Source organism: Candoia aspera, chromosome 2 (assembly GCF_035149785.1).
Source record: "Candoia aspera isolate rCanAsp1 chromosome 2, rCanAsp1.hap2, whole genome shotgun sequence".
Classification (NCBI taxonomy): Eukaryota; Metazoa; Chordata; class Lepidosauria; order Squamata; family Boidae; genus Candoia; species Candoia aspera.
In genome coordinates, this window is record NC_086154.1 from 146,697,494 (window position 1) to 146,953,946 (window position 256,453).

A 256,453-nucleotide genomic window follows, 5' to 3' on the forward strand; every position below is an offset into this window, starting at 1 on the left:
TTCCCCTGATCTTACTGGTTAATGGTGCATCCCTACATTGGCTTGGCAGAAGCAAGGTTGCTCCCACTGCCGCCAAGAGGGTCCAGAGGTGGACCCAGTTAACTAGGTAGGGCTGGTTGCTGAGGATTGCAGAAGGCTCTAGGACTTGAGAGGAGCCCTGTCGGGCTGGCTTTTTCTCCTATAAATACCCCCACTCCCTCTCTCCAAAGCGCAGGGCCAGAAGGAATTCCTTTCCCCACAGAACCTCCCCGCAGGAGGCAAGCGCTCCTACTGAACAGAATCTGCCAGGAGGGGAGAAAAACAGGCGCTCTTAAGGAAGCTAGTTAGAGAGATCCCTTCTGCGAATTCCATCCCCTTCAGAGCGAATGGTCCTTCCTCTCCTTTGAAACAGATCCCTGGCAGGCGAGCGATCTTTTTTCCATTCCCAGAACAGGCTCCTCTCGGGAAATCAGTACTAGAAACTTCACCTCGGCGATAGAAGCTCCCCACCCCCAAAGATTCCTCCCCCCCGCCCCCAAGGCTGGCTGACTGGAACGCCTTTTCGGTGGCTTCTCTTTCTGGAGCAACTTGGCAAGCCTTTTCTCGAAGGGGGCTTCTGGGGGAGGTCGTTGGAATCCCCTCCAGTGATTTCCCCGAGGAAGAACCCCTCATCTTTCCCTCAGTGATACCCCAATATAGCGACCCCCATCTGTGGGACCCCCACAATCCTTGAGACCTCAACCCTCTCAAGATGAATTACCTGCGCAGGCGACTCTCTGACAGCAACTTCATGGCCAACCTGCCCAACGGCTACATGACGGACCTCCAGCGCCCTCAGCCGCCGCCGCCGCCGCCCAGCGCCACCTCTCCGTCGCCGGGCAGCATCTCCCCAGCTGAAAGGCCACCGGCTGCCCCCAGCCCTGGAGCAGGAGGCGGCAGCGGCGGCGGAGCCGGGGGTTTTTTCTCGTCGCTCTCCAACGCGGTGAAGCAAACGACGGCGGCGGCAGCAGCCACCTTCAGCGAGCAAGTCGGCGGGGTTGCCGGCTCTGCAACGTCCTCGGGACGCAGCAAAGTACTGCTGGTGATCGATGAGCCAGGGACAGACTGGTAAGGACCGGAGAAGGGGAGAAGGAAATCCATCGCCCATCCCTATGCTTAGCTCGCCTGTCTTCCTTCCTTCCTTCCTTCCTTCCTTCCTTCCTTCCTTCCTTCCTTCCTTCCTTCCTTCCTTCCTTCCTTCCTTCCTTCCTTCCTTCCTTCCTCAATACGTTGCACCAGATGTGTTTTTTTCCCTTCAGATTCGAATGAGCTGTGAGGTATAGATGGGGGAAGGGGCAGACTGGGGTTTCCAAACTATTTCATGTTGAACTTCTTCATATGAAGGAATGAGACTGGGGGGCTGGGGGGGTGAAATGGGGAAATAGCCTTCTTTGTTTCACCCCTGACTCAGTTACAGGATCTCTTAGGCTTTTTTGACATGGGCCTGTTTCCGTTTCCTCACTAGTGACTTGATTTGTCTCTAGGATCACCCAGCCATGTTGAAACCTGTCCCCATTACTGTTGTCTCAGCAAAAAGATGGCTCAGTGGTGCTGGAAGAGGCAATCAATCATTAGTGAGAAAGGCTGTGGAGGGTAAGACAGTACAGCCTCATATCCTAGCTCACAGTCCCTTGACATCCTTCAGTAGGGCACCATCCGTTGATGTTCATGCCTCCTTTTTTACTTCTCTATTAACCTATCTTTGTGGACTTCCTTTCAGTTCTTTATTTGCTACTTAATTTATATAGCTATCTGTAATTTCCTCCATAGAGGTATTCTTCTGCTAAAGCTATTTATTTGCTCCATTTATTTGCAGAACTGGATTTCTGATGTCTGAGCAAAGATTACGTATCTGTGACCTCTTGGCATGGTGAGAGAGGTATAAAGAACAGGATGAGAAGGTGTTAGCCCCCTTAATGAGGCTGAGATCTCCTGGGGATACACCTGGGGGCTCTACCAGGGTCTAGTCTATTCAAGGGCCCTTGTAGATGGGTTAGTCCGAACAAGGAAATGCACAGTGAAGAGATAAGGAGAGAGCATTTCCTGTGCAATATTTTGCAGTGCGGTATTGCAAGATGCGGAAAGGAAATGCTAATCCCAAGGATGTAAAATAGCAGCTTGGGAATTTGGAGGGCTTCCAAAAATACCAGCTTTTGTATCATAGATCAACCCAGTTTGGGGCTGAACTGTCAAAATATCAGCTAAGTTAGTAGTGCCAATTTGGCAGTTCTCCTATCCTGCACATTGGATTGTCTGGCCCTCTTTCCTTTCAGTTCAGCTTTAAGAGTTAGGGTAGCTTTAATAATTAATTAGAAGATTCAGGGATTTGATCTGGGTGATCTTCTCACCATCACTTCATGAAAGATTAAGGAATAGCATCTGACAATTTTCTGCAGCTTATTGGTGAAGCCACTTGACTTGGTTTTTTCAAAGGTGTGAGGAGGATGGTGGTTTCCCTAGCAAGGATCACATGATTGTTCAAAAGACTACACAGTGTAGTCTAATTTTAGTCCAAATATATTCAGAGATTCTCAGATCTCTTGAATAACAACACGCACATTCATCCCTGTCTGACATATATCTTACAGTCATCCTAGTCTCTCCCTCTTACCCTATCATGCCTTAAATTGATTTTCCATCATCAGGTTTCAAATCTCTTTGTGGTTCTTCCTGAGCCCACCTTTCCTTTTTCCTTCTCTTCCTTTTTTCAGCCTTCCAAGTTCTTTCGCTGTGGATCTTTCCCTCCCATATCTGTGGGCCCATTCTGGTTTGTACATTCACTGGTTCATGGATCTTCAATTCCCAGAAATCAGCACAGAGAATATCCATGTATTTGTGGCCTCCTAACAGTAGAATTATAGTCTACTGGTTAGGAAATACAGGCCTTGAAGTATCAGTCCCTTTATGTTTCAAGATCTCTCACAATGTGCACATCCAGTCTGAATATAATTTCAGAGTGGATGTGCTGTATGGTATGTAGCTTAATCAACTAGATAAATTAAATGTCTCCTTAGTGAGTCATTCCATGGAATCCTTCTTGAGTTTCCTATTCTCCTTCCTTGATTTCTGGTTTCTCTGCTATAGCAGTTTTGGTATAGTCTTCTTAGTACAAGAAATGGAGAAGCATGACTTCTCCAAAAGAATATCAATGTAAGACTGGATTGTTAATGTAAGGATTGACAATTAAATACAACAAAGGGTCTTGTAGCCCCTCAAAGAGTCACATTTATAAAGACAAAAATCAAGAGCTAATATAACATAGCAACATCAATTTATATAATCCTGTGGGCTTTTTTTTCATATTCTGAGAATCAATATGAATAGATTAAGTCCTAAATGATAATCCCCATCAGATAATTCCCAAGACCCAGCAGGACATCCAAATCTCATGGCTTCCTGATGAGGTATGGAAGCCAGTTCATTGTGACTTAATTATTAGTTAAATATGGATTGTGGGTGAATCAGCATTGAGGAGGAATGGGTCAACATCCTTTCCATTTCATCACTGCTAAATGATGCATTTCTATAGAATGGAAAGGCCAGGTAGGCACTGAAGAAGTGGATACAGAATTTGAGGATATTCATGATCCCAACTGGAAGACCAGCCAAGGTTTCCTTTAATGCCTTTGGATGTCATGAGACTTGATCCATGAGCAAGGAGAGTTTATTAGGGGGAAAAAAATTCCTGACCTCATGGGGTCACTCTGGTCTGCACCCTCTTGATTGCCCAGCCTTCCATTCTCATGGTAGTCTCCAAAGACAGCAGGTGCTCCATTGCTGTTGGTGGATTTGCTGCCTGTTCATAATATTTATGGATTGCTCATATTTCAAGAGCTCTGTAGTAAGCAATCTATTATGGATGCAACTGGTCCATATTTCATGTGTGTGGAGACTGACTAGGTTGCCAAGCAAACTTCAGCAATCCTTCTTTTCAAGTCCTTGAAGAAAAAGAGGACTGTTGCTGAAAGTAACAAAATGCATAGTCAGTTATGCTCTTGAAAGAAATGTTAAAAAGAGAGGCTGATTGGTAGGAATATTATGGGCAAATCTCAAAGAGAAATTGCTGTGGAGTATAATAAGAGGCTGGAATAAAAATTGGCCATTAGGAATCCATCATTTCCCTCTCTAGCCAGAAGATTTAGCTTATATAGTGTTTAGCATGATCGAGAAACAGAATCATGGACAGGCTTTCATGTATTTATAAGAGTTGGGTTATCAAGGATGGAGAGAGATTTGGGGCCCAAACAATGGTGTCCTTGCTTACTTGTGATTTTGCAAATGGAAGACAACCTTGAATTTAAGATGACCTTTTCAAAAGAAGCATATATTGGAAAAACCTGTCTGCCTCCATTACTATATTCTTAGCAAACCTAAGCTGACTGTAGTATTTTTAAGGTAAAATAATTGTCCCTCTACTTTAAAGATAAATTATTTTGGGGGAAAATCTAGACTTCCTTTCAGATAAATCTTGTACTTGCTAGCCACCTTATTGGGAAATAAAAGGCTAAATTTGAGGACAATATGACAGTCAAGGAAATTTTTGCCCAATATCTTTAACCTGGGCAAATGGCCCCCACAAACATAAAGGCTGTTTGGGTGGTGTTGGTAGGGAGCAATCCCCTTTCATTAGCCTCCAAATGCAGTCTTAGGGATCTCAAGGGAGGGACCCTCTTCCATGTTTGGTGAGCTTTCAGGAGAAGCTAGGCTGGCAAAGCCCCTCGACTTTCAAGAGGCAGAAATCCAGCCAGCTCCCTGACATAGAAATGCCCTCGTGTGGGGGAAGGGATCCTACCTCCCATGAAGGTTTCCAGAGTGAACTTGGTGCTGGAACCAGATTGTTTCCCAGATGGGATTTTGCATAGTCACTGCTGGATCCCAGTCTCTTAATAGCAAGAGGGCACTACTCTGTGGGTTATGGAAAAACAGAAAGACAGCTGTCTGTTGGCCAATCCATAAGCACCACACTGCTGGCTATTCCCATTTTTATTTTTTAGCCAATGGGATCTGCAGTAAAATGTTACAGTGTGTACTCTCCACCCCATCTGGAATGCTCCTATCCAAAGCTTCCACCTAGCTGCCATGCCACCAGCATCAGTTTTTATCATCTTACTATATTGCACCAAAAGCAATGAAGAATCTTGTGGCCCCTTAGTTAAAGAGGAATAGATATACTCCAGGAGGAGGGAGGGATCCTGTAAGCCTCCAGGTGTTGCAAATTACAACTCCTGGCTGGCTGGCTGGCTGGGGCATCTGGAAGCTGTAGTTCAGTTACATCCAAACATCCCTGCATTTCTATTATAGCATTGACTTTCAGAGACTTAAACGAGCTGTTGTGGTGTTGGACAGCAATTTATCTTCATTTTCTAGACTGTTAGCTCCTGAATGTCACTGAGCATGCTCAGTCCTCTATGGGCTGTTTGGGGGATTGTTTTCTTTTTATTTGTTAAATTCCTTTATTTACTACAGTCCTTCATCCAAGGAACTTGATATGACATTTTATCCTCCCGACCACCCTGCACGATCACCCACAGAGCTTTGTGGCTGAGGGCTGCTTGGAACCCAAGTCTCTATGATTCTGGTGTGGCTGGATGCAATATGGCTGCAGTGCACCCAGACTACTTTTGGTGCCTGCAGAAAGGGCATTGTGCCCCGAGCACACCACCAAGGCATTCACCATCTATATATCAAATGAGCTGTAGAGAAATAAGAACCTTCCCAGGAGACTGGGAACCCTAGAAGAAGTGATGTGGCTACAAGACAGACTGCATCACTTTTCTCAGTTCACATTTTCTTAAGCCAGTGTGTTCACTTATTTCAGCGTATCCCGTTTTTCCTCCTTGGAACTCAAGCTTCTCCCTCTGTCTGATCCTCACAATAACCCTGTGATGTAAATAAGCCTGAGAGAGTGACTGGCCACCAAGTAGACGTCATTGCTTAATTGGAATTTAAATCTACAGTGCCCCAGACCAGCACTAGGCAATGCTTCATATTGATTTCACTTGTCCTGTCTGAGTGTTGGGCTTATGTGCGTCTTCCTTTGCTGGTGTGATAGTCAGGAGACAAGGAAAGAAAAGAGCTCAGCTTTCCCTGAAGAAACAAATTGATCTTGAGCTTTACCACTGCAGAATACAGAGCTCTGACGTGACTGAACATTTCTGTGGTAACTATCAGAGAAGATAAACACAGCCTGGTCTTCTTCTAGGCATCCTACTTTTCTATGAGGAAGGATTTTTTTTTTAAGTGTTGCACATAAGGAACATTACGTGAGCTACCCACCCATTTCAGCAGTTTCTCACTCTTGAGAACAAGCTACCTCCATGAAACCTTTACCCACCTGTTTTTCAGTGGCTTTGACATAATACTGAGAAGTGAGATTTTTCTAGATTTCAGTTCTGAGGGCTCAGTCTTATGGTTAGTATATCTTTGCTAAGGCTAACAAATTGAAGCTGTAAAAGTCCAAATTCCCAATAGATAGCAGCAAGGAGGTACACAAACTCCAACTTTAGTACCATCTAGTGGTCATCTGAATTTTTTGCAGTCCAAATCCAGTAGCCCTAATGTTTGTTTCCTGAATTTTTTACCTGTATATGCAGCTCAAAGCAATATACTCATTTTACCACCTAATGGGTGGGTTCACACTTCACAAACAAGCTATAAAATATTGTATGAACAGATCATTGTGTGAGCCTGCATTATGTTTTGTAAATCTTGGTTTGTGGTGTAGCATGTTGTGCAATATATTCAGTTGTAGCCTATTCAGTAAACTATAGTTAAACAAACCTGGGCATAGTCCAGGGCTATCAGAGCTGGGGGTGCAAAAATGCAGACACCCACTAGATAACAGATACATAACAGTTAAAAAAAAAAAAGAGGGAGGGGAAAGAGTATGATGGTAACTACTCGATAGAAAAAAGGGCAGAAGTCATAATTCTACATTTTCTTTTCTTTCTTCTTTTTCTTATCTTTCCTTTGATTCTTTATCCTTTTATTGTATTTAAAAATTCTAATAAAAATAAATTTTAAGAAAATGTTGAAATGGCTGCTGGCATCTAGTGATCCTCCAGATTTTTGCAGTCCAGTTCTAGTAGCATTAATATTTGTTTTCTTCTTTAGTTTTTCCCAAATATTGTAGGCCCTGGTGGACTTTCCCCAGTCTGGTGCCTCCAGATGTGGTAGACTTCTATTACAATCATTCCCAACCAGAAAGATCTCATGGGCTGGGATTTAGAAGAATCGAAGTCCAGTACATTTGGGCTGTCCCAGGCTGGGCTCAAAAAGAATGCGCACAAATGTCTTAATCCTATATAAATAGAGTATACAGTCTGGCCAAAGTTGGGTAATAAAATCTTGGTTTTAACAGGAGCTGCACAAACCTCAATGTCTTTTTAACTACTTAAGTCTCTTAAATGTGGGATACCATTTCTGATCATAACAGATGGAGAGGACAATGGGGGAGGTTTAGCCAACTGCACTTAGCATTTGATTTTCTATCTAGATCTAACTATTCACAATAGTCCTTCCATGTTAATTCATATCCATCTGTGAAACTGCAATCAGTTTTATTCCAGTAATTGTGCTTTGAGATAAGTATGTATCTGAGGGGCAATGTATGCTGTTTTACATGGTTGTCCTCCCCTTTAATCTCACTATGATATAGACCCCCCTACTTCTTCTCTAGTTCCACCCCTGCACCTTCTGTTTCTTAGTTGGTCCAAGACCCAAAGCTTTGTCATCCAAGCACACCGTGTGCTTGGTATGCCAACTGCCATCCAGACAAACTCAGCAGAGAGTTGCCAGACCCAGGGTGACTGAAAGAAAGTTCTTGAGATAAGAGGGCCCTCCAGGCATCAGAGGAAACATCTTTGTATGAGGTCTGGGAGACTGGACATGGAAGAGCACAAACATGTATGCAGGGCAGTTGATCCTGTGAGTTATAAGATATGATTTCTCTAGCGTGTGTGTGTGTGTGTGAGAGAGAGAGAGTGAGAGAGAGAGAATCCAAGAAAGTGTTGCCATGGTTGAGATAGTCACAATAGGCTACTATTACGAATTCGTAAATAACTAGCAGGTCGCAACACCTAGCCAACTATGGCTGATCTACACAAAAGTTAAATGGTGTTGGACCTGGTTTGTACTTGAAAGGGAGACCCAGGTCTGTAAGCTAGGCTGGAAAGTAAAAAAAAAACCAAAAGCGTTGGAAAAAGCAGTGGTAAACCACTTCTGTACTATTCCCAAGAAAACTAAATGGACATGTCACATCGTCACTAGAAGCTCAGTTCAATTTTAGTGAGTTTTTCTCTTTTCTCTCCATAGCAACTCCAATGTTTTGATAGTTAACTGAATTTGTCATATTTCTTATGGCTCTGCAGTGCTTTGGAAATAATTTGGAAAAGGTTCTTTGGAGCCCTGCCATGCAATCTTGGGAAAAGACACAGCTGCTTTGAAGAGCTGCAGACAGGTGCTATGTTTGTGCCTCCACCTGCTTCAAAGCACCCTTCTGGCATCAAATGACACAGCCCTAATTTTTCTTAATCCACAGAATTCACAGTCTCAAAGATGGGAGAGTGAGGTTTAGCTTGGATGGATTTTCATAAGAGGATGAGACAACTCAAAGACAGTTATATCAATGGCAATGAGTCATAATAATGAAATGGAACCTCTGTGTCAGAACCTTTGAATGCTAGGTTGACAATGTATTTACAAAAAACAAAGGAGGTTTATCGCCTTCACATCCTGCTTTTGAGGCTCCCCAAGTCGTATTACTGGCTGCTGTTGGGAGAAAAAGATATTGGTCTAGATGGAGCTTTAGATTGATTAGACCTAATGTTCTAACGTTCTCAATCAATTCTATTAATATACCATATTAATTAAAAAACTGTATTAAATTGGAGGATGACTATGCAGATACTTTATTAAAAAGTCCTTGGTTAAGTAACAGAATTGCACTTTCTGGACGTGGCCTTTTCTTACATGAGGTTCTTAGATCTCTGAGGCTGGCACATGCCAGACTGATCCAGATGTTCCCAGGGACATTCCCAGGCTTCTAGCAAGTGGAAAGCATCACCAGCTTGCACTCAGCTCCTGGTTAGATTGCAGCTGACAGATTGGTGGTGATGGGGCCTCAGAAAGGAGACACAAAGAGATTCCCTTTCGAGGGGACATGATCTGCTTGAAGCAGAGGACAGTGGAGGTGAGAAAGGAGAACTGAACCAGTGCACAGTCAGGCCCTCCAAAGTTCACCCAATACCTTCACTTGATATGCTGCTCTCCCCCCACCTGAATGCTTGCTGGGAGGGGATGGCTCTTCAGCAAAGAAGCCGGTGCTTCAGGAGCCACAGGGAGCCAGAACTGCTGGCATTTCTCTCAGGATCCCTGCTGGGGATGATGTGTTCGGATGCAGAGGCTGTTGTTTCCCAGCAGGGTGAGATGGAGGGTGTCAGCGCATTGGAGGCCGCACAGCCCTAAGGAGGGGACGCTGTGGCCCTGTTCCCCTGCTGTCTCTCCTTAGTATGTGATCCTGCACTAAGGGATGATCAAAAGGCTGCCTTGTACGCCTTGCTATTTCCCACACCCTTCCCTGGCGCATTGTCTTGAGACACAGCTTCTAGGCTTTGCTTGAACCATCTGGTCCCACTTGCCCCCTCCTCCCATTCCTTTTTAAAAGGCAAGGTACAGATATTTGGGATAGCGCTTCTCATTATCCTTTACTGTTGGCTCTGCCGAAGGCTCCAAATCTCATTGCTTTGAATAACCAGATGGCCTTTGGCTTTTGGGCAGAGTTGCCGATTTGTTGGCATTTCCCTAGTCTGCCTTAAGGTTATTCTTTCAGCCCCTTGCTAGATAGGATTGTGCCCCCTTGGAAGCGTTGTTGCAGCTGTATTTGTGTGCACGGCAGGCTGCAAGTCCAGCGCGCAGACACAAGCATGCCAAGGTATCGGGGAAGTCCAGAGGATACTTTCTTGCTTTCTCTGCTTATTAAAGGTATTCCCTATTTTAGAGTGCCCAGCCTGGTTAAAATTCTCTCTCTTTCTCTGCTTTCTCACTTTGCTGGGAACATTTATAAGATTTGGCCATTCTGTAGCTCGGCACCACTGGATGTTTTGGACTCAAAGTCCCATAATGTAGACCATGGGCTATGTTGATGGGGTTCAAGCTGAAGGGGCTGCAGCCATAACTTCTGGAGTTGCTGAGGCTCAGGAAGGCTCTTTCATAGCATTTTGTTCCCTTTCCAAGGTGTCTCTTTCCTGACATTAACAAAGCCATCCTATGCCTATCTACTCAGCAGAAACTCCCCTTCAGTTTGGTAAGGCAGACTTCTGCATAAAGGATACAGATTAGGCCAAAAAACACTTACCTGAGAGTAAAACGCTCATGGAAAAGAGTGGAGCTGATTTAGGAGGATACATTCTGGAAATTTCCGCTGAAATGGGGTAAATGCCTTTTGTTTCTAGCACACCAGCATGCACATAGATAGTGCATGAAAAATGCAGGACGTTTTTCTCACAACACCTGCATTAAATCTATTTTGAACTGCTGATAACATATTGTGTAGGACTTTTGTGTTTTCCCCCTCCTGGACTGTACCCAACTCCACCCCCACCCCACTTGGCTTTTAAATCACTTCAAGAGAAGCTATTCCAGACAAAATGAATCCCGCAGGCGGAGTAGAGTCTGTGACAATACGCAACCACGTCAGAGGGCTGGTGGTGGGGCTGAGTGGCTGGAGAAAAGATACCTGCTTCTGCAAATGGGTTTAAAGAGCATGCTTCAATTTCCATTTGCATGTTGCCAGATATTTTGGCAACTTTTTGCAGAGTTCCTTCAGCATATATGCTGATACACAGTATGCTGGATCTCTCTCCACCAGATATGTGGCTGTTCTCCTGTTTTAGACTAGCTAGGCTGTTTTCAAAGGCGATCTTACATGTAAACTCATTATAATACTTCTTTATATTGACTCATTGTTCTTCCAAAGCAATATCTTAGAAATATTGAAGAAATCCTTTTGATCTGAGAAAATAATCAGAAAGCCCCAAGACACAAGGATGAAGACCTCTTTGTGGCTGATTTCCCCATCTCCTCCTTGCGAGTGCTTAATGGAGGGTTGGCTTTTTTATTTTTTTGTAGTCTAAAAGTCTATTCCCATTTTAGCTGCATGAAAGCTGTTTCCAAAGCCTATCTCTGTGAGATTCCAGATATGGCTGATCCAGAGGGAGTTTGTTGCAGCCTTTTGGTTGGTGCACACATTATTTCATGTCCAGCATTGCATCAGGAAGTGCTTTAGAAATGCTGCAATCCCACAGGTGAAGTGGATGGATTCATGATTGGTTTACATCAGGCAGGGAAGAATTAACCCTGCTTTTTGGGCAGGATCAATTTTGAGCTCACCAGGGTATTTTTGAGGGCAGGTAGCAGTGGCATAGCGAAGACAGGAAAGGTGTGGTGGGTGGAATAAATGATGGAGCTATCATTGGTTGTATTATGGTTTCAGAGGAGGGGGAAAATCTTCTAAAACAGCCTTCCTCAATTGCTGCCTCCAGATGTACTGAGACTACAACTCAGAATCCTGGGGATTGTAGTTCCAATGTTTTTAGAGGATGGATATGAAGTAGTTTTGGTCCCAAATCTATGATTAAGTCCCATCCAGGTAGGCAACCACATTTTTATTTAAAAATTCCTAATGCTTGTTTGGTTTCAGGAGGTGGAACTTGCAGGGGGGAGGGGCGTTATCTGCAGGAACAGAAGGAAGAATAAAATGTTGTTTGGCTGTGCTAGGCTCTGCCTCTGTTTGGATTTTATTGCAGAATGAAGGGGATGTGCAGAACAGTAGAAGAAAAAGTTACCAATGCTTGCAGAGTCATCCCACTGCTTTGCTATTAATCCAGCCTGCCTGAGTTTATAAAGTCTGTGGAGACAGGTTGCCAGATGCAGAGAACAGCTGCCTTTGTATGTGATGTAGGCTGATGTCTCTTGGCAGCTGTGCATCACATGGCACATTCAACAAAGTAGACTCTACCATAGAGAGATTAAAAGCAAGGGGAGGACCACCGTGTACCAAAGCATAAGCTACCCTCCTAATACACACACATCTCAAACCAGAATTACAATGTCAATCACAATTTCACAGATGGGTATGAATTAACAGGGAAGGCCTACTGTAAATGGGTTAGATCTAGACAGGAAATCAAATGTTAAACGCAGTTGGCTAAACCTCCCTCTACTGTCCTCTCCATCTGGTATGATCAGAAATGGTGTCCCATATTTAAGAGACTTACAAAGAGAAGGGGTTAAAAAGACATTAAGCTCCTGTTAAAACCAAGATTTTATAGTCTAACTTTGGCTATAATGTATACTCTATATAGAATTGAGACATTTGTGTGCATTCCTCTTGAGTTCAGCCTGGGACTGTCCAAATATATTGGACTTTGATTCTCCTAAATCACAGCCCATGAGACCTTTCTGGTTGGGAATGATTGCAATGGAAGTCTGGAGGCACCAGAATGGGGAACAATCCACGAGGGCCTATAATATTCGGGAAGAACCAAAGAGGGAAACAAATATTAATACTACTGGATCTGGACTGCGAAAATATGGAGGATCACTAGACGCCAGCAGCCATTTCAACTTTTATTTCTTTGCTGCTATCTAGTGGGCACCTACATTTTTGCACCCCCAGTTCTGATAGCACAATTCTATGCCCAGGTTTATTTAACTGTGGTTCATTCAATAAGATGTACCATAAAACTAAGAATGGTTTACAAAACCCAACGTGGGTTTACACAATGATTTGTTTCTACAGTACTTTATAGCTTGTTTGTGATGTGTTGACCCAACCATGAGTATACTGCTTTAAGCTGCTGATGGAGGTGGATTGCCATAGCTGAATGCAACCTCACATAAACAGCTATGTATTTCCAAATCAAACAAATGCTAGGGAAAAAGGTCTAGCCCAATTTGTACCCTGCTGACTTTATTTTCTACTTGCTGGCCATTGCTTATTTAAGGGAAATTTTAAGAACTATAATCCATCACCATCCATCTGTAACATTAAATGGTATGTTCCATTTTATGCTATCTTCAGAATTTTACTACCTCTGGATGTTACAGAGAAAGACTGTTTTTGCAAGCTGTGATTAGAACATGTACATGTATATCTGTGAGCCTTTTTGCATATTCTGAGTCTGAAAAAGGTTAAGACGGTTAGATTTGTGCTGATTTCTGAGACTTTCAGGAAGTATTGGGATCTCTGCTTTATGGAACAAGAATATTTTGAAATAAGATGGTTGTTTTTAGCAGTGTTCTCCTGAGTAGAGGAGAAGCAGGGGTCCCACCTGGAGCAACACATAAGAACAATATCAGGAAGGGAAACTTGACTTGTATAGCCAGACTTGCACTCCCATCTTGCTCCTTTTACAGGCGGGGCAGAAGAAATTCAACATATAATTGCTCCAGGGGAGATGCAGTTATCGTGGCAAAATATGTCACCAGTGCCATTGTTGCTGGTTCCATGGCTTCCAAGTCACCTTGAGCCTCTCCCTTGTATTTGGAGAGAGGCCAAAGAAGACTGTTGCACCACCACAGTGGGTTAATAGTGGAGTGTAATATCTGAAGAAGGCTCTAATGCTGGGAAAGGTAGAAGGAAAGAGAAGAAGAGGATGACCAGCAGCAAGGTGGATGGAGTTACAGTGGTGATGGGGTGCACCTTTGGAAGACCTGAAAGACCAGGGTGGGGACAGATCGTCATGGAGAAAATCTCTCCATGTGGTCGCAAGGAGTTGACAATGACTTGATGGCACATAATCAGTCAATCAATCTCTTGTGTACTTTGTAGGATTCAGGTTCTGAGTGATCTGGCATGTGATACTAAAGGGGTGCACTTTCTTTTTAGGCTCTTGGCTTTTGATTGGGGTGCCAGGAGCCCATCCCAAGAGGCGGCTCAGGCAAGGCAGTGGGTAAGATCAGGACAGAGCCTACTTGAGTGAATTACATCCACATTTAATGAAAAGTAAATTAACTAAACACAATTAACATGATCAATGATTACGCCCCAGAGTATTTAATGATTATACTGTATTAGTTATTACATCAAATATTTTCCTGGCAACGTTTGGATAGGCTGCGAAAATACCATACTCAAGCTTTGGGGCCAGGGCATATGCAGCCTGGAGACTGCAGGTTGTGTCCCAGTGAGCCAAACATTAGTTCTGCATTTCATTGGTACCAGGTGAGATACCGAGCCTTACAAGCACATCTTCTGAAGCCAGCCACATCTCCTGATTTGTAACATATTCCTTCCTTCCAGTTTCAGGTGTAGCATTTGGCTGTTGCTGCCAAGTGCAGAGGGTGATGCACTCTGCACATGCTCAGAGATGCTTTGGTCACGATTGAATTGGAACACTAAAAAAATATGCCAGGTTTGCACCTTGGATGAGATTCATTCCAGAGATGCAAGCCTGGGGTAGACTCCATGTGGGAATGCAGAGATGTGTTCGTGAGAAGTCCTTTTTTTTGGAGGTACAATGCAGAGAGGGTGCTGTGAGGGTGCATGATGCAGTGTAAGTAATCGAGGCAACATGTGGAAAGTCAGGTGTTGATTGCTATCTTCTCCTTGGAGATGAAGCATGGAGGTTTCACAGTGTGTCAGAAGTTTATAGAAATACTGCTGTGGATGCTCACACTGCCTTTCCTGGGGAGCATTTGGAAAGCAGATTTCTTGACAAAGGAGAGGGGGCACAATACCGGTTGCTAAAACTTTAGCCTGCACTTCTGTCTTAAAAAACACACACAAACACACACCACCTTGCAAAAATCCTCAGGTTGTTGCTTTGTAGCAGGGGAATAACTGCTATTGCCACTAATTGTTGCATTTCAAGCTGCCTTGAGAAATTTAGTGACAGTGGTGAGTAGAGCTAATGGGCAAACCTTCTTGAGAGAGCCTATTCATGTATATAAAAGGCCCTGACATATGTTTACCCCACTTCTATACTGCCAGACATGAAGTTTTCTCTGCAGGAAAGACGGGGGCAGTCTTGATGCACTGCAGAGGTCCGTTGCTTGCTTGTTGGGCAGACAAATAATGCAGAGCCTCCGAGTCCTTTTACAAAGCCTGCATGTTTGGTAGAACAGTAACGCTGCTTCTAGATGCTGCCCTTCTTGCTGTAAGAGGAGGCTCATACATTTGAATTCAGCCTGGACAGAAATAAAAGCAATCCTCTGCGTGTGGAAAGCCCCTGTCCCATCTCATGTTAAGCCATGATATCTGGGGCTTACTGACTAGAGTACAGTGGGCTGGGTTCACATATTACGTAACTCATAAGCCATAGTTTACAAAATAGAGTGGCTCAGGCTTGTGGGTCACATTAAACAATGATCAAGTCACTTGATGCCTTGGTGTGTTATGTGAATCCAGTATGTCAGGATCAACACTGAACATTTTTCTCAATTACGTTGGTTACATTTGCTATTTGCAGGAAAGTTCCTGAATAAGAGAACATTCAGGAATATGATTCATTGGCAACTTGGCTTTACACCAAATTCTGCAGTATGTACAACTGGTCCTTTAACAGCAGGGTGATGCTGCTTCTACTAGGCCAGGTTCATGTGTGGCCATGAAGGACATGTTGAGGGCCACGTTGTAAACCTGAATGGGACCCCTGATTTTTATAATTTTTACACTACTTTAAGCACGTACAGTATAAGTGGTTAAGACTAGGGCCGCACACGCTTTGAAAATGATCTGGAAGGGATGCCTTGGACCATGCAGGAGCAGGAATCTCTTTAAAGCAGCCATGTCTTTTGTTTCAGGCTTACAATTAGCCTGAAAAAAAATTGTTGCTGCTTTAATGTGACTCATGAAATAAGCCGTGTCTTTCTGAAGCTCACCCAAAAGCTTGAAACAGACATGGCTGCTTTAAGGAGGTGCTGATGTGCATTCCAAAGCACTTATTCCAAATCTTTTAGAAGAACGTGCAGCCCTAGTGAAGGTGCCCTTAACTTGTGGTGACAACATACAATTTTCTTAACAACACAGAAGTCGTTTCTGGTTAGAAAAAAAATTCAAAATATTGTTCATTCCACCCCATTCAAGTTTAGAAATCATTTTTAGAATAGGTTATTTCTTTACATACACATACGCAGACAACTCTGCAATTTAGAAAATCATTTTTAGAACAATTTCCACTCCTATTCAAGTTTTAAAGTAATTTAACATAATGATTACAAAGACCATTATTTATACTGTATAGTGTGATCCCTACTAACCGTGGCTTGCTCAACAGCTTCTGATTAAAATAACCCAAAGTCTTGAGTTAAGATGTTTGAGGTCAGCTCTGACTCTTAAAATCTCTCTCCTATTCAGGAATTATTTGTCTGCATTGTTTTCTGAATAAAAGAAAAGAAATCCTACACATTTGTTTAAATTAATTACAGAACAGCTAACATTCAAAAATGGTGAGCTGCCCTTTTGTCCCACCCAGTGTGGGGGACTCTGGGAACCATAAAAGGGACGCTGGAAGGCCACATGTAGCCCCCCCTGCTGTTTATCCCCCTCCCCAGCTTAGCACAACCTCTGTATGTGCATGCACTGCAGGGAGAACTTTCTGCTTAAAGTTGCTTGATCGTCTGCATCTTGAAGTGCTTCCTGGCTTTTGCCATCTCCCCCATCCCCATCTTATTTAAGGAATTTGGGTCCAAAGGAAAACATCAGGAACATTCTCTGGTTTGCTGTTGTTTCTCTTCTCATCACCAACTGACACACAAACACACACACGGAAAAGGAGAAATAGTTGCCCTGTCTTCTCACTGCTGAAAAGCCTTTACCTAGTGGAACCCCAAGAGGAAGACAGCAGTGGTGTTGGTAGGAGTTTCCCACTAGCACAGGTCCAGGGTTCTGCATTCTGGAGGGTCCCCAAATTTGTTGTGGCTGTTCTTCTTCTTTGGAGAAAGAGTTCTTTCCTGCCTTCCTTTGCAGGATGGTGAAAGAAGAGAGCACCCTGCAGGGCAAGAAAAAGATAGCTGGGAGGGGGGATTGCACAGAAAGGAATGGATGTGGCGGGAAATGATGGGCAACCAGGAATATGTATGTGTGTGAGTCTCAAAGAACTTCTCATCCAGGAGTCAGTCCACCCTGGCAGCACTGCTAAAGATGAGGTGCTGAAGCAGATCTCAGGGAGAAGCGTGGTTGTACTTACTGGAACCAGGCAAGCTGACAGCTGCCCCCTTAATTCAAGACTTTTCTCTTTCTGTTGGGATCTCTGGAAGGCTAGATCCCACAGTTCCAGGGCAAAACTTAAGGCAGGCAACTCTTAGCCTATGGTGGTGGTGGTGGTGGTGGAAGAGATTTCATTGCACCAGAGAAAGCTGGTTGAAGGGCTGCAAAAGTGAAAGAAGTGATGCTTCCCCGTCAAAGGACAGCTTCCCGCTACTAAGCTGAATGTTCAATTAGAGAGGATCATTACGGGAAGTGCTGATGCACATCCTCGTTCACTATGGGATGAATTACTGGCTGGGGTGTGGAATTAGCAGAGCACAGAAATGTACTCTTCTTTGTGTGGGTGGCAGACACAGTAAAGCACGTCTAAGCGATCGAAAACGCAGGTCTGTAGCAGTGCAGAAATAGTCCAGTCCACTGTTACAGTGGGTTTTACTTTGGTAGCACTAGACGACTGCAGAGATAGTGAGCTGCAATGCGGAAATCACTCGTTTTTACCTAGCTCAAGCCCTTTTTTTTTTTTTTTAGGAAAGCAACAGTGTCATGGAAGTTGAGGGATAATGCTATAAAACTGCATGTCACAGCTGAGGTTGTTGCTTTGCAGTCTCTCTCCCCAGGGTGGTTAGGAATTGTTTCCAATTTTGCTGCACAATTGCAGCAAGGAAGCAAACCTGTGAGGAGTATGTTTCACAGTAAAAAGCAATGCCTGTTAATGGACAAGGTGGTGCTCTGCAGCATAAATTAGGTCTCACCGACAGAGATTCCTGCCACTAATTTTTCTTGGCTCAGTTATAATTTCTTCCTTCTGGCCTGTTGCCAGAACATGACAATCTGTACTTATTTATTAAATTTACTTCTTGCCTTTCCTTCAAGAGCTCAAGGCAACATACATAGCACTCCCTCCTCCCATTTTCCCCTACAACCACCACCTTGTGAGGTAGGTAGAAGAAAAGTAAGGAAAGGATCCAGCGGATATTCTTCCTCTACTCTTTATTCTCCTTAAAAGATGCAAAACCGATTTTGGTCAGGCCACTACTTCACCCATGTTCCTGGGAATGGCTGTTCTCTCTTCAGCGGCATGGGGAAAGCAAGGGATCCTCCAGGCACTCAGCCTCAGAAGCCAGCATTTTTTAAAAGACTCAAGCTACACAGTAATACATTGCAAGGAGCTGAAGTGTAATCTGCCAGAACCACGAAAGCTGGCTCTCAGCTCTGAATGCCAGGATTGTTAAGGGTTAACCTTGCACTAGGACTGAACACTGCCAAGTAAACTACATGGCCCTGGATCCACATGAGACTTTCCCTTTCCGTGGAAAACACGATGGCCTGCTCAACAAAGCAGCAGCTCACAATAGCTCAGAACTGTGCGATATTTTGCAGAACACAGAAGCGCAGGCTGCAAAAAAGCGTTGCAGCAATCCTGCAGAAATGGGAAAGATTCCACTGTCTTGTGCCAAGGTTGCAAGTGAAGTACATGCTATATGCAGTAGACTGCAAATATAGCACAAGGACTCTTTGCAGGCTACAAACAGAAATGTAGCTGGTTTGCAGAAACACAAGGATGTTCCTGTAACGTGGTGCATGCTAAAGGATTATGCAGTTTTCTTGCGGAAAGAGAATGGGGACGCACACCTTGATTTAGCTATTCTTGGAGTTAAAAAAGAAAATGCAAATGGACAGCTCTGTTAGACAAACGGTGGTGGCTTTCTGGAGCAGTATTTTAGAGATAGGCTGTGAATTCTGGAAAGATGACTGTACAGTAGATTGTAAAGCTGGTGGCTGACGAGGACATTAACCAGGGAAAAACAAGAGAAGGGCCTCCCAAGCGCAGTTGCTGCTGCAGAGATAACCGCGAACAGGGGAATATCGATATATTTAGCCATGGCAGCTGCTCTGACTGCATTGGAGATAGCTTTCTCCAGCTTAGCGCCCTCCGGATGCTGGGGAATCTAATTCCCTTTGGCCCGTCTGACTGAAGATTATGGGAGTTGTGATCTAGCAAAGGTACATGCGGACCTTTACAATAAAGTGTCAGTGAAACAAAATAGGAACGGAGTTCTCCTGGGAAAGGCTGTGCTTTCTTGCGCGTGTGAACCAGACCTGAGCTTTGCAATGCAGCAGTCGGAAGCTGGACTCAGAGCAAAGGTGCAGAGCTTTGCGCCAAGCAGGACCTGCTGTTTTGTTACCACACCGGGACTCCGGGCACCGCAGAGGCGGAAGCAAGAGCGTTGGCTTGGGAATTCCTCCCCATCAGTTGCTCTTGGAGTTTAGCTTGGCAGATTTCAGGCTAGCTCGAGAGAGATGTGGTCTTGCCCTGCACGTGACCGCGCATGGGGAAGAGCCAACGGACAGGATTTTGCAGGATTCAGCAGCTCCCCTCCTCCAATTTTGTCGCATGGCTAAAGCAGTTATTTTCTCCTCACCCCCCCCCACCGCGTCGACTAATCCTAGTGAGTCAGAAAGCTGTGGGGGCGTCTCCGCGATGCTCCCAATCCGTTACGGAAATGGGGGGGGGGGAGAGGAGGAGTTGCGAAAGGGGAGAGGGGGTAGGTGCTCTATATTAGAGGGTGACACTCACAGCTCCGCAATGAGGGATTTGATGGTACTGTAATCCCTGCCCCAAATTGTAGAGACGGCCGTGATTACATTGCTGGAATTTCATTCTTTGCAAGGGGCGGAACGGGGGCGCAGCGTTTTTCGCTGTCTTTTCCGGAAGGCTACGTTTGGCATCGGGAAAAAAAAAAGCTTTAATCTTGATGGCGTGGCGTCAGGACGTCCAGCCACTGGCTGCCCGTGTCTGGGCTGCGAAGCTAAACGGGGTCAGGTTGTTAGGGGAGATCACCACGGCACCCCAGGTTTTAATCCGAGAGATTGAAAAACATCCCAGAAGCGCAAATGCGAACAGTTTGCCAAGAAAACATCAGGGGCTGGGCTCGATGGGAAGGGACACTCTTTTTAATCTGGAGTGACTCCATCCTTTGAAAACAAAGGTGGGGTTTCAAGCCTCCCTGGACGATCCCCAGTACATCCTCCCCGGTCCCTCAAGTTGAGCTTGGTGGACGCTGCGGAACTACAACTCCCAACATGCCTTAAAACTGCTTGTTGGCTAGGGCTGCTGGGAGTTGTAGTTGAGCAAGAGCAGCCCCTCCTTTTTTTGGTACAAGGAATTGGTGCAGATTCCTCTTGCGAGAACATGGCAGGCCAATTGCAGGCCCCGTTTCCTTTATTTCTGCTTGGTAAATTACAGGCCTCACTCCTGGCAGCGCGAATCGTCTCTTGTTTTGTCTACCAGAATAATGAGGTTAGAAGAACGCCCGACAGGCGAAGCAGGAGGTGATTTGTAATGAAGAATAGAGGGTTTGTCGAGTTTCCTCTTTCACCTGCACTTTTGGTTCCCCTCAGAGAACAAAAGGCTGGGTTGGTACAAATGCTCCAAGCCAAAACGCAGTTGGCTCATTTGTTCTGTGTACTCATTCTGTGTAGTTCATTTATATCAGGATGTAGCATGATTTTGGGCAATTGGGATCAATCAAACCATAGTTAAGTAAATTATAGGTAAATGTATAGTGTAAACACAGCCCACTGTGTGAAAACTACAACCAAAATGGCAGACAGGGTGTGTATTGTGCTTCAAGCTTCTCTCTACAACAGTGTTTCCCAACTGGGGCAACTTTAAGATGTGCTGGCTGGGGAATTCTGGGAGTTGAAGTCCACACATCTTAAAGTTGCTGAGGTTGAGAAACACTGCTTTACAGTGTGCTTGCCCTCTCCTGAGCCTGTTTTATCAAGAAACTGCAGTTATTCTAGGTCTTATTTATGTTCTGTGTAATTTTGGTCTATGGTAAAGACACATGGTTATAAGCAATTGCTTACAAGAATTTGAAAAGGCTGTTATGGACAGAGGCCCAGGCATCAGCAAGGCTGTGGGCTCAACAGATCCACATGGCTACAAAAGTCCCCTAAAATTCATGAGGCTCCCATTTTGCATGTTTTAGGTGTCTGGTGAAGACCTATCTCTTCCCCTGGGCCTTCACCACCATATTTTATTAATTGGTTCAAGATGCATTTCTGTAGGAAATGGTATAAGCATACTTTGTAATAATAGCAACAACAATGAAATGAGAATGTCAGAGAATCTGTTGCCATTTGGAGTAAGTAAATTAATTTGTAGGGAGATTCAGCTCTTATATTCCTATATTGTACAGTATTCTTAGAGCTGAGGCCAAAGTCAGTGGGAGAGGCTGTTTGGGAAGCAAGCAGGATTGTTGCGCTTCCTTTTACCAAACTGGAAAAGGACAGTTTAATTAGGTGAATTGAAGGTTAGGAAATCAAGACCTCAGGCTCCTGGGTTCCCCCCTTAACATGCCAGAAAGTAGAGAGACTACTGGATTGAAATGAGTAGAGAGTCTGGTCTGGAGATGAACCAGTAATTGTTGATATTATATATAACTCTGAAAGAAAGGTCCCCTGTGCAAGCACCGAGTCATGTCTGACCCTTTGGGGGAATGCTGCTTTCACGACATTTTCTTGGCAGACTATAGCGGGGTGGTTTGCCATTGCCTTCCCCAGTTGTCACCTTCCCCAGCAAGCTGGGTGCTCATTTTACCGACCTCAGAAGGATGGAAGGCTGAGTTGACCTGAGCCGGCTACCCAAGAATCCAGCTTCCTCTGGGATCGAACTCGGGTTGTGGGGAGAGTTTTGGTTGCAATACTGCCGCCTATAATATTGAAATATTCAAGGTATTTGTTGGGGAATGTTTAAGCACCATTTATATGGCAAAGTGGGCAATTCATGGCCCCTGGGCCATATGTAGTAGTCCTGACCCTCATTTTCAGCTACCTTAGAACCCTCTGACATGCTGGCGTAATTCTGCAGTTCCCCACTGAAAATCATCAGAGTCCTGTCATTTTTAGGTGGGAAACAGAATGAAGTACCCATTCGTGCCATGGATTGGGCTGAATGGACCTATTTTATATACTTGGAAAGAACCAGACATACTGTATCCCTCCTAGGGAAAATTTAGAAAATCCCAGGCTGTACTGTATGGTCTGAGCCTGTGAAATGCTGTTTGCCCTGGTCTAGGGCGTTTCTCACAGCTATCAGCCTTGTGTTCAGTGGTTTGGATCTTCAGCATACTCAGTCTCTTTCTCTCTGCTGCAGATTCTCCCTGTCCCTGTTGGCATTTGGTAATTGGAGGAAACAACTTGTGATGTTGAGCTACTGTGTCTAGACTTGATAGAGCAGGATGCAAAGTCCCAACCTGCCTGTTTGGCTTACTCTGCAGTAAGCCAGTGCCAGTTTGTGACACTAGAGGGCACCATCTTACAAAGACTGGCATAGTTGTTAGACTAGAGTCCCAGTTTTCAGTCATTTATATCTTGTATCTTTTAGGATTATTATAGAAGGAAAAAACCATTTTCCCCAAAAGGACATTTATATGTTTATAGGCACTTGCTATTAGATTTATCTTTTATGATAAATATAAGCTTTATAGCATGTTTCATGATGAGATCTCCCTGCAGTCCAGTGTTGGCATAGAAGACATAAAAGGAGATCCTGGGCGCCCCAGTCCTAAGTACTGCCTTAAGCAGCACAAGGGCTGCCCATGTGAGCCCTCCTTTCCATCAGCTGTGGTTGTGAAAGAGATACAGGTGCCCTTGGTGCTCACTGTCTGGGAAGAGAAGGGCACACTGTCAACATCAGAAGGGTGTCCGGACAAGGGCCTGCTTATTCTTGGCCAGGCTGCCAAGAGGTGAGAACTGGTTCATTATGTTGGCCTGGTGGCTGGGCAGGAACAAAGAATTGGGTCCAGGACAATTAAGAATACCATAGGAAGCAGCATGAAAAGTCACAGGTAGATGCCCACTAAGGCAGCTCTGGGAAAATGTGGTTTTTGAAATGGGCCACTCCCCACCGTTGTCTACCACAGTCAAGGCTTCCCATCTCTACTGCAGAGCAGCAGCTGTTCTTTGTGTGACTGGTTATGTTCAGTTGGCACATGTATCCCCTGGAGCTCAAAATGGATTTCTTTTCTGATTCTGTAATTATTTTTTCCTTTGCAGGAGGAACATCTTAAGAATCTCTTTTCCCCCTGCAGTATGAAATGCCCCCGATGGAAACTCTTACCCTTCATTCTGCTGCACTTGGCATGGTATGCCTGCATCTCAGCTAGGCTCCAGGGCATTGCTAGTGAGACATGCACCACTGATTGTAAAACACTGGATTAGAGGACATTGTGTGACAGAGATTAGAAGGAGCTTTTTTATAGTGGCACTGGGTCCCCCTGTTTGCCAGTTTGCAAAATGTAAGAGAAGAGGTCTTTGGGCTGCTGTAAACATGCTCAGGGGCTTTTTTTTAAGTTAAGAGAACCAGCCACTGACCTCCACTTCTTCTACCCTCTCTAAATTTCTTACGGAATTTGGTTACTCCTGAGATTGAAGCAGGAAAAAAAGCTTCTTTCACAGGGAGTAATGATTTTCATGAATGCTGGCACCCAGTTTGGCCTGGCATTGGGACAAACAGCAGGGAATGGAATGCCCCTTGCTGTTATGCCTTGCTTGTGAAACTTGCAGTGGCACTTTTCAATGTAGTTGGAAGCCAGAACACTTGATTAAATGGCAAGGCTGTCCTCAGGGAGGGGGAAGTTTTTCTCAAGTTTTAAGATTATTTTAATGCTATCCTAAGAAGGTGCAGTAATCAAGATGGAATCTAAACTTAAAACAATAATTAGGGTACAAATTTTGATTTTAATTAGAAAATCCCTTTATGAACAATAAAGCCAGATTTCTAGATGTAAAACAAATTTGCTTGGGAAAAGAGGAAAGCAGGAAAAATAAGGGAAGGCAACAGTACTGCCTCCCCATCCCCACCCCCACCCCAAATTCCAGATAAAGATGGTCTATCTAATAGTTACATATTACCTGCTTGAGTGGGACAAATTCTTAGTTTTTGGTTTGGCACAGCTGTGCCCCTAAAATAGCTGGTGAGTTGATCCCAAAGCAGATGCCTAAATAGGTGGAATTCTGTTTTTTCCCCACCCCATAACAAAAAAAGTTTTTTTTCCCTATATGATCCATTGTAGACAATGCCACAACTGGTGAAACTGAATTTGTGCCTTTTATCATTCCCCTACAGCAGTGTTTCTCAACCTCAACCACTTTAAGATGTGTGGACTTCGACTCCCAGAATTCCTCAGCCTGCAAGAGGCTGAGGTTTAGAAACACTGCCCTACAGGGTGATTAGGAAGGTAGGTTCAATTACTAGACAATTTCCAATTTGCTGTTTAGACCCAGGATAATAAGAATGGAACGTTATACTTGATTGGTTAAAGCACTAATCATTATCCTGAAAGAGACTGGCTTTAACTTACCTTCTCCATCCAGCTGAGGATGGTGCTCAGAAAATAGAAGAGAAAGGGAGGGGCTGCCTAGTAACATACAAGCAGGAGGCATCTCTCCCACTTTTCTCTGAAGACATACTGAACCTCAGAGTTGGAGAGGTGCTGTGCTTGTGTGTAGTCTGAGTTCCAAAAGAATTGAGGTGGGAGGATCACCATGTATGGCACCCATTCTTTGTAAAGGCTTCAAAAGACTACAGTTCCCAAGCATTTTATACCGCCTAATAAGACTTGTTCAGTCCATTAAAACTTGGCCAGTCCCATTTTGGTGTTTTTCTCATACCTCCTGGTACTTTTCCATATGGAAACTATTGGTTGATTTAGAAGCCATCTTTTGTTGTGAAAAACGTAAGTTTTGTTTTCTTCAAAGTCTTAATTCTGGTACATTTTCACATGCTGAATAAACTAAAATCTTTATCTGAGCCAACATTCTGCCTCCTTAGCTTGCTCTGAGTGGGTTTCATGTACTCCATCATTCCCTACATGTTTATTCACACAAGTCATGGCATAAAACTACATGTCATTATTTCATATCATTATATAATGATTGTCATTACAGCAGTGATAATAAAGTGGCATTAATACATGTCCCGTTAATTAATGTGGGGAGATAATGAAGCATTAAGAATTTTCCAGCTGGAAAGATTAGGGTATCTTAGGAGCTTCAGTCTGACTGATGGTGGTCTGTCCTAAATATCTTTTAGTGGGGAGCTGTTAGAAGAAGGGATTTGTTGGTGACTTATTAAATTAATACCCCTGCAGCTTGTGACAGTGAGTTTTAGAATTTAGTGAGATTTTTTTGTAGAGAGAATTATCTGAGAGAGGAAGAGCAGGTTGGCCTCCTGCTTAGATGTTAATTAGCTTTTTTCTTCCATCTGTTTTTCTCCTTTTTAGAGTGATAATACCACATTTATAGAAAATTGAGTTAAGTGAAAGCCAGCCACTTAGGGGATACTGTTAGTTTGCTCAATCAAGCAAAACGGTCAGTCTCTCAAATCACAAGTTTAGTTAGGAAATCAGATTATTATGTGGTGGCTAAACTTATCTTCTCAGTGATCCTACAGTTGAACCATAAAAGTACTGGTGTCCTGATTACCAGGAAACACACTGAGGCGAGGACTTGGTCTCTAATATTTATTAGTAGTACTTAACAAGAATCCTAACAAACTGAGAAAGCGTGGGAAAACCCAGCCATATAAACCCCAAAGGTTAAGGCGGTCCCGATCTGTGTCTCTTTGAATGGCTGAACAGTTCCTCAGTGCTATGCATGCGCTTGACAGTCTGGGTGAGAGCCCCCTGCTCGCCATCCTTACTCATGACACTGGTCAGTCTTTGCCAGTCCTAACAGCGTATGTTAGAAATATCTATTGGAAGAGTTTTGATGTATTTAGGCCTCTCAGCATGGGCCAACTTACCAGATGCAGGGGAGGGGGGAGAGCAGTTGTCGCAAGGAGAAGAAAGGTCCCTTGTGAACTTGTATTTTTCTCCTGGAATTGCTTTCTGGACTGGAGCACTGGGGTCTTAGTTGTCCAGTTTGGCTCTTGCAGTTAAACTGGATGTAATTTGGAGTGGAGGGGATGATAATGTTTATTACTGGTCACAACAAACACAGGCATAGCTGGGTGAGCTGTTCCATGAAAGTGAGGTACGTGCCTTTGGTAGCTGCATTAAGTACCATTAGGTTGGCCGTATGGTTGATAACTATCTGACTTCTAGAGCTCAACTCATTGCAACAATTGTCCTGTGGAGTTTCCATTGAGTAGCGGGCTCTTGTGAAGTCCAGTGAGGCATGTCTTGGGACAAACCCCCAGTTCAGTTGTTCAGCTGATATTAATGCAAGAGTTGGCAGCCTTGACATGGTTTCTAAAACTCAGAGTGTCTATTTCAGTCCTTGGCAAAAATGAACTCTCTTCCTTGGCAACTTGCTGGACAAGAAGGAAAGGATGGAAGAAGGAATGTTGTAAAAGGGGAGATAGAAGGGAGTGGTCTTTCTCCTTTGACTTTCCCACTGTGAGCAAGAGGTCTCTGACAGATTTCTGCCCTGATTTTTTTTTGAGGGGGGGATCCCCCAATCCTGTGTTAATGACTGGCATTTTTTTTCACAAACAAAATACTGAGATTTGACAACACATGGCTTTTCCCTCTCCAGATAGAAGTGCTATTTGGAGAAAAGATGGCTGGTCCCTTAGAAACAAATACGTTGTGATGGCACATTTACTACATCCAACCATCTTTATATTCTAAAAGATTTTCCATTTTAAAAGAAAGGATTGGAAAAACTCGAGGCCACATCACTTACGATTCCTTGGATGGGAACCAAATTGATGGATAGGTACACATTTTAAACATCAGCAGCAATATATAGAGCAGGGAGGTTTACTTGTATTTAGAAATGATGCTGGCTAATGGTGGAACATTCCTGAGCAAGAGATACTAGTTGAAAATCTAGTGAAGCATAGCTCAAATCTGCCCTGTTCTCAGGTGCTCTGGGTCCCTCCAGATTTACCAAGGAAATAGAAAATAGTGGTTTAAAAGAGGTAAAGGCGTGGCATGAGTTCAAACTGATACTTCTTGGCTTATCAGGCTGAACTTAGATTCATCCCCTTTGTATTATAGATACCACCTTCATGTGCTATTAAGAGTGAGTATGTACTGTATATTGACTCCATCTGAGACCATAACTTTAAAGAGCAATCTGATTCTGGGATAATTTAAACATTGCTATGTCTTTTCCTTTTTCCAGGGCAAAATATTTCAAGGGGAAGAAACTTCATGGGGAACTGGACATCAAGGTTGAACAGGTAAGTCTGGGAGCAAGTATTAGGGACTGACTTCTGGAGTCCTTATCAGAGTTTCAAACATACAGCTTTCCAGTTATTGTTGGGCTGCCATTTCCGTCTGTCTTCACAGTAGCTTTGTTGGTTAGGGCTAATGGTAATTAGAAATAAGGAGCATCAGTACCATCCTGCTCTAAGAAGGATATGCAGTAGTTGCTTGTTGTGCATTGACCCCTGTGATTAGCAGACAGTATTAGTAGGATGGGTAATTTAATTTGTCTAACCTGAGCCGCAGAAGTAGCTTAAAGCCAACCCACAGTTGTCCTCACATATATTGATCTTGAAACACCAATGGAAGATGCAAAGACTGCCATTCAGCGAGGGCCTATCTTTAGCCGTTGCTGATCTTGGAGGAACAAAAATCTTTTCACCCCCATTCTACACAAAAGGGGCAACAAATTTACTAGTGCCTGTGGTCCATATTCTTAGTTCACCTTACGTGCATCTATTTGGTAGTATGCAAACAAATTAGAACAATTGCTATGATGGGCTGCAAAGCCTCCAAGCCACCTTTCACCTTAAAAGACCAGTAAAATAATAGCATGCAAGTGAAACCCTAGAGCTGATAAGAGGGAGAAAATAGGAGTTCCTTTCAATAGGAAAAGAAACTCCCTCTCCCTGCAAGTATTTTACAAATACTAGCTTTACTCTGGCTTCAGGTATACTCAACAACACTGCTCACCAGCAGAGTTGATGTTATGGGACTGCATAGGAGCACAGTTCTGTTGTGAAAAAACTATGTGGAAGTGAACAGAAACTGATGCCTAATGTCATAGTGTCTTGTGAGGAATTTGGGGTGTGTTTTAGGTGCATACTTGGTTAAGGGTAAGTCCACATGCAATGTTTGGTTTGGTTTCAGTGTTACCTCATTAGAATTGCGGTTTATTGAAATTAAAATTTGGTCCACAGACCTTTCAGTTTGAATTGAGAATGCAGCATAAATACATAGTGTAGGGGAAGTGTAGAAATGATGGTCAGGATATATTTCAGGGAAGCTACCCCACCATTAGGTTATATTTTTCTGCTGAGAATCCATTGGATAAAGACCAGGGAGGAGAGATAGTATTAGGGAGAATCCAAATTCCACCAGCATGTAGTTCCTGTCTACATTTCTGCCCTTAAAATGAAGCTGAGAATGAATTCAAAGCAAAATAGCCTGATGAGAATCCCTTCCTGTTTTTGTATTCTAGGGCAGTTACAAAATTAGATTTTTCAAACCCTTAATGTCCTATCATACATGATTTAGGCGGGCTGCAAATGAGGTGGTGAATTAACTTCTGTCTACAGATTATTTTCAACATAGACTTTTAAATGGTCTTCATGTGATCATGACTCAAAACTGCATTGCAGTAGTTAAAATGTTGGATTAGGACCAAGGAGGCCTAGGTTCAGGTTCAGCTTCAACCATGGAAGCTGACTTTGGCCCAGTCACTGTCTCTCAGCCCAATCTATTTCTCAGGTTTATTGTCTGAGGAGAAACAAGAGGAAAGGGCTCAGTGTATACTAAGTTGAGCTCTTGGGATTAGAATGAAGTATAAATCTAACAAATAAACTAATCAGTTTAGTGTTAAATGTGTAGCCAGGCCATTTATGGCTTTTTTAAAAAAATCATAATTGAGGAAAACCATACAAATGGTTTAAGTGGTAATTAAAAGACATATTTTTTATCAGGAAGCACTTGGAAAATCTCTACATTTAGAAAAGATTTCTGGAAGTTGGCATGAGTTCATTTAGTTGAGGTCACTCTTGGGTTTTATGGCCACTCTAAGGGAGCTGAGAATGGGTATCGAGAAACATCTTAAAGTTCTTCACCTTCTGTAGATAGTTGAGGAAGTCCCTATCTATGATGAAACCAGTGGAAAATGGTAAACTTAAGATGTCGGATGCTGAATTATGAACTACCTTCTTGTAGATGTGATTCCAACTGTTAGCAGTCAGGTCACTGTCTTTGCCCTGCTTTCTTTTAAACTTAGAAAAAAAATAACTTTCAGTTGTAGTACTGGTTCCATCTTAATTTAATTACTTCACATGCTTTTTCTTTGTTGTTGTTTTCTTATTACTAATTTCATTCTTTTTTTATGCCATGTCATGTTGTTACAACCTGCAGTCATAATAACTTACTGAACTTTGAACTAGTCGAGGAAGTTGTTTGTTGGGATGGGCAAGTTTCCTTGAAAAGAAGCTTGTCTAGTCTTGCTGATTTTCTGATTGAAGTATATGAAGAACTACACTATTTCCTGGAATTCTGTGTGGTGCAGGACAGTGTATCTTCTGTTTGCATTTGTTGATGGAAAACTTGCTCTGTGGGCTGGAGCAATCATCGTGGGTATCCTCATGCCTCGAAATGTTGATGTGGTGACAGCTCTGAGAACGTATGAATGTGCTACCCATATGGTTTTGTCTTGTTTCTACTAGGCAGAATTCTGTGACCTGAACTTGGTGGCTCATGCTAATGGCAATTTTTCTGTTGACATGGAGGTTATGCGCAATGGGATCAAGGTAGTACGGTGAGTAGCAACGTGGCATTATCTGCAGTTTATTATGATTGTTCAGAGTTTTATGTATTAATGGCTCATTAGGTTTTAATATATTTCAGGAGAAATATTGAGTTTGATCTTGGCTACTGATCAAATAATCTTTCATCTGTGAGCTTAAGTATGGATGTAAAAAAAAGTTTGCACCAAGTTTATTTAAGCCCATTATGTGTCTAGAAGTTGGGACTTACATGAAATTGGCAAGTTACACACACTTTTGCTTTTTATGTGTAATCTGCCCTGATCGACCCAAGAGGAGAACATTGTTACTCTGCCCAACTCTTTTCTGGCTACTGAGATTGTGCAGTACAGTGCCATGTTAGTGTCCAGTATACAATGATCATCTCTAGAACTATAAAACAATACTATTCATTGCACTGCTACCATTGAAAAGTTATTGAAGAGTCCCACATTTCCCTGGGATTATTTGACTAAATAATAATCTTATATATCCTTGCAGCTGTTTAAGCAGCATCTGAAAAATCAATTCTTCCTCATGAATTTGTGTTCTCTTGTATTCTGCTTTTCCTGCCTCCCCTGAAGCTATCATATATATGATAGATGTATATCTCCAGATGTATTGGACTAAAAACCCCATTATGTCCAACACATTTGGAAATTACCAGATTGGCCAATGCTGGATAGTTCTTTAATAATAATTCTAACTTATGATGAAGGCTTGCTATGTTCTCAAATGGAAGTAGTTCCCATCACTAACTGCCCAAAGTCTTTTAAAAAAGAGATGTTAGAGATGCTGAACATGGGACCTTCTGTATATACAACATATGCTGTGCCATTTTGCTGTGACCCTCTGGTAGTTTTATGAGCTTTGTGTCTTAGTGAACAATTAGACAAGCTACTAAATGCAGGATAACTGAAGTTGCAGGATTGGTTTTGCAAAATAAACTGCAGATGTGGAGGCCCCAGTCTGATTCAGGGCCATGGGATGGGAGGTAGAGAGCTTTTAACTATTTCTCTCTCATCATATTCTTGATCTGAATTTCCTATCTGGCCTGCCACCCCCCTTCCATCCGTGTACACACCTGGTATTATTTGCATTGGGGACTAAGCAGGTTTTCTTTATAATGGCATGTTTTTTCTCCTAAGTAAACCACATGGATGTGTCTGTAAAGCCATAAGGAAGCAACTTCATAAAGGAGATTTTATTTAACTTTTAATCTGGAGCGAGATTATAGTGGGGATAAATCTTCCCATCTTGATTAAACACACTCAGTTTTTAATCCTGTGATTGAAATATCACAGAAGCTTCCGGCAAGATTTGTTTTCTTTAACACAACAGTTCACAATATACAAATGCACACATTCACACAATGCAGTATTTTTGCATCCCTTTTATCAGACTTTGGGATGATGGTGATGTCAGCAAATATGCCAAAGAAGAAATCAGTAGATAAATCCTTCGAACAGACAAAATACGCTTAATTAAATCAATTACTCTGTAAATCTGTTAAAATGTCTGGATGAATAAGATGTTTTTGGTTTCTAAATGTTGGTGCCAGTTCACCTTCTCTGAACTCCACTGGTGCAGCACATAGATACATCCATCTTTGTTACATCAATTCTGACATAGCCTTGAATGGGACATGGCCTGGGGCCTTCCAGCCTGCAACAGCCTGCAGTGAAAGTGTTGGAAGAAGCCTTAAGTGTACATGCCCTGATAATTGCTGGGAAATTTCTACTAGAGCTTGACCACCCATGAAGGTTGAATTGTGGTGGCAGAATAAACAGCGCACTGTCTGGAAATTAGTGTCGTCTGTGAACACATAGTTATTGTTTATCCCTGAGCTTGGGAATGTGGCAGCCTTGGGCTTTAATGAGTAATCTTTTCATTTTCCTCCAGTGACTGAGGAAATGAGACCAACTTGAATCAAGACTAATGGGCTGCTTACAACCAATTTTGCAAATTGCATGGATCCTTAAAAGCTGTGAATTCCCTTTATTTTGTATCTTAATATGTTATTTTATCTACCTCTATGGAGGATCTATAGCTTTCTCGCTGGCAGTGGAAGATCAAAGGAAGTGAACCTTTGGAGCAGGAGGATTTGATTTAGGCACCTGAAATGGCAACCGTAGATTAAGAAGCAGGTTTTGTGGACAGATGCATGAGATTTTTTTCCTGGCTCCCCTTCCTTTTCATAGCCACACCTTTCCTTCCAGGAGCCTGAAACCAGACTTTGTCCTGATCCGCCAGCATGCCTTCAGCATGGCTCGTGGTGGAGACCATCGTGGCATTGTTATTGGCTTGCAGTATGCAGGCGTGCCCAGCGTCAACACTTTGCATTCGGTGTACAACTTCTGTGACAAGCCTTGGGTGGTGAGTGGCAGAAGAAGATGATTGAGTGAAGAACCAGACCCATGGTACTGTAGATTCTGTATTAGAACTGACCATAGGAAATTCATTGTTGCAAATTGGGGAACATACAAGGTGGAGGATTTGGCCTGACACCCTTGTCCTGTGCACGAGAGGCATTCCGTTTGTATCCAGGAGGGCTTATTAGATTTGACTAACTTATCTTTAAGCTGCTTTGGATAATGTAAAATGTACAAGTACAATTATCATTCCTAGTTCAGTATGCAGTGTAAGAAACAGTTAAACAACACCTTTACAAGAAGAGAAGGTAGTGATTTGAAAAATGGCAAGTAATGACAACTAATTAAAACGTCTCAGTAAACAAAGGTGCTGAAATAATGGCAGTGTTGGTATTAGTTATACTTTCCACAGAGAAGCTCTTTCTCTTTGTTATCACATAATATATCCAAGATGCCAACTGTCTTACCTCATAGGCAAGCTAGCTTAGAAGAGGTGATCCAGGAATTAACTGTTTCCCAAACTCTTTGTGTATTTAAAGATAGGCATGAGCGGCACCTTAAATTGGACTTGGAAAGAAACGGGTAATATTGTTTCTTCTTGGTTGGGCGAATTATCACTCTGGATGCTGCCTTCTACGCTAGCAGGAACTTTTAGTTTGTCTTTGAGGACATTCCATGGACAGCATATTACAAAAATTGATTAAGTTATGCGTATCTAGGAAAAGCTGTGGCTAGCTGTGTGTTATGTCAGCACCTCCCTGTGATCTGGGAGTCACCTAAGTGTTACTGATTATGGTGGGCATTGGATGGGATTTCTGACATTAGCTGGGTTGCAACATGTTCTATTGATAGAAGCTTCCATCTTCAAGACCAACTACAGGGAATGAAGAGGGAAGGAGTTGCAAAGGGAGGGGTCAGTAGGAAAGTTAAAATAGGAGACTGTGGAAATAGATTTAGAAACACCTTCCTTACTTCTTCTCTTACTGTGCTGTCTCTCCAATAGTTTGCCCAGATGGTCCGCCTGCATCGCAAACTTGGTCCGGAAGAATTCCCCCTCATTGACCAGACGTACTATCCCAATCATAAAGAGATGGTAAGTTGGACTGGAGTGTGGAAGGCTGTGAATCTTTCTGATTGTATGCTGAAACTAGCACATTCTGAGTTCTCTGGCTCTTTAATGATTAAAAGGGCAAGTGGACGTTTCTGAGTTGGACCATTGACGGTAAACCCATTTATGTGTTAGTCCACATTTATGCATATGGCTAGCCTCATTAATGTGGTCTTCAGATGTAAAGTATGTCGTATTTCCTCCTTAGCCAGATTACTCTCATTTTCCTATTCAAGGCTGTTCACAAGGCTTGGCCTGTGAATGAAGTGGCCATACTTCAGTCTGTGCTTGGTTTGGGCTTTTAGTCATCTGTTCATGGTTAACATGACCAGGGAAAGAGACATAGGCTGCATCTGAGCTTCATGCTAGAGATAGTGCTGGAGTTGGTAGCCCCAATGGAAGAAGATACTATTTTTTATTATTATTATTAGATTTATATTACCACCCCTCTCCCCCAGTGGAGGACCCTTCTCTATCCAGGAAGACCATGAGATACTTAACACTTGTTTCCAAAATTCTCTTACCTGTTTTGTAGGACAGGATGTTTTCTTGGCCAACATTTACACTTACTGTAAACTAGCAAATGTTTTCTCATGCATCTTCTAATGAAGTTCTTGTGAAGACTTTGTCTGGGGGAGCAGCTTAAGGGTGAAATGTTCCTATGTTGCCAATAATGTTTGCAAGAAATCATTTTTCTCTTAAAGGTTATGAAATCAATTTTCTTTTAAAGGTGAAAACAGATCTGTTGATAATTACTTTAACTAAATGTAAGAGATAAAAGTTTAATTTAATGAATGTAACATAACTAATGTAAAGTAATATATATTGAGTAATATATATAATTCTGGGTATACAAAAGCTCAGATTGTTCAAGTTGTACTTATCTGGTAAAATGTTCCTAAATATGGACCCACTTAATTTGTTTCAGTATTTAATACTTACTCCACCATCACATTACTTGTTCATGTTTGCAAGTAGCACATCCCCTTTCTGCCTATAGAAAACTTGGGAAATGTATTACTCTCTTAATAATATTTGTATTCTCTCTTTCCATCTTAGCGTCTCCTGGAGGTTATTTTATTTTATTTTATTTTTATTTATTTATTAATTAAACAGATTTATAAGGCCACCCAACTCACACATGGTGGCTCAGGGAGGCTTACAGAATTACTAAGTTACCCTTGTGACCTAGCAGCCTCTGCTCACATCTTCATTCCTGCCCTCCAGTTCTTTCTATTGTGAGGTGTAGGCAGAGATTTTAAAATCAATATAATTCTAGTATAATTCTGAAGTACAGTGATGAAAGCCAAGCAGTAGAAAGTCATCTTACAATTTCAGGGACTGTCCTGCTACTTGAGATCCTGTAGATCAGCCTTGCCACCATGGCTTACCCCTGTCAGTGATCAAAGATGGAAGAGGGTTCAGCGCATACCTGTTGGATATCTGCATTGCCTACTCACTTTCAACTGCTAAGAAGCCACATATTACTACAGTTATATCTTAAACAGGTTTGGGAGGGAGACTGAGGTTCAAAATAAGCATCAGTGTTCTCAAAAGTATTCAGTATTACAATATCCAAACAAAGGTTATTTAAAGAGCACTCCTCATAGTTACTGTATTTTCAAAGTGTGGAATAATTTTGCGTGGTCTGAGATGCAAAGGATGATTTGGCCGAATGACACTTCCCTTTCTTATCCCTTTCCATTCTATAGATAGCACCCTTGGCAGGAACTCACGCGTTCCTTAAAATATGTGTTTTTCTGCTCTTTCTTCTAAATCCCGCATGTGTGTGTATTGCACTCCTGTGACATTGCAGTTACTCAGTGATGGCTTAAAGGTGCTTTTCCTGTGCTTAGAGATATGCTGCTGTTAATGACAGTTTCATACTCCCACATTGGATCTCTGGCTGAGCTGTGCAGCTTTGGAACGACAGTTTCTCTACTCCTAATCCAGAAAGTGAGTGATGGGATAATAGACCCAGGATGCACAGACAGGGAGAAGGACAGGGGGCCAGGGTTGCAGTGGGAAGACTTGGAGTCCTTTTGAACAGATAAGGCTGTTTTCCAGGCTACTGAAAGTTTCTTCTACTCCTTTTGTGAAAATTACCTACATGTATTCTAGTTTTCTTCCAGAAAAAACATCTAGAAGATTTCCCTTGGCTCAGATTTTCCAGATTTCTTAGAGGAACCACTGTGTCCTACAGTAGAGGGCATTGCTACTGTCTTGCCAGAACCCGTACAGAATTTGAGCAAATGAATTGTTTGGAATTGGCATTTATTTAAAAAGAGACAACTCAGATAGAAACAGAGGGATTAATCAGGGAGAGGAGCACCACTTCAGAGTCCATAAGATGTTACTGCCTCAGGAGGCGAGCCCTGCGAAGTGACCCAGGTCCTTGGGAATTCAGTGACTGCCAGGTACAGAAGTTAGGGCTCTCAGATCGAGACAGGCAAGCTAGGTGTTTGGCCTGGAGACCATCCCATATCCGGGACATGATCCCATCTGTCCACAGGCACTGGTTGTCAGAAGAGATGGAACATGGCATGGAAAGGCAGGGCATGACCTGTTGAAAGAATGGTAGAAGGGCATAAGGACAGTGTGAAGGAGATGTTCCTCTCGAGTATCATGTAATACTCCATTACTATGTCTCTTAATTTCTTAGTTCTACTTTGCCGTAATCTAGGATAAGCAATCAAATGTGATTGGGCCGATAACAAAGTTATTGCAAGTTGGAGATTTATATCTTATCAGAGGGTCCAGAGTTGGAGAATTGGTTCTAATTTTAATAGAATGTATGTTTTGAGCAAGAACTGAAGGACAGATGACATTGGCTGTGTAATTTGTACATTTCTTTACAATCAGCACTCAGGCAGAAGACACTTTAACCCCCTCTTCCCAAGTCACTTCAGCATTATCCATCCCATTATTTCCTGGAGTTGTTCATTCCCACTTACTGTGTGTCTTGGTGGATGCGTGGATGGATAATTGATTGTACATATGACTGGCTGCAACTTTGCACTCTTTTCCTCCCCACTTTTTCTGTTGCAAAGACACCCACTATTAGCCTGCTTTATTCTAGCTTTCCAGGAGACTAGAAGGTTTCGATTCCTTTTGGTTGTGGAGAAGGAAAAAATCCTTCTGTGGATCCAGAATGGAAATTCAGGGTATTGACCTTTTTGTGGGCTGGTTTTTAAAAAAAACCTTCTACCAAGATCTAGGTGAGAGTTATGGTGGGTCTCCTTCCTCTGGAGCAAGCATGGAAGACATGAGTTTTGGAGATCGGTGTCTTATCTTGCAGCCCAGTCATGTGCATAGAAATCTGTGGAATTCTGTACAATCATCTGCGTGGATTGCATCTGTGGACTGACTAGATGAATTATTAGATAAAGCCATAAATAAGGATAGCCTTCACCAGCCTTACGCCCTTCAGATATGTTTGACCTTAACTTGCATAATTTCCAGCTACCATAGCCAATGACCACTGTACCTGGAGGTTTTCAGAATTGTAATCTTACTCATATGGAGGGCATTAGGCAGAGGAAAGTTGGATAATGAGCTAAAATTTCAGCTCTTAGGACAAGAAAGAACACTGTGTGTGTGTGAATGAGTAATGTTTTTTGGCTAGCCTTGCTTCTGCAAATCTGCCTGCAATCATTTGCTCTTTTAACTGCTTCTGCTGTCAACTCCCTAAGACAGAATATCTCCTAGACCCAGACACTCACTGTGCAGTTGCAACCCTTGCTGTAGTCAAGACTTAAGCCTCGTTTCTGTGCAAGAGAAAGCTGAGACCATGGCTGGATGAAGGAGCAGGCTGTGATCATGACGCGATTGCCATCCATCATCCCTGTTGGAGAAGAAGGAGAAAGAGAGAGGAGCTAAAATAAGAATATAAGAATTCTGTCTGGTGCATTAGCCACAGATTTTGCTTTTATAATCAAGCTTGGCTTGCTGAGAATCTTGCAAATGTATCAGTATCGTACATCTTCACCACCATAAGCAGGGCAGTGTATTATTTTCCCCTGCATGGGTGATAATGAAATTATATGTTGCCTCTGTGTTAATGCAAATTCTTTGCCAAAAATGCTAAACTCTGTCTCCTGAATGAGTAACACATGTGGAGTTGTTGGGTTTGTTTGGTTTTTTTTTTGCTTGATTTGGGCTTCTTCCTTTGTTTGGTATTGCATATGACTTAGCTATATGGACAACTGTGTGAAATATTATCTCTCTCTCGCTCATTCCAGATATTATATTAAGGGCTTGTTCTTTGGTATGCCAGAAGCAAAACTGAAGCAAGCAGATTTTAGCTAAACATTGGGAAAAACTGCTTTAACAGTGTGGGCTGTTTGATAGTAGAATGGCTGCCTTGGGAGGGTGTGAACTCCAGTCACTGAAGTGGTTTAACCAAAGACTGGACAGCTACGTTTTAAAGATGCTGTAGCTCTAGTTTGTGTTGCGGATTCTTTGTTAAGCCAGGGAATAGATTAAATCAAGGTTTTTTCCAAGTCTGAGATGATATGACATCTTTTTTCAATTAAATGAAGTTCGATACATGCTGTGAAAGCAAATCCCATACTATTCATATGGGCATATGTGTTTCTGTGCATTTAGCATGGGGTTAAAGTATCTGTGCTGGTAATAATGTTTCATGCTCTGTAACTTAGGCAATTAATTCTGTACTTGAATTTCTCATTCCCAAAAAAACAAACGCCAGACTTCTTTCTTTTCTTTTTTTCCACTTAGAGCAGAAACATATTGTTTGAGTTGTTTGTTATAAGCAGCTTTGAGGCCAGTCTTGGCAGAGCCACTCACTATGGGGTAAAACTGTTCCTGGATTGTGTCATTTCAGACTGCAGGTGGGGGCTTAGTTTTGAATGCTTCGTTAAAAAAAATTCACTGCACACAAAAAGTAGATGTTGGAGAGAAAGCTCTGGCCTGACCTAGCTTTTTCCATGATGTGCTGGTTTTCTAAATGTAAGAGTTGGTTGGTTTTCTTTTGGGGATAACTCTCAAATATGTAGCTTCATAACCTATGCTTGCAGCCCAAATACATTTTCTTGAGGTGATTGCCTAGATTAGGGTGAGGTTATATGACCAAAGTTTTAAATAAACCGTATGAATAAAAACAGTCCATAATATAAATAAAGCTGGCAAGATCAGTACAATGGACAGGACTGAGAAAAGCGCTACAGTTTACTAGGAGCTGTGGAGTTGCTGTAATGTTCTCTGCCTTGGAGACATGCTCTGCGTCATCTTACCAGGTTAGTATTGTGTATGCCAACTGGTAGATTTTTAGACAAAAGCTTTTTCCAGTTCTCTATGGAATATTAAGACTTCGTTTTGCCACTGAACTACAGCCTTCAAAAGATTGGCAAATATTAGGTGCTACCAGAGATGAAACCAACTGGGAATGGCTGGTCCTTTCAGATAGTTTTAAAATGTTTGTGGGGAAAAACTCACAATTCCCTCCTTCCCCTCTTCCTTTTACGCTAGATATGACTGATTTCTTCCGTTTTTCCTCCCATAATTTATGTCCTTCATAAAATTTATAGCCTTGTTCTGAGAAGTTTCTCATCATGCTGAGATCTGTTTTTTATTAAGCATCCAAAACAGATCTCCAGATTTCAATCTCCTTAGCTATAGGATACCTTAGTGATTTTCAAACTATGATCCATGAAGGTGTGTATCACAGATAGTCCCTGGGACAAGTGTAAACACAAACCTGTTTTTTAAAAAACTGGCCCAAACCTTACAAGAGCACCAAATCTCACAGAAGTTTGGTGTTGTCACAATCTTGATAGATCCTTGGTGTTCTTACCTGAGATTTCATAAAAGCTGGAAATACCAAAATCTTATCAGATTTGGCAGTCTTAATGATATTTTACCTATTTCTATTATTAAAAAATTTTTTGGAGCCTAGCGGCTGTTACCAGTGGGATTCATGTGTGTTATGGTTCCTGCATATGCTAGGTTACTGACCTCTAGTTTATGTGTTGATCCTCAAAAATGTACGATGAAGATGTGGTGGTCCATACAAAGAAAAAAAACCTGGGAACTACTTAATTAGTTTTCAGTTGCTCTTGGCACCAGGGCTCACTCCATACCTGCAATGACATACTCTTCCCCTTTGAGCGGGCCCTTGTGTTCATAACCACAGAGGCTTTCCATAGCAGGAGTGTAGAGGAAGCGGACATCTTGCATCTCCTCAGGGCCCTTGTATACCTGCAGAGAGAGAGAAACAGGAAAGTGTGCAGGGATGGGGGAAAGAGGGAGGATTATTCACAGACCAGGAAGGGGCTACTATTAGGAAAGAAGGAAAGTCAAAGCTACTACTGTGATGTGAGGTTTTTGCAGCCCTAACAGAAGCCTCACATTGTATCTGCTGTTCCTAGGCTAGAGTTCAAATCTCAGTTTCAGCATAAGCTGGCTGAACAAATACTTATCAACCAGATTCTCCTTTTCTTAAGGTATGTGAAGACTAATAACATGCTTGATTAATTTAAATTGGATATCCCCCCCCCCATCTTTTTTTGAGACTTAAGGAATTGTGTAGGAATGAGCAATACAATAATCAGGATACATTAAATTAATAATGAAAGATGCAGAGTTTCGGCTAGGGATACCCAATGTATTTTGTTTCATACAACGTTACAGAAATATTTTCCATAGACTTGTGTTTTTCTTGCTGATGGACATGGAATGATAAAAAAGCATCTTCCGTTAATAGTTCCATTTATGGCAGCTTTAGGAGAAGCTATTAGTGGGTCTCTTGGTTTCTTTTAACCATGGAAACTCACTGGGTGATTTTGGGCCAGTCACATTCTCTCACTCAGATTAATTTACCTCACAGTCTTGTTGTGAGGAAAAACATAACAGGAATGTTTTTGAAGAAAAGCAAATACTTAAGAAATAACTAAGAGGAAGTGCTTACCTTGGTTGTTTTGATTTCATGGCGTATCCACCACACAGGTTCTCCCACAGAAATGTTCACATGCTGCTTGCTGACGCCCACAAACTTGCCTCTGATCACTACAAAAAAGAGGTGGCAGGTAACATCTTGCTTTCTTAGATTCCATCATTAAGTACTATTTATTTCTGTTGATTCAGCTGAAGGATTGTTAGTGATCCTTCAAATTCCTTGGACCTCAGATACAAATCCTGACTTGATTTAGTCAGTTTGAAAGCCTTAGAGTTCAGTTTCTGCCTGGTTTCACTGGATCCGACTATAAAATGATACACGGTGTCTGGGTAGGGTCAGTGGTTGTCCTTCAGCTTTTAATTTTGGGTGATTTTGAAATGGTTGGGATTGTGGAGAGCAGGGAAGGAACTCTTATTACGAAATCTCTGAATTCTTTTTTAGAATTTACAGACCGCCACTACACAGATCCTCATACAGTGGGTCTGGAGTTACATTACCACCCATCTTTTAACACCACTGAGAATTAGTCTCTGTGACCATATATTTTCTTCTCAGAAAAAGTGGGAAAAGTACTGTATCTCTGGTCTTCTTCCCCACTGCCTTTCCCAGAATAGACTTTGAATGTCCTATGCTTGTGTGGGGATGGTATAGGATGGTGAAGGGCTTGACTTCAAAGCCAATCTGAACTCTTCTCTGTACTCCACTCAGGGAGCTGGTGCACAAATGCCCTTTCAGTAATTGGTAACAAGAATAACATAGGACATAAAATGGATGAATACACATTTACGTGTACAGTATCTCAGATCTAACAACACGGGCAGGAACTTCTCTGCAACAGCACCTTTTAGCTAAGTTGGTTTGAGCTTTCAGTTACCTGTTGCTGGGTGTATAGTGACAAAGACATGGGCACACCTGCACCAGCCCAGAGAGAATTACAGGAGAGAAAAGATGTGGAGAAGTATTCCGTCTATCCCTCAACCCCACGCCTTTCCTGAAGTTCTTTTCTGTGAATTTTTCTAATTGGAGGAATGCGGAAGAGCAAAATTGTGTTTTTTTTCCCCTTCTCTCAGCTCCTCTAAACTGTGGGTCCCTATGTTTATGTATGCTGTGCAAACAGCACTGTGTTGTGAATTCACAACCAGAAAACCATTAGAGTGTCAGTGCTATATCGTTAAGTGATCTTTGGGAGGGGCCAAAGCTCAGTAGTAAAATACCTGCTTTGTATGCAGAAGATCCCAGGTTTACAACTTGGTTATCTCTAGCTAAAAGAATCAGGTGGCAGGTAATGGGACTAATTTGTGGCTGTGTTTGCACATCATGCTAACCTGTAGCAAATGGTTAGTATGATTACAATCTGAATGCGTTCATTCCCACATAGTGCTTTTTCCATCTCTACTACATGGCAACATATTCCACTCTTACTTATTTAGTTGTAAGGATGTCATAGGGCTGCTGCTTCGGGACACCTGTGAACCTGTGGTTTGTTTTCGATTAGCGTAATCCATATGAAATAGTGGTATGATACTTTCCCTGAAATGACTAGTTCTTAGCTGCAGTGGGACACTGCTTGGGGCATACAGATGATATTTTTAATGGCAAAACGTGCAAATGTAGCCAGAGCTGGACAGAATAGTATGGGGATTTAGTGTGAGCCTGATCTGTAGTAAAACTATAAATCCATGTTATAATTTAATATCAATCTGAACATCTGCAGAAGTTCACTGCGTGGCTCTGAATATCTGTCATCTCAGCCCACCCTCCCTGACAGGTTGTTGTCTGGAAAAATTGGAGGAAGGGAATACTATGTATGCTGCTCTGAGTTTATGTGGGGAAGGCAGGATATGAATCAAGAGACAGATATGTAAAGTGCCAGAGATCACCGGTCCCTGTGCTAAAGGCTTTAAAGAAGACTGAGTTGGTATTGCATTACACAGAGGGGAAATCTTTATGCTCGGAATCTGTCACAAACATTCTCCAGCTGTTTATCTTATTCTTGCCTGAATATTACCTAAAACTCAGCCATTCTTCAAGCAGTGAAAACAAAACCGAAAAATCTTAAAAGGTTTAAAAAAAATGGAGCCAGAAAAGTTGAATAGAAAACACAGTCGTATTTTGTGCATTAGAATCAAACACGCAGATTAAATTTGTCTTGTTTGTTTACTTTGTTTTAAATTGCAGGTGTTGAATTTTCTAGTAACAGATACTGAAAGTTGGTAAATAATGAAGTTCCAGACATGTTGGCTGAGTCCTATGAATAAAAGAATGGCAGCATAGATTGTATTTCAGAGCACTCTCTAGGAACAGTGCTAAACATCTGTGATTAGTATGTGAATAATATTGTAGTGCTTAATAAGATTGCTTAATAAGATTTCAGAGCACTTTAAGGAAGTAAATACATGTATTTAAATATTCCCACACACAGCCAAGAAGGATAAAACCTCAGCATTCTATGATATGTGAACAAGTTTCCATTTAGGCTGCCAACTTACTTAGCAAGGTTGGCAGCAGTCTCCTCTGCCTTTAAAAGCTGCCTGACCTGTACAACCTTGCAAAGGGCAATTTTCTGGTATACATTAAATTATGGGGGAAAATAGCATTTTCCCTATAACATAATTTCTATACTAGGCTGCTATGGAAAATTACAGAAATTCTGCCAGGAGGGGAAAAAAATAAAAATAAAATTAAAAATAAAATTTGGCAATTTTATTTCAGTTGCAGAGGGTTGAGGAGTTGATGGGTGGTACTCTTCTCAGCCTTTACTCTTTGGAAGTGCTCCAGAGTAATATATTCGTGATGGTTCTAAAAGCCCTTCAACCTCCCCCTCCTATAAACCTGAACATTATGGCTACAAATCATGATGGCTACATGTTATTTCCAGCACCAGCGATAGCTTGTTTTTCAGTGCCAGTTGCTGGGAAACAAGCATAAAGGTGCTTGTGGGCTTTTTGGAGGCATCTGCTTAAACACTATAAGGACCAAAATGCTGGCTTTGATCGGCATTGCTGGACGGGTAGTTTATCCAGCAGAGCTCCTTTTCTGTCCTTAGTTTGCTAGAAAACACAAGTGTTTTTAGTAGGAGGAGGAGATGAGATATCAGTTCTGCCAATTGCAATCCTGTCAAAATTTTGTAGTCATCTGTTTTTTGACCCTGTACTGTTTATGGCTTTCTTACAGCTTTATGCCCCCCAGGAACTGTGAGGCACGCCAAGTCCAGCCCCTTGCTGTGCAGAAAATAACTATTTCTCTGATAGGTGGTCATTCAGACAGCTGGAAAAAATTGAGAATGGAAGAGTTTGCTACTTTCCAAGGGAAACTGTTCCACTATCAAGCAGTTTGTGCCATCAGCTCCTTAGGAAGTTATTACTAATGTTTAGTTAGCATAACTTTTCTTGTAATGCGAAACCATGGATTTAATCTACAGGACCCTTCAGGGTGGCTGAAGATTAAAGAACCAAGTTTTTGAGAAAATATTTCTGTATTTGGAAACACAGAGTGATTGTTTACAAGCTTGTAAGTATACAGCAGATCACAGTTAATGAAAGTTAGGAGAGAGGAATATACAGATGGATGAGATACGGCAGAAATGGTATCTTGACAGAGTGAGATAAGAGCGGAGAGAAAGATTGAATTTTGATTATTGTGTGATCCAAAGACTCACCCATGTCAGCATTGCAGTAGGCAGATTGAGGATGTCTAGGGGCACAGGAACAGGCTGCTGTTGGATCTGCCGTCAGACTGAGGAGAAGAACGCTGACAAGGAATCTGCACACTTTAGAATCCATTCTTTTTGCAGAGAGGAGGCAAGGAGAGAAGTGATTCAGATGCAGCCTGCAGGACAGAGACAAAGTGTTACTTCAGGAGAAGAAATTGCAGGAAGTGAAGGGGTGGAAAAAAACATCAGCTATGGGTACCAGTAGAAATTCCTGGACTTGCGGAGCCCTTGGCTTCCCTCTTTACAGCATGGGACAAGATGGGGAATTCCTGGCTGAACAAAGCTCTTTGTGTTCTGATGCATGGGCTGGGCAGACAGGGCAGGATCTAAATTGAGGGTTAGATGACTAAAGAAATGAACCGAGCACGAGGTAAGATTATAGTTTCATTTTGCTCAATTCATTTACAGTGGCCTCTTCATACAGGAACACCCTCCTCCACCACCCCGCCTGGGATATTTACTTGAAAGAGGAAAGCCTTAGCAGAGCTGAGGATGACAGGCCAGGCTCCCCAACTTGGCTGAAGAAGACTTTCTAACTTCAGGGATTTCTGTGTGTCACAGAAAAGAAGGATGAAAGAGAGGGTGGCAGGGCTAAGAGAAGGGGAAGGTCTTCCTGGAAAGGCTCAGAGTTTTACAGGAGGAATTAGCTGAAATCTCAAAAGTGGAGAGGTTACAGAGGGTCCCCCCTGGAGTGGGAAAGAGAATCTGGGGAGGACCGCAAAAGAAGAATGGGAACAGCCTTTCCCCTCACCTTTCTCTCTGCGGCTCTCTAGGCGCCTCCTGCCACTTCAAGGCTGCAGCTCCCAGCCCATCGGATTGGTATTTAAAGCTCACCCCGCTTCCCCCATGACTCCCCCTGCCTTTCCTGTCTTGTCTGCCAAAGAGGCGTGACTGATCCAGCCTGTGGTCTAACGGAGAGCCAACCATGCCAGGGTGGGGTGATCTTTGCCTTTAGAGACAGGGAGGAAGGAGCAGCCTTAGCAATTTCAGAGGAAGAATTTGTCAGGAAGTTTTGGATTACTCAACTGAAGAAGAGTGACGGTGATGATTATTTGGAAGGCTGTCTCTGAAGGGGAGGCAGATGAAAATTCAAAGGGTGTCCATAGGGTGGCACTATAGAACTGGTTCCCTCTGCCAAATGCCTGCCTCGTTGAAGTAGATTGCATGATTCTGGCCTTCCAGCTTGTTACTTCACACTTGTTAGCTGACCACTCTTGCCCTGTTTCTTCCCATTATCTCTCTGTTGATAGCTATGTCCATGTGGTCAAACTGGACCTATTCAGTCAGTGAGAGTGAGTAAGCCAATCTGTGATCTGAGGAAAGGACAAGCTTTTCAGGTAGAATGAATATACTGAAGATACAGTATACTCTTGATGAATTAGAATAGGCTAATTATGCAGATTATGCAATCTTATGAGGGCTCCGAATTTTCCACTTGTTAAATCTTATAAAGCTTGCACCTTCTACCAATGGTGGATTGTTTTAATGAAGATGGCATCTCACCAGCAAAACCTTTTCCTTCATGACAAGTTGTTTCCTCCTCTGTATCATATACCTCTATGTTTATGAGCCTCAGGTTCCTCTCTTGGTGTCATTGTGGTTCGCTCCTGAATTGCAGTGACAAACCACTTGTGAACAGTTTTTCCAAAATGTTGAGTGCTTAAATTTGAAAGGGTTCTAGATTGGGAAAGAAAAAGAATTTGAAAAATGGACAACATGTAGGATGTTCTGTGTTTGCTTAGTTTATAAAAATTTTACTGCAGAGTTAATCTTCAGAAATACTTTGGATTTTATCTATTTTTTACTCTCTTTTTCTGTCTGTTTGAAGTATCTCTCCTGGTGATAAAATGGCATGTGCCCTGCTATCTTATATATGCCTAGTTTAACACTGTTAAAGAAAAAAATGAGCAATATTAGCAAAATTAATATAACGTTTTGGACATCTTAGAAGGTTTGGCTGGCTGCAGCGAGAAGTAGAATGTTATTTTATTTACTAATATATAAATATACACATTAATCTTACTGTCTATTAATCTATACTGTTCCCTCTGGCCATGTCCACTTCCCTTTTGTGGGGACCTGACCACCTGATTTCCTGGCCATTTCATTTTTTAAGTGCTTTCAACAGCACAGCACATACAACTGAATGGAGCTCTCATGAAAAAAAGATTGCCCATCCTGTCCTATTGTGACCTGCCAAGGAGCTTGATAAATCTGTTTTTACTGCTTGCCTGGTGGGCTTCTGGTTCAAATTGGTGGATTAGATGGCTAAGCAAGTTTCTTGAAACAAACATGGGAGGAAAAAATGTCTGAACAATTTTAGTTATTTGTAAACCCCCCTGGGAATCCTCTTGGCCCTCAGAATATGGCACAAGGGCATGCACCCTTGAAGCTATGTTGCTACTTCCTTTTTTAGTTGCTCCTGCGTAGAGTTTGTGGGGCATGCTGAGTGTCCTAAGTGTCAGAACATAACTATTACAATTGTATTCCACTGCATGACTCACAAAAAGAGATTCTAGATCCTTTCTTCGTAACTGGTCAGTAAAAGTCAGCACATGTCTTGCTGCAGAAGCAAAAATCCTGAATGTCATCCAGTCAGACTACTGTCAACACATGGCTACTTCTGCATAAGCAAAAATCCTGAATATCACTCAACCAGACCATAGTCAACATACAGCCAGTTCTGCAGAAGCAAAAATTGTAAACGTTGCTCTTTGTGTGCACGTGTGTGTGTGATAAGGATTACTCAAAATACTAATGCACTCCTTGTTCTTTTCCTTTTGTAAGTTGAGATAGCCAGACATAGCTCCAAATTGGAATTTGTAAAGGAATCATACTAAGGGCCAGGCATCTCACCCAGGATAAAATTGCCAAAAAGGAGAAATTATCTAAACAATGTATCTTGTGTTTATTTTATTTAAAACAATTGAAATGTGCTTTTGCAAAATAACCTGGTCTAAGTACAAGAGATAATGTAAGGCCAGGAGCCAAGCTGGGAGCTACAGTGTTTCAAGTGACAGAGTCAGGATTTTCTGGCGTTTTTTTGGGGGTGTGTGTGTATTTTCTTCATTTTTAAAAACTATGTAAAACCTATCTTAGGATTTATACTATATTTTTTATTGTTTCATACCTGAAAATGTCACCAGTTTTTAGCGACTATGATAAGAGGAGCTCTAAGGGTTATAAAAACATGCGTTGAGGGGACAAATATGGCCCTAGGGCTTAGGTTGTCCACCTCTGATATAAAAGGTAGTGTCACTTTTTCCTACCATTTCATAAATGGTCTCACTGTGCCCTTTCCCAACCTTATTCCAAATTCTGTATAGGTGGTTATATATGCAGTTGTGTATATGTAATACTAAGTTACACATAGTGCATATGGTTTATTTCATGTCATTGTTAATTACTGTGTCATATCCTTTGTTGGAGAGCCAGTTTGGTGTAGGCACCAGGCTAGAAACTGGGCGACCATGAGTTCTAGTCCCACGGTGGGCACAGAGCCAGCTGGGTGACCCTGGGCCAGTCCCTCCCTCTCAGCCCTGGGAAGGAAGCAAGGGCAAACCACTTCTGAAAAACCTTGCCAAGAAAACTGCAGGGACCTTTCCAGGCAGTCTCTGAGAATTGGACATAATTGAATGGGAAAAAACCCCTTGTTGCTGCATATACTCTCTTTTCTGGCACAGATACCATGTATATCTTCTGAACCATGGGGTGAGTATTTCTAATGCAGAATGGTAGCCGTGAGATTATTGACACAAAGTTCTTAGTCAGAAAAAGGCTTTTTTAAAATGAAGAAACCTTCTCAGGCTTCTTGATTCCTCTTGTGTTCTTCCCCCTGGCTCTCAATCTTCAGCAGAAAATTATACATAGATGTTTGGGGTTTTCTCACAAAATGATCTAGAAGCATTCCTTTAACAACAGCTCAGATTTCTGGACTCTGCAGAGGTATGGCTGTGCTCTGCTTGAGAGGCTTTTGTTGCTGAATCCTCAGAAACTGCATGAAATGTTTTCATGTGGAAGAGTAAATGAGAGGTTTAGAAGTGGTATTTATTGAAAAAGAAACACCCAGGGAGAAAAGTGGCTATTGTTGAATCCTTCGAAACTTCTCTGAGTTTTTAAATCACAAAATGAGTTGGAGCTGGGCTTATTTGTTTGGAGGAATGTAGTCCTGTCAGAATCCATGATGTCATTGTCTCGGGTCAAGAAAAATGAATTCTCTGATACTCGGTGATTGCTAGGCGCTGTAGTGTCCAGAAATGTGTAAGGAGGCCATGTGATTTTCCTTTATATCTTCACATGCTGGGACACTGTTCAATCCTTTCATGGGCATTTCTTGTCAGGGATGGCAAAAAAGGGGATCCAATACAGTGTGGCCTACTGAAGGAAGTCTGGGGGAAATGAGAGAGCAAGGAAACATGCCCTTCTGTGCCATGTCCACATGACCCCAAATCTCCGTTTGGCTTCATCATGCTTACCTGGGTTTAAATAGCCAGAATCTGGCCATTCAGGAGCTTCCTGAGTTCCACTCACAGCCATTTTCATGTATACGTTTTATATATATATATATATATATATATATATATATAGAGAGAGAGAGAGAGAGAGAGAGAGAGAGAGAGGGAGAGAGAGAAACAGAAACCTTCATACTATTCCTCCCACTGCAACATGAATATCAAAAAGGGTGTTGTCAGAATTTCGTCACTTAGTTACTAAGTTCTATGCATCAACCAAGACATGAGTATATGGGAGGGGGAAAGTTTCGGGGTACAAGGGTGTAGCAACCATACAAGAACTGATAATCACATACTCTTTGTCAGTCCTTGCATCTGCCAAATAGGAAAACGGGAATGAGCAGCTATGCTAGATTATAAGTGGAGGTGTATGCCAAAGCTTTCCTTTGTTGTAGAATTAAAGAGATGATAGGTTGAACAGTTTTTTACCCATATCTTGGGTTATGGTCAGTGCACAAAGGGCAAGGCCAACAGTTCTCAACCCTTTGTCCTTACTCAAGAAATTATGACTCTTAAAAATCAGGATCTTTGTAACAATGGCCCCTTTTATAAGACAGCTTTGAATAGTACTTTTGTTAACTCTACCATCATCACAGTGTTAGCACAGAATATGCAGCCATCAGTTTATAATGTCTAGCTATGTCTTTGCACTATTATGCATTTCCCCTCTTCTGTTTACTATAGGCTGTAATAATTGTTGCTTGATACATGTGCCCACAAAAGCAAGTGTTCTGCACATTTAAAACATTCTGTTGCTAAGAAGGCAGCGATTTGTGTTTCTGAACTGGCTGCGGAGAATGGAATTCCCTTCATCTACAGCTAGCATGGAAATAGAGGATATTAGCATTCATAAGGTGGTAAAAATGGTTTCCATTGTGAGGTCTTGGAAATAGGGTAGAGCCAAGAAACATGTTTCCCTTCCTTCTCAACCAGCTTAGAGATGAAGCCAAAGAATGGAAACAGGATGGAGAAATCTGTTCTTCATCCAGCTGCCTGCCCACTGACGCACACAAAGTTCTGTGCACTCACCTGTATGGAATTCTTGGGTTACCCACGTCAACTAAGCAATCTGCTGTGCAAGATTGATGGATAGGACAAAGAAATCCATAGGCAGCTATATTTTCTACTGAATCATTTTCCATTGTGTTACATGATAATCAGTTTTTAAGCTATACAGAATTCTTTTGTGGAAGATTAATATTCAGTATATTGTTTCTTTGCCAATCACTTGCCAGGTACGTGATTGTTGTTGCCCGATCCCTGTGACACAGCATCTCCTAGTGGCAAGATGCTTACTGTGCAACCACCTCTTGCTCAGACCTCTTTCTTGTATAGCAGTTACTTGAGCTCATGGTGGGATGAAATTGCACAGTGAGAGGGTGACATAATGGCCACACTGACTCCCTGTTGAAATGTGCCTTAGATCAAATGAAATATTTGGTCCTTCTACTTCAGCATAGAAGAGAGCGTTGAGCTCCAGGTAGATGGAGGCTCTTTTGGTTATGTGTTGTCTTTGGGCTGCTCACATTTTCTTTTTTGTCTTTTGTATTTCTTTTTTAACTTTTTAATTGAAAGCTTTCCAGAGTCACTTGGAGTCAGGCAATCTATGTATAAATAAATAAATAGTATAAATAAATGAGCAAGCAGGCAGTTCTCTAGATTCTCAGGCAGTGGCAATTCCCTCTCTGATGAGATGCAGATGAACCTTGGCATCTCCTGCACTCAAGGAACTAATCGTTCTGGAAGTGCTCCAGAACTGCACTTCCTTGCCTGAATACAAATGGTCTTTTCCTCGCTCCTGCGTATTTCAGGACTTCAAGTCTTAATGATGCATGTCACTTTTGTGCCAAAATTGTTTGACACCTGGTTATGAATGGAAGGTCCATTGTTCTTGAAGGCAGAAGAATGATACATGAATTTTAATTACCTGAACCTCCCTGGCAGCAAGTGGCACACGATACTTTCAGTGGCTTCCCCTTCTCCTTTATGGGGTCATTTGTGATCATAGGCAAAGAAACTTTCCAAGATATTTTTTGTTTTTTTTTTAAAATAAAATTTTATTAAAGCTTACGAATACAAAGATAAAAGACTTATAGAAACTAAGAAAAATTTGAAAAGTAAAAAAAGTAAAAAGTGCAGTCAAGAGAAAAAGAGAAAAAAAAAAAGAAAAAAAGAATAAGAAAAAAAGATATATAAAGAAATGACTCCCCCATCCTCCAGACAAGTATAAACAACTTCAGTAACTTAACACCTTCTCTAGTATTAAAAAAACAACAACCTCTTCTTCCTGTATGTAATCTCTTATCAATAAACAAATTGTAAAAACTCATCTTTCAGTCCATTAGGGCTACCAGAAAAAATAGCATACTGTATATATTTTAACCTTAATCAAATAAATCCATTTTGTATTCCAACTTACTACTTTCTCTAAGAGATAAATCAAAGGAAATCTCTCCTCATATCTTATCTATTATTTATGAACAAATCTTTAAAGCCTTGTCATACAGTCCTGGTTAAAAAAAAAAGTTCCATTAATAGCTACTGGAAACCACAATTTATATATTTTAACCATGGTCGAATAAATCCACTTTACTTTATATTCCTTCCATTTACTTTTAAAAAGCTTTGTCTTTAATCCCTTCAAGTAATGTCCCAGAAGTTGATTTCTTATCATTTTCTCTTTGTGTCTCCTCTCAGGAACTCCTTCACTAGTTTAACATGTCTTTTTTGTAAATGCAAAATGAGAAAGCTTTCCAAAGCTTCTGATTTATTAAAAAAAAGTGTAGAGAGAAAGTAAAAATTCCACAAGCATTATATTATCTCTCTCTCTCTCTCTCTCTCGTATTACGGACATTTGCTGTAATGGTATGTTGTGGACAATCGTATAAGAAGCCACACAGCATTACCTATCTCCGATTCTGGGACAGGATAATTCATATCTTAGTATTATGAATTATCATATAATTACTGAAGTTGACCAAGAGAATAAATCATAATCCAAATTATTATAATTAATATGAAGCATTAATAAAACATCACTATTTTGTTTTACTTCTTGAATCAACTTTGATGACGACATAGACACTTCCATGTAGTTTTCTTTGGCTGTAGTATGGAAGTGATTTGCCATTGCTGCTTCTAGGATGTTTTTTCAACTTCCCAATTTAGCCTACAGACCTAGGATTTTCTAGTAGCCTCCTATCCAAGTATTAATCAGATCCAACAGAGCTTAGTTTTCTCATACCGTAGAATCAGATAATTGTGGATTTGGAAGATACCACAAGGATAATTTAGTCTAACCCTCTGCAATGTGCAGGAAAACCAGTTAAGTCGTCATCCATATGAACTGGCTGTGCAGCATCTTCTTTAAAACCTCTAGAGATGGCAAACCCACAACCTCCTTAGATAGACAGTTTTTCCTTCTGTTTAAACAGAATCTTAGATCTGCAATATATACAGTAGGGAATGCGGTGGTGCTGCGGGTTAAACTGCTGAGCTTGCCGATTGGAAGGTCGGTGGTTCGAATCCGCGTGTCGGGGTGAGCTCCCGTTGCTAGTCCCAGCTCCTGCCAACCTAGCAGTTCGAAAGCATGTAAATGTGAGTAGATTAATAGGTACCGCTTCAGCGGGCAGGTAACGGCGTTCTGTTCCACATGACCACGGAAGTGTCTACGGACAACGCCGGCTCTTCGGCTTTGAAACAGAGATGAACACCGCCCCTTAGAGTCGGACACGACTGGACTTAATGTCAAGGGAAACCTTTACCTTTACATAATAAATATAGAAAAGATGATTGTTTGGATTGTACCATTGGGGAATGGAGACTGGGGATCACATAGATAGGACTCATTCTTCATTTGGAAATTCTGCGAGTCCTTCTCTAAAGTGTATATTTCCAGAAAGGGAAGTACCGCATTTTTGTTTCTGAATGTATTCCAGTGAATGAGAGAGGGGAAGATTTTGAAACTTCTTCTGGTCAATTAAACTGCAAATGCAAATTCCATTGTGAACTTCTTTCCCAATCCAGTTGGGTGATGGATTTATATATGCATTTCAAGAAGTGCTGCTGCAGCATCAGATAATAATAACTATGTTGTGAATTGGTAATTAAAATCTAACGATACAATTTCACAATTTCACCTTTAAGATAGCGCCTTTCACAAATTTATTTATTTATTTATTATTTTCTATCCTACCTTTATTGTTTTTATAAACAAGTCAAGGCGGGGAACATACCTATTACTCCTTCCTCCTCCTATTTTCCCCACAACAGCAACCCTGTGAGGTGAGTTGGGCTGAGAAAGAGTGACTGGCCCAAGGTCACCCAACCAGCTTTCATGCCTCAGGTGGGACTAGAACTCTCAGTCGCCTGGCTTCTAGCCCAGCACCTTAACCACTAGACCAAACTAGTTAACAATTCAGCTGCTGCCTCTGAGGGCACTTCCAAGTGCTACTGTTTCCACTCCCCAATATTTACAAATCATTTTGACATCAACTATGTGTTTTCATTACATGCTTCACACATGTGGCTGTTTTGGTGTTGGGGACAAGCTACTTGGCAATCAAGACATTCTTTCTCATATACATTCCAGGTGAAAGGTATGATGATTGTATAGTATCATGGTTTGCATCTAGATGCTTTTCCCAGCATTGGCCACCCTGTTGGTAGGTTGCTGTGCAGAGCTTTTTCTGCAAAATTCCTTCCCAGCTTGGGGGGTAAAAAACACACCAAAGGAAGACAGAAGTACTAAGAAGTGCCCTTTCTCTATTTTTCCCCTTTACTTCAGCTATATTTTAAATCATCAAGTTTGTGTCTATTGTGCTAACCCTGTGCCTTGAGCCCACAATGAAGGAGAACTTAATTATTAGCATTGTACTGATGATGTTCAATTTTGATGTGGCTATTTAACTAGGTAGCTCAGCATTAGATCACCTACTTTGTATGCAGAATATCCCTGTCCAATTCTTAACATTTCCAGCCAAAAAGGATTGGGTATCAAGTGATGGGAGGTCTCTTTCTCTCTGAGACATTGGAGAATCAGTGCCAATCCTGTCAGAATCCTGCAGTGGGTAATGTAAATAGTTGAACCTGATCTACGGCTCTTGCTGTGTGATTAGAGTCACTATCACTATCATTGCCATTTGATTTTCCATAATGAATGCCCTAAAGTCCTGTGGCCATTCTGCTAAAAACTAGACAAAATGTAAATGAAGATTCCACCACTTGCCTCTATGACAGCCTTTCTCAACCTTTTGACCCCGGAGGAACCCTTGAAATATTTTTCAGGCCTCGGGGAACCCCTGCACATTCAGGCTCAAATATAGGCCAGAAGTTACGAAGTTGTTATATTCGTTTCACGGGTAGGCCTGTGTATAGGCACTAACAGTGTTCTTAAACTAAAAATAAAGAATGAAACATACCTTTTTAATGTGAAGTTGCCAGAATTTGAAATAATTTTAAAATAAATTGTGATCTCCCAGGGAACCCCTAGTGACCTCTCGTGGAACCCTCGGGCTCCACGGAACCCTGGTAGGGAATCCCTGCTCTACAAAATTGTCTCCTCCTCCTCGCCACATTCTTTTTCTGTGACCTCCTGCTTCCGGCCTCACTATTTCACTCTTTCAGCCAATGAAAAAAGAATCAGATTATAAAAAATAAACATATTAAAGAATAAAGTTTGCAGAAAATGAAGGAAGGAAGGAAAGGAAGGAAGGGGAAATGGAGGCAATTTATTCAGATCAGAGTGAAGCCTAGTATTAAGTGTGCCTCTTTGCTTCAGTTATTTCAGTTACTAGCTTCTGAGCTTTCTAGTGGTGGTTTTCAGCCATTTTTAATTGTGCAATATTCAGTACATATCAAGCCTCGTTAATATAACACGGTGGACCCTAGTCCAAGAAATATATGCCATAATACATTTGTGAGTCTTCAGAGTGCTGCAAAGTGCATGAGAAGTGAGGTAAGCGATGAGAGAAACTTTCCATTCACAATTCACCAACATTAACGTTGTGGTATGTACACTCAGGGTGCCCCATGACATACATCCAAGTTGCTTTGTAAGATGAGGAGAAGAAAGCCAGGAAGCTGCAGAGTTTAACTGAGTTCATTGCTTTGCAGGGAAGACAAGGAATAGAATGGCTCAGTGGTGGCTTGGAGGGCAAAGAGAAAATGTTATTTCAGGGGAGGGAGCTGGACATAGGAGAGAGAGTACAATTTTCAGCAGGGATTCTGGGCCCATCAGGGAAAAGACGGCAGGATCGTACATAAGAATTGGATGACAGAAGCAAATGGTTAGAACTACTGGAGGACTAATTTGTTGGGCTTCTTCTGTCAGTTTCAGACTGAAGCTCCTATAGGTAGTCCTTGCTTAACATCCATTCATTTAGTGACAGTTCAGACTTACGACAGTGATGAAAAAACCAATTAATGACTTCTCCTCACAATTATGACCATTGCAGCATCCCAGTGGTTACATGATCACGATTTGGGCGCTTGGCAACCGGTTCACATTTATGACTGTTGCAGCATCCTGTGGTCATGTGATCGCCATTTTCTACCTCCTGGCTGGCTTCTGGCAAGCAAAATCAATGGGGAACTGATTTGCTTAACAACTACATGGTTTGCTTAACACCTGCAGTGATTTGCTTAACAACCGCTGCAAAAAAGGTTATAAAATCAGGTCGGATTTGCTTAGCAACCAAAATTCTGGTTCCAATTGTTGTTAAGTGAGGAGTACCTGTAGTTCACTTGGCTGGTTACATTATCCCTATTTCCCCTCACTTTTTTCTGCCTTGCCAAGGTGTAATAGACACACCTCTGGTTTTAGACTATCCACATTCAAATTATCAAGAAACCAACAGCCATGTTGTATGGATAATAGGTTCTGCACTCAGCTTGGTGGGTCACAAGCAGTTCTGGCTCCCATGAGCAAATTCAGACATTGTCAATTATAGCATTATTATTGAATATTTTAATTGTTTTTTATTTTTGGAACTGAATATTGTGATAAATCATTAAAAAGATGATGATTACATTGCCATCCCTGCCCTTTATCTGACCTCAGTGATGGTGCAAGGTCATGTATCACAGAAAAATATGCAGCTGCTATTGCTTGTCCAGTTTCTTCCTGGCACTGAGTTCATGGCTCATGTAAAGTGTTACATAGTAGCTTTTAAAATTGCACATTAGTATATGACTCAGAAAATTGGATTCTGGTCTTTTCTTCACAATTGGTCATGAAATATAGCTCAGCAAAGCTGAGGAACAACCTAGCACAAGCTGAAGCTATGATTTTGTGCAGGAGAAAATCTTGAAGGCTCTATCAGGATTGTGTCAAACCTTCCAGCCTCACCTTCTTTCTAAGGTTAGCCTGGAACATCCAGTTCAAAGACAAGTGCATAGTTAGGGCTGGGCAGATAGGCTTAACTGACGTGGGTCCTGAAAGAGTAGGTGTTGCAACTGTGAACACTAAGAAACAGGGCAAGACTATTTTCTAACTATGTTAAGGAATGTGGGGTCAACCTGATGGCTTGTATATGATTCCCTCTTTTTCATTTCATTTTCAGACCTCATAAAGTTAATGCTATGCCTACTTTGATGTTTTCTATAATCATAGTTAGCTCCAAATTATAATTCATAATTTTGCTAAGCGAAATACTTTAAGATAGCTTGGTTCTTGTACTGTAGTGCAGATACAGCAGTACAGGAAAAGTGAAATTCATATGCAAAGGGAAGGGAGAAAGAACATAATAATCTCTGTTGAATCTCCTAATTTTAGTTTAGGAGATTGGGTAGGATTACTTTTGTTCACAGATGATTCATTAGGTGGCTATCGGAGACAGCTACAGCAAAGTATGCTTCCTGGGTACACTGCTCTTTGCGCTGGGTGCACATTCTTTACACTGTTAAGACTCTGAAGCCTTCTCAGAATTATGTCCAGACAGGCCTATTTTCACATATTTTGTACTTGAATAATCTGCCGGTGATACCTGCTTATAGTGTAATGGTTATAGCTCACCAAGATTCGTCGGAGAAACTCTATTGTGGATATACTCCAAGACTCCTGCAGAAATGTAATGTCATGAGTAAGGATGGCGAGCAGGGGGCTCCTTTCCAGACTGTTAAGCGCATGCGTAGCACTGAGGAATTGGTGAGCCATTCCAAGAGGCACAGATTGGGACCGCCTTAACCTGCGGAGTTTATATGGCTGGGTTTTTCCCACGCTTGTTCAGTTTGTTAGGATTACTGTTATGTATTAGCAATAAAACATTAGAGAACAGTTCCCTGTCTCAGAGTGTTTCCTGGGAGTCAGGACATGTAATCTATTCTTACAAAGTAACCTTGGCTGCTTCCAAATGAAGCTTTTATTGCACAGTCTCCTGAACTCATTTATGAAATTTTACTGGGGGTTCAAACATCAGTATTTTACATTTACTGGGGGATCCTTCCATGATCTTCCATGACTTCTTAACTGAAAAAGTATGTTAAGGAGGGAAGGATTGCAACACTTTGAAATGCTCTTTAATTCGGTACCTGTCAGGGCAGCCTTGCTCCAAATAACACGCGGACTCACTTAAAGGGTTTAAGGATTTCCGGGTTTATTGAAACAGAATGCATGCGGAGAAAAAGACGGGAATGCGGGTGTGGTATCGGGGTTTCCCGTTTATACCCTGGTGGCAGACCTTGTTCTTCTCCACTCCCTATTGTCCCCCAAGCCAGGTCCGGATGGGTGATTAGCGGTGGTATGGGTCCGACGATGGGCGATTCGGGCGATCTCCGACATTCCCCTTTGTCTCCTTGTCTTCGTCCGGTGCGGGTGCGTCCCCCGGGGTAATGGGTGGGAGTTCTCCCAATCTGTTAATGGTTTCCAGATCCTGTCCTAGGTGCGGTTCATTTGTCCTGTTGATTTATTTATGGGTTTGGGTGCTTAAGGGATGATGTGTGTGTTTAAAGGATAATGGTTATCCCTTCCTCTTTCCTGATGTGCATGTTCCCCGTTGTGATGCACTTATGCCTTGCAACGGGGAACATGACAGTACCACTAGCAAACAGCTATCTATCTGGAAGCAAACTCTGATCACTATGAGGCATCAGAACAGAAGGCAGCTTAAACTATTTTAGTTCTTGCTAAAAACCCTCTCTGAGCTGCAGAGATTAGAAGCATTTCTGTTTGCAATCTCTCCCTTTCCCCATCACAGAATAAAAAAATATCAATTACTCTTTGACACAGACCCAGTACCTTGAAGAACCATGCTAAAAATCTGATTTTTATATGGATGCAGGACTTCATGTCCTTAAAACACCTACATACTAAGTCATAGAATTATAGGGTTGGAAAGGACCTTGGAGGTCTTTTAATCCAACCCCTTGCCCAAGGCAGGAATCCTCATACCAAATGGTTGTCCAATCTTTTCTTGAAAACCTCCAGTGATGGAGTGCCCACAACCGGGTGGCAAGTTGTTCCTCTGCTTAATAGTTCTCACTGTCAGGAAATTCCTCCTTATTTCCGGGTTGGATCTCCCTCTGATGAGCTTCCACCCATTGCTTCTTGTCCTATCCTTAGGTGCTATGGAGAATAAGTCAACACCCTTTCCCTGTGGCAGGCCTTCAAGTATTGGAAGACTGCTATCATGTCTCCCCTCAGTCTTCTTTTCATAAAGCTAAACATACCTATAGGATTTAGCCTTCAGACCCCTTATCATATTTGTTGCTCTTCTCTGCACTCTTTCTAGGGCCTCAGCATCTTTTTTGTATTGTGATGACCAGAACTGAACGCAGTATTCCTATTGTGGCCTCACCAGTGTGGCCTAGAGTGGTACTATCATTTCCCGTGATCTGGATACTATCCCTCTGTTGATGCAGCCCAGGACTGCATTGGCTTTTTAAATCATGCATAGGTTTAAAAAAGAACACTTACGTAGGTGATTTAATTTTGAAGAAAAAATAACTTTCAGAGCACCACTCAATCAGTACATGTTTGATTGGTCCACTATTTGTTTGCACTGAAAATCCTCGCCAGCTGATTCAAAGTCATAGTTATTACAAATCCTGGGAAACTATGAAAAGTTTCTGTGAGCATCCTAAACCAAGCCAAATCCAAAAACGCCAGAGAATTCCTGGAAGCCTGGCACTCAGACCAAGCAGCCATCAACAGACACATAGAGGTAAACAACATCTACATACCATTCAAAAGAGACAATAGAAAAACCAAAAGACCAAAACACCTCCTCGCCAGCAATCAACACTCAGATATGCAAAAATCAACACTAGGATTAACACCAGATTGACAACCAAATAGCACAATACACCCTAATCAAGGAACTATCAACTCAGTCAGTCAACCAAGCAGCAAACAACAGCCCAATCAAAGAACTCCCAAGGAGAGAACGACACCCCCACCAACACAAGCAGGGCAAGCCATGGTATATAAACAGAGAGCAAGGCCCTCTCCCTTTTCGCAGTGAAGATGTCGCCTAGTCTGGCAACGAAATATCTGCAAGAAAACAGCAAGGCTCAGAGAGCACCAAGGACTCCACAAACTATGAAAAGCTTTAATATATGGAGTTGGGATTGTACTTGCTATACTAAGTGGAATTTACACAAGGAGATTGCAATCTATTAGACATCTGAAGTCTCATGTCTACATTCCAACTGGGATTTGAGTAAACTCCCGGTAACAGAAGTTCTGTTCTAGAGGTTTGTCAGCCACATTACTCTGGCAGATAATTGGTGTGATGAACTGTATCCTTTTCTTGGCGACTGAATATCCCTTTCTCAGTTATTCATGATAACATGATACGCCTTTGTAATGACATATACTTCCTACTCCTTCCTTATCACTGACTATGTCCAAATCTCCTCTTTGGTATGAGTTGAGGAATCATTGCAGTATTCTTTTATTCAAGTGCTTGCTATTTATGGAATGGATTGGCCCAATTTCCATGAGGGAGGGAGGGAGGGAGAATGAATTTCAAAGCCTCTTAAAGGAGAATCCACAGCTCAAACTAGAAAGAATTAATTTACTTTCTTGATGTGCCAGTAGCCAGGGGAATGTGTGAACCTTTTCCCCTGTCTCACAAACAGACTCTTGTACTGTCTAGAAGATGAAAGGAACACATTCTTTGTGCTTTTGCAATTGTATGAAGTATTAACTTTATACAATTGAACTTTGATCTTTTTTGACTCAAGCAAACAGAATGCAATCAAGCTTCTGTGATGAAAAGGAAATCTGACTGGCTGAGATGCAAAGTGATGAGCCAATTCACTGATAGCCGATTCCTTGTCACAAATTATCCAGCAGTATGATGAACCAGCTGGGGTTAGGAAAGAGAACGCCTGTGGTTACTGGACCTGTGGCAGAGGAAAAACAGGCTGAGGAAATTGCTGGTGAAAAGGGAAAAATAGATTCTTCCATTCATCATTGGCAGGAAATTAGGCAGTGTTTTTATTTACTTTTATTCAGTGGTGCCCAAGATGAGTAAACTTGTTATGAAAATAATACAGAGGCCCCAGGAATGGAGAGCACTCAGCATCATGTGTTCCCTCATGTTTCTACCCCCCAAGATTTTTCTGGCCACAAGGGTCTGCCTGCAACTCTGTTTTGCAATTATCTTAAGATCAGGAAAAGGCAGGCAACAGTGCTGGCATTGGAACAGGAATCAAAAATGTAAGTCAGGGAAAAGTATATACATGATGAAAGGGCAAGAGGTGGGGAGACAGAGCTAAGTGCGTTTTCTCAGCTCAGTAAAATTGCATGTTTTAGCAATTTTCAGAGCTACCTTGTTTTTCTTTTGGCTGTTAAAAATGTCCTGATAATCCTTGACATAACTGGTCTTTGTAGACCATATTAAAATCCTGTGGGATGCATCAGCGTTGCAGTGAAGGCTGAGAGAAAAGTATATTACCTAAGATCAAGGTGAAATTTGAAATGGTGTATAGCTTATAGGCTTGAACACTAGCCTCACTGCAGAGTGAGTTGCTTTTGACACACGATGGAATTTGTAAAACAGATGATAACATGACATGTGGAGAGCTGATATAAATCTAGTGTCTCATTGAACATGCAGAAAGCTTTGCACAAAGTTGCTCTCTAGAGCATCAAAGGAAACTGCTAGATTCCTGTTTAATCCAAAGCCTGAACAAGGATAGACAGAAGATTCATCAGCTTAAATGTAATGTCTTTTTTTTCTTTTTAGTGACTCAGTGAACACAGTAGAAAATAGTGTTTATTTTGCTTTCAACCTGCCATTAAAGATTCAAGAACATCACTCATGAGGGATGGGAGAAGAAAGGAATAACCTTTTTACATTGTCTTTTACAGCATACCCTTTTTTATTTCAACTAAATAAATAGTATATCAACTTAAAAATACAGTAGAATTTGAGGGTCTGTTTATTAGATTTATATCCCGCCTTTCTTTCAGGAGCTCAACACAGCATACACAATGCTCCCTCCTCTTATTTTCCCCCACAATAACAACCCTGTGAAGTTGGATGGACTAAGAAAAAATGACTGTTACTCAGTGAACTTCCATGACTGGGTTAGAACATAGCAGCTTCATCACCAACATATTACACTTGTGCTGTGGGCCCTATGCTGGCTTCCTAGGTGCAATTCAAAGTGCTGGTTGTCACCTACAAATTCCTACATGGCTTGGCTCCAAGTTACTTGCCGGACTCCCTCCTCCAGCTAGATCTACCCTCCAACCCATGTGTCTCAGGAGAAACTTGACGATTCCCCATTTCCATGAGGTAGAATTCCATCCGAGGTTGATAAAATGAGTACCCAGCTTGCTGGGGAAGGTGACAACTGGGGAAGGCAATGGCAAACCACCCCGCTATAGTCTGCCAAGAAAACATCGTGAAAGCAGCATCCCAGTTTGGTCTAGTGGTTACGGTGCTGGGCTAGAAACCAGGAGTTTGTGAGTTCTAGTCCTACCTTAGGCATGAAAGGTGGCTGGGTGACCTTGGGCCAGTCACTCTCTCTCAGCCCAACTCACCTCACAGGGTTGCTGTTGTGGGGAAAACAGGAGGAGGAAGTACTAGGTATGTTCGCCGCCTTGAGTTATTTATAAAAATAATAAAGGTGAGATAATAAATAATTATATAAAATAAATCCCCCCAAAGGGTCAGACATGACTCGCACAGGGGACCTTTCACCTTCACAGGCTCATAGGCACGGCTTCTTAGTAGCAGTACCTGTCTTATGGAAGTTTCCCCTGAGAAATTAGGTTGTTTCCCATTGTTCTGGCCTTTTGGAACTCCTAAAAATTGAGTGGTTTCAAAGGGTGTATGATGAGTTATGGGATGCCAAGTTTGATTTTTTTTAATGTTTTGGGGTTTTATGATTTCAGAATGTTACATATTTTAGTTCCTACCCTGGAACTAAAATCTTGTAATTTAAATGCTTGTGTTGCTTAGAATTATTGTAAAATGCTAAGAATCTTGCTACTGTGGAGAGTATAAATATGATAACTAAAATACATAATTTTTTGAAAGTTAGACTATGCTTCAAATCCTGCAGTGAATCATGCCTATTCTTCTGTGCTGAAGTATGTTCCCCCAATATTTCCTGTGGTGAATGACATTTTACTTTGTTATCCCCATACTAGTATTCTTTCATGTTCCTCATTTTTAACGGTTTGGGGAACTAAAATCTGCTCTTTAATCTGTTGTCATTTTTAATAAAAGTCCCTAACAGACTTAAACTATAAAAAAGTAATTCAACTGCTTCTATCAAAATCTCCCGAACCTCGTAAAATTTGAATAGCTTAATTCTGTGGTATAGGAATTGATTGATACCACTTGAGACCTTTCTAAATGAACTTCCAGAATGCGTGAAGTTTTACTCATCAAATAGTGTAGCTGTAGTTAGATAGTATGTACTTAGTTACTGTTGCTAAAATCCAAAAGAGTATTTCCTAATCAATAAACTCTTGATGGCTTTTTTCTCTAACCAGTTTTCCCTAACTTCTAATCCTCCCAAATTCCACGTAAGCAGAACAGTTGTGGCACAGTGAGTTTTTCTCTGTCTTCAGTTGTTTCTTGGACAGTTGGCTTCTGAGGCAACTCATTTTCCAGGTCTCTTGTCTGATAACTCCTTTCAGCCAGACCTCTTCCTAAACATTTCAGGTACTTCTTGCCACTTCTACCACCAATTTTGGCCTCTCTTTTGTTTGCTAGCAGGGTTCCCTCAAACTGAAAGGTTATCTTATTCCCAGATCTGAACTCAGCCTAACAGTCTGTTATGGACTAACCTAACTCATTCTCCGACTATTAAACAGATCTTTTCAAACTTGGAATCCTGGCCAGAACTTCTGGAGCAGTCATCTGCTTCTGGTCTTCTAGTTATCAATCCAAATAAGTTGGTCTCCTTTCACTTTCAGTCAGCTTGAACTTTTGGTTCCATAGCAACCATCCATCGGTGTGATGCAGAAGAGCAAAGGTAGGCTTCTGACCTACTGAGTTACCTTAAAATCCCATTCAAAGGGCACTTAGAGGACACAAATATCACACTATATAAACAGATAGGAATAAAGTGATTTTGTACGCTTCCATATTACCATTTCCCCCCCTGTCATTAATGTACTCCACCTTTAAAAAAATATCTAGGTGTTGCTGCTGCCAAACAACTGTATTTCAGTGTAATCCACATATTTTTATGACTTAACGCCCTCATTTGTGGTTAATTTTTCTAATTCCTCAGCAGTGTAATAACCGCCTGCTTGGTGTGAAATGGCAAACTGATAGCACTTTGATATCAGGAAAGCAGTTCATAATTGCTTCCACTGGCAACCAGCTGGCATTATATTGTGTTTATTTATTATTATTATTAAATTTGTGCACTGCCCGACGACTCTGGGCAGCTCATAACTCAAGACACATGGTTTACCAACGTAATCCAATGGTACATTGCAAACTTATTGCCTTTCCTTGCCAGCCTTTCTTGATCCAGAGTAAAATGTCAAAGAAGTGTAAGTAGATAGCCTCATAACATTTCCCTTGTTCAAAAGGCCAAAAGTCCTTAGATCAGTATGATCAATGAAACAATACTACAAAACACACTGGAAGCCTGTGCAAGTCAAATGTTGACGAAAATGGATTTTTTCAAGTGTCCACTATCCATAATTTGAAAAAAAGAACACTGTTTTTACAGTGTTTTATCATTCACTTTTGTTTGGGTTGGAAAACTTGTTTGGCAGGAAGTAAATGTATGGAAGGGATGCAGTGGCGCTGCGGGTTAAACCGCTGAGCTGTCGATCGGAAGGTCGGTGGTTCGAAACCGCGCGGCGGGGTGAGCTCCCGTTGCTCATCCCAGCTCCTGCACACCAAGCAGTTCGAAAACATGCAAATGTGAGTAGATTAATTGGTACCGCTTCGGCGGGAAGGTAACGGCGTTCCGTGAGTCATGCTGGCCACATGACCCGGAAGTGTCCTATGGACAACGCCGGCTCCAAGGCTTTGAAACGGAGATGAGCACCGCCCCCTAGAGTCGGACACGACTGGACTTTACGTCAAGGGAAACCTTTACCTTTACCTAAATGTATGGAGGACCCTGCCTTAAAGATAGTGAATGGCCAGAATCTGTGGGAATTTAGGTTTCAGCCAAAAACATGCAGGGGCAGAAGATCAGGGCCATCTGAACCTCCTGTGTGGCCATGGAGAAATTATTTCAGCCTTAGTTTTTTATAACCGTGTCCATCGTATTATCTGAGAATCTAACTGAGCTATTATGAGGGCAGAGTAGGGCTTCACTGTGAGGACAGTACGGTGTAGTGAGGTGAGAACTGTGGGTGGGAATGCAGAAGTGGAGCGATCTGTTTTGAGCTAGGCATAGATCTAGCCTAAGAACAGTCCCTAAAACAGAAAGTAATCTTGCTTTGAATAGTAAGCAAGAACAATAGTAGCAACAGTAAAATAATAGCAATAGTAATAAGAGGAAAAGCAATACTATTATGTATGTGGATAAAATGTCAACGATAGCACATAGCACAGTGGTAAAACAGCAGCAGCAATAGTAACATAATAGAAGATGAAGGACACAATCAGCATTGCCAGTAATTTACCGTTTAATATTTTAGTATTCCTTGTGCTACTACTGCCATTATCACCCCTGAAGAATTGCCTTCTGCTAGGAAATGATCCATCAGTGTGGAACATTCTTATGGGTGTTCTGAGCTTCCTTCATGTTCTGTCTTGGGCAAGATATTGTCCCATAGCTATTTCCTTGTATTACTTTTCATGGAGCTCATAGGATTCTTTCATAGATCAGGAAGCTTTTTTTTTCCTTATATGAAGTCGGGTTCTTTCCCCAAAACGTGGGCAAAAAGAAAAGCAAAAGAAATCTTGCTCTTAAAAAAAAAAAAAGATTTTAACGATTTCTGTTGTAAACACACAACTCTCTAAGAAGTATTTATTTATTTATTTATTGTCATATTTCTCCCCACCCAACTCGTACTCATAAAATCCACATGTTTTATTCCAGTTGTAACAGTCATTCACAATTATGACCTTAGAGATACGCTGTTCTTACGAAAGACAAATATAGAATGATTGTCATCTTGCAGATGACAATGTCCATTTGCTTAAATGGAGACAGTTAGCTACATTACAGTTGACAAGATTTTGGGATTTTATTTTATTTTTTTGCTGTTTTCTTCTGGAAGGTTTGGAGCTGTACATCACTCCCCTGCTGTTTTAAATGAAATGCTGGCAGAGAGAACTATGTTAGGTATAAATAATAAGAGCCAAGCCTTATGCACGAACTTTGGCAACTTCTAAATGTATGGACTTCAGCTCCCAGAATTCTCCAGCTAGCTTAGCCGTTGGAAAACACTGTGCTGTAATGAAAGTTTTTGCAGTTGCTAACTTAATTTGGAAACACACAAGGCCAGCTGGTTTTTGATGAAGGTTACATATCTGAACACACCTCTTCCCTTCACCTTTTCTGCATGCAGAAAAATAACATGTTAGCAAAACAGCCTTGTTGATCCTTTCTCCTTGAGTTACTTGCATCCTTAGTGGGAAGCGTTTAAACTTGCTATTTTCTTCCCATCTTTAGCCTGAAGAGATCTAACCCTGGCAAAATCTTCCTAACTAATCATGCATTAACTACTGAGTGCACATTCCATATACTTCTCTTTGGTAATCTGAGCTAGAAATTTGAATTTCGAATGAATAAACCAATGAGATTTTCTGACTTGCAAATTGGTGAAAGAGAAATAGTTCTGGGTTGGAGGAGAGATAATGCCAAAGCATTAAAATCAAAATGCTAGCTTTTTTGACAGGCACTGGCTTGGGACTAAATTCAGTTAATCTTAGTATATTGAATAAATATGCTATAGTCTTGTGATGGGAGATCTATCAGTAAGTTACAGAAAACTACGTTTGAAGTTCTTTTCCAACTCCATTTGAAAAATGATGAGACAGGTCTTTCTCCTCAACTGTTATGTGAGGCCAAGTGGATTCAGTCAGAAATTTTTCATATACAAAGCACGTGTTCTAACTTTTAGCTCCAGGTGTAAATTTATTTTTTTGTTTATTTATTTATTGTTCACATCTATATGGCCACCCATCTCACACAAGATGACTCTGGGCAGTGTACAACAATAAGATAAAAACAGTGAATAAATAAAAACAATAATTATAAAAAGATAAAATGATTATTAAAAGAATATTATCACAATAATTTTAAAATACACCATCCCCACGGAGAGAGAGAATGTCAGTCATAGTGGAGCTATCTAACAATGTCTCCCGTTCCCAAAGACCCCCAGGCCTGACAACATAACCTGGTCTTGAGGGACATCCTAAACGATAGAGAAGGAGCTAGCTTAATTTCAGGAGGGAGAATATTCCACAAAGAGGGAGCCACGGCAGAGAAGGCCCGCCTCCTGGGACCCACTAAATGCAAGTCCCTGGCAGATGGAACCCGAAGCATGCCTTCCCTGCTTGATGTAATGGGACAGGCTGATGTAATCGGGGAGAAGCGGTCCCTCAGATATCCTGGCCCCATGCCATGAAAGGCTTTAAAAGTCAAAACCAGTAGCTTGAATTGGACCCGGAAGCAAACTGGCAGCCAGTGCAGCTCACAAAGTAGAGATGTAATATGTGCTCTTCTAGGGGCACAGATAATTGCCCGCACCGCTGCATTCTGTACCAGTTGCAGCTTCCGGATACTCTTCAGGGGCAGCCCCATGTAGAGCACGTTCCAGTAATCCAATCTGGGGGTGACTAAGGCATGAGTGACAGTGAGCAGAGCCTCCTGATCCAGGAATCGGTACAACTGGTGCACAATACAAAGCTGTGTAAAGGCCCTCCCAGCCACGACTGCTACCTGCTCTTCAAGCAGGAGTTGGGAGTCTAGGAAGACCCACAGATTGTGCGCCAGGTCTGGGGCAGTGCCACTCCATCCAGCGCCAAGGATGGCATAGTCTCAGAACCGGCAGGACCCAAAACCCAAAGCCACTCAGTCTTGCCAGGATTCAGCTGAAGCCCATTGTTCCCCATCCAGACCCTCACAGACTCCAGGCACCTAGAGCGCTGCTGGAGGAAGACAAAGACCGAATCTGACCGAACACAAGCTAGAGCCGCTATTAAGGCCTACCTTGTGGCGGTAAGAGCGGTGAAACGGCAGTATTTCTCCGCTCTTATTGCATCTGCAGATTGCCGTCCGACGGCCCTGTTTAAGATCACACGTACCCTTTTGGGGAGGGTGGGCCCAGTGACCCACCTACAGGGCCGTGCGGAAGAGTTTTCTGAGCATCTGCAGGATAAAATCACTCGGATCCGGTCTAAGTTGGACTCCATGCGTGAAGCAGGATCTGTGGAGATACCGAGGGAATGTTTTAACATTATCTGGGAGCAGTTTGATCCTGTTGGACCCGAGGAAGTGGACAGGATCCTCCAGATTGTGAATGCCACCACCTGTCACTTAGATCCATGCCCCTCCTGGCTGGTGAAGGCAGCTCGGGAGGTGATATGTGGTTGGGTCCAAGTGATGGTAAATACATCCTTGAGTGAGGGGGTGTTCCTGGTTGCCTTTAAAGAGGCACTGGTGCACCCCCTCCTCAAGAAGCCATTGCTGGACCCAACTGTGCTGGACAATTTTCGTCCAGTCTCCCATCTCCCCTTTTTAGGGAAGGTGGTTGAGAAGGTGGTGGCATTGCAACTCCAGAGGGTCCTGGATGAAACGGATTATCTGGACCCCTTTCAGTCAGGTTTCAGGCCTGGTTATGGGACAGAAACTGCTTTGGTCGCACTTATGGATGATCTCTGGTGGGAGCGGGATGGAGGCAGTGCATCCATTCTTGCTCTCCTTGACCTCTCAGCGGCTTTCGATACCATCGACCATGGTATCGTTTTGGGACGGCTCAGGGAGTTGGGGGTGGGCGGCGGCGTTCTGCGCTGGTTCACCTCCTTCCTCCAGGGCCGGTCCCAGTCGGTGGTGATAGGAGAGGAGAGATCCAACCCTCAACCCCTCCATTGTGGGGCGCCGCAGGGTTCGGTTCTCTCTCCTCTCTTATTTAACATCTACATGAAACCACTGGGTGAGATCATCTGTCACCACGGTTGAGGTATCATCAGTATGCTGATGATACCCAATTATACATCTCCATCCCGGGTAAGGTAAGTGATGCAGTGACTGCCCTTTCTCAGTGCCTGGGGGCTGTGGGGGTCTGGATGGGGAACAACAGGCTTCAACTGAACCCTGGTAAGACAGAGTGGCTGTGGATTGATGGTGCTTCATCTTCTGGGAAATTGTCATCCTTAGTTCTGGATGGGGTTGCACTGCCCCAGACAGACTCAGTGCGTAATCTGGGGGTTCTCCTGGACTCATGACTCCTGCTTGAAGAGCAGGTGGCAGTTGTGGCCAGGAGGGCCTTTGCGCAACTTCGGGTTGTGCGCCAGTTACGCCCGTTCCTGGAATGAGAAGCCCTCTGAACAGTCACTCACGCCCTGGTCATCTCCCATATAGACTACTGCAATGCACTCTACATGGGGCTACCTTTGAAGAGTATCTGGAAGCTTCAGCTGGTCCAGAATGCAGCCGCGCGGGCTATTTTTGGTGCTCCTAGGTTGGCACATGTAACACCATTGCTGCGTGAGCTGCACTGGGTGCCAGTTTGCTTCCGGGTCCAATTCAAGGTGTTGGTTATCACCTTTAAAGCCCTACGTGGCATGGGGCCAGGTTACCTGAGGGACCGTCTCATCCCCATTACATTGGCCCGCCCCACCCGATCACCCAGAGAGGGCATGTTGTGGACCTCATCCATAAGAGAATTTCATCTGGCGGGGTCCAGGAAACGGGCCTTCTCTGTAGTGGCCCCCGCCCTCTGGAACATCTTGCCCCTGGAGGTGAGGCAGGCGCCTTCACTCCTGACCTTCCGGAAGGCCCTGAAGACCTGGCTCTGCTGTCTCACCTGGGGCAGGAAAGTGAATAACCATTCTTGGGGGTGGCTCGCACCCTAGAGTCCCTCCCACCAGCCTGGATTTTATACCTTTCTTGGATTCTATATTTATTTACTGTATTTTATAATAACTGTTTTTATGAGATTTTAATGTTGATATTTTGAGTTTGATTTTACTGTAAACTGCCCAGAGTCCCTCTTTTGGGGGAGATGGATGGTGGGTAAATTTGATTAATAAATAAATAAATAAAGCATCCACAACATCACTTAATTCACCGGGGCAGAGATGTATAGTTGGGTATCATCAGTGTACTGATGATACTGCACCCCATGGCAACAGATGAGCTCACCCAGCAGCCTCATGTAGATGTTAAAAGGAGAGGAGAGAGCACCAAGCCCTGCAGGACCCCACATAGTAGGGGCGGAGGGCAGGACCTCTCCTCCCCAATCAACTCCGAATGAAATCGACCCTGGAGGAAGGACGGAAACCAGCACAATACTGTGCCGCCCACCCCCAGTCCCCTGAGCCTTTATTTCCTTAACAGCCTTTTGGGATAGAGCTTAAAAAGCAGGATGTTTTTTACATCAAATGATGTAAATTACATCAAATGAACAGTTGGTCACATAGCATGTAACCGAGAACCAAGACTTGAAAGTTCTATTCTTATTTTCTGTGTGGTTAGACCTGGTTGAGTTTGAAACCAGGAATAATAAATTCTAATCTAGGCCCTGAGTGGGCAGTGAGGTTAGTGAGAAGAAAGCAGATATGGCTATTTGGAGCATGGCTGCGTCTCAGACAAACCCATTGCACCATACTTGCTTCTAAGGATGAAATGTAACAGTTTGTGTATTTAGTTATGGGGGGGTTTCACTTTCCTTGAATGATCCATTGTTCCTGGAACTGGTGCTCGGAGTGTAGGAATGAACAGCCAGGGATTTGTCTGAAAAGGAAACTCAAGCCGGGCGGAGAGCCAGGCCCCAGTTGGAAACAGCTGCTCTCGCCCCTCTGAGTGAAAAGGGTGGGAAGCCTGACTGCACTGATGTGTGGGGGCAGAGTGCCGGTAGTAGTCAGAATGGGGATTGCAACAGAATGGACCAGAGTGAGGACACTGTGGGCAGGGATTTGGAGATGAGGAGATGCACCTTGTCAGGTTGTGAGTGGCAGGGCTGGGAGGTAACTGCTGACCTGGGAATAGTGGGGGGATGATCAGCAGAACTTCCCTTTCTATGTCTTCATGAGCTGTTCTCTGATTTGGCGCTCTGTCAGAGTCCTGGGCTGCTGCCATGACACAAAAGCTTTCTCATGCATATTTATCCCTCACTTTAGAATCCTGACTGCCCTGGCAGTGGACTTCCACCTGCTAGAAGACTGCCATCATTCTCCTTATTCTCTTCCTTGAAAAAAGGATGGAGTACTGTCTGAAGCAGAATGCCACCATCTTCAGCTGAGCACATGTGGCAGAAGTAGGACTAATGGACCCATGCAGGCTCTGGGTGGTGCTATGGATTCAGAGAAAAAGGGGTTTTGGAGTGTACAAGAACCCCAAATGGTGCCTTTGGTCTTTGCTTATTTTACACAATGCTCAACCTCAAAACTTTCAAGCTGTTGGACCCCTCAGCTGTGATTATTTTTCTGGCCAGCCTGCTTCATTCCATGAATAAATGTCACTTTGCTATTGACACAGACATAAATCTTGCAAGACTGCTGGAGTTTTGGGTGTGGGTGTGGCAGGGTTGCCCGGCCATTGCTTAAAACTCCAGTGATATTCAAGGCCTGAAAGGGGAATGGAGTATCAGGGGAGGAAGGCAAAATGTTGATGTGCAACACAACATAGCGAAGTGACATTTATTCATGGAATGAAGCAGGCTGGCCAGAAAAATAATCACAGTTGAGGGGTCCAACAGCTTGAAAGTTTTGCGGTTGAGCATTGTGAACTGGCACATCTTGCAAACTAAGCCTTGAGTTTATACATTTCAGCAGCATCTTTCTCTTTGACACACTGCATGCAATCATATCAATTGCATTTGTGCAGTGTGCTTAACTTGGTTGGTGTGGATTGTTTTTGTAAAATCAGAGGTGAGAAAACAATATCTCAGAAATCTAGAGGAGGCATCCTGGAGCCTGGGTAGGAATGCTGAATCCATAGCAACGTGGCAGGGGAGTGGCAAAAGAATTTAACGTCATGGTATTCCATAAAAATGAGTGGAGTAATCTTGAGGCGGGGGCTGTGATCGGAGAAGCCCACAGCCTTCTGCAAAGTGATGCTCTGACCCATGGGGATGTGTGGGGGCACCGCTGAGATCATGTCTTCTCTCATTTCTGTTCCCACAATGATTTCGGTGACTGGAACTGCTCCAGTAATTGCCACATCAAATAGTTACATGTAATAGGAGTACAGCATCATTTCATAGGCTTCCTGTCGGGACTGCATGTTTCGTGGGAACCAGAGTGGGAGTTTTAAGTACTCGGAGAATACAGATCTTGTGAAATGAAAGTCCAGACTATGCTTGACATTATGTGTCTTTATTGTTATTTTTTACTGTATTATTCAGTGGGGATGATGAGCAGGAATGGTTGATCCAGCTCCAAATTGATCAAAGGAAGAAGGATTTTAAACCCCTTTTTCTTCTGTGTGGACTTCCTAAGGATAATTCCTTCCCTCAAAAGTGGGAAGATAGCTAATAGTATCAGGAGAGATGGTGCTGTTGGTGGTTGTGGGCATTTTTGTCAACAGTACAGCATGGTTGAAAGGTTAAAAAACCTGCCTTTTCCCTGGTCTGTTCCATTTTCCCCTCAGGTACAGTGGGTGCTATTTAAAATAAGTTAAACATGCAAGATTGACTTAAATATTAACTACACAATACAATACAAGTTAAATTAAAAGTAAATCTCATTCAGTTTAAATGCCTGGGAAAGACCATCATTAAGAGTTACACTATATTGCATCCTTCTGTACGTCTGGTGATCACAATTAGAAATGCAACGCTGAACTAGGTAGTTTTTTGGTGTCCTTCAATACTACAGCTTTTAATTCTATAAATAAAGTTATCCTGCTATCTGTGGAATTAAAGGAACACACGTAGGAATTTCTCATTCAGGCCTGGACTTAATTAGTTTTAGCAACATGGGAGCCTTCATTCAGACCATGATAGCTTGTAGCTGGATGCACCCTTCTTACTTTCTAAATTTTCATTTCAAATCTGAAATTCCATGTTAGTTTGGGGATTAATTTCCTATGGTCAGCTCATGGCTAGATGACTAGGATAGTAACATTTTGAATGCCATCATACTAACTGTTATCATAGAATAACAGTGGCCATTCTTCCCTGCATGGTTGGAACAGATCTACGCTGTCAATTTAAAGTGGTTTGAAACTATTTTAATTGATATGGCTTCTCACCAAAAAACAAAACAAAACCCTGGACAATTTTAGAATTTCAGGCTTCCTGAACATTGTTGGGCTCCCATGCTGCCTGTATGTGATGGAAATTGCATTCATAGCTGGAAGGCACCATGTATGTGTTCCTTAGAGAACTACAGCGTCCCCTCCCAGTATTTTTTGTTTGGAAACCAAAACAATTTAAGCAGAACTTCAAATTTAAAGCAAGTGTAGATTTCCAGGAGATGAGGAGCCATCAGCATACCCTGACCTAAAAAAATAATGTAATAGTAATTTTTGGTGACCTCACTGCAGTAAACAAATAGTGTGGTGTAAAGTTGCATGTGGTTCCTTAAATTCATTTGTTTGTTTTCTTTTCTCTTGCAGATGGAACTGTAACTTAATTACCCCTTCTCAGACTATTTAAAGGAGATGTTGACATTTTCAAGGACCCAGGGTTCCTTTCCAGTGGACTCTAAAGCATTTTGTAGATCAGTGAAGGCCAGCTAAGTGCTGCCACCTGCTATGTTGTTAATCTGGCTACAGCTAGTTGTGTCTTATGCTAGATTATGTAAAATCTTTGCCCTTGCTGCTCAAAGTGTAAGCAGTTTGTCAAAGTTTTTGACAGATTTATTAAAGCCCTGCTACTGCTTGATACCTTGACAGGCCTTCTTGCTTCCTAGGACTGCTCACTAATATCTTGTCTTTTACCCTTCCTCAGTTTTCTGGATCCATTGATGACAGGGATTGAGTTTGCCTTGAATGTTAATATTATGTTAACATGTGGTTTCAAAATTGCAACCTTGGAAGTAATGTCTGGTCTTGATGAGAAATTCCTTGTTTTCCTGAGTAGCCTTGTTTCTCTGTGGCTTAATCCCTCTCCTTGCTAAGAAAGTGAGATCAGTTGGAATTTGTGTCCTGCTTTAACCCTGGAGATTGGATGTACTTCCTTCTCTTCTGCTAAAAAGAGTTAGCATAAGGAAAGACAGCTACTAAAAGGGGAAGTAAATATAATATTGCCTGTTACAGAAGTTACAAAACTATAGTTGATATTAATTATCTGGGTGATATGGGTGGTCCTTGCTTAATGACCAGTCATTCAGCAACCATTCGAACTTGCAATGGCACCAAACCAGTGGTACTTATGACCGGTCCTCAAAGTTCTGTCCATCACAGTGTCCCCATGGTCACGTGGTCACCATTTGCAACCTTCTTTGTCAGCTTCCTACAAGCAAAGTCAATGGGGAAAGTGGTAGGCGGTCACAAATGGTGACCACGTGAGGTCCTTGCTTAACGGTGTGGGATTTGCTTAACAGTGGCACCCAGGAAGTTCCAGAACTGCTGTCACTAAGTGACGCAGTCACGTCACATTGTGCTTTCTGACCTCATCACTTAGCGATGGAAATTCTGGTCCCAATTGCTGTTGTTAACCAAGGACTACCTGTATTTTATATTCAACACTAACATTTGGAGGACATCAACAATCAATTCATAACTCACAATGCTATGCAATAGTGTTCAGTGCTAATAGCTGATTTGCAGTCACTGTGAACAAATCCTATATGACTTCCATTATTTTGTCATTTTGCTAATCCTAGTTGAGATCTAAATAGGAAACATGCTCTTGAACTTGTAGGAAAGCTAAAAAAAATGAACATACATGTTTATGTCATTATAAACATTAAATTTTAGATCTCAGAATCAAAGTTTTGAATTTGCAAAATTTGAAAATCCAACCGGTATTTGCAAAATGTGTTTCAATAGTTTGAAGCTGTCTTTTCTGCTGAAGGCCACAGTCACTTGGCTTTCATGGTACTGATCCTTGCTAGATTATATGGGTGTAACATTGGAGGTGACTGATATTCTTGTTTGTTTGGAGGATATAAAGTTTTTTATCTTGCAGTTACCTCATTTCATTCACCAATTGTATGGACATTTCAGATATCATCATCTTAAACCTGCATCCCTCCTGTATTTTTCCATTACTTCTATATTTGTTTTCTTTCCCAAAAAATTAAGGAGGAATAGTTGCATAATGTCTTTGAATTGTGCTGCCAAAAGCCCTCTGTCTGCCAGCACCCAGAATGTTGCTCAATTAATTCGTAAGGGCTGAAATCCCCATTGCTTACTATCAATTCATTTCTTCCCCTTTTTTTCAACAAATTTAGTTGTCTGAGTAACGTTCAAACTGTTTATCCAGTGTTTCTGAAACATAATACCAGGACATGCGTACTGGTAGAAATCTGCTAGTGGAATAATTTTAATTCCATCAGTGTCTTCCTCCCAGGCAATTATTATTTTTCCTCTGTTAATGTTGGGTAAGAAAAAAAGAAATGGTAGGGAAGCACAGGAGTATTACAAGCAGAAGGCGTTGTCTAGACATCCTCCATACACTATAAAATTCTGTGAATGAGGCAGAGTGATGTTTAAAAAAAATGTCTAGAAGCTTTGCAAGTACCCATTGAAACTGGTGTTTGGCTTTCTCATAATGAGGCATTTTAGTTACACCACGTAGTACAACTGATAATAAAGCATTGAAAATGTATTTGGATGCATAGGTATCTCACCAGTAAACCAGTGAAGGATTTAGGAACACATTGAGACTTTTTACACATTATTCTGTAACTCCACGTATGTATTGAATGTACATTGGCAACATGTGTAACCTCTGAAGTTGGCTCTCTGAGGGCATGTGTATCCCGTATTTGCTTTCGGTGGTGTTTCATATATTACAAAATTCCTACATAGGAAGATGTACTTTAGATAGTCATATCTGATGACTGTACAATGATTGTGTAACAGGCAAAATTATTTGCACGGGGATTCCATGCTGACGATGATCTTTCAGTTGAGGCATTTTCTGATGAATCAAGCCTCCAGGGCTGCCTTCCTGAACCTGGTACCCTCCACATATGTTGGACTTCGACTTGCTTAGTTCCCAGCCAGTGTGACTTTAAACAAGCTCCCTTTAGTTCCCCTACCCCAAATCTGACCTTCTTTAAAAGGGTAAGAAAGTATATTCTTGAAAAAAAATGCAGGCAAAGTTGGGGTTCTTTTTCATCAAAATTGTAGCATGAAAGTGTGGGATAATCATCTTTCTAAGTTCCATAAAAATCTGTAGATGAGTGAAACTTTGACAATAAATCCCATTGAATATAAAAATGTAAGAGAGTCCTGCTGAATCAGGCCATAGGTGCTGCGTCACACAGTAGCCAACTGGAGGTATTTGGGAAACTTACAAACCTGGACTGGAGGGTAAAAGCCATCTTCCACTTCAGCTCCCAGCAATCAGGATATAAGGCATGCTATCTGTGATTCAGGAGGTAATAAACAGTCACAAGTATTAGTAGCCATTGATATTTTTATCCAGTCTCCCTTCCGTCGAGAGAGGGAAGAAAAATTATCTGTCTTCATGTTATCTAAGCTGTGCATTGTTTTATGTACCTCTATAATTTCTCCCCTTCTCATTCTAAGCTAAAGAGCACCAATTACTATAGTTACAGTCTTTGCTTGTAGAGAAACTGCTCTTCTCTCCCAACATTTTAGCTGCCTTTTTTGCACCTTTTCTAGCTCTGTAATAATCACTTTTAAGGTGCAGTGACTAGAAATATACACAGAACTCCAGGTATGGTCTCACTACAGATTTATGTAAGGGTATTATTATATTGGAGAGCTAGTTTGGTGTAGTGGTTAAGTCATCAGACTAGAAAGTGGGAGATGGTGAGTTCTAGCCCTGCCTTAGGCACAAAGCCAACTGGGTGACCCTTGGCCAGTCCCTCCCTCTCAGCCCTGGGAAGGAGGCAAGGGCACACCACTTCTGAAAACTTGCCAAGAAAACTGCAAGGACTTCTCCAGGCAGCCTTTGAGAATTGGACACAGTTGAATGGATATATAAATATAAATATAGGTAATTATTTTCAATTCCCTTCCTTTTCATTAGTTTTTCCCTACCTTTTAAAATTATTATTATTAATTTCTTAAGTAAGTTTACAGAAAGAAAAAAAGGGGGAAAATGCATGAAAGAAAAACTACAAAAACAAAACAAAAAAGCCAAAGAAGGGGGAAACTATTGATGTATGTCACATCTTAATCAAATATAAAGTAGATTTCTAAATCTACCTTAGGGAAAAAAATGTTGTCTAACATTACAAAATGTCATAAAATCTATTCCTCAGGAAATCTTACTGGGTCATTTTTGATTAATAGATAAAATTACCTTTTCAAAATGGATGTCACACATCCCTTGAATCCAGTCCTTAATATCAGGAATATTACTACTTTTCTAATTTCTCAAAATAATTATCTTAGTAACATCCCAGGCCTGAAACAACCATAACTCCTCAAAAATAGTCAAATTCCAGAGTTTCAGGACTTAATTTAACATACCACTAAAAAAAAATCCCCATAAATCTATTTATGTACCTTAAGATATTATTCCGAAAGGCTATCAGTGATTCACAGGATGAAATCATACGAATCAATGTGCCCTCAAATGTTTTGCATCACTAGTAGAGAAAGTCTGCCATCTATCCTTCCTTTTCATTCCAAGCATGGAATTTGTCTTTCATATAGCAGCTATTCTGCCTCTCCTTCCTCAATGTATTTTTTATGGTGATAAAAATGATGGATGAAGTGTTGGTAAGGCACAGATAGTTACAAACAGAAGACGACATCATCTGAACGGATTTCTTGCAGAAGTCCATGAATGAGGCAGGGCAATTGCACACTAAAAATCTTTTTAATTAGAGACCATGGTCCAAAGCCATGGGAAGGCAACATCGCAAGACTTCTGCTTTCTCACAAGTGCTTTCCCCACAATTTCAAATGAAGATGTTAAAATTGTTGGAGGTCCTGGCAAATCCAGCATGCCTCATTTGCATGTGCATTAGCATGTAAATTGAGTTTGTCCCATGATGCTTGCTAGCGGAAGCTGTTTGTTGCAACTCCCACTTCCTCTCTGTTTTTCTCCCACCGACTGAGCAGGCAGCATGGATGCTGCTCTCTTCATCAGGGCCATGTGCTTGGGCCTTGATGAAGAATTCTGCCCCTATCTTCCATGCAGCTCATGGGAGCTGTAGGGCTAAGGGTGAATCATGTTTACGAACAAAAGAAGAACAAAAATTTCATCTTTTCCACCGAACAATGATGTAACTGAACCAAGAATAAAGTTAGTAAGATATTCTTTTTACTTCTTAACCTACTCTGTCTAAGCACGTGATTCTTTATGCTTGGGAGGGCTGAATGTGTAAGATCAATAACCTGTGTTTCTCTGACATGCTCCTTGAAGCTATCTAAGATAATATTCTTTTTCTGTGCACAGCTTCCTCCACTGTGTTTAACTCTGCTCCATTACGTGGTTTTAGCAGGCCACTAAATGGCTTCAAAAATCTCATGTGAGATTTTGCACAAGATCTGAGCCGATCAAATGGCTGATTTGATTGTGTTTGAAGCTGCTTCCGCCGTGGAGGGAGGTTTGATGGGTTTTTGTATTGTGGATCTTAATTCTGTACACCACTTGGAGTCACTGAGTTGGGCAGCCATATAAATTCGTTAAATTTATTTATTTCTCACATTTCTGTACCACCCATCTCGCAAGTGACTCTTGTATGTATAATATATACATATGGTACATACTTGTCCTAAGCCAAATGAGGCTTTGTATAATACACATCTTCAGCTTAGTTCAGTAGTAAACTGGCAACCAGTACAGTTACTTCCAAATAGACACAATAAGATCCTGACAAACTTTCCCCTTTGGCAACCCAGCCATAATATTTTGCATTACCTGCACCTTCAAGTCCAAGCTTAAGGGCATTCTCTGGACAGTACATTACAATAAACCAGTTTTACAGATTCTTAGATCAATGTGGCTATTCCAATGGAGATCTTGTTTCGTTATATAGACCAACTATATAACAACTTCATGATTGTACCTTGTATTTCAGAGGAAGCAAAACCCTGTCCCAAACTTCCCTAATTTTTGGTGAAGGGAACTGTAACTCCAAAATCTTTTCCTTTCTCAGAAAGACAGTGACTAATTGGATCCAAGTAATCTGTTGTTGAGGAGACTGAGATTCAGTGCAGTGGCCCCCTCCAGTATGTTACATTCGCCATTGGCCTCTACCTGCATGGCTCCTAGTGTTTTGTTAATTATTGTCATGCGCTGCCTACCTCTGAATAACGTTCAGACACTGGGTTGCAAAGCAGGCTCTGGTTTATTTCAGGATAGGTACAACGTTGTTAGAAATAGCTGAGAGTGACAGGAGCGCGCCGGTGCGGGGTTTAAATACCCCGCGCCGGTCAGCGCCCCCTCGCTCTCGGTCACGTCACCCCCCTTTGTCCCATGCGTTGCCCTGCCATTGGTTGAGGGTTTCTAGGATCGCCCATCCTCAGGTTTTCATTCTTCTGCTGATTGCTTTCAGCTGGGCGATCCCCGTGGTATTGCTGCTGATGGCTTGGGTGGCTCCGTGATCCGTTTATCTATTGTTTGTTAGCCGTTAGTCGTTGTGGGTTGATGGCTACTTAACTTGTACCCCTTCACCTATTTCCTTGTCATTGTCATGAGTGCCATTGCGCTGATTACTTTAGCTCAACGGCACTCATGACATACTGCCCCCTTTCCGAATAGTGTTCTCCCCCGGGTTTCTGGGTTTCCCCCATGGAGCTGTCAAAACGCCATTTTTTTTTTTTTTTTTTTTTTTTTTTTTTTTCAAAGTTCCCGCCGGAGTAGTTGTCGCCCCTCCCTTTGCTCCTCCCTCTACCACGTGCCTTCCCAGGGTGTGTCCATGGTGCGCATGCTCGGGTTCTGACCTGGCGTGCGCATGCTCCAACCACACCCTGTTTGTTTGGCTCAGTTCGGCGAGGCGAGAGGCGTGGCTGGTCGGGTGCTGCTCAGCTCCAGGTAGGGCCCTTTTTTGCTTATTTGGAGTGCGTCGCCTTTGTTGTGTCTCCTGGGCGTTGCCCCCAGGTTGCCCTGTTGACTTGCTTGCCACTCCCCCGCGGCCAGGGGGCGGGGGGAGGGTGCTGGCGATCGTTTGTCACCACCCCGTGGGCCCGGGGCGGGGGGAGTGAGTCCCGGGGGGGGGAAGGTCCACCCAAGTCGCGGGCTTGGGGGGGGCCCCTTCCCTTGGGGCACGGGAGGCGGGGGGAGGCCTGCGGGGGGGGGGTTGGTTTTGCTGACCTTGATTGCGGTTTGTCGGGGTATGCCCGGTGGAATGCTCTGGTCAGGTCAGGCGCTTTAACGTTGTGCGCCGCCACCCATTCCGGGTGGGGGAAGTGTTTCCACCTGACCAGATAGTGTAGGGTTCCTCGTTGCTTGCGTGAGTCGAGGATGTCCCTTATCTCGAAGTGGTGTTGCCCGTCGATCATAAGCGGTGCGGGCTGAGGCGTGCTTGGGTGCCATCGGGAGGTGGTTGCCGGTTTTAGGAGGCTGGTGTGGAACACCGGGTGGAGCCTCCGGAGGTTGTGTGGCAGGTCCAGGCGTATTGCTACCGGGTTCACTATTTGCGTGACTCGGAACGGCCCGATGTACTTAGGCCCCAGTTTTTTCGAGGGTTGGGTTGACTTTAGGAACTTGGTGGAGAGATAGGCCATGTCCCCCGCCTGGAACGTCGGTTGTTGGCGCCGGTGCTTGTCGGCCTGCTCTTTGTAAGCAGCCTGTGCCTCCTTCAGCGCCGCCGTGATTACTGGCCATGCTTCCGCGATCTTCCGTCCCCAGTCGCTGGCGTCCACCTGGGGTTCCGGGGGTTGAGGTAGCTCCGGTATGGGGACGAAGTCGCGCCCCGAGACTACTTCGAACGGGGTTTTTCCCGTGCTCGTGTGGACGGCGTTGTTGTATGCGACTTCGGCGAACGGGAGCAGTTCAGCCCAGTCGTCCTGGTGGTAGTTCGTATAGGATCGTATAAATTGCTCTAAGGTGGCATTAAGAACCTCAGTGGCTCCGTCCGTCTGCGGATGCCAAGCCGTAGACAGGGCCTGTTGGGTCCCCGTCAGCTTCAAGAAGGCCCGCCAGAATTTGGAGGTGAACTGTGTGCCCCTGTCGGTCACCACACGTGCGGGACATCCGTGTAGCCTGTACACGTGGATGAGGAAGAGTTTGGCTAGTTGTTGTGAGGATGGGACTGACGTGCAGGGGATGAAGTGGGCCTGCTTTGAGAAGTAGTCCTTCACCACCCAAATGGCCGTTTTCTTCTGGCTGGGTGGGAGGTCCACTATAAAATCCATAGAGATTTCCTCCCATGGGCGGGAGGGTTCTGCCACCCGTTGCAATAGCCCCGCGGGTTTGCCTGGTGCCCGTTTGGCCCGAGCGCACGTTGGGCAGGACGCCACGTAGGTTTTTACGTCTCGCCTGAGCGCGGGCCACCAGAATTGCCGCCGTGTTAGGTGTAGGGTCTTGAGGAACCCAAAGTGTCCCGCTTGCTTGGCGTCGTGTGACCTATGCAAGATCGCCTGGCGTTGCGAGTCCGGGACGTAGATTCTGCCTTCCCCCCATGCTAGGTCTTGCGCCATCGTTACCTTGTCGGGGTTTGCCAGGAACCAGGGGTCGGTTTTGAGGGCGGCGGCGAGGTCCGTGCGCATTCCCCCTGGTAGTTGCGGTTGCCTTCTTTCCGTCGCCGGTTGTCCCGCCGTCGGCTGCGCCGTAGCGTCGAGCTGCCTCCGTGCGCCGCTTCGGGTGGTCACGGCCATCCCCAGTTGCGAGGCGGATAGGACCGTCCCAATGGTGTCTGGGGCGGGCTCTTCGTCTTGGGGCAGCCGGGAGAGGGCGTCGGCCAGGAAGTTCTTCTTGCCCGGCATGAACTTCAACTGGAAATCAAAGCGGCTGAAGAATTGTGCCCATCGGACCTGTTTTGGGCTAAGGCGTCTAGGCGTTCGTAGGGCCTCGAGGTTCCGGTGGTCCGTCCAGACCTCGAATGGTTGGGTGGCTCCCTCGAGTAGGTGACGCCATGTTTCTAGTGCCGATTTCACCGCAAAGGCTTCTTTCTCCCAGACGTGCCATCGCCTCTCTGTCTCGGAGAACTTCCTTGACAGGTAGGCGCATGGTTTCAGGAGCCCCGTGGAGTCTTTTTGTAGGAGGATGGCTCCCAGGGAGAAGTCTGAGGCGTCGGCTTGGACCACGAACGGCCGTTCTGGGTCCGGGTGCGCGAGGATTGGCTCCGTCGTGAACAGCGCTTTCAGCTTGTCGAATGCGGTCTGGCACGCGGGAGTCCAATTCAGCACTGTGCCTGGGTTCTTGGCGCGTCTGGTGTCCCCCACCCCTTTGGTTTTGAGGAGGTCCGTTAAGGGTAGGGCTATCTCAGCGAACCCCCGGGCGAAGGACCTGTAGAAATTCGCGAATCCCAGGAAGCTCTGTAGTTGCCGTCTGTTGCGGGGCCGCTCCCAGTTTAGTACCGCTTCGACTTTTGCGGGGTCCATCTCGATGCCGTCCCCGGAGATTCGATACCCCAAATAGTCTAGGCGGTCTTTGTGAAACTCGCACTTTGTGGGCTTTGCATAGAGCTGCGCCCTTCTGAGCTTGTCGAGGACTTGCCTGACTAAGGTTACGTGTTCCTCGTATGTTTTTGTGTAAATAAGGACGTCGTCGATGTAGACCAGGACCCCTTTAAACAGATGTTCATGCAGTACCTCATTGATGAGCTGCATGAACACCCCAGGGGCCCCCGCGAGTCCGAAGGGCAGTACCTTGTACTGGAAAGCGCCTAGGGGGCAGTTGAACGCCGTCTTCCATTCGTCCCCCTCCCTGATTCGGATGCGATAGTACGCCTCGCGCAGGTCCAATTTGGAAAAGACTTTGCCCGTGGACAGGTGGGCGAGCATGTCCTTCACCAGGGGTAAGGGGTATTTGTTGGACAGGGAAGCCGCGTTTAGGCCCCGGTAGTCGGTACAGAGCCGTAGGGTCCCGTCTTTCTTCTCCCGGAATAGGACGGGGGCTCCGACCGGTGAGCATGCTGGCTCTATAAATCCCCTGTCTAGGTTTTTATCGATGAACTCCCGGAGGGTTGCCATCTCCTTCGGGGTCATCGAATAGATCTTTGGTCTAGGTAGGGGGACGTCGGGCAGTAGGTCGATTCGGCAATCCGTCTTGCGGTGGGGGGGTAGTTGGTCTGCTTCTGCTTCTCCGAAGACCTCGGAGAAGTCGGCGTATTGTTCCGGTAGGTCTGCAGTGGTAGCGGCGTTGTCTTGTGTGGTCGCCTCCGCTCGTCCTACCGTGGGGTTGCTTTTGCCAGCTGGTACTGGTGCTCGATACTCGCCGTCGCCGAATGTGAAGGTGCGGGTCGCCCAGTTGATCCGCGGGTTGTTTTTCGCGAGCCATGGCATCCCCAGGACTGCAATGGGCCGTCCGATGGGCGTGACTACGAACGATGTGCGCTCGGTGTGAGTGCCCATTTGCAGGGTGACCGGCTCGGTTTGTAGCGTGGCTGGTTTCCCCCCCGCTGTGGAGCCGTCCAGCTGGTGGAATGCCAGCGGCGTGGGGAGGGGGAAGCAGCGGAGTTCGAGTTTGGCGACTAGGTCGGGGTGGATAAGGTTTTTTGAGCACCCCGAGTCCACTAGTGCCGCGGCCGTGGTGGCTCCGTTGCCGGCAGAGAGTTGAATTGCTGCCAATATTACGGAGCTTTTGTCGTTTCGTTGAGGTGGTTCGCGTTGCTGTCCCGCCGCCTGCCTCGCCACGCGTTTCAGGGCAAGCGGGGAGCATTTCCCGCCGGCTGGTCGGGGTCGGTATTGTCCTCTTCTCCCCAGTAAGCGTCCCAGCCCTCTTCCGGTGTCGCTGTGGCCACGGTCATTCGGCGGTGAGGGGGCGGCCCCGGGTTGGGTGGTTTGGGGCTAATTTTCGGGGCGGGCTTGGGCGCGCTGGTCGGCGGTCGGTTGGCGAAGCAGTCCGCCGTCTTGTGCCCTAATTTGCCACACCTCCCGCAGGGCTCCCGGTTGAACTTCTTTTTAGGGTATATGGGGCCGGCCATCCCCCCGTGTGGTGCGGGTACCTTTTTCCCGACGTAGTTTGTGTCTTCCGTGGTTGTCATAAGGAAGGTGCGGTGCGCGTGTTCGGCTTTCCCCGCGAGGTGGATCCACCCGTGTAACGTTTCTGGGTCGTCGCGGTAGAGGGCCCATTGGAGAACGTCGCGGTTGAGCCCCTTTTTGAAGATTTCCAGCAGGGTGGTCTCAGACCAGTCGCAGACCTTTCCCGCGAGGGCTTTGAACTCCAGGGCGTAGTCAGGGACCGTGCGTGCGCCCTGTTTAAGTCTCTGGAGTGCGCTTTTCGCCCGTACTTTGGCTAGGGGGTCTTCGAAATAGTTTTTCATCTCGTTGATGAAAGCAGGGAAGGTGGCGAGGGCGGGGGAGCTGGACTCGTACAGTTGGACGTACCAGTCCGCCGCCCTGTCTTGGAGTTTGATTGCCACGGCGCCGATCTTGTCGGCCTCGGAGTCATAGGAGTGTCCGTGCCTCCCCATGAACTCCCTAGCGTTGGTGACGAAAAACGAGAGTTTTGAGGGGGTCCCATCGAAGAAGATGGGAAAGTCCTTTGGGGCCCGGGCGTTTTGCGCGGCCCCGCCTCTCGCTTCCCGGGATGTGGTGTCGGCCGCCTGTGCCGTCTGCTGGCTTTCCGCTGGCTCGTGTGGGTTCGGTGCTTCGCTCGGGGTGTGGGCTTGTGCGGGGACGTCATTGGGTGGCGCGGGGGGCATAAGCGCCTGGAGCATGGTCCGGAGTTCCGTCAGCTGAGCCCGCATGGCCGCGAGTTCAGCTCGTGCCTCCTCGTCCACAGCTCGCACCGCCGCTGGGGCCGGTTCCGTTGGCGCGTCCTCGGGGGGGGGGGTTCATCGTCCCTCCGCCGCGGGTCCGCTTCCTCCTCCGTCTGATGGGTGTCTCCGTCGTCCTCCTCCGTGTCGAGCACCGTGGGGCTGTCGCTCCACGCCCGTTGCTGGGGTGCGATGTGGGGCGCGGGGTCCTCCGCTGGTTTCGGAAGTCGTGCTGCTCCCTCCCGCGGTCGGGTTGCCTCCGTCGCCATCTCCCCTTGGGGTTGGAGCTGAGGCTCGGGTCGGGTGGGGCGGGCGTCCATGGCTCCGGGAGTCCGCGGTGCCTCTGGCCTCGGTCGGTCCTCCTCTGTCTCTTGCCGCGCGGCTCGCCCTCCTTGCCCGCGCCGTTCCGGCCTCATCTTGCTGGTCTTCTCGCCGTCTACTCCTCCCGCGGCTCGTTGTCGTCCGGTGGGGCTCGGCGAGGCTGAGTTTATGACTCTCAGCTTTATGTCATGCGCTGCCTACCTCTGAATAACGTTCAGACACTGGGTTGCAAAGCAGGCTCTGGTTTATTTCAGGATAGGTACAACGTTGTTAGAAATAGCTGAGAGTGACAGGAGCGCGCCGGTGCGGGGTTTAAATACCCCGCGCCGGTCAGCGCCCCCTCGCTCTCGGTCACGTCACCCCCCTTTGTCCCATGCGTTGCCCTGCCATTGGTTGAGGGTTTCTAGGATCGCCCATCCTCAGGTTTTCATTCTTCTGCTGATTGCTTTCAGCTGGGCGATCCCCGTGGTATTGCTGCTGATGGCTTGGGTGGCTCCGTGATCCGTTTATCTATTGTTTGTTAGCCGTTAGTCGTTGTGGGTTGATGGCTACTTAACTTGTACCCCTTCACCTATTTCCTTGTCATTGTCATGAGTGCCATTGCGCTGATTACTTTAGCTCAACGGCACTCATGACAATTATTCACTGTAGTTAGTTCTTATTGGCTAGGGTTAGGGTTAAGTTAATCATTCACTCTAGGCCTGACTGGCAGTCTTTTCTTGATGAGATTAGGTGAAACTCATCATATCTGGTAGGTGTCATAACCTTGTGAGACCAGCATGACCTTGTGACACAGGCCATGACCTTATCTGGTTAAGGTCATGGCCTGGTGACATCTGCATCATGCGGGGCTTGTTTACTTTGATGGCATCACTTATTAAACAAACAGATAAGCCCCTGTTAAAATTAGCATACTGTTACTACTAAGGATGTCATTATTGCTTTGTACTCCTCATTTCCCAGAATAGCATATTTTGAGAGCAGCCTTGTCCAGGGCTTGATATACTGGCAGCACCTATCTAATCTTGCTGGGGTGCAGTTAAGCAGGGTCAGGTATGGATCATACTTTTATTTTTTTTAATTTATTTGTTTATTTGTTTATTCATCCGGATTTATTTATTTATTTATTTTAAAGATTCGTATGGATGCCCATTTTAAAACACAATTCTGGGTGGCTCGCGACAATAAAACCCCGAACTAATGAAAACATAAAACCATAGAATATAACCAAACTTGGTGCCACAGTCATCCCCTCGGGATGCCCCAACAACCAATCCCAAACACCCTCACTCTACCCCAGTGGCTGGGTAAAAAACCAGTCTTGATGGCCTCCCAGAAGGCTAAAGTGGGGGGGCTGCCAGATCACCAGGGGAGGGTGTTCCACAAGGCAGGGGCAGCCACGGAAAAGGCAGGCTTCTGAACTCCCACTAGATAGCAACATTTCAGGGAAGGGACCTGGAGCAGGCCTATCCTATCCAATCTGGTAGGCTGGGCAGATACTCTCAAGGAGAGGCTGTCCTGCAAATAACCTGGTCCTGTGCCATGTAGGGCTTTGAAGGTGGTAACCAGCACCTTGAGTTGCACATGGAAGGAAACTGGGAGCTGGCGCAGCTTGTGCAACAGAGGTGTAATGTGGGTGAAACTAGAAGCACCCAGTACTGTGCACACTGCTGTGTTCTGCACCAGTTGTAGCTTCCAGGCAGACTTCAGGGGCAACCCCTTGTAAAGTGCATTGCAGTAATCCAATTGGGAAGTGACAAAGACATGAGTTTCCTTGGGAAACCACCAAGGAATGGTTTAGACCGGCCTGGGAAGTTGAAGGAAGAAACCAAACCACCACCACGCCCCCCCCCCCCAGAAGAACCCAAACAGAAAACCCAGAAGGCGGCAGTGGCAAGCTGCTTCTGTACTTTGGCCAAGAAAGTTGCATGGCCCTATCCATTTGGTCACCAGGAATTGGACTCAGGATGCCCTCTTCTTTATTTACAAGAATGCAAGTTGCATGCATGTTTGAGTGGAGAGAAGCAAGCAGCCAACTAGGAAGACAACAGTAAAAAAAAAACCTGTAAAAAACCCCATAAAATTGTAACTTAGTAAGACAATCTGGTGTCCTCCAGAAGTTTGAGACATTCATTATTCAATGTATACCTTTCTTTTTTATTTATATAAACACTTAAGGTAGTGTGTAATGATGGAAGCAAATTACAAGATAGAATTATATAAACTACAAATTATAGAAGTACATCCAGTTGCAATCAAAATTAAAAGGAAAACCAGTATCATTTACATCATTTGATGTTGCTTCAATTTTCATCAGCTGCTGTGTCAATAATGTGCTTATAGGTCCCCCAAGGATACTTTCTAGTTGCATATTGTTATAGGCCAGGAGGGGGGATAATTTAAAACTTCACTGGGAGACCCTTTTCCCCAAATATTTCCCAGTAAAATGAATGTACTATAGGCTGCTTCCAGTCAAGCTGGATTTCATGACATAGCAGGATAGTCTGTCTACTGTAGCTGGGACGTTCCTGGCTCTTCTACCAAAGGCTTCTCCCTTCAACCCAGCTGAAGGAAAAAATAGGAAGATCAGTAGTAAAACTAGGCATGTGGCCATTCAGTTACATTAAAACCCTACTCAGAGGGTAGCAGGAAAACATTAACACAAAAATACAACAGCGTTTCTTCACCTTCCGATACTTCTGTCCAAAGAAATGGAATACTATTATTATTTACAACTTTCGTGCACTGTAGCAGTACCTTTGGCAAAATCTTGGCAAAATTCTGATGTTCTCTTTACTAGAAACGTATCACGCCTTGCAGAATCCATGATTCCTGTATATATATAGCCTGCAGCCAATTCTGTGCACAATTATCAGTAAGAATAGCATTTGCTGGTCACGTAGAGTAAGTTGCAATTGCCTGGAAAAGTAAAATGATGTTATTGATAAAATAAATACAGCACGTATATTCTTTTTGGGCAAACAATTGTCTAATCATTTATCTCTCATATATTTAGCCGGACTTCAAGCTGATTTATACAGATTTATTTATCTCTAGACAGCTGCTACATTTTAGATCAAATGTCACTGGTGGAGTTTTATACCATTCAGTGTATTCATGCATTCAACTTAACAAATCACCAAGTGTTAAGGAATCAAGTGTTAAACACTGGCTTGTAACAAACCAGCCAGCTTGTCTGCCTGCCTGCCTGCCTGTCCTCCTTCCATGGACTCTAACCTTACAAGTCCCCTGTTTCATATTAAGATTGAAAACAGTTCATACTTGTTCATTTATTTATTGAGGAAAATGATCCAAAGCTACATATTTGTGTGTGGCCATTTGGATCATTTTCCTCTGTAAATAAATGAACAAGTATAATATTTTTGACTCATTTTAATTGGGCTCTCTTTATCTAGTTTTAGGATTTGTGTGGAGAACAGCTCATGCTTTAGGTCATATTTATTCAGAAATATTGAAAATTCAAAAGGGTCCACGAACTTTTAAGCATCACTGTACGTGGTTCCTTGTTTTGCATAAACTTGTCATTTCTTTTAATGGCACTGAACAGTACTTGGCATTGCAGTGACCCTTGTGGCAGACCATGGTGGCTAATTGCAGTGATAGCCAACCTTTGGTGATTCTTCTTTCTTCTTCTTTTTCCAGCTGACAACGTCCAAATACCCAGTGGTGGTAAAGATGGGACATGCTCATTCCGGAATGGGAAAGGTGAGGGGTATAACAGTTCCCAAAAATTGAGCCTGAATACTCTCAAGAGACTGAGAATACACACACCACCATCCCTACCATAGAATTCACCCAGATATCCCTTCAAGATAAGCCGATGTATATATTATCCCTTTCTAAAGGTCTTTTCCCACTTGCACCAACCACAGCGTAAACATGCCTTGGCAACATCTTTTCTCTACCGTGTTTCATGATTTTTGCCTTCCTGTTGTCCCCAGCTTTCTGAAGCAGGCTTTCTCAGTCATTGTTAGCCATATTAGTGTCAGGCCCAGCCCAAGATTGATGAAGAATCAATCCAGCCAAACTTCAGTTCTTTATTTGCTCACACCATATAGACAGAATCTTGCCAGACTAAAGCTACTGTACCTAACCTAAGGGGGAATAACCTGGGAAAGCTCTAGGGTGGGGCTATTCTGAACTTCTTAGTCTTCCAACTTTCCAGCTCCAGACTGTGTTTCCTCTTACCTTGTCCTCCTCCTTGGAATGTGCTCCCTCCTTCCTGAGAACCAGCAGCATTATACCGAAATCTACCACAAGTAAGGTTAAAGTAGTGTTTTCCCTATTTTGACATCATCCAAGAGTAGCCCCAAAGTATTAAATTCTGTTAGGATCACCCATCACCCTGAATTAGGCTTACCAGATGTCTAACAAAAGGAGGACATGTCCTCCTTTTGCCCCCGTGTCCTCCATCTGGCAGGCATAGCCGTAAAATCAAAAATTGTCTGACTTTTTGAATATCTCTCCCTAAGTAGTTTTTCTCTGCAGCACAGCACTTCCTAATAAGTGCTAACCCCAAGTTAACAAGCTTCTGTGGCCTTAATTAGTACCCTCTGGGTAGGCAGCTACCTAAAATTGACAAGACCTTAATCAATTACATGTGGAAGGCTTTTGCCTCTTTAACTGGGGCTAGTACATTCCTCTCAATGTGTATTTCTCATTGTGTGCCTGTTTACTCATTTGTAATCCCTTCCTCTGCAATGAATATAAAGTCAAATACTAAACAGTGTGTCCTCCTTTCCCCCCATTTGTCCTCCTTTCCAATTGTCCATGTCCTCCTTTCCCTGTTCAGATATCTGGTAACCCTACCTTGCAGGGGAGTCACGGGATTGGCAGTGATCTGAAACTGAGGCATAGAGCCAGGGATAGGGACTCTCAGTGGGGTCAACCAGTTTCATGCTGTTATAATTTTTTGCTGACTCAAAGCAGTTCAACTCAGCAGTGGGGAGAAGCCCTGCAAGGCAACTCAAAGGTTTTTTTAAAAAAAAACAATCTAGATTAATTAGCTTGCCTTCGTCTTTGTTTATCTCAGTATCTCTTACATGCTGGTCACTTAGTTCCCTGCTCTGCCTGGAATGCAAAGTTTATTACCTAGACCACAGAGCTGCTAAGCTCCTGCTTTGTACGTCTTCCCAAATTACAAGTAACAATATGTCCTTTTTCTCCCTCCTAGGGTATTTTCATTGTTGAAGCAGAAACTCGTGAGATCTTAGTATATTCCCAACTTGGCTCTGTAGTCCCCATCTGCTTTCCCTTTCGGGGGTGATTGTGGGAAGAATAATCTCTCCTCCCAATCAGTTCCCAATAGCTCTTCAGTGTTTTAAAATATTTCCCAGCAGCTCTAGCTGCAATTTATAATGGATTCTACTTTTGTTTAGGAACATATTTAGAAACTGATTTTGTTTGTTTCTTTATTTAACTGTACTTATGACCTAGCCCAGTTCTGGAGGCGTTTGGGCAGCATACAACCACAAATACAAGCCAAAACAAAAAGAACCCACAGTATAATGAAAACAGCATCAGAAAGCAAAAGCAAATTCAAGATAGCTACCCACAACCATTCAAGTAGGACCAAAGACTTGTTGGAATTGAGTTTTTGAGCTGTTTCTAAAACATCTGCAAAGTGGAGGCTGTACAAAATTTTTGAGGGTGGGCATTTCCACCAAGAAGGCCTGCTGTCTTATCCATAACCCCTGAACCTCACAAAGTAGGGGGACTTTTGGCAGGTCCTCTCTGGATGACCAGACTGGATGAGTAGACTTGGCTCTGGTGAGCTATTGCCCAATGTTAGTGAAAACAACAGTAAGAAACAAAAATAAAAGAATAAAAGATGACTAGAACTGGACAAGAACGAAAGAGAAACAAACCCACACAATCCAGGAGGCTTCACTCATTGTCACCAAAGGCCTGGGGAAAGCCAGTTCTTCAAGGTCCTTCGAAACACCACCACCTGGGAGCCATCTGGGTCTCGGGGGGAACTTCATTCCAGAGGGCAAGTTCTACTACAGAGAAGGTGCTGTTCTGGGGTCCTGATAGATAGTATTGTTTAATCAAAGGATCTCAGAGTGCGCCAACCCTGCCAGATCAAATCAAACAAGTAGATACTATGGAAGATAGGTGGTCCCTCAGGTAACCAAGCTCTGTGTCATGTAGGGCTTTATAGGTAATGACCAGCAGCTTAAATCATGAAGCACAGATGCTGCATGGGCATACCGAGGCATGCCCATCACTGCCCACACTGCTGCATTCTGGACCAGTTGACAATTCCAAGTGGTCTTCAAGGGCAGCCTGTATAGAGTGTGCCACAGTAGTTAAGCCATGAGGTGACCAGGGCATGAGTGACTATCTGAAGAGCCTCCCAATCTAAGAAAGGACACAACTGGTGCACGAGATGAAGCTGTGCAAAGGTCTTCCTGGCCACAGCTACCACCTGCTCATCAAGTAGGAGCTGTGAGTCTAGGAAGACCACCAGATTGCACACCATGGAGAAGCGCAATCCCATCCAAGGTCAGAGGTGGAATATTCCCAGATCTGGTGGCCCAAACACCCACAGCCACTTGGTTTTGGTGGGGTTGAATCAGAGATGGTTTGTCCTAACAAGCAGGAACCACACTGAGACGAGGAATAGGTCTCTAGTGTTTTATTACTGCTACATTAGACAGAAAATCTTAACAAACTGAAGAAGCATGAGAAAACCCATACAGATAAACCCCCAAAAGTCAAGGCAGGTCTGTTCTGTGACTCTTTGAATGACAGCTCAAATTCTCGCTACTATGCATGCTTTCCCCCCCCTGGATAGGGGCCCCCTCCTGCTCACCATCAGTGCTCATGACATGGTTTCTCCCCATCCAGATCTCCAGGAACTGGGACAGAACCTCAACAGCCTAACTTGGCCAGCCCAGAGTCAAAAGATACAATTGGTTATTTTCAGTGTACTGATGATACCAAAGCCCAAACCTGCAGATGACCTCACCCAGTGGTTTCATGCAGATGTTGAAAAGGAGGGGGGGAGTGTAGAATCATGTGATGCCCCACAACAGAAGGGCCAAGGGAGTGATCTCTCCCCCAACAACCAGTACCAACAGGAATCAGCTCAGAGAAGGGAAGAGAACCCCTGTATACGTGTGTCCCCAGCCTAGAGAGCTGGCTCAGAAGGATACTGTGGTTGACAGCATCAATAGCCACTAAGAAATCAAGGAGCACAAAGGATGGATGCACCACCTCCATCCTGGCTCCCCTATAGGCCATCTACATGCATAACCAAAGGTGTTTCAGTACTAAATCCTGGCCTGAAACCTGGCTGAAATTGATCTGGATAATCCATTTCCTCCAGGTTTTCCTCAACTGCAGACTGACCACCTTGCCAACAATTTTCCCCAGAAAGGAAAGGTTGGAGACTGGACGATAGTTGTTGAAAACCATTGGGTCCAAGGATGGCTGGCACCATTGGCTTTTTCAAGGCAAGAGTATCATCCCCTCTGTCAAAGAGGCTGACACCACCAAATGGACCCAACCCTGGATCACTTCTTTGGCCACTTTCACAACCCAGGAGGGGCCCAGAACCAATGAACATGTGGCCGAGCTAAAAGCACAGAGGACCATGACCACTTCCTCAGGAACCACCAGCTCAAACTCATTGCAGAACATACCATCAGACCATGCCCCACGCATTTCAGCCTGTCCTGCCCAGTCAGAGTCTGAGTCAGAGAGGATCTGAGCAACTACCAGATAGCCTGAATAATCCTCACAGTGGCCCAGCAGATGTTTCAAGGGGCCCTCCCCACCCAATATGGACCAGGTCACCCTAAAAAGTCTTGCTGGATGGCTATCAGCTACACAATCAAGATAGAGAAATACTAACATTTTGCTGCCCTTATTGCCATGAGGTAATCCCTACTATGGACTCTTACCTGTGTCTGGTCACATTTGTTTTGAGACTTCCTCCAGTAGTGTTCCAGGCATCTCTTCTGGTATTACCAAGTTGCTCACGGAGCTCCATGGTAAATGAAGGCACACCCTGGGATCTGCCCACAAGGAGAGGCTGTGTAGGGGCGATATGGTCCAAAGCCCCAGCCACTTGCCCATTCCAGACAGAGACTGGAGCCTTGGTTGAACTGACCACCAGATCCTCAGGGGAAATCCTAACCTCTCTCTGGAACCCCATTGGGTCCATCAATCGTCTGGGGAGGGCCAATTGAAAAGGCACTGTTTCCCTGCAGGGAGGGGTGACATCAGTGAATTGAAAGGCAATCAGAGAGTGATCTGTCCATGGCATCAGACTGATGTTAATACTCTTCACTGCCAGATCACATCTCAACCACCCCAACACAAAACCCAGATCCAGTGTGCAAGTACTGGTATGTGTTGGGCTATCAACATCTTGGGTCAAGTATATGGTTGCCATGGGGCTACAAACTCCTGTGCTGCCCTTTAACATCACTGGGTGGCAAATCGAATTCCCCAGCACCGACAGCCTTACGGACTCTGTTGCCAAGCTGACAACGGAATCCAGCAGCTCAGGCAGGGAGGTCAGCCATCCTTTAAAAGTCCAACTTCAACCAGAGTGCCTTACATCTGGCAATCTGTGAAGTGGAGCTTCTGAAAGCCTGTAGTGATTTGTGGACAGCAACAGCCATCCCTCCCCACCCTCTGGGCTGGTGCAGAACCCAGGTAGGCATATTTCTAAGAGTGGATCCCCGCCCCCCAGGCCCAACCAGGTTTCAGTAAGATATGCCAGGTCAGCACCCTCATCCAAGGTAAGATCATACAGCTTTGTTGCACAGCAACCTGACATTCAAAAGCAACAGCAGCAGGGCCACTGAGGATCTGGTTGCCAGGCACTGAGGGTGGAAGCCAAGGGTGGAACACAGGACTACTTTCAAACAGCAGGCGTGGTGTCCCCGGATGCGGCCCACTGTCGGGTTCTTGCCATATCTCCCTCTGCCTGTCACCTTTGGGATGGTCCTGCCTGCTCCCTCATCCCCCATCCCATCCCTACCCTCTGTGTTTCTCTCCCAGGCCCAGGTATGCATATGCCAGTTGGTGGGTGGGGAATTCTGGGAGTTGAAGTCCACACAGCTTAAAGTTGCCAAGGTTGAGAAACAGTGCTCTATGATTACAAGAAAAAAACACCTATCTTTTTTCTAATCATCCAAACCATTTTTTTCTGTTTCACACAAAATGTCTATAAGGGTTTTCCAGTCAGTAATGAATGTAGATACTGTCTTTTCTCAAATTAAGGAAGTTAATTTGGCCATCTCTGCAAGTTCATCATCTTCACCAACCATTCCTCCATTGTGGGTAATGCCGAGTCTTTCCAGCTTTGTGCATACCATAATCTTGCTTCAGTTATCATATACAAAAACAATGTTCTATTGCTTTTTTCCAGTTGTTGGTCTATCAGTCCCAAAAGAAAAACCACCGGTTTCAATTGTATATTAATCTTTAAGATCCTCTGAATTAGTGTATTTGTATCCAAAACTTTCTAGCTTTTTTACACATCCGCCAAGCGTGATAAAATGTCCCTTCATGGTGTTTGCATTTCCAACATAGATTTGAAGTACCTTTATACATTCTAGACAATTTCTCTGGTGAAATATACCAATGATACATCATTTTATAAAAATTCTTTTTAAGGTTATAATGTAGATTTCAGTCCTTTCAGCCACATATTTTCCCATTGTTCCATTTGTATATTGTAACCAAAAAGTTCAGCCCATTTTATCATACATTTTTTCACTTGTTGTTCTGTTTCAAATTTCAGTAGTTTATACATTTTGGCAATTACATGTTCATCATTTGTACACAATTCTGTTTCAAATTCAGTCTTTCAGTGTTCAAAGCCATACATTCTTTTGTCTACTTTAAACCTTTCTAATAATTCTAATAATTGTACATAAGAAAACCATTGACAAGTACGCTACCAAATCTCTTGATTTTATTTTACGTTCCCCTTGACAAAATTCTAGTATTGCACAATAAGTTAGCCATTTGTGTTTGTTTATTATTTCTCATCTATAAAATGCTGCTTGTGCTGAGAGCCACAAAGGTGTTTTCGGGCACAACCTGGGGTTGTATCTATTCTATATTCTCAGTATGGCACATCTGACATAATGATTTTTAAAATCTACATTAACCTTAGCTTTGTCATACCAAAAATATCCATGCCACTCAAATCTCAGATCATGTCCTTCTAACTCCAAAAGCCTTCTATTTCTCAGCAACACCCACTCTTTCATCCAAACTAAACAACAATCTGTGAAATATAATTTCAAATCAGGTAAACCCAATCTTTCTCTTTCCTCTGCATTTTGAACACCTTATATTTAACTCTTGTTTTTTTCCCCTGTCATACAAATTTAGATACATTCTTCTGCCATTGTTTAAATAGTGTATCAGTTGTCAAAACACATATTATCGGAAACAAAAATAACATTCTAGGCAAAACATTCATCTTAATTACAGAAATTCTCCCCAACAATGACAATTGTATTTTCTCTTACCTTAGCATATCTTTTTTAACTTCATTCCATGTCTTGGAATTGTATATTACTTTGAAATAACAAACAATTCATTTGTCATAGTGTTACCCAAGTATTTTACCTTTTTCTCAATCTTAAAATCTGTTTCATCCATCAATTCTGTTTGATCTTCTATTTTCACACTTTTGTTAACATCTTAGTCTGCTGTTTATTAATCTTAAAACTTACTAAAGCACCAAATTCTTTTAATTTACTCATTAATGTTTCAATTCCCCTTAAAGGATCTTCCAGAATCAGCACCAAATCATTTGCAAACGCTCTTAATTTATAAGTCTCTATTTTAATCTTTACTCCCACAATCCTTTCATCTTGTCTTAGGTCTCTGTTTAGTATTTCAAGGACCAAAATAGGAGAGGAGAAAATGGGCAGCCTTGTCTTGTTCCTTTTTGTATCTCACATGATTTTGTTAGGTCTCCATTAACATAATGAAAAACAAGCTGCACTGATTTTTTTTTAGATGCAGAGAAGCCTTTTGACAATTTGAACTGGATTTTCCTGTTTAAAGTTCTGGAAGATACGAATTTTGGAGAGAATTTTATAGAATGGGTAAAATCGATTTATACTTCACAGGATTCTTGCTTGTTCTTGATAGCAGGCTGAATCCTTGAGAAAATGATGTTAGTAGGTGTTTCCAGATAGAGACCTTCTAGCACTGCGTGTTTAAACTATTGTACATTTATTTTCCTGCTTAACTTTTTGGGGAAAATAAATAGAAGAAATAATGGGCTACAAGTAGAAGGCACTACTGTATTGTCTGAATCCTGTATGAAATGTGATCAAATGTGGAAGCACAATAAACCTCATCTGGAAAAACATAAAACATGCAATTTGGGAGGATAAATCAGATTTTAAAGGGATCAAAGTTCAGTTGCTGAAATGTGAGTGATGTAGGTTTATTTGCTTATATTTGATGTGGTAATTGCAAAGGCTCCTGTTTGTTGGTTGCAGGTCAAGGTGGAGAACCAATATGATTTCCAGGACATTGCCAGTGTGGTAGCTCTCACCAAGACCTATGCCACCTCAGAGCCTTTTATCGATGCCAAATATGATATCCGTATCCAGAAGATTGGCAATAACTACAAAGCCTACATGTGAGTGTGGAGAAATTCCTCCTGTTAAACTCCTTACTCGTAGCGAGTGATGCAGCTTCCCTATAGAAGCTTCTTGACCTGCTCTTGATCCCACCATTACTTAAATCAACTTCCTTTCTACTTTGCCTCCTCCCATTAGCAGAACGACATCTTCCATGAAGCTTTATTGACCTTGGTCAGCATTTTCAAATCACTTTCTAGAAACAATCCTGGAAAAAGGTGACCATATGCAAAAGTTTGGGCTCTTGCATCTTTAATAAGTGATCTACATGGGAATTTTGGCAAACACACATTAACACATAAGATTGAAAAAATCTACACTTGCTGAAATTCTCATTTTTATGGGAAACTATGGGAGATACAGAGCCTTTTTTTTTTTGGACTATCTGTGCTATCTCTGAGTGAAGGTTTGGATTGTACTTCGAGGATTCAGTTTCTTATGACATTTTACTTAATATATCCTTTCTGACAAGCTCCATCTGTATTAATTCCCCCTTCTCAATCTCTCTCAAACTCTTTCTTGGATGTTCTTGAGCTCCCTTTTCAAGGACAAATTTGCTATCTGGTTTCTCCCTCAAACCTTTAATACTCATAATGCCCTCTTTCCCCTGGCAGGAGGACCTCTGTTTCAGGCAACTGGAAAACCAATACTGGCTCTGCCATGTTGGAGCAAATAGCCATGTCAGATAGGTGAGTGGCATGGGTAGGTAAATATGATTGGGTAGATAGACGGGATTATAAATAAATAGCTGACAGTGGGAGTAATCCTCCTCTCTATGGCTTCTCAAGCTCTTCTGCTGGTTAAAAATACCTGAATGAAAGTGATAAAATTAGGAGGGCTCTGTGCTCATGCTATGTCTATAATTTTGACTCTATTCTTGATCTTTTCCCTTCTCTGTCAGGTACAAATTATGGGTGGACACCTGTTCAGAAATCTTTGGTGGTTTGGACATCTGTGCAGTAGAAGCTCTACATGGGAAGGATGGACGTGACCACATCATTGAGGTGAGGTGCTGGGAATACTTGTATTTTGACTAAAATACCAGGGAACACAAACCTTTAAAAATCTGTCAACAGAAGGGAAGATCAGAATATAATAGGTGAAGAGCCAGCTTAAAAGTTTCTTGTTAGGACTATGAATTAATTGAAGATTTTTATGCACATCAGCTCTTTTTAACCAGTTTGTTGATCAATTCTGGAAATAATGAAACCTCAACACAGATGTGTTTTTAGGGTACCAGGATAGTATTGTACTCTCTCAGGCCAAATAGATTTGACCTGAAATCCATTTTCAAATGTGATGCTCACTAGATGGCATTAGGCCAATCACTTTCTCTCTCCCCTTTTACTCAAAAAATTTCAGCACTAATTTAGTTTGCCAGGGAGCCACTGTTGCTGCTATTGTTAGGCAGAAAACCTTATGGATATTTACCGGACAGTCTGAGATTTGGAGGCTGGTTTGGAAAAACCTTGGCAGATATTAAAAATGCAGTTCAGTGTGTCTTGGAAAGCTCAACCTGGATAAAACAACTGATGGTTAAGGTTAGGGTTGATGGATCCTCCTTTGGGAGATAAATGTACATACCACTCTGATTCTACTGCATTTTCCTATATTTTTAATGAACATATATTTGTGTCCATTGATGATGATATGTAAGCTGGTTTTCCGTGTTACAGGTAATGAGACAAACTGGCTTAGTTCCAGCTACTTCCTGGCTACATGGATCAGACTGTATTCTTTGAGTCACCACCCACTGCACCATGTGGTTTTGTTAACCCTATTGCTTAGTGTTTACACACACAGCACACGTAATCCTTTCAACAAATATCCTGTGATGGTGATCATCTGTTATTATCTCCGTTCTGAAGATTATTATCTTCTGCAGGGGAGAGGGGGTGTCAGAGGAAAGATATTTTCTGGTTCATAGGCCACAGGAAATACATTTTCTGGATGTCATCCATTAATCCTTATTATCTATTTGTTTTCATCCCAAGTAGAAACTTCTGCTATTAACTTGCTGGTGCTATTAATTTTTAAAATAGGCATTTAAAAAAAAATCATTTCTCGCAGAAGGCCATAGAGCAGTGTTTCTCAACCCTGGCAACTTTAAGGTGTGTGGACTTCATCTGGCTGAGGAATTCTGGGAGTTGAAGTCCACACATCTTAAAGTGGCCAAGGCTGAGAAACACTGCCTTAGAATAATTCACACGTGTTCTGCTTAAGAGAAACAGCGCACTTCCTGTTCTTCCTTGTTCTTCCCTCAGGTAGTGGGATCATCCATGCCTCTGATTGGAGACCATCAGGATGAGGATAAGCAGCTGATTGTGGAGCTGGTACTGACCCGCATGGCCCAGGTCATTCCTCGCACACCAGTGCCCTCCCCTGTGCGTTCCGCCTCAGGACAGCATGCCCAGGTATTGCCACTTTGTTTTTCATCATACACACAACAGTGGTCATCCCACAATTTGTTTTTCCTTGCAGTTTATGATTAGTCACTGCTCACTAGAAACTGAAGGAGAAGAGTCGGAGTCAGAAGATGAAGGAAGATGAAAATGTGGGTTCAGAGCAGCAAACGGTCGTAATGATGTTCACAGTAGGGTTCGGATTACGGTGGCAGTAGTGTGGAACGAGGCACAGGTTGCCTGCATTAGGACCAGGGTTAGAATGTGAGGTTTCTAATTAAAGTTGGCGGGCCAAAAAGATGCAGAAGATTTCAGCCTGAGGGACTCTGTGAACACGTGTTAACAGAAGACTCATACTGCTGGATCAGATCAAGAGTCCCTTAGTCCAGTATTCTGCTTTTGACAGTGGACAGCTAGATGGCTTAGGAAAACCAGTACGATGAAGTCAGTCACATTCCTTTCTAACTGCATGGTCTCAGCACCTGGCGTTCCTGTATAATATTGTAAAGCAGTGTTTCTCAACCGTGGCAACTTCAAGATGTGTGGACTGGGGAATTCCGGAAGTTAAAGTTTACACATCTTAAAGTTGCCAAGGTTGAGAAATACTGCTGTAGAGATTCCATTTAACTACCATGGATGATAAACGTTGGCAGGTTTGTCCTCTCTGAATTTGTCTAATCTCACTTTCAAAATCTTAAGAGCAGCTCTCCTGGATGTAGCCCAGCATTCTGTTTCCCACAGTAGTTGCCAGCTAGGGGCCACTGTGAAGCTCACAAGTGCCACCAGGCCCTCCTATTCACAGTTCCCAGCAATAGGTATTCAGAGGCACACTCTGATCCTAGAAGTGTGGAGCCATCTTAAGTAAAATGGCTATTATCTGTTTAAGGTTCCCTAAAAGCCACTGAAGTTGGTGGCTGTCAAGCAGTTTGTGCTGTGAAGGAGAATGTTTATCTCATGCTTTAAAGCTTTTCCTTAGCTAAATTGCTATCATCACATCTGGTGCTAGCAAATTTCAGCCGTTTAGAAACACTTTCCTTTTTTGTCCCTGATGTATTGCCAAGCATCTGGGTAAAAGGAACGGCAAGGAAAACTCTGTTTGCCAACCCCATCCTCATTTTTTGCAACTGATTTACATGGTTCCCAGCACTGGATGGCTTCAATGGAGAAAGGTTCCTCCACATGTCATCTGTCCATTTATTTGGACTGAATGTCTGAATGGCACCTAGCCCTAGTAGGGAAAGGTTTAGAGATGTTCCTGCATTGCATATATGTTGCTACAAAGTAAATGGAATGCAGCAGAAATAGGAAAAGCATAGCCGGGCAGGGTGGGATAGAAGGAAATAAGGATAACTTTTGATGCACGCTCCTGCTTTTGTTTGTTTTTGTTCATAGACTCAGTCAGCTCAAGCTGGACAGAGACAGGGCCCTCCAGCCCAACAGAGACCTCCACCCCAAGGTGAGTTATGCTTTGGGAAAAATTGTGGCTCGGGAGGGAGGCATCAGAACTTTTTGTTGAAAGGGAATTCTAGCAGATTAGGTGGGTTAAAACTGTCTTCCCTCTTTCTTTCAGGAGGACCTCAGCAGCCACCTCCAGGCTCCCAGCGCCCTCCCTCTCAGCAGCGCCCCCCTCCCCAAGGCCAGCAACTCTCCGGCCTTACCCCACAGCCTGGTGGTCCCACAATGGGTCAGCGTCTGCCCAGCCCCACTACCCAGCAGCCCCCGCCACAGGCTCAGCAACGTCCTGCAGGGCAGCGCCAGTCTGGGCCTGGAGTCCAACAGTCTCGCCAGCAGGGGCCACCCTCCGCTCCGCAGTCCCCGCAGCCCCAGAGAGGGCCGAGCCCCAGTGGTGGCGGACAGCAGCAGTGGCAGCAGGGTTCCCCCCAGCAGCAGCGGCCCGCAGGGCCTCCCCTGCCCAAGACAGCGTCTGGGGGCCTCCCAGGTCAACAGCAGCAGCCCCAGCAGGCACAGCGCCCTCCAGCAGCTGGCGGTCAACCACGGCAGCATCCACGGCAGGGCAGTCAAGGGGGCCTGGCTCAGCAGCGCCCACCAGGAGCAGGAGCCCAGCAGCAGCGCCCAGCACCACCCACCACCCAGCAGCCGAGGCCCAGCACTCAAGGGCAGGGCCCTGGTGGCCCAGGGCAACAAGGGAACCGCCCTCCACCAAGCCAAGGAAAGCCACAAGTTGCTCAGAAACCCAGCCAGGATCTGCCTCCTCCACCCCAGCCCCAGCTGAAGTAAGCGTTGGACTCTTGGGTTCTCTGTGAAGGGAACAGGGTTTGGCAGGCTCCGGGACTTAACTTTTGCAATCTGGGGATTTTGTTCCTAGCTACGCAGGGGTGTGGTAGGTTGCCATGAGGATCTGGTACCCTCAGATACCTAAAGGCACAAACAACGCTACATGCACTCTCCCCTAATCCCAATTCAGGATACGTTTTGCAAATTCGGTGTGTTGTCCTTTTGTGTCCTTTTTGCTTTGGTCAAAGTTCAGTAAGGCGGTAGGGGAGGGTATTAAATAAGAGATGATTGGGTGCAGCAGGAGGACAAGGCGGGGCAAAGAGTGAAAGGTCACTTGCTTACAAGGAACTCTTTACCGACATCATCACAGCTGTCTTGCTTTCTTTATGTTTGCTTTTGTTTGCAATTGTGAGAACTAGACAATACTTTTTTATATAAAAAACAGCTCCTCCTCCTAAAGCAAAAACGAATGACTCAATTCTCCACGTATGCAAGGTCATCAGACCGAAAGGGGCACAAAGAAGTCTCATGTTTTAAGATGTCACATTCCAGAGCTGAAATTTGCAAATTTGAAATTTTTTAAAAGAATACTTTAAAAATCTAAATATATAAATCAAACCTTGTAGGTGAAATTTGAAGCTGAAGGGTTAGCATAACATTAGGAAAGATGCACTTCTGAATCATTTGTGCTGCCTGCGACAAGTGCTTCCCATTGGCAGTCTAGAAGGGGTGGCATGGAAACAGGGATGAAATTGTTTGACCATTCAAAGTGAGAGCAGAAAGTGTTACCCTGACATTCAGTTGGGCTTGTGAGTTATGCTGGTTATATGAGCTCAGTTTTGTTGGGATCAATAAGATGATTTTTTTCAAGTTATTTATCAGTACAGCAGCAGCACTTGGTGTTTCAGAGAAACATTTCTTGCTGAATAACTTCATTTTCAAATATTTGCTGCAGCTCTTGTTAGCACTAGCTTGCCAAATCACACAGTGAGTTTGTGCCCCTCCACTCTAAATTCAACAGGATCTATCCATAATTAGAAGAAATGGAATGGGTGGGGGGGGGAGAGTTTGAATTAGAAGAAAATGCCTGAGAATTTCCCTCTCCAATTTTTTTCAGCTTTTCAGTCACGTTTTCCTGCCGCAGGACCATTCCCTGGCCTTTCCCTGTTGGATGCACCCTCCTTTGCAGCACTAAATTAGGGCTGGGGGGGGGGGGGGGCAGAAGGCCTGCTTGGTCGCCTGGCCCCCTTTGTGGCTCTGTGCTTGCTTCTTACCATACCCTTGAGAAGGAGGGCAGTGCTTCCCAAATTCAACCTCCCCTTTCTCTCCCAGCGTTCCAGACAAAGCAAGTTCTGTTGCCTGACCTGATTTTAATCGTGTGTTTCTCATTTCTCCTCTCCGTCTCCCCCTCCCCTCTTTCCCGCCCCCCCCATTCCTCCCTCGCTGTTCCTTAGCAAATCCCAGTCTCTGACCAATACCTTCCCCCTTGCAGAGGTACCGGCGCCGCGGGGCAGCCTTAGTCAGGATGAAGTGCGTGCCGAGAGCATCCGCAGCCTCCGACAGAGCTTCGCCAGCCTCTTCTCCGACTGAGAGACTCCCCCCTCTGTCCTGCAACCCTTCACTTCCCTGGGCCTGGACCCCCTTCCTTGTCTTCTGAGACTCTGAGCCCTGTGCCCCTTAACTGCTTTGACCCACCCCCGTGGGAACGTTCTTCCAAAATGAATGACGAGTTTCTTCTCAACTCCCCTTTGTTAATGGCAATCCCATGGACAGGGGGAAACAGTAAGGATCCCTGGAGATCCCCAGGGAAAGGAATGGCACCTGCTGGGAATGGTCAGACCTAGAAAATGGGTCCAGGCTAAATCCTCAGCGATACCCAGGCTTTTGATGCTGGTCATTCTGAATGTAAAGTGGGTTGGTTGGTTTAAAGTTAGTTTATTTATTTATTAGATGTATTTATTTATTAGATTTATTTATTTATTAGATTTATATAGCCGCTCATCTCACATGTGACTCTGGGTGGCGTATAAGAAAAAAAAGTTATCTGTACAGGGCAATTACCTGAAGAGAGAGAGAGAGACACATATATACACACACGTTTGTGTGTACGCGCACACATACAACACAAAACCTTCTCTTCCCTAAATGCAACAAGAACTCCGCAGTCTGCTGGGCAGGAGGCTCCATTTATTTTCCCTTAAAATCCTAAAACTTCCCTCTGCCCACCATTATCTATTCTAATAACCTATTATTGCTCTGTTTTCTATAACCAGTTCTCCTTATGATTTTGTGCCCATTTCTGCAGAATATACTATCCCCATGCAAACTAACGCCTCCCTAAACCCGATTGTCAGAGAGCTTCCTTCCTTCCTTCCTTTCATGGGACCTCCCTTGTGAACCGGAGGCTGCAGATTTCTCAAGTCCACATCTCTTCTACATAAATATGCAAACTTTATGCCTGGTTCCCTTCTCCCATCCCTGATGCAGGGGGAGGGGGGGGGTCCCCAGGGTTGGGGAAAAGGGGGAAGGGGGGGGTCTCCAGGGATCTCTGTACATAGCATGAGGGAGGGGACCCCTCCTGGGGCCATGTTTGTGTTTGTGGCTGCAAAGATGTCTGTGTTGCTGTTTGTGAATAAGCAGTCAGTCAATTGCCACTTGCCCTCTGCACAGTCCTGTTTCCCACTCCTTAGCTGCCGGCTTCCAAGCTCCGTTGCCTTGGCTACAGGTTCCGCCTCCACCTCAGCAACGTGCAACTTCCTTCCCCTGCATTTTGGTAACAGTCTACTTGGCAAGCCTTAATCGAGACACACCTCCTTTCCATCCTACCTCACACCTTTTTTTCCCACCCTCCTAATAGCTCTGCAGAAATCTCCCAGTCTGTCACTCCACTGTAAGCTTTAGCATCTACTGATTGTCAGGAAGGTGCTGGGCAGGGCAGACAGGCTTCTTTATCCTTGAGCCAGATGCTAAGCTGGCTTTGAACCTAGGCCTTGTGGTGGAGAGACAGTTGGCCAACAATTGGCGTCTGTGGTGGAGAACGCAGTTGTTTTTGTCAAGTCCTTCCTCCCACTTGGCCAGCCAAATCTATCTGCTCTTCTCCCCAAACAGCCATAGTACTGCCACTGTAGCCAAGGGATGTTTTTGCTATTTTGATGGATGACTGAAGAAATAAAACACCACCACCAGTGGACACACGGGGGGTTCACACCCAAAACCAGAACTTGGTCCCCCTCCCTCTCCCCCCTGTATGTAACTCAAGAGAGAAACTTCCCACTCTATTTTTGTGATTCTCCTTTATCCCTAAAGCTGTGTCAATTACTCTTGTCCCCTTCTTTGAAAGATCATGGGGACAGGAGTAAAACGCCACTTAATGCGTGATGGTCTGATAGCTGCAAAGTCATGTGTTGTAGCTGTGTTGTGACATAACGCTTTGAGCTGTGTTTGCAACTTACTGTCAGGTTGGGGTGGGGGATGCAGCAGAGACTCGATCCCTGCGTATTACATCCCCTTTCCATTCTTCAGCCTCTTTTCCCCAGAGATCTATTCCTTTGCCACAAAGGGATCTGGGAAGGGCAATTTAAAGTGCTAACTTGGTATCTTTGTTATTTATTCTTGTCCGGAAAGTGCATCCCCCTCGCACACTATTTTTGTGGGAATAGAGGCCTTTCCTATTGCTGTGATTCTGTCTCTCTGTGGATCAAAGTTTCAATGGATCAGTGATGTAAAAGACATAAATAAATAAATAAATAAATAAATATTAAAAAACAACGCTTGCTGGAAAAATGCGTTATGTCACTGGAGTGAAATGAGTATACACATATAGAAATACTACATATTATAAAAACAAAGGGATAGAAAATAAAGAGAGAGATCATGGCATCAGAATGGAGAAGTGAACAGATGAAAGCACGTATGGGTGGTATGGAACAAAGGGGTATGGGTTTTCAGGGTGGCTCTTCTGTCTGTGTGGTCCCTAAGGGTCGACAACGACTTGATGGCATGTAATCCCTGCTTGTGAGCTTTCCAAATGCACACACTGGTCCTGTTGGGATACAAAACTCTGGGTTAGATGGGTAGTTATCTTGGTTTGGCAAGACTTTTACTATATTTTGTTAACTTTGGTGACGTAACCCTAACGATAAAAATAATCTTTTGCAATGCCCCACATGCTTAAGGAAAGACCTCCTTTCTTTACACTGAAACCTGTGAGGGAAAAATAAAAAAATAGAAAAAAAGTGAAAATAGCCATCATTCATGACCTTCAGTTCTAGTTCTGTGAGTCAACTGCATTGGAGAGAACTTTTGCTTACCCATAGCTTTGCTTTGCTTATTAGATCTTTTTTAAAAATCCAGAAAAAGAGTTTAAAACAAATTAGTTTTTTTAAATGTGTGCACCCACACATTTCAGATGAACTACAACTTGAATTAAAACCTTGCAATAATTTAAAATTGTACCATGAACACCTATCAGTGATTTAACTATTGTATCTAAAAAACACTACTTCTGGAGGTTTTAAAGAAGCAGTATACAATCAGCTTCATGGACTCTGGCTTGTCTTAATGAAACAGCATTTCCTGGATCCAGTCTTTGTATTTCTGATTTTCCAAAACTCCAGTATAAAGCATCACTTTTAAAAAGGCGTGTATTTTTGTATTACTTCTATTTTATAGACAAAATTCAGTGTAAAAAAAGTAAGGATGTATGAAAACACACTGTTCAAAGCAGTTGCTTGTTCATTATCTACTGTAATAAAATGTGGCTTGGCAGCCATTTTTGCAAAGGGCAGCACTCCCATTTGCTGCCATGGATCACGTGATCTACCTTATTTTGAAAAAAATGGCAGTCATTTAGAATGCAGTAGAGTTTATCCCTAGGCCGTATAGCGTTTGGAATAAAATAATTTCCATTAAGAGATTTAGATGCTGTTTTATAGTACAATATAAAGCTATAATGAGTATTAACCTTGTTGCAACATTGTGACAGATCCTAAAAATTAGACTGCAGGTGTGTTATTACACTTCACATTGTAGGTGTACTGGAGATGTGAACAGGGCAGGGAAGAAATGCAGAGCTGACTCAGGCAAGTGTATAAAAAAGTAAATATTACTATGTTTATATAATGGTGTAATTAAAAAGACTCCTGGAGTAGATTCTATCTTGCTCTGCTAGTTGGTCTGGACAAGGTGGGTTTCTTAGGAAAACAAGTACATGGAAAAAGAATGAGCTGTGTGGACTGTCAGTGCAGTTCAAACTCGTTAGAAATTATGAAAATCCTTAGGCTGAGAACTGTCTTAACTGAAATAAATGGTAGACAGAAGTAATCCCCTCAGTGATGCAAGGATACATTTGGGGTTCTCTTAGCAAAGAAAAGGCAAGTGATGGGGAGGGTCATGAGTAAGAGGTGTGTATCAAAAAATACATTTTCAGGGGAGAAAATGGACAGACATCAATTTTTATTGAAGAGTTTTTAAATACAGATGTTCCTCGTTTAGCAATCACAATTGGGACTGGCAACTGTCATAAAGCGAAGCGGTTGCTAAGTGAAACCGCAATTGTGCTTATGATCTTATTTCAGCTTTCCTTTGCTGAAATAAGGTCATAAATGTGAGGACTGGTTGTAAATTTACTTTTTCATCACCATTGTAACTGAAAATGGTCACTAAATGAGGTAGTTGCTAAACGAGGACTACCTGTATACAACTATCGCCACTGGCGTTAGCAGCAGTAGCCTTGTGCCTGCAGTGTAGAGTCTGATATGCAAAAAAATAACTCGTATATTATATCTATGAGTTATATATTATATCTATATCTATATCATATATATCATATATATATCATATCTATAATATATGAGTTAGTTTTTGCATACCAAACTCTACACTGAGGCTCCTTCCTGGGATCGAGGGAGAGCAGTTTAAGGGTCCTTTGTAGGATAAGGAATGCTGAAAGTCCGAAAGCAAGGTAAGTCTAGCCTCATACTGTGTGTAGGCTGTGGGACCGGGCCACTCCGCTTCCATCTGACGGCAGGTCTGATTGTGAGTCCTTGCTGGCAAGGTAGGGAGAAGAAGCTGTAAAATGGGTTTAGCCTCATCAGAATGCCAGTTGCTGAGAAATACAAATGGCAAAACTCCATGGCACATTCATTGATTAATCAAATTTGTGTACCACCCGACTCCCAATGACTCTTGTTTATTGTTACCTGCTTATACGGTTTCCAGTGATAGGTTTGGCCAATGTGAGAAACAGGATGGTGGACCAGCTGGACCTTTGACTTGATTCAGCATGCTTTCCTGCCAGCCTGGGCTCCTTTAGGAATGGCGTAAAGAATAGGACTCTTCCCCTAGCTCAGTGCCTGTGCCCCATCAGTTGCCATCACAGGGCTTCCTGCTATTTTCTCAGATGGTTTATCACGCTTAACACCTGCATCGCCGCCACCCTGGCCCCAACTGCTGCAAGTCTCACCACGTCGACTCTGTGTTTTCTTCTGCGGCTTCCCCTGCCCGCCCTCCCCAAATTCTTGACCTTCCACTGGTTTTTCTGCTGTTTTACCATCCCAATGCCACATTCCCCAAATCCTGCTGACTCTTCCCTCCATCTCTTCATTCTCCCTCCTATCTCAAAAGAAGAAAAGAAGTGCAGATGTTTCCTTTATCAGTAGAGGGTGCTACAACACCAGGACATTGTATCATTGTATCAGCTGATGAAAAAAGTGTGCAGTCTCCCCCTTCTCATCCGAAAAGGAGGCTATGAAATGGAGTCTGTGTTGTAGCACCTCCTGCTGGTGAAGGAAATAGCTACTTTGGTTAATTTTCCCCCACATGATAAAATGAAACAAAATGTAAAACTAAAAATAATGCATTTAAATAATGAATTCTTTTAAATTAAAGTTTAATGCAATTACTGTCAAATTCACAATTCAACTAAATATAAAATAAATACGAAAGTGGCTTTACCACCTTTTGGAGTATGGACCTTGACATGCTATTCAAAGCCTGGTGTGGCCCTCAAACCAAACTCCATCCTGTTTTTGTTTTAGACCAGTTATTGGTCAATCTATGGCTGGATTAGAGCCTTCTGGATGTTCAGTTGCTGATGCAGGAAAGGAAAACTGGAGCTGCAAAGGCAGAGGTACAGTAGGAACATGGAATGCAAGAAGCATAAACACACGAAAGTCCAACACAGTGAAAGATGAGATGAATTGACTATACATTGACATCTTGGGCGTTAGTGAATTGAATTGGACTGGAACTGGCCCTCTTCATTTAGAAGACCACAGTGTTTACTACTCAGGACATAAAAAAGAAAGGAACGGTGGTGCTTTTGTAGCCAGGAAGGCTATATAGCAAGGACAATTCTTGGACCCAGTGCAGTCGGTGCCTGAGTAACATCAATTAGATTTCGCAGGAAGCCCTTTAATAGGACAATTATTCAGGTTTATGTTCCAACTACCAATGGAGCAGAAGAGGAAGTTGATAAGCGCTATGGACAAGTTTAATCTGACAATGTCAGAAGATGCAAGCAGGTGCTGCAGCTTGTGTCTGGAGTATGGAATGCCAATGTTGGACACAGTAAAAAGGAAAGCAGAGCTGAACAATATGGCCTAAGAAACAGAAATGAAGCCAGAGAATGACTTGTCATAACGTAGCTGGTACTGTATATCCTGCTGACCAGTTACTAAGGGAAGGGGTCTTTCCATACATCTAAGCAACATCCTTGCAAAAGACTATGTGACCTCCACTCATCAAAAAGAGGGAAGGAAGTACTTTTTCCCCTCCATCCTTGTTGCTCTGGCAGAACCCTGTCAGATTAATTAGAAAACCTAGTTTTCAGGATCAGGAAGAGTTGGCATCAGCCTTTATAAATTCTGGGCTGGAGACAAGACAAGGTGACATCATAGGACTGAAGGGATCATAGGAGTTGTCAACTGCTCTGGTGCTGGTGTAGACTGCAACTGAAGAAAGAACTTTGACCAAAGAAGAGAAGTGTTTGTATTTTTTGAAAGCGAAATTTTCCCCTCCTGGAGAAAATCTATCCACAGTATTTGGTTGCTAGGAGTCGAAAGCGACTTGATGGCACATAATCAGTCCAATTTTCCTCACAATAACCCTGGTGTTTTAGCACGGATAAACAACTTCCAATATTATGCATGGACTGGGGAAACCAGCACCTGAGTGGTGAAAAAATAGAAACCCCAAGCTGAGAAACAGAGAGGAGGAGATACGGGCAGAGTCACAGAAAGCCATGGAGGTGGGAAGAGGACATGGAGGGCAAGTAATAGAGTGGGGCAGGGGGAGAAAGGCAGCGTTTGAGATGAGAAGATGATCGGAAAGTCAAGCTGACAGCAGTTAAAAGGGACCAAGGAAAATCTGATGGAACGGGTGGGAAATTCAGGAGTGGATGGGGGCAGAGGGCAAAAAAAAAGTCTGAGAATATCAGAGTGTTGAGCATAACTGAGAAGCGACCTGGCCCCTCACTTCTTTTTCAATACTGTATTCCCATTTTATTATTTATTCATTTATTTATTTTATTCAGCTCGGACACTGCCCAACTCCCACCGGCTCTGGGTGACACACAGCATAAAAACAAGCAACAAATATGCATATAACAATAGCAATAACCAGATGGCAGAACCGGTCAAGAAGACAAACATGTCCAATGCCCACAAGGGTCCCCAACCACTCCAGGTATTTAAGGCCCTCCGGAATGGCCTTTGAGGTCCCTATTGTACAGATGAGGCCTGCTGAAACCAAGACAGCATGTCTTGCTGGTGCTATCTTGTGGACCTTAAACCTGAGAAAGGGGATTCTGGATTGGAATGGTGAATGTGGATTGCGCTTTGGCTTCCCACATCCAACCTTAACATGTTAACACTCTGTTGCCTTACTAGTAGTGAGACAAGCTGGTCGAGTTTTCCTGGCCGTTGCAGAACCAATACAGCCGTTAATCCAAGTGTTGCATTCTTGTAGCTCATGCACAAATGCCTGATAGGTCTTGATGATGCAAGGCCAACAAACTGTCTCTAGACCAGCTCGACATGCCCCGCTTCCTTATGCAGTTACATCCATCCATCCATCCATCCATCCAAGAATATAGCAATATAAAAGGCATGCAGGCGTGTGGGAACAATTGCCCAGTTCCTGGATTAGCCAACCGGATCTTTCAGGAAGTCCAGCATGAGGCTGGGTGGGCACAGTCTTTTCAGTGATCCTGGAGATTCTGTAAAGCATCCATCGCTTGGTTAGTTGGATACCTTCCTTCACGTACAGTATTGTTTGTGTCCTCTTACAGCTGTTGCCATGTGGTCCAGCAATAAACTCTGTAAGTTAATTTTGTTGATATGAATGAGTACTTTTCTTTTATCTGTCCTGAATCTGCTGCTGATCAATTTCCCATGACGACCCCAAGATACCCCAAGACTGTTATGAGCAAGGGAGCACGCAGTATCTCTCCACATTTTACATCCTGATTATTTTAGCACTGTTATATCTACTTTAAGCTAATCGCTCCCAATCCTGTCTCCTTGGATGGTAATGGGCTGTTAAACCTGCATGTTTTGTGGACTTTAAACATGTTTGAATACCAGCTCCAGTCATCGTAGGCTGCTTTTGAGATGCTGGAATTTGCAGAATTAGGCCTGGAAGTGGGATGGTTTTCTCCTCTTTCAAGAGGGAATAGAAACGAAGGGTTTCAGTGAGCCTGTTGAAGGCCTTGCCTGGTGTTGCTCTCTGGAATCTCTCAGAGCCAGTGGGATTTGATTTAGGGCTTCAGCAAGGCTTGTCAGAAGCAATCTTCATTCTCAGTGTAAATATAGCATCTCCCTGCTTTTCTAGTTAGCAACTCATCACATCATATTGTAAGCCTCGATTCCATTTTTAAGGGTGCTATTAAAATAGATTCAGAAGCATCATTTAAGGAGAAGAAGGGAAGGAAAGGACAATGTTATTTACCAATAGAAGAGAATATATGTCGCTCAGGGTTGAACTGTGGAGTCCTTGGTGCTCTGTGAGCTTGGCTGTCTGCTTGCAGACATTTTGTTGCCCAACTGGGCAACCCTTTCAGTGCTAGAAGGGACTGGAGTTATTAACACAAGATGAACAATCAAGCAGTAAACAATAGCCCAATCAAGGAATTTCCAAGGAGAGAGCAACACCCCCATCAACACTGTCAGGGCAAGCTACTGTATGTAAGCAGAGAGCAAACCCCGCTCCCTTGTAGTATTGAAGATGTTGCCTAGTCGGGCAACAAAATGTCTGCAAGCAAACTACCAAGCTCAGAGAACACCAAGAACTCCACAATGTTATTTATTCTTTGTGGAGTCCTTCGTGCTCTCTGAGCCTTGCTGTTTTCTTGCAGATGTTTCATTGCCAGACTAGACAACATCTTCAGTGTGAGAAGGGAGTGGGGTTTGCTCTCTGTTTATATACAGTGGCTTGCCCTGCTTGTGTTGGTGGGGGTGTTGTTCTCTCCTTGGGAGTTCTGATGAACAATATGACGAACAATCAAATGGCACAATACACCCTAATCAAGGAACTATTAACTCAGTCAGTCAACCAAGCAACAAACAACAGCCCAATCAAAGGCCCTCTCCCTTCTCACACTGAAGATGTTGCCTAGTCTGGCAATGAAACGTCTGCAAGAAAACAACAAGGCTCAGAGAGCACCAAGGACTCCACAGTTCAACCCTGAGCTACAAATATTCTTATTTATTTATTCTTCAGGACGCTTAAAAAGTTACCTTAAGAGCAAATTTAAGGCAATCTTGTGTTGGCTGAAGCTCAGATTTGGGAAATGGCTTCATTTGATACCTTAGCTAATGTGTTGCACAAAGTGTAATATGCTGTGCAATGCTATCTCAAGGACGCAGATGGTTCACAAAGGGAATACAGCGATGGAGCATCCTGGGGCATGTTTTGCTGGTCTCAGATGCTCCATTCTGCACATTCACACTTGGAAGATATGCAGGTATAAACTGGAAAAGTTGAAAGCAACATTAATTTGCAATATTTTCTAAGATTCTCACTGATCACAGCCTTACATGTCAGTTAGGAGAAGAAACCCATGGCTGTCCATCCTTGCATTCTGTTCTCTCTCCTTAAAAGCCCAGACCCACAAGTTCTATATCTTCTTCACAAAGCAGCAGGCCGCCCATTATTATAGCTTATAGAAATAATGTTTATTTTGGTTTGAACTAGAGTCAGTCTGAGATTAATGTATTATGCATTTGTATTCGTATCTGTGCTGAAGAAGGTTGGAAGTCATTCTTTTTGGATTTCTGTTTATGTCTGTACTTTTTAGTTTGCCTTTTTTCTTTTAGACTTTTTTTCAATCTTTTCTATATTTTGGATTTTATCTGTACTTTGAAACTTTAATAAAGAATGACATATATATATATATATATACACACACACACACTCAAACATATACATACATACAGTATATATATACAGTATACTGTATATATGTATGTATGTATGTATACGTGCATGTGCACACACACACACACACACACACAGTCACATTTGCTTTCCTGTAATAAGCATTCAAGTTCATCTTGTTTATTTCCCATTTTCTAAGCATTTAATATATTGACAGTGAAGGCCATGAAGGTTATGGGAGTCAAGGCACAGGGCAACTGCAGGTCTCAGCACCGTTATTGTTCAGGATCTTTTTCTCTGCAGAAGTTAGTTGATCCCATGGTTTTGCAAAGCTGCAAAGTGAGATTCTGAGCCGATTGTCAGAAAATGACCCTTTTGAAATAGAAAAAGGACATAAAGATGGTGTCAAAATGTAACCGAAGACTGTAAGGATTTCTTCACAGCGACTTGTCCCAACCCCTTGAATTCAAGGCTCAGAGTGGCACATCAGTGCCAGACCTCCTTTTGATTATTTAGATTCATCTCAGTGAAATAATTGAAGATAATCACTAATCTGCTAACATCTTCACAGTTATAAGTTCGGTATGCCCTTTGTCCCGGGAACAGAACACCTGTGCTTCAGCAATGAAAATTGTGGCAAAAACATGGAATATTTTGACCTGAATAAATAATGCAAATGGAACCATTCTCCGTGATTTTGTTTTAAAAGTTTAAACAATTATTTTTTCTTAACTAATTGATTCTTGCAGGAAAAGGAATAAGACATGTATAAAACAATAAAAACTAGATGCTTATTATGAAGATTGCAGCTCTGGTTGGTATTAAAAGGGTTAATGGTTATGTAAGAATGGAGATTAGGTTGAAAGCAGGATACTATGTATACTTCAGTGTCAAGTATTTGAAGAAAGGGTTGTGTTGCAAGCCTTCTATTTCAGAAAAGTTGTGCATTCTATCCTAAATGTAGAATTCAAACTTGAACAAAAATGTAGTATTCCAGCTCAGTGGGAAGATGCTGCAGAAAATAAAGACAAACCATGGTGAGAAAGGCCAACCAACAGCTGGCATCAAAGCTACGCAAGTAATCTGCAAGTGCTTATTGGTGGAAAAATTGGGTCTAAGGACGCACCAGCAACTGTGGGAGTGTTATACTTCCAGAAGATTTGAGAAGAAAGAGGAAAAAACTCAAACCCAGCCTGAGAGAAAAGAGCCGATCATATTAGGAGACCAGTGGGAAGAAGTGAAGTTTGGAGAAAGGCAAAATTCCCCCTCAATGGCCTGAGTGAAACCACCGTATGAAGGAACAGTAGCTTCTGTATGCCACTCAACTGGTGTGGAAATTCACTCTCTGTTCCATACGCCTGTGTGAATTGTGTTTTGTGATTGTGGGAGAACAGGCTGAAAGTGATCCCTCATTTTGGGAAGAATTGGAAGTCAGTTTCCAGAAAAAAAGTTGCTGAGGGATATTTGCACCACCGTTTAAGTCAGGAATGGGGTCAGCTCCAAATAACCCGGCTTTCTCCTTTGCTCAACAAATCTATAGTCTTTTGACACAAGCATCGCATCTCTACGGCAACTGACAATGCCTGACTGACTTTGGCTTATCCTCCCAAAAGTGGGATGGAAGATGACCAAGAAGGGCTATAGGCTAGACTGGGAATCATGATAATAATGATAACAAAAACGCAACAACTACTACTGCTGTAATATATACATCCTGGGAGAAGACAATGGCAGACCGCTTATGTAAAGTGTCCATATAGTGATCGGGGATGAGGGGGACTTTACTGTTTATTTATAGTTACACATACATATTATTCAGGATCACAACTGAGAGCATCACACAGAACAACATGTTTTAGTAAATCATGCAAAACCAGGACAAAATGGATATCTTTAATGGTTCCAGACACATCTGTGGCTGAAATACCAAGGGAAAGCATAGATGTGTAGAAGGCTAAGCTGTAAAGAAACTCCACTGTAACATGGTACACCCTAAACATCATTAGATATCAATCTTAGCTATCCATTTTTTTTTAGGACTTGACATGAAATATACCCCTGCCTTGTACCAGTAAGATCCTGATTCACATAATCCTATGAGGTTACATTCCAGAATTTTTTTAAAAAAATCATTGCACATGGAATCCACTAGCTTTTCCCTGCAATAGAATTCCCTACGCAAACGTGGGGGTATTTATAATCATTCTAGCTTCTGAATCAAATTTAGCAGCCATTACATAATTTTGTTCAGAGTTTGCATCAGCTGTAAAAGGTCAGGAAAACTGTAAAATAGTTTACCCATCACTTCTTCAAAGTACAGTTTTTCAAAAACTGGAGTGACAAGTGTGAATGACTCATTCCCAGCACTTTTTAGCTTACTGTACCTATGGCATTTTCAATCTCCGATAGTCAAGACAGTGCATGCAGGCCTTGTGTCATGGGAGTAGAAAAGGAATCATCCATATGAACAGCAGAATGTTGAATCGGATACAGAAGTTGTTTTGCAATGTGCCATCCTCTTTAATTTATATGTATCAATCGTGCTGATAATAGATAATTGGCATTCTCTACCTGAAAATATGTATTCTTCTCCTTCGAGAGGGCCTCGGTGCTTGTATCCACAGTTCGTAGCTGCACAGTAAGTATAGAGAAACTGTTCATGTATGATTTCCTTTGGACCCTTGATTACCTTCAGAAAGAAAGAAAATTCAGCATAAGGACAGGAGTAGGTCAGGAATATTTGTCATGATAGGAACAATATCCCTGAACAAAAGACTGAATGCCTGCCGCCTTGCTCTTGCTGTCTGGCACCCATCACTGTCTCCTGACATGATTCAGGAGGAGGAGGAGGAGGAGGAGGAGGAGGAGGATCTTACCTTGGTGGGCTTAATCTCATAGAAATCTCTTGGTGCATATGATGGAGATTTGGGGTCCTTGCTGACGCTCGTAAATTTGGCCCTCATCACTGTAAAAAGAGAGAATTTAGTTCACAGTTTTGTTTAAAACTGTGATTGAGTCCACACTGTATGAGCATATAGCTAAGGGGAGACCTGTCTTCCTTTTTGTTCTCATATCCTCCATCCAGCAGGCATAGCCTTAAAATCGAATTTGCAGGTAGGACCCTGGATTCTTCCTTCTTTCCAGCATTCCTATATGTGGATGAGGGAAGGAGAGCATGAGAATGGGAGGCAGGTGAATGTGCATTGCGTGAATGTGCAGCACAGGTGAGTGCATAAGAATTTCCTTGTTAGGTGTCTGTTGCACCTTTCGTCTAACAACTCAAGGCAGCATATACAGCGTTCCAATGTTTGCCTCACAATTACCCTGGGAGGTAAATTGGACTGAGACCAGTGTCTGGCCCAGAGTCACCAGAGTCTTCTTGGCTGAGGGTTGAAACTGGATGTCTCTAGTCCTAGTCCAGCACCAGCACCATTACACTACACTGGATGGGTTGGATGGGAGCTGGGAAAGGTGGCAGGCAGGAGGGTCACCATCCTCTTTTGTGCAAATGTTTGTATTTATACAAATACTACGTTAGTATTATATGTTCTCAAAATCTCCAGATGCTCACTAAATATTTTACATTTTATTTCTTTTTTTTTAAACAAGAGCAACATAATCTTCATGTTTCCAATTACCGACATTCCCTTTTCTATGTGAACAAAGATAAAGCAGACAAAATACAGCAAGCTCAATGATGCTGGTTAGTCTAGTCCAGAGAGGCTTCTGAAATAAGAAATTTGTTCAGCTTTCGTTGCCATAGGAATGACTTTCAGCTATAGGAAGGATTAATGCTGGAAGCAAAACCAACCAAGTAGAGGAGTGGGAGAAAGTTAAGAGATGGAAGGGAGAAAAATATTCACTGACTCCAAACCTCACCAAGTGGAGAAAAGCAACATGCTGTCTGGAGATCTGCTGGTGCACATGAGCAGGCCTCTGTGAGATCCCCGAAGAGGACGAGGACAAGGAAACTGGCTAGGAAAGTTCCATGTGGTTTTGTGGAATCCATTGATTGCTCTTTATGCAGCCACTCGCTCAGGCCTGGAGGGCAGAGGTGACATCTTCTTTCTAAAGCAGGCTTTCAGGAAGAGGTTTGAGTGAGGGAGCACCAACTGTGGAGTAAAGGCAAGTTGTGACTCCCAGTTGGAAATGGTACTAGGATTGACTGCTCTGTTTCCAGCAAAGAGACCGAGGGGACATTTTGTGGGATGGAAAGACAGGGCAGGCTCAAAACTCAGGACGGGATGATTGAAATAATTAACTGCAAGGTAAGGGAGGATGATGGATGTTTCATTCTGTGGGGGCAAATTCAGTTTTAAAGCTTTGTTTCTGCAGGAATATTTCCCACCCCTATCCCTAGGTAGATCTTAGCAGGGCCAGGATATCAAGTCTGAGCTGAAGGGAAGAAGAGTGTAACGAGTTAGGCTCAAAGACCCATCTAGAAAGGAGGATTTCTAAAGTCAGATGTTTCCATGCCAGCACCAGAAAATCAGTCACCTTCTAAGGGCAGGCTGGGGCTGAGGCAGGAGGAAGACATTATTGTTGGAGTAGCTCCAATCGGGTAGGGATCACTGTCTGGACAGAGGCAGGTTATTTTTGTTAGCTTCAAGTCAGTCGTGACTTCTGGTGACTACATGTTCAACTACTGCATTTTCTTGGCAGCGTTTTTCAGAAGTGGTTTGCCATTGACTTCTTCCTAGGGCTGAGAGGGAGTGACTGATTTGTGCCTAAGGCAGGACTAGAACCCCAAGTTTCCAACCCAGTGCCTTTACTCACTACACCAAATTGGCTCTCCTGGGTAGAGTTAAATTTGCTACAAAAGAAAGAGGATGTTTTTTCCTCACCTTTTTCTCTGTTGTTCGTTGGGCCTTCTCCAGATGCAGACTTGGTCTCCCAGCCTACCTTGCTGGTATTTAAAGTCCCCCCCCCACCCCAGCAAATGTTCTCTTGCCTTGATTTTCATAGGTTGTCATTCAAGCCAGCCACACTTGGTTTCTCAAAGCACTGGCAGCATAATATGTTCCCATTTGGTTTGGCCACAGTGTATGTTATGTTAATGTTATGTTAATGCTGAGCTTAAAAAGCAATTTTGTTTTTATCTGGTTATTTATTTTCTATGATGTCTCTTGAGTTTCCTCTTGGGACAGAGAGAACAAGATATAAAGTGTAGGAATAAATAAGAACCGAAAATTGTGTTTTCAGTTTCCAAAAGCTCTGTCCCCATTTATCACAGTACAATTATATCTCGACAGCTCTGGTCTTCCAGCTTCTCAATGCTGCTCTCCTCTCATCCAGCCTTAAGGTTCCATTAGGTGGACTGGTTTTAAAGTAGTATCCCCCTCCCTAAATTGATACAGTTCCACCACAACTTCTGGATGTGTAAAATCTGTCAAGCTTTGTTGTGCTTTCCTTTGGAGGTGTTAGTTTTATTTTTGTGCCTTCCAGTCAGTGTTGACTCCTGGAGACTGCCTGGACTAGTCCCTGCAGTTTTCTTGGCAAGATTTCAGAAACGGGGCTGAGAGAAAAGGACTGGCCCAAGGTCCCCCATCTGGCTTTGTGCCTAAGGCAGCCTTGAAACTCACAGTCTCCCCGTTTCTAGCCTGATGCTGTAACAACTACACCAAACTGGCTCTCTTTGGGGGTGAGATCAGCTCAAGTAGGTGCTCCTGGGGAGTACGGGGAGGCCTGAGCACAGCCTTTCCTTCTGTTCCGTACCTAGGGTCCACCACAGCCATTTCTCTGCCAGCCTTTGACCTCTCCCTTAGCACTTTCTTCCTTGAGTTTCTTCAATATCTGTCACTTTCCCCCTATCCAGGTCTGAAGCAAACTTCCCTCCAGGCTTCCGACAAGGCAGAGCCGAGACCCACTATTTTATCTGGGGGAACAGGAAGGTTATATTAGCATTATTCCGTTTTAATACTAGTCTGAAATGTATTTTTATCCTGATTGATTGTACATTTGTGTCATCTCCAGGCACTGCTGCTGGTTAAGAATAATACATCAGTTATGAAACATCCATAGTAAATACAATAAAGCAGCATGAAACTTAAACAGAGAAACCCCCTAAAACAATAAACACCAAATCAGTTAAGCTCCAAACACCCTCCAGAAGAGCTCTGTTTCTGCCAACTTTGAGAGGCTACAGCCTACTTGCTTGTAACAGTTCTGTGTTCTAAATAGAATAAATTCTAATATATTCTATGTTCTAAATAGAATATATTTTTCTTTCCTACCATAGATGACTATTTTAACTATTCCAATCCATTTCCCCTTCAACTCCACCTGGGCTAAGTTTTTTGAGCCTCCTACCCCATCCCATAGTGTGGAGCATGGCCTCCATAGTCCTAAGGTGTCAAGTCTGCTCCTTCCTTGCTCCTGAAAGACTGTAGCTGCTTTCTTGACCATTGGTGGCCATGACACCCTCAGGACTCATCCTGTCTGGTTCTTCCTCTTGCCAGCGCTTGGCCTCTGGACTATCAGGCCTCCTGAATCCTTCTGCCTTTCCCCCTCCGCTTCTAGGCAGCCACAGGTCCCTGGAGCTGGTTATGTCAGCCATTTGTGTTATGGCACCAGCTGTCCTCTTCAGCAGTGCTCTTCTTTCTGCGGGGGGGAGGGACAGCTGTCCAAGCCTGTTGGCAAAGTTCAGGGTACAGGGATCTTCGTTTCCAGCCTTGATATCTGCCAAACCTATTTGCTTATTAATTTGCTATTAGTAATAGGTAAGCAGTTATGTTTTGATTCCAAAACATAGGAGAAACCGGTGTTGTGGAATAATGTAATGATTATTTGAAAATAACAGGGAAGATGTTTTACTAGAATGCTTGGGCTAAATAAGGGATCCCAATCAGTTGATTTCTAATGTTTAAATACATTGAGAGTTTCTGTGTTGAATATTACCTACAATATTTGCTTGGCAGTATAGGCAACTGAAACGTGTATTAATGAAACTGTATGGCCCAGATCCTCTAGCAGCCTCCTGCAACTTTAGGATCCTTAAGAAATGCAGTGCTTGAAACAACCATTTGATTTTGTAAGAAATTAAAAAGATGAAAGTATCCGTTATACTGTATATCTGAATTGTGGAATGAAGAATTGGAATAACCAGTTTTGTAAGGTCAGTGGGTCCAAGTGTTCAGAAATGTCAAATGTACTTATGACCTAAAAATGAAACTAACTCCTCAGAAAGTATTATTTCATCTTTACTGGACCCCTCAAAGAAGGTTTAAAACGAGACAGACAATTTTCTATGCTGGTGTTGTAACAAATTTCAAGGATCTTGAACTCATAGGAGTTGCTCTTGCCCAGCTCTAGCCTTGTTGCGGTTTCAAATTATTACACATGCCAGTACCATTTGGGGAAAATTGTGCTCTTTAACTGTATTGGTAAGATGTGGAGCTTGTCATCTCATGGAGCACTTTGGAGCTATTGAACCTGGGGCATGGCAATAAGATAATGCAGTGCAACTGGAAAGAAGCTCATGCTCTCTCAGTGTTAAGGAATAGATCCAGAATATGTATTTTTGGTAAGTCTCTGTGTTTTAAAAATGAGAAGATGAAAGAACATATTTTTAGATGAAAAGCTTAAGGATCAAATTAATACTACATTGCTATCTCCAGTTATTATATGGATCTTTCCCCTCTCTTTTTAGCGTAGTTTCAGCTGGTTTTCTTCCTTTTTATTTCCTTTTAATGCTGCTGGATCCCCCAGGGCTGAGGAAAACCCTTCACCCCCACATTGTCCAGCTCTGTTTCTGTTTCTTTTCCTTTTCTCTCACTACCACAGCAGCTCTTAAACTGATTGTGGGGTGTGTGGGAGCTGATATGATTTAGGAGCGTCTGGTATGGGAAGTACCACCCTACGGCACAAGATACTTTGCTTTCATAGACAGTGATTGCCACATTCACTAAATGTATTATTCCATTTTAGTGCATGTACATGAAAGGCCTTGGTGTTTGGAATAGGGGGAAAAATCAGAAACATTAATTATTGGGAGGATACCAAAGCCTAGAGATTCTGGTAAAATTCTAGCAGCATCTTCCTTTCAAGTACTGCAAATCTTTACTCTCCAGAAGCCATCAAAACAAAGGACTGGTTAGCAAGACGTCTTTGCTGATGCAGCCTGAGATCTGTAATTTGAAGGGAATGGAGGAACACCCTGAAGAAGTCCCTAAACCAGAAAGGGTTTAGTCCTCTATGATATCATTGCCTGATAATTCTCCATTTTGCTTCTTATAAGGAATGACTGGGAATCCCACATTGTAGTTACTTTCGTTGTTATTGCTTTTTTTCTTTTTAATTATCATCATTTTTTTTTATACCTTCCTTCTAACTTTCAAAACAAATGAACAAAAATTCCTGAAACAGGTTGAGCCCCTTAAAAAAATGCTCCTGGAGAAGATGGAGCCCAAATCACCTTACAGTGGGCACATTACAACAATGCGGTTGCTGTTTGGGAATTCCTTGGAGCCATTGGGCTCGGAATAGAAGCCAGTCCACATAAAACTCCTCTGTGGAGCCCAAGATGCCCTCTGTCCATTGGCATGGGGAAGACAATGCAATGCCAGCTGCCCCGACTGCACCAGGCTCCTGTCTTTGCAGGATGGGCTGAGCACAGCAGCTACTGGCCTCGAGGAGTGTGTGGCCTTCAGCCGCCTCACTGTCTGCATTCACATCAGCTGCAGAGCCGCAGAGCAAAAGCTGTCAGTTGTGGGCCACCCGATGGAGTGCAGGTTCAGAAGCACTGCGCTCGATCTTGGGCAAAGAGTGCTGAAGCGACTCAATGGAGGCCAGAATCTGAAAGAGAAGACAAGGAGTTTTCATTCAGAACCAGCTTCCCACAGAATGCTAGCTTAGCAGAGCTGAGCTCTGGAGCCCTAGCCATGAAAGTGACTCAGTAAAAAGAGCACTAAAGCTGTCAGAGCATGCACAGAATCTCAGCTTCCCTTTGCCTTTTTTGGAAAAGCAAAATTCCATCCTTTTGGCTTGCTATTCAGTAGGCACAAAAAATGAAGGCCATGGAAACTCAGCAGAATTTTTGTCTCTCTGTGTGTGGCTGTCTAAGAGAGAAAATGTGTAAATACACATTTTATTGTTTCAATACACTATTCCTTTTCCCTCTCTCCATAGCTCCATGAAGTAGAATGATATACATTATATGAAGATCTGCATAATTTATATAGCTCCAAGTCTCTAGTTTTCTCTGATCTTGGAGTTTTGTTTTTACAGAGAAGTTATAGGTTAAAAAGAACACAGAGACACAGGGCAACCTCATTAGCCTGTCCCAGAATCAAAAGTCCAAGAAGGAAAACATGAAAGTGAGGTCAGGTGTGGTAGCAGTTTATATAGTTATATATGGAGATGAGAAGGTCTATCTTTCTCTTTCATAACATTTAATGAAATTCCACATTAGCAGCTTTGGGATGCATGAAATAAAGCATTTCTTTATACAACTCATAATTAACTTAGGGATTTGATGTGACAAGAGTGTATGAAAAGCTGTACAGCATCAGCCTGAAGGCTCATTCTAATCCAGCACCTCTTGGGAAGTCCACCAAAGCAGGAGATAGGAGCAATAATAGTATCTTCTGCTTGCATTTCCCAGCAGTCAAAAGTCAAAGAAATTGATCCTGTATGAAGTATATAGCCATTACGTTTAGTTGCTTTATCTTCCAAAGATCTGTCTACTGGCTATCATGACAAAAAATATGCCACACCTTCAAAAGAGGAACAGACAAATCCATGTGCAGATGCACTGTACCTCTGAATACCAGATGCTGGAGATACCTTCTGCCATGACATCTGGCTGGTGAGTTTCTCAGAGATGTGTGGCTGGCCATCAGAATTCTGGACCAGGTAAAACACCACCCCGATTGATGGATCTTATGTTCTGTTGAGACATCTAGTGCCTGGCATCCCAACCCCTTACAAACTCACCTGAGGGAAGAGGGGTCTTTCTTCACGCATGAATTTAAGGCAATCGCTCATTAGCCTGCGCATGGCTTTGGGACAATTGCTGGGCACCTTGCTAAGGTCAGGGGACAGATACCCCCGACCCACCATGAATATGATCTGGAAGAAGAAGAAAGATGTATTGTTATTTAAAAAACAACACAGGGAAACTATGCAAAGCATGGTTTCTGATATTCTTTCCAACCCCTCAATAATAGTGTCACTTTGGGTCACAGGACCAGTAGCGAGGGGAGCTTAGAATGGAGGAGTTGGCAGCATTCCACGCCATGGCCCAAAGGGAGGCATCGGAGGCATTTTCCAGTATGTTTATCTCTTGGGCTGGATCAGGCCCATTTTTGAACATGAACTTTCTAGTAGAAGGGCGACTTTCTGTCTGGATAGGATAGCGTCTTTCCTTCAAGAACATTTCAGAGGGAGATGGGACCACTGGTAGAAGATGGGAAGACCCAGCAAGGACCTTGGCTGCTTTGAGACAGCACTTGAGCCCCTTCTGTCGGCTACACTGAATAGCCAGTGAGGAGCATTTGGAGAAAGAGTTAGTGCGCAGAATGTGCCTGGACCCCATTGAGTCCCAGCATTTCCTTCCTTCCTTCCTTCCTTCCTTCCTTCCTTACCTGGTCCCGGTTGTTGATATGACTATACGGAAGGGTCCCGGAGAGCAGCTCATAGAGAACAACTCCATAGGAGTAGACATCTGACTGGAAGCTGTAAGGATTGGGGTCCTGCATTCGAATCACTTCAGATGCCTGAGGGAGTCCAGTGGGAAGGCATTAAGATTTGCTTGTGGGGTAAGCCAAACCTTTCTTTTTCTGTCTTCTAGAGAAAATGCACTTTCTGTTTTCTGCTACCTATCTCTTCTTCTCTCCTCCAACCCAGGCCTGTTTCAAAACTTTGCCTCCCAACATACACACCATCCAGAGGATGGAACCACTGGGTTGTTCAACTTGCTGAGAACCGCTCCAACGTGTCTTCACTGTGGCAAGGCCAAAGTCACCGATCTTTACCGTCAGGCCTTCATGCAGGAAGATATCTGGGAGCAGTAGGTAAAGGAATTTCACAGGTATCTTGGCCTGAGTGGCTATCGCTCGTCCAATAAGAAGCCCCAACTCGTACAGCTATCCTATTGCTGACCTCAACTCTCCAAAGTCTAACTATTCTCTCATGCAGTATCTTGCACATACTGACAATTTTGGAGGTCCAGCAATGTGGGACAAACCCTCTTTTTATTACTCTGACATGCTGGCGCTCAGGTAACTCTAATTCGCTCAGACCACCAAAAACAAGGATCCCCACCCCAGACTGGAGAGCTGCCAGAGAAGGATACTATTAGATTTGAGGTCCCGGTGGATGATGTTCTTAGCGTGAAGGTAACTGTGGAAAAGAGACAAAGAGTTATCAGGACCTTTTCTTTGCATAATCATTTATAGGTGTGTCTCCCACACCTCTGTGTGCCTGCACGCATGTATATTGGGCATGCCCTATAGGGAGTAAGGAATTCTCTTTTTAGCTGAATTTTAATGTTCCCTGATTCATGCATCTCACCATTTACCACAGGGCCATTTCTGTTGTATCAGATCCATTTCTGAGAGTTTAGACCACATGAACATATACTCCCTTCTCCATCTGTGATACTTAATTTATTACAAACTCAGTGGCATCCTATGACCTCTGCATACAGCTGGTTGGATGTGGTGGAGTTTAACACAATCCTACAGCACAGGTGCTGATTCTCTAGGCTCTGCCTGTAACACCAGGAATATTGTAGGCCACCCTTCCCCAACCTAGGCATTCTGGGAGCTGCAGCCCCAAGTAACTGGAAGATGCTTGGTAGGGAAAACCGTTGCAGACAGTTTGGGCTGAAACCTCAGCACCAAGGTTGGTTCTGGATCTCAAAAAGCCAATCCTCATCATGGTCTGCAAGAGTTCTTACATTACTTAGCTGGATTGCTGCACTTTTGGTAGCACATTTAATTAGTTCTGCTGTTTTACTGATTGTAATTTGGTGGATTTTTATTGGGTGGTTATGCTTTTAAAGTGTTATTGGTTCAAGAATTATGATTACTTGAACTGTTGTTTTTTGAAAGATGTGCCATAAATAAATAAATATATTATTTATTATTCTTAAAAACTCTGATGGATTATTAGGTTTCCATAGCAGTTAGCTGAGTGGCTCTGAATAGTCCACAACCAGCAACATTTTTTATGGTTTGCGCTCCTCCTCCTTTGCAACCGCTGTTCAAAAACATGCTGCCTGAGGGCTTGATGCCTCTACACTCACTCCATGCCCTGTGCTGTCTGTCGGGCCACATCAATCCGTTGCACCATCTCCAGTGGTGTTTCTTGCACATGCAAATGCTGATAAAGGCTGTTGCCTTCACACCACTGGGTGATGATGGCAAAGCTGGGGCGAGTCATGAACCCCATAAAGAGCAGTATGTTCACATGACGTGTCTTCCTGAAAGGAAGGAATGAAACAGAAGTCAAAGGCTTCCTAGGCAAAGTCTCCAGGGTTGGTCTTTAGCTCAGCAAGGTGCCTCCCTCCAAATGGCTGCCAGATCATGCAAGTCCTTGGCCTACCTGAGCACCTGCATCTCATTCTTGAAGGCCTGCACCTGCTCACTGGTGGGGTTGGTGACCTTGAGGATCTTGACTGCCACATCCCCATGCCAGCGGCCTTTGAAAACAGTGCCGAAGGATCCAGCCCCAATGCGTTTCAGCAAGGTGACCTCATTTGGGGAAATCTCCCAGTAATAACTTGAGTCCCGATAGCCCAAGGATTTCTATGGGAAGCAAGGGGGACCAAGGAAGAGGAAGAGCCATAGAGAAAGACAAAATGTTTGCAGCCACAGTGCCAGCTGTCACCACAATGACACACTGTTCCCCATACTTCTCCTGTCAAAAACCCTTGGTATCAACTCTGTAGCACCTCTTGTTCCACCCAAACAGCCCAGACATTACTCTTCCCTGGTACTGTGCTTACCTGATGGCTATAGATATTATCACTTCTTGTGGCTACCATTTTGAAATGGCCACAGTCAAGCAGCACGTGCCAAATTACCCACCTTCCCACCTCAGTACTCACAGGCTTCTTCTTGTCTTCAGAAGGGGCCTTCCGCTCTCTTGGGGACTCTCCTGGGGATTTGGGATGTGGGGAACGTCGACCAGGAGAAACAGCAGGTACACTGGAAACTGGGGGAGCTGGCGGGGTGTGAGGAAGCAAATCAGGCCCACTAACTGCTGCAATGAGAGGAAAAGAGGACTTTACTCCTACATAGACAACTGCTACAGACACCCACTTCTTTATTGTTAAGAAGCTTCCAAATATAAAAAAAGGTAAATAAAAATAAAGGGCTGTGTAAAAAGCATTCACAGAAAGCATAGATTGGAAAGTCAGATTTTGTCCCTCTCGTAACAGAATTTAGGATCATCTCAGGAACTGGATTGATGTTAATCTCCAGACTAATGAAAGAGCATGGTTTCTTCACATGCTGCACAATTAATTTATGGAATTCATCGTCACAAAGTATGGCTTAATTCCAGTTGCACATACAAGACACAGATTGTCAGCCAGGGTCTGTCCAGTAACAACACATTTGTAATATCATGCTACAGGTTGAATCCGGGCTTGGTAAAACAGAGAACAACCACAAAAATCAGTGGGACTAACTTAAGTCTTCTCTAAGTCCTTTTTTCCCCTCTTCTTTTAAATTATTAATTGTTCAAGATATAATTAAGGCACATAATGCAGGATATAAGACTGACAGAATACAAGTCTAAAAAAGAAACAGGAAAGGCTAAAACGGTGCAGGAATAAGCAAAAAAGCGTATCAGACCAGTGGCTTCTGACCTTTTTCAGCACTGAAACCGGAGCTGTTGGTTGCTCTTGGGTTTGATGGACCAACAGCTTGAGAAGCAACATGGAACTCTGTCCTTATAGATGATAACAGCAGCAAGACTTTTATATGCTCAAAGATGGAAGGATGCTCAAGTTCCCTCAACGGAGGACTGGATGATTAAATTGATGGAATTGGCACAAATGGCTAAACTGACAGCATTGAGAAGGGAAAACACTGTAACTAGATCTGTTTCCATCCGGAAGCTGCTCTTGGGCTATTTGCTTGTAATGCAAAAGAATGAAGTCTTGGTTTTAGGTTTTGATGATTGAATGGTTGGATTTTAGAGATACAAGGTTACTAAAAAGTCTTCTCTAAGTCTGATTCACAGATTGTCTCGCCTTCCCATGAATTTGTCTGTAACTTAGAAAAGTGGGCAAATACTAATGTGGCAACATTAGACTGCATATTAGAGCATACTTTTGAGTTTTCCTATAACTGAAAGCTTGATTCTAAACTGGCTTTAGAAAAGACTTACACCAATCTCTGCAGACTGCAGAGGAGTGGAAACTAGGTGTCATGTTCATCGTTCCAATGGTTTGCATACATCGTAATGTTTCGCATGTCATGTTTCTGATCCATGTCTATCATCTGCGGGGTGGGGAATTCCAGCCCTGCCAGGGTGTTATCTTTGTGTTACCCTGAAGGAATGTGTGTTTGGGTTATGACATGTATTCAAGGTTATTTTCCCAGGCAGATGTGTGACGCTTGCCAATGCTGGGAGGGGGTGGTTGCGATGTTGGGGTGGGGGGCGGGATCGGCTTGGAGGCGAGGGTTTTTAGTTTGTATTTGGCGCGCTTTTGCTTATTCTCAGCTTTCTTCGTATTTGCATACTATCCTTTCAATAAATCAGTTTTATTCACTAATCCCTGGTGAGACTGACTTCGTTGGGATAAGGCAATCATTACATAAAGCTGAGAATCATAAAAAAATTTACCCCGCTAGCCCCTAGCCAGGTTACCTGTGATGGGGAGCACTAGCGATGTCTGTACTATGAGAAGCCGAGTGGATTGAAGAGGAGCCGGACACCACGGCAGTGAGGGTGGCCCGGAGCGCCCGCGCGGAGAGGGCGGCACGCCGAGAACAGCTGGGTCTACAACCTGGCGAGCAGTTGGTAACGTTGGAAACGACGGGCACGTCAGGGGCCGAATATAGAACGGGGGACGAGGACGAGGACTCCGCTGTAGGGGACGCCCAAGAGGTCCGGAAACCAGGACCTCCGTTGTCACCCACAGTGGTAGTGGTAACCGGTGCAGCCGAAGAATCGGTCACCCCCGCGCGAATGAAGGCTTTAGAGGAGAAGTTGGAGTCTTTGGCGGTGATGCTAAAGGAAAGCCGTAGGAAGTCGGGGTCGGCTGAGGGAAGACGAAAGGGCGCTAGGGATCAGAGCGCCAACCCTGAGTCACCACCCCCATCTCCGCGGGGAAGAGGTCGGACTTGGTTCCGACAGTCAGCGAAAGGGAGGAGGACCCTAGACGTTACTGGAAAAGCCGAACATCTGGAGGCGGCGAGACCCCCCCCTTTCCTGTGAAGTTTGATGGCGACCCTACGAAGCTGTCTTTCTTCATTACCAATGCTAATAGCTACATGGAGAACTGGGAGCAGAGCTTCTGCTCCGAGAGGGGGAAAATCAATGCCATTGCAAATAGGCTGAAGGGGAGGGCGGCAGATTGGTACATCCAGCTGTGTCAAGCAGAGGCCCCAGAGCTAGAACACTTCGAGGAGTTCCTGTGGGCGCTAAAACAACACTTTGAGGAACCTCTGGCACAAGAAAGGGCGAAACGGGCTCTGAAGAATCTTGCCCAAGGGTCGCTTTCAGTGGCAGACTATGCGTTAGAATTCAAAGCACTGGCCGGAAAAGTTGAGGATTGGTCCCAGTCTACCCTAGTAGAGCTGTTTAAAGATGGGCTAGAAACTGAGGTCCTTCGGTGGGCTCTGGGGCGTGATGACCCAAAGACTTTGTATGTGTCATGAGTAAGGATGGCGAGCAGGGGGCTCCCATCCAGACTGTCAAGCGCATGCGTAGCACTGATGAATTGTTCAGCCATTCAAAGAGACACAGATTGGGACCGCCTTAACCCTTGGAGGTTATATGTCTGGGTTTTCCCACGCTTCTTCAGTTTGTTAGGATTCCTGTTAAGTACTAGCAATAAATATTAGAGACCAGTTCCTTGTCTCAGTGTGTTTCCTGGTTGTTAGGACAGTATGGGTGGATTCAACTAGCGGGCAGTGCTGAAAACGCTCTGGAAACCTTCGCACATGGCAAGGCGGTAAAGCAAGGCAAAACAATCAAAAGCGCCCACGCTCCGATCTCTTCAGGACGACCCAGCCAGCGTTCGTGGGAAGAGGAGAGGGAGCGTCGCTTTGCTAAGGGACAATGTCTGCGCTGCGGGAAGGAAGGGCACCAAGCAGCGGCATGCCCAAAAAGACGAGCCGAGGATCACCCAGCTAAACCGGCTGGGAAATCGCCATCCCTACCGAGGAAGATGAAAGCCGCCCTGGCCGAGGCGGAACCTGAAGGCATCCCCTTCTTTGGAGGAGAGGGGACAGGAGACCGAGGAGCCAGCGGGAAACGCCAGCCACCTGCTTTGAAGGGCGCCGTGGGGCAGGTGGAAGAAGAAGAAGATGGGCGCGACCATGTTTCGGTGAGTGGGGATTTCCCTACCCTGACCGTTAGGGTGAAGTTGGGGTCCAGCACCTGAACTATAGAACTGTGGGCCATGATTGATTCGGGGTGTTCACGGTCCTTGATGCACCCCGACATGGTTACTGCATTGGGGTTACCCACGTTCCCTTTAAAGCGGCCAATGATCTTTACCCAGTTGGACGGAACCATGGCAGGGGGGAAACCAGTTACCGACTCTACCGGGATGGTTGCATTGCAAATGGGCAGCCATTGGGAAAAATTACCGTTTATTGTGGCACCGGTAGGGGGACCTTTGGTCATCTTAGGGATGCCCTGGTTTGTACGGCAAAATCCCTCCATAAACTGGGTGCATCGAACGGTGACGTTCGCAGATGGATTTTATAAAGCCCCTGCTAAAGACCAACTAGACGACAACGAGGTGGGACGGGCAGCAACCACTTCTCTGCAAGTCCTCGAGCCACTGGAAGGGCTGCCGGAGCAATACCAGGACTTTGCAGATGTGTTTGGTGAAAAAGAGGCGGATCAGCTGCCGCCTCATCGCAAAATTGACTGTGCCATAGAATTTGTGCCTAATGTGAAATTGCCTAGCCCTAAAATTTATTCTATGACCCAGAAGGAGCTGGCAACACTACGAGAGTTCATTGACAAAAATCTAGCTAGGGGTTTCATTGAACCAGCCAGCTCTCCAGTAGGCGCACCTGTACTGTTTCGACCAAAAAAGGATGGCACTTTGAGACTGTGTACAGATTTCCGTGGGCTCAATGCAGTATCGATATTAAATAAATATCCTTTGCCCCTGATAAAAGATATGCTAACACATCTGGCAAAGGGGAAAATATTCTCTAAGCTGGACTTGAGGGAGGCGTATTTCCGTATTCGCATACGGGAGGGGGATGAATGGAAAACTGCGTTTAATTGTCCTTTGGGTGCTTTTCAATATAAAGTGCTACCATTTGGATTGGCGGGAGCGCCAGGAGTTTTTATGCAACTGATCAATGAGGTCTTGCATGACCACCTATTTAAAGGGGTGTTGGTGTATTTAGATGATGTTTTAATATATACTGAAACGATGGAAGAACATGTATATCTAGTCAGACAAGTACTGAGCAAACTGAGAAAGGTGGAATTGTATGCTAAACTGTCAAAATGTGCATTTCATAAATCGCAAATTGATTATCTGGGCTATAGGATTTCCGATAAGGGAATTGAAATGGATCCCGCTAAAATTGAAGCCATTTTGGCATGGGAGCCGCCATGCACGCGTAGGCAGCTACAAAGTCTCCTTGGATTCGCGAATTTCTATCGGCCCTTTATCCAGGGGTTCGCGGAGATAGCGCTACCCCTCACTGAGTTGCTCAAAACTAAAGGTTTGGGAGATACACAGAGGGTGAAAAATCCGGGAGTGCTGATAAAATGGACACCCGCATGCCAGAGGGCTTTTGAGACCCTTAAACAACTGTTTACGTCCAAACCCATTCTGCAGCATCCTGATCCTGACAAACCATTTGTGGTACAGGTGGACGCTTCTGATTTCTCAATTGGAGCTCTGTTAATGCAAAAGGACAACCTCGGACAGTTAAAGCCATGTGCCTACCTCTCCCGTAAATTTTCAGAGACAGAAAGGAGATGGCACGTTTGGGAGAAAGAGGCTTTTGCTGTTAAAGCTGCTTTGGAAAGCTGGCGTCACTTATTGGAGGGGGCTACCCACCCTTTCGAGGTTTGGACTGATCATAAAAACCTGGAGGCACTGACTGCGTCTCGTAAACTGAGCCCAAAACAAATTAGGTGGGCTCAATTCTTTAGTCGTTTTGACTTTAAACTGAAATTTATACCTGGGAAAACCAACTTCCTGGCTGACGCACTTTCGCGCCAGCCTCAGGATGCCAGTACGGTGCCAGATGTAGTGGGAACTCTCTGGACAGAGCCCCAAATTAGTCTGGCAGCTGTGAGTCGCAGCCAAACTTGAGCGCAGCGAACAGACGCTTCAGTTTCACCTCGCTTGCCTGTTCCCTCAGACTTGCAACAACAGTTTCTTTCCGAGCTGAAAACTGACACTTGGTTGCAAGCAAACCTCAACGAGGTCACTTTTAAACAGGCTTTTGCATGGAAGCATGATCGTCTCTATGTGCCTGAGGCGTTGCGCAAAACCATTCTGTCATGATCCCATGATGACAGAGTGGCTGGGCATTTTGGGTTTGGGAAGGCCCTTCATCTGGTTAGGTGCCAGTTCTGGTGGCCAACGCGCAGGCGCGACATCAAAGAATACGTCAGTTCCTGCCCAGTATGTGCTGCTTCTAAATGAAAAGTGGGAAAGCTCCAGGGCTTGTTACAACCGGTGGCTAATCCTTCCCGCCCCTGGGAGGAGATCTCTATGGACTTCGTTGTTGATTTACCTCCTAGCCAGAGGAAAACTGTCATTTGGGTGGTAAAAGATTTTTTCTCTAAACAAGCCCATTTCATCCCAAGTACCTCCATCCCATCTGCACAACAGCTGGCCCGCCTCTTCATTGTACACGTGTACAAAATTCACGGATGCCCCGCCCGCTTGGTGACGGACAGGGGCACACAATTCACGTCCAAGTTTTGGCAGGAATTTATGAAATTACTGGGTACTAACCAGGCATTGTCAACTGCATCGCACCCGGAGACTGACGGAAATATGGAGGCGGTCAATTCTACACTTGAACAATATTTGCGTGCTTTTGTCAATTATCAGCAAGATGATTGGGTTGACCTCCTACTATTTGCTGAAGTTGCCTACAACAATGCTGTTCATCAAAGCACTGGCCAGGTGCCATTCCATACCGTTTTTGGCCGTGACTTTGTCCCGATCCCAGAACTGCCTCAGCCAGCATCCCCCTCCCTCTTCACCTGCTGATTGGGCTGCACGCCTGGCAGCTGCCTGGCCAACAATACAACAGGCGCTTACTGATGCCCAAGCCACTTATAAACAGCATGCAGATTCCAAATGGTCCACCTCACCACCTTTCCAAGTGGGTGATAAGGTATATCTTTCCACCAAATTCATCAAGTCTACACAACCTTCAAAAAAGTTGGCACCTAAATTTATTGGTCCTTTTCCTATTGTTGCTCAAATTAATCCTGTTACTTTTAAATTGGATTTGCCTGCAAATCTTAAACGCTTGCACCCTGTGTTTCATTGCAGCCTCCTTAAGTCTTTCAACGAATCAGCCCGCTGGCATCCACAACCTCCTCCTCCTGCCCCTATCATGATTGATGGTCAGCAACACTTTGAAGTCAGAGAAATCCTGGATTCCCGACGATGTCGTTCTGTCTTACAATACCTGGTTCGCTGGAAGCATTTCCCCCATCCTGAGTGGGTTGCTGCCCACAATGTTCACTCCCCTATTCTGGTTGCCCATTTCCACGCTGCTTATCCCGCTAAACCTGCTCCTTGATTTCGTTTCGTTTCTTTAAGGGGGGCGATATGTCATGTTCATCATTCTAATGGTTTGCATACATCGTAACGTTTCGCATGTCAGGTTTCTGATCCGTGTCTATCATCTGCGGGGTGGGGAATTCCAGCCCTGCCAGGGTGTTATCTCTGTGCTGCCCTGAAGGAATGTGTGTTTGGGTTATGACATGTATTCAAAGTTACTTTCCCAGGCAGATGTGTGACGCTTGCCAGTGCTGGGAGGGGGTGGTTGCGATGTTGGGGTGGGGGGCGGGATCGGCTTGGAGGCGAGGGTTTTTAGTTTGTATTTGGCGCGCTTTTGCTTATTCTCAGCTTTCTTCGTATTTGCATACTATCCTTTCAATAAATCAGTTTTATTCACTAATCCCTGGTGAGACTGACTTCGTTGGGATAAGGCAATCATTACACTAGGCTGTTCAGATACTATTGGACCTTAATGGTTCCTGCCAGCACAGCCAATGGTCAGAGGTGATAACAGCTGCAGCCCTTCATCTAGAGAACCATATGCTTGTCATCTATGGTGGTAAATCATCTGGATCTCCAGCAATCTTTCGCATCACAAACAACCTGATCCTGTTAATATTAAAAATCTCTGCATGTGAGACAGCAAGCTGTTGCAGCTGCTGTTGCATGATGCTGTTCTCCCTTAACCTTTCCATGAAAGACTGTGAATGCTAGCAAAAATCATTCTTGGAGATCATTATCCCTGCTCCCTGATACTTGGTGGCTATAGCACAGAGCATCCCACACAGAACACCCATCCATCACCAAGACATCCCATTCAATTACTACTTTGTTGAAAAACTCACCCTCTGTGTTATGGTTCCTGGATATGATCTGGAAAAGGAAAAGGAAGATTCTGTGCTCAGTGGCTGTCTAAATAGACCTGGGCTCTCAACACAGCAAGGTGGCTTTCTTGCACCTTGATATCACTTTTTATGCAAAGCATTAGGCCTAATTCATACTGAGACAGTAAACAGATCGGACTATATTATATAATCTCAGAAGGCTCCTGTGTGAATACTTCTATGTTCAATCCCATCCCCAGAGAAAGCCAGACTGGGTGAAGGATCTTCTCTACATAAAAAGTAGAATGTCATGGATTCACCAAACTAATTTAGAACCCTGACTTCCCTCATCTAATTTTCTAGATACAGGAAATGTATGGTAAACCATTTCAACAGAGTAGAATCCACCTATAGCAGCCTATTTCAACCTTTTGACCCTGGAAGAACCCTTGAAATATTTTTCAGGCCTCAGGGAACCCCTGCACATTCAGGCACAAATATAGGCCAGAAGTTACAAAATGATTACATTCCTTTCATGTGTAGGCCTGTATTATGGGCATTAGCAGTGTTCTTAAACTAAAAATAAAGGATGAAACTTACCTCTTTAACGTGAAGTTGCCCAAATTCGAAATAATTTTTTAAATAAATCCTGATCTCCCAGGGAACCCCTAGTGACCTCTCATGGAGCCCTAGGGTTCCACGGAACCCTGGCTGAGAAACCCTGACCTATAGGCTGAAAGATACCAGCTCAAGATGCTTTTTTAAAATCAGAATTCAAGTATTTTTTTAAAAAAAAGACAAATGACAAAATCCAGTGAGGTAAGCTACATCAGAATAATTAAGTTTTAGGTCTACCTTTCGGAGGTTGATGGATCAGTACGAAGGACCCCAAACCTCATGTCTGAATAAGAAACCCAGTTTTTAGGCCTACTCTCTTTTTGAGACCTATGATCTCTTAACTGGGAGATAAAGATACTTAAAAAGGTACCAGGTATCCTGAGGAGATGAACCTATAAATAAGTATGCTGCAAAACTCGCATGTTGTCAGACCTAGGCTAATTTTGGCCAATAGATGTTGGCTCACTAAGACCAGTCTCTGGATTCCACACTTCCTGCAAAGCCCTATGGGTACTTGTATCGAGGTGACCCTTAGTGGACACAAATAACCTGAGAAAGAGAGAAACATCTCAGAGAGGAGCTCCTGCTTCAGGAACAGATGGGCCTCACCTCAAGGAGGCTGCTGTCCACAGGGCTGGTGGTGCTGATCATATGGACATTAGGGGTGGAAGTTGAGCGGTGCCGTTGCAGGCGCCCATCGCCAGGAAGGCTGGGAAAGTTGAAGGTGTCTTGATTGAGGGGTGACTGCTTGTTTGAGCTGCAAAGGAAAAGGAGGATAAGAGTTATTCACTTTCTTTTTTAAAAATAATTTTATTGAAATTTACAAAGATAAAAACTAATACAAACTAAGAAAAACATAAAAAGTAAAAAGTGCAAAGAAAAAGAAGGAAAAAATAAAAAATAAAAAAGATATAGAAAGAAATGACTTCCCCCTTCATCAAGACAAGGACAAACAATTTCAGTAACTTATCATCTTCTCTGATACTTCAACAAAAACATCTTTTCTTCTCATATCTCATCTCTTATCTATAAACAAATTAAAGCGTCGTTCAATCCTAGTCAGCAAAAGCCCATTAAAGGTTACCAGAAACATATATATTTTAACCTTAATCAAGTAACCCAGTTTTATATTCCTTTACTTTATTTTTAACACAGTAACTAATCACTTTCTCTAAAAATACAACAAAGGATCTATTCTTCCCATATCATCTCTTATCTATAAACAAATCTTTAAAACCTTGTCACTCAGTCCTAGTCAGGAAAAGTCCATTAAGAGCTACCAGAAACAAATGCACACACACACACACACACACAGTGTATAAAATCTCCTTGGTCAAATAAACCAACTTTGTTTTTCTTCCATTTAAGAATCTTGAGCTTTATTCCCTTTATACAGTGTCCCAAAAGTTGATTTCTTGCCATTTTCTCTTTATCTCTTCTCAGGAACTCCTTTATAACATGTCTCTCTTGTAAATCTGAGAGGACCAGGATTGCCCACAAGCGCTCCATACAGTTGCTCCCCATGAAGAGACCATAAGACAGTTGTCTCAGGCGGGATTTAGAGCTCTGGGAGCCAAGGGAATAACCATCTTTGCCTCAGCCGCAGTTTGAAGCCTTCGTAAGGATATTGGGTTCACATACTTCCTTTCTTAATCACTTTTGGAAATTGCTTGTTAACAGCTTTCTGGATATTAAGAATCTTTAGAAAGGCAAGTTTTATTACACTGGGTGAGTTTCCTTCCATCCTTGATGAAATAAGTTTTAGATAAGTTTAAGGGCTTAAATCTTATTTTGGAATGAACAGAAAAAGGGTGATTAGAACATTGATTTTGGAAAGTTATAAATGGGCTAAGGGGCCAGATAGACCTCAAATAAGATTTTGAAATGAATTACAAGAATTCTTCCTGTGAGTCATTGCCTCCATCTGTCATTGCTTCCCTAGAAGTCCAGAGTTATTCACTTTCCAAATGAAAATACTTAAATATTAAGACTACACAGTTATTCTTAAATATGTCATGTGAGTTCTCCTTGAATTTCATTCTTCTTTCAGCAGGGTGTACATTTCCCTCCTGCATAAATGAAATCAAGGAATTGCTCCCTTTAAAATATATAAATACCACCAACGTTTTCTTGAACTTCTCAAGCATGTATTGTGACAGGGTCGCAATTTGCCCGATGATGGTCTGTATTTTTTCCTCTTAGTTGACAGATATGATCAGTTGGTGATGATTTAGTTCATTTCCAGGTTCACACATCATGCTAAACTAATAAGCAGGGTTTGAAATAAATAATAGCCGGGTTCATACAATATGCTAAGCCAACACCAAATAAACCACATTACATCATCTTAGCATGATGTGTGAACCCTTAGCACAACAGAAGGACTTGGTGATGTATTAGCATGTGCCCTCCCCTTGCAATTATCTACAGTTCCCTGGATGCTTTCAGATGTGTTGGGATAATGACTCCAAGGATTTCTAGTGACCATGCTGCTGTCCTAATACATACTTTTTTTTTTTGATCGTATGGCATAGCAGTTCGGTGTTCATGCTGCTTTTTCTTGCTGGGAAATCCTTGTGAGGTCCAGCAGCCAGATGTGTAGACTATTTAGCCGTGACAAGTCACGTTGCCCAGGGTGCACCACGAGGAGGCTAGTCTACATTGCACCAACAAATACATACTGAGATTACTGATTTGCACTCTGTCACGAGTGCACTGCCATGGGGCAAAACATGGCAGCGCCCACATGACAAAAGGAAGTCTTAGTCATAGGGAAAAGGAGAAGTAGTTAGTAGGACAATAGAAAGCGATAGCCTGGAAATACCTTAGAGGGGCTGAGCCGGCACTCAACCATCAACACCATTGTCCCGACAACGAGCAGGGCAGAGACAGGTAGGGCGAGGTCAAGACATGCGCAGTCACAGACCCAACGGCCCGGACATGACCAATTAAGGAATTCCGGGAAGGAGGGCGGAGCAACGGTGGGGGGGAGGAACACTGGCGGATACAAGGTAATATATCTGAACCTGTTACAATGCCGCGCTACTCTCGGCTTCTTACCTGGACTGTACCTGTTCTGAATAAACCCAGAAACTGTTTTCGTAACTCAGCGTCTGCGAGTTATTCACGACAAGGCGACCCTTACACACTCCACCTTTCACAATCTAGTAATCTCCAATACATACTGAGATTGCTAGATTGTGAAAGGTGGAGTGCAAATCAGGCATTGTTCTCTCTGGCTTCGTAAAGCCCCCTGGTGGAGATTTCCAGATCACCTGCCCCAACACAGTTGTCTAATGAACAAGAGTCTTACCTGACTGCTTGGGAGGTTGTGGGTTTGTAGAAAGGCTGGACAAGGGTACCGGGGACATTGTCTTGCAACAATTCATGGCTGTAAACACTGCAGGGGAAAGAAAGTGTCCTTAGTACCAAGCAAATGAGACCGGTTTTATGAGCTGGTCTTCACTGCTGGTGAAAGGGATGGCCCCAAAGGGAGGGATACTCACGGCTTGTGGGTTGTAGCCAGGTCCACACATACTGTAGGCACTTTGCTACTGCAGTGCTCATGGAACTTGTAGCCACACGTTTGACAGCGGAAGCCATGGAACATGAACTTAAGGCAGAAATCACAAAAGGCCAGATTGAAGTAGGTCTTGCGGACCTGTCCAAAGAAGTGGATTAGAAATGTGAGTGAAGCAGTGGAGGAAGAGAGGCTGGTATATGCCTGTGGGTCTTAAGTAGGCTGAGAGAGTATGTGACGAGAGTTAGAAAAATTACCCAAAGTCATAACAATTCAGAAACAAATCAGTTCAGACTATCAAAAGCCCTCTAAGGCTCTTGGCTCTGATGGTGCAATCTGGTAAAGAGCAGGTGATTCTGCTGAACAGAGTAACCTCAGAGGACCCTTGAGGTGCTGTAGTTGATCTTGGGGGCAGAGGAAATTAAAGCATTTTCATATTGATGGGAAACCTCCAGGAGTACTGCTGGTCTCCCGTTCCCATCACTCCCAGCCAGCCGATAGGACACACAAACATTAACGAGGGGGGCTTTGGTCCAAGAATATTTGCTGGGCTGCAGATTCCCCCACCCATTCTATACAGTATCCCGGAAAAGGGCTATGGCCACCCAAGCAAAATAATACGGTCTTGCAGGGTTTTGAAGGACTCACAAAATTGTGCATAGTAAGAGGTACATCCTCCAGAACTTCTACAGAAAGCTCAGCCCCCTCCAGGCTGACCAAGTCTGTCTCCCAATCTGTGATGGTTTTTCGCCTGCACAGGAAAAAAGAGGAGATAGTAAGAGCACCACCCAGCTTTGTGACCCCAGGCCTACCAGTTTAATAATCCTCCCCATTCAGCAATGAAATCAGAGTCTATGCTTGGTTCTCAGGGCAAAATAACCCATTTTAGAGAGAAGGACATGTACCCCCAACATTTAAAATGTGCCCACATGTAGGTGAGTTCCATGTAGGTCACTAGTACACAGGGTGCAGATTTTGGGAGCCAAAACATGAAATCCTCCCCTTTGCCCCAAATATTACCTTACTATAGCAAAACGGTTAATGGGTAAACCATCCTCAGCAGGCAGTGTGGGAAACAGGCATCTTTTTTTCAAATCTATTTCAGCTCTTTGTTCTACATTCTCAAGAACATCTTCCCCCCAGGTATTTTCCACTCTATCTGCTTTTTCCTGTACTGTGTTTGGGGCAATGATGGAAGAAGCTCTGATCTCACTATGGCATGTTGACAAATATTACAATAGCTCAGAATGCAAAACCTGCCAAACGTCTGCACACAAATTCTGTGAAAGAAGGCAGAACTGTCAAGTTAGGTGGAATTAGAATCTCACATATGCCTGGAGAGCAAGTGTGCCTTTGGTTGAAGGGGAAGCTTTCCTAAAGGAGAGAAAGTGGGCCTTGAGGGAAGACTATGCGGAATAGGGACAAGGCAAATAGGCTAATTGGGAAGAAGCTTGCAAAGCAAGCCCTTCTTCACTCTAAAATTTGGGATCAAATTCACACTCCAGATTTAGCAGTCTGAATCTCAAAACTGTGCTTACTTCATACTTCAGTGACTGGACTGTCCTCTTCCTTTCTCTTCACAACTAAAACCCAGAGCCTCACAGCCTAACTACTAAAAGCTAGAGATGGGGTTGCTACTAGAATGCAGACATTTAGTCCTGTGAGTAATTCCTTGCAACAACATGTAAACCCACCTGGAGTTTGTTTCTGGGTATTTATTTATGCTATTTATGGGCAATGCTTGCAAAAACCACAGAGCCTGAGACAAACTGAAGATGATCAGCCCATTTTTACGAGTGGTAGGAGACAGCTTTTGGTCCTACACAAACTAGTTCAACTGATGTTTCAAAGCTCCCCCAATTCCTTCTCATGTCAACCTCCTCATTGGGGTTACTTACCCATCACCCCTTTTCCTGTAGACAACACAGCAGTCCTGGTTAAGTCCACGCACTTTCAGGGCCTTGTCTAGGGAGTCATATACAGTCATACCTGGCCGGACAGTGACCTAGAAGGAAGCAGCAGAACAGTCAAGTGATCAAGGTAGTGAACGGGATCATATTGCCAAATTGGTCCTTCAATTCTTATTTTCCACTGAGGTTCTATCTGGTTTTAAACTCTACTTCCTCTTCCCTGATTCCTACAATATAGATCTCAGCCTACTGGTGATCTGAACAAGAGTAGAAATCACAACCCTAAATAATGCTGCTAAAATGAAATCCATTGTGGTTTACTGAAGGAAGAGAGAATCCTGGCAAGTAATGACTAACGCATTTATTATGGCAACAGTTGCAGAGGGTCCTAGAGGAAGTGCATTATCTTTCTATTAGGATTCAGACCTGGATATGATGGAAAGTACAGTACACTGATTGCTGTGGTAGATAACCTCTGTCAGGACTTGTATAGAGCATCTGTGGCCCTCCTGATCTTATCAGACCTCTTGGCACTATTGCCACTAATCATGGTATCTTCCTGGACTGCCTTCCTGGCAAGGTTTGGGAGTGGGGGACACTATTTCATAATGGTTCTGCACCTTCCTGAGCAGCCAGTTCCATGTGGTAATTAAGGGGGAGGAGTCGTCGTCCTTTGGCTGCTCCATAAGGCCCAGCTATCTCCTCCATGTTATTTAACATCTATGTGAGAAGTCACCCATTAGTTTGGGAGGTTAGGCTAAGACAGAGTGACTGGCCCAAGGTCACCCAGCCGGCTTTCATGCCTAAGGAAGGACTAGAACTCATGATCCCCAGGTTTCTAGCCCAAAACCTTAGCCACTATGGATTCTGATTATTGAAGCTGAATGGGGAGGAATATTGAATTGGTAGGCTTGGGGTCACAAAACTGGATGATGCTCTTACCAATTGTTTTCCTGTGCAGGCAAACAACCCATCACAGACTGGGACACAGTTATACATCTCAAGCCCAGGTTAAGTCAGAGATGCAATGGAGATCCTTATCTGGTGTTTGGAGAAGGTGTGGATGAGACTAAACAAGCTGAAATCGAATCCTAACAGGATGAAGATACTGTTTGTGAGTGGCCACTCTGGCTTGATCATGGCTCTTATGTTGAGCTTAGTTGCATTTTTCTTGAAGGAGAAGGTCCACAATGTGGGTGTCCTCCTGGAGTGATGGCTTCTGCCTGATCAGCAGGTGGAGGTAGTGGCCAGAGGGGCCTCTACTCAGGTTCGGATGGCTTGCCAGCTGTGGCCCTTCTTGGAGCAGGAAGGTTTTGCAACAGTAACTCATGTGTGCTCTACCTGGGCTACCTTTGAAGACCACCCAGAAACTATAGATGCTAAAAAGTCCAATTGTCTGCTTTTTGGAGGGTTAGCACAGTTTTAGCAGAATAACAACTGTTTTACAAGCACTGCATTAATCGCCAACAAATTTCTAAAATCAATTCAGTGTGCTGGTGCCAACCTGTAAAGCCCTATATAATTTGGCTCCTAGGTTTTTTTTAATGTTAGTGGATAAATTATTTGTTTAGCATATGTTTTATTGATGGTAACACCAGAGCTTTGGGATAGGATGGCATACACTACAAATTCTGTGATTAATAAAAATAAATGCTATTAGCTTTCATGGTGAAAGAGACAATGGCCCACAAAATCTTATGCCATTAATATTTAAGTTAGTGAAAGTCCCTGATGTTGCCAATTTTTTTTAAAAAAGCACTTTAAATCTAAGAACAGATCTCTGCTGTCAAAGGGCTATAAATCCCATTACTTAAACACAAAGCTCCAAGATTGTATATTTTCAGTGTATATCTTTTCTCTCAGTAGATCAATATAATTCTCAGTGGCTACAGAAGGAAAATTCAAAAGATATGCAGGTGCTAGCACAAAATCAGCCTAATCTTGCTCTCTACAGCTGCCTCATGGTATTAGCTATGAAAACTGGAATATCTTCCTGGCAACGATGGTAGACGTTAGATGGATCCTCTCCACCTAAGCCAGCCAATGAATGTATCCAGTTGAGTACTTCCTGTTTGCCCTAGGACTATCTGAGCAATTCCTTGGTCTTAATCATTGCTTCTGCAGTGATCCTGAAATTTGTTGCAAAAAGGAAAAGCCATATTGAGTCTGGGTTCATCAAATCCTGTGCCCTTAAATCTCCTCACCTAGCCCCCCTGCCTCACTTCCAATGTTAATATTCAAGGCTGGCTAAATATTTGATGTGTTGCATTTCTTACCTCTATATTTGGTTCTGATATTTTGCAGCATGTGCTTGCTGAAATAGGATAACGTTCAACACTTTTGGTGACAGGCACAATTGAACTGAACATGTAATAATACTTGAAATCCATCAGCACATCTGAAGGAAGCATAAAATCCAGCTGCTCAGCAAATACCAAAAAAGTTGCCCCTTTATCTGTTTGGCTCCTATGTTTTGCTGTTCTGTTATGCCAAATTTTCCACCGTGCCTCCAAGTCTCAACCTGTAGGTTTCAGGTGAAAAGCAGGTGAGCAAAAGTGGCCTGAATTTACTCTTCACTGGGGATGCCTTGTGATCCCAGAAGATCATGAATGATGGGGTGAGTTGTTTTATCAATGATTTATCAATGATGGTTTGTGACCCTGTCGTATTAAGTACCTAAAACAATTATTTTTAAAGAGAATAGCTAACAAATCTATAGAGCTCATGCTTGATCAAATTTTAAAGAGAAACTTCAAAGCTGAAATCCACAGCTTGAAATTTTAGCAGAACTTTATTTTCTTAATGTGCTAGCTTTGGTTCAGTTTTAGTTGTGATGATTCATAAATGCCAGATTGGGAACACATCTGGCTCCCTGCTTTCATTGACTAGTTGTGCTCAGCCTTGGTTCCCTTTTAGTACAGATAAAAATGTAGTTCTCATCCTGTTCAGTCTTTGGCTGAGCATTTATTAAAATTACTTATAGCTTATTTTTCTAAATGTTTAACTCGACCAATCAAGACAAATTACAAAATAAATTCTTGTTGGTTTTAGAACACTGCCATATAATTAAGGTACAACAGAAGCTGATTATTTTTTAAAGAACAGAACAAAGCAGCTGATTTATTATAAGAGAAGCCAGCAAGATGTACTTTCAACTCCAACCTGCAAACAATGGAAACTACATATATTTATTACCACATATGTCCTCCTTTGTCTCTTTCACTCTTCCTCTTTGAGATTTTCCTTCTCTCCCTTTCTGTCTGTTTGCTATTCTCTCATTCTCTACCTCCATTTTTTTTTCTTTCCTTAAAAAAGGTAAACAAACATGAAAAGAGTGATGATTCTGCTGGGCTAAAGTTGGGGTGGGGTCATAATTCAACATCTTCATGCAGAGATAGAGAACCTGAGACTCTGGTTGTTGTTGGACTCCATCATTCCTAGCTAGCCAGGCAGGAGATGATGGAAGCTGTAGTCCAAAAACATCTAGAAACTGAGAGGGTCTGTGTCCTGTCTTACAGGATGCCAAACATTTTAATCAACAGGAAGCACCAGATCCTTTGCTCTGCATAGCTGTCTGAATGGCCAACTCACCACTGTTCGCTGTTGATTGGGAAGATCCACCTTAATAGTGCTCCGATTCTCAGCCATGGCTCTCCCTCCTAATCTTCTCCTGCAAGAAGCGATCACTGTTGTCAGGCTACCTGGGAAAGGCAGGATGTCCTCACTGTTACCCCCATTTGAAGGGTCTCGATCTGGAGAAGGTGAAGATAAGCCATTGGAGAGAGAGCCAGAGGAGTGTAGGTTGCGCCTCATGCGGGCGATTCTGAGGAAGACAGACAGACAACAGACCCCAATGGATATAGGAGAGGCACTTTCACCTGTGTGCATAGCGTACAATACTACAGAATATGTCCAGTCACTGGAGGACGGCAATTTGTTTCCACCCTGTCAATTGAAACAGGCAAATCGAATGAAGAGAGACTTGTTTAATCTGCATTCCCAGCTTCACAGAAGTTATTTGTATTTGTATTTCTATCTACATCTACCTATCTCAGTGTGTGTATGGGATAACTGAACTCCAGCTGAAGCATAACCAGCAGTAAACTGTCCAATAGGAAAACTGAATGGAGTATTATTTCACACCCCTCCCATTCTTGTGGGGAGATCCGGATGACCAGAGGGGAGAGGGGACAGTACATATCTTGTGCTCTAACTCAACCTCTTCACCAGTGAGGCCCATGCCTTACTAATCCTGGCTGGCCAAGAGACAGATCCGGAAGCATTTCAAACTTTCAAATGCTGGGGTTTGTCAGTCCCATGCCAAGTTCAATGGAATTACCATTGTGTATTCAGGTATTGCTGGATTATAATTCCCAACAGGCTAAGACACAATGCTCGGTCTTTCCAGATAAAGCTAGAAAACAACGTTCTTAAAAAACCCAAAGGGCCTTATAAATCAGTGCAGATACTGAGCTGGATGAATCAGTAGCCTGAGTCAATGTAATGCAGCATTTGATGTCCTTATGCTCCCTAATTGCTGTGTTCAGTGAATATTCATTGCATCATGGATACACCATAGTAGGTCTAAATAACTATTATGGAGATCTGGTAAAAAAAAAAAGGGAGGAAATTGCTGCCCCATTACTATGAATGTAGATTTATCACTCAGTGCTATCAGCTGAAGAATCTGTTCTGGTCTGCTCCTCACAGACCCTTATGGTTTGTTGTGTTAAGATGTAGTGCAAGGGTTTCCAATTGTTTTGGGCTGGCACGGATATTTGGATTAAAAAAAAAAATATTAGAATTTTTAAATACAATAAAAGTATAAAGAATCAAAGGAAGAATAAGAAAAAGAAAGGATAAAATTATTCCACCCTTCTATTGAGTAGAAAAAAAGTGACCATCTTATTCTTTCCTCTCCCCCACTTTTTTGGAATTCCCTTCCCCTTCCTTTTTAACCCTTTTTAGTCCCCAAATCCATAAATGTCCAGGGGGACAATTGGAATGTTGAAGGTATGTCAGGGTCACTCTTATAGATTAGGTAGGGCAGAGACAGTGATGGCAGCCAAGGAATGTATCAGCAGGAACATGTGCCCCCAGACATTATGTGAGGGACCAAGAGGCTGTAGAATCTACCTGAAGTCTTGACCAACAGTGCAATTCAGACAGAACTTCTGCAGCTGTGGTAGAACCTGGGACAGTTTAAGTCAGCCAATTTCTCTGTGCTGCCTAGAAGTTGTTGTCCGGCCCCAAAGAAGAATGGCAAGAAGCTTTACAGAAAAATAGGACTAGTCTATAAGCACTGAAAGACTACATTTGGAGATGACAGAGGCCAGAGAAGCCAAATCCTCTTGTATAAAGAGATTACACATTAATTATACAAACCCATCTACTAAGCCATCACTTCACTCACAAAGTATTTACCAACTTTTGCAAGACAGCTGATCCCTTAATTCGTAAGTCCCTTTCCTTCACCCTAGTACCCTCCAGATCTTGGACTACATCTCCTATCATCTCTAACCATGCCAGCTAAGGCTGATAGGAACTGAAGTTGGACATCAGTTTGGGGGAGGATGCTATACAGCACATTAGAAAACCTATTTATCAAGGTCCATTTGTCACTTGTTTGATTAAATGGGAGAATAATGGCTCTGAGGGCACCACCAGCACATTAAAGATCATGTGATAAATTGACAGTATTTAATTAAGTGATATTTTCTTCCTCAGGGAGAAAATGTTGTGGGTAGTCACACAGATGCACAGAACCCATATTTATAGCTCACTTGCTCCCAGTCGAACTAGTCCATGGGGAACAACATACGCAAATAAATCAGGGTTAATTCTATCTCAGGTCACAGACCCTCAAGGGTAAATCCAATGTCCCTGCTGTTCTTTGTCCAAGGGTTTCCTCTTAGTTTGCATCAGCTCTAGGGACTTGCTCCTATTTAAAGCCTAGCCCTCAGCAGCTACTTTCCTTAAATGAAAGTGCTCTGCTGTCAAATTGTTCTCTAATGATGTGGGAGGCATCCACACAAGGAGTTTTCTATTGAAAGAAACAAATGAGCAGTTTTGTCACTCAAGTCCATGTTAATCATAGGTATCACAAGCAACAAACTACAACCCCAAAGTAGAAATGCAAGACAGGAGTTTGAGTGGAAAAGGTAATTACAAGATTCACCCAAATTAAGAAGGAACTGGCTATAGGATAAATGTCCCTTTGATAGCTCTTCTTCAATCTGTTTGTAATCAATAATCACAACCCCTTTTCCCATTAAAACCAATTAAGGCAGTTTACAATCAAGATTAGGATACAAAATCCATCATCAGTACAAAATAAAACAAAGATTCTCAGCATATCAGTCATAAAGGAAACAGTTCCCCAACCTGATGTCTTGCCGTTATTGAAGGCTTCCAACTCTCACATCCCCAGAGAGCATCACCAATGCTAAGGGATGCTGGAAACTCAACTGGAGAGTTACAGATTTGCCACCCCAATCTAAAAGCAAGGGGGTCCAGCAGACATTCTGTGCATCGTCTTGAGTGCCAGAGGAGAAACAGCCCTGCAGATTTCAGATATACCCCAATACTTCGTTTCTGGCAGCAGAGAGGAGCGAAGTTGCACTGCACCTGTCAATCAAGCCAAGTCTCTGCTTAGACACAGCTGCGTCTGGAGTGGAGGCAGATCTTTGTACAGATATTTTTTCTCCTTATTAACACTAAAAGGAAAGGAGGACTGGAGTGAAGACAAATTCATTCACAAAGATCTCTTCAGTGTTGAAATGCAGGTGCTGCAAACAGAATAGCAGCCTAAGTTAAACAAGGTCACTTGCCGATTAACCCCTGGTTCTGATTTCACCATCCCAATCCTTCTCAGTAGATGTACTAGCTAATAGGAGAGAATACAGCCAACCCATACAGATGCCTTCTTCTTCCCCACACTGAACATCAAGTGAACATCCACTCTTTTGAGGGCAATTGAGGGGGCTCATGCAGACAAATCCTTTGATGTCACTCACTCTAAACCATTTTAATTTGGTTTGCATGGATGCCATTTGTGTTTTTTATTATGGGTTTTTACCTTGCAGGATCTTGGACATATTAGGTTTTATTTCTCAGACTAGGGGTTTCTTTCTCAGCTTTATTATTCTAAGAAATAAACTCTTTAAAGCTTCTAATGGCCCAGCAAAGTTAGTGGCTGGCTCAGGTGGACCAATTTCATAGGCTGCTTAGATGCAACACAGCAGTGTCCTCTCTCATGGAAGCCCCATTCATATGAACTATTTATGCACACTGAAATGCCCTCAAGCACATGCCCTTGCTGCAAGGAAACTGGCCTAGGAGAACCACTGTGTTTTGGGAAGCCATTAAAACCTGGTTATTCCAAAGCATCTGGGGAATAGATTTGTGATGAGGGGGACCTCCTGCTATGGGGTTGGAAGTTGTTGGCTGTGTCTTGGGTGCCACTGTTTTGTTTTGCCACAAACAAGTGACTCTTTGTTGACTGTTATTTTTATTCAGATGTTTGTACTATTGTTTAAGGCACTTAAGAGCCTTGTTTGGATTAGAGTGCCATATATTTTTTTAAAATCTGTTCAATCATGTCTGATTCTTGGAGAGTGCCTGGACTCTCCTGCAGTTTTCTTGGCAAGGTTTTTCAGAAGTGGTTTGCCCTTGCCTGCTTCATAGGGCTGAGGGAGAGTGACTGGCCCAAGGTCACCCAGCTGGCTTTGTGCCTAAGGTGGGACTAGAACTCACAGTCTCCTGGTTTCTAGCCTGATGCCTTAACCACTACTCCAAACTGGCTCTCAGAGGGCCATATAAACTGTAGTTAAAAAAAACCAAAACAAATACTCTTTCCCCTGGACCAGGGCCCACACTGACAGACAGAAGCGCCATTAGGATGTCTATTCATCGAGGTGTCTTGGGCCACACCCAACCGTGGCCCTACCTAAATGCTCTTTACCTCTTGGTGGTGAACCAAGGGAAATTCTTCAAATAAGCACTTCCTTGACAGGCAGGAGCAGGAGCAGGAGGATACCTCTGGGGCTGCTGTTTCTATCTAGGCATCTCCATCCTGAGACAGAGGGAACGCTGCAGTAGATGGCCGGGCTCCCTCGGTTCCAGCTGAGGCTCAGACTTAGTTATGGAAAGGAATCCATGGCAAGGTGAGTGGGGAGACTTGCGGAAGAGAAAAACCACCGACCTGTCAATGAAACCACAGCCGACGGCCACATCCAGGCCAGTTCGGCAGCATTCCTGAAGCACGGAGGCTGGGTTACAGCGGCACGTTTGGACTCTTGCTCTAACCACTGGGCCAGGATCCGTCACACCTTTTTCCAGCGCGACGCTGGATTGCCTGAACCAGCCCCCCAAACGCAACAGAGCCCAGGAACTGTCACGCCCCGTTCACCTGCTCAAGCCGGAGAAGCTCCTTTAGGCTAACGGGAAAAGGGCCTCGAGGGCATTCGCGGATCCCCGCACCACAAAAGCGATCCTAAAGCGAGCAATGGGCGAGGATTAGCCAAGACGGCTTGGAGGGGGATGGAAGGGTGAACTGAAGCACCTCCTGTTCCCTTTAGGGCTCCCACTACATGGGAAGATACCATAACGGGGGCGGGGGAAACAGCAGTCCTGACTCTTACCTCAGTCCAGAATGACACGGGGGCCACCATTGCACATGTCTGAAGACGCACGCTCCAGCCGTCCACTCGCCCACTTGTCTACCGCCGAGGGGTGGAGCTGAACGAGACCAGCGGAATTAAAGAAAATGCAAAAGAAGGAAAGAAAAACCGCTTTCCTACCTGTCAGAGAGAAAAATCCACCATCTTGTATGAACGTTCCGAAGGGGCGTGGCCAATGCATTAACGTCACAATGAAGGGAAGGAATCTCCCAGCACAAGGAAAGAGTTTTAACTCCTTCCATGCCATAAATTGGAGAACTGAAGGTGGCGAGAAGAAGGTGGCATACTGGAAAGAGAAGATCGAAGGACTGGGCATCTAGGAGAAAACCAGGACTGGCTGCACAGCCACCTGTTTCTTGGAAGCTAGGGTAAAGCAACAATAAATATAATAAATACTGTGTTTCTAAATTAGAGGTTATACTGTTTGCACAGCCCCATCAGATTTTCAAAAATTGGAGTCTATCCAGCATTACAATAGCCCTTGACTGGTTACATATTTGTTACAAAAGTTGCTCAAAGCAGGTTGGAGTCTCGTAACTAAGGCTGGCAGATCAGGGCTACAGAACTCCGGACGATGGTAATAGAATTCGCGTTTTCCTTATCTCTGTGCTTCCCGTGAAGTTGCAGGTAGCTGCAGTTCTCCTAAAAAGCAGTTGCCCGTCTGAATCTCGACAGAATCTCGTGTGAGTGAGTAAAATCACCTGACTTCTTTGCTCAAATCTCTGCACCGTGGTAAACGAGATGTCAAAGCGAGGAACTCTAGCGTAGCCTTCTTTCTTCCTGACATGTCAGTAGGCTGGAAACGTTCCACCTCGGAGTCCCGCATTTGTAGCCTGAAGAGATCCAGTGCAGACGCAGAATGAGTCCATTTCTGTACCTAAGAAATGGGTTCTGGTAGCTTTGTTGTTGTTTATTCGTTTAGTCGCTTCCGACTCTTCGTGACTTCATGGACCAGCCCACGCCAGAGCTTCCTGTTGGTCGTCGACAGCCCCAGCTCCCCCAGGGACGAATCCGTCACCTCTAGAATGTCATCCATCCATCTTGCCTTTGGTCGGCCCCTCTTCCTTTTGCCTTCCACTCTCCCTAGCATCAGCATCTTCTCCAGGGTGTCCTGTCTTCTCATTATGTGGCCAAAGTATTTCAGTTTTGCCTTTAATATCGTTCCCTCAAGTGAGCAGTCTGGCTTTATTTCCTGGAGGATGGACTGGTTTGATCTTGCAGTCCAAGGCACTCTCAGAATTTTCCTCCAACACCACAGTTCCAAAGCATCGATCTTCCTTCTCTCAGCCTTCCTTATGGTCCAGCTCTCACAGCCATACGTTACTACGGGGAACACCATTGCTTTAACTATGCGGACCTGTGTTGTCAGTGTGATGTCTCTGCTCTTAACTATTTTATCGAGATTTGTCATTGCTCTTCTCCCAAGGATTAAGCGTCTTCTGATTTCCTGACTGCAGTCAGCATCTGCAGTAATCTTCGCACCTAGAAATACAAAGTCTTTCACTGCTTCTACATTTTCTCCCTCTATTTGCCAGTTATCAATCAAGCTGGTTGCCATAATCTTGGTTTTTTTGAGGTTTAGCTGCAAGCCAGCTTTTGCACTTTCTTCTTTCACCTTCATCATAAGGCTCCTCAGTTCCTCTTTGCTTTCAGCCATCAAAGTGGTATCATCTGCATATCTGAGATTGTTAATGTTTCTTCCAGCGATTTTAACTCCAGCCTTGGATTCCTCAAGCTCAGCTTGTCGCATGATGAATTCTGCATACAAGTTGAATAGGTAGGGTGAGAGGATACAGCCCTGCCGTACTCCTTTCCCAATCTTAAACCAGTCCATTGTTCCATGGTCTGTTCTTACTGTTGCTACTTGGTCGTTATACAGATTCTTCAGGAGGCAGACAAGATGACTTGGTATCCCCATACCGCTAAGAACTTGCCACAATTTGTTATGGTCCACACAGTCAAAGGCTTTAGAATAGTCAATAAAACAGAAATAGATGTTTTTCTGAAACTCCCTGGCTTTTTCCATTATCCAGTGGATACTGACAATTTGGTCCCTAGTTCCTCTGCCTTTTCTAAACCCAGCTTGTACATCTGGCAATTCTCGCTCCATGAATTGCTGAAGTCTACCTTGCAGGATCTTGAGCATTACCTTACTGGCATGTGAAATGAGTGCCACTGTTCGATAGTTTGAACATTCTTTAGTGTTTCCCTTTTTTGGTATGGGGATATAAGTTGATTTTTTCCAGTCTGATGGCCATTCTTGTGTTTTCCAAATTTGCTGGCATATAGCATGCATTACCTTGACCGCATCATCTTGCAAGATTTTGAACAGTTCAGCTGGGATGCCGTCATCTCCTGCTGCCTTGTTATTAGCAATGCTTCTTAAGGCCCATTCAACCTCACTCTTCAGGATGTCTGGCTCTAGCTCACTGACCACACTGTCAAAGCTATCCCTGATATTGTTATTCTTCCTATACAGGTCTTCCATATATTCTTGCCACCTTTTCTTGATCTCTTCTTCTTCTGTTAGGTCCTTGCCATCTTTGTTTTTGATCATACCCATTTTGGCCTGGAATTTACCTCCGATGTTTCTAATTTTCTGGAAGAGATCTCTTGTCCTTTCTATTCTATTGTCTTCTTCCACTTCCACGCATTGCTTGTTTAAATATAATTCCTTATCTCTTCTGGCTAACCTCTGGAATTTTGCATTTAATTGGGCATATCTCCCCCTATCGCTGTTGCCTTTTGCTTTCCTTCTTTCTTGGGCTACTTCTAGTGTCTCAGCAGACAGCCATTTTGTCTTCTTGGTTTTCTCTTTCTTTGGGATGTATTTTGTTGCCGCCTCCTGAACAACGTTGCAAACTTCTGTCCATAGTTCTTCCGGGACCCTATCTACTAAGTCCAGTCCCTTAAATCTATTCTTCACCTCCACTGCATATTCCTTAGGAATATTAGTGAGCTCATGTCTAGCTGATCTGTGGGTCTTCCCTAATCTCTTTAGTCTGATCCTAAATTGTGCAAGAAGAAGTTCGTGATCTGAACTACAGTCAGCTCCAGGTCTTGTTTTTACCGACTGTATAGATGTCCGCCACCTTTGGCTGCAAAGGATGTAGTCAATCTGATTTCGGTGTTGTTCATCTGGTGAAGTCCATGTATAAAGCTGTCTCTTAGGTTGTTGGAAGAGAGTGTTTGTTATGCAGAGTGAGTTGTCTTGGCAAAATTCTATCAGTCTATGTCCTGCTTCGTTTTGTTCTCCCAGGCCATGCTTACCTGTAATTCCAGGTGTCATTTGACTGCCCACCTTAGCATTCCAGTCTCCCGTGATGAAAATAACATCTCTTTTAGGCGTGTTGTCCAGTAGGTGCTGCAGATCCTCATAGAACTGCTCTACTTCAGCTTCTTCAGCATCTGTGGTTGGGGCGTATATTTGGATCACTGTGATGTTAGATGGCTTGCCCTGAATTCGAATTGAGATCATTCTGTCATTTTTTGGATTGTATCCAAGCACTGCTTTAGCCACTTTACTATTAATTATGAAGGCTACTCCATTTCTTCTGTGGTTCTCTTGTCCACAGTAGTAGATCTGGTGGTCATCTGATGTGAAGTGGCTCATTCCAGTCCATTTCAGTTCACTGATGCCCAAAATGTCTATCTTTAATCTTGACATCTCACCAATAACCACATCCAATTTGCCCTGGCTCATAGATCTTACATTCCAGGTTCCAATGGTGTGTTGATCCTTAGAACATTGGATTCGCCGTTCACCACCAGCACCGTCGGCCGCTAGCCGTCCTTTTGGCTTTGAGCTAGCTGCGTCATCACGTCTGAGGCTAGTTGAACTCATCCTCTGTTCCTCCCCAGTAGCATTTTGACCATCTTCCGACCTGGGGGTCTCATCTTCCGATGGTATACCGACATATCTCTGGTTGTACTGATCCATTTAGTTTTCACAGCAAGAATACTGGGGTGGGTTGCCATTACCTTCCCCAGGGATCGCGTTTAGTCTGACCTCTCTGTCATGACCTTCCCGTCTTGGGTGGTCCTTCACGGTTTAGCTCATGGCATCATTGAGGTGCTCAAGCTCCAGCACCACGACAAGGTAATGATCCTTTGCTGATGTCTGGTAGCTTAGGATGAAAGAATTACTTGCCCAGATGACAATGTCAGTGTTCACACACAACAAACTTACTCAAGTCAAGCCCAGGCCCAGTACATTCATTCACACAGCAAACTGAGCTTGGTTAGTGTTAAACCCAGTTTCATGTGGCTTAGTGGATTATTCAAGACTGATCCCAGTGACATTATGGATATCCATACCTGGAGATTTCTTGTCAACAGTGCAGAAGATGTTTGCCATTGACTTGTTCTTTTTTTTTCCCCTTCCCAGTTGATTGATTGATTGGTCATATCCTACAGTCCTGAGATTACTGTAGTGATCCCACATCTAACTACTACACAGTCATTTGGAAAAGGCCAAGGCTGGCCAGGCGCTGCCACCTAGCTGTGTATACAAACCCAGAAAATTCATTGGTTGAGCATGTTGTGTGAATGCAACCAGTGAAGTTAAACATAAGGCTCCACATACCTCTGCAAAACCAGGAATAGGTTCCTTTATAGAGTGTCCAGATGCATGCATTGTGCTAAGCCATGCTTGGCATAAAAGCTTGCAATTAGTTGGAGTCATAAACCACACTAAATGAATGCCCCAAATTGTACTATTTTGCCTTGCTAAGATCAAAGCTGCCCATCTGGTCTGGTCTTTTAGAGAGGGCCTGTTACAGGTCCCCCCTCTTTGTGAGATTCAGGGGTCATGGGCCAAGTCTTCACAGTGGTGGCCCCCATTTTATGCAATGGCAGCCCTCTCCCTGGAGCTACGGATGGCTCTAGCCCTGAAATATTTGAAAAATATTTGGAAAACAGGCCAAAGCAGCACTGTTCCAGCAGGTATTTGTCTCTTAGGATGCTGTTGGCACAGGAGGGGTTTTTTTTTATTGTTGATTGCTATTTGTAAATGTTTTAATGCATTTTGTAAAACTTTCTTGTATTTGACCCAGAGTCTGTTAGGATTGAGACGGGCTATAAATATTGCAAAAATTCCATGTACACTTATATATGTCACTATATTTACTTGGCTGCAAAATAAACCACTCCAGATCACTTCTTGACCACTATTATATGCCAAGAAACAAATGTAAAAACATGCTATCAACCATTTCATGATAGAATTAGTAGGCCCCATACACTTACACCTAACCTCCCCACCCCCCTGCAAATACAGCAAAGCAAATTGCAAGTGCCCATAATTCCACAATTTGGCCAAGCCATCCCCTTCATTAGTGGGAGCTCCTTTTGTTCAAAAAGTCCTCTTGTGTCAAAGGGACTCATAGAAATGACTTTAGCCATGAAACAGAGAAGAAAATACAGGACACCTGTTCACAGCTCTGATATTCCACAAATATATTAAAAACAATCAACAAATCTAAAAGCAGACACATCTGTTCCCATTCCAAAAAAAAAATAGTCAACCTTCCAAAAATGCCAAGAGAGAACAAAAGCTCCCTTCAACTGTCCAGATAAAAAGAGGGACTGAGCAGGTGGAGTAGTTCAGAGGGATGAGAACACAGATTTCCTCCAAAACCTTTGACTTCTTATAAAGGTTCCCAGGGAGATAAATGGGGGAAGGTGATTTAAAAAGCTCACTCTTGGGGGTCATAGCAATCTCTTGTCACATCCAACTATAGCAAGCAATCTTTTGGAGCTGATAGGCATGTTAGGAAACTTGGGAGCAGGCCAGCCATGGATGTTCTCAGGAATTGAGGAGGAGCGGGGAGAAGGAGACTATTCACAAAACGTTTGGCCACCAGAAGACAAATTTTCCAGACGTTGCTTGACTCCAGATCTGGAGGACTGTATTGCATGTTTCCAGCCCTGATTCATAATATAAGTAAGATCCATAATTCTCAGTCCTCCAAAGGCTTAGGTGAGCCTTTTCCTCTTGGAACTTAGAATCCTTTGAGCTCAATACTGCCAAACTTCTGACATCCATGGGTGTGGCCACTGCAGATGGAAATCTTGATCTCCATCAATCTCTTCTAGAGGCATGTTACTTAAATATGTTGTAGCTGCAACTCTCAGCCAGAAGTAGTGTGTCTCCAGCCAACCAATCAGACTGGATGGCATGTGTGCATTACTAAAACAAGGAACAAAAGGAGACACAGATTTGCATATAAATTGGTATAAAACTCCGAGGAATGCGGGTGTGTGTCTGCACTGTCTCCTGCCTAGGCATTGCTGGTGGACAACTCCAAGGCCTTTGCCTTCCCTTCTTATGGATCTTTACCTTTAAAGTGAACTTGGACAGCTTGGACAAAAGGGGGGAAGCTACTTTTTGTACAGCAGGACACAGCCAGTTCTACAGCTTAATCAGCATGGACCAAAACATCTTGCTCAGCTGCTCCTGGAAGGAGTGCAAAGTGTCATCAAACAGAGCACACTGTTCACGAGAGCTGTTCCTCAAAGCAACATTTGAAAACCAGAACTATTGGTTTTAGAGTTTTCGGGTTGCAAAATAGGTTAGTTTTGCAGGCTTGCAAAAATATCTCCAAGCGGTTACTTTTAAGCCTTTGAAACTTGCAATATTTTGATGGCTGTGAAAAAACAAACTAGGCAGGTGAATGGCTGAGCACTGAGAATCTAGCTGCTTGCCAGGCTTTAAAAACCAGCTACTGATACTCATATATAGAGAAAACAGTTGAAAAAATGATGTTTGTCCAGTTGAACATCTTAAGGTGGTATCTCTAAATGATGTTGCTATCCACTTAAATCAGTAATTGAAATTACTACATCCATCCGTAGTGAACACAACGAAGTGTGTGTGTTTATGATATAGAAAGCTGTTTGCCTCTCTCTGTCTATCCCAGTGTTTCTCAACCTTGGAAACTTTAAGATGTGTGGACTTCAACTCCCAGAATTCCCCAGCCAGTCATGGGAGTTGAAGTCCACACTTTAAAGTTGCCAAGATTGAGAAAAACTGGGATAGACATCTGTATTGTGTGCAGAAGATGTATAGCATAGAGTCATATTTACAGAGCAAAATATGGCTAATTATATTTACCTACTGTGCTCCTTCATATTAGCTCCGAGAAAAACTTATTAGCGCCAGCTCTAGCATCTCATTGACAAGTTCAGTATTATGAAAACATATTGGCTAATTCTGAAGGGGGTTGCATCTCAGTGGCAGAGAACTTCCTTGGCCTTCAAAAGATTCTGGATTGATTCTATCCCTGTGCCTCCAGCTAATGGCAGGCTAACACCTGCTGCTAAGTCACGTTTGTTGACTTGTCCACAGTAGGCTGGGCTCATGCCGACTGCTAAAGCAATACCAAATAAATCACAGTATGGCTTTGAGCAATGTGTGCATCTATGTTGGGTATAAAACCGAGGATATCCTTGGATCTAGCTGGCTATTCTGATCTTCTGGAGGGCCTTTATAAGGAAATGAAACTTCTTCAGGTTGTCACTGGAAGAGGGTATTTGAATTATGGTGGCTCTCCAGGCGGCATTTTTTTTATTGACAAAAGAACTTGACTTCTTCTAATTGTGTGTGGAAACTTAGACCTTCTGTGCCAGACTGCAAAGGGTAAAAAGGAGGCAGAGAGTCCTATGCAGTTCTTTTGGGTCCATCTGCAGCTCACCCTGCTCACTTATATGAGGTTGAAACCCAGCTTTCCTGCCCAACTTGCTTCCAACGCTTCAAATGGTGCAATGACTGACTTCAGTGCCTTCTGTCTTGATGGTTGTGAAGACCACAAAAACATTTCATGATGGTGAATGCCCAGGTCTTGGGCTGTAAGGGGGACAGGCTATGTTAGTAGACTTGGGGATTCCATCTGAATCCTGAAGCCCTGCTTGTCTTGGAAAGAAGCTTTGGGGGTGGGTGAGCGGGAGAAAACAGATGGAGACCACTGAGACAGGAGGCACTTTAGTCCTTCCCAGTCTGCCTCTCTCAGGATCAACTCATTCTCACAGAAACGTGCAGGTGACCCCAATGTGTGGTTTGAATAGGAAAAAGCGAATGCTTCAAGCAACAGTTAAGGATTATTTTCTCACCCACCATCTCCCTCCTATCAAAAGTGTGATGCAGCAGAGGGCCATCTTAAGAAGCTGTGGAGTTGAAATTCTAGACTACTGTGTGTGTTGCTCTGCAGCATGTGAGGAAGGGAAGGTGTTGGGATATGATATATGATCACCTGTATAGCTGTGCCAGCTTCCTTCACCTGTGAGTAGCCTATGATTATGAATGGGCCACTTGCAGCCTCCCAGTGCACCCCTCCCAGGGATTCCAGTACTGAAATCTCATGGCAAAATGAAAGGGGGGGATGTCTGCACTATTGGTGTCCTGCCTACGAAGTTTTCGAATGGATTGAGTTTTCTCACTGGCAACAAACTCAGAGCTTGGAGGCTTGAACTGGGCTATGAAGCTTGGGCAGAGACAATGTTGCTGTGATGTTTTCCTGAGCCAAAATATTCTTTTCCCTCAGTTATTTGAATATTCGGTTTAATTTTGGGTTGTCATGTTTCCCCCTCCCCATCAACACACAGGTGGATGTTCAACTTGGCCATCGTGGAGGATCCCAAACAGTGGCCAGACTGCCATTGGAGTGGCTGCTTGCAGGACTGCCAGAAGCAAATTTTGGGGAGGGGAAAGAAAAGAAGAAGCTTGTGCTATGGTTATGTGCTGGTGCTTTTACCCTGAAAAACAGAAAATCTCTTCTTCTTGCAGAAATCCTGTGCAATGTGCCCTGGTTCTTTTCCAGGCCGAGTGTCATCTCCTCTATAGGCTCCTCTAGCTGTTCTCCATTAGTCAACAAAGGAAATCATGGCCATTTGTTCAGCAGTCAAGATTTTAATCCCAGGGGGCCGATCAGGCATGGCATTTAATGTCAGTGCTAAAATGTAGCCAGTAATAAAGAACGGCCATTAGTAGTAAGAGCTATGACGTATTTTCTTTGCTTTTCATATTTCAGTATTAAAATTAAGTTGATCTCTGAATCAAGAACTGGGGACTTCTCCATCTTCTGTCACATTTATGTCCATCTCATTGTACTCTTGGCTCACTTTCATTTAAATTTGGTTCAGGTTACCTATTTTAGCCTGTTTGACCCAATGTCATACAAATTTACCCCCTCCAATGGATATTGGTATGCGGTGAATAGTATGACCCCCTAGAAGGATAAGAGGCTGAGACCTAAAGATCCAGATGGTGCTTGTAACGTCTTCAAGGCAGCGTAATGTGTGCAGCACAGCTGTACCACAAACAGCCCAGCGCAGGAGTGTCATTGCTAACACTGCTCCTAGTTGCAGTAAATAGGAGTTCAGGTGTGGGATGAGGGGCGGGAAAGGAGAGAAAAGGTCTGCCTAGAGTTTCCACCATTGCTCCTACCAGCCAATGAGAAGAGGAGACACTGTAGGAGGAGACATCACAGTGGGCTTCCATGTTATCTTGATTAATTTTTACTTCTAAAGATGGGCAAGAACTCCCACCTGAATCAGGTCCACACGCACAGGTTAGGAAGGTTCAGGAATCCCATCCCTCACAAATTCTAGGAAGTTTAAAGGGAATCATTGCTGGTACCGTTTTTCATTGAATGAAGTTGGAACTGTTCTGTTCTGTCTGCTAGATTTTTAAAATAAATGGCATTATTGTCACAGTGCAATTGTGTATTGAAAAGGGAAACAGGAGAAAGAAAAATGGTGAGGAGGTCCAATCACAAGCATCAACTTTCCCTAAAGACAGCTCCAGTTTCTCTTTCTGTACCTCCAAAAAGGTGCCACTATTTCAGTCTCATCCTGCAGGTGGCAGTATAAAGCCAACCTTGATACTGAAAAATCTAAGTAGAATCAGATCTGGTTTGTGCCTAGATGAGAGACCTCAGGAATTCCTAAGGCTGTAAGCTAGTCAGAAAAATATCCTGGATGAAGGCAATGGCAAGCCTCTTCTATTCTATAGCCAAGGAAACTGGGAATTGAGCTGGACTTCTTGTGCTTTGGGATCTGGTGATTTTCCATCATTAACTCTGAATGGGGTAATACTGCCCCAAGCAGAGTTGCTGTGGAATCTGGAGGTCCTTCTGGATTTGGGGTTCTACATTCTAGCTTCAGTAAAAGCTCCACAAATAAGACAGAAGTCCTGAATAATAAAAGTCTCATTTGGAAACACCCTGGGACAGGTACCCATTTAAAATAGCTAAGGTTAAGAAACACTGTTCTAAGCTATTAAACAAGGTCATTCTTTCCAGCTGCCTTGCTAGGACCGATGCATCCAGGGAGTGGTACCATTCAGTTAATCCCTTCTAATTGACATTCCCAAATTGGATTATAAATGCTTTCCTATAAGCTGGGTTCTGTATTGCTGTGGCTTTTTTTTAAGAATCATGGTTTGCTGACTAACCCAGAATGACTGGGATTGTACATCATGCTAAGCCATAAATTGACTGACCAGCCACAATGGCTGAGTTCAAATGCTAAACCAACATGGAATGAAATGCATTAAGGCTTAGTGCAATCAGCATGACTTGTGGTTTGCACTACAGAATCAGGAAGAAAATCTTCAACAAGCACACACTTTATTTCTGTCACATACAGCTCTTCCCTTAAGGTTAAAAGGTTACCATGTCACTTAAATCCCAAATGGCCCCCATCTTGCTGAGTTGTACCTTTGTCTAGATTTACATATTACCTTAAGGCATATATTTAATTCACATAATACAATAAACCATCCTGAGGTCTATTTGCTTTTGGCTTAGCATATGAACCTGCTATTGTGTTTTGTAACACATGGTTTAAGTTTTATGCAATTGGTTGTAGCTTAGTCAACCAATTATCATTAAAACAATTGCTTTGCTCAGTGTGTAAACCCAGCCACCATGTACCTTGTTTATTTGTAGCTTAGCATGTTTTGCTATCCATTGTTCTTAAAACATCCTTTAAGGGCAAGCACATGACCCCAGCAAGTTGTGGCTTATTCAATAAATCATAGTTAAGAAAACTGCATTAGCATATATGTGAGCATTGCTGGCTGGGGTATTTTGGCAGTTAAAGTCCACACATCTTAAAATGGCTAAGGTTGAGAAACCCTGGTTTGGAAACTTATGAGAAGAATAATGCAAGGATTATGATTTATCTGATCTTCGAGCAGATGTAGAAGCACTATTTGTGCTAGATGTAGAAGCAAGCCAGCTATTTCTGAGGAAAATGTCTCTGCCATTTAGCCCCTGCCACTTCCTTTAGGATCTTTATCCCTTTCATTCACACCCACTAGAAGACAAACCCCTCACCTCAGTTGCAATCAATTAGCAATGGCCCTTGCTGGCCTTTGATTGGTAGATACACCCAGCCAGGGAGATATGAAGCCCTGCTGGGGCAAGAATGCCTATTCCCTTTTTTCTCCTCAGGGCTGGCCTTGTGGCAGATTGTTTGGTGGTGAGTATTTTTAGGAGGGGATGGAGTTTTTGCATTCCTTAAGTTGGTGCCCAAAGGGTGTTCCTGTTGTTGTATCTGTGTTTTTTCCCCCATAGCTTCTCCCAAAGGATCTCTCTATTCTGGGAGGGTGGTCAGTCTCTTTCATTGAGTTCATGCCTCAAGCTAAGCTGGTTTTTAGCTTAGCATGGTATGTGAACTCAACTATTGTGACTTGTAAACCAGGGTCTGTTGAGCAAACCCTGCTAGTTTTAGCTAATTCAGCAAACAGTGGCTTAGCATAGTACGTGAAACCTGTTTCAGGTTTGAGTGTTTTTCCCTTCTTTGCCTCCTCCTTTAAAACGTGCTCTAGAGGTGTAGTTCATTTTAAGAAGCCTAGGAGATGAGCTTAAGATTGTAGCCTTCATATACTCTTCTGAAACTCTGCCGTGAATGTGGAATAGAGATGTGAGGCGGGGCCTGTGCTGGAACCCACAGACTTCTTGCCCTGGTTTCATACCTTGATCAGAGCAGCTGAGAAGAGAGGTAGCAGAAGCTTGTCGGATCTCTGGAAAAGGCCACCCAGGGTGACTTGCACAAGGCTGGAGCTCCACAGTGGTCTAAAATTAGCAGTGTGAACACATCCAAATGTTGGATCCCCTAATCAATGTAGATGTAACATTGGCAGGGGAATGCTTAAAGGCAGAGGAGTTCCATCATAGGCTTGGCCGCTGTTCTTGTACCAGCACAAACCTTGTATCTCCACTGCACAGGTTAACAGTCCCTGCGAAGTGCCCAGATTACTTTATACATATACTGGTTTCAGACATTCATACATCTCTCATCTCTTCTATGTGGCCCTTGGGATAGGCTGTCCAAATGCATAGGAAGGAGAAAGTAATAGACAGAAGAATCGGGAGGAATGGGGAAAAGTGAGGGGGAAAAGAAAGCTGGAGATTCTACTGTTGTGCCCACTGTTTTGTAAACATTTCACTGCCAGCAACTGTTGAAAGGAAGTATTTTAAAGGAAAGGATAGTTGATCCTTCCAGGGCAGGACAGTTGTTGGTAGGTTGTACTACTTCTTCTAGTTTTCAGGGCACCCAGGTGGCAAACTGCCAAACTTTGCAACATTTCCAGAATGTCAGTTGCTGAAGAATTCCAGTGGCTGATCTGTGTTGGATGAATGTTACACTCTTCTTCTAGCCTGCGAGGACCACAGAAGCTTTTAAAATGGTAAGCACTTTGCTGATTTGATCAGAGTGGGCTGCAGCCTTGATGGGAGGAGCTAACAGCTGTATTGTACCATGTTCCTTGTAAATGAAAATTGGGGTTTCATAGGCTTCTAAATGTTTTACCTTAAGTAACTTTTAGAGTGAGGAACTGGGAATGGAGAAGTCTTGGCCCTTTGCCTGTCTGCCAGCTACTCCTAATATCCAGTTGTCCCCATAGCATGCATGTGGAACCTGCTAGGATCATAGAAGGAGTTTGAAGGGGAGGTGTGAGAGATCCCCCCTGCTAAACTATTGAAGGGACATACCCCTGCTAAGAATCTTTGTAAAATACTGGTGGGATGACTACACAAACTGTAAGGAGGCCTTGGGATTAAACCCATCTGAATGTTGGGTTTAATGTTACCCTGTAGCCTGAATTGGCATGAACTTGGTCACTGGCAGAGCTGGGCCATTTTGCCTTTGCAAAGAGGCCCACTGTGATGCACCAGTGTGCACTCCTAACCATCTTATTTCATAGTCCCCATTCAGTGAAGACCAAATTATTTCAACCACTTGGAAGCTTTTGGAGGCAGACGGGCAATTCCCCCAATAAAAGTTGCCTTCGAAGTATAGCTCCATATTTGGAATGAGATGGATCAATACATTTCACTTAAGTGGCTTTCATGAATCAGTCAGACATGATTCCAAAGGTTATTTTGGGTTTCCCCACTGACTCTGGCTTATTGAGCCATTGGTGTCAGTAGATGAGCAAAAAAGTGTATTCTAAGAGTTGTTAACCATACAACAACTGGGTTTAGATATTGCACTGTGATTTGGTGTACTTAAGTCTGGTTTTCTGCATAAACCTCAGTTGACTGAGCTCACAAGCCAGACTCAAACCAACTGCAAGTAAAGTGCCACTGCATTGATTAGGAGGATCTGAATCTTTACCCTATCCTCAAAAACTTGTGCCAGGTACAATCGAGAACAGTTGTGCATGCTTTGAAAATGCTTTGAACCTTGTGCAAGTTATGAGTATGGCACCTCTCTGGTATTCATTAAAGCAGCCCAACTTTGATCAGACTTCCTCATGTGCCTGAAAACAAGAGGCTGCTGCTTTAAGGTGTCTACCAATGTGACTCTTAAAGCTAGCACCATCCTTGTTTTTTAAGACTCACACAGTTCCCCAGAAGCAGTCAGGCTGCTTTAATGAATCACAGAGAGAGGCTGTGCTTATGTGAGGTCACAAACAAATTTTAAGTGTACACTGCCCTGTGAAAATCAATTGGCCTAAGCCACCTCCCACATAATAAAGCTCATGTACGCCACTTTCATATCATTGGCATATTGTATGTTGGTAGAGATTTTAAGGCTGGGGTGGTGGAGGCAGAGGATGTGGGGATACTCTGAAGGTGACCAAAGCCTATGCTTGAATTAAAGTTGCTATATTCCTGTTTCAGTTAATGGTCCCACTAGTCTGGAAAGGCCTGGGCCAGCTTGAAGCCTACATTGATGCAGAGGAAGGGGTGGCTTTCCAGATGGACAACAACATGTTCTGGGATTCGCTAGGAAGTGGTGTACATTGGGCTGTGGAAGGCGTACCTGTAAAGAAAAACTCAAGCAAATTTTGGCTCATTCCAGCACCATCTGGAAGGGTTATGTTGAAAAACTGGCTAGGTTTGTTTCTTGCTGCAGCGGAGGTACGTTCAGAACAAAAAACCTTCCCCATCCAACCTGTTCAGTACTCAAGAAAACCATCCCTGAGGTTTGAAGTGTTTTTCAAGGACAATCTGGTAGCCTTCCGGGCCTACAACGGTCTCTTTCTGGCCAGAATGTTTAGAGGATTCAATGCCTTGGAAGCAGCCAAGTTCTTTCCTGATGAGACCTGCTGTTTCCTACCCCAGATTGGAGATATTAATCTCCCAACGTTTGAAATCATGAGGGTGCTCCCAAATGACCTCTTCTGGATCCGTTACCGCCAGTATTTTGTGGATAAGCATACCTTCTACAACCGAACAAAGATTCCAACCCTACACGCTTTTAGCATCACCTGGCACAGTAATTCCATCGACGGAGTGTTTTGGAAGCGTCTCTGGGGGCTGGGCTTGCCTTCCTCCTGCAGTTTCAGAATTGAGGATGCAATGCTCACTGTGAGGTACACAGAGAGCAATCAGCAGAATTTTTCTATGGTGAGGCCAATTGGGGAGACCGTAGTCAAGCAGGTGGAGATTCCCCCCAAAACCAAAGCAGTAGCAAGCCTTTGGGTTGACAAACAGAATAATGCGGTTGTACCATTTGTTGCCACAGTCCGAAAAGTGAAACCCAGTGGGGTCATGGAACAATTTCATGAAAATGGAGCATGGAAGGGAATGGTCTATAGAAACCTTCGAATAGAAGTTACAATGGAGCCTATTTATGAGACTTGTGTAGCCATGTGAAGCTCTGGAAAGTGCTAGCAGCCTTCTGTAATAACGGGGGTTAGCCCACTTCCAAAGAAATGTGGCTACTTGGGTTTTATAATGTATTGGTCAGTTTTCTTGAAGGATGAGATTACTGCAAGGACTTGGCCCCACCTATTTGTGGCTTAGTAGAAGGCCTTCTCCCTCATTTGTACTTCTTTTTAATCTCCTGCACTAGGTATGCAATAAAGATAGTTTTGCTTTTTATGAAAAGAAGAAGCCAAAGTTACTTCACAGCATAGGCACAATAATATAAATAAAATTTGTCAAGCTTCTCTTTGGGACAAAAGGTGTCTGGACTGTTATTTGTGCACAGAGATTACAGGAAAAATTGGGGAGGCTTCTCATGAAGGTCTTGAGGGAAGAATCAATACCATATTCTTGGTTCATTTCAATATTAGAGACAGCTGGGGATATAATTTAAAGTTCAAAGCTGCCACCACCTCACTCTTTTGAATCCTGTAGGATTCTGAATTTAATCCTTGGTCTTTTATTGGACCGTATAGTTCATTACTTGTTTATGCCAGTCATTTAATACATTTTTTCCCAATATATGTTGGGATCATTTGAAAAAGAAAATTAAGTCTTGGTAAAATATTTTAACAGCTTCAATTCTTCCTAGCCAAGGCAAGTTTAGTTTTTTTTTTAAAATCTGGATGTAAATTTGGTAAATAATTATTTTAAAATCTCTAAATTTTTATCAGCTATATTCCTAAATACTTGGCCTTTTTTACCATGATGTTAAATCTTATTACTAGGTACAGTTATTGTTTTTCTCCCTCTGCTAAATTCCATGTCAATGTTTCAAAGCTGTTTTTATTAATGTGATGATCTGACGTAAGACCATTCTGCTGTATATATTCCATTAGCAGTACTAAGACGTTTTGGGGGTGAATAACTCTGTACATCACTGTAAGCATATAATTTCAATGTATGTTCTTGAGTTGTGAGTTCAGCTCCTGCCATTTTATTTTCTTGACATATTTTCTTTGCTAATGGTTCTAATGCCAGCAAAAATGAAGAAGGGGAAAGCAGGTGGGGACCTTATCTTGCCCCCTTCAGAAGAGTGTATTATGGTGATGAAGAGCCATTCACCATTATCTTGGTTTTTTTTTCTTCTTCTTTAAAAATGCTCTATATCCATGTGAAAAAATTAGGGCCACAACTCACCTTTTTCAAAACGACATCAAGAAAGGTGATTCCAAATAGCCAAAGGCTTTTTCTGCATTGGGGAACATCACAGCCACTTTTTTGTTTTCTTAATTTATCTTGTTAATAGCATGCAAAGTTAATCTGATGTTGTCAGAAATGTACATCATCAATGGAACAAATCCAGTCTGATCAGGATGTATTACTTTGGTTAAAAAATCATTTATTTTCTTTGAGAGTATTGCTGAGAAAAGTTTATAATCTATATTCAATAAGGAAATAGGTCTGTATGACTCTGGGTGACTTAAATCTTCTCCTTCTTTATAAATCAAAGAGGGAAAGCCTCCTTGCAATGACCAAGAAAGTTCTTTGTGCTCCTGAATCTCATTTATTGCTTGTGCTAAAGGTTTAACCAGAATTTCTTATAATATATTACAGAAATACTGTTGGGTCCCGGAGCTTTATTCAAGTTTAGGGTTTTTTAAAATTATCTCTTTAGTTTCATTTTCATTTATGAAGTGATTAAGGACTTGATCTGTAAATTGTGTAAGTAATGCTTTGTTCAAATATTCCTCAGTTCTGTTTACTATATAATCTGGAATGATAGTAACAAAGTCTTCCATCATCTCTTTCATTACGGAAACATCTTTAGTTCCATCCCAAATAGAAGTAATAGTTTTTATTTAATCCTGCTCCTTATCTAATGGATAGGTCAACAATTTGACACTGCCTTTTTCAAAGTATTTATGTGATAAAATAATAATTCACCTTATTATTTACTTTTGTTCTAAATCTGAAATTTGGTTGAGTTTACTTGTTTATTCTAATTGTTGTTTGCCACTGCCTTCTTCCTACAAGTGAGAGGGAATGATTCCACCATAGTCTTCTGGTTGGCTTCTGTGCCTGAGGCGAGACTAGAACTCACAGTCCCCCCCCTTTGAGTCTAATGCCTTTAACCCATGCACCAAACTGGCTCTCATATTTGGAGGTACATCTGGTAAAAGCTCTATTGTTGTATCTCCAAGTTTTTCTTTATAATTCCAGTATTGCCTTTTTAGTCTTGAAATATCTGAATTTAATAAGTATATCCCATGGCAATTTTCTCCTTCGTGCTGCCCAAGAATTCCATAGATTTCTGAATTTCAAGGTTTTATCTATGTCGAGGTCAAGATAGGTTCTATTTCTCTTTCTAGAACTTCTTTACCAATACTCTCAGGTAGACCTCTAAACTTGTAGACCTTCCAGCTGGATGACACTTGCAGGAAGTAAGGTTTGGATTTTGTCCCCACCACTCAAGAATATCAACTAGACTGGAGAATGTTTCTGGCCTCTAAACTGGGTCCTGTTTTCCAGCCCTGGGCTACAGAAATCAATGCCTTTGCAAGCCAGCTTTGCTTTTTCTTAGATTAGGTTCTTAGATTAGATTACTGATCATATGAATTATGGGGGCTTGCCCATGTCATTTGTTACCTAAGCCAGAGCCACAAGTAGTTTAATGCAGCCAAATCAAAATATCCAGTAAACCAGCCAAGTAATTTTGGAACACAGGCAGAAGCTTCTCTCTCTACTTTTGATTGTAAAAAACAGAAGAAGCAGAAGGAACAATTTATTTGCTTTTCATAACATCTCAAATCGGCTGCTTTAGATAGTGACAATTTCTCTTCATCCAGCTTTTTTCCTTAGCCTTACCTTTTCCTATTGTGGGACATACCAAATTATTCCAGATATCTTAGAAAGTTTGCGTTGGAAGGAGGCCTGGCTTCATTTCATCAAGGATGTGTTTGGATGTAATGCTGAAGTGTCATTTTTAGTTCTGGAGAATGTATATAACTCCCATTTTCCTGGTGCAGAACTGGAGAGTCATATTTGGTAGAGTACGTATCAATGGTATATATGAGTGTAAGAAAGGGAGTTATTTTGTACATTTTACTGATTGAGGAAAAGCATATGATAAAGTGAATAGGCTTGAATTATGTGCAAAATTTTGTTTTGTGCAAAATTGGAGTTGATTGCAATCTATACATACACAGCAAAAAAAGGGCAAGTAGATGAATTTCGCTATCTTGGCAGAATGCTTACTAAAGATGGAAAGTTGGATATTTATTTTTTTTAAGATGTGCAAATGCTGGCAGAAAGGAAGATGTCTATTGAGAGGAATGGATGTCAAAAAAGTAAAGGCTGCATGTAGTATGTTCTGCCCACCTCGTTATATGGAAATGAAATGCTTTGGCAGTGCAGAGGGCATCATCAGATGTTGCCTGTTCAAATTTAAAGCTTTGAATTCAGGCAGGTTTGATCTTACAAACCTCATACTGAGAGAGGGAGGTGGGGAAGAATTGTGTGTGTGTGTGTGTCTTTCTTAATATGAGAAAATGTCTGCAGGAAAGCCCTGGGAACCTTCTCATACTATTTCTATGAAGGAGAATGACATTTGAGGAACAGAAGGTAAGGACAATATCCTGGAGGATGATTTGCAACCTCTTGAAAATTTATTATTTATTTATTCAAATTGTGCTACCGCCCATCTCGCCCAAAAGGGGGACTCTGGGCGGTTTTCAATAAAATCAAGACTATAATAATAATTAACATCTATAAAACAATTACAGATAAAAATGCAATAAATAAGTATAAAATCCAAGAGGTTAAAAATTCTGATCAGGTGGGAGGGGCTCTAAGGCGTGAGCCAACCCCATGGACGGTCGCCCACCTGCCTGCCCCACGCGAGATGGCAGAACCAGGTTTTCAGGGCCCTCCTAAAGGTCGGAAGTGAAGGCGCCTGCCTCACGTCTGAGGGCAAGATGTTCCAAAGGGCGGGGGCAACTGCAGAGAAATTGTTATGATATGAGATGGCTGTGGAAAGGAATATCGTGGGTGATATTGGGGCTGATAGAATCTTTGTGAAACAGAGAACCACATATGCAGTTCAATAGAGGATGCCTCTTTGCGAAACTGATGAAATGAGATTAGTCCCTGAATGCTTATATCATCACGAAGGAACTCACAAGCAGCGCTCTCAACTATAAGCCGTGGTAGCCAGAGCCAATGGGATTTTGAATCTAACAACAATGATTGGAGGGCCCCAGCTCTGTAGCACGACTACTTTTACATTTTAAAATTAAAATGTATTGCACTATATTACAGACTGCAAAATGTACTTTTATGTTAATTGGATTTGTGCGTATGTTTTTTTCAGTTTAAAATGATTGATAGATCACAGCAAATTGAGAGACCTTCAGAAGAGAGAAGCAGGGTCTTTTTCAAAAGCAATGAGATTTCTTACAGTGCCAGATTCTGTATAAAGGGTAGCTTAAATTAAGTGCTAAAGAATAATTTAGAATTAGTAGTGTACAATGTACAATGAAATAGGCATAACCAATTTTGTTATGTGGTTGGAGTGAGTAGCATCTGGCGGGATTTCCAAAAGAATTACAGCTGCTAGGAAAATAGGATGCACCACCTGATTGACGGCATGTAACTCCTGAACCAGCCTCTATGCATGGTGGGGGTGGGGGTGCCTCACCCTGGTTTCTTAACAGACAATATGGAGGTGTTACATGGGCTAGAAGTCCAGACAAAAATTCCCTGTTCTAGAAGGGGATGAATTATTGGCCATATTCCTTCTACTGCTGTATGGCTTAAAAAGTACTATGGAATTTGCAGCAGCTGTGCATCTGGCTTTAGCCTAACCCACTCTGGGTCAGTTGATTTAATAAGACCACAGTTCCTTGGGTACACAGTGCAAAAGGGGGTCAGGTAGGTTTACTGATATAGAGAGTAAGGAAGATGACCTGATGGAAATATGCAAGGTACCAAAGCAATGAGGGATGAAGCATACTGTATCTTGTCCATAACAGACAGAAAATATGCAGAAGAGGCTCATACTGACAAATCCTAATTCACTGGAGTGTAAGAAGGGGGAGGAGGTACAGCACAATCTGACTTGCAAGATTCTGTAATTATAATCACTCTCAATAAAAGTAGATTTAACCTTTCTGTGGAGTTGATTTCCTAGTCTGGTTTACCTGGTGGGGCTGACAACTTCCCTTATTGCATATAAGCTCCAGGATTCAAGAACAACTACAGCAGCATTCAGCATTGCAGGCACTGTATTAGGTCTGTCTGCATCTGGGACATCCATAAACACACCCTTGGAAGTAATACCCAATTTGCATTAATGGTCCTTTCCAAGAAGATTAACATCCAAATCTGTTCCCACCAGAAACAAGTGCATTTCTGATAAGGGCCCTATAGTTATAGGCACCTGTTCAGTCTCTTTGTGAGGAACATGAGTACCAGAAATACTGATGGCAAAATAGTATTGTGAAAGGGGCATGCAGGAAGTCCTGAGCAATTTCTTCTACTGTACTATACTTAGAAATTGCTGAGTCAGTCAACAGGAGCCCCTGACTCATCTACTCCAACTCTAATTCAAGGTGAAACTCACTCCTGTGGAGTCCTCCTTTCCTGACCATCTTCAGATAGGTTCAGGATCAGAGAGAGAGCAAAGGCAGAAGCCCGTGGTCCCACTGAAATGACACGGGCCTGTTGACCCATGAACTCTTCTACCCTGCTCTTGGTCTTCCAATCCTGCCGACTATGCCAGGCTATTGTGGGAAAAATGCCCACTAAGTAAAACCCCAAAGCATCTGGAGATAGATGCAACAAAGCTACTTCATTCGGGTGCACTGGGCTCCCAACCAAAGGGTCTAAGAGCCCTGAGGTCTTCAGAGGCTAAAGATTTTATATCCAAAGGGAGGCTGCATAAAGAATGACAATAATCAAGCTTAATTTATGCAATCCCCAAATTGTGCATACATATCAGATAATAAGGCAGATGGTCCTTCGAGTTTGGTAACACTGGTGCCTCCATGTTTCTATCTTTCTAAATATAAACTTCCCTTCTGTTCCTCTGGTATTAACACCACAATGGAGTAAGCTTCTATACTTTATTCTGCCAATAGAATATTCACTCTTTTCAAGGAAATACTAGTCTGCTTCTTGTTATATGTCCTCTTTCCCCTCAGGGTCATAGCGCTTAGGGCTTTTTCATCTCTCCCCTTCTTATAGTAATTCCATTTACATGATTTACTACCTTACAAAGCTTTATTTTATTCTACCAATTTTGATTCTACAAATGAGCTTTCTTTCAGGCCTGTAACCTCCAGCTTTATATTAGAAGTACTTTACTATTTTATGTTGCATCTGTTTGGCATGATTAACAATAATGTCTTCTCTATCACATACATCTCTTTGCATGTTTTCCTCCTGCCTGCCAAGAGTGGAATCATCAATTATTCTTGGCTGCTCTTGGGGCTTTGTTACTGAGCACATCTCTGAAAAATATATTCCTAGTGGTTTGCTCAGGGCTGTCCACAATCAAGTCCTGTTAGGACTTCTCAGGTTGGAGATCACGCTGATGCCTGGGTGAAACAAATATGAAGCTGAGAAACATAACAATGTCATATTCAGAAGATACAATGGATGCTTTTTGAATAGTAATAGATGCACTGTGTAAGAGAGGAGCTTGGAAATGAATGAAATGAATGTCCATTCAGAAGACATTTGTTGTTATTTTGATAAGTGCATCATAAACTAGTGTCTCCAATATGAGTGAGACAACATCCTTCAGTTATCAGAAAGTACTTAGTATCATGTTCTTCACTGGAATCAGTTCATATGTTTATCAAATCATATGATGCATGGATGAACCAATGTAATTAGCCAAGTTTCCAAGCAGTTCTTAGTTTTAAAATGGTTGTTAAGAATATTTTGCTTTTGAAAAACTTCCTCTGAATCTGCTAGATCTTGTTGCAACCCCTCCAATTGTTGCTTTTGGCAGTAAAACATCCAGAAGTGATCAGTCCTCCCAATATGCTCTGGTGAAACTTGGTATGTGGTTAGATAGCATATAATGTACAGAAAAATGGAGAGTCTGCCATTAATTAGAGGTGAACTAGACATGGGACACAGTTCTGTATAACTCTTCCATCATTTTTTTCTAAAATGAGGATCAGCCTTTGAAGGTTATAACTGGGAATTAAGAAATAAAGGATTGGCCTATTGATGTTCTGATTGATTACTTGATTGTGTGCCATCAGATTGGTGTCAACTCTTAGCATAGATAAGATTTTCTCCACAAACTATGCTCTGACCTGCTCCTTGTCCATTCATCTACTCCTGCTGTAACTAGATAGTGGAAGACTGCCATTAAACTACAGGTCAGGGACCTCATCTCTCTTTCTTTAGGAGAGGAGGAACAGACAGGACAAGGAAGCTCTCACATGCTTCTTGGCATGACCTTCTGGGAATCCCAATAAAGACATGGCATCTTCAAAGTGAATATTTGTAGCTCAGGGTTGAACTGTGGAGTCCTTGGTGCTCTCTGAGCCTTGTTTTCTTGCAGACGTTTCATGACACGAAGATGAAATTATGGTGAAGAAGATCAAATTATGGTGTCATTTGATGTTACAGCTCTCTTCACATCCATAGACCCGAAACTAGCAAAAGAATCCATGGCAGCAGTTCTATGCAACACACCCGACCTAGTCAAATACACCAAGATAGAAATACCCAGAATCATGGACCTCATCAGCCTCTGCCTCACTGCCTACTTTCAGTTTGATGGACAAATATACCAACAAATCAAAGGAACACCCATGGGATCACCTATTTCAGGACTCATAGCAGAGATTGTAATGCAGCTTCTAGAAAGGATAGCACTCCCACATATACAACCCAAAGTATGGATCCAGTACGTAGATGACATTTTCATCATAATAAAAAAGGAACGACTGGAGGAAACACATGAAACCATCAACATCTTCAGTGGAATAAAATTCACAAGGGAAGAAGAAAACAACAACCTCATCAGCAGAGGAAATGATGGCAAATTAGAAACACAAGTCCACCAGAAAGCCACCCACACTAACCAAGTGCTCCATTACCAAAGCAACAACCCAAACTCCCACAAAAGGAGCTGTGTAAGAACATTATTTAGACAAGTACTAACACACTGCTGCAACCCAGAACACAAGAAAAAGGAAACAGATCACCTGTACAGCATCTTCCAGCAAAATGGATACCCCCCAACTTTATCAAAAAGTGCCTCACTACCCAACCCACCACAACCCAACCAACAGAAGCTATGAAAAGGATAACACTGCGATACATCAGAAACATCTCAGAAACCATCAATAGACTGTTATAACCATATGGCATCACCGTAGCACATAAACCAACTAAAACTCTTCAAAACATCCTAAGTAAACCAAAAGACCCAGTAGCCCAAGAAGAAAAAACAGGAGTCATACAGTGTAAGGACCGTAACAGCCACTATGTAGGACAGACAGGCAGAAGGCTAGCAGAGCGCATCCACAAACAACTGGCAGTCAGAAGACACAATGAAAACTCCTTAATTTCACAACACATGGACAGACTCAACCATAGTTTCAACTGGGAAACTGTAAGCATCCTAAACCAAGCCAAATCCAAAAACATCAGAAAATTCCTGGAAGCCTGGCACTCAGACAAGCAGCCATCAACAGACACATAGCGGTAAACAACATTTATATACCATTCAAAAGAGACAATAGAAAAGCCAAAAGGCCAGAACACCTCCTTGACAGCAATCAACAGCCAGATATGCAAAGATTAACACCAGATGAACAATCAAACAGCACAATATACCCTAATCAAGGAACTATTTACTCAGTCAATCAACCAAGCAGCAAACACCAGCCCAATCAAGGAACTCCCAAGAAGAGAACAACACCCCCACCAACACAGGCTGGGCAAGCCACTATATATAAACAGAGAGCAAGGCCCTCTCCCTGTTCTCAATGAAGATGTTGCCTAGTCTGGCAATGAAACGTCTGCAGGAAAACAACAAGGCTCAGAGAGCACCAAGGACTCCACATGGCATCTTCTATTAGCCCACAGCCATATCACACACATCTTGTGTTTCAAGAGAGCAAGTGGTTGAGAAGGCTGGAACAGAACCATGATGGATGACACTTTTATTTTGTTATTTTAGTAGTTGTGTTTAGTAGTAGTTGTGTCATGTTCGCCGTTGCAATGGTTAATGTCCATCGTAATGTTTCGCATGCCATGGTGCTGATGCGTGTTCAGGTTGGGAGGGAGCTGCTGGGAGACCTTGTACCAGGCTGTCTATCTGCTTTCATGGGGATGGAATGTGTTTGGGTTATTGTTTGTGTTCAAGGTCTTTTTCACCCGTTGATTAGCAGAACTCGTTAGGAGCACCTGGGATGGGGAATTTGAAACGGTTGTATGGGGGGAGGGCTTACGTTCGCACCGAGGGTTTTTAGTTTGTATTTGGCGCGCTTTTGCTCATTCTCAGCTTTCTTTGTACTTGCATACTATTCTTAAATAAACCAGATTTGATTCAAGCTCTCGCTTGTGAGTCTGAGTGTAATCTAGGATAGGCAACCATTACAAGTTGTTGCTATAGTTTCTTCCTCTCTACTGAAATTTTGGTGTCATTCTAATAGTCTTCTTGGCCACCTACAACAATAAGGCTGTGGGTAGGGAGTTGGCCTAGGGAGAGTATATGCTCTGCGAGGCAATTGCCGACCTTCCCCTTGAGCTGGATGGTCCTTGAATTGAGCAGAGCAACAAAGAAGAGTCCCCAGAACCTGTTTCCTGTTCTGATGCAACTAAAGAGATCAGTATGGGGAAGAAGTTTCCTCTGATGCTTAGAAGGTTTGCTAAATCAAGAGCTGTGGGCATGCATGGGTTGTGAGCCAAACTGAAGGTGCATTGGGTAAGCTTCCAAACATGCATCCCATTGAATTGAAATCAGCGCAGTTAATTGGAATCCACATTTAGACCATTTATGCCCACAGTTCCTGATCTTGCTAGTGAACATGCAGAAGGCTGCTTTGGCTTGGGAAAAGATGAAAGGTCAATGAAAAGCCAAGTGCCCTTCATGCAGATCATCCCTGGCACCTCCAATTCAAACTGAGATTCATGGTTGCAGCTCTTAGTGCTGCCGTCTGCTTCCTATCCCAAACCTTGGCTATGATCCCAAAAGTTTCTGCTGAAATGTAATATTAAATGTGTCAGACAGAAAAAGGATTATATACTTGGGGAGTAATTGTATTGATTGTTTCTCTCTTTCTCTCTCTACATATATACAATATATATGTGTGTGTGTGTGTGTGCGCGCACATGCATGCCCGTGCCTTCAATTCACTGTTGACTCCTGGAGAGTGCCTGGACTAGTCCCTGCAGTTTTCTTGGCAAGATATTGGAAGTGGTTTGCTACCTCCTTCCTGGAGGAGAGAGAAGGACTGGCCCAAGGTCACCAACCTGGCTTCATGCCTAAGGCGGGCATAGAACTCACAGTCTCCTGGTTTCTAGCCCAGTGACTTAACCACTACACCAAACTGGCTCTCTTACTATAATTTTAATGATATCTAAAATCAAATTAATTCATAATACCCTCCCTCCTCCATTTTTAACTTGTTCTATCCATTTTAATATTTTAATTGCAGGCCAAAAAAAAAACCACCCTGGCTAAAAAATCAGATTAACAGGTGATGGGAAGGAACTCTCTCTGCCTGAGACTTTGGAAAGGCCACATAGAAAATGTCATGTTTTAGCATGTATATTGTTTTGATTAAAGCAAAACATTCTGTCCCTCCCATTGGGAAATTGGGGTCCTGAGAAGCTGCAAAACAGAGTGGGGTCCTTGATTGTCCACTCCTCCTCTTTAGAAGCTCAATAGGGTTAGCTATTAAAAATGATAAAAGACTTAGCTATTAAGAACAGGGTAAAACAGAATGGAAAAAATGACAAGAATTCATAAATCTGTTGTAAATCCTCTTTTCACTACACCAGTACTTTTTGTCAGATGAAACTCTCTCCTGCTTTCTCCAGACCTAGAAATCTCTCTTTTTTCTTTGGTTTTTGAAGTTTGACAACAGCCACACCAACAGGAGACAGGAGGTGACTGGAGAGGTGGCAGTGGCAGACAGTCATTAACCCACCCCCCTCTAGCCACAGTAGTGGCCTTTCCCCTGCAAGGTGGGGAGAATTACTAGGATGTCTGAACAGTTTAACACAGTGTTTCTCAACCTTAGTGTATTTAAGATGTGTGGACTTCAACTTCATGCTGGCTGGGGAATTCTGGGAGTTGAAGTCCACACATCTTAAAGTTGCCAAGGTTGAGAACCACTGGTTTAACATCTACTGTATATCTCAAACTGCCTTGGTGATGTGAAAGGTGAAAAGTCCCCTGTGTAAGCACCAAGTCATGTCTGACCTTTGGGGGGACGCCGCTTTGTGACGTTTTCTTGGCAGACTATAGAGTGGGGTGGTTTGCCATTGCCTTCCCCAGTCACCTTCCCCAGCAAGCTGGGTACTCATTTTACCAACCTCGGAATGATGGAAGGCTGAGTTGACCTGAGCCAGCTACGTGAGAATCCGGCTTCCGCTGGGATCAAACTTGGGTCACGGGGAGAGTTTCGGTTGCAATACTGCATCCTACCACTCTGCGCCACATGAGGCTCACCCAAAATGCCTTACAAACAAATAAAATATGTTACATCCAGAATCACAAACAACTGGGCATGTCCCATCAGAAGCAGGTCTTGTTGTTTCAACAGAACTTCCTCTTAGATACATTGGTTAGGTGGCTTCCCCAGCCTCCAGATGTGTTGGATTTAAGTTCCTATAACCTTCAGATCTACAGTTTCCAGCCATGGAGTCCAACAAGGCTGGAGGACACCATGCTGGGGAAGGGTAGTCTAGTCTATAGGGAAGAGTTCCTTCCTCCCTTCATGCTTCTGCTCCTTTTAGGTTTGATGCCATCTCTTGCTGAGCCTCTTCTTGACTGCCTGCTTGACATCAGTGTTACGGAGACTGTATATGGCAGGGTTGAGGGTAGGTAGGGCTACTGTGTAGAAGACAGAAGTCATCTTGTCTGTTTCTGGAGCATAGGTGTCATCAGGCCGTAGGTACATGAAAAGGAGGGTACCATAAAGTACCCCCACAACTGTAAGGTGGGATCCACAGGTGGACATGGCTCGCCATGATCCTGTTTGTCGTACAGTGCAGAGGATTATTCCGTAGGAAGCTATAATGGTCACCAGGGTGATGCTCTGGATAGTTCCACACACTACTAAGAGTAAGAGCTGGTTAATTTGTGTGTCTGCACAAGCCAAAGCCAGCACTAGAGGGATATCACAGAAGAAATGGTCCAAAGTCTTTGCACTGCAGAAGGGCAGGCGGAATGCCATTATGGAGTGGATTGCTCCAGAGGCCATCCCTGCCGCATAGGAAGCAACCACTAGGAGGCGACAGAGGTGCTGTGGCATGGCCGTTGCATAATGCAAAGGGCGGCAGATGGCCACATACCGGTCATAGGCCATGGCTGCCAAGAGACAACACTCGGCATCTGAGGCAGCTGCAAAGGAGAACATCTGAAGGGCACAGGCTGGGATGGGAATGGTGTCATGGCCTTTCAAGAGCCCCAAGAGCATTTTGGGGGCTACAGTGCAGCAGGAGCACAGGTCCATCAGGGCCAGGTGGCTTAGGAAGTAGTACATGGGAGTGTGCAAGGCACGTTCAGCTCGGATGAGAACGACTAAACCCAGATTCCCTGCCACGCTAAGGAGGTAGATGGGCAAGAAGAAGCTGAAGAGAAGGAGCTGAAGGCTTCGCTGGGAAGTGAAGCCCAGGAGAATAAATTCGGTCACCCCGGTGGTATTCTGATGAGGAGCCATTTTGCCTGTTGGAATGAAAAATCGCATCAAATCCTTCCTCTAATCTGTCCAAGCTAAGGAAGTTGTGAAAAAGAAAAAAGGAATCCATCAGACAATGATCTTTTCTCAACCAAGATGCATTCACTGGGCCACCAACCTCCTGCTGCAGGTTCACACTTCTTCTGTTGTGCTGGCTTGTATGTGTAAATCATCTATTGATGATTACAGAGAGATGGATAACAGCAAAGTACCCAATCCCAACTGTCCCTGAAACTAATGCAGTCAAAACGCTAGACTTCCTTCTTTGCAAATTGTCCTGGTTATCATAGAAAAATCTATATTCAGATTTCAGGCTGAATATAGGTATACACCCGATGCCAAAACTGAGCCCCCAAATCAAATACTAGCTACATTCCTCAGTCTGCATTTCTGAAGGATTCCTCATCTGATGTATCACAGAAATTAGCCTCTGATTCTGCTCCTGAGCAATTTCTTTGGATTTTGAGGAAGAATGTTCATCACCCCCATCTTTTAATGAGACCGCTTTCATGGAAATGTTAAGGGTTAGGATGAGGAGGCAAAGATGAAACCTTAAGACTAAAGATTCAGGTACTGAACAAGTGTTCCAGACCATTTTCTAGAAATCACCTAGTACTGTCACTTAAACAGTGGTCCAAGCTTGTTTCTGGCTCAACAGGAAGAAATAATCAGTGTTAAAAGCTGTAGGTAGGTCTAGGAGATAAAATGGGTTTACCCTCTCCTTATCCAGCTCCTGATGTAGGTTGCTGTCAGTTTTCTCTGTTCTTGAAATGGAACATTTAGTCCAGCTACTCATGAGTGAGATTTGCTGCAGGGAATGCTTCTTCAAAAGGATGTTGCCAGATTTTAAACAGTCATGGGCCTGAATGAACGTTTATATCTAATGTGTGTCCTTGGGAGGAGAAGCACCAGATTTATACTGATATTTCTATATAATAGTCCTGAAGTGTAGGACTCTTAAATTCAGTAGTTTTTAGTGGCTTAAAAATTAGTAGGTTTTAGATGCTTATGAGATAGAGATAATCAACATTAGAATAAAGGGAAAAATTTACATATACTTTGATTTGGTGTGTTCTGCTTCCTCTAGCAAACCAGATCCAATAGGCAATGTAATTTATTTATTTATTTATCTATCAATCATATTTCTTCACCACCCATCTCATATTACAATGACTCTTACAGTAAATTGATGGATAACAGCATAGTACCTGATACCCAACTGTCTGTCCCTAAAACTAATGTAATTTCTTCTAAAGATCTGGACTGAATCTATCAATCTCCTTCAACTCATCCCACAGTTCGGGAGCTTTTCTTATTTTTCTTATTATTTTTCTATCAAGTCTAGTGAGCTGTCTGCTCCCTTTCTGTGGTGCCACTAGGACTGGACTCAGGGCAGGTCTAGGACCCCATTAAGCACAATAGATAAAAGACTTTCTCTCCCCACCCCCATCCCCCCAGTGCAGCAAGACTGACTTACTTAGATTTGAATAAACTGAAATAAAATACAATGCCATGTAAAGAGAAAGACCACCTAAAGGCATTACATCTGTTGGCTACTTGTAGGATTGTTTCTGATCCCATCGTACCTGAGCAAACAGAGAATGTGAATCTCCTTTACCGGTTCTTGTGTGATAGATTTAGCCAGATGGCTTTTCTTCATAGTTTCTTATACTGCTTTATGAGGTTCTCCACCAGCCCCTCTGCCACCAGCCCCTCCCCTCAGGCTGAGCAGGTGACGTAACTCTTACTGCTTCTTGAAGAAGGCCCTTGTGGGGACAACTGTAACTTCTTTCTTTAAATGGTTAGGTGTCTCTACTTCCACAGAGACTTGTTACTTCTCTCTGTTTCTCCTTCTTCCTAATTAAGGAGATACCGAGGGCTAAGAGGAAAAAAGGATATTTAAGATTTTAGACCACAAATGAAGAATCTTGCAACCTTTAAGTATTAATGAGTTTACCATTTCTTCTTAAACTAAGAAAAACAAAGATGGACATTGGGAACATTCTCCATTTTGTATTGCTACAGAAACTTCTACTGCAGGGTGGGCAATTCGATGCATAGAGTGATTTGGAGTTTTTAGCTCTTCTCAGACCTTAGAGTTTATCCACAATTCCTGGTTGCCCCATTGGGGAGGCAAATGGAGTGGCAACAATTTCTGGATGATGTCACTTTCTATTAATCCTCCACTCACTGGCAACCTCAGGACAATTTTTTAATGTTCCATTTCTAAAGTATACTTTTTCATGTTCTTTCACCTTGAATATTCTTATCCTTCTGGGATAGAACATTTGGGATTTTATACTTCTGTTTGTGACAAGCTAACTGCAGCAATTCTTGGCTACTTTGTAGAGGAAGGAAACCCCTTCTACTGAGTCATTGCTTACTTTGCATTCTCTAATAGACTGTATGCTTCCCTTTACTAGCAGTGACAAAAAAGCAGAGTGGCTACTATCTTGGCCTAGCATATAGAAGGTTGCCAGCTTAAAATCTGCAGAAACCATTTTTAAAAAATTACATTTTTTCTTTTCCTGAGCTAGTTAGTTTCTCCCTGGCCTTTTTTTTTTAGTCTGATGGATGCATACTACTATACTACTTAGTTTTCTTGAAAAGGTACAATAATTACTTTAAGCATGAGAGTATGTATAAATATCTTTTAAAATGCAGATAAAGGCAGCAAATGTCATTAAGACATTACATGATTTGAATGGCCAAAATTTTGGTCCCTATCTTGGGAGGCAGCATAAGGAACTGCCTTAATTAATTTTGGGTTTACTGGAGATCTTGATGTAGCTGCTTCATTATTAGCTTGATATGAGGAAATTTAGTGCAGGTTTTATTTTCCTGCAGTTTCCATGCTTCATAAGAGTATATCTCCTTTATTACAAATTCTGTGAGTTTAATACCAGTTTAATTGCCTCAAGTTCACCCTACAAAGAAGACATTAGCATCTTCAATTTTGGAATGGGATGAAAAAGATATGGAAGCAGAATTGGATAAGGTTTATAGAATTAATACAAGATATGCCAAATAGGGAAATGTCCCAAGAGACATATTAGTGCATTTTGTCAGGAAGAGAACAAGAGACCAGATTCTACAACAGCACTTTGTATTAAGGTATTAAGGTATTAAAGATAAGTAACTCAGATGTAATCCTACTTAAAGAAATACCTATTAGAAAACTGCATAAGAGAAAATATTACACCTTCCTTTTTTATAATTTTTTATTAAAGATTTTTAAGAAGATAAAACTAATACAAACTAATATAAAGTGAGAAAAAGAAAAGAAAAAAATCAAAAAAAGAGCTAAAGGTACAAGAAAGTTGGGGGGAAAGTAAAGGAAAAATAGAAAAGAAAGAAAAAAGATACAAAGAAGTGGCTTCCGATCTTCTTTACAGCAGTTATAAGTACAATTATAAATTTACCTCTTACTCTAAGCTTACAACATGTCTCTCTTCTTTCTATAATCTATCCTGTCTAATCATCAAAACCATAAAGCATAAGTTCATTTTTTTCTGTTGCACGCAAAAAGTCTATAATGGGTTCCCAGTCAGCAGTAAATGTAGATACTGTCTTTTCACTGATCAAAGAAGTCAATTTAGCCATCTCAGCAAGTTCCATCATCTTCACCAACCATTCCTCTATTGTGGGTAGTGCCGAATCTTTCCATCTTTGTGCAAACAATAATCTTGCTGCAATTATCATGTACAAGAACAAAGTTCCATGACTTTTTTCCCACTGTTTGTCCATCAATCCCAAAAGAAAGACTTCTGGTCTCAGTCGTATATTAATCTTTAAAATCCTCTGAATCAGTGTATGTATTTGAATCCAGAATTTTCTAGCTTTTTTACACATCCACCAAACATGATAAAATGTCCCTTCTTGTTGTTCACATTTCCAACATAAATTTGAAGTGCCTTTATACATTCCAGACAATTTCTCTGGTGACATATACCAACGGTACATCATTTTATAAAAAATTCTTTTTAAGATTATAACACAATGTAAATTTCAGTCCTTTCAGCCACATATTTTCCCATTGTTCCAACTATATATTACAACCCAAATTTTTGGCTCACTTTATCTTATATTATTTCACTTGTTCAGCTTCTGTTTCAAATTTCAATATAAGTTTATACAATTTTAGCAATTACATGTTCATCATTTATACATATTCCATTTCAAATAGTCTTACAATGTTCAAAACCATACATTCTTTTGCTACTTTAAATCTTTCTAATAACTGTAGATAATAAAACCATTGGCAACTACTGTATATCCCTCTGCCACAAGTTTTCTTAATTTTATTTTACATTCCCCTTGACAAAATTCTATTATCTCACGATAAGTTAGCCATTTGTAGTTGCCTATTTTTTCTCATCTATACAACGCTTCTTGTGCTGAGATCCACAAAGGTGTTTTCGGGCACAACTTGGGTTCCTATCTATTCCATATTCTCAGCATGGCACATCTAACATAATGATTTTTAAAATCCACATGAATCTTGACTTTGTTGTACCACAAATATCCATGCCACCCAAATCTCAGGTCATGTCCTTCTAACTCTAAGAGGCTTCTATTTCTCAGCAGCACCCACTCTTTCATCCAAACCAAACAGCAAGCTGCAAAATACAGTTTCAAGTCAGGTAAAACCAATCCTACACTTTCCTTTGTGTCTTGTAATACCTTGTATTTAACTCGCGGTTTTTAACCCTGCCACCTTCCTAACTGACAAATTAAAACAGAAGAACTTACCATTTAGGTGGGATAAATTGGAAGGAGTGATTTTGACTTTTAAGCAGCAGAGATTTCAACTTAATTCAGTTCAAAAGGGGAGAGAATTTTAGGAAAGATCTAAGGTTGAACTGGAGAAGGTACAAAAGACACAAATGGGAAGGAGCTACACAGTTAACATTACAAGAAGCTGAGGAAGATACCGCTACATTAAGCACCACAGGTATAGACTTTTCAAAATTTATAAAATAAACTTGGATTTTAAATGCCTAATGTGGAATACAAATGTGGCAAATGCCCCCAGAAAAGAAAGAAGATATTTCATTATTTGAAGAAATTAAAATTGGATGTAATTTGTTTACAAGAAACTATTATAAGAAAGAAAGATAAAAAAATATTTGATCTACAAAAACTTGGGAGAGGAATTTATTTCAGCCACTTTAAGCAAGAAAAAAAAAGTTGTACATAAATCCACAACTGCAACCAAAAGTGATATTATCTGATGATCAAGGCAGATATGTGGGAGTGGAGATGAACTTTAATGAAAGTAAGATCCTTTTAGTGGGGATTTATGTTCCAAATGAAAATACATCTTTTTCAATGGACTTATGGGAAAGTTAATGGAGCTGTCATAAGAAAATTGGTGCCTAATGGGGGATTGGAATGGAGTAGTCTCCCCACAACATGATAGAACATCAGCAAAAGGATTAAAATGATGCAAGGCAAACTACAAAAATATTATTTGAAATGATGGATAATCTTCAATTGATTGATATATGGAGTCTTGTGGTTTTTTTCCAATGTCAGGCATTTTTTAAAATGCAAATATTAATTCTACTGTACTTCCCCCTTCAAAAAAGCAAAAAAGCCACCACCATTTCTTCAGAAGGCTGGCCAATAGGACTTTTGGTTCTTCTTTTATCCTGTGTTGTTATATCAAAATGCTAACATAACCAAGTTCTTATGTCTTGGTGCTTTAAAGTCATCCTGCCACAAAAGCCAATTTTTACTAATCATCTAGAAAGACTGTTAGATTATTTGATTTAAAAAGGTTCTAACGTCATTGTTTTGCTTCACAACTTTGCTTTTTGTTTTCACTACAGTTTCTGATTTTACTGATGCCTGATTGCAGCCAGGCTTTATCTTCCCCCAGTTGTGGATGGATGCTAGTATAAATTGCTGTGCAGAAGTCTTCCCAGGGAATGGAATTATACCCATGAGCATGTCTCATCAGAAGCACATCTTATTGTTTCAACAGAATATCTTCTTAGATATGTTGGATAGTTAGCTTCCCCAGCCTCCAGATGTGTTGGTTGTCAGTCCCTATAATCCTCAGACTTACAATTTCCAGCCATGGAGTCCAATACAGCTGGAGGACACCAGGCTGGGGAAGATTATTCTAGGCTGTTACAAAGGGGTCCTCGCTCCTATCATCCTTCTACTGTTTTTAAATTTGATGCCTTCCATTGCTGAGCTTCTTCATAACTGCCTGCTTGACCTCAGTGTTACGGAGACTGTATATGGCAGGGTTAAGGGTAGGTATGACTACTGTGTAGAAGACAGAAGTCATCTTGTCTGTTTGTGGGGTGTATGTGCCATCAGGCCGTAGGTACATGAAAATGAGGGTACCAAAAAGCACCCCTACAGCTGTAAGGTGGGATCCACAGGTGGACATGGCTCGCCATGATCCTGTTCGTCGTACAGTGCAGAGGATTATTCCATAGGAAGTAATAATTGCCATCAGTGTGATGCTCTGGATAGTTCCACACACTACTAAGAGTAAGAGCTGGTTAATTTGTGTGTCTGCACAAGCCAAAGCCAGCACTGGGGGGATATCACAGAAGAAATGGTCCAAAGTCTTTGCACTGCAGAAGGGCAGGCGGAATGCCATGCTGGAGTGGATTGCTCCAGAGGCCATCCCTGCCGCATAGGAAGCAACCACTAGGAGGCGACAGAGGTGCTGTGGCATGGCCATTGCATAATGCAAAGGGCGGCAGATGGCCACATACCGGTCATAGGCCATGGCTGCCAAGAGACAACACTCGGCATCTGAGGCAGCTGCAAAGGAGAACATCTGAAGGGCACAGGCTGGGATGGGAATGGTGTCACGGCCTTTCAAGAGCCCCAAGAGCATTTTGGGGGCTACAGTGCAGCAGGAGCACAGGTCCATCAGGGCCAGGTGGCTTAGGAAGTAGTACATGGGAGTGTGCAAGGCACGTTCAGCTCGGATGAGAACGACTAAACCCAGATTCCCTGCCACGCTAAGGAGGTAGATGGGCAAGAAGAAGCTGAAGAGAAGGAGCTGAAGGCTTCGCTGGGAAGTGAAGCCCAGGAGAATAAATTCGGTCACCCCGGTGGTATTCTGATGAGGAGCCATTTTGCCTGTTGGAATGAAAAATCGCATCAAATCCTTCCTCTAATCTGTCCAAGCTAAGGAAGTTGTGAAAAAGAAAAAAGGAATCCATCAGACAATGATCTTTTCTCAACCAAGATGCATTCACTGGGCCACCAACCTCCTGCTGCAGGTTCACACTTCTTCTGTTGTGCTGGCTTGTATGTGTAAATCATCTATTGATGATTACAGAGAGATGGATAACAGCAAAGTACCCAATCCCAACTGTCCCTGAAACTAATGCAGTCAAAACGCTAGACTTCCTTCTTTGCAAATTGTCCTGGTTATCATAGAAAAATCTATATTCAGATTTCAGGCTGAATATAGGTATACACCCGATGCCAAAACTGAGCCCCCAAATCAAATACTAGCTACATTCCTCAGTCTGCATTTCTGAAGGATTCCTCATCTGATGTATCACAGAAATTAGCCTCTGATTCTGCTCCTGAGCAATTTCTTTGGATTTTGAGGAAGAATGTTCATCACCCCCATCTTTTAATGAGACCGCTTTCATGGAAATGTTAAGGGTTAGGATGAGGAGGCAAAGATGAAACCTTAAGACTAAAGATTCAGGTACTGAACAAGTGTTCCAGACCATTTTCTAGAAATCACCTAGTACTGTCACTTAAACAGTGGTCCAAGCTTGTTTCTGGCTCAACAGGAAGAAATAATCAGTGTTAAAAGCTGTCATCATTGTCGTCGTAGTCGTCGTCGTCATCATCATCATCATCCTATTATTATTATCAACTGTACATGAGAACTCTTTCATGGAAATGAGGAACACTGTTAGGATAAGGAGGATAAGATTAAACTCTCAGACTAAAGATTAAGGTATTGTTGCATTTCCTTATTCAACATCTGACAGTTGTCTCTGTCTAATAACAAGCCTTGGAATGGATCTCAATATTATTCATCCAAGGATTCATGAGGTTGCTGCAGTGAACATTTCTCCAAAAAGGATGTCGCTAGATTTTAAATATGCATGCGTGTGAATGGGGAAGAAGTTACACACACTTGGATCAGACGTGTTCTGCTTCCTCCAGCAAACCACATCCTAAAGGCCACTTCATTTCTTCTAAAGTTCTGGACTAGAACAATCCACCTCCTTTTCAACTCATCCCATAGTTTGGGAACATGGCTTTATTATTTTTCTCTCATTTCTAGTGAGCTATCTGAATTCACTCTCTTTCTGTGGTGCCGCTAGGACTGGACTCAGGACAGGTCTAGGACCCCATTAAGCACAATAGATAAAAGACTTTCTCTCCCCACCCCCATCCCCCCAGTGCAGCAAGACTGACTTACTTGGATTTGAATAAACTGAAATAAAATACAATGCCATGTAAAGAGAAAGACCACCTAAAGGCATTACATCTATTGGCTACTTGTAGGATTGTTTCTGATCCCATCGTACCTGAGCAAACAGAGAATGTGAATCTCCTTTACTGGTTCTTGTGCGATAGATTTAGCCAGATGGCTTTTCTTCATGGTTTCTTATACTGCTTTATGAGGTTCTCCACCAGCCCCTCTGCCACCAGCCCCGCCCCTCAGGCTGAGCAGGTGACGTAACTCTTACTGCTTCTTGAAGAAGGCCCTTGTGGGGACAACTGTAACTTCTTTCTTTAAATGGTTAGGCGTCTCTACTTCCACAGAGACTTGTTCTCTCTCTCTCTCTCTCTCTCTCTCTCTCCCCCCTTCTTTCTAACTAAGGAGATAGTGATGGCTAGCAAGAAAGAAATTTCTTCAATAACCCCTCTGCTTATGTAATAGTTTCTGACAACCAAAACACAAGGGTGGGGGCAAATGATAAGGCTTTTTTACAAATGATACAGCACTTTTGTCACTAATACCCTCCAGAACTAGTTACAATCCCCCATCTATCAAACTGGCAACCTAAAGATTCAAAAGGGGATTACAAGGGGCTGTATTTATTACAAACAATTAACAAATTAAATTTATGTCTATTGCATGGATCTATCAGGAGTGATTTCCCTGGCGAATTCTCCCACTGGGTTGGGTCAAGACCTTCCCTGATTGATTATGCTTTAATCTCATGGAATTAAGTTACTCTTGACAAAAATTTTATCTAGATGGTTGACCTGATAGTGACTATCTTCGAGGTATCACAGTTATAAAAGCTTTCAACAATTGCTTTCTGGAAACAGAACCTACTTCAGTTTTGGAAACAGAGCTATAGACAGGGCTGATCTGTGCCAAATGGACTCAGCAACTCAATGAGCAAACTTCTCAGCTGCTTCTGTCTGAAGCAGCATTGCAATTTCATTTCCTATAGTTAATAGTTATAGTTAAAGAGAGGTCTAGGAATCCCATTCTGCAGACATTCACCGAACTGATTCAGTTACTCCAGCCTGTGGTCTCCACCCAGATATCGAGGAAGAGAGAAAAACATGGGGGCAAGCCTTATCCTTCTCTGCTGTGGTTTGACAGGGAATGTTTTGAGGTCAAGTGTAAACTGATTAGGAAATTCAAATTATATATAAAGAGAAGCCACTCCATCCAGGATTTTATGCTCCTGAAGGAACAATACAACCATCTATTACAAAACAAGAAAAAAGAATTCACTAGGGCTTCCTGGCAGCAATTGATAACAGCATCTCAAGTCAGGAATCCCATTCTGTTCTGGCGCCTGATAGCTTCCCACCCAACTGACAGGCCCCTCTCACTTCCCCACCTCTTACTTGCACCTGTGTGGGAGTACCACTTCAGGGCATTATATTCACAAGAAGAGTCTCCTAAATTCAACTTAATGCTAACCTGCTCCCTAATCGGGGCCCAGTTTCAAGTGCTGAAATAAAGACACTTATAAATCAGCTGAACCCTGGTAAAGTTCCAGGCAATGACTTTATTACTCCTGAAACATTGTGCAATAATTTGGAATGGTGGAGCCCCGTTCTTGCTTCCCTGTTTACTTATATTGATTGCACTGTGCAGATCCCAGAGGACTGGGGCCTAGCCCTCATAGTGCCCATTTACAAAAAGTGCACCTGAGACCTGCCTGCTAATTATAGTCGTATTAGACTTTTAAGTATAATAAGTAAGCTCTGTGCCAGACACTTCTTCAACAAATCAGTAGATCGACCCAGAGCATTTATTGGCAGACGAGCAAGCGGGCTTCAGGAGTGGACATTCCATCTACGGACATGCCCTTATGCTTCAACACCTGGCCAAAAAATACACATCTAAAACAGGCTCAATATTATATACTGCATGTATAGGTTTAAAGGTCCACATTCAATCTACTTCTCAGAGCAAGGCTATGGATTAAGCTTGTGAATACTACCATTGATAGACACAGTTGCTGTTACTTGTGAATAATCTTTTTAAGAATTCTAGAAACAAGGTTTGATGCAGTATGCAAGGCTGCCACACTAACAAGATTCCAGCTTACAGAGGAGTGAGGCAGAGACGCATTTTATCTCTCCTGCTGTTTAATCTGTACAGAAATCCACTCGTGGCCAAAATAAATCAATGAGAACGTCACCCCCCAAAACTATCAGGCAGACATATTGCAGCTTGGTTGTATGGAGATGACACAGCACTTCTATCACAAAGAAGTATTCCTTTGCTGAACAACTTCCTGTTTATATCAAGCTGTATGTGTGTAGTGTACTGCTTTGAATCTGTGTCCAAAAAACAGATTGATTTGACAGACCACTCGCTCGATGAGCAATCTCTCATGTTGTGTACTGATGCACAACTTCTATTGTCCTTCCTCTACTGCTGTGATTTGAAAGTGAAAATATCAATAATGATATATAAGATGGTGTGAAAGGTAGCTTGTTAGTCTTTATCGATCTCCTCCTGCAGTGTTTAGACCCAGGAGAGAGCTAAGTGTTCTCAAAGGTTCCCTCACAATTCAAGAGGAACAGCGGAGGGTTCAGTGAGTCTGGATAAACTCCAGGATAAACCTTGGAAACATCTGCCAAGTGCATCAAACATGTTGATGTGTCCTGGAAAGGGTTTCACAAAGAGAGACAGTCTGAAACCATCACTTACAATTCCATTCAGCCTCTTCACTCTGCATCTTCAATGTTCCATCAGGAAAAGTCCTCATTTGACAAATAAAATCTGTCCTAAAGCCCTCAAAAGTTGGTTTCTTATTTTCCAAAGAATGCTATCTCAGACCCAAAGTTTCTTTTTTATCTTTCTACAGATCCTCTTCATGGCATTCCTCACCTCATTGTTTTTCAGGCTATATATTACTGGGTTTAACATTGGGGCGATAAGCATAAAAATCACAGATGCTGTGATGGTCCCTGCATTGGTTGGTCTCTCAGGAGAAGAAGGTTGAAAATAGACTCCCATAATTGACCCAAAATAAAAAGCCACTGAGAGGATGTGGGACCCACAAGTGAAGAAAGCCTTGTACTTCCCTTGGGTGTTTGGAATCTTCAATACGTTGGAAAGAATCTGAACATAAGATAGAAGGATGCACACCAAAGGGCAGAGAGTCACAGATCCTCCTTCAATGAAAATTATCATTTGATGAATGGATACATCAGAACATGAAAGGCTGAGAAGCTCCCGGATGTCACAAAAAAAGTGGGAGATCTCCAAGGAGCCACAGAAAGAGTGTTGGGATAACAGGAGGGTGTGGAGTAAGGAATGGAGACAGGGGAGCAGCCAGGAGCCAGCCTAGTTGAAGACAGTGCTTTCGAGTCATTTTAGCCACATAATTTAATGGGAAGCAGATGGCCACATAACTATCATATGCCATAGAGCCCAGGAGGAAACCATCAACATTAGCAAGGGGATTAAAAGATAAAGCTGCAGTAGACACCCTGTGTAGGAAACGGTCTTGTTCTTGGACAGCAGGATCTGCAGCATTTTTGGGGTGGTAGCAGATCTGAAGCAGATATCCACCAGTGACCGCTGGATAAGGAAGAAATACATAGGAAGACCACGGAGGTGCACATCAAAGAGGATCAGCAGAATGATGAGTGAGCTTCCCAGAAAGGTCAGCAAGTACATGAAAAGGAAAAGAGAAGAAAGTGGACCTTCGTATTGGGGCTGTATTGAGAAACCTGTGAGGACAAAGTCCTTAGCGGCTGTTTTGTTCTTAAATCCCATTATTATGACGTTGCTCTGTAAAAGAATAGTACCAAAATGGGAACAATTAATATTCCTGTGTAGCAATTTAAGAATGTTCAAGCACCTCATATGGCCCACCAGAAATCCAATGGCTCCATCGCATATTTATTTAAGATCTTTCATCAAGAACCTATTATTAATATTATTTCTGGTTATAAAAAATTTGGAAATGTTTTGATAATTTAAAGATATTATTTCTGTACTATACTGTTTTTCTGTTACAAATCTTTTGTTTTTTTATTGTACACTGTTGCATCCATATGAAGTGAGGTGATATATATATAATAAGTACAGGTAGACCTCACTTAGCGATTGCCCTGTTTAGTGACTGTTCATAGTTACGACAGCACTGAAAAAGTAACTTTATGAACAGTTCTTGCATTTACGACTGTCGCAGCATCCCCACGGTCACATGATCGACATTTGGGTATTTCCCAGCTGGCTTCCAACAAGTAGAGTCAATGGAGAAGCCGGTAGTAAATTACAAGTCATGGTCACATGATGTCACCCTTAATGATTATGGGTGATTTGCTTAACGGCCATGGTAGAAGTAACATAATTCCATCACGGTCATGTGATGTTTCGCTTAGCAACTGTGTTGCTTAGCAACAGAGTTGCTGTCCCAATTGTGGTCACTAAGTGAGGACTACCTGTAAGTAAATCAATATAATCAGGCACCTCCAGTGCAGTGCTTTCCAGATGTTTTGGACTTTAATTACTATGGACATGGGATGCAGAGTTTGCAAAGGACAAAATAGGTAGCATGACATCTTCACACAATTCTCACAGTTTCTGTACTTGGGTCAGACCCTGGGATGCCAGGATGCAATGACAGCATTTTCAAGATCTATTGTGGTCTACTATGGATGCTGCTACCTATGAATTCCAGCTTTTGGAGAGACTAGTTGTGAATTATGGGAATTTAAATTGGGAATAAAGTGGTCTGACAATGGTTGATTTGAGAAATTGTGGTTAGAAAAGAAGCCCCCCTCCAATTCCTGGTTTGCCAGAAGGGGGTATTGCAGCTTCCAAGTAGCCCCATGTACACAGCAATGCAGTAATCTATGCATGTGGGGATGAAGGTCTGAGTTACCATTGCTAGGTCCTCCTGTTCCAGAGAGGGCCATAACTGGGGCATCTTCCTGGTGACAGACTCCATGTGCCCATCAAGTAGTACTCACGAGTTCAGGAATACGCCTCAGCAACTTCCCTAAGGCCATCTCCTGTATTTGTAACAAAGATAAGATTTGTACCATGCTTCATGGCTGCTAGAACTAACGTGCATCAATGTACTGGTTGCATATATATGAACCCAACCATTATATTCTAGTGAATCTTTCTGGATGGTCTGTTCCCGTCAGTCCTTATAAGCCCATTTCTTTAATTTCTTATTTATTTATTTGAATGTATTAGCGTCCAACTCCAATGGACATTTATTGGATGTATATCCCACCTTGATTCTGTCTGATATAAGGCAGACAGAAACTTAGATAGGCTTTCAAGATTGATGTCACCCTTTCAGATAGGCCAGGTCAGGAAACAACTGCAAGGATTCCAGGAATGCTACCTTTTTGTTATAGGGCATAATAGCAAAATCTTGAAAGACTCTCAGACTTTCTCTCTGCCCCTTTTTACACCAACCAGAATCAAGAGCGGGGTTGTTTTGAATGTCTTTCTCATGCTTTCTACTTTCTCAGGATTGACTTGCTATTTCTCCTCCCTTAACTGTTCATTCATTCCTCCGCCAAGGTCATCTCTACATTCCTTTACAGTTTTACATTTGGAAACTGGAAGATTTTGTAGCTAAGGTTAAGTGCTTTTAAATTCCAGATTTAAACAAAGATTAATAAGCAAAAATACATTCTGCTTTCAAATACTTCCTTGTGAGGAAGCTAGAATATTAGTATGTATACACACACTAATGTACTGTACACTAATACACACACACACACACACAGGCACACAGAGTATGTAATGAATATCTATAATGCCACCAACTTGATGGCATACAATCAGTCAATTAGTATTATTAGTATTGTTTTCATTATTAAAGAAATTCACCAAATCCATAAACCTACAGTGGCTTACAGCAAAAAATAAAACATAGCATAATATGGACACTTATACTGAAATGTCTACATTTAATTAACTCCCCCATCCCCCACATTAAGTGCCCTAACTTGGCTGCCCTCACTATTGGAAACAGAAGCCCTGATTAAAAAATACCTTTCATTATCATTTCTTCCAAGAGCCTAACTAAAGTATATCATTTATACATTTACCGTTCCTCTCAGCATGCCTTGGATAGACGTTTTGTTTTCCTTGGAAGCCCCATCACACAACACATGAAAGGGCTGAAGAGAACGGAATGAAAAGGGGAGGAGAAAAGAGGAGAAGGGGCAGGTAATGATGGTTTATGAAGCTGAAAGGCAAGATTCATGAGATGTGAAGAAACTGGGTGGAATACATTAGGCAGGAAGGCTGAAACTTGTTAGGCTAGAGCAGCATTTCTCAACCTTGCCCACCTTCAGATGTGTGGACTTCAACTCCCAGAACTCCCCAGCCAGCATGCTGGGTGGAGAATTCTGGGAGTTGAAGTCCACACATCTTAAAGTGGCCAAGGTTGAGAAACACTGGCCTAGAGATTTGTTATCTCCATTGCCTCCCAAGGCCATAAAGGGAAAAGCCAAATATCCCTTAACTCAGAAAGATGGGGAAAAAAGCCTAGAATTTAAATTCTGGAGCACAGGCCTATATTAACTTCTTTGCACTAACTTCTTTGCGCTGCAGACAACAAGTTATCTATTGCACATAAGACTTCTTTCTCACATGCCATAAAGATTCTAATCTAGTCTAGTCCTGTCTGAGAGTCTTCTGACAATTTAAGTCAATGACTGAGTAAGGGGACAAGTGTCTGAGGACCTGTGATTTACTGACATATCCTGGTGGGAAGCCTGTTAAGCATGAAAGAAGCTGGCAACCAACAATGATTGATGTCTTCCACCAGAGACAGGCTGCGTGATCCTGACACCATCTGTGGAATTAGGTAACTAACAAAATATCAAGAGGAGTTAACATCTCCTGAATCCTGAAGGAAGGAAAAAAAGTTCTAACCAGAGAATCCTTTCATATCAGACTGATTCTGCCATGAAGAAAATGCCAAACTTGTGATGCTTATTTAGTAGAAATAGTCAACCTAATGCATTTACCATAGGTATAGCCATGTTTGGCACCTGGGAGCTGTACTTCTTTTGAGAGCACTTTAGCTATACTATCCTAAGAAGGTGTTAGAGATCAACAAGAGATCATGTTGATTAAATTTTAGTCCTCCCATCAAACATTAGGACCTTCTCTTTAAAATGTATCTGATAGTCAGAATTTTTTTCTGAGTAAGGTAGAAGAGTTCAGAAAAAGAAAACAGATGACTTCCCTGGGAACACTTCAACTTTCTGTCTGTGATGTCTGCCACACAGATGACACAAGAACAAAATCTGAATAATAAATAAAATAAATAAATAAGGTCCAGAGGAATAGCAGCAAAGCATTGAAGAGTTTTGTGGAACTTCACAGACTAAGGTAAGCTTTCATATAAGCTATCAGAGATACAGATCTTGCCCTATCCCCCATCTTTGTAGGTGTAAGCTGACAAATCCCATAGCTCTGGAGCAAGAAGTCAAATAATTAAAACCATACTAAGCCACGAGACTCAACGAGGGGCTGTGAATACACTCATCTCTCAGCCTAACTCACGACACGGAACACTGTAGAAATGATGATCTATTTTAGAAAATCAGCAGGTGGGTGGCAGGGAGAGCATGTACATGGTTCTGAGCCTCATGAAGGAGAGAATAAAAAAGCTAGGAATGGGGCTGAACACTGAAATATTATTTCACAAGTACTGCTTTCCTATTTATTTATTTAAAAATCAAATATATAAGCTGCCCAACTCATAATGACTCTGGGCGGCATACGAGTTAAAAAACATACCCACTATAATAAAAACAAAAAGAGATAATAACCCAGGGATTGATAGATCTAGCACATTAATGGAATTCCCACCAAGGCATATATTTCCTGTCAGTCCTTTGAGGTAGGCTGGGTCAGGAAACAGACCCTAGAACTACTGGAGCTGTATTTTATTATTATAAAGTATAATAATAGAATCTTGAAAGCCTGACAGAGATTCTCTGTCTCACCTCTCATACAGAAGACAACCAAGGCAGGCAATCTTGAGTTTTTTCCTCCCCCCCCCCTCCCCCCGAGGCTGAGCTGATGCTTACATGACAGTCACTGAATTTCTTTTTCAAGGCCATCTCCAGACTCTACACTATCTCAACCCCTGTGGAAGGCAGTAGATCTTCAAGGCCCATTTAGCCTCAAAACCTCTCTCTGCTCTCAAAAATCAGGCTGAAAGTGACTTTCACAATTTTCCTCCACTAAAACCAGCTCTCTTCAGCAAAGGATCGTTACCTTGTCGTGGTGCTGGAGCTTGAGCACCTCAATGATGCCATGAGCTAAACCGTGAAGGGCCACCCAAGACGGGAAGGTCGTGACAGAGAGGTCAGACTAAATGCGATCCCTGGGGAAGGTAACGGCAACCCACCCAGTATTCTTGCCGTGAAAACTAAATGGATCAGCACAACCAGAGATATGTCGGTATACCATCGGAAGATGAGACCCCCAGGTCGGAAGATGCTCAAAATGCTACTGGGGAGGAACAGAGGATGAGTTCAACTAGCCCCAGATGTGATGACGCAGCTAGCTCAAAGCCGAAAGGACGGCTAGCGGCCGACGGTGCTGGTGGTGAACGGCGAATCCGATGTTCTAAGGATCAACACACCATTGGAACCTGGAATGTAAGATCTATGAGCCAGGGCAAATTGGATGTGGTTATTGGTGAGATGTCAAGATTAAAGATAGACATTCTGGGCGTCAGTGAACTGAAATGGACTGGAATGGGCCACTTCACATCAAATGACCACCAGATCTACTACTGCGGACAAGAGGACCACAGAAGAAATGGAGTAGCCTTCATAATTAATAGTAAAGTGGCTAAAGCAGTGCTTGGATACAACCCAAAAAACGACAGAATGATCTCAATTCGAATTCAGGGCAAGCCATCTAACATCACAGTGATCCAAATATACGCCCCAACCACAAATGCTGAAGAAGCTGAAGTAGAGCAGTTCTATGAGGATCTGCAGCACCTACTGGACAACACGCCTAAAAGAGATGTTATTTTCATCACAGGAGACTGGAATGCTAAGGTGGGCAGTCAAATGACACCTCGAATTACAGGTAAGCATGGCCTGGGAGAACAAAACGAAGCAGGACATAGGCTGATAGAATTTTGCCAAGACAATTCACTCTGCATAACAAACACTCTCTTCCAACAACCTAAGAGACGGCTTTATACATGGACTTCACCAGATGGACAACACCGAAATCAGATTGATTACATCCTTTGCAGCCAAAGGTGGCGGACATCTGTACAGTCGGTAAAAACAAGGCCTGGAGCTGACTGTAGTTCAGATCACGAACTTCTTCTTGCACAATTTAGGATCAGACTAAAGAGATTAGGGAAGACCCACAGATCAGCTAGATATGAGCTCACTAATATTCCTAAGGAATATGCAGTGGAGGTGAAGAATAGATTTAAGGGACTGGACTTAGTAGATAGGGTCCCGGAAGAACTCTGGACAGAAGTTGGCAGCATTGTTCAGGAGGCAGCAACAAAATACATCCCAAAGAAAGAGAAAACCAAGAAGGCAAAATGGCTGTCTGCTGAGACACTAGAAGTAGCCCAAGAAAGAAGGAAAGCAAAAGGCAACAGTGATAGGGGGAGATATGTCCAATTAAATGCAAAATTCCAGAGGTTAGCCAGAAGAGATAAGGAATTATTTTAAAACAAGCAATGCGCGGAAGTGGAAGAAGACAATAGAATAGGAAGGACAAGAGACCTCTTCCAGAAAATTAGAAACATCGGAGGTAAATTCCAGGCAAAAATGGGTATGATCAAAAACAAAGATGGCAAGGACCTAACAGAAGAAGAAGAGATCAAGAAAAGGTGGCAAGAATATACAGAAGACCTGTATAGGAAGGATAACAATATCGGGGATAGCTTTGATGGTGTGGTCAGTGAGCTAGAGCCAGACATCCTGAAGAGTGAGGTTGAATGGGCCTTAAGAAGCATTGCTAATAACAAGGCAACAGGAGACGACGGCATCCCAGCTGAACTGTTCAAAATCTTGCAAGATGATGCTGTCAAGGTAATGCATGCTATATGCCAGCAAATTTGGAAAACACAAGAATGGCCATCAGACTGGAAAAAATCAACTTATATCCCCATACCAAAAAAGGGAAACACTAAAGAATGTTCAAACTATCGAACAGTGGCACTCATTTCACATGCCAGTAAGGTAATGCTCAAGATCCTGCAAGGTAGACTTCAGCAATTCATGGAGCGAGAATTGCCAGATGTACAATCTGGGTTTAGAAAAGGCAGAGGAACTAGAGACCAAATTGCCAATATCCACTGGATAATGGAAAAAGCCAGGGAGTTTCAGAAAAACATCTATTTCTGTTTTATTGACTATTCTAAAGCCTTTGACTGTGTGGACCATAACAAATTGTGGCAAGTTCTTAGTGGTATGGGGATACCAAGTCATCTTGTATGCCTCCTGAAGAATCTGTATAACGACCAAGTAGCAACAGTAAGAACAGACCACGGAACAACAGACTGGTTTAAGATTGGGAAAGGAGTACGGCAGGGCTGTATCCTCTCACCCTACCTATTCAACTTGTATGCAGAACACATCATGCAACAAGCTGGCCTTGAGGAATCCAAGGCTGGAGTTAAAATCTCTGGAAGAAACATTAACAATCTCAGATATGCAGATGATACCACTTTGATGGCTGAAAGCGAAGAGGAACTGAGGAGCCTTATGATGAAGGTGAAAGAAGAAAGTGCAAAAGCTGGTTTGCAGCTAAACCTCAAAAAAACCAAGATTATGGCAACCAGCTTGATTGATAACTGGCAAATAGAGGGAGAAAATGTAGAAGCAGTGAAAGACTTTGTATTCCTAGGTGCGAAGATTACTGCAGATGCTGACTGCAGTCAGGAAATCAGAAGACGCTTAATCCTTGGAAGAAGAGCAATGAAAAATCTCGATAAAATAGTTAAGAGCAGAGACATCACACTGACAACAAAGGTCCGCATAGTTAAAGCAATGGTGTTCCCCGTAGTAACATATGGCTGCGAGAGCTGGACCATAAGGAAGGCTGAGCGAAGGAAGATCGATGCTTTGGAACTGTGGTGTTGGAGGAAAATTCTGAGAGTGCCTTGGACTGCAAGAAGATCAAACCAGTCCATCCTCCAGGAAATAAAGCCAGACTGCTCACTTGAGGGAATGATATTAAAGGCAAAACTGAAATACTTTGGCCACATAATGAGAAGACAGGACACCCTGGAGAAGATGCTGATGCTAGGGAGAGTGGAAGGCAAAAGGAAGAGGGGCCGACCAAGGGCAAGGTGGATGGCTGGTATTCTAGAGGTGACGGAATCGTCCCTGAGGGAGCTGGGGGTGTTGACGACCGACAGGAAGCTCTGGCGTGGGCTGGTCCATGAAGTCACGAAGAGTCGGAAGCGACTAAACGAATAAACAACAAAACAAAACCAGCTCTAATCAATAAAAGTGCACATACAACATTCCTCTGTTTGAACTGAATAATTATAATATGCATTAAATCTGGGCCTTCTATATGCCTAAAGTTGGTTTAGATGTGGTTCTTTATTTCTAAAATAAGAACAGAAACAGCTTTCTGAATAGTCTGTACATCATATCTGTAATGTTAGTCAGTGAGAAACAACCAGTTTCTACTGGTTCTTACAGTTACCTGAGATCATTGGTGGATCCTGTCCTTTCCATGAACTGAGTGCCAGAGGTTGCAAGAAGGCAAAGTATGGAAGGTCTGTTTAAACCATATTCACCGGTAATCTGAAAATGAATGACCAGAGGAGAATAGTCAGTGAATTGAAAAAAATCAAATTAGGCCCTATCATGCATATGTTTTTAATAAAACCCCTTTAATGTCTATTGGGAACCATCCCCAAGATGTTTGTTAGCTGAAGATGAAGAATCTCTGAGTATTGCCCTTGAGACACCAGCTCCTGAATCACACTGGAATCAGAAGATATTTTAGCCAATGTGGCCTAATCAGTTTTATCAAAGGCAACCCTTCCATGAAAACAGCTTTTTGACTTGTTAGGTTGAACATAATACTAAGATTCCGAACACTGAAACAAATTAGGGGTACAATTTAGAGAAGGAGAGCAAATCAAGTAACAGGCTTTTAAATAGGGCTGTGCAAGGACCATCCAACTCATTTGGTGGTTGAATTCCTGCTTTAGAAGTAACCTGGTTTGTCTTATGTCAGGGAGGGAGGGAGGAATGGAGTGTAGTATTACTATTCTATTTTTTAAAAAATCCATCCCAGTATGTGGATTCCTTCCTTCCTTCCTTCCTTCCTCTGACAGTGTTCATTGCCCCAACCATTGACAGGTGGTTAGACACCTTTTCGCTGTTTGCTCCTGTTTCATTCTCTCTCCTTTTCATTGATCCTCTGCCAGGATTACCTAACCTGCTTTGAGAAAAAATGTTCAGCTCCGAAAGAAGCTGGCCCAGCCTTATATCAAGTTAAAGATTAGTGGAACATTAAAGGTTCCAGATGTGCTAGTGTTAGGGCAACCAGATCTGGATGTCAGAAATCCCAATGGTCACAAGATGGCAGCTAAGAAATACAGAAAATAAATGGTGTTGCCACCTATGGGTCTCATGGAGCTTTGCAGCCCATTGCTGGAAGGCCGGACATGAAAGAATTCATCACCCTGTTTGCCGCTGGTGTTTTACAAGGATTCTGCAAGGATGACCCAAATCACTTTGGTTGAGTTCACGGCTCTGGAAGTAATCTGATCTGCCTTATGTCATGAAAAGCAACAACAACAACAACAACAGCAACTATAGTCTGCTATTACCATTTTAGGTTGCCAGATAACAAGACGATAGGACTAAAATGAAGCAATGATCACACAGCCTTTCTGCTCAGTTACTGGAAACCAGTGCACTTGTGTGAAGGCGCATTAGAAATAAGGAATTTTTCTGGTCAGACGTTCCTTTGCATATTCTGAATCCAAAGGAAAGCCAGATCATGATTATATCTAGCTATCTGTATCTAGATACTGCTTTTTTGTAGGCAAAGAGGGATATATTGGTGGAGGGTAGATGTGTATACAAAAATTGTACCAAAAAGTGTGCACTTCAATGTGAAGATTAATCTTTCTTTAAAAACTTGGAAATTAATACAGAAACAGCATGGAATAAACCTTATATGGATACAAATACAAGCACAGAAGCCAAAATGGAAAGTTTTACTTTCCTTTAACAACGTTTGAACACAAAATACTGTTTTTCTGCCCTCTCAATCACCAAAGGGAAAATGAACTAGGATTATATACCGTTTCTTGAAGATGTTCAATTTCTTGAAGATTTTCCAAACAACTGATACAACAGGATGGAATGAAGATAATAGCTACATAAAACAGGATGCTGAATGCCTCTTGTATAAGGAAATGTATCTAAATCAACGGCTATGCAGAGCTTATTCAGAACCAGCGTTTGCAGCCACGAGTCCATTCTGAGAGATCTCTTCCTCTGCAGTTTTCTCTCCAAGCATCCCTAAAAGCCAAAATAATAATATTATATATCTTAGTATATTGGACATGCTTAGCAATAAGTATCAAGTGATACAGGATAAGGTATTAATAAGAGATGGACTTACCATACATCCATGTTGTGGAAGTCATGCACAATTTTCTTAGCACATGCAATATCATCTGTGAGAGATATACATATACACATATGTATATGTATATATGTATATATATGTGTGTATACACACACACACATAACATGCACACACACACAATAGCGATTCAGTGATGAGGTTTCTCTGCTATGACATGAACTCTCTTTATTTAAAGTATGTGGCCTTTTGGAACGCTTCCCTCCTACTGCATCCTGCCAGGGCTAAAAGGTTTGTTTAAAACTCAGTGTGCTGGGAGCAATTTTTCTCTTCAGAGAGCAGAAGATTGTCCACCCACAGCCTTCCCTACCAAACTAGAGATGGAAGAAGTTTCTTCACCATCACCCAGGACTGGATTTGGGACAAGGAAGAGAAAGCAATCAATGTGGCCTCCCTGATGCAAACGCTGGAGAAGGTGTGCTGATGTTGTCTCCCTAGCAAGATACTCTGTGAGCTTCAATGAATTTAAGAAATCTCAGTCCGCCAAAGGGCTCGATGTAACCCTTGCTCTACCAGGACTGAGGTCTGCTAGGAGAGATGGGGAGTTGGGTAACGGAGGGCCTTGATGTACATCGTTGGCCTGGGCTTTCTCCAGCTTGGCCTTGCCTTACTTAATACTAGTGCTTACTACTACTTGTGCTTACTACCAGTGAGATAGTACAAGCTGGAATGTATTAAATGGTTCTTTATTTATTTGTTTGGTTTTCCTGTTTGTTAGACTCAGATCCTGCCTTTCATTCAGGAGTGCAATCTGTATGTGTGTTCAGAGGGCAGGGCTATTCTATCTATCTATCTATCTATCTATCTATCTATCTATCTATCTATCTATCTATCTATCTCTTAATCAAATTTGTACAGCTGCCCATCTTACAGGAAAGCGACTCTGGGCAGCTTACAACAATTCAATTAAAACAACACATACATAAACAATCAGCATAAAAAATATAAAAATCAATATTAAAAGATAAATATGATAAATATGATAAACATCACCCAGAGTCGTTGTTATACGAGATGAGTGGTGAATAAATATGGTACACAAATAAATAAATATGATAAAAAAACAAATATACAGACTATAGGCAAGAGAGAATAAGGATAGCTAACTCAGCAGTGGAACTATCTAAGCATGCCTCCGGTTTGCTGGGACCCCCAGGCCGGGGGACATGGCTGGGTCATGAGGGACTTCTGGAAGGCCAAAAGGAATGGAGTTAATCTAATATCAGGGGGAAGGGGGGAAGGATGTTCCACAAGGCAGATGCCACAGCAGAGGAAGCCCGATGCCTGGGACCCACCAAATGTATGTCCCTAGCTGATGGTACCCTCAGCATGCCTTCTCTGCTAGATCTGATGGAGTGGGCTGATGTAATCAGCGAGATGCAGTCCCTCAGATATCCCAGCCCCAGGCCATGAAGGGCTTTAAAGGTCAAAACCAGCACCTTGAATTGGACCTGGAAGCAAACTGGCAACCAATGCAGCCTGCGGAGCAGAGACTTAACATGTGTTGTTCTAGTATGATACTATTATGCGTACGTTTGGGGGGTAGGAGGTGCTAAGCCTGGCAGTGACTAGGCTGAAGAGAGAGAAGAGTAATGGAGGGGGAAAGAACCACCAGAGCTTCTCTGCATAAATAAGCTGATCCATCTTTTTTAGGACATTTCAAAAGCTTTCTCCTGCTTAGCTTCTTGCTAAGCCATTACTTACCCCTTGCAGGACTTTTCGCAACCATTAAATATAAATAATGGTCTTTATCGCACAACCAAAAGCTGATTGGCATGAAAATCCCATAGCTCTGACTGCCAGTGGAGATTTTCTGGGTCTCAAGTCAGCTGTTGAACCCGCTCTCATAAAAAAGTATATCGAGCCCTAGAATAAAGGAAACAGAAGAAACACTCCAGTGGCAGTTGGTAGCAAAGATGATGCTAATGGAGAAAAAAAAGCTGCCATTTGCTTCTTTTATTAATTACATATTTTGAAGGATAATGATTTAAACACATACTTTCATGGATCTGACTGAGTAGGGAGTAGTGCTATTTATTATAACCGTACACATTTTGGAAAATAACTTCCTTCTTTGAAAGAATTTGAAAATATATATAGTCTGTGTGTGTGTGTGTATGAAATTTATATATGAAATATAAATATGCACGCCTCAAGTTTTTCTATTACTTTTAATAGATTCCCTCTGAGGTTCTCACCTTTTACACATAGCTGATACATCTTACCGCAGAACTTTGTAAATGGATAGGTCTGAAAGGGCATGGAAAAAATGCCCTGCAGCTCCTCTCTGTCTCCCTTGCCTTAAAACAGCCCCTTTGGCCTATGCTGATGGAGCTGTGTAGCTACAAAAGAGGGAATTGCAGCCCAGAAGAGAAATGCTCTAGCAAGGGGGGGGGGGATTTTTGGACTGGGCTAGAAAAATAAGGAGGTGCTGTGTGAAACACTATTTCTTTGTGTAAGGAGCAGGATAAGACTTTTTCCCATTAAGTGTAAAACTCTGAATTGCTAAGAGCTACAGCAAAAAACAACATCCCAGCTAAGCATGCCTGAAACTGCAGCAGCTAAAGCAGGCAGAGATCAGGGGATGTCAGAAAAAGGTGCAGGGGGACTTGGAACTGCAGGCCTAGGATTGTCCAGCAGAGGCAGCCAGGCCTTTGATGGATTTGGCATGGTGAAGAGCCGATCTAACTATTGCTATCTTGCTTTTGTAATACGTTTGCACTAGGGACAGAGGAGATAAACAAAATTGCTATTGAGCCGGGGCAAAGACCTGAAGGTAGCTTTGTGATTGGACCATGCCGCCCCTCAGGGGACATGCGTCATGCCTCAGGCACGTATAAAAGCTCCCGATACCTCCATCGTGTGTGGGTCATGCGGTTTCCCAAGTGAAGCCTGTATTGAGCACCCAGCCATTTGTTTGATCAAATAAACTGTTGTTGAAATTAAATACGTGTTGTCTGAAGTGTCTGCATCAGGAAGTAAAGGTACTTCAGACGTTGGGACCCTACAATGGAAGGCCAGAACTGGGCTAGCCAGAGACCTGGGAAGAGGTCTGGCAATGCTAAGTGGTCCAACACTGGAGGACCCCAGAAAAGGCTCAGCAGCAGACACATGGGGAGCATTAGGCCAGAGAGGCCACAGCAGCTGCAACCCATGAAAAAGGTCCAGCATTGACACTTCCTGTGAGAGCCATGGTGAGCTGACATCCTGCTGGTAGTAGGACAGTGTGTTTGCAAGGAGAATTGTGGCTGGATGCTGGATCTGGACCAGTAAAATCTCTCCAGAAGAAGGAGAGAGTGTTGAGATTATTCACGTGACTCTGGACAGCTGCTCCTCATGAGTAGACTGCAGAAACTGCCATTTTGCAGTCGGCTTATGAGTGGAGTGCTTGGGAGTTGGGATTTCATCAAGCTCACACTTGCAAAGCAGCCTTTTATGGCCATTAAGCTCAATCGAGCCTCATTCCTTAATCAACTTTTTTGGATTATTATTAATTAGTTAGTTAGTTAGTTTACTGGATGGATTAAGACTCTTCGGACTGGCAAGGTTTTACTATATTCATCGGGTGATGAGTCTCCCCCTTAGAGAACGATGGTGTAAATTTGATTTTAAAAGCTTTGAAAATATATGGTTTTTTGGACTGTGCAGCAAAAGGGTGCTTAGCATATGGATTTTGGAAAGTTAACAGTGGATTAAGGGACCAGAGGGATTTGGAATTATAGCTTTGAATTAATTAGAAGTTATTTTCTTGTGGGAAAATAGCGATTGCTTTGGCTTTTTCATGATAAGGAGACCTTGAAGGTTGGACAATAGAAGGAGTTGGAGGATAAAGAATATGGAGCAGATAAAGAATATGGAGCAGAAATCTGTACTGCATGTTTTTGAATATTTTTCTGCCAAACCTCTTGATAGAACGGATAAATTGCTTGACAAGATGGACAGAGCATGCTGTAATGAAGATATAGTACAAGAACAAGTTGCAATGGATGTTTATAAAATAACTATGAAGGGGGACTGAAATGTGACACAAATGGATCTGATGGATGACTTATTCCCTAAAGGAGATGTACAGATATCAAACCAGAAAACTGATTTGGATAATTTTTTTTTCTTACTGGATATACAAAAAAGCTCTTTTGAGGTTTTGAAGGACTTTATTGAAAGTGACAAGCAAAAGGATAAACTTTATTTATTTATTTATCAAATTTTTATCACTGCCCATCTCCTCCACACGGGGGACCCTGGGTGGTTCACAATAAAAACAATTAAAATTTCAATAAAATCATAAATACAACCATTATTGGATATACAAAAGAAATCTGTTAAAGTTCTGAAAGAGCTTTGCCTTTAAAAAAAGATGACCAGCAAACCACCTCTGGAGCTGTTTTTGAAGGGCTAAAGAATATGTTTAAAAACTCAGGGAAAGAATACAAGATTGGCTTTTTTGACCAGGGCTAAAAGAGGAAAATAGTTATATCTGGTTGCCCTTACCGGACTTTTGCTGACCAAGAACAATTGATGAGGCTTTTGGATTTTGTGCATTTACTTAAGAGATGAGCTATGGGGAGAAGAGATGGCTCTAAGCCATGAAGGGCTTTAAAGGTGACCACTGCACTTTGAATTGTACCGAGAAGCATACTGGTAGCTAACGCAGCTTGCAAAGCAGAAGCGTCACATGTGCTGAACAACCAGCACCATTAACTGCCTGTGCCGCTGCATGTTGCAACTGCTGAAACTTCCAAATACTCTTCAAGGACGTCCCCACGTTGAGCACCTTGCAGTAGTCCAATCTGGAGGTGACTAAGGCATGAGTGACCGTGAGTAGGGTAGTAGGTTTCCTTCAAGAGACTGCCCTGAGGGCAGCGGAGGAGATGTGAGTGATTTATTTTCCTTCCCTTTGGGGGGAAGGATGGGGTTTTCATTGTTCCAGATTTGCCTCCCCAGCAAGGGACGTGTCTTTTCTGCTCTTCCTCTTAAGTGAATGGACAGAGAGGTACATGGCTTGTGTTCATCCTGTAGGCCAGAATGGAAAGTCAGACCCTGACAGATTGGCTCATCTTTACCTCAAAAGCTACAACCCAATAGTTCCTGCATTTTGTGATAAGTCTCACATTACAAAAATTCAGAAAATCTGAAAGGGGCAAATTCTTTTCTCCAATGCTGTACACTAGGGCGTTTTATAAGGCTGAAAAATAACGAACAGCTCATCTTGATAGAAATTCATAGCAGGAATAGCAACAGGGGAACTGAGATGGAGACAGACTCAGGCAATATGGCAGCCAAATGTAAGATGAAGGAATCACTAATGAACTTAGTGGCTAAAAGAACTTTTAATGAGATCCTTTTACTTCTATAATTAATCATACAGGACTTTTAATGACAACAGAAGTCCTTGGGGAGTTGGGTCCTGAAACATTAGGCAAGACAAATTAGCACGGCGATTTATCTACTGTCCTTCGAGGGAGGATAAAAATCACATGGGTATTTTTAAAAAACAGAGAAATACTGTTTGAATAGTTAAACATAATACATACTTGTAATGGTTGCCTATTCTAAAACACTATCAGACTCATGAGCAGGAATTCAAAGATATCTGGTTTATTAAAGAATAGTATGCAGGATCACAGAGAAAGCTGAGAATGATAAAAGCGCGCCAAATGCAAACTAAAAAACCCTCGGTGCAAATGAAATCCCTCCACCCCCATAGAATCTTCCCAAGTTCACAATCCCAGGTGCTCCTAATGGTTTCTGATGGTCTGCGGGAAAAGTCCTTGAACAGAGAACAGAACCCAAACACATTCCATTGTAATGAACACAGATACAGAACTTGGTACAAGGTTTCACAGCAGCTCCCTCCCAAACAGAAACGCACGTCAGCGCCATGGCACGTGAAACGTTACGATGTATACTGTACATTGAAACAGTGAACATGACATACTGCCCCCCCAAAAGAAAGAAAAGACTAAGCAGCAGGCTTCAAAGGGTAAGCAAGGTGGAAACGGCGAACTAAATCAGGAGCATTAACATGGTGGGCAGACACCCATTCAGGATGAGGAAAGTGTTTCCATTGGACCAGATACTGGAGGGTGCCTCGAAGCTTGCAAGAATCAACAACCTCCTTGACCTCAAAGTGCTGTTGGCTGTCAATCATGATCAGAGCAGGAGGAGGAGGTTGAGGATGCCAGAGGGAGGAGTGGTGGACAGGCTTGAGCAAGCTGCAATGGAAAACAGGGTGCAAGCGTTTCAAATTGTGAGGCAGGTCCAATTTAACAGTAACTGGATTGATAAGACCAACAATAGGGAAAGGACCAATGAACTTGGGAGCAAGTTTTTTAGAGGGTTGTGGTGACTTGATAAATTTGGTAGATAGATACACCTGATCCCCAATCTTGAAGTCGTGTTGCAAGGAACGATGCTTATCGGCTTGAAACTTGTAAGCAGCCAGGCCTTAGGCAAAGCTTGTTGAATCACTGGCCAGGAATCAGACAGCTTAACAGCCCAGTCTGATGCAGAACATGTTTGGGAAGGGGGTTGTGGCAGTTCAGGGATGGGAACAAAGTCATGACCAGAAACCACATGAAAAGGGGCTTGCCTGGTACTTTGATGGACAGCATTGTTGTAAGCCACTTCAGCAAAAAGTAGTAACTCCACCCAATCATCCTGATGGTAGTTAATGTATGCTCTAAGAAACTGTTCAAGAGTGGAGTTTAAAATCTCAGTAGAACCGTCAGTCTCAGGATGGGAAGACATGGACAGCGCTTGTTTGGTGCCAATCAATTTTAAAAATGATTTCCAAAACTGGGAAGTAAACTGTGTCCCGCAGTCACTGACCAAACGGGAGGGGCTACTGTGGAAGCGGTAGATGTGGATGAGAAATAGGCGTGCCAATTGCGGGGCTGACGGGATGGATGCACATGGAATGAAGTGTGCTTGTTTGGAAAAAAAATCTTTTACAACCCAAATGACAGTTTTCTTCTGACTGGGAGGAAGATCCACGATAAAATCCATAGAAATCTTGTCCCAGGGATGGGACAGGCTGGCCACTGGCTGTAGAAGACCCTGTGGTTTCCCCCCCTTATGTTTTGACATGGCACAAACAGGACAGGAAGCAACATAGTCTTTTACATCATGTCTCAAGGTAGGCCACCAGAATTGATGACGAACCAAATGCAATGTTTTGACAAAACCAAAGTGTCCAGCAAGTTTATCATCATGGGAATGCTGTAAAATCTCAGCTCTTAAAGTTTCGGGCACATAAAGGTGGTGTTCCACCCATGCCAGACCGTTTTCAAAAGAAACAGTGTCTTTATTAGCTAGCAACCAAGTGTCAGATTTCAGCACCTGGAGAAAGTCCTTCTGTAACTGACAAGGAACTTGCACTTTCCGCTTCCCAGACTGGGCTGGGGGCAGGGTTCCCCGCGCTCGGATCTGGCTCCGAGTGACAGCAACCAAACCCAGTTATGGTTCAGTGAGAACAGTCCCAACCACATCTGCCCCCTGGTCAAAATCCTGAGGTAAATGCAACAAAGCATCGGCCAGAAAGTTTTTCTTTCCTGGGATAAATTTTAACTGGAAGTTGAAATGACTGAAAAACTGAGCCCAGCGAATTTGTTTAGGACTGAGACGCCGGGGGGTCTGGAGGGCTTCCAAATTCCTGTGATCGGTCCAAACCTCGAAAGGGCATTTAGCACCTTCAAGGAGGTGACGCCAGGCTTCCAAAGCGGCTTTTACAGCAAACGCCTCCTTTTCCCAAACATGCCCCCAGCGTTCGGTTTCAGAAAATTTCCTGGACAAATAAGCGCAGGGTTTTAAGTGATTTTTAGAATCTCTCTGTAACAAAATAGCCCCAACTGAGGAGTCAGAAGCATCAGCTTGGACCACAAAGGGGCGTTCAGGATCGGGGTGCTGTAGAATAGGCTCAGCAGTGAAAAAGGATTTCAGTTTTTCAAATGCTGCCTGGCATTCAGGTGTCCAATTCAGCACTGCTCCAGGATGTTTTACCTTGCGTGTCTCCCACAAGCCCTTGGTATGGAGTAAATCAGTGAGGGGCAAGGCTATCTCAGCAAATCCCTGGATAAATTGGCAATAGTAATTACTGAACCCAAGGAAACTTTGCAATTGCCTCCGGGTGTGGGGACGCTCCCAGTTTAAAATCGCCTGAATTTTTGCAGGGTCCATTTCAATGCCCTTGTAAAACACCTGATAGCCCAGATAGTCAAGTTGGGTCTTGTGGAATTCACATTTGGAAAGTTTGGCATAGAGTTTGGCATTTCTAAGCTTGCGTAACACCTGTTTGAGGAGGTGTTTGTGTTCCTCCTCGGTTTCAGTGTAAATGAGAACATCATCTAAATAAACCAGGACCCCTTTAAACAAATGATCATGTAATACTTCATTAATCAATTGCATGAAGACTCCGGGCACCCCTGCCAACCCAAAAGGGAGGACTTTGTACTGAAATGAACCCAGTGGGCAATTAAAAGCAGTTTTCCACTCATCCCCAGCTCATATGCGGATGCAGAAATAGGCTTCGCGAAGATCGAGCTTGGAGAAAATCTTGCCCTTAGACAAATGAGCTAACATCCTTCATGAGCGGAAGAGGGTACTTGTTGAGAATTGAGATGGAACTTAACCCTCGATAGTCCATACAGAGTCGAAGCGTGCCATCTTTCTTTTCCCGGAATAGCACAGGGGCCCCAACTGGGGAATTTGCAGGTTCAATAAACCCGCTTGACAGATTTTTGTCAATAAAGTCCCGTAATGCCTCAAGCTCCTTCTGAGTCATTGGATAAATTTTTGGCTTGGGCAATTGAGCATTGGGAAACAACTCTATTGCACAGTCAGTTTTCCGGTGGGGGTGGGGGTAGCTGATCTGCTTCCATTTCCCCAAATACGTCTGCAAAGTCTTGGTATCGATTGGGCAAGCCTTCTAAATGTGCCATGCTAGGGTGCGGCATGGTGATCGCAGCCCTTCCAACCCCCGCACGTGCAGCTCTCTCTGCTGTAGGAGTTTGGTAAAACCCATCTTTAAAAGTCACAGTTCTGTGTTCCCAGTTTATATATGGGCTTCGATAGGTCAACCAGGGGATCCCCAGAATTACCAAGGGATTGCCAACAGGTGCTACAACGAATTTTAAAGTCTCACGGTGGCTGCCCATTTGCATTGCAACAGTTCCAGTGAAATGGGTTGCCGCCCCCCCCTGCCGTTGAACCATCCAACTGTGTGAAGATCAAAGGCTGCTGGAGGGGGAAGCTAGGCAGGTCCAAAGCAGCAACCAGATCAGGGTGAATTAAACACCTGGAACTCCCAGAATCAACCAAAGCCCAGACCTCTGTAGTTTTTGTGCGGGAGCCCAATTTCACTTTTACTGCTAAAGTGGGACAGTCAGCACTCACCATAGCATCCTCGTGCCCATCCTCCTCCACCTGCCCACAGGTGCTCTTCATGGCAGGTGGCTGGCATTTCCTGCCGGCTCCTTAGAGTCGTCTTCAGCCTCTCCCGAGAAGTAGAATACTTCCTCAGCATCGGCTGCGCCCTTGGCTGCTGTCATCTGCCGTGGGGGGGGGAGGCGATTTGGCCGGCGGCTTGCCCGCTCGATCTCCAGCCTTGGCTTTTGGGCAATCAGCTGCTCGATGCCCTTCCTTTCCGCATCGGAGACACTGACCCCTCGCATAGCGCCGATCTCTCTCCTCATCCCAGGCAATATAGCTTGGCCGGGGAGCCGTTGCAGCACTTTGGGGTGCCCTCATGGTGGCGGGTGGTCTTTCAGATCTTCTAGCTTGCATGAAGGTATGCTGAGCGTGCTCAGCCTTGGCTGCCAGACAGATCCATTCATGCAATGACTCTGGGTCGTCTCTACACAACGCCCACTGTAGGACGTCCCAGTTGAGTCCCTCTTTAAACCATTCTATTAAGGTTGACTGAGACCAGTTGGGGATTTTCCCAGCTAGAGCCTTAAACTCTAGGGCATAATCAGCTACAGACATTTGGCCCTGGGTAAGATCCTTCAGCGCCTTCTTAGCTCTTGCGTTGGCCAGAGGATCCTCAAAATGCAGCTTTAACGACCACATGAATTCCTCAAAATAATCAAGTGCAGGGGAGTCAGGCTCACTTAACTGAACATACCAGTCAGCCGCTCGACCCTTCAGCTTGGTGGCAATGGCAGTTATCTTAGCCTCTTCGGAAGGGAAGTATGCTCCAAACTGCCTCATGTAACTTTTAGCATTAGTTAGAAAGAAGGATAACTTGGTTGGATCCCCATCAAACTTGACAGAAAAGTCTCTCACCCCCACTCCTGTTGGAGCGGAATCGGCGGCTGCTTGAGTGGTTGGGCCCCAGGTTACAGTAGCTCTCCCTCTTCAGGGTGGGGACACTGGTGGTCAAGCCCTGCAGGTTGAGATTCATCCCGGAGCTGTCTCCAGCCCCGCTCCACCGGCGGTCCGGATGGGAGGATGGGGGATGGTTGCGTGAAGCTGGGATCTCCTCCGCGCCTCCCCTGCCCCCCCAATGACAGAGACAGGTTTCTTAGCATGTACTCCATTGATTCTATTTTAGCCTCCATCACTCTTAGCCTTTCAGGGGTTTGAGATTCCTCCCTCCCTCGTGTGTTAGTGTCTCTCTGTTGATACCATGGTAGATTCTACGTCTGGGGTTAGTGGGAACCGATACTTCCAGGATGCCTGGGATGTCCCTGGCTGGGGTTCTCCCACTTCATCCCAGGTGATCAACTCTGCAGGCGATTCGCTGGGTGCCAGTCTGTGCAATCAGCTACCATCAAAATTGTAAGAATCAGAGCAAACTGAAGGAAACAAACCACAGAGGGAAGCTACGTTGTTTGAGACAGATGAAATACGTATACTGAAAACTTTTTCCCCCCCTAGCCCTTGGGATTATTCCTTTCTCTCCTGCATTCTTGAAGAGACATTCTCTTGTCTCTCTCATCCAGGACATGATGATCTTCTGAAGTGGTGCCTGCTCTGTTACACACACATGTATAGTCTAAATGTAAAAGAAGTCTCCTTTCCATTCAAATAATTACCTTTTGTAAAATGCCAATATATGCTACTTAAGTACAGCAATTATTCTGAGAGGGAATAATCATCTAATAACCCAGATGATAGCCCTAATTTCCTGTACATGCATAAGGTGGTTTTGCATGGGAGTTAGTAGCACTTACAGGCCTACATTATTTAGCTTCATCAGAGATGCATTTCCTCTACATCTGCAAGACCGAACAGCATTTCCTTCTGCTATACGTAGGGTCGCCATGAGTCGTAAACGACTTGACGGCAACCAACAGCAATGGCAACAGGGCTGTCACTGCACAATGATTGGAGCAGGGAGTGAGGCTGGTATCAACATTTCAGCAGGTTAAGCCTTCAGGCATGAGGAGAGTACAACCTTTCCTAAACAACAGTCAAAATTTTTTGGAAACCAAAATCCACATCGATTAATCAGTTGGCTCCCCTGGTTTGGAGAAATCATATTCTCCAGCCTTGCATTTCAGTTCATGCCCAGCAGTATGCATAAACATTTCTTTTACTCTGTTTTTTCATATACAGCAGCCCTCCCAAACCTGGTGCTGGTTTGGGGATGATGGGGTTGAAATCTAATACATCTGGAGTGCTCCAGTTTAAGGGAGGTTGTGATAAGAACTTGCATTTGAATGAAGATGCTCTGGGCAGCCAATTCAGAACATTTTGGTCATGTTCTCTAGCTACCTGAACCATTGAACGTGGCTGTCTTTTGATGCACTTTGGAGAACAACTTTTCTACAAAGAGTGAAATAAAGATGTTTGCTCCCTCATGTTTCAGGCCCCAAAGTGAATCCTGGGCAATTAATGTCTGTCTGCCAGAGCTCTGGGGAAGATGCCTTAAGGGGATTTATGGCAGTGGTAAACATAACCCCACCTCGAGCTACATTGCTATCTTTAGTATCCCATTTCTGTCTATCACTTAATACAGAAATCCATCCAGTTCTGTATCCTTTTCTGCTGAGTTCTACTTCCTCTTTGGTGAAACTGCCTTTGGAGAACCGAGCCCAGATAAGCAGAGTAAGCAGGCCTTTATGACACTTATTGAGTGGTTTGGTGACTTGGCAGCTGCATTACTAAACTCCTAACAAGTTCTTGGTATCAGAAGCCTTTGAAAGGGGAAGGTGGTTGGAGTAAGGTCACAAATGTTAGAAATAGCAGAATTGGTCTTATCTTGCTTTGACAGTATGGGAACATTCCTGACTGATCATGAAATAAACTCCACACATTTGATGGTGCTACGTTTTGCTCTGATCTCCATGCTTAGGCAAAAGGGATTCAGACACGCTATTGAGAGATGGAAAATAAGGAGCTACATTCTTTTCTTTTCTTCTTTGAAACATGGAAAGGAATACCTTGATAGACAAATGCATTCTTTTTTTCAGTACATTGCCAGCACCTCTGATGTACACATAGCATTATGGAATAACAGGTGAATAAGGAAAAACACCCAGCGCTCTAGATTTGGACAAAGGAAGAGGCAGTGGAAAAAAGCAAGGTACAACAGCTGTAGAAAAAGTATAGTGCTTTGGTTTATTTTATTTATTTATTTTTTTGATAGCATCCTATCAGAAAAAGCTCTCTGGATGGTTTGCAATCAAACACATCAAAAGATACAATTTGAATAAAGACATATACTGCACAACCAAATCAAATGAAATATGAAAGCACCATACAAACTAGGAGCTAGAAAGGCAGACATTCAAAATCTAAAACAATATGAATTAAAATACAGTTAAATACCAATTTGAAAAACTTGGAGTGGGGTGGAGAATCTATAGACCTCCAGATGTAGTTGGTCTCCAACTCCTAGTATTCCCAACTAAGATGGACAATGGTCAGGGGTAATAGAAGTTGTAAGCCACCAAGATTTGGAGAAGTATAGACTCTCCAACCCTGAAACAATGGGCTTATGGAAGGATTTCACAAGGGAGGAAGGAAGGGGAAGGAGAGGGAATGTGAGGGGACACAAGGGGAGGCAAAGGAAGGAACAAGCACAGAAGATCAGGGAAAAGTAGCCTGATGTTCTTTGGATCTACAGTTCCCAAGTTGGCCAGGACTGATGGGAGCTACACTGCAAAGCATCAGGAATAAGCTTGATACCTATAGCATACTCATCAGTTTGCCATCCTCCAACATAGACTGATTATAGTATGAAAGCAGCAATATTCAGAGACAGTGCTGTAATCGGAATTCTTAGGTACCTTCCAAAGGCCACATTCTGGCAGAAGATCATTGCCAAATCCCACCGTCTCCTTGTCTTTCTGCTCTTCCTCTTGCTCTCTGTCTGTCTGCCTTCTCTTGAACCTACAAGAGAAAAGAGAGAGATCCTCTCCCTACACATGCCTTGAACTTTCTCTTGGACAATTGTACAGATTATGCTCAGAGGGAGAGGATAAACCAAGGAACAACGAGGGAGGTGGAAATAAGGAGATGTTCTTCACACAGGGAAGACCACCGAGGGAGTCTAACTGAGTGGCATTCCAAAACTGGAACCAGCTCCCATCATTATCCATAGGAACAATCTGTCAATTAATCACAACCTGATGGCACATTCATGTATGAAGTACAAAGTACAGTGGCTTTCCTAATTTTATTATTGTTGTTTCTTCCCTGAACCAGAATCAATCATTATCCCTTAGTCAATAGAAAAATCAAAGTTTTTAGAGTATCTATCATGGGAACTACTGTGATGTGTTTATCTGGAAACAAAGGTAGCAACAAAAGGGAAGTAAATTATATTTATGGGATGCTTTAGCTACATAAGATCTGTGAAAATGTAGAGTTATAATTGAATCAAATGAGTGATTTATTCAGTGCATTTTAAATATTTATTTAACACATTTAGGTTGACTAAAACTGAAGTATTTGCTTTACCTTAAAGTTGAAAAAAATGTAGCTGTATCCTGCTTTATATTAGATCTGTGGTTCTATATGTTTTTTTTATGCTTACCTAGTCTTACACCCTTGTTTTATACTCATAATTATATGGGAGTATATACTCCTATAGGAAAGCAGAATAAATTGTTTTACTTTATTTTTCCTGATTATTTTGTTTTGTGGATAATGTGATTAAGAAGAACTTAGAAGCCACTTACTTACACTTTCAGAACTGAACTATTTTAAAGGCTTGACAAGTCCTAATCTAACTTTCATCTCAGGCTCCTGGTGACATGGACAGCAGAAACCACACACTTCACCCAGACTTCATTCTCCTAGGTCTGTCCTCTGATCCAGAACAGCGAAAGTTCCTCTTTGTCATTTTCCTGGTGATGTACACAGTGGGTATCCTGGGGAACTTCCTGATTATCCTGCTGATCCTTCGGGATTCCAAACTGCGTGTCCCCATGTATTTCTTTTTGGGACATCTTTCCTTGGTGGATGCTTGCTTCACCTCAGTCACTGTGCCCAACATGTTGGCCAACTTATTGATGCCAGAAGCCAAAACTATCTCTTATGCTGGTTGCTTGACCCAAATGTATTTCTTCTTTGCCTTTGGGGTCACTGACAGCTTCCTCCTGGCTTCCATGGCTTATGATCGCTATGTGGCTATTTGTAATCCACTACACTATACCACTCTGATGAGCCAGAGAGCCAGGGCCTTTGTAGCTAGTTCCTGGGTCATCTCACATCTTCACTCCTTGCTACACATTATTCTCATGTCTCGCCTTTCCTTCTGCGGTTCCCGAGAGATTCCCCACTTCTTCTGTGACCACCAACCTGTGCTGGCCCTGTCTTGCACGGATACCAGCTTAAATGAAATGTTGATCTTCACAGAAGGATCCTTGGTGGTGTTGAGTCCTTTCGTCTTCATTGTGATTTCCTATGTTCTTATCTTGGTCACTGTCCTGAGGCTGCCATCAGGATCTGGGTGGCGCAAGGCATTCTCGACCTGTGGTGCTCACTTGTCTGTTGTCACTCTCTTTTATGGCACCGTAATTGGGGTCTATTTTCAGCCTACAGCAAAATACTCAGCTGAAAAGGGAAGGGTTACCACTGTCATGTATACTGTGGTCATTCCTATGCTCAATCCCTTTATATACAGCCTGCGGAATGATGACGTCAAAGGGGCCTTTCGCAGAACTTTGTGCAGGAAAGTGGGAATGTAGTGAGTCCTTTTCCTGCAGTTTACTGTAGTGAATGGTGAACTATAAGAAATGCACCAGTTATCACAACTGAGTTCTTGGAGAGTCTCAGAATAAATGCCACCTCCTCCCATGAGAGCCATACTGACATGATTAGCAGGAGTGGGCTGCTCTTAATGATCCATTTTTCACTCAGGGGCAGAAAACATAATCTTGTCAGTATGGCAAAGGCAGCCATGTTGCCATGTCCATTTGCTCACTTCATTTTTCCCTCTCCCTTGTGTACCTGCATGGCTGTGGCCTCATTTATAGTGGGAGCAGAAGCTTTGGAGAGACTGGTGAAATGGGAAGGCTGAACGGAAACTATGTGCATGATGTGGGATCTGGAGAACAAAAATCATGAATTGGAAGAGAAGAGGAGGGCAGGGAAATGTGCAGTCCACTGACCTTCTGAGCTTCAGTCAGTGGGAAGAAGTGAGTGGGCTAATTCCCAGGGTTTACCTAAACTGTGGAGTTCTCCACCTTGGACAATGGGTCTCCCTCTTCCCAATGATGTTCTGTTGTAAATTGGCAGGCCTTTTTCCTTTTTCTAGAGTGGAGAGACAATTAGTTGTCATTCCAAACAGTCCCTAAGGCTCTCCCCAATACCACATTATAGGGCTATCTACCTATTCATGAGTCAGCAAAAAAAAAAAAAAAAAGGCATCGATTTGCTGTGCCCACTGCTAATCCCTATCCTGCCTCTGTTCTCAGTCACTGCCAATCATCTGACTTCCCTCCAAGGTAGCAGATTTTATACTCCTTGAGGCTGGCCCTGAATGGTGTCAGGATAAGGAGGAAGATATTGCTTTAACTATACAGCTAATGTCAGCTTAAGTTTCTCTCACTCGTGGGTTGGGGATGAAATGAAGGCAACCTTGTGGGAACATGGCAGAAAAAGGATGTTGCCAGGGAATGTCTGAGCTAGGGTTAGGTGCAAGCAGCTTGCTACATTATGTCAGCATTTTCTCTGAGGAAGAGTCCTAGTGTTTTAGATGCTTTAAAGGTAAAGGTTTCCCTTGACGTAAAGTCCAGTCGAATCCGACTCTAGGGGGCGGTGCTCATCTCCGTTTCTAAGCCTTGGAGCCGGCGTTGTCATAGACACTTTTGGGTCATGTGGCCAGCATGACTCACGGAACACCGTTACCTTCCCGCCGAAGCGGTACCTATTGATCTACTCACATTTGCATGTTTTCAAACTGCTAGGTGAGCAGGAGCTGGGACGAGCAACGGGAGCTCACCCCGCCGCGCGGATTCGAACCGCCGACCTTCCGATCGGCAGCTCAGCGGTTTAACCCGCAGTGCCACCGCATCCCATGCTTTAGATCACATCAATTCCTCTCAGTAAGCTTTAAAGATCTTCTCTCCCTAATGTGTTGGGTCGGTGCCTTTGAATTCCAGAGAATATAGCTTTTTCCCCCGTGAAAGGTAATTCCCCTAAAATGTCAGTGGGAAGGGAAGCTGCCTCTGACTCACCAACAGGCAAAAGACGATTCAGTACAGTGAAAAGTTAGCTTTTCAAACTATGGGTCATGACCCCCATGGGGGGCACGGTGACTAATACAGCCAAGTACCCAAGCTAAAACAAGACCTTGAAAAGGGAGCAGCAGTGCCAACTTGTCTTGCCCTCTCTTCCTGGGCAGAGGGGTGAGGAAAGGAGGAGCTGTGATGGTGACCGCCAAAGTGTGGAGGCCCTCAAGAACAGAATACCCAAGACAATGCCTGTCCCTAACTCTTTTGGCTCAAGATCCTCAGCCTTAAGAAATACGTCTCTCATTACCTAAAAACAACAGTGAATCTTTGGGGGCTTTATTGGACTCCTCAATGGATGTTTGAAAAAGGTTGGTTGTTGTCTTCAGAAAATGCAATACGTTCCAAGGTATACCAGTACATGTGCTTGGTTATGCTAATCAGTAGTTTCTTATTTGTGGCATATTGTTGCTATGATGACCCAGATTCTTGGAAGGAGGCTAAGGGTTAGGAGTCACTTCTCAGCCTTCAAACTGGTTCTTAGTGGACACAAAGAAACCCTGGAAAATTTGATTCAATGTGCTCAAGGTCCAATTTGATTTTTAAACACTGAGCTGTTGGAATTTTTATAAAAATCTAACCATTATAGCTGTATTATAGAAAACTAAAACAATTTTATTGTTTTTTAAATATTTTACTTTTTATGTTAGCTTGGTTATTTAGACCTTCATATATAGTTTAGTCTCAATTGTATTCACAGGTCTGAGGTTTTGAATTTGGACTTGTAGTTTCAAAAAATTTAATAAAATTATTACTTTAAAAAACAGCACTTCCTCACTCTCTGAGCTTTCAAAGAAATGGGAGTGGGTGGAGGCAATCTGGGAAAGGGAAAAGCACATCATGGTGTGCTGAGCAATTAAACACTGTAGTGAAATGGAAGGTCCTGAAACATTCTTCCACTTTGTGATTGAAATTTGTGTGGCTTTTAATTCCTAGCAAATGTCCTCCAGAGAGTTGCTTTATATACGGTCAGATTATTTGTCCAACTAGCCTTTGGGGCAAGTAATTGGGAGTTATCTCAATGTTTTAGATGACAACTCCCATAATTCCCTTTTGTTGGTCATGCTGGCTGGGGATGATGGGATTCTAAAGCATCCAGTGGGCACCATATGACCTTCCCTGATCTAGTCCAATAATGCCTCTATTCCCACCAGCACCATCAGCTCTCTGGAGCTAAGGCACAGAAACTCCCATCCCCTGGAGTTTATTAGACCCAATTAGACCCAGTTTATCTTCCAACCTGCCCATCCCCCATTGACTGTGTTCCTCAACCATAGCCAATTTAAGAGGGCTCAGTATTTTATGGCCATCAGGACTTCATATATACTCTTTAGCCTGTTAAAAGTACTCCGTAAAACTTTTCAAACTAATCTTCCAGGCTCAGATACATATGTATATTAATGTTTTTGCATAAATTAATAACAATAAACACTGAAATAATTAATCCAAGTATTGTTCTACACATGATTGTATGGACAGCAATAGTCATGTGAATTGTGGCAACAGTGTATTAAATTAGTTCAGTTTAGTTCAGCTCAGTTGAAATATCAGAATTATCAAGTAAGGCTGTGGATCAGCCTTGGATCAAGGAAATTGTGACGCATATCAGAGGCCCCTTATGTTATTATATACAATGGGCTCACCCGCATATCCTGCTTTCCTGGTGGAAGGACATACCGCTGTTTCGGAAGGATAGGAATACATGTCATTCTCAATCCACCTTCAGCCCTCTGCAAAGGCAGTCTCTGCCCCTGCCCATCAAAAGAAGTCTTTTCTAATTTCTGCCAGTACACCTGGTGTTGCATGGACTGCTTCCTGGGTTTTATTTTGTTGTTGGCAAATACCTCTGATTCAGTTCACTTCTGTGAGCTGTGGTGGGAACAACCCCTCCCCATGGCCATTTCATCCTGGGCTTTTGTATGTGGGTGGTGTGTGGGTGGCTCATATAAAAGGTAGACCAATGAAAGCCAAGCCAAGGGATACTGAGCATGTACATGTATAAGTGTGTGTGGCTGAGTGACCAGATCCATTCAAAAGAAAAGACAATAAATACACACCTCACCTCTGGTAAATGTCCTTTACTGAATATTTAAAGGGGGAGAGGGGGAGGGGAGGGGGAGAGGGAGGGGAGGAATCAGCAATCAGGGTGAGAGACAGAAGTGAAGTAAAGCCATGGAGGATTCAAGCAAGGGTGGGAGACTAGGGCAGCAGGAGAGTTGGATGGCATTAATTTGGAGATAGGTAATTATGCCCCATTAAAAAGCCTTCCTTGTTCCAAAACAGTACTAGACCGGACAGATTATAGTCCTCCATCCACACATATCCAAGCATCACTGGTCCACATTACATTGGCCACGTTCTGCTTGGAATCTGCTAAATCTGCTTGGAATCAGAAGCTGTGCTAAAGGCCAAAGGAGACAGTCTTGGAGATATGATTCTCTATTTTGTTCCAAATGCAAGCTGGTTCTATCTAGGCATACTTTTCCCAGTTTGTGTGCCAGGTTCTCTCCATCTGTTTTCTAATTGGCGACACCGTAGTTTGGAGTAAATAATATCAAGAACTACAGGCAACAGAGGAGTTTTTTTCAACCATCCCAAAAGACACTGGCATAGGACGACCTGAGTGGACATCCAGATCCTTTTCAGAGGAGAACATGCTTTAGGGACATGCTTTTGGGAGGTGAACCAAAAAACCCAAGGTGGGGTCATCCTATGCAGAATGGAGTAAATTAATTTACAATATTCTTGAAACAGCCAACTCTCAAAATAATTAAATGAGGACCTGTTTAAAACTCAGCAAGGGCTGGGTCCTCCCAAATATTAAATAATTAATTTTCATCACTTCAATCAAAATTTTTGATGCAACTCATCTTTTCAAATATTTATATTTCAGGTGGGCAACCATTCATGTATGAAGCTTGGGGCAAGTTATCCTATTACCCCTTTTAAAAAGGGCCAGTATTAAGTCCACACTTTACAATTACTCAGCTGCATTGTTCTTCCTCCATTCTCACCTCAAGCTAGCTAGAAGGCAGCCCTATGGTAGAGCCAAGCTTTCACTCTCAGCTTTGAGAAAATAGGGATCTTCGTCCCAAGAGATTTCTCAGAGCATCTTTCACTTCTTTATTCCTGAGACTGTAGATAAAGGGGTTGGACATCGGGGTGATGACTGTGTACACCAGAGCAAAAACTGACCCTCGCTGAGAGGAATACGCTGAAGTGGGTGAGAAATAGACAGCAATGATGGTCCCATAAAAAAGAACCACTAAAGTGAGGTGAGACCCACAGGTAGAGAAAGCTTTGCGTCTCCCTGAAGAAGTGAACTTCATTATAGCTGCCACAATACGAATGTAGGTGAGGATGATGAAAACTAAGGGTCCAAAGGTTATGATTCCACCTTCAAAGAAGATGACTGCCTCATTGACACTGGTGTCTGAGCAGGACAGCTGGAGCAGGGGCTGATGATCACAAAAGTAATGGGCCAGGTGATTTTTCCCTCGATAACTGAGACGCAGGAGCAGGCCGGCATGCAGCATGGCGTGTAAGGTGGAAACAGTGCAACAGCCAGCCACTAAATGCCCACAGACTTTTTGGTTCATCACTGAAGCATAGTGGAGAGGATTACAAATGGCTACATAGCGATCCAGGGCCATGACGCTCACTAGAAGGAGATCAGCAACACCAAAAACATAGAGGAAGAAGAACTGAGCCATGCAGGAATAGAAGGGGATGGTCTTGGAGGCAGATATGGTATGAACCAGCATCTGGGGCACTGTGACTGAGATGAAGCCAAGGTCAATGACTGAGAGGCTACGGAGTAAGAAATACATGGGGGTCTGGAGTCGTGCATCCAAGGTGATAAGGAGGAGCATCACGGTATTGCCCAGAAGTCCAGCACCATACATGAGCAGAAAGAGGAGGAGGAGGAAGAGAAGCTGGTGTTCAGGCTTGGAGGGAAAGCCCAGAAGAACAAACTCTTCAATATCTGTCCCGTTCTCACAGTCCATGAGACCTGCAGGGAAAGTCACTTTATAAAATTAGACAGTAACATAACACTTTTCACAAAGAAAACCCTCTAGAACTGAATCTTGCAAGATGCTTTAAAGGTTAATTGTCAGTTGCAAAATGTCAAATTTCAATCTGGACATTTCAGTATTTCATGTCAGAATGCTTTTATAGTTGTTAGGCAATTCTTTTTTTTTTAGTTCAGGTGCATCTTCTTCTGTAGTGAGCACCACAATTGGCAATGAGCATGTGGGTCTTGCAGAAACTTCTGAGAAGTCATGCTTGAGGGTGACAGATGAAACTTAAATTTGATTTTATTCAATTTATATTTAATTAAAATTATAATCTGATTCCTCACTCTCCACATGCAGCTCAGCCTAAACAATGATCATATACCTAATTAGGTATTGGCTTTTAAACTTTATTTATTTATCAAATTTCGCCACCACTCATCTCCCCCTGACAGAGGGACTCTGGGCGGTTTACAGACTTAATCAATTGAGCAGCACAGTTCTACATCCTCTATTTGAGTTACATTCAAAAGTATACACATGAATATTCTAAATTCTACTGTTTCAATTTTTCATTGGTGGATTATGAGACTGATTATCACAACTATCTCAGTACCAGATCACCAGGATGCTTAGCCTGTTCTTCTTTAAGAAATGCTGACTAGAATTAAATTCATATAATTGAAAAGGCTTCTGGCTTGATGGTTTTCCAATTGATTGATATAAAATGTGTCTCAGGTTTTTAATCACCTATTTTATTAGAATTATATGAAGAAGCCTTTTTAAAAAGAACCTTATCTTTAGTTACAATAGGATAACTGTTATGGGCCGTCCTAAGCCTCTGAAGGATCCTGTCATGGGTTCCAGCTATATTTCTTTGTTTAATGTATAGGCTAAGATGTTAATATTGATCCCTCAAATAGAGCCCTTTCCTCCTCTTTTTACTGGGGTGTCATCTCACATTGTAAATCTATGTTTTGTTTTGTTTTATGTTAATTTATTACATTATTTACTAAAAAGATAGTAAATCCAGGCTTTCCTCCATATACCCTCTGCCCATTACAGTAATGAGTAGGATTATTAATAAAAGACAAATTGCAATGTTCTCCATTTCTGTGTGTGTATATGTGTGTGTGTGCATGCGTAGCATGTGCTTCCTTGTTTCCTGGTTTTTTTAATCTTCTCCCCCCCTCCTTCCCTCTCTCATTTTTTTCAGCAGCCAGAGCTGGTAGATTTTAATCCCCATGGACCAAACCTGCTACTACAATTTTTGTATATTCATTTTGAAGATTTGAGGCAAAGCGCATGGGAGACGTTAAAGTGGAATTTAGCTTTTTGTTCCAAAGTAGAAACCAGCCAGATACAGAAGTTGGTTGGAGAAAGAGTGAACTGTAGATTGGGAGAAGTATGGGAAAGAGGACGGGGGTGAGGTGGGGGGATAGGAAGCTCCCACTCTGGTTTTAGGAGAGGAGGGGTGGCGTGATATGCCAGGCCTTTTTTTCTAGCTGAGCTAGAGCAGGCAATGGCAGCATGGAAAGAAAGAAATGTAGAAATGGCACCAGGTGATCAGGCTCTTCTGACAACACCTGAGTTTTCTTTCATTCCTCAACTGAAGGATACTTTCTGGTAGAAGGGGTGACAGAGAAGCAAAACATCTGTTTCATCTCCATTTCTTGACTGTTGGACAGAGGGGCCTGCTGGTTGTTAGTCATTCTTCCTTCACCTGAGCTGGAAATAATTTTGCACAATGTTTGAGTAATGGGGAACAGGAAAAAGTTGGTACTACTGAATGATACCTCATTGCACAGAAACCCTTCCAAGTGTGTCTTTCTTTCTCTCCATTCCTCCCTTCTTTTTAAATTTTGGCTGTGGGTGCTTGGGAAACTGAGTCATGGATTAGTTTTGATGACTATGGGAACATACAGAAATTCATTAGTTTTTACTCTTGTAAAGCTGGTCTCCCTACTCCAGAGGCAGAGAGATGCCTGCTATGTTCAACAGACATCTGCAAGGGATGCCAAAAGCAGCACAGATGTCTGTTGCAAACCGTGATGATGAACAGAGATAACGAACGCTCACCTCAGTATAATGAGACAAGTTCTGGTGTCACATACTTGAGTTGCAACATGAGGCACAAAATGCATTAGAAAAGGTCTGAATCCACTCCCACTGAATTTCAGAAGATAGTTTTTTCAGGCCAATGATCTACTTCTACCACACCATCACTTGGAACATATCTGTTATCATCCTTCCCTTTCTCAAACCTGAGTGTAGCCTATCTTTGGAGAGCAGGGAGAGAGGAAGAGGCAATACTGCATTTTCCCAGACCCAAAAAATCACAGCGTATACTTTCTAAGATAAAAACACACTTTCTTCAGCAAAATGATCAGGTATCCCATGCCCATGCAAATTTTTGCATGACTAATGCTCAGTCAGGATGGAAAAAACATCCTGATTCTGCATCATGCTGGGAAGAAATTAATTCTCTACCATTATAGAATATGCACGTTCTTACATTCATACTGCTCTGCCCAACAAGGACTTGCCCTCAAATAATTGCTGAGATTACTGTGAGGAATTCACTCTGCACCTGCCCAGTGACCGTCTTCATACTCCTATGAATGTATCCCCCAGTGCTGACCCTGGCAAAGAACTAGGTTTGGCAGCTTTGCCCTAGGAAGCTGTGTCTTAAATTAATTCCCACTTCCACAGGAAAATGTTAGAAAAAGAAAAGAAGGTTGACGGAGAAGAGGAAGAATGGCAGGGGACTGCTATTATTCCATATTTATCATATTATTTCCCATATTTCTTCCAAGCAGCTCAAGGTAGTATACAGGACATAGTTCTAGTTTCCTTCTTCTTATCTGAGTTGCATAAACCCTGTGAGACAGTTACATAAAAGTTAGTACCCGGGCATGTCATGGCTGAGTAGGGATTTCAACTTGTGATCTCTTGGTTTTCATCCAATACTTGCTCCATTTTGCTTCCCAAAAGGAAGAAGAATCTACTGAAAGACAGTGAACAAGAACAGGAAAATAGAGGGCTGGGGATGGTGAGGGAAAGCGTTTAAGAAAGGTGTCTAAAAGATGGAGAAGCTAAGACAATCAGGAGAAGGTCCCAGCCATTACTGCAAGTCAATCTCCATTCAGACATTCAGAAAAGCAATACTTTAAGCCTACCACGCCCTAATCTGAAGCCCTCAGTAATTATTAAAATATAACTTCCAGGTTGCCAGCACACAATGCTCACTGCTGAGTAGAAATGTTGGGAAATGTATCAAGTTAGGGAAGAATACTACAAGTGAAGCCATACAGCATACAATGGGACATGAACAGGAATTAGCTAGGGAATTCCTTTGGAAGGAACTGAGATATAAAATGGTCTTCTCCCAAATAAGCCATCTAATTGTTCCAGATTTCACCATCTCCAATTGTTTTGGATAGCAAAGTAATGGGAATTACTGTATAATTCAACACCTCTAAAAGACACCAGGTTGGAAAGTCAGTACCTGTTCTTTTGAGCAAAACAGATCTCAGTAGTCAGAGCCAAATTTCACATGGTTGCCATTGGGATTTCATGCCTTGCTTTGCTAACAATTCAATTGCTTCCTCAGCCCATTTCTTTCTTTCAGCCTTTACCTACTAGGAATTGTGGCAAGTTCTATGTCAAAGTGAAATTACATTAACAGTACAAAAACATCTTGTCAACAATTCAGTATTTTACTTACCTGTATCAACTGATTGGCAGATCCCCCTGATTGGCACCAGACCAATTTTTGCCACTGAACCAAAGCTGCACCCTAAATTGAAAACCAAGACAGTTAAGTGGGGCTGCTTTGTTTGAATGTTTGTGGTTTCCAACAAGAAGCCTGGAGGATCTCATTTAAGGATCAGCACCAACAGCCACCAGGGATATTTCATAGGCAGCTAAGCAAGCCAGTACAAATTCACACCTGGTTGGTGGTTGTAACATGGAGACCAAAGCCAGTGGTTTGCTGTTGAAACCAGTGGTTAAGACACAGAAGAGCCAAATGCCATTCTCTAGCATAAGTAGCTTGCAATCCAAAAATGTAGTGGGTGGATGAAGAAGACCAGCTCTGAGAGAAGAACTCCCTGAGGAGGAGTAAGGGAAGTGGCTGGAGGCTGATACAGCAGAGGGACAACAATGCAGGGTATTCCATGAGGACTGGCAGATATCCTAACTTTACCCCCAGCTGCAGGAATCAACAGCCTTCTCTTGGAAATGACAAACTTTTGGATCCCCCCCGAGCCACTTCTTTTGATGAATGAAGAGAGCCGCTATGCAGCAATTTAAGGCATTTGAAGGGTATGTAGCTTCAGGTACCTCCACCTGAGACCAAAGTGACTTCAGGTGGTATCAGCCCCACTAGGTAGACCAGACCAAAAAAACAGCTTCACAGGAAGACAAGATCTAGACTCTATCGAGATATGCTATAATAACAGAATCATGCCAGCCTGATTGTGCTTTGCCTCCCCTGCTTCTTATAGCTGCAATGGGCTGCAAGAATAACCCTGAGAGACAAGAGGAAGAGCCATGGTGTAGACAACAGTTTGATAAACGAAATCTGAGTCCAAACCAGAAATGTAATTTGAGAAAGCATCTCAGAATTGACCCTCCGTGGTTCTCTGGAATGTAAAGGCAGGGAGGGGGGAAGCACGTTCAGAGTTGCACAACAATAAAAGTGGACCAGATAGAGAAACATTCTTGGAAACAATTTTAGGATGCATTATATAAGAAGGGATCTGATTCTCTTAACGTTGGGTAGGCATTTTGAAGAACACCAGGCTGGATGGGGTGGAACTAGCACATGGACATTTTCATCACAATACATCTGTTACAGTTTAAAGGGACATGGCTCTGGGAGCATTTTTCTTGGGAGACAGAATGTAGATTATCATTGAAATACTGTGACTTGACAGAACAGCCACAATTCAGCCAATATTTTGAGTCTGGGTTATTGCAATAGAAGGGTTTAAAAGAACTTGAAGTATTTGTAACTTAGGTAGTGTTTCCATGAGCTGGAATGTGCTCTCAGTTTCTGCATTTTCCTTTTTTTAAAAAAAATATGACTGTTATTTGCACCACTTTACACAATCTAGGTCAGAAACATGGAACTCACAAGATGCCAAGGACTGCATTTCCCCCCCGCCCCTCCCCGTGGGAACAACTTCCAAAGTTGCTGCTGCCAACTAAAACTATCGTCTATAAATGGGTATGGCCAACAAACGGTTGAAAAAAACAAGCAGCAATAAACACACAGAGACACACGCAGAGGTATACACATGCGCACATGCACAGATCTAATCAAGGATGCTCTTTATTGAATATTGAGAGGATTAGGTGGATCTCAGTGCCAGGTATTAAATCCAAGACCATTTGCATGTGAAGAACATTATTTGTTCATTTATTTATTTATATTTGTTATGGCAGCCCACTCCAATAGACTTGGGGTGGCCTACAAAATACAAAAACAACAGAAACAGTTAAAAACATATAACAGCACTGACAGCCTGGGTAAAACCACCGTAACAATAACAAACCAGGAGCCACACAAACAGAGTCACCCCAGGCCTGGGAAGCTGCAGGAGAGAGGGTACCATTCCTATCTTGGGGGGATGCTGTTCCAGAGGGCAGGGGCTATGAAGAGAAGGCATGTTTCCTTGGTCCCTTAAGATGACAATGTTTGATAGAGAGGACCTGGAGTGTACCCATTCTGCTGGAACATACCAGGCAGGCAGAAACAGTGGGAGATAGGTGGTCTCTCAGATATCCAGGCCCTATGCCATACAGGGCTTTATAGGTAATGACCAGCACCTTCAATTGCACCCAGAAACCGACTGGCAATCAATGCAATTCAAGTAGCAGTGGTGACACACGGCTGTACAGGTAGTCCTTAACAATGGCAATTGGGACCAGAATTTCCATCACTAAACGACACGGTCATAACCACAATGTCACATGACACCACTTAGTGATGGCAATTCTGGCACTTCCAGTTGCTGTCGTTAATCAATCCTGCACTGTCACACAGCTGCCATTTGCGACCTCCTGACGGCTTCCCCTTTGACTTTGCTTGTTGGAAGGTGGCAGTAAAGGTCTCAAATTGTGATCGCATGACCCTGGGATGTTACGACATTGTAACTGCAAGCCCGCCTGGATCATAATCATGTGACTACAAGGATGCTGTGACAGCTGGAACGTCAAGCAGTCATAAGTACCACTTGTTCAGTGCCATTATAAGTTTGAATGGTTGCTGAATGAGTGGTCAGTGGTCAGGTTGTGAGGACCACCTGTACTGAGAACTGCCCACCACTGCATTTTGTACCAGCTATAGCTCCAGGATGGTCTTCAAGGGCAGCGGTCCATACCATGAATTTCCAAAATCCTGTTGTGAGTAGACCAGTGCAAGAATAACTGAAGGGCCTCCCAGGTGAGGAAAGGGTGAAACTGACACATAAGATGAACTTGTGCAAAGGTCCTCCTGGCCACAGCTGCCACCTGCACTTCAAGCAGTAATTGTGAGTCCAGAAGGACCCTCAATTCATGCACCAGTCTTGAATGGGGAAGTAATACCCCATCCAAAACCAATTATGGAAATGTCCATGACCCAAGGGGCCAAAGAGCCACAGCCACTCAGTGTTGTCAAGATTGAACCAAAGCCTGTTCCACCATATCCAGATCTGAACATTCTCCAGACACTGGCTCAGTACATCCACAGCTTCACCTGTGCAGCCCAGAGTTGAGATTTAAAGCTGGGTATCATCATCATATTGATGATACCGAACCCTGAACCAACAGATAAACTCACCCAGCGGCTTCATGTAAATATTAAACAGGAGAGGGGAGAGTGTCAAGCCCTGAGGCAGTCCACAAGTGAGGGGCTGTGGGGGTGATCTCTCCCCCCCATCAACACCGACTGAAATCAACCTCTGAGGAAGGAGGCAAATTACTATAGCATAGTGCCTCCCACACCCAGCCCTTGCAGCCAGTCCAGAAGGATACCATGGTTGATGGTACTGAAAGCTGCTGAGAGATCAAGGAGCACCAAAATAGATGCACCACCCCCATCCTGACTCTGCTAAAGGTCATTGACAAGCAGGCCCAGCAATGTCTCCATATTATACCCTGGTCTGAAATCTGATTGAAACAGGGCCACATAATCTGTTTCCTCCAAGATCCTCTGTAGCTGCTGTCCGATCACCTTCCCTACAAAGGGAATGTTGGAATCTGGATGATAATTGTCTACAATGGAGAGGTCCAGCGATGGCCATCTTGAAGAGGGGCACACCACTGCCTTCTTTAAGGCCTGCAGAGCCCCCTCTCTGAAAGAGGTAGATACCAGGTGTGTGTGTGTGTGTGTATAAATATATACCAGATATACAATATTTCACATAGGCACCCATTTATGTATGAAGCCTGGGATATGTTACCCTATTACCCTCCTCTTTAAAAGGGGCCAGTATCAAGCCCACTTAATTATGGGCTTAATTATGATTACCCAACTGTACTGTTGTTGCCAAGAGATGCCAGGTAATAGATTCAAGACCATTTGCATGCAAAGAATATGTTCCATCAACAAGGTACACGGGCAGCCCTTCCTCCATTCTCACCTCAGGCAGCCCTATGGTAGAGCCAAGCTTTCACTCTCAGCTTTGAGAAAATAGGGATCTTCGTCCCAAGAGATTTCTCAGAGCATCTTTCACTTCTTTATTCCTGAGACTGTAGATAAAGGGGTTGGACATCGGGGTGATGACTGTGTACACCAGAGCAAAAACTGACCCTCGCTGAGAGGAATAGCTCGAGGTGGGCAAGAAATAGACAGCAATGATGGTCCCATAAAAAAGAACCACTATAGTGAGGTGAGACCCACAGGTAGAGAAAGCTTTGCGTCTCCCTGAAGAAGTGAACTTCATTATAGCAGCCACAATACGAATGTAGGTGAGAATGATGAAAACAAAAGGCCCAAGGATGATGATGACACCTTCAAAGAAGATGACTGCCTCATTGACACTGGTGTCTGAGCAGGACAGCTGGAGCAGGGGCTGATGATCACAAAAGTAATGGGCCAGGTGATTTTTCCCTCGATAACTGAGACGCAGGAGCAGGCCGGCATGCAGCATGGCGTGTAAGGTGGAAACAGTGCAACAGCCAGCCACTAAATGCCCACAGACTTTTTGGTTCATCACTGAAGCATAGTGGAGAGGATTACAAATGGCTACATAGCGATCCAGGGCCATGACGCTCACTAGAAGGAGATCAGCAACACCAAAAACATAGAAGAAGAAGAACTGAGCCATGCAGGAATAGAAGGGGATGGTCTTGGAGGCAGATATGTTATGAACCAGCATCTGGGGCACTGTGACTGAGATGAAGCCAAGGTCAATGACTGAGAGGCTACGGAGTAAGAAATACATGGGGGTCTGGAGTCGTGCATCCAAGGTGATAAGGAGGAGCATCACGGTATTGCCCAGAAGTCCAGCACCATACATGAGCAGAAAGAGGAGGAAGAAGAGAAGCTGGTGTTCAGGCTTGGAGGAAAAGCCCAGAAGAACAAACTCTTCAATATCTGTCCCATTCTCACAGTCCATGAGACCTGAACGAAAAATAACTTCATAAAATTAGAAATTAATCACAAGGAAAAGCCTCTCAAACAGAATCTCACAAAATGATTTAAGGATTAATTGTCAGTTGCAAAATGTCAGATTTCAATCTGGATATTTTGATAGTAATCTTACTAATATAAAGTAAGAAAAAGAAAAGAGGAAGAAAGAAATCAAAGAGAGAGCTAAAAGTGCAAGAAAGGAAAAAAAGTAAAAGAAAAATAGAAAAGAAAGAAAAAAGATAACAAAAAAGTAGCTTCCGATCTTTACAGCAGTTATAAGTACAATTATAAGTTTACCTCTAAGGTTATAACATGACTCTCTTCTTTATATAAATCTATCCCGTCTAATCATCAAAACCGTAAATCATAACTTCATTTTTTCTGTTTTATGCAAAAAGTACATAAGGAATTTCCAGTCAGCCATAAATGTAGATACTGTCTTTTCACTGATCAAAGAAGTCAATTTAGCCATCTCAGCAAGTTCCATCATCTTCACCAACCATTCCTCCATTGTGGGTAGTGCTGAATCTTTCCAGCTTTGTGCATACAATAATCTCGCTGCAGTTGTCATGAGCAAAAACAAAGTTTCATGACTTTTTTCCCATTGTTTGTCCATCAGTCCCAAAAGAAAGGTCTCAATTTAAAGATATTAATCTTTAAAATCCTCTGAATCAGTGTATGTATTTGAATCCAGAATTTTCTAGCTTTTTTACACATCCATCAAACATGATAAAATGTCGCTTCTTGTTGTTAACATTTCCAACATAAATTTGAAGTGCCTTTATACATTTTAGACAATTTCTCTGGTAACATATCAACAGTACACCCTTTTATAAAAAAATATCTTTAAGATTATAACATAATGTAAATTTCAGTCCTTTCAGCCACATATTTTCCCATTGTTCCACCTGTATACTATAACCAAAATTGTTTAGCCCACTTTATCTTACATGCTTTCGCTTGTTCTTCTTCTGTTTCTAATTTCAATATAAGTGTATACATTTTAGCAATTACGTGTTCATCATGTGTACTCAATTCTATTTCAAACTCAATCTTACAATGTTCAAAACCATAAACTCATTTGTCTAGTTTAAATATTTCTAATAACCACTGACAGCTATATCCCTCTGCCACCAGTTCTTCTCTTGATTTTATTTTACATTCCCCTTGACAAAATTCTACTATCTCGCGATAGGTTAGCCATTTGTGTTTGCCTATTATTTCTCGTCTATAAAATGCTTCTTCTGCTGAGATACACAAAGGTGTTTTTGGGCACAACCTGGGTCCCTATCTATTCCATATTCTCAGTTTTGCACATCTAACATAATGATTCTTAAAATCCACATGAACCTTGACTTTGTTGTACCACAAATATCCATGCCACCCAAATCTCAGGTCTGGCCTTCTTATTCCAAGAACCTTCTATTTCTCAGCAACACCCACCCTTTCATCCAAACCAAACAGCAAGCTGCAAAATACAATTTCAAATCAGGTAAACCCAATCCTCTTTCCTTTGCATCTTGTAATACCTTATATTTAACTTTAGATATATCCTCCTGCCACTGTTTAAATGGTGCATCAGTTGTCAGCTGACATTCATTCTTAGCACAGAAATTCTCCCCAGCAATGACAGTTGTAGTTTCTCCAGATATTTTAGTATTTAATGTCCGAATATTTTTCTATTTGTTAGGCAATGCGGGTTTTTTATTGCAAGGAGGTCCATGTTTATTTGAAATGAGCACACAATTAGCAATGAGCATGTGATTGGGAGCAAATTCCAGGGATTCATGTAAAATTGATTTCATTCAATTTACATTTAATTCAGTATAATCCAATTCCTCTCCAGTCAAGTACAACTCAGCCTAATCATATTCAGTTGTTACCTTAGCATTTAATCCAAGGTTATTCTCCCTACCCCTACTGCTAAGGCAGAAGATAATAATTGAACGATATTTAACTCTTCATGTATCCTGTCCATTTCCTGTACATAAAGACCTGTGATTTGTGCTAAATGTGAAAGTAGGTGAGAATGATGAAAACAAAAGGTCCAAGGATGATGATGATGCCTTCAAAGAAGATGACCACCTCATTGACACTGGTGTCTGAGCAGGACAGCTGGAGCAGGGGCTGATGATCACAAAAGTAATGGGCCAGGTGATTTTTCCCTCGATAACGGAGATGAAACATACAGAAACTTAATAATCTTTGACTCAAACTTGGCTCCTGATGCCTTGCCTTCATAGTCACGGATTTTTTCCACAGTCTTTTTCAACTTTCTAGTCTAGCCTACAGCAATGATATTCCCTAACATCCATGTATTAACTAGACCAAACCCAGTTTAGCTACCAAGCCCAAGCTCAGCCAACACCATCAAAATAAAACCAATAATCCTTAAGGATAATACATTCACAATTGCAACAGGTCTGTGTTTTTTTTAGGTAAGGAATCAGGCAATCTAAAAGATATTGGGACCCAAAATATTGTGAAGATACCCAATTTCTTTCAAGTTACCTGAGCTTCAGAATTTAAGGCTGGCCAAATCAAGTAGTTTTGGAAGTGTTACTCAGTTTAAGGAAGCCAAGATTGTATGTATATATTTATTAAATTTGTATGCTGTCTTTCTACCCAAAGTGCTGAGCAATTTCTTGTTGTGGATCAGGAACATATAAATTACTTTCTTTCATCCTGTCCATGATTGAGATCCCTCTTTTAAAATCTGAGCAGCTTCCTTTCTTGAACATTGTAGCCAAGGAAGATATTGTTTAGATTCCAGATGTTACCCAGTGAAAAAGAAGAAAGGAATCTAATATACCTGCTCCTCAAAACTGGGTGTATCCATTTTAAGTAGGCTTGCTGTTTAGGTTGCCAATGCACCAGAATGAGTAGAAAAGGTGAACCTTCTCCAGAGCATTCAGGACTTGCTGCAGCTGAAGCTGCAACCTAACACAAAACTTCAGTTCTAGGAGCAAATCCACACTTCCAAAAGCATGTCAGTGGTATAAACTTCAAATCATACCATAGTTGCATTTTGTTAGCAATGAAAAAAGGGGCTGATCCACTGTGTGAAAATGAGTTCTAAATCTGGCCAAGAATAGCCATTGCCCTCCATTCCCATTGTGAAGGTGGAAGACCCTCCCCATTGCAACTCTTTTCTAAATGCTAACTTACGTTGTAAAGTTGGCAGAAAAGGTTGGATCTCAGTGGATCTTTGTGTGCAGAAAATCCCAGGTTTAATCCATAGGCTCTCCAGATACAGCTCGAAAAGACTCTGGTTTCAATCCTGGAACTAAACCAAACAGAGCAGCGAGCCAGAGCAGATGGACAGAAGTCTGGTTGGGCCATATTCCTATTTTAAATCCCTTTTGTGGCAAATCAGGTGAAATTGTAAAAGTTATGAAAGTGGTGATATTGCCTCCAAACATTAGATAGCAAGCATCGGGTGCTATATGCTCGCATTACATTACAGTCACCCCAGAAATTCCTGCACATGACTCCTTTCCTTTCCCATTTCTCCCAGCCTTGTTCTACTTCCCCCACAGTTCCCATCTGGATCCATGAAGACAAGCGATGAGTCATCTCAGAAATGTCTTGCATTTGAGTTTGAGGAAAGCAAATGGACTGCACTGAGAAAGTCAGGGAAAGGCAGGTAGGTTGTTTTCATTTCTCGGGCTTGTAAGTCAGGCAGTCAATGGAAGCAAAAACCAGCCAATGGAAGGAGGCCAATCCTACGTGAGATTTTAAATAGGTTGCATGTGATTTGGTTGGGATGGGCAGAAGAGAAAGTTTTCTTACACTGCATTTAATTGCTAAACAACTAAGGGTTTGTAGATCTGAGTCCAGTCAAATCCCTCTGGTTGGGGACCTCTCACAATGCTCTGATCTTCCTTTTCCATCACCTAGTCCCTTTTCTAGCTGCTGCCATTTATGCCCCAAGTCCTGCTCCACAAACTAGGCCTTTAGCAGTTGAATCCCAGACAGATGCACCTTTTCTTGAGATGAAAGTCTGGGGGGTGGAGGATAAAATTATGAAGTTTCACCTGCTGAATTGTGGTCTGCTGGACATCTCTTAAAAGGCATAGCAAACCTGTCCATAGAAAGATGCACCTCTTTCCAAAAGCTACCCCTTATCCCTCCCTTAAGAGATGTGAGAACTGATTGGGGTTTCCTCATCTCACTGCTCCTGCTTTGAAACACCCCTTGGGCCTTTCCCCCATTGCTCCTACCTATGGCAAAAACATGCAACATCTTTTTTGTTTCCTGCTGGGTCCCCATGATGGCCTCTTCCTCATCAACAGCCAGTTAGACTGCCTTAAGTTCTCCTTGGCCACCCTAATGCTAAAATAGCATTTTCCCTGCTACTCCAACAACATCCAAGGGCAGCTTCAAGACATGTAAGAACGTGAGGCTTTGTCACCCATTACCTTGGAGGGAAGTCAGGGGACTGCAGAGGCAACTGAGGCAGGATGGGAATCAGCCATGAAGGCAGTCAGTTTCAGGCTGGCATTGGCTTCTGCTGACTGCAGGATGACTGGAGAGCTTCAGGACCCAGTGGTGGGGAAAGGCCCACTGATTTATATCACAGCTTCATACATTCCAAAGTTTTCTTAAGGAGACATTCTTGAAATTATCTCAGTGCTTGCTACAAGATTCCAATGTATGGTTACTGCCTCAAGGATGGAACAGCCATCCAATGTTCCACACATAATTTTTCAGTGCAGTGAGTTGTCACTGAAAGCTTTTTTTTAAAAAAGCCTTTTATCTCAAACCACAATGGATTTGCTGTTGATTATACAATCAAATGTGTTCTATTTTTATATTGTACTTCTAGCATTATGCCTCTTTCCCTTCTACAGTATAACATGCAAAAGCCTGACAATAATCTGCTTTCCTGTCTCCTAATATCTGGGATCTCATAGTGATTCTCAAATTGCCTACAGCGGTGGCTGGGGAAGAAGCCAAGGAGTTTGCATATTGACCTCTTTTTTGGTGTGTATATGGTTTTGAGTCAGTCTTGACCCCTGGCAACCACATGAACAAGTCCATACATTTTTTTTGGCAACATTTTTTGGAAGTGTTTTGCAATTGTCTTCTTCCTAAAGAGAGTGACTGGCCCAAAGTCACCAAGCTGGCTTTGTGCCTAAGGAGGACTAGAACTCACAGTCTCCTTGTTTCTAGCCTGGCGCCTTAATGATTACACCAAACTAGCTCTCATGTTGGCCATAGATATAGCCAAATCTCAGGCGTAGTCCATAAAAGTTATCATAGCAAGATCAACATCTCTACCTTGTATCTGGCTAGTCATCTCACAGAACAGACTTGTCTGCTGCTAAGCCAGGTATTCCTAACTTGGGGTCCCCAGACCTCTTGGGGGATCCATAAATAGACTTGAAGGCATCCATGAGCCTGAATGGGGAAAAAATTACAACTCTGTCTACACTTACTTCTAAGTGAAATTTAGCTTTTCATTCAATAATTACTGTAGGCATGAAGTAATGTACAAACTCCAAAAATGTTTGTTAACCTCAATAAATCTCACTATATAAAATTATTATATCTGAAGAAATAGTACAGTATAGTATTATCTGGTTATTAATTTAATAGATTAATACAGAAGGGCATTATATTACATTATTTGTTATCTTTTAATATTTGATAACTGTATTTGAGGATAATTGGTTTCCTTTGTAATGCAATCTATATCTACTGTATGTATTTTATTTTATACATTTAAATACATTTTTCTGAGGAAGAGTCTGTAGGATTCACCACTTCAGAGGAGTCCATGGCACAAAAAGATTAAAAAACCTGCTCTAGACATGACAAAAAAAGCCATCTACTGTTCTCTGTATCTATGCAGATCAAACAGAATTTTTATCCTCGTGCGGATCCAGATGCACACCACCCACAAGTTTTTGATTAACTGGTAACCCCAAAGCAAATCACTCTTGCTCATGGCCACAGAAAAGCAGGGTTCAAGCATTATTCCCACCTTTCATGCCAGGCTGTCCTTGCGATAGAATGAAAGCTACCTTGTTTTACTTATCTCTAGGCTAAAGTGTTTGCCTGAACACATGCATACTTCCCTGTCCACTTCCATCAAACTGGCAATGACTTCAGAGGTAAGACAGTGTTGGTGGCATTATATAAAAGTTAAAACAGCAGAGATTGCAGCAAATCTTGAAGATAGCAATTCTATTCCTGCCTACCTCTATCCAGATGCTCTTAGTTTTCTCACTGGTGTGATCTTCAGTAGTGGATCAAAGCACCGGACAAAATAGAACAAAGCCAGATGGATCTGTCTTGGTTGGGTGTCTCAAGGTTCAAGCAAGAAGCAGAAAGAATTGCATTAGAGGTTTTGTACTGAAAGCCCTAGAGATATTTGACAAGCAGTCTGAATAGCTCCTGGGATGCTGGTCTCTAATGTCAAAAAGAAAAAATAGGGGTCATGTTCTATAAAACATGTACAAAGTTTGCATCCAAAGTCAAAAATAGCACATTAATGAATTCATTTCTGAGGTGTCCATATATTTTTTTGCTGATTTTGCTGCAAGAAAAATTAACAAGGCTACTGTTCTGGGAAGTTTACTCCTTCCATCTCTGAATGGTGTCATATACTGGAATATATAACATCTGCTATGATATGAGCCCATCACAGGCTGTAATACAATCCAAATTACAACTATATTGGAAAGCAAAGAATTAAACACATATAAGGCAAATAACTTGGCTTCAGATGACAGAACAATGCTTGAAAGAGGGTGCCAAACCAAAGATCACAGGCTAAGTTACCCAACTTGTAAGGTAACAAAAGAGCTTTTTTAAAAAATCCACCACTTTTATTATTTTTCTTTTCCTGAGCTATCCACCTTACTACTGAGCTTTTCTTTTTTAAAAAAAAAATCAGTTCACTGGAGAACTGGTGAAATTTTGGAGCTTTCTTTGTATTATTTTTAATTTAGACCCAGTCAATGCAATAACAAGTCTTTTGCAATACCTGTTCATTTGGGCTATTTGGGAGTGAGGTGAAATCTCCCTAGCTGAAGTGACAGCAAAAATGATGAAGTGGTACACCAGTGAACCATTTTTTAAAATCAATAAAGTGGGTAGCTTAGAAGTCTAACTATAGTTCTTTCTGTGTCCTGCTTCCTTAGGGTATGGGTGAATGGAGTCAACATAGATGTCACTATCTCATACGAGAGAAAGACAATGGTAGTTTTGGGGGTTGAGTAAGCAGAGGCAAGCTGGAAATAAAGGCAACTAATGATACCATAGAACAACATCATCACAGTCAGATCAGAACTGCAGGGGGAAATGGCCTTGTGCCTCCCAGTTCTAGAAGGAAATTTTGATGATTGTAGAGAATATGTATGCATAGGAGATAATGATGATGGCTAAAGGCCCTAGTACTCTCCACCTACCAAAAACCAACAACAAAAAATAGAAAATTCATTCTCTTTTCTCTGTTCTTATTTTCTTAAAAAAGCTCTCATCCTGCCAAGAAGTCTCACTATTGCTGACTTTACCTCCTGGTTCCTTAGTGTATAGATGAAGGGGTTCAGCATTGGTATCACCATTGCATATAAGAGAGAGATAAAAGTGCCTTTCTGGACTGAGTAAGCAGAGGCAGGCTGGAAATAAAGGCAACTGATAGTGCTGTAGAACAGGATCACCACAGCCAGATGTGAGCCGCAGGTGGAGACTGCTTTGCATTTCCCATCTGTTGAGGGAATTTTTATGATTGTGGAGAATATTAGTGTATAGGAGATAATGATGACAGCTAAAGGCCCCAGCACATCCACCACCCCCTCTGTCTGGGCCAAGATCTTTATGAGCCTTGTATCAGAACAGGAGAATTCCAGGAGAGGATAGACATCACAGAAAAGATAGGGCATCTCCACAGAGGTGCGGAAAGAAAGGTGTGATATCAGAAGTGTGTAGAGTAAAGAGTGGAGACTGGAAATGATCCAGGATCCAGAAACCAGAAAGAGGCAGCACTTCTGGCTCATCACAGTGATGTAATGCAATGGGTGACAGACAGCCACGTAGCGGTCATAAGCCATACAGGCAAGGAGGAAGTTATCTGTGTTACCAGAGGTGAGAAAGAAATACATCTGGGTCAAGCACCCATTGAGGGTGATGGTCTGAGTCTGAGTCATCTGATTTATCAGGATCTTGGGAACAGTAGTGGAAACAAAAATGATGTCAGCCAGGGAGAGATGGCTCAGGAAGAAGTACATTGGGGACTGAGGGAGACGGGCGTCCAAGTGGATAAGCAAGACGATGAGAAAATTCCCTAGCAGCGTCAACAGGTAGATGGACAGAAAAAGCAGGAAGAGAAGAGTCTGGTGTTCAGGTCTACTGGAGATCATCAGAAGGCTTATTTCTGAGTTGTCTGTCTGGTTCTGGTTGGCCATTTCACAGCTGTAAAAAGGGATGAGAGAGAGAGAGATGAAGATGGGATTGAACTACACACTTCCCTTTGACCTCCTGGGAGAGGCTGTAGATGTTCATGATTATTTTATCTCTAATGCAGGTCTCAGTTTGATTGGTTTTGCTTCTTTCCCATTGGCCCTGTTTACTTTGGGGTGATGTGGTGCACACACACATACAAACACACACATAGGTACACTGCTCACAGATTTAAGCCAGTATACTCTTCCTTTTACAGAATATATCTCTGATATCCACAAGATTCCAAGCACATCTATGGATATAATTAACCAATAATAATAATTCACTGCATCATAAATTGACAGTTTCAGCAAATGGGTGAAGCAGTCCTTTGAGTTATAGATGTCAGCAAGATCTGAACTTTTCTTTTTAGTTTTTGGGAAAATGTTGATGAGACAGCAGACTTTCTTGGAATCAAGGCAACTGAGGAGTCTTGTTGGAAAGCCTGATCTAAAATCAACACAGCTGGATCTATCTTTATTTGATAGTGTCATCATATTTATTCTTTCCTTTCCAACCCATCTAGTAAACTCTTAAAAAAAAGACAATTTAGAGAGATGCCAACCACTTTTTATATGTTAGAGTAATCAGCTAATCCATGTCAAAGAATAATACCAGCAAAACAGACCAATTCTAATTAATGAGTTTACCTGCATTTCCTTTGCCTGGAAAGGCATTTGTATCTTTTGTTAATATCCAGCTTAGAAACGGTGTGATATTTGTTTATTTTTTTATTGACTTGGAAAAGCATGAATCCATTACATATGCCAGCTTAACATACTAAATTATACATGTTCACAATGAAAGAACTTTTTTTCATATTTTCCCACAATTTTCATATTCCTTCTGAGGATTTCTACCATTGTTGATTTGATTTAGAAAAATGGATAAACATGCTGCATATGAATCAAATTTTGCTTGATCCCTAATTACTTGATGAAATTTAAAAGTAGTTCTTTCCAAGAATGCAATAGTTTCATATATCTCCGTATATCAATAATCCAAATTTGCCCCTTCCAAGTTCTTCCAGACTTATCACATGGGTGACCTACCAGCAATCTATGTTTGAAATAATGGGATTATATATTTATTTATAAGTTTACAGGGCTTATATGCTACTCTGCCAAATCTCAGCAGTATACAACTCCCCAGTACGTAATTGGGATTAAAAATATGCAATTACGTAAAACAGCAGCTAAAAATATTCCTATGGAACCAGACGTTACAGATAGAAGCATTAGCACTAATAAGGGAAACACAATCTCACCTCCAAGAGGGCATTACAGCATTGCAAGCTTGATGGAATAAAGAGGTTTTCTCTGGCTTCATAAAAGCCAGCAGGGAAGAGACCAACTGCACATTGGGGGGAATGTTATTCAAAAGGACAGTAATTTTGAAAGGACTAAATAATGCTAACTAAGGAGTCATCTCAGTTTCCATGACTTGCTTCCTTGAAACCCTCTTATTATTTTATGATCACCGTGAATGAAAAGATATTCCTTTAGTTCTTCATACCCTCAAAGAATTCAAAGAGATTATTTTATTAATACATAAAAAAACATCCCTGACATACTATTCCATCTATGAATGATTTCAATTTACATTCTTTTGCATGTGCTAAGGAAAATTTCACTACATTTTTTCACTCCTTTTCTAAATTCCTAAATCTGTTTCCCATATTTTTCCTATGGTTTTAGAGTTCCTCAGCATAGAGTAATATTTTACAAAAGATTGATATTGAACACATTTTAATTATACGTTTTAATGCCCCTAATTCAGTTCCAGCTGCTATTATTTCATTTCTTCAAAGACATTTTGCGATATTGTATTATTTTAACCCCCAAAACCAGGATTCTCTGCTAGAATTTTTATCTCTATAGAAGCTCCACAAATGAAATACACTTTTCTTCCATTAATTCTGTGCTCCTTTATCTTGCTTTACATCAAAATCAGGATTCAGAAAATTGGATAGTAATAATCAAAGGCACGGAAAAGGTTTAAACTGTCTTCTATGCAATATCCAAACTAGAGTATTTGTGTACCTATTATCCACTTCCTTTAAAAAGTCCACCTTTATTTTTTTTAAGTCTTGTCCTTTGAGGTTTGAGGATTGCAATCAATAATAATTCTCTTCGTGCTTTGGGGAAATGATTATCTTGACATATTTGATATACGAGGGTTAATAGAAGCTCTTTTGTTAGCATTTATAGAACTCTGCACTGACTGGACACACCACCTTTTGGAACCATTGATCTATTAAGTCCCAGCTGAATCTCTTCTGGCAATAGTTCCAGCTATTTTTATACCAAATACTTTCTGATCTTTGATATGTTTAATCTGGGAGAAGTATTTAGTTTAAGATAAAAAAATAACAAAGCTGTATTTACAGGAGATGGAACAGATTCCCCTGTGATTTTGGAGGCTGGTGTTTTTTTTTCATCACCTAGCTTCTAGACTATGAGTCCACAATTCTGAATTTTTTAAATCAATTCATAATATTTTTGTTTTAGGTCTCACAGTGAAATTATAGTCCAGTCTATTTCTATAAGGTCAAATTCTTTTAATTTTTCCTTCAAACACTGAAAGGTTGGTTGGTTGGTTGATTTTGTATCTATTTGAAAGTTATTGCATTACCCTGAACTTATTGATTTACTCTGAACAGATTTTTCCCTTCTGTAATCTTTTAAAATACTCCAGTGTTTCATATATTCATGCTTAAAAATTGCTTCCCATTTCATCATATCTGGTCAAGGAGAATTTCTTGAAGCTAGTTTTGTTGGATTTCTTTTACTGATTAGGAGCTTGATATATTTGCCAGTAAAGCAATATTAAATTTTGACTGAGTTGTCTGTCTGGGGCCTCATTTACATTGCACAAGGTAGAATGTGATCTGTAATTATTGTATATCTGCCAAATATGCTTTATGCCATAAATCAGATGAAACAAACCTTTCTATACATTTTATGGGCTTGTGAATCATATGTGCAACTATAATCATTACCAATTTTTCATCCCATTCCATCCTGTCATTAATATTAATTTAAAGAACAATCCCTTAAGTTTGCTATTTAGCTTATTGAATATATGCTTGTGTACATTTCACTGGTCTAGACTTCTAGTTCAGATCACCCTTCCCCCCAATAATTTCACTTTCTGCAAGATTTGTCAGCTTTACAAAAATTGGTTGTAAAACTGAAATTTATGCGGTGCTTTAACTGAGGCTAAAGAGTGAAAGCCCCATGAAAAAATCCTTTAATAAAGATAAATCTACCTTTTTAAAAATCACCCAGAATCTCCTTACTTTTACAGGCTGTACAGCTATAAAAAATCATCGCTAACCCTCTAACTTAGAAGAGCCATTTTCCATAAATTGTCCAGATTGATGGTGTTTTAACAAAAGCTCCTTCCTGTCTGCTTTATGAATTTCCTCCAACAGTGATTACATTTGAATTGATTTCCTTAAAATGCCAAGTCTTTCTTTTATGTTTAACCACACTTGCTAAGTCTTTTACACAAACAAAATCACAGTTTTAACCTTCCCATCAATTCTTACCCCATCCCTTCCTTTCTATGAAATCTCACCTCCATTTTCCTCCTTTGACACTAATGAGGCTAATCAGCACTCAAGGGGAGGGGGATAAAACCTCATAGTACTTTGTAAATTTAGATCTAAACTTTAACACTATGCTGAAATGATATTCTTGATAACTTGTGCAATTTATCCTGCCTCTCAAAGTATATGTGTAAGAGTATGTGTGTATTACGCACAAAAATATATATGTATATGCTGTGAGCACAACTTACCCCTCAGGCTTCTTGTTTTGGGGAAAAAATAAGAGGGAATATTTCATGTATATGCCACTACAAAACAAAAGATAAAATATAAATCTAATCAATAAATGCTATATATTTACACTTACCTGCATACATAGATATAGTGATACACACAACACATTAGTTACTTTTTCTCTAAAACACCATAGTTACTGTCATAGGTTCTTTATGTTAAGCATTTCTTTCCATCACACCAGAGAGAGTGGATAGTTATAGCAGATCAAAGCTGCCTAGCTGAAGTATTTACATTTCAACGATCACCTAAATTATAACACTGGGGGGCAGATTTTCTCTTTTTTATCTCTTCATTCCCAGAGATTCCCAAACTCTCACTATCTTCAAATCTTGGGGGTTCAATTTTAAGGGCTGTAAAAAGCGTTGGAGCAACTCTGTCCCTGAAGCCGCAAATCTCTCCCCCTCTGGAGTCTTCTGTATTGTAGCGAGAAAGAACTATTTGCATCTAATCTGGATCTCACCGAGCTTTGGCTATAAATCGTGTCTCTTCTGCACAATTTCTTGACGGCTGTCTGAAGAAATCACGACTTCTTTTATTTTTTGGTTTCAAAACAGAAGCTTCCTAATAGCCACTCTTTACTCTTTACTTGCTGAAGTGTGGAAAAGGAACAATGGTTTTGTTTTATTTGCAGTTCCTGAGAGGCAGTAAAACCTTTCAGGGCATCCAGATTCAAGTTCTGTTTGATGGCTGATAGAATATCTGTAATCCGAGTCATAAACTGCTCCTTCAAATCTTTCCCTGGAGATTCACAGGAAATATTAACACTCTAGTTCTGCCAACAAGTGTAATCTTCTATTCTTTTCATTTTAAAATTCATAGTGAATTTCTTGTAGCTGTTTAATCTGAGTGGCATTTGACGTTGTTCCAGAATCTTAAAGCTGTCTGAGTTGTTCCCTTTAAACTCAGTCCAATTTTGTTTGATTCTATAACTTTAGATCAAGGTTGGATTAAAAATATCCTTAGACTGAGACCAGACTAACTCATTTTCTTTTTGAATGAATTAAAAAAAAGTCTTTCTCACTGAAACTTATTTTATTAGAACTGCTTTTCATTTATCACTGCCATTTTTCCTTCCAGCTGCAGGCTCTGTGAGCTAAAGATATATTTTTTTCCATTAAGTTGAAATATTCAGTTAACAACTTTTTCTGGCCTCTTTGCAACCATCCAGTTCATTATATTAAGTCTGAAGGCTGTTATTGGTAGATAGTTAGCCAGAAATCAAATAAATCAGGGACTGGCCCAGAACTCAACACTTAAATACTCTCTTCTCCTTTTCCTTGTATGTGTGTGTTTGTGTGTCAGTGTCCTTGAATCATTCTTGACTCCTGCTGACTGCCTGGATAAAGTCCACACCGTTTTCTCTGCAAGATTTTCAGAAGTGGTTTGCCCTTGCCTTCTTCCTAGGGCTGAGAGAGAGTGACTGGCCCACAGTCCCCCAGCTGGCTTCATGCCCAAGGCAGGACTGGAACTCCCAGTCTCCCCATTTCTGGCCTGATGCTTTTAACCACTACACTAAGCTGGCTCTTTTAAGTACTCTCATGATGGCCAATCTATATTCCCACCAATGCAAACAACAATAGGATTTAAAGGAAGACAACAGCTATATCTGTTGTATAGCATAACTGATTTCAGAAGTGCTTCTTGTCTCACACCTGAGTGACAAAACACACCTTCCAAAATAGTTTCAATTTCACAAGTGGAACTTTGCTGCCCATTTTTGCATCTGATCATCCTAGACAGAAAATGTGAAAGATGGAAACTAGGCACTGTGTTATCTAAACAGTGTCCTGTGTTGCAGGTGAAGATTATAGTGAGTCTGTGACCAGAGGTATCATTCATTAAGTTACTTCTTCTCTTAGTCAAAGCAACAATTTGGACTCTGAAATCATCCTAGCTTGCAAATGAATTGATGGGAATAGTAGAAATCATCCATCTAATTTTTCAAGTAAAAGAGTTGAGACTCACCTCATCAGGAGCTGCTAGTTCCACTTTTGAATCTATGGGTAAATGAAATGTTTCAATTTAGGCTGAAAATGAACTGCGTAGCTCCTGCTTTCTTTTTCTTTATATTCCATGGGAACCTATTATGAAGTTTTACAATAGAGGAAAGGATCCCAAAGTGGATGGAACTGTAGTTTTAAAACTAACCAGATATTTCTTTTATAATTCTTATCCTTTGTGGTTTGACTGGAGATGAAGTTTCAATTCAATTGTTAGTTGATTTGTCTCCAAAGAGAAAATAAGCTTGTTCAATCACTCCACAGTAGGGCTTGACCACTACTGTGACACATTCTAGATTAGAAGTATCTTGATAATGAAACAACTGCAAATATTTCATTGGACCAGGGAATTGTCCACAGGAGTTTAGTCAATGGTGGAGACAATTCTAAAGAGAGCTTATTAACTAAACAATTGTTGACTTGCCACATGGGTTCACCACTGCATCTCTTCCACCCTTATCAACCATGCTCTGAACAGGTAAAGCCAGCTACAACCCCCTGTCTCCTAGAGATGCTAAGAATTAGAAAGGAAATCCTGAATTATGGGTGCACTTCAGGGGTCCCTTTCAGGATTTATGTAAACAGATTGGTGTTTAAACAAGTGCAGGATAAGGATTGACAATAGCAACCAGTTTTCCAGACTTCTAACTGCAAATTATGGTATAGATTTCTATTAAAAACTTACTCCATTGGGTATGTTTTTTTCAAGAGTATTCTCACCAATGGCTGTAATTTATAAGTAGAGTTCAAGCAAAAGAGGAAGCAAAAATGTCTGCCTTCTTTTGAAGTTTAGGGACTGATGAATGAGTTAAGAGATTTAATGAAACCCCACAGTTCTTCTTCCTAGTTTGGTGGCCATCATACATTTTTGGGCCTGGTGTCTGGGACTTATGGCAATTATAATCCAAACCCTCTGGATGATTCTCCTCCTGCTCTGGACATCCTCTTAGGCTGTTACATGGTAGAACCGGCCCTCCCCAGGGCTCTCTAGAGTTCTGTTCACAAGGTCACTGTTCTTGCTTTGGACAATAAGATCCTGGTGAAGAGTTCTGTCTTAGGCAGATATAAACAGTACTAAGCTATTTCATGCAGAAGTACTGATTGTTTTAAATGGTCAGATAAATGCATTTTTATTCTTGCTAAAACTGGATCTGGTTTGGGGCAAAAAAAAAAAAGCATGGCTATCCCTTGAGATGGCAAATTTGGTAGCCGTGATTGTAGCAATCCCTCCTCATTCTCTGACTGTCAGACTGCTGTATGCACCGACTTTGTCTTGCCCACAAACCTCTAACAATATCTAAGCCCACTGAGATTGAGACAGAATTAATGTGCTGTCAGTTCTCTGCTCCATCTCTTTTTTCATCATAAGGGAATGGAAGTTTTTAGAACCGGTGTTGGAGAATAAATTAGAGATAAACTGGGCAAGAGTAATAAAATTACTATCTTCTGGTATAGATTTAATCCACATTTAGATATCTATCTTATTTTGCATAGTGCCGCAGTCCTTTTGAAGAAGTGGGTTTATTTCCTGGTGGTGCTCTTGAATCCAGTATTGCTTCAGGATGATCAGGCAATAACAGCGATTAGTAACATGTTTTTAAGATTTTAGATTAACTAAGGTCCGTCCCTTCCTGAAAAAGGATAACACTGGCCACGGGAACTAATGCCTTAATAATCTCCAAAATGGATTAAAATACAGCACTCAGTGCCTTTCAAAACTAGAATTTATTCAAAGTATACTTGTATATTACCATATAACTAATGAAGTATATGATCACCAGTTAGTTTCTTAGCGCAATTCTTGAAATGTATTCTTAGCTCTAGAGCCCAGGCAATGAATTCTACTGGACAACAGGGAGAGGTCCAAAGGTAAAGAACTGCCTTTCCAAAGTTCTGCTAGGATCACACCAGCAGGGAAAAACAGGCACATCAGCATCTTCTCTCTGCTTTTCTAGGGGTCCTTCTTTTTATTTTATGATGTACTTCCCACTGGTTGGAATGCAACAGAAATTGTACACACCAGTTTCAAAGTTCCTATATATTTCTCCAGTCCTAGTGTGTCTGTGCATATGTGGGTATGTGCACAGGCTTATGTAGAGATATTTATGCATATGGGGGACTAAGGGAAATCTCTAGGTCTGGCAATCTACACCTTTCCTTGATGCTGAAGCCAACCACCCACAGAACTGTTTTGCTTCAAGTAATATTGGAGTGGCAAGAATTGTTGTGGAGCCTTTTGCAATGACTGGGCAGGGGTAGGACTTCTCAGATCCATCCAGGTTTGTACCTCATTCTGCCCTTGAATAATAGGAAACATGCTATGGCTTCAGCATGCCTTCCCACAGATCTCCTTCTAGCTGTAAACATCGATGTCTTCTAGACAAACAGCCTTTCCATCTCTCAACCTAGTCCAAAATGCCTTTGAGACTGATCTGGACTGTTTTGACTATTTCTAGATGTTTTGGGACAACAGGACACCTTAAGCATGGTTATGGGATTTTGTTTCTGAGTCTATAGCTCACAAAGCATTATTGGTCAATCAGCACTTGCTTTTTCCAGCCAATAGTTGAATAGAGAAAAATACCAGCCAATCAATGCTCAATTTGCTCTCCTTCAAGCTGGGCAATAACTGAGTGGCTCATCTCATTCCTTCAACCAAATCCATGCATAATTAGTATCCATGCCTAAAATTGCTACTATTTTCCCATCACCTCTTCTCCATGTATACGCATCTACCTTGTATCCATGAACATTTGTCTGTTGTTTTGCAAAACAAAAAATCCCAGAAGCTGTTTGAGGAGAACAATTGAGAGGAAAATAATCATAAACAAATTTTTAAAAAATCAAAATCTTATTAATATCCCTTGACTTCCAATGCCCTGCAACTTATACTATAATGTTAGCATACCAGCCATCTTCATTCAGGTGCCTTTTCCCTACTATGCCAACATGTGGTTACAACAGAAGTCCATGAATTGGAAATGGGGCAAGACAGGAACCCCCACCAATGGAACCACAGAGCACTTCTTGAAGGATGAGGGAATGATAGACAGACATTTCTGAATTAATGTTAATGGGCCAAAAGGGATAAAAGTTCTTGGATAAAACATCTCTATCCTACAAGGATAGGTCATGAATACAATCCCTTGATGGTGATCTTAAGAGAATAGTGGAGTGAGGAAGCATGATGTCATCCCAATGGATCTGCCTGGACAATCACTTTATCTGATATCAGAGACCTTGTTCTATTTCCTTCACTTTCCTCCACCTAATGTTCTGAAGAAGAGCAGAAGTGAACTTCTGGAGTCAAATAAGGACCCCTGTGTTGAAGCGTTCTGTAGGTCAGCAGATTTCTGGATTTTCTATTTTAAAAATGGTCACATCTTGTTTTAGAAAATCACTTCTTTCTAATATTTGAGTCACTGGTCCTTTTTTTATGACCCAGTTGAAGAGCTTTCTGCTTACCTTAAGTAAGCAGAAAATACTGTCATGAAACTGGTTGTTCCTGCTACCAATCCTTATCCTATCTTGATTGTGTTTTTCCCAGTTACTGTGTTTTATTTATTTGAATTTATTTATTTGAATTTATTAGCTGCCCAACTCCAAAGGACTCAGACTTCCCCCAAGATAATGGGTGACAAAGCCTTGAGAGATGTTATGCTCTTTGAGATTGTCATTAGTTAGTGTTTGAACAAGAGGGGAAACTCTACTTCAACACCAGTACAGCTAAATATGATTTAAACCTATCTCACTCATGGGCTGGGGGTGAAATGAAGATAATGTAATTAGGCTACAGCACAAAAAAAGATGTTGCCACCTTTGTGCCACAATTAGGAGCAAGTGAGGAAGGGCTTCAGGCATGAGAATGCTATGGCTAAGTGCAAGTGGGGACATGGCCTCTGTCTCTTCCTCCTCTTCTTATTCCTTCCTTCTTCAACAGTTTTTCCTTACCTTCTTCCAAGGAGTTGGTGTAGTTCCGCCTCTCATCAGCAGTGATGCTCTTGTTTCCTCTGCAGCTCCTCCTGACAACCTTTTCTCCCACTGCCTAGGCTACCTGCTTTCCCCCCTAAGCTCTGAGGTTTTGGCTTAAATGGGCATCCAAGCGGATAAGCAAGACAATGAGAAAATTCCCTAGCAGCGTCAACAGGTAGATGGACAATAAAAGCAGGAAGAGAAGAGTCTGGTGTTCAGGTCTACTGGAGATCATCAGAAGGGTTATTTCTGAGTTGTCTGTCTGGTTCTGGTTGGCCATTTCACAGCTGTAAAAAGGGATGAGAGAGAGAGAGATGAAGGTGGGATTGAACTGGCGTTATACATTTCCCTGTCACTCACAAGAACAGATAAGAAGAGTTATACATGAACAAGGTTAATTTTTCTCTGTTAGAATTTTTGGTTTGGTTGTGTCAAGATGACGTGCAGCAAATAAGAGGAAGTTTTTAAGATACGTTTGTGCAATAAATAAACACCATATAAAACATTATTAGTTTCTCATGTAAGTGATATTGGTTTCAACATTTCTCCGTATGGCATCTCCATCCAAACCCAAATCTGCTGGTAAAGACTCCTTATCATTTGGGGTGCACAAATTATATCCACCACCCCCAGTATGATCTTTGCAGAAAGATCCATCTCTGCTAGTTATCCATCTTCCACTGAGATCTGGACTTTCAAGGCTAAGTTCTAAGTTCTCTTAGTTATGCAGGAATTTCCATTCAGTTCTTTCCAGTCAAAGTCTAATAACTTTACCTATAATGTTGTAGACTCTTAATTAGTGCACTGGATCACCTTGGTCTGGCACCACCACCATTTGAGATACTGAGATGTAGCAAAAAAACAATGGCTTGTGTGAGTCAAGTAGCTGGTTTGATTTTAGGAGGTACTTCTTTCACCCTTGAGAGTTTTCCCTGCTGATGAGGCTGCCTTTTCTGTACAAATAAAAGCTTAATCTTTTGTTTCTGGTCATTTTATTTATTTATTTATTTAATTAATCATATTTTTATCACCGCCCATCTCCCCCATGCGGGGGACTCTGGGTGGTTCACAATAAAACTGTTTAAAATTCAATAAAATCATAAATAATATCATTCATCAATAAATATCAATATCAATAAATAAATATAAAATGTAAAATGTAATGAGATCCAAGTAATGGCAGATCTAATTCCACCCAAAGAAGTGATACTGTACATTAAATAATTTGCATCACAGCCGAGAGTTGTTCTCACATTGTTGGTTAAAATTAACAATTAATCTGAAATCCTAATTGTTTGTGAAGGCATTTATTTCTCCATCAGGGCAACAGAGCACGAAATGGTTAGGGCTCACAGCTAAATGAATGGGAGGAACAGATGTGATCTGTCTATATTCTGAACCCTTAAATAAAATGTTAAAAACTCACCTTCATTCCACAAAATCTTCTTTGTAAGACTGAAATGTATGTGGTGATTGAAAGTTTTATTCCACCTTGGAAACTGATTCAGGGATGCTGGTTTCTTTTCTTTAGGTTCTAGAGATCCATATTATATGCATTATTATCATAGATAATAATAATGTATTAATAATTAATTTATTAAATATATATACCATCAATTGAGCAGGTCTCCTGTTTCAAATACCTGGGGGTATTTCTTCATTCTGCCAGCACTAGGAAAGCCCATGGGGACTACGCTGATGAAAATGCACAGAGGAGCTCATCTGCCATCATTTAATTCCTTAAGACAAGAGGTGGCCACTGTATACCTGCAGCACTCAAACTATTTGAAGCCAAGCCAATAGCTCAACTTCTCTATGGTGCTCAACTGGACCCCTTCTCCAATTTTGCACCATTGGAACTTGTGCAATCCAACTTTCTAAGATCAGCCCTTCAAGTCCCAAATTATGTCTCTAATGTCACCCTCTGACTCATGAAAGTGAAGGCTAGAGTGTGGGTGACTATACATAACTATTGGCTCAGGCTATCCTATTTTCCTCTTGCCCTTGCCCCATTAACAATAAGGGATGATTTTCAGTCCACATGGAATCAGGTGAGGCAACCAAAATCTCATCCTTGGGCTTCTCTCCAGGTCTTCTACTCAGCATGGGATATGATCAGGCCAACGCACTCATTCAATAGCATGTAGCAGACATGAAGTGCCAATTGGATCTAGCCAGGACCCCCAACCTTTATTGCTGGTGAATCCAATAGATACTCTGCCTCCCCTATGGCATACCTAACTAAACTCAAAGGCCGGAGGGCCTTTACTCTGGCATAATGTCATGCCCTCCCCTCAGCTGTCCTTGAAGGCTGATACAAGAAGTTTCCTTACCTGAAGAGACAATGTCCCTGCGCCTCTGGACACACAGAAACAACAGGGCATGTGCTTCTCCAGCGCCTGTACTACAGAGACATTCATACTAGCCTCATCTCACCATTACTGCATAAGTACCCAGGGCGCACAGGACAATTCTATACCTCTCTGCTGCTTTCAGATACCAAATCTGCTACAGCATAAGTTTTGCCAGGTTCTGTGCGGCTGCCCTTAAAATTCATCGGATGATGACCAGTACCATAACTAGACTTAAGGAACACCTAGTTCGCCATACTAGAGTGCTCTGTAATTTGATAGATACAGTCTTCCACATATTAACCTTTTATGCTCCCCTACACCCATCTAATGTTCCTACCCCTTCTTTAAGATTCTTATAAGCTTTTATATATACTTTCTGTTTTAATATCTTCTAGCTTTTCATAATTTTTTGTTTAGACTCTGATGTATCTTCTATGCTTTTTAATTGACTGTGCTCCACCCTTCTTATGCTGGTCTATGACCATAATAAAGATTTGATTGATTTGGAATGATCACTGTATTTCATTCATAAGGATTAATTTATCTCCAATAAGAAAAGAGGCTAGCTGGGCTCAAGCTATGGCATATTCTTGTCCGTGAGGATCTGTCTAATAAAGCAACTGGGCTATAAAATAATCCTCAGGGCTGTTTAGCTAATTATGAAGGCTTTTCCAGGAGGTGCTTGTTAATGGAAGCATTGTTCATCACCTAAGGTTTCCACATCATGACATACCCTCATTCATATCATGAAATACATTCATGGGTTGATGCTCTGAATAGGTCTAGCAAAAACAATCTGTCCGGAATGATGACCTTGATAGGGATGCAAGACCTACAGGTATCTGTTTCACAGGGTAAACCTGTGTAAACCTTTGTGTTTTTAGATTTAAAGTTGAGCTGGGAGGACAGTAGCAACAGACCATAACAATTCAATGCCTGAATGTCAGGGTCAGTCTCGCTTCGCAATAAGACACAGACTCACTTAATGGGTATTAAGGATTTCTGGTTTATTGGAATGGTGGCTGACAGAACGAAAAACGGGAACGGGGGGTGTGGTGTGGAGGTGCCCATTTTATACCCTCTTGTAGGGCCCCGGGCTCCTCCACCCTTTATTGTCCCAATCCCTCTTGATGGGATCCTTGATGGCTGCATGGGCGTTTTCCCGGTGTCTTCCCTTGTCCTCTCGATTCTGGTGTGTCCTCCAGGGCACCAGGTGCGGCTTATCTCTGCTCATCCGATGTCCTTCTTTTCAGATGCATATGGGTCCATGGGTGTGGGTGCTTTGGGTGCTTGTTTTAATCCCTGGTTTAATTATCTTCTTCCTCTATTCCTTGATGATCATGATCTACGTTGTGAGGCTCTTTGTGCCTTGCAACGAGGTCATGACATGCTGCCCCCCAAAGATGTCTTTATGGTGCTGGTTTCTCTGGGTATGCCTCGTGGAACTGTCTAGCTAGTTGTCTTGCCATGACATGTTGTGCCTGGACCCACTCTGGGTGTGGGAAATGTTTCCATTTAACGAGGTATTGCAGCTTATCTCTTTGCTTTCTTGAGTCCAGTATCTCTTGTACTTCAAAATGTTGTTGGTTGTCTATCATTACGGGTGAGGGCGGGGGTTCTTCCGTATGCCATTTGGATGTGCTTGTTGGTTTCAGTAGTGCACAGTGGAATACTGGGTGGACCCGTCTCAAGTTGTGGGGCAGTTCCAGTTTGAAAGTAACTGGGTTGATTACCTGTGTGATTTTGAAGGGTCCGATGAATTTTGGTGCCAGTTTCTTCGAGGGTTGTGAGGTTTTTATGAACTTAGTGGAGAGGTAGACCCTATCTCCCACTTTGTAGTTCGGTGCCTCCGCCCTGTGGTTGTCCACATATTTTTGTACGTGGTTTGTGCGTCTGCTAGGGCCGTTTGGATGATTGGCCAGGTTGTTGCCAGCTGTGCCGCCCAGTCGTCTGGTGAGCAGGGCGGGGTCTCTGGTTGTGGCAGTTCTGGTATCGGTACGAAGTCCCTTCCGTAGACCACCTTAAATGGGGTGTGGCCAGTGCTCTGATGTACCGCATTATTATAGGCTACCTCTGCGAAAGGTAGTAGGTCTACCCAGTTGTCCTGTTGGTAATTTAGGAACTGTTCAAGTGTTGAGTTTAGGATCTCTGTAGATCCGTCCATGTGTGGATGCCACGCAGTGGACAGTGCTTGCTTAGTCCCGATTAGTTTTAAAAATTCCCGCCAAAACTTTGATGTGAACTGTGTGCCTCTGTCAGTCACCAACCTGCAGGGGGCACCGTGTATCCTGTATATGTGTGTCAGGAACAGGCGTGCCAGTTGTTGTGCGGAAGGGATGGTTGCGCACGGGATGAAGTGTGCCTGCTTTGAGAAATAGTCTTTTACCACCCATATCACTGTTTTCCTTTGGCTGGGTGGGAGGTCCACAATAAAATCCATGGAAATTTCTTCCCATGGGCGGGAGGGGCTGGCTACTGGCTGTAGCAGCCCTTGGGGTTTCCCCCCTTTTCGTTTGGTGGTGGCACATGTGGGGCAGTTGGCCACGTAGTCTTTCACGTCTTTTCTCAGGTTTGGCCACCAAAATTGCCTCCTCGTTAGGTGAAGGGTTTTTACGAACCCAAAATGTCCCGCAGTCTTGTCATTGTATGATCTGTGTAAGATTTCCCCCCACAGTGATTCTGGCACGTACAAGGCTTTCTCTTTCCAGGCGATGCTGTCCTTGATAGATACATGGTGTCAGTTGTTTTGCAACCATGTATCTGTTTGTAGTGCTTGTGTGAGTCTTTGTTGCCAGTTCGGTGAAATTGAATGGCAGCTCCGATCGTTCCCTGTCGTTCGTGCTGGCGTGTGCTGATTCCTTGTTTGGCTGCACGTGACAGCTGGGCAGCCCAGCTGTTTCTCAGTCCATACTGTCCCCACGATGTCAGAGGCTTGCGTGTCATCCTGTGGCCGTCGGGAGAGGGCATCCGCCAGGAAGTTCTTCTTGCCCAGTATGAACTTCAGCATGAAATTGAACCGGCTGAAGAACTGAGCCCAACGCACCTGCTTCGGGCTGAGCTGTTTTGGCGTGCTGAGTGCCTCCAGCTTCTTGTGGTCCGTCCAAACCTTGAAGGGGCAGGTGGCCCCTTCCAGCAGGTGCCTCCACATTTCCAGAGCTGTCTTTACTGCGAACGCCTCCTTTTCCCATACATGCCATCTCCGCTCTGTTTCAGAGAATTTGCGGGAAAGGTAGGCACAGGGTTTTAGGTGGTTGTCGGAGTCCCTTTGGAGCAGGATGGCTCCGATGGAAAAGTCAGAGGCATCTGCCTGCACCACAAAAGGCTTGGTGGGGTCGGGGTGTTGTAGCACTGGCTCAGCTGTAAAGAGGTTTTTTAGTCTCTCGAATGCCGTTTGACAATCAGCTGTCCAGTTTAGTAGCGCCCCCGGGTTTCTTGATTTGCGCGTGTCCCCCAAGCCCTTAGTCTTAAGTAGGTTAGTTAGGGGTAAAATAATCTCTGCCAGCCTTGGGGTGAACCCCCTGTAGAAGTTGGTGAATCCGAGGAGGCTTTGGAGTTGTCTCCTCGTGCGTGGGCGCTCCCACGCCAGTATGGCTTGGACTTTGCTTGGGTCCATTTCTATTCCTTTAGCTGAAATCCTATACCCTAGATAGTCAATTTGTTTCTTGTGAAACTCGCACTTGGAGAGCTTGGCAAACAGCTCTGCCTTGCGGAGTTTCCTGAGCACTTCTTTTACCAAGCGTTCATGCTCACGTTCCGTTTCCGTGTAGATTAATACATCGTCGAGGTAAACCAAAACCCCCTTAAAAAGGTGGTCACGCAGGACCTCATTAATTAACTGCATGAATACCCCCGGTGCTCCTGCCAGTCCAAATGGGAGCACCTTATATTGAAACTCCCCCAATGGGCAGTTGAAAGCAGTTTTCCACTCATCCCCCTCCCGTATCCGTATACGGTAATAGGCTTCCCTTATGTCCAATTTAGAGAATACCTTACCCTTTGCCAGGTGGGACAAGATGTCCTTTATTAAGGGTAGGGGGTATTTATTTGAAATGCTTGCTGCGTTTAATCCGCAGTAATCTGTACAGAGCCGCAGTGACCCGTCCTTTTTCTCACGAAAGAGGACTGGCGCTCCCACTGGAGAGTTTGCAGGCTCGATAAAACCTCTTGCCAAGTTTTTGTCCACAAAGTCCCTTAATGCTGCCAGCTCCCGCTGGGTCACGGCATATATTTTGGGTTTGGGTAGGGGTACCCCCGGGACCAGTTCAATGGCACAGTCCGTTTTCCTGTGGGGGGGGAGTTTGTCCGCCTCTTTCTCGCCGAAGACGTTGGCGAAGTCCATGTATTTGGTTGGCAGTCCCTCTGGCAGTGCCGTCTCTCTGTGCTCTGCAGTCGTCGTTGCCCCTCCCATGGCTGCTCGGGGGACCCTGTTCCCTGAAGGTGCTTGATAACGCCCGTCAGCAAACTTAATCTCTCTGGTTTTCCAGTTGATGACTGGGTTTTGCTGCATGAGCCATGGGATCCCTAGTATGAGTAGGGGTTGCCCCACCGGTGCCACGACGAAAGCCAATTTTTCCTCGTGGCTGCTGAGCCTTAGCGCGGTTTCTCCGGTGTATTGGGTGACTGGGCCCCCTCCCGCTGCAGATCCGTCGAGCTGCGTGAACACCAAATGGTGCTGAAGTGGATAGCAGCGGAGGTTAAGCGCGGCTGCCAGGTCTGGGTGCATTAGGCTTTTGGAGCAGCCAGAGTCAATTAGTGCCCAGACCTTTTCAGTCTTATCCCCATGGGTGAGGGTGACATGGACATAGAGGGTGGGGCATTCCTCACTCACCCCTTTGTCGTTGCGCCTGTCACTGTTCTCCACCTGTCCTTCAGTGCCCCTTAGGCCAGGTGGTTGTCGTTTCCTGTCGGCTCGTCGGGATTGCTTCCCTCCTCCTCTGAGCTGTAGGGGAAGTGTCTGGCTCGGTACTCCCCCTTCGCTGCTGGTCGCTTTCTTGGTGCTGGGGTTGGTGCGGTTGGTGCCCTCCTCGTGGTCTCTCTGGGTGTCGATTTGGGGCATGCTGCTGCCTTATGGTCTTCCTTGCCGCACGTGAAGCACTGCCCTTTGGCAAAGCGCCATTCCCATTCCTCCTTCCATGGTTGGGGTCTCGCCTTCCCCTGCCTTGCAGCTGTGGGTGGGGGTCTCGCTGCCTCCATCTGCTGCGCTTCCTTCTTGGCGTGGAGGAATGTGTCGTGGGCGTCCTCTGCTTCCCCCACCAGCCGGATCCATTCAGTCAGGGAGTTGTTGCGGCAGAGTGCCCACCGGAGAACGTTTAAGTTAAGTCCTTGTTTGAATTTCTCAATCAGAGTCGATTGAGGCCAGGTGTCCACTTTTCTGGCTAGGGCTTGAAACTCCATGGCATACTCTGCCACGGAGCGCTGGCTTTGTCTGAGTGTTTTCAGTGCCCTTTTAGCTCTTTCTTGCTCCAGGGGGTCCCTGAAGTGCAGCTCCAGCGCCTGCAGGAATTCTGTGCTGTCCTGCAGTGCCCGGGCACCTGATTGGCACAGATGGACATACCAATCGGCGGCCCGACCTTTTAGCTTTATGGCCAGGGCATTCACTTTGCCCCTTTCAGTTCTGAAGCAGGGACCCCATTCCTCGAGGTAGTACCTCACGTTCGTTATGAAAAAGGAGAGTTTAGAGGGGTCCCCGTCAAACTTTATGCCAAAGTCCTTGGCAGCCGTTCTGGTTTGGCTCCTGGTCCCCTCTGGGCCGTGCAGCGTGCTCCACGGGGGCTGATGCGGGTCGGATTGTCTCCAGTCCTCTTGCGGTATCTGTGTCTCTCTCTGGGTCTCCTCGCAAGTCAGTCGACCCGTCGCCCGGGTGGGGGGGCGGGACGTTCTCCATTGGGTGGGCTCCTGGAGCCGGGCTCCGCTGTCGCCGCCGCCGTACGCCGGGTCATCCCTCTGCCTCTCGTCTGGGTGCACCTCCAGTCGTCGGGTGGGCTCCTGGGATTGGGCTCCGCTGTAGTCGCCACCGCCCACTGGGTATCCGCTCCGTCTCTCATCCAGGTGCGCCTCCGGTCATCGGGTGGGCTCCTTGGGCCGGGCTACGCCGTCGCCGCCGCCGCGCTCGTCCCGCTGTCATGTTCGCCGTTTCAATGTGTTTGATACATCGTAACGTTTCGCATGTCATTAGCTGGATGCGTGTTTCATCTTTCACGGGAGGATGGTTCCTGTTGGAAGGGATTTATCTCTTGGCTGTGCTTTTGGAATGTATTTGGGTTATCTCCTGTGTTCAAGGTTACTTTCCCAGGCTAGAAGATCTGACAGTTGCCAGCACCTGGGATGGGCGGCTCTGCTGGTAGGGAGGTGGGGTTATGTGTGCAATGAAGGGTTTAAGTTTGTATTTGGCGCGCTTTCTGTCATTCTCAGCTTTCTCTGTATTTGTCCTAAGTTCCCTAATAAATCAGATTTCATTTAGCAACCTCTTGTGAGTCTGAGTATTTGGGCTGGGCAACCATTACATAAAGCTGAGAATCTTAAAACTCAAAATTCTGCTGGCCCCTTTCCAGGAGAAGGCAAGTTTGTCCGACCCTGTGAGGGAGAGTGCTAGCGATGACTGAACCTGACATCATGCTACTGGAAAGTGAGGAGTCAAGTGAAGGGGAGCCGGACTTGACCGTGATGTGCCCCGACAGACCTCCCCAACTGGGGGAGCTCTCAGCGATCCTAGAAGAGGCAAGTTCTGGGTCGGAGGGCGAAGCCGGAGGCATGAAAACTGTGCTGGAAACCACCGTAACCACCCCGGGCGAACTGGTCACCTGGGATGAAACTCGGGGGGACGTCTCGGTGGTGGGAGGCCCATCCTGGAGGCAGAGGTACCCGTTGTCCCCTATGGTGATCCAGGCGCCGCCGAAAGAGGGTTCTCCTACTCCAGACCGTATCCGAGTGTTAGAGTCAAAAATGGACTCATTGGAAACGATCCTGAAACAGATGAGTCTGGACCTGAGTTCATTGAAGGAAACACGGGAGGGGTCAAGCCAACGGCATTCGACCCCTTCGTCCCATGGGCAGTCCCCGGAGCGGAGAAGGGCGGCACGTCCATGGGAAGGGGACCAGGCTGTCCGAATGGAAGTAGCGTCGCCGCCCATAAGGCTGCCACCTGCTCCCGAGCGGCGGCCGGCCAGGGAAGTAGAACCCACCGAACCCTCAGTGGGAGGGCGCAGCCCGTCGGTGGGCGGGTTGAGGGACTTCCCCGTCAAATTCGATGGGGATCCGGCAAAACTCTCATTTTTCCTAACCAATGCCAAGGCATACATGGAGGAGTGGGGGTCGCTTTTTCGGTCGGAAAAAGCGAAGATCATCACCATTGCTACCAAGCTGAAGGGGAGGGCGGCAGACTGGTACGTACAGATGTGCCAATCGGAAGCGCCCGAACTGGAGAAATTCAACGAGTTCCTCTGGGCTCTAAGGCAGCATTTTGAGGATCCCTTGGCAAAGGAGAGGGCGAAGCGTGCCCTGAAGGACCTCAAGCAAGGGTTGAGATCGGTGGCGGATTACGCGCTGGAGTTCAAGGCGCTGGCAGGAAAGGTGGACGACTGGTCTCAAGCCACCATCATTGAGCTGTTCAAAGATGGCCTGAATACAGAAGTGCTGCGCTGGTCCTTAGGACGGGACGACCCATACACTTTGTACGAGTGGATCCAGCTTGCTGGGAGAGCTGAACACGCACACGAGGTATTTGCCCAGCGGAGAACAGCGAAGTTGGGGCGAGAGGTGAAACCTAGTCGCCCGCTGAGTACCGGGGGATGACCCGGGCAAAGATCCTGGGAAGAGGAGAGAGAGAGGCGGTATGCGAAGGGGCAGTGTCTGCGATGTGGCAAAGAGGGACATCGAGCAGCGGCGTGCCCGAAGGCAAAGGGTGAGGAATGACCCAGGAAGTCGATGGCGAAGTCCCCTTCCCTGCCGAGGAAAATGAAAGCAGCGGTGGCCGAAAATGAGGGAGACAGCGTGCCGTTCTACGAAGACGAGGGGGAACCGGAATTATTGCAGCCGGTGGGAAAAGGCAGCCACCTGCTTTAAAGGGCGCCGCAGGGCAGGTGGTGGAAGAAGGGCGCAAGCCTACCTCAGTGAGTGGCAGTCACCGCATTCTCACGGTGAAGTTAAAGTTGGGCTCCCGATCCAAGACCATAGAAGTGTGGGCTATGATTGATTCGGGGTGTTCCAGGTGTTTGATGCACCCCGATGTGGTAGCAGCCCTGGAGCTACCCACATTCCCCTTGCAACGACCCATTGCCTTTACGCAGTTGGATGGGTCCATGGCAGGTGGCAAACCGGTCACCCATTTCACGGGGCTAGTGGCTTTACAGTTGGGCAGCCATCGGGAGGGGTTGTCATTTGTGGTGGCTCTGGTGGGGGGTCCCCTGGTGGTTTTGGGAGTGCCATGGTTGGTCCAGCAAAATTCCCAAATAAACTGGGTTTATCGGACTATCACCTTTAAGGACGGATTCTATCAAGCACCGGAGGGGAGGGATTCCCCTGAGGAGGTGGTGGGGGTAGCGGCAGCTGCGACTCCGCATTGCCCAGCCCCTCCTCTGGAGGGCCTGCCGGTGGACTACCAGATGTTTGCTGATGTGTTTGGAGAAAAGGAAGCAGATCAACTGCCCCCTCATCGGAAAATGGACTGTGCCATTGAGCTGATGCCCAACACCCAATTACCTAAGCCAAAAATCTATTCCATGACACAAAAGGAATTAACTTTGCTTAGGGACTTTGTGGACAAAAACTTGGCTTGTGGGTTCATCGAGCCAGCCAACTCACCAGTGGGGGCACCGGTTCTCTTTCGCCCAAAGAAG

At 43.0% G+C, this 256,453-nt stretch overlaps 8 protein-coding genes, 1 long non-coding RNA gene and 1 pseudogene across 14 annotated transcripts; 2 read left to right on the forward strand and 8 right to left on the reverse strand.

Annotated features, from left to right (window-relative positions):
* The first annotated feature begins 554 nt into the window (after positions 1-554).
* Positions 555-103,068, forward strand: SYN1 (synapsin I). Of its 2 annotated transcripts, none has more exons than XM_063294063.1 (13): positions 555-1,086; positions 27,368-27,425; positions 29,877-29,968; positions 32,174-32,330; positions 33,330-33,419; positions 88,071-88,133; positions 95,918-96,060; positions 96,676-96,750; positions 96,963-97,065; positions 98,326-98,475; positions 99,856-99,919; positions 100,034-100,697; positions 102,153-103,068. In XM_063294063.1, exons 1-13 carry the CDS (start codon positions 731-733, stop codon positions 102,286-102,288), a joined length of 2,151 nt encoding a protein of 716 aa, XP_063150133.1. In that variant the 5' UTR covers positions 555-730; the 3' UTR covers positions 102,289-103,068. The 2 variants fall into 2 exon arrangements, with proteins under 2 accessions (XP_063150133.1, XP_063150135.1); XM_063294065.1 differs by having other exon boundaries at positions 102,191-103,068.
* On the reverse strand, positions 31,148-35,041 carry LOC134490787 (uncharacterized). Its single transcript, XR_010067247.1, has 2 exons — positions 34,765-35,041; positions 31,148-32,397 (listed from the first exon to the last, which is right to left on the reverse strand). It is a non-coding gene; the product is annotated as an uncharacterized LOC134490787 (long non-coding RNA).
* TIMP1 (TIMP metallopeptidase inhibitor 1) lies at positions 35,692-45,010 on the reverse strand. The gene is made up of 6 exons (XM_063294062.1): positions 44,814-45,010; positions 44,009-44,178; positions 40,363-40,460; positions 39,536-39,653; positions 37,157-37,278; positions 35,692-35,997 (listed from the first exon to the last, which is right to left on the reverse strand). Exons 1-6 carry the CDS (start codon positions 44,987-44,989, stop codon positions 35,788-35,790), a joined length of 894 nt encoding a protein of 297 aa, XP_063150132.1. The 5' UTR covers positions 44,990-45,010; the 3' UTR covers positions 35,692-35,787.
* Positions 103,069-119,965: 16,897 nt separating the features above from the next.
* ARAF (A-Raf proto-oncogene, serine/threonine kinase) lies at positions 119,966-147,712 on the reverse strand. Of its 5 annotated transcripts, XM_063294066.1 has the most exons (18): positions 147,657-147,671; positions 146,819-147,058; positions 145,483-145,643; positions 142,447-142,678; positions 138,844-138,950; positions 137,594-137,696; positions 136,932-137,086; positions 136,739-136,825; positions 134,035-134,182; positions 132,829-132,856; positions 125,126-125,280; positions 124,621-124,823; positions 124,322-124,498; positions 123,368-123,414; positions 122,955-123,073; positions 122,658-122,789; positions 122,008-122,142; positions 119,966-120,867 (listed from the first exon to the last, which is right to left on the reverse strand). In XM_063294066.1, exons 4-18 carry the CDS (start codon positions 142,666-142,668, stop codon positions 120,775-120,777), a joined length of 1,911 nt encoding a protein of 636 aa, XP_063150136.1. In that variant the 5' UTR covers positions 142,669-142,678; positions 145,483-145,643; positions 146,819-147,058; positions 147,657-147,671; the 3' UTR covers positions 119,966-120,774. The 5 variants fall into 5 exon arrangements, with proteins under 5 accessions (XP_063150136.1, XP_063150138.1, XP_063150137.1 ...); XM_063294068.1 differs by lacking the exon at positions 145,483-145,643; XM_063294067.1 differs by lacking the exons at positions 145,483-145,643; positions 146,819-147,058 and having other exon boundaries at positions 147,657-147,712.
* Positions 147,713-174,627: 26,915 nt separating this feature from the next.
* Positions 174,628-175,557, reverse strand: LOC134490108 (olfactory receptor 5C1-like). The gene has a single exon (XM_063292989.1). It carries the CDS (start codon positions 175,555-175,557, stop codon positions 174,628-174,630), a length of 930 nt encoding a protein of 309 aa, XP_063149059.1.
* Positions 175,558-181,753: 6,196 nt separating this feature from the next.
* LOC134490110 (olfactory receptor 5C1-like) lies at positions 181,754-187,696 on the reverse strand (annotated as a pseudogene).
* Positions 187,697-211,872: 24,176 nt separating this feature from the next.
* On the forward strand, positions 211,873-212,808 carry LOC134490794 (olfactory receptor 1K1-like). Its single transcript, XM_063294075.1, has one exon. The coding sequence runs from the start codon at positions 211,873-211,875 to the stop codon at positions 212,806-212,808; it is 936 nt and encodes a 311-aa protein (XP_063150145.1).
* Positions 212,809-217,415: 4,607 nt separating this feature from the next.
* LOC134490111 (olfactory receptor 1B1-like) lies at positions 217,416-218,360 on the reverse strand. Its single transcript, XM_063292991.1, has one exon. It carries the CDS (start codon positions 218,358-218,360, stop codon positions 217,416-217,418), a length of 945 nt encoding a protein of 314 aa, XP_063149061.1.
* Positions 218,361-226,036: 7,676 nt separating this feature from the next.
* LOC134490112 (olfactory receptor 1B1-like) lies at positions 226,037-226,978 on the reverse strand. Its single transcript, XM_063292992.1, has one exon. The coding sequence runs from the start codon at positions 226,976-226,978 to the stop codon at positions 226,037-226,039; it is 942 nt and encodes a 313-aa protein (XP_063149062.1).
* Positions 226,979-234,458: 7,480 nt separating this feature from the next.
* Positions 234,459-235,406, reverse strand: LOC134490792 (olfactory receptor 1F1-like). Its single transcript, XM_063294073.1, has one exon. The coding sequence runs from the start codon at positions 235,404-235,406 to the stop codon at positions 234,459-234,461; it is 948 nt and encodes a 315-aa protein (XP_063150143.1).
* Between the last annotated feature and the right edge of the window lie 21,047 nt (positions 235,407-256,453).

Coding starts and splice junctions, on each gene's coding strand:
- SYN1 (XM_063294063.1), top strand. CDS start 731: ATGAATTACCTGCGCAGGCGACTCTCTGACAGCAACTTCATGGCCAAC. Junction 1,087..27,367: donor GATGAGCCAGGGACAGACTG/GTAAGGACCGGA, acceptor TCCTTTTTCCAG/GGCAAAATATTTCAAGGGGA. Junction 32,331..33,329: donor TCTGTGACAAGCCTTGGGTG/GTGAGTGGCAGA, acceptor TCTCTCCAATAG/TTTGCCCAGATGGTCCGCCT.
- TIMP1 (XM_063294062.1), bottom strand. CDS start 44,989: ATGGTTGGCTCTCCGTTAGACCACAGGCTGGATCAGTCACGCCTCTTT. Junction 40,461..44,008: donor CTACTGCAATGCTGACATGG/GTGAGTCTTTGG, acceptor TCTTTTTTGTAG/TGATCAGAGGCAAGTTTGTG. Junction 35,998..37,156: donor GCAAGGGTTGCAACTGCACA/GTGAGTGTCTGG, acceptor TTCTTTCAACAG/GTCATGCCCTGCCTTTCCAT.
- ARAF (XM_063294067.1), bottom strand. CDS start 142,668: ATGAGGCGCAACCTACACTCCTCTGGCTCTCTCTCCAATGGCTTATCT. Junction 138,951..142,446: donor CCAATCAACAGCGAACAGTG/GTGAGTTGGCCA, acceptor GCTTCCTTCTAG/GTCACTGTCCGGCCAGGTAT. Junction 125,281..132,828: donor CAGGAACCATAACACAGAGG/GTGAGTTTTTCA, acceptor CTCTCATTGCAG/CAGTTAGTGGGCCTGATTTG.
- LOC134490108 (XM_063292989.1), bottom strand. CDS start 175,557: ATGGCTCCTCATCAGAATACCACCGGGGTGACCGAATTTATTCTCCTG.
- LOC134490794 (XM_063294075.1), top strand. CDS start 211,873: ATGGACAGCAGAAACCACACACTTCACCCAGACTTCATTCTCCTAGGT.
- LOC134490111 (XM_063292991.1), bottom strand. CDS start 218,360: ATGGACTGTGAGAACGGGACAGATATTGAAGAGTTTGTTCTTCTGGGC.
- LOC134490112 (XM_063292992.1), bottom strand. CDS start 226,978: ATGGACTGTGAGAATGGGACAGATATTGAAGAGTTTGTTCTTCTGGGC.
- LOC134490792 (XM_063294073.1), bottom strand. CDS start 235,406: ATGGCCAACCAGAACCAGACAGACAACTCAGAAATAAGCCTTCTGATG.